The sequence below is a fragment of the Anser cygnoides genome, chromosome 1, assembly GCF_040182565.1.
Source record: "Anser cygnoides isolate HZ-2024a breed goose chromosome 1, Taihu_goose_T2T_genome, whole genome shotgun sequence".
In the NCBI taxonomy this organism is placed as follows: Eukaryota; Metazoa; Chordata; class Aves; order Anseriformes; family Anatidae; genus Anser; species Anser cygnoides.
The window spans coordinates 100,155,224-100,378,928 of record NC_089873.1 but is presented as its reverse complement, the minus strand read 5'-3'; the positions used below and the strand labels follow the sequence as shown (position 1 = coordinate 100,378,928).

General features: G+C 37.5%; 1 protein-coding gene and 2 long non-coding RNA genes across 15 annotated transcripts; 1 reads left to right on the top strand and 2 right to left on the bottom strand.

Moving 5' to 3' along the window:
* Positions 1-3,320: 3,320 nt before the first annotated feature.
* STXBP5L (syntaxin binding protein 5L) lies at positions 3,321-202,207 on the bottom strand. Of its 13 annotated transcripts, none has more exons than XM_048047651.2 (29): positions 201,313-202,207; positions 186,893-186,990; positions 127,722-127,803; positions 125,613-125,713; positions 104,050-104,184; positions 92,258-92,321; positions 85,261-85,344; positions 78,496-78,619; positions 77,708-77,786; positions 77,377-77,531; positions 75,469-75,541; positions 74,078-74,225; positions 72,497-72,564; positions 71,180-71,220; positions 68,083-68,300; positions 64,030-64,202; positions 58,838-58,963; positions 55,284-55,435; positions 53,543-53,614; positions 44,900-44,965; positions 37,339-37,389; positions 24,057-24,227; positions 14,414-14,515; positions 10,429-10,668; positions 9,099-9,459; positions 7,957-8,122; positions 5,455-5,566; positions 4,875-5,095; positions 3,321-3,810 (listed from the first exon to the last, which is right to left on the bottom strand). In XM_048047651.2, exons 1-29 carry the CDS (start codon positions 201,502-201,504, stop codon positions 3,769-3,771), a joined length of 3,717 nt encoding a protein of 1,238 aa, XP_047903608.1. In that variant the 5' UTR covers positions 201,505-202,207; the 3' UTR covers positions 3,321-3,768. The 13 variants fall into 13 exon arrangements, with proteins under 13 accessions (XP_047903608.1, XP_013051821.2, XP_047903611.1 ...); XM_013196367.3 differs by having other exon boundaries at positions 14,414-14,512; XM_048047654.2 differs by lacking the exon at positions 44,900-44,965.
* LOC125179963 (uncharacterized) lies at positions 167,456-180,413 on the bottom strand. Its single transcript, XR_007158109.2, has 3 exons — positions 176,022-180,413; positions 175,173-175,229; positions 167,456-168,246 (listed from the first exon to the last, which is right to left on the bottom strand). It is a non-coding gene; the product is annotated as an uncharacterized lncRNA (long non-coding RNA).
* On the top strand, positions 202,127-202,894 carry LOC125179964 (uncharacterized). The gene is made up of 2 exons (XR_007158110.2): positions 202,127-202,224; positions 202,771-202,894. It is a non-coding gene; the product is annotated as an uncharacterized lncRNA (long non-coding RNA).
* The last annotated feature ends 20,811 nt before the right edge of the window (positions 202,895-223,705 follow it).

The window sequence follows — 223,705 nt, the reverse complement described above, 5'->3', positions numbered from 1 at the left end:
TGTGCATCAGGTTTTGGGACGTGGTTGTGACAGAGAACTTCTGCAAAGAATGTGAGTGAAAAGGGTATCCAAACGAACAACAAAAAAAAGCGTGTTTTAAATTGAACAAATATCTTTCTAGGCAATCTGGTCTATTGTAACTGAGGATTACGATGTTGAAGATTACCTCCAGGTTTAGGATTTGCTTGAGGTGGTGCTGTCTTAGTGGAAAAGGTGAAAGCACATGATTTCAACATACAGTGACAGCTAGTGTCCTTAATTTTCTTACAGCAATTCAGAAGCTGTGCTCATTGCTCTGAATGCTGTGACTTTAGTACTTTCATTAATAGCCTTTAATAGTGTTCAGGTCAGGCCTTTCAAAAATCCCACACTCCCCCTCATTTCACAATAAATCAGTCAGGCAAGAATTTTTCCTCCCTCATTCAAGTTTTTAAGCGAAGTTTTTTTTTTTTTTTTTTTCCACATACATGGTAAATCTTGATAGAAAGCATTTAACAGTGTGCACTAACAAACTTATACAACATATACATTACATATATATATTTTTATATATAGAATGTTCTATATACAAACATATACAACTTTTTAGATCTCTACAGACTACCAGAAAATTGATAATTATAGTCACAAGTGGTAAACTTAACAGAAATAGCAGTTTGTAACTGTCTGGAAATAGTAAGAGTGGAAAGCAAGATACAGCTGTGACCTAATGGGGAGTACTAGAGAAAAGTTGTTTTACAATTTCTTATTCATGTTTTTAAGTTTGAGGGATGCTAAATTCTAATTTTTCTGTTGCATAAAATGGAAATCTACTGGAAGTTTTTTTTCCCCTCTTTTTAAGACAGAGACTGGCAGCTGCCAAGGTAAGTCAGACATCATGTAAATGACTTGTTGAAGACACTTTTTTCCCAGGGCATGCTATGGCGATTAGCAATTAAAAGTCATTCTTAATTTTTTTTTACACTTGATTCTCAAACCAGGAGCAGGCTCCAGCTCCAGCCAGAAGAGATGCTTCCACCGAAGTCAAGGTAACGGGCTTGCGATGTTCGCCACCTACACAAGGTGCAGTGTATGGAAAGCTTAAGCAGAACTACTGCCTACCTTGCCATTTAAGTATGCCTGCTGCTGCCTGACCACAGTGCGCTAGCACTCATCTGGGCTGATTTATTAAAGGCTGACTACATTACACCAATTTATAGCAGACACTGGCCCTGTAGCCTATGGATATACAAATGCCACACTTCAACTGGTAATGGCCTTCTCATTTGCGCTGTCTTAGTGCATAAACGAGTGTAGGGCTGGGTAGAGAACCAGTTCTGGTTGGTATCTTGACAGTAAAGAAGACTACCTAGCTTCTCTGTAAAAGAAGAAAAGGTAGGAAGAATAAGGCCTAAAAAGTTGGTTGGAGGGTTTAAATGATCTGCTGCACAAAATTATTTTGTTGCCTAGAGACTAGTGGTTTGGGGATATAGGCCAGAGCACAGGCAGAGCGAATATACATCGAAACAGAAGATATAGAATGGCTCTAATATTGTTGTCATTTATCTATCATTCTAGATGCCTGGTTACAGTGATACTTCCTCATATGCAAGTGACCAGTTCTGGGATCTGGCCACTGGAAGAAGTTCTCCGACCCAGTTCATACTGGCATCAGAGTGGTGAGTTTGCTGTTTCCTCGTACACAAACGCACAGACATCATCTTGGGTCACGGACGATTTCAGTTCCTTAACTCTCAGTGGAAACCCAGGCATTGCTGGGCTTTGACCTTTTTCCCAGCAACTTTCTACAGTTCTCACAACTGTAGTCCAGTTTTTCCTGTGACAGAGGAAAACTTTTCGTGTCTCATTCCCAGTTGAGCTAGACCAGTCAGGGTTCTCACTTGGATTTTGCCCACAGAGAAACATAAAAATCCTGTAAAGCATAGAATGCCTGTTATGCTAAAATATGAATTTAAAACTTTACACCTCAGATCTGTTCCATCCCTTTAACTTGCACAGCTGTGTTGATAGTGAAGCTAGACTCTAGACTTCCAGACCGTACAATTTCCTGGGCTCCATTTTAAGGAAACAAAAGATAGGGGAAGAGCATCCTTGAAAGAGATCATTTGAACACTGGTGAAGTTAAGATCTAGTTATGAGGGGATGCTGTCTGTCTACATCAATGCCAGTCAGGACTCCTTGAAGGAACATCATCTGTACCTCTTCTCATATAGAAAAAAAAAATTAAATGTTGCTTTTCCTCCTTTTCCTCACTTTCATTTTCTAATTTGAAGCTATGTCCAGATACATGAAAACAAGTCTTCAGTGCCTTGTTTCCAAGCCAATGTTGGAAAAATTTCTAACTTAACAGGTCACCTGTATGGTAGTGAGGTTCTTGTAGGCTGCTGTAACTGCAGCATATTCCTAGGGACTAGGAATCCATTCACATAAATAGGTGATAGGTAGGTTTTACTTACTGTTGTCTTCTACAAGCTGGAGAGTGTTCTGCTGAGTTCTCTGTAGAAACCAATCAAGCCACTTTGAAGCAGAAGCAAATTACTTTTAGTAGTGTAAGCAGAAAATCAATTGCCACACACCTGTGGTGTCATTTGCTCTATGTACCAATTCAGTGCCCTATGTTGACAGTTTTTTCATGCTCCTCCCTGGCCCATCTTTTACTCTTGCTGCTGTGAGCTCTCTCTACTAGCTTGATGGGATCTACAGTTTCCTTAGCATAATTTCAACCAAACACTTAAGAAAAAAAAAAAATACATCACTGTTTTGCAAGCTGCTAAGCAGCTTTTGTCAGTGGAAACTGATGGGACTCTCCAAATTGTAGCACTGTGGTTTCCCATCGTGCCTTCCTAACTTCAAGAGTTCCTAAGCTTGTTTTCTATTCCTGCTACAGAGAAATAAGGCAACCAAGTGATACTGAAACCATGGGGATGAAAATGCCATAGCCCCCTCCAAGGACAAGTGAGATAAATCTAGAGCACGTTTTTAAAAGTACAGATAAGGATGACATGTCATGTACTCTGAATTGCAAGTAAACCATCTACCCTCATGTTTTAATGACATTTCAGATGGTGCCTGACTAGCTACTTGAAAAATCTGTAAAGTTTGGGCATAGGTTTTGAAGTTATTTATTCTTCTGGTAGGAGTTAAACAGCACTTATTTCGAGCAAGGTTTTTCAAGGGAAATAAATAGCATATAAGAAAACACAGCTCAACGCATTTTTTATGTTGAGAACAGTAGCAAACATGCTTGAAATGTACTGACATTTTGTAGTCTCATTTTTAAAAAATAAAGATTTTTTTGTCATCTAAGTATTTTTTTTCTCAATAGAAATTAATCCCATTTTTCTTCAGTCGCAACATGCTTTCTTTTTTTTTTCTTTTCTTTTTTTTAAGATGTCAATTAGTCATGCAAAGTTTTGTAAGTGCATTAACATTCGAGTTTGTACAGAATATTTCTAACCAGACACACTCCCCACAGTTCATACCTACAGCTTCTGAAAAATACATGCCACAGTGATGGTTGAGTTCCTTTTGGAAAAAATTGGCTACTGCATAAGCCAGGTGTTGGAGTAAGACCCACATGACTCTAGCTTCCATCTCATGGCCTAAAAAATTTCTCCTTGAATCTCACTGTGATGAATCCAATATTGTAAGAGGAAAACATCTTCTAGGAGAAAAATTGTTTCTGACCCGTGACTGGTAGATTTGGGAATGAATGTTGCTTCCCTGAACAGTGTTCTTAATAAAGCCACAAGCAGATTCTTTAAAAGTTTAAAACTGGTACCATTTTTTGTCCTTGTATTTCAGCATCACCTACAGAAATGGGAAACAAACAAATAAAGGGATATAAAACACTGTCCTGCATGAGAACCATCACAAACTTCGTAAGTAGTGAAGTAGTGCATTACTGTTCCTTTTTTTAATCATCAGGTCTTAATTCCACTGAGATCTTGTTTTAAATATTTTATATAGTAATTGTTAAATTCTTAAAAATATATACATATATATAATTGCTTACCTGTTATTTTTGTTCATGAAAAGATTTTTCCTGAGGAACTTTAACTCCTTTACCACTTTCCTTTCACAGAAGACTAGGAACTGCCAGTGCTTTTAACACCTTTAGAAAGAAGCTCATCTATGGAGCACAGTATATATGCGCTGAATATATAAACTCTGTTTTGCATTCAGGACAAGTTCCTTCCATGTATTTTTGCCTCACACTTAAAAAAAGTCAATAAAAACACAAAAATCTTACCCAGAGATGTAATGCATGTTAAACCAGCTGTACAGTTAACTGAAGAACATACATTTTGGGGAAGTAGTCTTTCATACTTTTTATCTTAAAAAAAAATCACTTTCGTTGATTCCCAGCTTTAACAGCATGGGCTGGAAGAGCTTTCTATTTCCACCTCTAAGCACAGTATTATCCTAAATAACTGTATCACAGTGCTGTACTAGAGGTTTTCTCCTCTTCTTGCCAGTAAGATCTGTCAGTGTTCTTATGTACACACCTATTTGTTTTCTGCCCTACTGCATAGATCTGCTGCACTAAGCAGCTTAAAAAAAAGACTAGTCATGATGATATAGTGAAAAAAGTGTGAGACGAGAAGTACCACATTCTAAATTCAGAGGTTAACAATGGATGTTCATTTTATGAAAACATGAAAGGAAGAGATGTGCAATGAAGTTTATTTTGGGTATTCCATTGTGCAGGGGAAAGAACAGAAAAAACAGCATTTAAGTTAATGTGAGTACACCTAAAACAATATGACCAGGTGAATGGGGAGCACAGTATTTGAATTTCCTGAAGTGAAGCAAAGGAATAGTTGTAGAGTTTGTGGTTCCTAGTTCTGTGTGTGTGGTGCCAGGGCTCTTACCTCATGTGCATGTTTGGAAAATGCTTCTGCACTGGCCATCATGCTCGCAGTCCTTTCATCCAGCTCCCCCAGTTTCTGTCCTCGCTCATCAAGGGCAATGCGTGCACGAGTCAGGTCCCCAATAACTCCTCCTGCAGCTCCTCTCACACCTTCTATTCCTCCTGATCCAGGTATGTGCTGGGCAAGACTGCGAGAGGCTTTTCCTGCTGTGGCCTCACCAACTGCAAAGGAGAAATAGAAACAGGGAATGAGTCATTGGCTGTAGCGCTGTTGGTGCTTCTGGTCCCTGAGCTGCGGCCTTGCAGCGATGACACCTTGTGTGTAGATGCCATGTGTGGAGGACTTTGCTCTCTGCACCTGCCCATCTACAGTGCTGCTGTGCACCCCCACCCCTCCATTGCTTAAAGGAAACTGTTGAGGTGAAGTAATCACAGATAAAGCAACCAAGAACCCTGCCCTTTTTTTTTTCTTTTTCTTTTTAACCACCGATCATATAAATCTTATGTACCACTCTATTCCTAGATGATAAGAGCAAGAGATCCCATGTACCAGCTTCTGGAAGGAAAAAATAGTCACTTACAAAGTTCCTCTCTGTCAAAAGCTTGTCCACTTCCTCCAAAAAGTCCTTTGAGAAAGCCTCTGTTTTGGGCTTCTGGTGTTTCCACAGGAGTAAACAAATCCCCAAGCATGTCCTAGAAAGTAAGTCAGGCAAAAGTCCATGTGAAAAATTACTGACGTGAAAGCAGGTCTGGGTCTTTGCTTCATTTGCATTAGTTTAAAAAGCCACATACATTGGATATATTAAAGTTTGTGAAAACATCAGTGGTAAGATCACATTTTGCTTAGAAACAGCAGAGGCGACACTGTAATTGAATAATCAATTTGCTGTGAATTATGTGTTTTGCTTTAGTGATTATCCAGGCAAGCAGGGCATTCACTCTCTGTTTTCTCTTTATAGCATACCTGATTTCAGTGCTTGCTAGCAGTTCAGAGGTTTCTTTTTTGTTTGTTTGTTTTTAAATAAAAGCCCATTGCCTTCCACGTGCCCCTCTTTCATTCCTAATCATTGTTATTGTGCATTTTGGCAGTGCCATCAGTAATGCTAAATAAGCATGTCTGGCGGCACTGTCATGGTGACAGAGATTTTGGAGCAGTTGAACTAAATCAGGGCCAAACAAATCTCAGGCTTAGCTTTATTTGCAGCAGTATTAGGAAGGTGGGCTCTCCAGAATAAAACTGGTAAAGAAAGCATATGGTCCGATTAGAGTTTAAAACCAGCAAGGCTGTGTGATGAGAGCAGATGCTGCCCTGTTGCTCAGCTCCATGTTTGCTCATCTATGCCTCAACAGGCAGACACAGCTGTTCTCCACAAAAGGGTCCTGGGAAGCTGAGTGCTTAGGACAGAGCTGTGACTCACTCACTGCTCCTCGGCATAGTCACCTGCTCTAGGGAGAAAAATTAGCGTATCCCTTTGAGCTTAAGTGGCCTCTCTTATGCAGCCTGGCTTGTTTTCTAAGGTAGCAGGTGATGCTGGCCTCTCTTATGCAGCCTGGCTTGTTTTCTAAGGTAGCAGGTGATGCTGGGTCATCTGCCTTTTGTACAAGGCTAATGGCTGTGCAAGTCTTTTACAGTCCCTGTTGCATAAAAGCCAAGATACAAGCAGTCATAGCTCATCAGTACAGAGTAGCAAGGGCTGTTTCCATTTTGTTGTTGCATGACGCTATTAAGGTTAATAAAAATCTAGCTTGTAACAGCATCGTGCTATAGGTTCACCATCTAAGATACATTGAGCAAACCTTTTAATAATTTTAAAATTGTTTCCCTGCAAAACTCTCTCTTTTCCATTGTGCAAAGCTGGTATGCAATGCTCACTCCTCACAGCGCTCCTTCAGACTTGAGACAGACAGTGCTGTGATGTGATCTGAGCAGCTCAGCACATGTTATTCCCTAGGGCATAATGAGCGCTGGCAGGACCATTTCTTTTATATTTCTATCCTAGTTCACTTATTCACCCTCTTTTTTTTTCTTTTATTACTCATGTTTCTCCCTGTAACCTCTCACAATTCCTCCTCTTCAGTAAATGACATTTTAATTTGCATTTTCATTATAAAAAACCCAAATGTAACATTGTGAAGACCTTTGCTCAAAATAAATTATTTTAATTAGACCATTTCTGTAGTTACTGTATTTTAACGTACAATGGGAGTTGCTTTCCTCATATAGAAGAAGGGGAATGCCAATTAGTGGAGTGAAAACAACAGTAAATAATTAATAATATATTAAAACAGAGTGTATTTTTTGATAATATCAACACCAGTTTGTCTCATATTCCCACTCATCTACTGAAAGCTGTAGGTATCAAGATATTTTTGGAGTTAAAATAATAATAAAAAAAAAGATAAAATATGGGAAGGAACGTTTATTTTCACTGACACAGTTGCTATGTGGTTGGACACATGCTGGTACCAACTGCTGTGGCTGCTATGAATTTGTAACTTCCCCTTATTTCCCTTCAGTCATTTCTAACAGTTGGTCTTTCGTATGGTAGGACTTTGAGAGAAGCAGGCTGTGAAGAGTCCCATTTGGGCGCAAATCTGGCTCTGTACAGAGCCAGCAGAGATTGCAATTACATGAGGGCAGGCTGGAGACACGGGCCAGCCACTAGGGCACAGGAGCAAGGTGACTGTCACAAAAGAGTCTGAACAGCAACAGAGCTGCTGACCTCTCTCTGATCCGCTTCTCTGGCATCAGTCAGCCCGGGCAAGCACAAAGGAACGTGTTTGTCTTTGATGTCACTTGACATATTAGAAAAGAACTAAAATACTCTTTTTTTCCTTTTTTTTTTCCCCCCTCACCAACAGGTATGCTTGCGATTTGACAACAAAATATCATCTTTGGAAATGCCAGTATTACTTATTTAACCATTTGAAAAAAGTATCTTTTGATTAGAAATCATAGCCTGGCATGAAATGTTATTTTGAGAACTCTAGCAGTAAAAACGACAATTTACAGATGTTCACTGTTCAGGCCACTGGCCCTCCCACACAGACAAAGGCAGTGAAGTGAGGTTTTTGGGCCATACCTGCAGATTGTCACACATCTCCTGGCTGTACGTTAGGCGCTGGATCTCAGTGGGAGAGCTGAGGTACAAAGCCTGCCCTTCATTAGTGAAACAAAAGGTCCGCGCTATCCTCATATCTGTTACAGGCAAATAGTTGATGTCCAGCAGTGGGCGAAGGCTGGGTAAGCTGAAGAGAAGCAGATACTTAGGTTAGACAAACTGCCACATGTGATACATCTGCTGTATGGCTGCATTTTAAACCAATGTGTAAGTTTATGCTTTTCATAACTGGATTAGTTGAAGTGCATCTCTAAGCCAAAAAATTCTGCCCTCAACACAGTGCCTTCCCTTCATACTTTGCTTCCCTGCAGGGAGAAGATCCAGCTGCCTTACCTCAACAGTCAGCTCCTGCTGCTGTCTCGATTTGGGACACTCATGCAACACAGTACGGCTTGTGCCATGTGCCAGTTGCCATGTGGGCAGAGGTGGGAAATGGCATGGCAAGGCCCTGTTTGCACCCCGTGGGCAAAGGCTCTATCCCCTTACCTGTACTCCGGCTTCTCCTGCTTCACCTCATTAGCTGTACATCCTGATTCAATTTAAATGGCCTGGGCAGGGAAGGGGTGGTGTGGGAACGCAGGGGCACAATTACAGTGATGCTGCACAGTCAGCTCAATGGTGGCAATGACGAGGCAGAGAAACTAGGTGCTCCAAGTGGAAAAATCTGAAATTGCAAGAGTGGGACTCACCCCTTCACACTGGATAAACAGTACCATTTCTATGCCTGAGCTCTTCTATACTGCTCTATAGCTGACTTACCGTAACTGAGCAGAATTATCAATGTTTCATGCTAGTTATAAGTCATCAGCCATTAGTTGTCATCATGGGGGAGTTACTATGAAATAAAAGAATTCATTTTGCTGTGCAGCTGCCTTATCTCCCCATGTGGAGACAGGCCAAGGAACAGGGATTGCAACAGGCAAGGCAGGGTTCCCAGTGGAGTAATTAATTGTATATAAAATGCGCACTAAATGCACCCACCAGGAGTTAATGCAGAGCATCAGACATGTTGTAAGCACACCCTACAGCAAATGCAAGTGGAACGTGACAGCACTGTGCCACCCCTTTGTTTAGTTTTGCCACAAAGTCAGTTAGATAAGTACCTCAGTGTCATGATGTGCCCATTGGCACAAAAGCACGCCAGACAGACGCTGTTACAGAGGGTGACCACATCTGCTCGCAATAAAAAGGACGTTTCGGTGATGTTGTGGACATAAAGACATGTTTGGGAAGGCAATGAGAAGACTTTGGCTTGTTTTTCTGAACAAATGACTGCAAATTGGTGATCACCCATATCCTGGGAGGAGGAAGGGGAATGCATGACAAGTTTCCTTTTTCTTGTTTTTTCACCATCATCAGCACTGTGTGGATCCCTCCATACTTCATATGGTGGATGTGTCAACGTCCCCATGCAGTCCAAGCATGCGAAGGTCAGCACGGCTCCTTTCAGTGTCAGAACTGTGCCTGCAAAATATAATCTTCTCTCACTGGCACTGGCATCACAATTAAACTGGTTGTCAGTATGGTGGACACAAGGCATAGCTGACACCTAGGTTTTTCTTTTGTAAATACAGCAAACACATTAATCTAGCTAAGGTGACAAGTCGTCCTCGCTCAGTTCTTCCTGACCACACAGGAAGGTGAACAAATAGGCTGTCAATACTGAAAAGGTCTCCGGCAGCCTATATCAAATAATCTATATAATACATGCTACTGAACACCGTAAAAATAGGCTGTTTTTTTATCTCTATGTCAAACCAGTAGGATATTTATTACCCTTCCACTAAAGCTGCTCTCCTTAGTCTGGTGTCCATCCAGTTTTATTTTTCTAAACCAACTGTGGTGGGGGCTTACCTCTATTCCTGTGTATCCTCTGTTTTTGATCATTACTTTACTGTGAACATGGTAAGTACATACTGCCTCTCCTCAGACCTGACCTCTCTTACTGCTCTGTCCTCTCTGCTCTGCCATCTGTCACTCACTAAGCCAAGGATCTCTCCTGGTACATCAACCTGCCAACATTTGTGTTTCCTTTCCTGAACTCCCTTCTGCTTCTCTGCAGCCTTCTGACAGGAAAGACAGCCAAACTGTTCACAGCATCCCAGACAGGATTGCGTCAGAGCTGTATACAGGACTGCTATTTCCCAGTATGAAGGAGCCCTGCTAATTTCCCTGTCGTCACAAAAATTACACATGACTTTGCCCAAGATGTAGGGTAGTCTTCAGGAGTAACACAACCAAAGTGCCTCAGCTTGTGAAGCTGTGGGTCTCTCACAAGTGTATCTTTTTACCTGTGCACCCTCAATGTAGCGAGTGACCACTGCTTGATACATTTCTTGAGAATTTTCTGCCAAAAAGACTGTACAAAACCATGCAGTTTTTCTCCTGTTGTACCAAGATGGATAATAAACAGGAAAACAGCAGCACTCTTACCACTTGGCGACACCATGACCGGCTCTGACTGCCGTAGGTCGTCACTGGCAGGCAGGTTAAGGGAGAGGATTAAGACCATACCAAGGCCCGTTCCAACCCAGAGGCATGGGGAGACAGCAGAGTCGTTCTTTCGGGCAAAGGACTCCATGAAGTACAAAGCTGTAATTGCCTCCTTTGAGTCCCTGTCGATGCTCGACACGCTGGAGCTTCGGGAACGGCTGAAGGAGTTTTCCCGGTTTTCTGCATAAATAAATACAATTGAATAGGCATAAGCTGGCAATCCTAGAGCAAGCACAAGCCTGCGGCAAATACAAACTCCCTGCAGAGTACAGAAAACACAGCATTTTCATAACCTGGGCAAACAGTCTGATACTAACGCCACACCAGCTTCCTGCCAATGTATAAATGTGTGGAAAATGCTGTCAGACCTCATCAGTTAGATCTGCATTAGAAATAGCTGCTTATTATGGAGATTAGCATAGACTAATTAGAGTTTACAACAGCCTTAGCTCAAAGGACTTGTTCTAAATAGCATGAAATAATTTTAGACCCATATGTTACCAATGCATTTAAAATTAATCCATGTATCTTGTCGCTGCAGGACACGAAGGGAGGAGCCATTACCAACTTCAGAACACGTGTCCTTTGCTCTGCTGCTGTTTCCTTTGCTAGTAAGTAGTAGCACTAAGTTCACAGCCATCGTGTATTGTCAAGCTATGAATAACTGCTCTCTGGGAGAAATACACCCATTGCTAAAGTGATCCCAGCATCTGAGATGTCTCAGGGCACAATTCAGCTCTGGTTTCCTGGGCGCTGAAATGAGAAACGTGCTCTGTGCCCTAGACAACAACTGCATAGTGAGCTGGCACTGATGGGTTCATCTTCTTGCTTAAGCTTTAGCAGGCAACAGTGAGAGCCAGGTGCAGACAGAGCTGTGTTGACTTCACTGCAAATACACAGGCACGGCGATTCTGAGGGAAGTGACAGTGAACATGGTCTGACTGCTGTAGGGCTCAGGGATTCCTGCTTTGCTTTGCCTTGTGCCAAGAAGGAAGAACAAAATCATGCAAGGGAGCTGCTGGCACTAGCGGGAAATGTCAGTGACAACACACTGGAGGCTATAAAGGACACTGAGGCTAAAAAGTCACTGAAGACTAGAGGAGTCAGAGGGAAAAGGAGAGCAGGGCTGGCTGCTAGCATAGTGTTTGCAAAATGATTAGTGCCAGTGCTGCTGTCTACCAACCTGGAGTCAAGACCAGTCTCGATCACTGGAAACCTCACATTCTCTTCTGCAACATAAACAACTAGAGGAAGTAGGAGGCTCTGGAGACGGAGAAATATTTGAAGGTATTGGACCAGAGATAAAAGGCTTATTTCTGAACCTATCTTTATGAAACAGATTTGTGTTTGGTGAATTATCTGTCTCATACCTCAGAATAGAGAGCTATCTATTCAGAGCCAGTAGAAATGACTGAGAAGAGGAATAGAAAATAACTTTCTCAAGTACTCCAATTTAAAACTAGGCTAAGCTTCATATTGTATGTATGCTTCTTGCTCTCCATCAGAAGCAGCAGTTTGGCAGGTGAATCCTCCTTGGACAACATGTTGCAACGTTATATTCCCCTACCCAGATCACGCCGTGTAAACTGCTGAAATTATCCTCTTCACAGCAGCTACCTGGGAAAGACTGGAGAGAACCACAGCAAAACATTACTGGAACCAGAGCAGGCATTACTATATATGCCACCTTACATGCCTGTGTTGGCACGCAGAGGTGGGGGCAGATTCACATGCTGCTCATTCACACTTGGCACAGCTGCTGTTCTTGGAGGGTATCTGTAGTTTTTCAAACAGGAGCTTTGCAGGATAACATTTCCTGGCACTTCGGTCCCACTCTAATGGAAGAGAAATTTCTGTCTCCTTGAATTTCTAAGCACTGCCTTCTCCTCACCCTGTTTCACCTTCTTCAAGTAGGCACTGTTGTTACTCTAGTTCTAGCTCAGTACTGCTAAATATATCTGCATAAAACTGGGATTTTTTTATTCATGTGCAAATACAGCTTCTAATACCTTGAGAATTATTGTCTCCCATAACCCCAAGCACTTCGTACTTCTGCAGTGGACTGGTTGGCCCAGCTCCTTCTTAAGCAAAGTGACTGGGCACCACAAAAAGCTGGGCAGAGCAGGAGAGGGCAGTAATTTCAAGGCATGGATTGATATACAAATCTTTTTTTTTTTTTTTTAATTCAGTGTACCTTATTTTTAAAATATCTTATTATGTAATTCATTTTCTCTTTAAAAGGTATATTAATATCACAGCCATAAAGTTCAAGTATGGTGGTGCTCAAACTGAGAATGATGTGGAAAGGACAAATGCATCTGCTTAGTTAGCGTAGGCGACATACATGGACCTTAAAATATATGATGTGCCATTTGCATGTGTCATCAAGCTTTCTCCCTCTCTAAATTAACAAGAAGTGTTCCTCACTCCTGTGCAGTACAGTTAACTAAGACATTTTAGCAGAACTGACATTAACAGATATAATCTTTAGGACACTTTTGGGAACATACTGTGCTATTTTATATTAAATACACTACTCAAACTGAAACACAAAAGACCAGCATGACACATTTCAAAATTTGATTTCATTAAACATATCTGAACAGCAAAACAAAACCCATGAAAGGCTGCAATCACTATGTGACTTTATTGGCTAGCTCTAAAACAAGGCTGAAATCTCTCTTCTCCCTAGATTTTGGGATAAAACTTAGTTTAGTGCTATTCCCATGACACTCTTTTTCTCAAAGAGATTATACCCTAAATTCTTTATTTCAAAACTGCTCCATTATATCCTCGAGAAACATAACAGCACTCTCTTTGTGAAACTGTAAAAACTTACCTAGCCTAATTTCTATGTTTTAAAATGGTGTTCCATCTGCTAAAATTTCTCCTGTACAAACACTGACAGTCCATACTAATCCTTAACCCAACTACCATGTTATGGATTTCCTCTTATATTGTCCTTCTATTACACAGCAAAACAGGTGTCTCAACAATGTCAGCTACAACACTTCTCTGTGTGACTCTGAACCAGCACCAGTACCACTTCCATGTACTCCCTTTAACCGAGGTTAAACAAAGCTTATGTGGTCTCCCTGCTTCAGTAAGGTGATAGACCATTCATATGTGAAAAGAAGATACTTTTCTGTTCCCCAGTAATCTTTCCTTCCTTCTCCTCTCCAGAAGATCCTTGGCACTTTCTCATAAATGTGCTCCTGCCTCTAAATTGCCTCTTGCTTTGAAATGTCCAGTATTCCTTTTGCTTGGAGAGGCATATATCCCTACTCCAGTGATCCCCCTGTTCCCACTCAGCTGTCTCTCTCTTAGGCTAGCATGTCATTTTTACTTGTCTTCCCATTGTAGATTTCCATTTATTGGCTCTTTTTTTTTTTTTTTTTCTTTCTTTTTTCTTTTTCAAACAGGTCTTCAGGCTGTTCCTGCAGCTGGAAGCAGAGTGCACTATCAGAGGTGTCCAGTGTCCCCTGAGAGCCAATAAGTGACTATGACTTGGGATATGCTGCTATTCAAGTTGTTAGACCAGAATCTAAGCAGTTCTGAGCAAAAGCGTCATTATCTGCAGTGAGTGAATTTCAAAGAGCTGCATACTGTGGGTTAGGTTCATACTTCAGAAATACCACTACTTGCCTAAAAGTAGTCCTGCTTTCCTCAAAGTGTTTTCATTCAACCCTGCTCTATGCATGTTATGAGTTAGTGAGATGCAGATGGACACTCGGGAACCAATTTCCTTCACATTGGACTGATTGTTAAATTCAAGCTATGAGCAACAGCGTACAAGTAGAAGGCTTCTGATTTAAAAACAATTACAAAACCTCTAATTTGCTACCCACCTCACTGACAGAAACACAGAAGAACACTTCAACTCACATGCTAGGATAAAAACGAAGCCAGTGTTTTTGAGTCTTACCTTTGTTCATCCATGTGTGAGCTGTATAGTGACGCTCGTCGTGTGAGAATGTACTGATCCCATGTAATTGCTGAAGCATTGCCCGTCTGGAAATGTAACCTACTGCCACAAAATCGCATGCATTGCAAAAGGACAAGAACAATTGAGCCAACCGTCATCATGACATTTGTATGAAAGCAGCCCTGAGCAGTTATTGTCCTAGCTCTTTCCTTGCATGACAGAGTGGTCCTGCTGCAGTGCAATGGTGTATAGGAGAAGATTTAATTTAGGGTTTAGGGTGTTTCTGAGAATTTAAAAGACAATTTGAGTAAACGATTCCATATGTTTCAACTGCCACATTCACAGAGCACTTGTAGAGATCTTCTCCCTTTTGTTTAGTGGATATAACGCTGGAATTTCCTTACTTTCCCATGGAATTAAAGAAAAAGGAGAGGGGATACTAATGAAAATATTTATACCACTGATGTGTGCTCTTCAGGGGAACGTTCTGACTTCTGTATTCTCAGCTGCAGCAAATGCTCTGTAAGGGGAACACATCCTTACATATCATCTCTTCCAAGAAATTGTCATTGCAATTATTCTAAAATAACGGAGTAAGGACTAACAGATGCATAAAGCCAATTTCCTTTTGGAGTTAGGAATCATGAAAGCAAAAGTATGACTTGTTATGAGGAATGAAATTAAACTACCAGTGAGAAAGATCAGTATTTTCACCCTAAATGTTTCCTTTAATTACTGGAGAGTTTTGCAATTAACTGTCAGATGCCTAAGATGCCTAAATATTATAGGTTCTTTCCTGGTTTTAACATACTGCATAACTGATCTACTTAAAGAACATATATAAAGATCAACCTTTTTTGATATGGAAATCAATATATTCTGGAAATAAAGTTAAATGGTTTATATTCTCCTCACCTGGAGATTTCTAAAGTTTCAGTTCCAAACATCAGACTTACCAGAAGCTAATGAAAATATTAAAACAATTGACAGTTTAAGGATCATCACCTTAATATCTTTAGAGAAATCTGTCACCTTTAAATTATTGAATCAGGAAAGCATGCAAAGCTCTGAATGCCAATGTAAACATACAGTAAAGGAATTACACTTCAAACATGAATTTGCACACATTACACATCATACAGACAGAGACTGAACCGTATTACTGACGGCAATGCTTCAGCAACACAGAGGAGAAAGGGGCAGGAAGTAACGCTGCAGGGTTTTCACACATTTAAGAACACTGCACGGTTACTTGGCTAAGAACATCTTCAAACACATTTTAATAGCATCACTCTAAAGCTGCATTCCACATCAAAGCAATTCACTAGAAAGCAGCAGAAGTTGTCTTAGGCACAAACAATGCAACAATCTAGACTCTTGCTGCGAATTATTTTCTACTGTATCAGCTCAAATAAGTTGCCCTAAAACTATGTCGAAAAGCACGTGAATATATTGCTTGGAATGCATTCAGACCAGGGTGACTGTATCTGCTTACACACAGCCCACACCTGTGGGATGCTTAGCCCTCCCTTGAAAAAGTTCTGCAATGTACTGTCCTGAAGTTGCTATAGTAATAGCAGTGTAACTTGAATGACTTCACAGAATTATACTAATACAAGACAATGTATGTACATGATGGCAAATAAAGGCCTGAAAGAGAAAACAGATTCAAGTCACCAGACTTGGATCTTTATTTTGATATTTCCAGAATATGGAAAAGTTCAGGCTTAGGTTTTAGTTCAGCATGTTTTAAAAACAGAAGGGAACTGTTAGAGCAAAACTGTTTTTCAAATTGAAAACGATGTAGAAATAAGCATTTTTATAGAAAGATAAAAATGCTAGAGATCTTTACAGTAAATAATGTCTATCAAGCTTCCATATTTGATTGCATGAATTACTTCCCTTTACTTACACAAGCAAACTGTCTTCATATTCAGAACAGTAAGAGCTCAGTTTGGATTTAGATTATAGTTTGGACATACATTTCTTAATCAAGGATATCACAATTCTCCATAATCTAGACCCCTACCTAAAATAGCTATGCTGCCGAGGTGTCTCTTGATACCATTGGTGGTTTGGGAAAGAAGAGTATGTTCTATAGCTTTCATATGCAGAAGTACGCAAGAATCAGGAGGAGACAAAAGGTGCAATAGAAGAAAAGCCTTGGGTCCATTCAATAAATGAATCAAAATAGTTATAACAAAGCAAGTGAAAGCATTCTTTTTTTTTCTCTCTGATAGATTTTCTGCCTGTGCAGCTGAAGTGTAGTCAGAAAAACTTTGCTTAAAAAAAAAAAAAGAAAAGCCTTTGGAATACTATTGTAATGTAACTTGAACAGCCTCAGAGTATTCATATGGTCTTCCCTTGTTCAGCCCCACACCTATACCTTTTTGCCAGAGAAGTACCAGGAACCATCTAATGGTATGCTCCACTTCCCAAACTTTCAAAAATTATTTCAGATACAGAAAAACAGTTTATGTTGATCTGAGGTGATTGCTAGCAAGCAAAAAAAAAAAAAAAAAAGTAAAGTTGAGCATGCAGTGCACCTGCCCTCCAAATTCAACATGCCTAGTGTACAGCGTGAAATCAGATTAACTTGGAATCAAATCATCATTTAAATTAAAACTGACAAGACATTCAGTGAACAGAAGAAGAACAGAGCTTTCTTTTAGTTAGTTTTAAAAATAGGGAAAATTTGCAGATTCCTATGAGGAAGCAAGTGGACCCAGCATCCTACAAGAACCTCAAAGAAAATGTGCTCCCAGGAAAAAACAAATGCAAACTCAATCTAGCCCAATAGAGTTGAAATTTAGGCACCAGCATCACAGATGTATGCAGGCAAGGCTCTTCTCTCTTTCTTACCCGGCCTCTCCTGGCCATTAGATACTCACGAGGTACCCCAGTCTCTAGACTTCCACTCCTCACTATAGGGACATAGGGAAAACTCTGTTGTAATCAGGTTTTAAACTCCACTGAAACCTCTGAGGGAAAGCAGTGTTTGGATCTGATAAAAATTATGAGTCAGTCTAAATGACAACCACTCCACTGGCTTTTTGCAGCCTAGTGATTGTAGCACTCAGCAGAAAGCTGGAGGCACAAACCAGCCTGAGAGGACTGACAGCATCTACACCTTCTGTATCTGTGGTCACTAGGTATAATGAGGACACTGAGACATGAAGACATTCTTCATGTCTTCCCTGGAAGCTACGCCACTTGTAACCCAGGCATGTTAGGGGAGCTTTACTTCAGCCTAATGGCTATGATGCTTAGCTGAGAGTGATCCTAAGCATTCTGGTGGTGACAAACTGAGCAACTAGTGGAGACTGCGGCTTACCACAATATCTCTAAGCTATTTCCTATTATACAATTCCTATTGTTACCAGCTATGTGAAGTAACTTCAAATGCTAAGAGAATTGAAATGATTCACAAGCAGAACCAACACCATGATCCCCTCACAGAGAAATAATGAAAAAAAATCTCAAGTCAAGGGCTTTTCCATCTGCTTTGAAAGCTTGTCTGTGAAAAAACATGTCCCTTAGGGGCCTCATGAAGAGTGGTCCCGTGGCAGCTGTAACATGCCCAGAGGACCAGATAAATGTCAGTTCTTCTGGCTGCCTGGGCAAGGAAGTTTCCCAGAAGCCATCCACTCTGCAATATGGTGAGGCATGACAAAGGATATGTGGTGGGGAGCATGAGCTGTTCTGAAAACCTGCCAGAGATGCAATAGCCTCCTCAGAGAACCCATTTCTGCAGTTAACTATCCCTGTGATGGAAATTAATCGCTGACTGTCCCCATGAAACTGTGGCTCTGCCTTAGTAGTTTATGTCCATTACATATCCTGTCCTCTCAGCAGGCATGAACAGCAGTTTATTCCCTTCCCCTCTGCAGTTCCCTGCCATGTATTTGAATCACTTTGTGCTGCTTCTTCAACACTTTTCTAGATCAAGGAACTATGTTGTTTTTCTCTTTCCTGGAAAGAATTTAGCTCACATCTACATGTGGGCTTCAGAACCAACTGAACCAAGAAAAAAGGGGTTAATGATAAAAACAGAAATTTCCCTCTTCTCACCACTCCCCATCCCAAACTTGGAAAGGAAACCAAATGGTCCCATTTGCTCATCCAGTTCAAAAAATCCAATGTGATATGCATAGAGCACTTCTACAGACAGCATAACAGCATAGCCATAATTGACAAGAGAAAAATTTACAACAATTTTATAGAACTATGCAGATTCAAAAGAAAATCTACAGGTATAAAAGTATACTGGATCCATTAAAATGGAAATTGCATTGTACTTGCCATAGAATTTTTGATAAGGTTATTAGAGATAATAGCTAAATATTCTTGAATGGTTTGTTTTGCCAGCACTCAGCTCTTCCAACTCAAGTATTCTATATCAAATTTTAACTTTATATAACCAAAAGAATTAATCCAAAAGCTGAGGTAAATACTGAAACTGAATTATTTTAAAGAAATCTAAAGCAAATTTACAAAAACTCTGCTCTTAGCATTCCTAAAAAATTACAATGCATACCAAACCCTTGTAAGGATTTCTTGATCAGAGTTAAGTTTGTAGCACAAAGATCTAAATGGTCTTTCCAGTCTAGGATTGTAAAAACTGGACTAGTTAAAAACTACATAATGGAAAAAAAATAATAAAACCCAGAAAGACAGTTTTCTATCACTGATGCTGGGAGAAAATAGATTTCCAAATGCAAAATTTCAAAGTGAAAATACACTGTCTCTACTTCCTTCCTAAGACATATGATACAAGCACACATGGACAGACAAATACAGAATGTTTCAATTTCTGTGTGAATGCAGGAAATGAGAAGGAAAGAAAAGTCAGAGTCTGCCAGCACAGGCTCTTGATGGCAACTAGCAAGTCATGGCAGAGAAAAACTTTTGGAGAATACAAACTGCTTAAAAAAGCAGGTTGTTTGAAAAAAGCAGAAACAGATACATTTCAAATCTGAAACGCTTAGCAGAGTTAGCTGGAATTTATTAAAGCAATGAGGAGTGCATGACAGCATATGTATCTGTGCACACATCCACATATCCACCCAGCTATACCAGTATAACCACAATGAGTTCCTTCCCACAAGAATTTTATTTTTATTCTTTAACGTCAATGTTTTCTTTCATCTAAAAGTTCAATAAAAGCTAGATAGAAACAAAGATTTTATTTTTCTATGCAGAAAAAGAACAGATGTTTTGGGCCTGTTCACCTGGACTGATTTGTATTTGTGTCACAGGACAGAAGGCAAGCCATGGAGGAATACATATTTTCCCCAAAGAAGCTAAGCAAAAGGTTAATACAATCACTGTTTCAATGTTTCTGTGAAGACACTTGCAAGCAAAACAGGATGCTAGTTGGAGTCCAGAGCTGGAACAGACCAAGACATCTAACAGAAATGAAATCAGAAAAATTTAGTGTGTGAAGGCTGATCGAAAATGCACTCAATGAAAATGCTGGAAATATAGTTCCTATTGTACCAAAAGATCAGATTTAAATAAGTTGTTTTTGAAAACCAATGTGAGAAGAATGATATATTATTCTAACAGATATCTTATGATTAGTCACCAAAATGTATTATCTTCTTAATCTAATCAATTAAGAAGGGGTTTTAAGAGTAGGACCTGGAAGAATTATTTAAAAAAAATCTCCAAGCGTCATCAGTGCTTCAGAGACAGGCACTCAGCTTAAGAAAAGGCAAGAATCATCTACCCCCACACAAAGGATTTTCTCTTTATGTATAGAAAGTGCTTAGTACTTCTGAGATAGCAATCTCTAATCAAAATTCTAATCAGGCTGAAGAATAAAATCCTACCAAATGCTAACCTGAAATACTACCCTTCTGGCGAGGGCATAAAATATGTATTTTGGTTCACCAAAGGAAAATTTAAAACGCAACTTCTTGTGAATAAATCCATTATTTATTGCAGCATATACTCCTAAGTAGCCAATAAATTCTTCACACAGAGAGAATTGTTTTATTTTACTTTGGAACAGCCCAACCAGAAGCTTTTGATCAAACACACTTCCACATTTTGCAGAGAATTTTTATTCTCAGCATATTCTTTCTCAAGTCTTTTAACTTATCTTCCTTCTCCCTTGCCCTTTTTCTTAGCCCCAACCTAAAAATTTTCAAGGATCATATCACCTTCTACCATACTATTCAATAAAAAACCCTTCAGAAATAAATTCAACCTCCTGCCAAAACAATATGTCTAGAAATCAAAGATGCATGAAGAATGGCTGAATGTCAATTGTTCAAGATAGATCAGTTAGTAGAGCTAGAAATCAAAAGACGAATACCACAGGTATCTACAAAATGTTCATACAAGTTGGACAGATGGTTTCTCTTTAATGAGAGAATGCAAATCATCAGAAAAATAGTTTATAAACGTGCTGACGGGACATGTATGTTTGTGCATACAAACCCATACACTCAAGGACCATCCCAAGCCACACCCTATAATATTACATCTTAGTATAAATTATTCTAAAGGCTCTGTCTGACTCTTTCTTGCAGCAGAAGGACCTATAACACAGTCATTTCATTGACCTTACTGAGAGTTGTAATATCATTTCAATGACACAGGTGATGCTTTTAAAAAGGACTTTTTTTAAGTCACATTAATTTTCAACATGTCCCTGAAAGGAAGTTAGATGATTCTCTCTAGAAAGAGATATACCTTAATATAAAACTAGATAGGTATTATAATTAGTGATGAGCTGTAGAAATAGAATCTTTTATGATATGGATACACAGAAAGCCTCATCATGCCGTCAAAGTATCACTGTATTACTAAATGCTTTGTACACAAGGGTCAGTGGGACCTTAGGGGTTTGTAGGTTCCCTCTTCTGCCTGCCATTGACCCTACTTACTCTGGGAGGATGGGAGAGAAAAGGAAAAGAAGCATAAAAGAATTGTGTAGTACTGTAGCCAGTTTAGATACAAGTAGTGTCGATATTACAGCAGTATCTGCATACATGTATTGCAGAGGAGTTTGGTACTACATAGAATGCAGAGAAACACAAAGCAATTGAAACTATTGTGGTAGTGATGAATCTTCCACTATGAACTATCATATGCAGTGGTACTTACCATATTTGAATGGTGTATAAAGAGAGGTAGATGAAAGAGTTATGATCATCATCATCACATAGAGGAAAAATGGTGATTACACAGATGAAAAATGCCCTTATGCATGGGAATTTATAAACAGCTCAGAGCTCTGTAAATCTACTTAAGTATCATTTTTACACACAAGACATTAATTAATCCACGTTAAAACTGAAATTTATAGGTTTACCATGCAAACCAGATTACTCCTTATAACTAATTGTTTGAGGATTACACTTCACCATATGTTACATGAAGCCTACAACGTGATTTAACATTTTCACTGTTCAGTTTACAACTTCAACTTTGAAGAACCCATGATACTGTAACATCCTCCTAAAGACCAGATCTATACTAAAGATGTCAGTAAGCAGTACTATGATTGCCATGCATGGGAAGATATAAAATACCTGTGCTAACAAGGTACAACTTGGCCTAGCAGTTTCTTTGGTATTGTTACAAAGTGCAATTTTGCTATGATTACAAGAAGTTCATTGAGATAACATATAGATATGTGAAAACAGTCTAGTTTTACATACAAATTAAGGCAATGGCTGAATGGTCACTGAAGAAACAGCAGTTTCAGTTGAAATGTTACTATTCCCAAGTATTTGTCCCTGTTACTCTGCAGAAGATTAATACTTATCTAATAAAGGCAGAAAAATAGATCATGTGGGCATTTCTCATTTGCCTTAGTACAAAGGCATTTGGATAAAGTAAACCCAATGTAGAAAGCTGTTAAGTGTTTCTGTACTGAAGCAGAAAGGGACAGCACAAATGATCCATCTTTTACCAGCGTCTTGTTCTGGTGTGATAGCCTCTGGCAATGGGAGATGATTTCTGCCAGAAATTAATGACATAGCTGGAAGAGGGTAACACATTTAGTGAATACAACCATTTTTCAGAGAGCGTCTGACCATGCTTTGCTCTATTACCCTGTGGATCAATGTAGGTAAACAGTATCCTTAAATCAAATACAAGGAGATGCTAGAGGACACTGCAGCGGTCTTTGGGATAGCACCTCCATTCTATCAAGAACAGTATCTTAGAACCCCTCCATGATGAATTAGGATATTTTCTTACTGGGTCTCACACATGTAGACCCTATTTTTGTTTTGTGACCCCCACAGCAGTCAGAAGAAAGGTTGAAGAAGAATTTAGTATTTTATATTGTCATAAAGAAAATAAAATGATTCTAGCAATTTGCAACTAGTATTTGCAAAGGTATTTGTTACATTAAAAAAAATAGATACACTGAGTGAAATAATTCCGCTTGCTCTATCTCTATTTATAATCATCAAAACAAGGGAAAGCAGGTTCCAGTCATAAAGAACTTCTGTGGTGCAGACACCTTTGCAGGTGGGCATGTTAGGATACAAATGCTCCTTACAAGAAATATGTAGAAACATGGTATTGTTGATTGCCTTTCACTTATAGCATCATGTTCTGGCCTAGCTACAGCCCAAACAATAGCCATAGGAGATTATTATCTCTTAGGCACTTAAGATATTTTTCTGCATCTTCATTAAAATTAAGAACTGGACTTTAAAAAGAGTTAAGTGTAAAAAATACTTATGTTGTTTAAATATTATTGCGTGTCTATTACTAAAATTTAACACAATCAACACTATAGTCTTACAACATTTACTTTGATACTATTCTTTTCAGTTTTTGGTAGGCTGAAGCTTTTCTGCATAGACAATGCGTTGTTGCAGGAATGAGGTGGCGCTGGAAGCTTGGGAGACAAGGGTAAAGGATGCCAATACCAGAGTGGGAACACTACCAAGATTGAAGGAAAACACACCAGCTGAATGTTCCTGCTTTTAATCTGCAGTTAAATAGCTGGCACTGCTGAAATTAAAATAGGCTGATCATAAGTTTTAAGCACAATGTATTGCCATAAGTGGTCCACTCTATATCTCTAAGTTTAATTAAGTCTCTTCACTCAGGTAGATCAAGATCTGAAGACTGTTTTTCAAGCAGCAAAACTAGAAGCTCATTATAAATACAGAAATTGATTAGATTATGGGCTATAATTTTACAGTCATCAGTGGCCAGGGATTGTGGAATTTTACACCATCTTTACTACCAATAAATAAATACATGCAAAGCCTGAACTTGCATTCTAAAAATATCTTATTCATTTTCAGACTCGGTAAGTAGAGACAATGAGAGTTTGAAACGTTAGTACTACTAGCTGTCACGATTACTGTACATAAGCCACTATGAACAATTGCTTTTCCAGAACAAAGCACCCCATCCGTAAAGGCAAAGGGACAGCTGTAAGAGTTCGGTGAGGTTCAGCATACCGCATCCCTAGGCAGCACAGAGCTCAGGAGCAGGCTGGTTAGTAACAACACTAACACACAGGGGTTGTTCTAATTCTAAACAGTCAGGTGAAGACAGCAGTTCAGGGCAATGACTAGGACAAGGATCATGCTAAACTTAATCACTTCCACACCTGGTGAGAAATTCACAGATACCTAGCAAAATAGTCATTGCCACCCACCTTCTGTGGTGACTGGGAGGGAAATCTCCATGCAGGCTGCAGACTGCGCCTTTCTAAAGGGGGGCCTCCCAGGCCCTCGGCGGTTTGCTTTTGAGACGTCCGCGCTGGAAAGTCGTTTTCCTGCACTGCAGCTCTGGGATGTTGGACTTGTACAGTGACCATTCACGTGATCTGGAAAGTGAATGCAAAATGTGCTAGGTAAAGTGCCAGCTCGCAAAATTCAGAATGGAGGAGAGATGTTAGTGCTGATATTTAAGAATGGGTTAAGTTAGAACTTCTGAGAGTAACCTTTTTTGTTTGTTTTAGCAATGCAGCACATATATGTAAGAATAATTCACCATATCTTTAAGGTATATTTTGAAATGAATCGAGGGATATAGAACTGGTACACATTCTTACAGCTGCGAATCCACAGCATTTTATTGACCTCTGTGCACGGGTAGTCAAGATAAGGTGGGTAACACTGTCATCCTTGTTGTTGTGTCTCCTATTAGATACCAAATAAATTTGAAAACTCTCTTTCCTTTTTGCTCTCATAAAGAACTGCAAGTGTAATTTAATGCAAGATTGAGGTGGACAACTTCCCTATCTGCCTAGAAGCTGCAATGACAAAGGTATTTAACTGTCCCTATTTGTGACAATTATAAAACTAACCATAATATTGCTAAGTTATTCTTTATATCCCACATAGATTTATCTTACTGCTAAAGAAACTGACTGCTGAACAATATGTTTGTCTGCTACAGAACTAAAGATGTGAGGCTGAGTCCTTGGACCCCTGCTAGAGGCCGTGGTCAATCAGCACAGCACATTCTGCCATCCGATGAGGCAGGGAACAAAACACAGTTGCCTGAAACGCTGCCTACATTTGCCTGTTCTTCATCACTGAAAACAGGTCTTTAAACCACAACAATCCACTGAGCAAGGCTTAGATCAGATTTTAGAGTGGGTTGGATTGGATCAATGGATTACAACACATTCATACGATACTATACTTCCCCTCACATCAGGTACACAAATATGAGGTGAAGAATTACTGAATGCAATTTTCCCCTCAGCTTATGAAAAGATACACACCTGTATATAACTGACTTATTTTTGGTCAGCAGAGAATCCATACTTATTAATTTAAGTAATCAGCTGGTCAGCTATTCAAAACAATGAAAGCTCAATACTATAGGTAAGGGTGAGCTTGAAGTTTCTACCCCCATTTTAAATGTCAGGTTATTTATATCTCAGAATTAGTCTTTAGGTTTCTATATATGAGTATATTCAGTATATCAAAATTCTCGTCAATTTTTATTGTATCCAAGGAAAAGATGAATTTTAATATACCAAGAAAAATTAGTTTCTTTGTTATCATGCCATGATAGCACCACTGTACACAATGAAAAGCTATTTCTACATTCAGATGATAAAACAGATTCTATACTGAATACAGCATACAGTGTGCTATTATACGTAGTCTTCTAACGTGCAAATCATGTCCTTTACTTGTGAAAGCAGTTCTGTCTCGATGAACAAAACAGGAAAGAATTGTTCAGAATTATATTTTAGAAAGCAATTAGTGTCTATACTAAGACTGAATATCTATAATGAAACGGCTCTGTAGGAGACACAACGTTCATGATTCCCATCATGTTTCTTAATACATAGCCATTAACTGAGCTAACAGCAGATATCAAACTGATGTGGATGATTCATTCAAGTTATATTTAGGAATTTTTCCAAAATATACTGGAACTATTCATATATTTCAGCAGAATGTCCTTTGAGATCGGGGCTTTGTTCAAGGGCACAGGCTGACTGTTCAACCTCAGCAAAAGATACATCCTCATCCAGCTGCTTCCTTTCTTCAAAATTCAGTTTGTGTGAAGGAGTTTCAGCATGATATCTAATTATCTCCAGGGGGATCCTAGGAAGTGGTGAGGAACATAACAGAGGAAAAAAGAATCATATTCTATAGAAACATCAACAGTATTTGTGAGTCCCTTTTCTTGAACATTGTACAGAATGGACACAATTCGTCTCAACCCCTATTCACTGTGCTATATTTTAAGAGAAATTCTGCTGTTTCTTTTAGTATGCTTGCTTGTCTCAGTTTACCTTCACAGGCCAAAATTAAACAAATAATCAACAGCTTCTGGGCACCTAAATCCCTTTAGTTGTCTTTCTGAATAAGCAAAGCCAGTTCCTGTGTAGAGAACAAATCAGCTGCAGGGACATCCTTCAAGCACTGAAGTTGGTGAAACGTTAGTTAGTGAATGCTAGAACAATGAGTGGAAGGGGGAATTTAGTCATCAGTGACACACTCTTCTATACTTTAACACAATTCCATTATTCTGATTAGATATTATTTTTCAACTATACATCAAGGAGCAATACAGCTCTGCAAACCTTAATAAAAAAAAAGACATTGAAAAAAAATAATATAATTCTGGGAAGTAGGCCTACAACATTTTTGCTGAGAAGTTGATAAGACTCAAGCACATAAATCCAGTGTGCATTTACAAAGGAACTGCGTGCATATTTTTATGGTATAAGCTCAATGATATGAAACATTTCTGAAGAATAGTTATGTACTATTTAAGAAAAGGTTCCTTATTGCATAGTATGAAAAAAAAAGTGTACCAGAAAAGTGAGAGGAAAAAACAATAGTAATTTCCTACAGTGCACTTTGTAAGGGAAACTGTGAGGATGCTTGTGCTACCACCCTTTACCAAAATGACTGCAATGATTTTCTAGCCTTTTGAGACCTGAATCACCTGATCCTCCTTTGCCATAACAGACTTCTTCCAGTCACCCCAAAGAACAGATAGAGAAAGCTTGTAAAGACCAGCTTTGTTCAACGTGTAAGGAAGAACAACACTGAAACTTTTTTGTTTGCTGGCTCACTGCTTTTGTCATTGGGTCACTCGGACTTTTCTCATATCAGAAATATAAGTTAATATTGAGCAGCAGTTGATATTGGAGATACTAACAGTACTTAAGAAGCAGTGCTTTTGTGCTTTTGATGGAACACTGCAACAGCTCCTAAATCTCTCTTATTTTGGAGAAGGGATAGAATAAGTTGCCTAGGAAAAAAATACTGCACAAAAAGCCCTCCTCTCTTTTCTACCCCTTTCCACAACTGCATTTGTCATCTCCTTCTCTCCCTTCCCATAGATGTCATTACCACTTGCACCACATGACCCTAGCTGAGATTTAACTGAATCTGAGTATACCCCATGAGGTCAAGGGAATTTGCGTTATACTCCCTGCTGGTCCTGGATCCCAGAAGCAAGTACCGGATTTACTAATACACTGCATCTGGGCATGCTGTCTCAGCAGAGCTTCTCCTTGAAGCAGTCACCACAATGTGTGACAGTCACTCCACTCTACCTGGGCAGCACCCTTTTCTCCTGTTTGTGGATAGTGAACTAAATAGCCAGGGCTCAGGAACAGCTATTCCGCTCATTAAACATATAAGGCTCATGCAAACCCATTGGAAGTAATTATAGAAAATTACCCCATACTACAAGACATGAGCTACTGTGAACTTGATGGAACTACTGAGAGATGCCTTATGAGAGATGCAATGTGCAACATGACAGAGCAAGCCTGCTGGATAGCCTCAAATTTAATCTGATTATTCTGAGGAGTATTACACAGACCTGAAGCATATTATATATACATGGACATGCTAATTTTAGTTTATACACAATAACACATATATGTGACACAACCTGCCTTGTCACACAACTACTTTAAACTACTTGGCGACCTTTGCAAAAAGCAAAAGGGACCAGAGAAAAGCTGAATCTCTGTTAAAACCAAATGTACTGAAAATATCAGTAAGAAAGGAAAAACATGAATTTGCAGTTACTAAAGAAATGCTAAGAAAGATCATTGTTTTTCAGTTCTAACAAAGGGATAAATTCACACAGAAAAACTAGCTGAAAACCAGTTCTTAGTAATGATCTGAAGGAGGTTCCAACTTCCTCAATTGGAAGAAAGTAATCAACAAAAGAGCAGGCAAGAGGAACAGAGAGAGCTGTTTTAATATGGAGCAGAAAGAACACAAAACATGAGAAAGTCCCAGAGAATTTCTCCAGTAAGTCTACTCTGGTAAAAGGAGGAAAAGTCTGTTTCTATTTGGGGATTTTTGTTTGTTATCAATAAATGAGAGATTAGGTAATGATTATGTGTGACTAACAGCTTTTTTCTTTACACAGCAAAGAGATACACATTTAGATCAACCAAAAAGAGACCTCACATAACTGTACAAATAGCCTGAAGTAGTCTCAAGGTTGCACATAAGCAAAAGTTGTGTAAAAGTAGTGTGAGAATACAGAGCACACCTTAAACTTTTAACAGATTATTCTTAAAAGTAAATCCCTTCCAAAGTCAGGATCACAATTTCCTCTTGGTGCAGTTCTGTTAGCCAGGAAAGAGAGGAGGTGTGAGACCTAGCAGAAGATATTGGTGCAGATGTTTTGCCAACAAATACATGTATTTACCATTGTGCCTTTTCAGTTGGAAGAGTAAGGATGAATTGCACTATTGCCATATTGATAGTACATTTAGGTCCACACTCAAGAGTATAACACACTGCCATTACAATATACTGCCTTGTGTAATAGAATAGTATCTCCCTTATGGTAACAGGCTCCTATAATGCACTTGATCCCAGGCATCACCATTTTTCTGAAAGAAACGTGAACAGGTTTTATTTTCAGAGAATAACACATTTTGAACCACTTCACAGTATTTTAAGTATGTTGTTATTGACAGAGCCCCTTCCACAACCAACTTTTTGCCAACAGTTACAAACAATTAAACCAAAATACAAAATAAACAATATCTAAATGAGGAATGCTAACAATATATTACTGCTTGTTGCAACATCACCTCTACATTAACTTTATCTCAATAACCCAGCAGTTCAAATCTAAAAATAAATTTACCTTTGTTCCCTGAGAACAAAGTGAAAAGTTCCCCAAGTGTGAAAATTTCAGGCTGCTTGGAACTAACTCTATTCTTCAGATTCTTCTGCTGAATTTCTAGTGATCATGTAACATCACGCTACTGGACTGACTGTCTCAGAAAGTAGACAGGACGCAGCATACCTCAACAATAACTTAACAGAAATTGTTGCTACGCTTTATGCAATGAACAGGAAAACACAGACAGAAAACTTGAATTCGTTCTGAAACAATTATGAAACATTACACATACGGCGCTGCATAGAGGACAACACTGAAACATGCAAGTAGGGTGGATGACCGAGTGACTACCTCGGGTAACAACTAGTCCCTCGTGTCCCCTATTAGGAGCATTGCAATTGTGTTCGCAAGTTGAAAAAAAATCTGTTTTTAATTGTCTGTTTTTGAAAATTAAACCTTTTCAAAAAAACATTTTTTCAGCTTGAACATGACAAAAATAAGGCATGGCATATATCAATTGGAGACTTTCTAAACAAAACTTACCTTTCCATCCAATATGAATTAACTAAGTGTAAGATAATTACAGAAAATGTAGTTGTAGTCAATTCTAACCAGATTCTCCTGAAAAGCTATGTCATAATGATTTTCAAGGTTTTGTCTTTTTCTCTAGATATAAAAAAATCTTTCTTTTTAACTAGAGGTAAAAATATCTGAAATAATTGAGCTAGCACTGCTGCACTTACTGGTAATGCCTCTTTTGAGCTAGCTTCCTTATCTAATTACTGAAACGACAGTAAACAAAAGGCAGAACATCAATGAGCTCAATCCTGCTTACCCACATTAGGAAACATTACAGATCTCTTCAGACATAATTTTTACCTTGAAATACTGAAATGCCAACAGGGTTATTTACTTCTCAGATTTTTTTTTGTTGTTGACCTATGTCTTATTTTGCCATCTCACACTAAGTTACACATAATTTCTGCATCAGTAGCTCTGAAAAGAAATGAAGCAGGTAGCATTTAATTTTGCCATGTTATTAGCAAGCTATGTATCTGCTATTTGTAGTTATTTGGGGTGCAAAATTTTGATTTTTGTCCAAAGCGTTCTTGATTGTATGCCAGTATAATTTACACTCCACTCCATAGATGTTAGTATATAAATAATTTGCTTGCAAGTGCTCAATAGAAAGAGACGCAGACCTTGTCATATAAACCATTCCAAATATAAACAAGTTTGCATAAAATTTTTATGCAGCAAACAATTCTAAAAAAAAAAGTTTTTTCAATCTTGTTAACCTTATGCATTGTAGATTTTTGACAGATAGCAGTTTATTGTAATTAATAAACTAGTAACAATTGCTCATTTTATTTTAGTGCTGCAAAAGCAGATCATATGCTAGATAACTTCTGATTTAAAGTTCTAGTTTTTAAATATTCTTCTGCTTGTACACAGTTGCTAAGACTCTGGATGTTGTTCTAAGTCACAACAAGGTGATAAGACCATTTGTCTCATGCCTAAGTCTCTGCCTACAGATGACAGTGTATATGAGAGCCTAATCCCACATCAGATTACTGCAGAGGACCTTTGGGTGCAGGCAGGTTTGGTAAGTCTATGTGTAGCCCCAGATTTTGATTGCTGGCCTGAAAAGGCTGCTGAGAGTATCACATCCTGAAAAGCGTACAGAGACCACAGAATGCAAGAGTAATGTACATATGTTTGCATTTCTTGAAAGCAGAGGAAAATGACTTACCTTTGAGAGTCCTCAGTAAGGAACTCTTCTTCAAGTAAAACCAGAGAACTTCGGAACAGTGAGTATCTATTATGTTGTTAGCCTACCAGTTGAGTATCATGTTGTTATTATCAACTCTTAAAAGTATGATGACCTTAACTGCTTATTTGGTGGCTTCAGCTAACAAACAGATGTTGCTACTTTTCATTCATGACTACATTTAACTATATCAATTATAAACACTTCAGTTACAGTCGCATTTTGATAATTCTAAGTACTTACCTTTCCTCTAAATTACTTACTTGCTTGTTAAATCTCCAATATACATCATACATTTTATTTTATTTATTTTTTTTTAAATCTGGGAGCATTAGAAGTCAGAACACAGCACCTTTCTGCATTTGAAATACAACCACAACACATGCCAATTATGCTGTGATAGTCAACAGAGTTAACCTGCTGATCAGCTCTTGTTCCTTTTTTTTTCCTTCTGGTTACTTGGACTGGCAGAGTACTAATATATCAGTTAATACAGGTCATTTTTAAAAAATGTTTGACCATAAACGTTCTCTCACTTAATTTAGGAAGAAACTAGTGCTGTCATACACTTGACCTTTGGCAGATGAGACTTCTTTTAAAATCCCAAACCAATAATGTGAAATCGCAGGGAAGCTAAATGTTTAAAAACATTTCTGTAGAAGTAGAAGCCATTAGTCCAAGCCACAATGTTTTTCGTCTTAATAAAGATCAAACTTGCAGCAAAAAAGGCAAACCACACCCTTGAATGTATCAATGAGAGCATAGCCAGCAGCTTGAGGGATGTAATTCTTCCCCTCTTTTTGGCATTTGTCAGACTGCATCTCAACTATTGTACACAGTTTTGGTCTCCCCACTACAAGTAAGACATTGACATAAAGCAGTGAGTTCAGCAGAGGTCCACCAACCTGATAAGGAAATTGGTACACACTGTGTAAGAGGAGAAGCTGAGAACTACTTTTTTTCCCCCAGCCTTAAGGAGAGAAGGCTCAGTGGCAACCTTAGTGCTGTCTGTAACTACCTGATCTGAGTATACAGATAAGATGAAGCCAGACTCTTCTCAGAGGTGCACAGTGATCAAATAACAGCAAAGGACACAAGTTGGAACAGGGGAAATACTGGTTAGATATTAGGAGAAACTTTTTTTTTTTCTTTTTTTTTTTTCTCCTGTGTGGGCAGTCAAAAACTGACATGGGTTGCAGAATCTCTGTTCTTGGAGGCATTCAAGTCTCAGCTGGACCAGGTAGGTCAGGACAGTGACAGACCTGCTTTGATCAGGGCTATAGCCTAGACAACCTCTAGAAATACCTTAATTATGCTATAATTCTAACTACAAGCAGATTTCAGATGGCTCCTCAATTCAGCGGTATTTTCAGACCCCAAAATGAACAGAAACTACTTTGCTCTTCTAGGAGGAGACCTACACTGGACAGTCCATAAGTTCCTCTGCATATAAAAATACATATCATTTTCAATGTACACTGTCAAGTAATTCAAACAAAGCAGTGTTAAAGCTAGATGTCTGGATTGCCTTTTCTAAATATGTCAGACCAAGGAGGAAAGCAACTCAAAATTATGATAATTTTGAATTTTCACAAATGTTCTTTGGCCCTGCAAAAAACCCTACAGATCAAGAGCCAGAAAAACTAGCAGAGAATGCTCCACTTAAAATCAACCAGGCAGTAAGCAAAAACAGATTAAAAGCTTCAAAATTTTGCCAGATGAATGCATGATGTTTGTCCTGAGGCTGAGGCAGTTTGAGAAGTAGTGACTAGAAAGCTATGTCTATTATGAATCTAATAATGTCTGCTGTAAACTACTTTGAAAGGGTAAAGCAGGAATTGCTGTAAACCTACTGCTCATCTTTAAAATAAAAATGAGGTCTTCTTTACAGCATCTAGCTGCTGTTTTATAGGCTTAGGAGAATCCAGAAAGCGACACTTTCCTTTTAATGAAATACAAAGGCATCAAATGATGCATATTTTCATACTACAGTTACATTATTATATGCATAAATCTTTGAGGAAAGAAAAATCAAACAGATTCCACAAGCCTGGTGGAACATACACAGCATAAAATGGAATACAGAGTTATAACCAAAGCTTCTTTGTCTGACTCTTACAATTGTGTTTTATGAAGTCAACTTTCAGAATCAAAGCTTTTGGACCTCTGCATCAGAAAACATTTCTCAAATCTTGAAAAATTTGAGCTTATTTGGTACTTTGTCTAGTTTCTCACTTCTGTATAAAATGGGAGACATCTTTGAGCTAAGTTAAGAATTCATTCACTGCTTATAAACATCTGCAGAAAGATGTTTATATCTGAATTCTGAATATTAATCTTTCGAAGATCGCATCTTAGAGGAAAGAAAAATGTCTGTCTATTTGCATTTTCTTTTGTTCTTTGTCTACTAAAGGCTAGGTGATAGCAAAAAATTCATGCAGTGAAACCATCTGTTCAGAGGAATTAAATAAAAATTGACGGTCACTGAGTTTCTCGATTTTTAGTTGGTGCTTGTGTCTAACTCCCTATGATCACCTGGGAACTTTAAAAGGTTTTAAGGAAATGAGCAGAAGAGAAAAATACAAGCTGATGCTTAAAGTGGCTGGTGAAGCAAAGTTTGAAAACTTTCATATGAAAACAATTGTATATATCTAGCCCAGATTCCCCACTTTGGTTAGGATTATCCTCATAATTCATTTCACTGCAACAGTTCATGGAAACATAGATTATCTTTTCAGAAAACTTTTGGGAAACAGGATTAGGTTTCAAAATAAAGACACTGTCATTCTGAGCTGCATCTGAAGGCTAACAGAGAAACTGTACGGTATATGCAACAACGTTACTTCTTCCTTCTAGACAATCCAAATCACCATTTGGGTTACAGATTTGCAGTACCTATAATTATCAAGAAGTTATAATGTCTCTCCATATATGACATGTTCCCACGTTTCTGTATGGAGGTATGGTATCCACAGATATGACAAGTTCCTCAGCCATGATAGATAATAATCACTACATCAAAATAAAAAGATATTGAGGTCAGCTAAGTTACCAGTCATACAAAGGTCAATGCAGAGTTCCAACATACCTTTAAATCATGAAAATCCTGACAAGGTTTAACTAGACACCCTCAGTCATGGAATCGCATGTTATTCCTTTAAATACTAGAAAACGACCCTCTAAGCTAGTGCCAGCAGTGGTAGCACCTCCACATGAAACAGATTTAACCTCTACTATTTTAACTCAAAACAAAATGAAAGCAAGGACATTACATGAACCACATCCTAACAAGGGAGCAGAATTGTAAGCTGCCAAATGATAATGTATTTCCCAATTAGCTACAGTTGGTGCTGAAAGCAGGCAATGTATCAGCACTCCAGAAAAACCTGTGAGCCAGAGCCAACAGGATGGATGTGTAATATCTTACCATTTGAAAGTGGTGACTGCAGTACCTGTAATACAAGTGTGGGCCAGACAGCATTGTTATCCCCTGAATATTAAGACTATAGGTACAATCTCAGACAACAGGCAGCAGTGGATAAATAATCCCCAATAAGCTATACTTGTGTAGCCAGGACATTTTGGAACAGATGTAAATGAAATGCAGACATTATTTATCACCTTTTCCAGGAACTCTCATTTAAATTTAGCTCCTTACATTAAAAAAAAAGCTTTCCAGCCAGTTGCAAAATAAGCTATCTACAATTCAGCACAGTTTTAATGATCAGAATAATTAACAGGAATCTTCTGTCCTTCTAAGAGAGTCATGAAGCAGAACTAAAACAAGTTTTTTGTTTTGTTTGTTTCTTTCTTTCTTTTATTCTCCCCTTTTTTTAAAAGCCGCTTTCTGCAGTTGATTAGCCATGAGTAAGCGGCAGCTTATACATTGAATGCTGCTTCCACATGCTTCATCCTTAGCAATCTCTCAGGCTTCCTGATCATAGGAGTACAGAGTACCCAATAACTGTATTAGTAACAACAAACAAATACTTAAGTGAAAATTTGGTAATACCTCCCATTCTGTAAGAAATTTTTGAAATTAAAGGAGCTCTACCAGTTTCTGCAGGATGTTGAAACAAACTTTCTTCTGCTTATTTTTAGGTTATTTTGAACTTGTTCTACATTATTCAAAAATAATGAGAACAGGTAATTGGAGGAATGGTAGAAACAGGACTGTTGAAATCATGGATACGATTATACATTCCTGTCCTGGTTTCAGCTGGGATAGAGTTAATTTTCTTCCTACCAGCTGGTATGGTGCCATATTTTAGATTTAGGATGCGAATAAAGCTGATAATACACCCATGTTCTAGTTGTTACAGAGCAGTGCTTGCACTGAGTCCAGGACTTTTCAGCTTCTTGTGCTGCCCTGCCAGCGAGGGGGCTGGGAGGGCACAGAACCAGAACAGCTGACCCCAAATGGCCAAATGGACATCCTGTACCAGCTGGCATCATGCTCAACAGTAAAACTGGGGGGGCTGGCGCTGCTTGGGGATGAGAAGGGCATTGGTCAGCTGTTGGTGAGCAACTGTGTTGTGCATCACTTTTTTCTTTTTTTCTTATTCAACTGTCCTTATCTCAACAAATGAGTCCTTGTGCTTTTACCTTTTTTGATTCTCTCCCCATCACACTTCAGAGGTCATGGAAGAGAGCGAATGGCTGTGTGGTGCTTAGCTGCTGTCCAGTTTAAACCATAACAATTCCTTTAATCTTCAGAATTCCCTACATCTGTTATACTTAGGATGGATCTTCATACTTCTTATACTCTTAGGATGAACTTACAGCTTTTCTTTGTACATTGCTGTCCTGCTTCCCAATCCTTGTGCCTTTTTATTTATTTATGTATTTATTTTAACATAAAACTGCCTTCAGTTTTTCAGTATATTCTAGGCAATGCTTACAACATTGTCCAGCTCCCAGCATGACTGCTGGAAAGCTGTGGGTAAGGCATTTTTTTTCCTCTGACATGTAACTTGACAGTTGTGTCTCAAGATGTTGACCAGAATAAAATCTTAATAGTCATTCTCATGTTATACAGTAAAGCCCTCACCACTTCTAGTTATGTAAATTTGTTTCTTGTTTTGCTAAATACCTCTAATTCCAGTCTTTTACACATTAAATTTATCTTTTTCTTGTGTTATGCTTCAGATCTTTCAGATGTGCTGACGTAATACAGATCTATTTCATGTTATGTGTCCTTCAAAATGATCTTTTAAAAATCATACTAAGAAAGCAAAGTCCAACCTATGGAATGTAGTTTAGCCTTAGATCCTACTCTATGGCTATTCTAGTGCTCTACTTATTTACCTTCCCTCTTAATAGCTGCCCATTTATTTAGTGATAAAAATAATTTTACAGGTCTATAGCTGCCTGCATCACTTCCTTTACCTTTCTAGAGAGTTGGTATTATAATTTTCCACTCCATTTTTTTGGGGTGTATTCCTACATTCCTAGTATCTCAAACATTACTGTTAATGATGGAGTAAATTATTTCAACTAATTCACTTTGTACACTGAAATCTGCATAATCTGGACTGGATTTCCCAACGATCTTGCAGCATTTATTTACTTAACCGTTATCAGGAGCTATTAGCAGTTTTCTAAGTTCCTCCGTCATTTATAATGTAGAAGACATGTTTACTACCCTGACTTTTGCCTTGGGGAACAGTGTTACATTGGTTTATACATGCACAAGATTCCTAGTGACAGATATTAAGTTCATCTGCATTATGTAAGAATGTGATCCATCTTTAATTTCTATCTCTAAAAAGACATTCAAAGTAATGTGGCATGGCTACACAGCTTTTTCAGTCATCTTACATGAGAAACTTCCTGTGAGAGCAAAACTAAAAAGGACTCTTTGATACTGAGAATATTTACAAATAATTATAAAAACCTTTGTGTTAACCATACGCTCCGCCCCAAATGCCAGGAGTGATTCTGTTTATGTGAATATTTAAGAGGGCATGATCTGCACCAAACATTTTTGGGTTATGCAAGATATTAATGTCATTTTAGGTTTTCTGAGGTGAAACTTCTGCTTTCACTTACTATGCTTTTCCACTGAAAAATTGAAGAAGGATTGAGAAAAAGGTTATGACAGTATACTTAACAGTTAGCTAAGTCTGAGACAGAAATGAGTGATTTTTGATCTGACATCTGCAGAGCTCAAAAACACCATAAAATATACACGTTCAACTATCTTATTACTGCTGTGGCACGGAATTTGTATATTAAATAAAGAAATAGACTAGCGCATGCATTGGGTGTTATAGGCAGAGAAAAACATAACTGACAACCAGTTATAATGCTTCAAGTATGTCAAAAGTTCTGGAGCCAATTCATAACAAAATATTACACACACAGTGTGTAATGATTAGCAAAATGTCTACATAAAATAAATGAATATTAGACAAGCAAAATGCTGAGAGCTGCCAACAGAACTGTATGGGTTAATAGGTGGTTTTTAGAAAGCCTTTTCAGACAAAGCCTCCAAGGTTATTGTGTTATCTCATGGATCAGTTGGTAAAATGTTTTGCCAATGAATGTAAGGAAGTTTAAAACTGTTGGCTTTCGCCTACCGTACCAAGATCAGTCTTAAGATCTGTTGGCAGACTTAACTTTCTTGATCCTTTAACTGAAACAACAGAAAAAGGAGAAAGGCAGTTGTTAATAATTAATAAAGAAAAAGGAGTGAGGGAAAACAACATGCCATCTTCTGGTTAATATCATGCTGGAAGTTTGTAGCAATTTTTTTTTTTATATATCAGCAGAATTATGGTTTAATTTTTTCATGTAAACCATTCAGAAAAATAAATGTAACTAAACATAAAAGCACTGGAAAAAACGTTACTCCAGCTCTCAAGAAGTGAATAGTGTTCTACATAACTTTGGCTGTATGCTGCAATATCTTACCTCGTGATGACAGGAATGATTAAAAACAAATAAGATTAAGGCAAATATTGCAAATGCTGGTTATGCAGCATATCACAAATATTAAACACCTGGAAACCAATTTATTAAGAGGTTGCAATGAAGTTATCTGATGACATCATACTCAAGATATCATTCAAAAAAGAAGGCATATTGTATAGGTAATGGCGACAGACCACATTACTGTACATATTACAGAAAAGACATTGCACAGAAACGAAATACAGCAGCTTCAGGATACAATGCAGTTTTATCTAGACATCAAAATATTGCACTCAATTTGCTGAAGATTTAATTATCTGTTGTGTTCCAAATACACAACAAAACAACTATGATTTAGCTTCTGTTCAAAAATGTTTTCATTTCCTTACACATGAGCACATTTTTAAACAATGAACACCAAAGAACTAAAATGAAGCATGTCTTGTATCAGTCAAAATGGTATTAAACTTGTTAAAAGAATGTCATAAGAAATCTTTTATTATTAATTCAGAGGACTTAATTTCCCATATGGTTCTTTTATTTTGTCTTCATTCAGTTTTTTTCACACTGTTTTCTAGCTTTTGCCCCTTCTGTATACTGTCTGTTATTAGTAGCAAACAATGAAGTATTTGTCAGCTAACTACTATAATTCTGAAAAAAAAGAAAAAAAGAAAAAAGTCCCACATCGTAAGTATGACAGTGGCAGGAACACTGGGGCATATGAACATAAGGAACAAGTCCTTTGTAACTCCTATTTAATAAGGTTTTAGGTCAGAAGGATGCCTAGAACAGCCACTTACCATTTCAAGTCACAGAGCCCCTGAAAGAATCTCTGTTGCAATGTCATCAACTACAAAACCTGCAATGTGGCACAGGAAAATATCAGCTGGCACCTATGCTACTGTTTTTTTTTTCTCTCTGTCTCTTTTTTTTTTTTTTTTTTTCCTTTGCTGTTCTTTTTGAGCCCTTGGAGAAGAGTATGGGAGCCCTTCAGGCTCTTGAACAGCCTTTTGGTATCAGTAGAAGCAGCACAACCCTCCCAGTAACACATTTCTAGCTGTCACTTTAAACAGGTGCTTTAGAATAAGTTGAGGAGGTCTCTTCAGATCAAACCAACATTAAAATCTTGGAAAATAATTTCGATACCAAGTCTTAGGCCTGTGCATCCATTTTAAGCACTCACACAAAGGCCAACCACAATGCTTTGAAAACATTCTATTTATTTGGAGAGCTGTCATACACTTTCAGACTGAGAACAGAGGTTACTGCTCCACAAAATCAGTGCTTTGCTAATAGAGAAAGAAGTAGCACTTACTATATAATCCCCTTTTGCTTTAAGGAAAGGACAAGCTCTGGCTCAACCAGACCTCTGAAAAAGGATTACTAACACCAATGGAAAGTTGTAGGACACTTTACTAACGGACTAGAATCTACATTGGGATATTTCAGAGGTATAAAGCCTAGCTGCATTTAACACTAAGGGAGCCTTATTAGTGCTATCATCAGAGGCTTTTGAGCTTTATAAAGAGGTAGTTTAAGCTCTTCCATTTCAATATTACAGCTATTCCTGTAAAACAGATTCTGTTTTATATGCCACAGCTATTCCCAAACTGTGGTATGTATGTATGAACTGGAAGACTGCAGACATAGTTTCCAATTATTTGTGCACAGGCTCATGCACGAGGTGCAAAGAAAGCTCCCTCTGATTCCCCCAAAGGACTCTAAACAGGCTCCATCTGAGAGCTTCTGCAGCTGCTTACAGATAAAATAGGCATACCATACTGAATGCTGCAATCTAACAGGCTCAGGATGCTGAAGGGACTGAAGTTGGGAAAGAAAGGGAGTAAAGATCTGATGAGTTGGACTATGGGCACAAGGAAATTGTAGGCATCCCAATATTGGGAAAAATAGGAAAAACAGAGGCACAGGCTTGCTGTTCCTATATGGTAGGGAACATGGTGAGTAGGGGGCAAAAGTAGAAAGGAGACACACAGTATTGGGAAATGAAGTAAGTATAGCTGGGAAATCCAGAAGTTACTCCTACCACCATTTCCACCATCAAATATGAAATTTTTGGTGTAGGACATGATTGTGTGGACCACTGTCAGTAAACCAGACCTCTGAGAGTAAAGACAAAAGATGGAGTTGATTGTTTTTGTGCTTTACTGCAAAAAAAACCAACTGTGCATAATACTACCAATTATTTTTGGGGGGGAATAAAACTAATGTTTTAATGATAAACTGATCAGAATGGGAATATTAATATGCAACCATTTTTTAATTCCTAAAGTATGTATATTTTGCTATCTCTGCATTCATAATAAAGGAGGATCATGAATAGTATGATCATGCATCTTGCTGAGAATGAGCTTTTGAAAACTATTCTAATTTATGAAAGAAGTAGAGTAGCCAGCCTCTTGCTAGTTCAAGAGGCTAGCAGAGCTGTTTGTTACCTTTACTTCTTTGCATTCATGTCAGAGGCAGCCAGCAAAAATTGTAGTACCACAGTGCAAGGTAAGACACATGTCAGGAAAGTCCCTGTTCAAAAGCCTAAGTTTGGCTGTTTAAACATATCTAAAAACAGGATGATAAAGAGGCACAGAGTTAATAGGTAAGATCTGGCAGCTAGCTAAACTGAGGACCCAGGCCCCCTGAACAGAATACATCCCATCTTGTAGCCATATGGTTCCTATCAGTCTCTCAATGAAAACACCAAGCACAACCAACCCAAACAAGCATGCTCTTGCAGCTATGACATTTCGTGGTGTGTCTCCCCCAGCATGAGTGTAGTCAGAGAAAAGGTTATTCAAAATGAAGGTGACTTCTTAGAGCTCTTTTTCTATTAGTCAGCTTTTGGCTCCAAAACACTTTGGAATATCTGTCCCTGTCCTTCACTGCTAAAACATGGATTTGAGAGACGAATATTTAAATACCCACTCAGATAACATACACACAAAGATCATGAATGTTTGGCTTCTGGGGCTAAGAGCCTACTTGGGACAGCCCCCTTCCTTTTGTGGGCTCAGGTGAAGCACCCTCAGACAGTGCTGTGCTTTTCCCAGGGAGCTGCTTTCTGGCTGAGCCTAACTCTTGTTGAGCTACAGCTCCTACCACACCAGCCATACCCCTGCCTGGCCATGATCCTGATGATTTGGACCCAGACTCATGGATTGACATCTTCACCTGGACCTGCCTGGCAATCCCGGGCTGCATTTGGCCCTGCTCACCCTTCCCAGAGCTGCCCTGCTCCCTCATTTATCTCCTGTCTCTGTGGCCTATACGGAGCTGCTGGCCCCTGCCATTCTCCAACAGTGAGCTAAGGCCCCCTCAAACCCCCAGCCTGCAGGGAGGGCTGCCCTGCTGCTCCCCTTGAGCCACACACCACGGCCCAGCCCCAGCTCTCAATTTCTTACCCTCCACCAGCTCATAATGCTCCCTGTTCCTTGCAAATTCCTGACAAACACATCCTTTCTCAAGATCTTAAGCAAGCATTAATTTATCTGATCTGAAACTTCCTCACATATTGGAAAAGTGGTAAAATGCATCTTGTGTTCAAGGATCTCTTTAATGTTTAATTTGCTTTCTGACTAATAAGCATTCTTTTTAATTTAACGTAAATAAGTAGAAATGGTTATGCTGGCAGTGTCATCAATAATCAAGTTTCAAAATAAATTACATTGTTTTCACACACACAAAGTTTTGAAACATACATATCCTTGCAGAAGACAAGCAAGTAATTTTCAAATCGAGTCAAATCTCTTCAGCTACTTTGCAGTTACCCAAGAGGTAGAAAAGAGTGACTGTTAGAAACTTCATAATATTCTTCTTGAAACTAAACTGTATAAAAACATTTCATTTAGGAAAATGGGAAGTTGGCATGGCATGGGCCTAAACCCAGCTCATGTAACCAGTGGAATAAATCAAGACTGTAGCACTTAGAAGTCATAAGAACTAGTATACCTGCCATTAGGCACCTGTTCCAAAGCTCATGGAAATCAATTGTGGAAGTCTTTACACTGCCTTCTCTAAGATCTATAGTCTTAAATGTATTTGGGATATGAGCTGCCAACATGAAGATGATTTCCTAAGAATAAACACAAATGAACTTCCATTTTAAAACGCATTTTAGAAGTCGCTCTCCTGTACATGGACTGATGAAATTCTTTCCTTCTAGTCTTTGAAAGAAGTCTAAATAATCCATTGCATCTTACACAATGAAGTGAAATGGCCTCTCAGAGATACACTTCCTACTGCTCAGTGTGTTTTCAACTACATGCTTCAATATGAAGCTGCATATGAATGGTTAAAGAAGCAAGGGACAGAAAACCTATATTCCTAGAAGCCCATGAATAATATTTCCTTAATTAGATGATAAAAATAAAGCTAAATATGACTGGAATAGGTACTGTTTTGTAATACATTATATAGTAATTAACTCCAGCATTGGGTGACCATTTATACTACGAGGACTTACAAAGCCTCATAGTTTTTTAAAATTTAGTTTTAAAGATACAGAGCCCTCAGGTCATATTGCAGAGTTAAGGTAGTACAAAGCCCTGACTTTTGAACTCCAAATCACAAATGAGATCTAATGCAGTTTGACATTCCCTGTTGAAAGAACATGGCATGCACAAGTAAGAATAAGCTACTCTGATGGTATTGAAAAATGCTGATCTCCACTTTCCTTGATATGATCTGAGATTTTTTTAAGCCAATCAAATACCGTTATATGGCATGCCATACTGTGCTCATGAAGCACTTTAAAAAGAAAAGTGTTTTCATTAATGTTTTTCATTTTGCCATTTTTAACAACTATTATTTCATATATATATTACTATATCTGGAATACATTTTATTTACACACCAGTGTTGCTCCTCATATTGTTCCCCTTCCAGGGAACCAAGGATAAAGTTGCTTACCAGTGTGCCACCATGAGTATGGTATTTGTCATACAGACTACTATCCTCCAGCTCTTTGCACTTTGTGTATACATTGTGCATACTCAGGACCAGCATCTGGCACGAACTTCACTGCCAATGAAGACCTAATACTGATGTGGCCTAGTAACTGTAGAGAAATGAAACTACTGAAAGCATTCCTTTTGTTATTTCAACTCTGTCAGCTGGTGATGTAGACATACCCAGTGAGAACCTCATTGACAACTTGAATCATTTGACTCAGCACACAACTGTTCTTTCTGTTTCTCCTAAATATCAAGGATAAAGCCTTGGCCTATCTTTAGTAAACATACATGGGGGCTGATTTTACAAACACAGACATCATGGGACTCTGCAGAGTGCAGCACAATTGCATTACGGAGCTTGTGTGCCATGATCTTTAAAGAGATCAAAGGCAAGAGTAGAAGTAGAAAGATCCTGTCAAGTGAATCCGTAACTATACAGATTTATTATATGAGGTACAAACGTTAATCAATGCAAAGACTGATGTGGCTGTGAGGCTGTGCTGATAAGCATAAGGTAGTTCCACTCACAAGTTCTTGGAGGTCACACTTTTGAGGTCAGCTACTCCAGGTGTTTATTCTGAGTTTTGACTAGTTTTACAGTAGGTATGCCAGAACAATTTTTTTTTTTTTAGTTTCGTATTCATTTAAAAATAAATAAATTACTATCAGTCACAGTAAAAGTAATTTCTATTTTAAACAGCGGTTAATTTTGTAACATTTACTGCCTACAAAATTGCACCTGATTTCACATTTTAAAGACTAAAGGCTTGGAAAACAACATGAAAGGCTAAAATAGGAAACATTCATAAATTTGTCAGTTTCCCCCACTGAATGTTCTCTGAAACAGAAAAGCAGAAGAAATTGCAGAGCAAATTAACTAAAATGTATCTAAATTAGGTATTTTGGATCAATAGCAGAATGAAAACATCAATTTTAACTGCAGAAAATGTAAGATGCTAGTTCACTCATAATTTTAAAACTAAGCATATGCATATATGTTTACCAAGTCAGTGATCTCTTAGTTCTCAGTAAAAAGAGTTTTTGGCGTGTCTTTGGAGAGAAGATCAAAAAGCTGAATCCCAGTGATCTGGGTGATAAATGGTCTAATTATACTGGTGTATTTTTTTTTTTTTAAATCCCTTATGGCAAGTTTCTGAGGCCAAGCTCAAGAGTTTGAGCTCCTAGTGTTATACCAATATTATTATAGAACTTCAGTATTTCCATGTCTACAACATTTGGGTTTCAAATAATACAAGGAAATACATCTTTGTTTCAGAACAACTATTTTTGTTTTAGTTCTTGATGTATCATGGAAACACTACTTTCAGATTTTTGTCAGCTAGTAATTACTGGGCTACATTCAAAGTGAAAGTGTCCTGTTAAAGTAAAATATGTGAAAAAAAAAAGGATTTGAATGGCATATTTGCGGGAATTTGTTACCATAACTAAGGAAAAATATCTAACCAGTACTTACCAAACTACAAGGTAAAGAAGTGTGATATGCATACCACAAACAAAATGAATGCATCACAGCTACCCCTGCGTACTTTCTATCACACCTAGAAGTCAACTACCTAAAACAGCTCTAAGCAATGAAGTTTAAGACAGTGAACTCACATTAAAGAGATCAATGCAGACTAGACACTTGCAGAAAAAGTCTCTAGGAATGTGCTGAACTCCATATTCTGAAGGACTATGGGTAAGATGGGAAACATTTATAAATTTTTAAATGGCTGAGATTTCACTGCAGGGTTAAAACAGTTGATAAACTAATATTTTTATTTGAGGTTATGTTTCCATTGTAAATTACAGCACTTAGGCACTGGCAGGCTCTAACAGTTAAAATTTATCAGCTCCATATTGCTACTTTTCAAATAACTTATCTATGTGCACATATGGATTATATAGATATATATACATAAATTATAGGGACTCCATTAAAAAAAAAGACAAAGCCTTTTAGGAAAACAAAGAAACAAGTCTCTAACAAATATGCTGAGTCCATTTGAGACATGGGATACGCCTGCACAATGTTGACTATTACAGAGTTTACATACTCTTCACTTCAAGATGCACCATGTAAAAATAACTTTTCTTTAAATGAACAGACTTTGAATTTCATTGTGCTATATAATAAGCACTTTTCCAGTAAATTCTTTTCTTCAGAACTCTGACTATACACTTCACTTCTTAGGGATTAATGAAACACAGTGATGTATGACATGAATGGCTTATACAGACTGCAGGAAGAGAAGCCATCACCTTTACCTGAAGTGGGAGACTTGCAACGCTCTAGCTCCAGGGAAACTGGACTGTCACTGAGTTCAGTCAGGCCTGAAAAAATGGAGTTAAAAAGTTAAGTTACAATCTAACAGGGAATGCTTCAACTTTCTCGGCTGTTGATATTCTACACTCTAAAGTCAGTTTGGAGAACGGAATGGTGTGAAATGTGAGGGAAATACCTATTTCAGAATAACTGCATTTTTCAGGCTGTCACTACAGAAATTTAGGTCTGCTTTAAAAAAAAAAAAAAATCACACCTCATGTTAGCTCTAATTTGTTTTCCCGAATGCCTCAGGCTATAAAGAGTCACTTTACCTAATGGCCCAAAGCAAGTAAATATAGTTTAAAATTTAAATGTCTGCAATGTAAATCAAACTCAGTCTTCCCTGTCCAACTGACATGGAATCATCTCTGCTTTCACATGCTGTGGAATGCACGAAGGAAACCATAAAACAGGGTGGGGAAGGATGAAAAAAAAAAAGGTAGTACTGGTGAAAGAAGAAACTGAATACAAGAATATCATCACTACAATATCAGGATCTTTTGTATGAATTCACACAAGATAGCTCATTTTAAAGAGCACATAGGTGATGGTAACTCTGTCTGAATATAAGAAGCAGTTTTTTGACAAGGTACCTTACACATTGTTTATAAAGATTTGTGAGGAACTCATGTGCAGCAGTCTACCATGGAGAACAGCAGCAAGCAGCAAGTAATGTAAGCCGAGTTTATACTGCTTAAGCATGGGCTTGTGTCTGTGATCAAGCTAAGACCCACCTTTAGCACAGATTACATACATGAGTTTGAACATGCCTTCTGGGCATGTCTCGTGCTACCCTTTACCATGGGCTAACTGTTGAGTGGGTGAGCTGGGTAGGGCCATACCTATTCAAACATGCTGCTCAGATGTAACCCATTGTGCCCTGTGGCTTATATCACTTGTGACAAGGAGGTCTGATACTTCATGCCATAGGCTGCTTTGGACTGGCAGACATCCGAGCACCAGATATCCATCTACAAGCAACTACACTCACAGCACTCAGGTCATAGAGTATAATGAGCATTAGCCCACATTCAGATGCACATCACTGTAGTACTGACAGTGTGTTTATGCACACTGCTTATGCTGATGTATCCTGGAAGTCAAACGTTCTATCTGGACCTTTCAGTATGCTTTAATCTGGCACCAGTCCTGCCACATATGTTTTTAATTTTGTATGGCTTCTGGACATTAAACCTCAGAGACTTCACCTCTAAAATTCATCTAGACACTTGTTTAAAAAAAATAAAACTCTGGTACCATTCAGTCATTGAAGTCTGGTACCATAGAAGGTCTCTTTGTATTAAAAAGAATGGGTTCTCAATGTAGATACTGGTATTTTTATTACAGTGTAACTTTGAACTGCTCTGAGAAATGGGGAACATCCAGAGCCTGATAAGCAGAATAAAAAGCTGCCACCGCTAGCTAAGCTATGCCACTGCTCGAAAAACATTGAGAGCACAGCATCAATTTGGCCTGTCAAGTGGTAATACCATATTTGCTCCTGACTCTTAAATGACAGAAGATCACAATCCAGATGTTAATGTCAAAACCCCCAAAAATGTATTTCAAAAAAATTTAGTTGAATCATTTTTCATTCAATTTAGAATCTGTGGCAGAATTTTATATTGTAATCAGTTGTGAGTCTAGTTACTTTTGGAATTGCAACAGAATTCAGGAAATGCAAGCACTCAGGGAGCCTCTCTATGTATCTTTCTTACAGCAAATCTTACACCTCACTTTGTGGTCTCTGTATGTACCTGCAGATTTGGGACATTTGATTTTTGCAGCAGCAGTTTCTGTAAGGTATAGTGCAAGTTTGGTTCATTAATATATCAGAGGCCTCAAATAAATAAAATTAAATATTAAACTCTGATTCTTTTCTAAATGCAGTGTTGGAGTTTTAAAAACTTAAGATTATGGCTATGATGTTATGATAAACAAAAATCCTTCAAAACTACATTGAGTTACTATTGGTTACAGTTACAATGCCAAATCCTAGGTCATATTTAATTCTAAATAAAATTTCTCTTTTTGTGAGTTCAAAGAGACAGTATTACAGCTCAAGCCACATTATGGTGCCACTGATTTATGTAGGAAATCTGCCAAATACACCACTGTTCTGAAAAACAAATAGCAACTACTGTGAGAATACCACAAGCTCTTTATGCTTGGCAACAGTTCAACAGCTTACTACAGTAAAGATGCATTTCATATTATGGCATTTTAGAATGGTGAATGCAAAATTCTCTACAGATCTAGACTTGTTGTCAGGACCCTATAATCTCTAATAATGTCCACCAGCATATGCTTAAAACAAACAAACAAACAAAAGTGCAATAATACCACTTATGCTTAGTGTGGGGATTTACATGCCCTCCACAAGCATGCTGTCTTAGTCTCTCTTGGACACTTACTTAGTCTCTCTTGGACACTTACTTGGACTTGCTTAAGAACTGACGCTTGTAGATTTTGCCCTGCCATAAATCTTTCTTGCTTAGAGACATTGAGTTCTACTCATTATTCAAAGTTTCTTTTAATCTTACTAAATTAACAATCCCAAAGATATTATCTGACAATGACTTGCACAATCAAATCATTCACTGAAAGGAATCAACACGTTTGTCAATTTTTAATGTTACCTTTGATTCCATTAAATGTTGTCATTTGTCTCCCTTTGAGATAAGAAAGGAAGTACTCAAGCTCGTCTATGTACTAGTGCTTATTTTCTACTGTCATTTCCTTTATAAGGAAACCATGTTAAATCTTTTTAGTATTTACTCATCTGCAAGTATTTCCACACAGCTCAGTTTCCCTTGAATCTTTGAGAGGCTACAACAGCTACTGAAGTTGCGTTAAAAAAAACCCAACAAGTTCACTTCTTGCTTTGAAGTTCTGTAGGCCCAATCTGCGTCCCAAGATATTTTAGCTAATTTTAGCAAAAATAACCAGCAAATTTTGAGTCCAGGTAGATCAAGAAGAACGTAGCGGCAAAACTAAAGGCAAATAATTGAGATTGGGAATTTAAAGAACCACCTGTGAGAAGATGTACCTGTTGACGTTATAATGAAGTTGATTTTTGCTTTGAAGAAATTATAAACATGAAACTTATACAATATCTAAATATACCTTATGAAGCATAAATCAATTTTAATGGCATCGCACAGACACTTTTCAAAGTTTACTGGTTGCCTTCTCCTTTTTAATAAAGAACCAGAAACATTAGTAAAGGATCAAAAATGCACTGTCTAGTATGAAAAAACTTTTATGAACTCAATTTAAAATAATTTTAATTTAGAAATTTTGATCTCTATGATTACACAATTTAGACATAATTTACTTAAAAATCCATAGCCATAATACCTTTAATTAAACATTAATAAATTATAAGCAAATTCTAATATTCACAAGCCAATAAGTAAACTCAATGTTATCTTAATCCATTGTCTTCACACTGAATTACCATAATATAGAATCACAGAAGTTGGAAGGGACCCACAAGGATCATCGAGTCCAACTCCTGGGTCCCCCAAGGACCACCCAAAATAAATAAATAAATAAAAATCAGATCATGTGTATGAGAGCACTGTCCAAATACTTCTTGAACTCCATCAGGCTTGGTGCCATGACCACTGCCATGGGGAGCTTGTTCCAGTGCCCAAACAGCTTCCTGGTGAAAACCCTTTTCCTGATATCCGGCCTGAACCTCTCCTGTCACAGCTTCAGGTCATTCCCTTGGGTCTTATTGCTGGTCACCAGAGAGAAGAGATAGGTGCCTGTCTCTCCACTTCCCCTCATGACAAAGTTGTAGACCTCTATGAGGTCTCCCCTCAGTCTCCTCTTCTCCAGGCTGAACAATCCAAATGACCTCAGCTGCTCCTCATACGTCTTCCCCTCCAGACCCTTTACCACCTTTGTTGTCTTCCTTTGGACGCTCTCTAAGAGTTTTATATCTTTCTTATACTGTGGCACCCAAACCTGAACACAGTAATCAAGCTGAGGCCACACAAATGCAGAGTAGAGGGGGACAATCACTTCCCACGATCAACTAGCAATGTCGTTCATGATGCACCCCAGGACATGGTTGGCCCTCCTGGCCACCAAGGCACCCTGCTGGCTCATGTTCAGCTTGGTGTTCATCAAAACCCCCAGCTCTCTTTCTGCAGGGCTGCTCTCCAGCCCCTCATCCCCAACTCTGTACGTATAGCCAGGGTTGCCCCTTCCCAGGTGCAGAACCTGGCACTTACGCTTGTTGAACTTCATATTGTTGGTGATTGCCCAGCCCTCTAATTTGTCCAGATCTCTCTGCAAGGACCACCCTCAACGGAGTCAACAGCTCCACGCAATTTGGTATTGTCCACAAACTTGGTCAAAAAACCTTCAAGTCCTTCATCCAAATCGTCTATGAAAACATTGAAGAGTACTGGTCCTACAATGGAGCCCTGGGGATCCCCACTAGTAACTGGCCACCAGCCTGATGTAACCCCATTTACAAGAACCCTCTGGGCCTGACCCATCAGCCAACTGTTCACCCATCTTGTTATGCTTTTATCTAACTGTATTCTGGTCGTTTTGTCCAGGATACTGTAAGAGACAGTATTAAAAGCTTTACTGAAATCCAGAGATTACATCGACTGGCCTCCTTTGGTCAACTAGCTGGCTGTACTTGTTGTAAAAGAAAATTAAGTTTGTTAGACATGACTTTCCCTGTGTGAACCCATGTTGGCTCTGACCAATGACTGCATTGTCCTTTAGGTGTTTTTCAGTAACTCCCAGAATAATCTTCTCCATGATTTTACCAGGCACTGAAGTGAGACTGACAGGACTGCAATTATCAGGATCTTCTTGCCTTTCTTGAAAAGTGGGACTATGTTTGCCAGCTTCCAGTCAACTGGGACCTCTCTGGATTCCCAAGACTGTTGAAAAATAATTGAGAGAGGTCCTGCGATAACATTAGCCATCTCTCTGAGTACTCTGGGAAAAATCCCCTCAGGCCCCATGGACTTATATGTAGCCAGGTGAAGCAGCAAATCCCGCACAAGTGTAGGATTAAATGGGAGTTTATTGTTCCCACAGTCATGGTCCTCCAACCGAGGGCAGCTGGGGTCCCAGAGCCCATCACTGGTGTTGAAGACAGAGGTGAAAAATGCATTAAATGTCTCCGCTTTGTCTATTTTTCCTTTATATTTTAAAATGATGCATTCTTTGGAAATGGCAGCTAGTTTAGAATGTAGCTGGTGACTACAACCAACCTAGATTAGCTTCAACTGTATTGTTAGGTGTGATTTAGTGTTAATTACTAAAAATTAATGACTCATTACACAGTATTCTGTGTCCTCCTTTCAGAGCAAGGTTACTTTTACTCACATCCTCTCAAAATGAAGGCCTGAAGGAGGAATAAAGGGTTCTCAGTGAAAAGTTTTGATTCTGAATATTATTCTCCAATGGTTAAACATCCTTTAAGTTGTTGCCTTTTTTGGTTGCTTCAAAACACTATTCATTTTCTTGTTTTACCAACAGATGGTATGAATTTCTAGTAGGAGATCAAGCTGACTTTGCAAGTTGGTATTTTTACGTTCTGCTGCAAATACAATCTCTCTAGATGCAGCACATGTATTTGTTTTAATATTGGAACACGTTATCTACTGCTAGGTAATAACATGTACAACTTGATTTCAACGGGATAAAGAAAAAAAGACAGCGCACCTCTACCCCCATCCCAGTTCAGCACTACTGCAGAGAGATTTTATTTGGTTTGGCACAGTCTTGCTACATATGAAGGTAGCTGCCAGCAAATGCTATAGCAAATAGAATGGAGCCATCAGCCCTCAAAAACTTTCTCCAGCTGTCTACTTATTTCTTCTCTTAGCCTTGTATTTTCCTCAGACTACTCCTGATAGGACAATCATGTCTCCAGTCCCTCTCACTATAATATGCCTAGAATTGATTACATTGCTCCTTTTAATTTCGTCCCTTTTTCCTTCTCCCTTCCCACTTCTGCTTTCCAAGCTGGCGAACGTGCTGCCTTGATGCTCTAAGCCCACTCTAAGCCCTTTTGAGCCTGCTTTACACATGTATATATCAAGCTTTTTTATATCAAGCTTTCTACAGATTTATTGGCTAAATTTCATAACATTTTTTTTTCTGCTTCATATATCATATATCCTTGACATTGCTGAACATGCCTTTCCTTTGGCAAACCTCGTCTCCAAGATACTGCTTCTTTTCCCTATTTGACGCTTTCTTTCACTCTCCCTCTTCAGTTGCAGTTCTTTTGCTCTCCCTGTTCAGTTCCCAGACTGAAACATCTACCCTTTCTTCATCTCTCTGTCCCAGTATGAGCAGTATCTTTTTTACCCTAATGATTCATAAAAACATCTCTTCTATGATTTCTTCCATCCAAGTTAGAGTAGCATACCTGTGTTTCTAAAATTTACTCATAAATGTCCAGACATGAACTTATCACCAGTATAAACTATTTTTTATCCTGTGAAGTCTTTTCTGTCTTCACTACTTCAACATCATAAACAGTATCAGTACTCTAATCCATAGTACTGGTTTCACCCTTGGAACATCACACTAACTCTCAGATTCAGGCTGGATACAAACTAGCCAGTTTCTTGCTGCAAATCACCTCCAAAATGATTGATAGAAATACCTTGCTCATTAATAATCTTTTCTTTGGCTTCAATGAATACAAGTCTGTTTCTTTCAAACTGACTCTCATGAAATTATCTCCTTGGTTCATTACTTTAATTGAATCAAACCCAGCTATGTCTTCCCATTAACTTCCCATTTTTATTCATATAATCCTCAATACTTTAGACCTAATGCTTGTTATCTATCATATGACTGTTCCTTGTTTTGTCTTGATAATATCAGCTTCAAGCACACAATTTCCAAAAATAATTTATTTTTATTTTCCCATCATTGTCCCTTACAAGTATAAGCTTATAATCAAAATCCTAAATGCATCCTCAAAACCCCTCTTAAATCTCCTATCTCACATTAGACCTCTAGCAAAGTACAACTTGAAAATGACTTAGCAACTGGAGATGCTATATAAATACTGCTCGCTAGCTGAGATATTTTACGCTCTGACACATTCTTGCCCTGTTCTTTGTCTTAGTGTCTGGTGCATCTTTCAGATCACACAGTACATATTCTGTATGTATGTACATACTCATTCGGTACTTCAGTATCAAAGGGCAAAAGCAGCAAAACAGTTTTTAAAGAAAGAGATGAAGTTGTCAGTGATAGTGCACAAGAGTCAAACTCAGAGTCTTCAGTTATGATGTATCCAGAAATATTTTGGGGTTGAAGATAGAAACTACTTTACAAATTTTCAGCTCTGAAAACCTGTGGTCTGTGCTAGTCATTTTGGATAAACATGCTGGTCTTTTTTGGTCTTAGTATTTATTCATTTTAGCTTTTGAGGAAACCCCCAAACCTTTGACTTTTGCGTTCTCTCTTACAGACTTGAAATTAAAAAGACCTGACCAATAATGTTTAAAACATTATGCAATAGTCCTCTTTATGGGCTGCTAGTTTTCTAACTGGCCTGGTCTTTTAACTAAACAGGCCACCTTTTATGAAGTACTATGAAATAAAATCATAGAAATGAGTTCTTAAATAATCAGTCTAGGGAGAGAGAATAGAATTTCATGTGTGAACGTACAAATGCATTTCAATAACTATATGACTCGGTACTGATGTGAGATGCTAAAACAACTGTCACCTTTCTTTATTTTGCCTACATTGAGTATTCAATGTAAAATTGCCTATCCAGTTGTTCTGTGAAAGCTACTTTAAAAAAAGAGATGAATAAGAGGCATCCTGGAGACCTAATTACATATAAGCACTGCAGTTAATTAAGATGCATACAGCTCGTTGGCTGAACACTCATTTTTGCAAAATTAATTATAGCTTTGTTCATCACATTGTGCAGCGATAAATGCTAATATTTAAATTGCATATCACTGTAATTCAAAAATTAAAAATATTAAAAACATTAATTTTCATAACTCTTTGATGTGTGTATTTTTATACCTACTTTACATTCCCCATTAAAGATCAGAGCCACTGAATGGTTCCCCAAAGCCAAATATTCAAGTACCAAAGCAAGATTAAAATTTAAAATTTCACAGCACGCAACCCAATTGGTAGACCTTTAAACCACATTGCTCTTCTGAGAATATGGAAGATTTAATTAATAACTGCAACCAGGCAGTGCCATCGCAAAACAAGAAATGCTTCATATAAGTAAGTGTACACTGAAATGAAAACAAAACCAATGGAAAATATTGTCATCAAGAATGTGACATCATTGAAAATTCATTTCTAAGGCAAAATCTGCCCCATTAGTCCATGAGATTTTCTCATTGATTCTTTTGGAAGAAGAAAACAGATCTGAAGTATCTGTATAACAAGAAAATTGTCAAAATTAAGCATGGTTGACATTACAAAGTATAAGTTGCATGCATGCTGAATGTGTTTAAGAAACACATTACAAAGCACAAACACATGGGTTTAAGTCAGGCATAGTCTCATCATCATAAAGCTATTTGCCTAACCTTTATAGAACTTACTCTGATAGGAAGTACGGATCCGTTTCGTTAAATCTGGATAAAAGTTAGACAGGCCACGCATGCAAAAGTTGTCTTTGGAACATGCCAGTACACCAGCATCAGCAGCAGGCAGAGGAAAGAGAGAAAAAACAGTCTAAAGTGAAAGGAAGTGATATCCATAACCAGCATCTAGAACAGCCAAGGTGAAGAAATTTCAGCAGATGCTTACCTTCCAATTGGGAAATATAACAAGAAAAATAATCAAAAAAAGTAAAGGATGTGGGATGGATGGTGAGAAAGCAGCTGAGTATATTTCTTTTAGATGCATAGTTTCTACTAGCAATCTAGAAATGCATATTTTTTCTTAGTGGTCACATATACCTAGCAGACTCCATTATAGCAACACAGCTGGAATATTGCCTTAAAGGAGTGGCAAATATTATCCCTGACACGTAGAAATCCTGTGTGGCGCAGTGCTGACAATACTTATTTCTAGGACAGTTAACCTCTCTACCTTTTGTACACGGCTCTGCAGCATATTGCCTATGGCTGGCTGCTCAAATTACACTGGGAGCTGCTGTGAGTCAGGCTGAACCAGAGAGAGAAGCTGAAGATAGCTTAAAGCTGCTTGTCTCTTTCCTCAGCTGTGCCAAACTTAAATCCTTAACACTTGGCACAGATGAGAGCTAAACTTGCCATGATTAAATGCCTAGAAAGTGAGACTAATAGTCTTTCAGGGATGAAAGTAGGCCTGAAGACTTACATTTTATTCTCCAAATTTCACTTTCTTTTTGGAATACAATCATATTTACAATGAAAAAAAATTATGTTGACTTTATGGAGAAATAGGATTTGATGATTTGCTTTAGGGTCTGCTGATGAAAATGCTGATGTCATAAAACCACTATTATTTCCTGCTTTTATAACTTTGTAGTTAGATTTAAAACACTCAACATTTTCAAACAGATTTTTAAATCTAATTCTAAAACTCCACAGCTATATGAATCACATTTCATAATTGTCTCTGACTCAAGTATGTTACAATGGAATAGAATATATAGAGTAAAAAGACTTGAAACACAGATCTTTTTTTCCCTCATACAAGTCAAGTTCTTAGATAACCAAAAATGTCTGGCAAAATTTAAATGTGACTAATATTTCTAATATGCAATGCATAACAGCTGTGAAATGCGATCCTCTTGGCATCAACTTTTAAGATGTGGTACAGCTGGATTTATTAAGTTTGTATCAGGAGCTTCAAGTCACTAACAAAGTGGCTAATTGGAGCTAGTTATGCTATCTACATAACATGTTTCTCAGATGTTACTCTATTCTCCAAACACAACTGCCTATCCAAATACCAATGGATAACATTTGGCAGAAGGAAGGTGCAGTTAAGTTTAAATTGAAGTCTTACCTATCGGTGTGAACTTACTGAAAACTGAAAAAAAAAAACAACCAATATAGAGACTACATTTCAAGTGACTGCTAGAGAAACAATTTGCTGGTCTACTCATTACAATTTTTTAGAGACTCAGCTAAGGGAATTACTTGCTGACCTCCATCCCAAAAGAACAAACTTCCTCATACATTTTGTTTCTGAGAGAAAGCATCAGTACCTAAAGTATGTCAGGTTTCTTTTGTCAAGTTATAGAAACTCCATTGGCTGGCAAATAGTCATGCATTTCAAAAGCACTATAAAAAGCCACAGGCAAAAAACCAAAGAACATCAGGCTCATAACCACGATGTTTTACTTCCTACCTGCAGCAAACTGCTTGCTTTTGCGAGGCGAACGGGGTTGACGTTGGTATGGATCACTTGATCCATATAGGTCAAGGGTTCCCATGCTCAGCAGTACTGTCTTCTGCATAAAGTCCACAACAGCCAAACCATTGCAGTTTCCAAATGCCACTCTGAAAAAAGAAATATTTCTCAGAGGTATTAGTAATACATAGTTAAGTGGAGTAAACAGTAATTACCATTTAATATTATGAATTCTGCAGAAAAAAATTCTTCAGAAACTACTCAAAGCTTACTTTTAAAAATTCCTACAGATTCGTAATTCTGAATTTATAAAATTGTGTCCTGAATCACAGTAATTTACATTCCAGAAGGCAGACTGCCCATTTTAACTTTTTGTGCCAAATGCATTGCAATAACATCTATATGTTGCTTTACTGCATAGTGTAATTACAAAAATAGTGACGTAAATTGAGACTACAAATCTGGACATAGATCTTAAAAAGTTGTTATATATCTAAAATACAAATGTATATATATACTATATATACATATATAGTATATATATACTATATATATAGTATATAGTGTGTATATATAGTATATATAGTATATAGTATATATACTATATAGTATACATATACAAATATATATCTAAAATACAAATACAAATTAAAATAAAAATACAATGTACAATATGTAAAAATACAATAAGTTGCACTGAGGAATAAACTCTACATTTTAGGTATGTAGAGTAATATCTGTTTCAGAAATTATTAAAGCCTGTTTTGTATAATAGAATAACTTTTCACAGAGTTTCCCTAGGACAAAAAATGAATGGTATCAGTCATATTTGCCAGAAGACCACTTTATACAAAGCTTAATACATCTTCATGTTTCTTGACACAAACTGACTGACAAGGAATAGAAAGAAATTATTTCACTATTTGTTTTTTGCCATTCTTGTATTTTGCTTTAAATCATACATTAATAGAAATTGTCAGAGAAAGGATATTGAAATAAAAAAGCTTATTAGTGTAAATGGTGTCAGCAATTCCTATGTTCATAAAAGACCAGATGGGTGGAGAAGTGGAAAAATAAGGGAATAAAAATTGTACCAGTATCGTTCTCATCTGTTAATACTTTAGGCAACAAAAGTGATAAACACTTGCATCTTGAGAATGATTAACCTGGGATTTATTAATTTTGGAAAACATGAGACAAATGAAGAGTTAATGATCTGACTCTGTGGTCAGCAAATCATCAAATCAAGAAAACAGCTCATCACTTCATAGTCTGCACTTTTCTAAACTTCTCTAAGTTCACAGACAATCATGGACATATTTTTTCTTATAACTTAAAAAATTACCAAAAAAATAAGAATTTGCTTATTAATATTAAAATGCTTCTCAGGAATGATAAGAAAATCTAGGCAGACATTACTATAAACAAGCCTTAAGACAAAGTGCTAACATATTAAGTCGTTATAAAATCAAATACAAAATAAACACAATGAATTTTTCAAAATTGAGTGAATGGAATTTGTTGCTAGGGGAAGTTCTATTCTGTGAAGAAACTTCTGTGTCTTTCATAGAAATGTCATAAAATTTTCAACAGACATTCCTTGACAATTAATCTGTAGATTTGTTCAAAATTTTTAGCACATGAGCTGGTAATAATTTTTCAGAGACTTTCAGTCCAACAGAACATAATTTGAATCAAATTTAGTATTTGTATTTAACCTTGTAGCTCTTCGTATGCAACTGAAGCATTTTGTAACTTTTTCCTTTTTACTATCATAACATCAAAAAGTTTTTGGATGATTCATTTAAACAGAAATAAAACAGGTGTTAATACTTTCAATTTGTAGCTTTGCACTGTTAAAGGTAAGCAGCATAAATTAAATAAAATTTCACAACACCTGAAGACTTTAATCTTTGCTGGACATAAAAGTTTTTTTCTATATCTTTAGTCCCATTTCATGTCTGCGGTAACATGAGGTACACTGAGTTCCTATTGTTTGTAATATACAGTTACAGAAATCAAAGTAATAAAAAACAATTCTGGAAGTATACACCTTGGAACACACTTACTATACTATGCTTTTCTTCTAGTTAACCTAATTATTCTTGGAAAAAAAAATTATAAAGGCAAAATAACCTCACAACTAGCATGATAAAAATGACATATCCTCAAAATTTATGCTGAAGTAACACAGTTTTTCCAGATTGTGAAGCTAGATACCAGGAGAAAACTATATCATTAAACTAAATTCTGATGAAAAGATAGGATTGTACATTGTCAGTATAAGCACAAGGAAAAAGTTGAAGGAAACAATACAGAGGAAGAGAGAAGACACTCTGCAGAGGAAATTTAGAGAAATAGGACATTTTTGGTAGACCTTTAGGAAAAGAAACCTTAGGTTATTGGATTATTTATTGTCTAACATGTTTAGTTCTCTCATACTTAGTATATGCTGTTTTGAAGGAGACTGTCCCATAAATTATTACTGCTTCTAGCAAAGAAAACAATTTCACTCATTGAATCAGGCACGTTTATAAAACCACTGTAAATACTAGGAGAATTGTAACCCAGAAGAGTAGTTTACATATGAGAGAATTATGTGATTATTCCTGAAGTCAGATGACTCTTTGAGGCCTAAGACCTGCAAGGGAGCAAATGAGGCAAAACCAAACAATTTACACAAGTGATAAATGAACCTTGGTATGGTAAAACAAAAGAAACTTATGGAATTCATGAACAGAAAACATTTGAAAGCTCAGGCCAAAGACCTGATGAAGCAACAACCAAAACACAATATTTTTGCATAGATGTAAGAATTTTTGCTCTGCATAAAATTTTAAAGTCTGAAGTGTCAGCTGATTTATATAATATCTGTGGGAATCAGACACCTAACACTCATGCTTTTTATTGGAGTAACATCTTCTACATAGGAAATCTGATTAATGTATTCTGGGCAACCCTCAGTGAGAGAAAACATAAAGAATTGGTAATTAAATTGAACTTGAGGAAAAAGATACACACAGATATGCTCACTTGCATTTCCATACAGAATTTAGCATTTGAAGGTTCCTTATTCAATTTTCAATTTCAGGTTTCTGCTTCTCTTGCAAACAGATTAGCACACACATAAAAATACTGTTCTCAGAAGATAATTTCCAATTAAAGATACAATATCATGACAAATGACATTTAACACATAAACACCATTTTTTTACAAAATGTATTTCACCTTGGTGATCCTTTCAAAATAACTTTACGTTACAGATTTGAAAGGTAATTGGATTTTATTTGAAAGGGTGGGTAGAATGATGTAAAACAGTTCAGTCTTTTAAACAGGAGTAGTAAAAATATTGGCAAGAATGGAAGTTTAACATCTAGTATTACAGTCTTTATGAGAATTCAAATATTTTTTTCCCCCAAATCTGGGTTATAGCACCTTTTGATTTTTACTCTGACTTCCAATGTCTGCAGAGAACTTCAAAGTATAACTGGAAAATATGTGACAGTGTTATAAACAATAAATGAATGCACCTTAATTTTGCATTACTTACAGTCCATAAGCAGAGTTTACAGCAAGACTGGTAATCTGTTGTGGAGGCTCACCGTCCACCCACACCAACTGAATAACAAGATTTGCTTGGTATCCAGGAGGCATTCGCACAGGTCGAGTCTTAACACTAAGAAGAAGAGGTACAAAACAAGAACAAACAAACTGGGCCATGAATAACAACCACTTCCCCTGAGAAAATACTAGTGAAGCAGAATCCTCTAATAAGTTCAGAGCAGTACCCATACTTGCAGCATATTGTGCAAATACCTGTTCATTGAGACTAGGCATTTTCACTAGACATTCTAGAACAGGAATGTTTTGGACGAATTTTATGCTTTGACTTTAATTTCTGTCATAGAAACAAATTTGAAAATTTCAACATTCCCTAAAGGAGAGACTCTAGAGAAAATACAGGTGAGATAAGCACTTGGGGTCAATAAAAATAATTTTTGCTTCATCATTTTGTTTTCGTTTTACTTTTCATGATTATTTTCTTGTACTATATAACATACACTTAAAAATTGGCAAGAACTTACATGGAAAACATAAAATACTTTCTTCTGAAAAATCTCAAATTGGACATTTCTGCGTTGTTGGAAGTTTCTTGCTCTTGCTCTGAGGTAAGGCAAGAGAAGACAGATGAGATGTGCCTTTCCATAGTGCACCTCACCATTGCATAAGCAAAACTTCTGGACTTGACAATTCTATTTGTCCATCTAGTACAAAGAAGTCCTGTTTTCTTCTTATAATCTCATACATGAGCTAGTCTTAATGAATAAATGTTTCCTATAGAAAACCCGGTATAAATATTAGCACCTCTTCATATTTTCTTATGGCAAATTCAGTGACTTGGAAAGCAGATAGTGAAGGTGTACACTGAGAAGGGTTTAAGAACTGAGCATTTTTGTATGCCTGTGTTGTTTATGATCTTGACTTATAGAACTCAGTGATACACTGAAAGAAGATACTGTGCAAGAACAACAACACTGAGATGCGTTATTCATTAGTACACGCACACTGTAGGCAGTAATTTAGAAATGACGCACCTTATCTGCCCAGCTGGAGAGAAAAAAGTAACCACTTTAATTGTATTGTATCAGGAGCTTTGTTAATACCATGGTTGGACAGACATGCAAACAAAGAAGCATGCCAAAAAGTACGCCAAAGAAATCCTGGGAGCCAAAAAATGGTGCTGGCAGTAGTGAGATAAGACTTTCTGAGGTGTGGGTTGACCTAGCCATAATGAGCACTTGCTGTAGTGTCATTGCATTAGATACCATGTTGGAACTAATAACACTGTTCCGTCAAGCATGAAGAGATGAAGCAGCAGAAACAGGAGCTGGGGCAAGCATTGAAGGAGCTGAATAGTTTATTACTAGGTGTGCAATGTCTTTCACAACCATCTACAATTTTCCCAGGTTCTGCAGCCTCCTCAAATTTCATAGTCCTATCAGAGCATATCTAGTATACCTGTGAGTACAGGATCACATATCTGGCTTTCATAGCAGAATATATGCAGCATTTCAGGAGGAGGAAGAAGACCTTCATTGGGATTTCCAAAACATAACCATCTGCTGTCCTTTTCATGACCATGACCTGCTCCTGTATTTTTTCCTCTCTGATCACATGAGTATTTAAATTATGTGGCAAGGTTTTGGTACCAGAGGATGGAGGGGCCACAGTGGTGGCCTCTATGAGAAGAGGCCAGAGCAGAGATTGCCCTGCAGCCTGTGGAGACCATGGTAGAGCAGTTATTTCCCTGCAGCCCATGGAGAGGGCCACACAAGAGCAAATCTCCACGCTACAAGAGCAGGTCTCCATATTGCAGCCCATGGAGGACCCCACAGTGGAGCAGGTGAAATGCCACTGAGGTAAATGAAGCCCTGGATTACCCAGGAGTATTGGTGGTGAGAACAAAGGGTTCTATATCTGGGAACCCAAGCTGCTAAGGGAGAGGGGCACTTTTTAGTCCTGGGGAAAACTGAAACTAAAAACAACAGTTGTATATGATGAAGATTTATTTTTTTAAAGCACTTTACAGTGTTTACTGTAAATACGCAGAAACTGAGTATTTTATACAAATAGTCCTCCAGAATGCCTCCTGTGACATGGCCCTTGCATATCTTATGGCTGTAGATAAACCTTTAGGAGCTAGGCTAGTGGTGGTGTTTCCATCTTGCACCTGATTTTCTGTTTTCTCTCATTAGATCCTGCCCTTAGAATTTTTATAAGAGATGTAAAACAGATGAGATACAAGAAGCAAGACTTAAGTCTATTGCCCTTTCAGCTGAGTAGACATACTTTCCATCCCTATTTCCCAATGGTTAACTGATAAAGTGGGGGAACACAGTAGTGAAGTACTCTGTTACCGTGAGTTTCAACAAATATCTAAGACAATGTAATGTGTTTATTCTTTTCCCCTCCTAAACGCACTACCACGAGACTGACAATGGCTGCAGAATTAATTCTGAACTTCTCAAATATGTTTTTCTTACTGCTTTTCCAATACTTTCTTAATAACATACTGAAAAACTCAGACAACTTGAAATGCCTTCAAAGTTTTCTTTCACAGTTTTTACCTGAGCAAAAAGCAAACACCCTACTCTGCATACTCTCCACTACAAATATGAGAATCTTCTTTGGTAATCTGGGTGTTATTTCACAGGCATTTTCTTCAAGCACTAAATTAGTTTTAGTAGGGTTAAAGACTATAAGACTGGAGTAAAATAGTTTCAGATATAATTCAGTTTTTCATTCCCATGTTCGTATGACACTGTCAATCTTTATGCATGTTTGAGTCATTCTCCTGGCTTCACTAACCATCTTGCTTGACCAACACTGTTGATAGTTAGCTCTAAATTGTTTTGGTTTTGCCTTTTTGGAAGTGTTTATACTATGAGTGTAAGCAAGCTGAAGGAGTATTCATAGAAGGAATGTCAATATTTAGTGATTTCCTTGAAATTTTCTTGTTATGCTACATGGAAGTTCATTGGTGCAAAGTTTTGGGTTTTAGTTTTCTTCATGAGATAATCACAGTCAGATCTTTGTCATTTTCAAGCTACTTGTCAAAATTCCTGACTGTCTTAATTTTGAGATGATACTAAAAGTCTGGGAACATTGACTTACCTTCTGGGAACAACTATTTAATGACAGTATATGCATAAAAAATGTTTTACCTGGATAATTGATCACAAATATATCAGTTTTCTTATGCTATTTGGCATATTTGATTATATAATCTTCTGAAATAAGCAAGAAGAGTATTTCCACATTGTTACTCGCCTCTCTTGGTAACGTTTCAGAAAAATAGTAAGTTTTCATTACTTTAGACCCTTCAGTCAGTTGCCTTCTAGTACTTATTTCCAGACACAAACATTCAGATACCGACTTCTGACTAGTAAAATATTATGTAGTGTGGAGTGCTGTAATGAGTTTAAGAAGGAGATATGAAACACAACAGAGCCAAGGTTAAATGCTAGTCTGTATATAAATTTTTATGTGGATTAGCAATATAATTCAAGTTGTGCAACTACCTGCCACGTGTAGGTGGCTGCAGCTTTACAATATCACTGTATATTAGACTCTGTACTGTTACTCACCTTATTAACTTGCATATAAAATCAATAGCATCATCCAGGACTCTACTGGGTTTTCTGCATTTCCAGTACTACTTTCATCTTATCATCATGTCCTGCTTAGAACATAAGTTATTCAAAAGAAAAAGATGGGTTTGGATTGGGGGAATAGTAGGGATATTTATATGCCTTTTCCTGTTGAAAACGGTGTGAGTGTACACAGCATACTTTCATACAAATGTTAGAGGGGGTATGCCAGCAATTCTCATGGTGAACACTAGAGATCACTTCTCTAACAAAATATGTTTCGATTTACTTTGGGCAAAATGGGGCAAAAATCTGTTGGCTGCTTAATATGAGATTGTATGGAGTTTAGCAAACTTACAAAAATGAACTATCAGAACATTTCCAAATTTATTACAGCCTTGCTTCCTTCCAAATCAACAATGCTTCCCCTCCCCTAACTGAGTCAAATAAGAATCCCTTAAGGGAAAATCTTATTCACTGAAAAAATCAATTGCATTCTTACTGATTTCAATGGCACAAAAAGGTTTCCCACTGAGATTTTTTTAATAACTCCTCTCTGCCTCTTCTATTGATTTTAATAGTTTACATTAATCATTAGACTTATGTCTGAGATTCAGCTGCTAGACTGAATGAGGTGGACAAATGAACAGGATGCCAAAAGCTACTGTCTATTATGCATGAGCAATGTCACAATATTACTTTTAAACGTTAATGTTATTTTTCAGGAGCACAACAGACTGAAATATCTGCAAAGTAAGGAATGTTTATGTAAACTGCTTTTGAAGTAATTGAGGCATTAAAAATATTTAATAATAATTAGACTGAAATAATAATGAATTCACTGAGAGGAATCATTATTAACTGTGCACTGTAATTCCTGTGAAATTATGTTTTATGGAGTTTTGTACAGAATTCTGTTTTGAAACTCTTTTAAGCCTGTAATTTATCTGCCTTATTAGTAAGACATATTATTCTACTCCAAACAATAGCAATGTGTACTGTAGCAGACAACAGTTTGCTTCTTCCTAAAGGTTGAACACCTATATACTTCCACATAGTGCAACTGATTCAAAACATTTAAGATTGTTTGGTGGGTATGAACACGGTTTCCTTCCCCAACATGTCATAAAATATACATACCTCTTTCACAGAGGATTATTTTACTATTATACTAATTAATCAAGGACCAAAAGCTTTGCACATGGTCACTTTATGGAAGTATCTTTGTGAACTACAAAAAAAAAAAAAAAGTTCCTCAAAAATTCATTGATCTATTCTGTAGTGCTTGTATTCCATTCAAAACTGGATGTGAGATGAAGATTTACTCATAGATCATACTGGAAAATTACACTCAAACTTTAACTGTAAGTTTGTCTTCTCCATAACTTAATTCCAGCTATTTAAAGTCCATTGTTAATTATTTTGCCTTAATTCTTTCGTTTGTTTAAAATTCTGGTTTCTTTTCATTGTGTCATATGCATCATATGATGTGTCACATACATATAATTAACTTCCTTTTCTTGAATCACTAATATATCTGATACAAATACTTTTTAGAAAGATAAATATTTGAATGATGGCATAGACTTACCTAAGACATGGGATACTGTCCTTCATCATTCCTTCACATGCTACAGTGTTGGTACTGCCTGAAAGGCTCTTTAAAGAAGGAAGCTGGGAAGAGGCATCTGGAAACTGGGGAATTATTTCTGGTTCAGGAGTAATGATATCTTCTACTTCATACTGAAGTCGTACCTCTAGTGACTTAAATAAATAAAAAGCTAAGTCACAATTTAATAAAGAAAGCTGCTGGAAGTTTTATTACTTTCAAATAAATATCAGTAAATCTTATTTCCTTAAAAACAAACAAACAAACAAGCAAAAAGCAACAAAACATTTATCATCATCATGTGCAAGCAAAGAATACTGTCATTTGTTATTTATACAGCCTAACAGCCTAACATCACATAGGAACTTGGAGAATTAATTAGGTGTATTCTTCCAGTGCTGACTTTGATCCAAGCCTTTTCTTGTAAGTGAAAGGAAAGATTACAGCTTTCCAGAACTTAATCTGAAAAGACATATTAATTACTCACTCCCAAATAAACAATATTTCAGCATAAGAAGGCATCATTAAGGATCAATTTAATGAAATTTTTGTCTATTGTCCATTTTATTTTTTTCCTAAGCCAATTAATTAAATTATCATCAACTCTTTCTCTGTATTGCTAGTACAACAGAGTCTCTACAAGACAGGTTTTAGCCAGTCTGCAGAAGCTGAACAGTGTGAGTAGTACTGGTCCATGAACTCCATCTGTCCATATGTGGGTGTCAGGAAATCAGAGGTAACAGCACAGAGTTCCATATTCCTTAGACTGCACATGAGCTTGGCAGATTCTAGAATGCAAAATCTAAACATCTTAACTTTCAATCTCTGGATAGGGAAAAGGAGACCAACCAAGCTTAACCATCCTTCAATTCTTTCCACTAATTCAGGAAATTTTAACTGAAGGAATTTCAAAACAGGGGAAACTGGGCAGGGAACTCAAATCTATATAAGTAATCATCTAAAAAATAAAATCATGATAAATATCGGGTAATTCTTGGATAATTTGTGAGGTAGAAAGGAGAACTCTAGAAAACAAAACAAAAAAAAAAAGTACAGCACTTTAAGAGTTAAGGTCTTGGGAATACTAGCTAAATAGTAATTTCAGTGCTGGTTTCTTGAAGTGATCAGAAGCAATTACAGATGTAGATCTCCTTCTTAGTAGTTTCTCACCGAGACATCATCTTCACCAAAATCAAGATGGCAGCACAAAGAAGCTAATTTGTATGAAAATCAGGAGATAAGGATCAGTACACTGAAGATTTGCCTATTTCTCAACCATTGTGTTGTAACATTTCAGAAAAAAGTGATTTTGCTCAATCAGAAGAGAAAGTGTCCTTTCTCAAATTTTCACTTTTGCTTCCTCCAAGCAAAATCTATACATATTTTTTTGCCTGAATCAGCTTAGAAGCCTACGGACAACATTTGCTTTGAAAGAGTGAAATATCGAGTTCAGGAAAATCTAATCTTCTGGAAGTAATTGCTGCTGTCTGAAACAATTTATAATGCTGTCTAATGTTTACGAGGGAAGGGAGTATGGGAAGAACATGTTCTTCTGCTGACCATGTTAGAAGTGCCTAATTCTTCTCTGGATATTTTTCTTTGTGTCTTCCTTTTTCTACTAAAAATCATTTTGTTACGTTCTATCACCCACTTACACACAGAAGGAAAAATTGTGGCACCAATTTATTTTGACACACTGTAGAAATCTTTTTTTGATAATTGAATCAATATGTTAATTGATTTTCCTTTCTATGGTCAAACTACTGCAAACTTATTTTGTATCATTCCTCTCAAGAGCTTTGAAGGAGAGCTTTACAGAGGAATCATAGACTGATCACTGAGAAAGTGATCTTGTTTAATATATACCTAGATATCTTTCCTGGACTGGATGGAATGGATTTAGATAATAAAACAGCAACAAATGCTTTTCACATAACTATATGGCAATGACTCGAAGGTTGGATATAAACCAGACTTTGAGTCATGTGCATACTACTTGTCTCCAGAATCTGACATGGAATGACACAAATAACACTTATATTCATGAAGTCCCAGGCACAGCCTGTGCCTTAAGGCATGTTGAGCAGTGGACTTCCCTGCTACATGGAGGAACCTCAGAGTAGCCTTCATGCTTCCCATTCATCATAGCAATGATGTTACAAGACTGATGGCTCTCAAACATGGTGTCTATTAAAATGCTGGAATTTGTAGATGGAACTCAAGCTATGTTCAGGCTGGTTGCTACAGACACTAAGTGCTAGAACTTGGGCTCACCTCACGCAGCAAAGTCCTGAGGCTGGCCAGCCCAGTCTGAATATAGACAATGCTAGGCGAGCTAAAGTCAGGTATGTATTCCAACAAAAACTCCTGTACTTTTTGTTAAAAAACAAGCAAACAAACAAACAAAAACAATACTAAAACCAAAACAACAAGAACACCACTTAGGAATGAAGACTTGAATGCTTGCAACAAAAATGGTGAAACAAGAGATGAGGCTCATCTCAGGGATGCACAAAATCCAGGAGAACTCATTGATTATGCCAAAAAATATTAGATGATACTAAAACAACTCTTCACAGAACAATTCCTTATATAAATGTTTCTTAAGTACAGATGAAATCTGAGAAACTGTTAAATTGCACACATTATTATATTTTAGAACACACCGGGTCTGCTGCAACTCAGCTGAAAATCTAAAAGATGAAAATAAAGAAAATAAATGTTAGGTAATAAAAGATAAGGTGCATTTGCTGTGAAATAGTATATGAACATTGAAATGTAATGATTTTAGCAGCATTATGTGTGAACTGGTCAATAAGGTGAAATTACTGTTCATTAGCTTAAAAACCTTCCTGAAAGGATGCCTCAAGCTAGCTTAAAAATTGCCTCTGGTGGAAAAACGAGAGGAAAAAAGCAGAACAACTACTGGTAATGAATCTCTTTACCAACTGGCACATGATTACAGGCCAAAAGTGGCACAGATGTTTTTGCCACGCTAGAACTATAGACTTTCTAAAGGACATTAAAATAGTGTGAAAAGGAAAACTTTTGTCAGGGAAGGTGTAAATGGAATGGAATGTTTGGGTCAGCCATGGGGATTTTTTGAGAGCCAGCAGACATGAAGAAAGACCTTCTGGAAAGAGTGTGTCTGGAAGTTGCGGACTATTCTCCAGAGTCAGAAACTGGCAAGCCAGAAGGAAAGGCAGTCATGTTTAGATTGGCTTTCTCTTAAGAGTCGTCTGCCGTTAAGTATTTTAGACTAAAGAAAGATTTTTTTACATTTTAAGTGCCATTGAGCCACACTGCTAGAAGTGGTTGTGGCTCCTGTGAAGAAATGCAGTTTTAAACAAAAGTCTGACATGCTGTAGAATGATGATAAGTACAAGAGGACTGAAGTGCAGTTAAAAGAACATGAACTGTATGATTCTACCTCAAAAGAAGTGACTGCATGAGACCTGAAGACAGAAAAAGGAATATTTGAATAACGCTGAGGATCATGATGCTTAATAAAATAACAACTACTTAGCCATAAATCACCTAGCATTTCAAATAGTGTCTATTTTGGAGGAAACAAAGTCAGTCTAAGTCAGAAAAAAAATAAACTCTCTTAATTTTGTTAAAGCCAGTGATAATTTTCAGTTCCCTTTCATGACAAATACTATGAACATAAATCGAAGATACTAAATACTTAATTTAAGAAGAGCAATGTTGTCTGATAAAACATACATCCATCAGTATTTTAGAGAAGGCAAGTATGACAGAGATTTATTGTGATCAAAGTCTTAAAAGCAATCTACATCTGAAATCCATCCTGAATTTTACTATTAAAGTGAAAAAGAAGAGAGTTGGATAGCAAAAACTCATGTTTTTATTACCAGCTTAAGTATGAGCAAGATTTCCCTCAAAATTTTAAAAATTGAATGTTCCTAAACCTATGTTTACTGAGCTTGATATTATTTTTTTCAAGTATATGAGTACAGAAAGCACTTTGATTCAGAAATGTTGTTCTTTTATAAAGGATTATGAATGACTTACTGCAATTTCTGTATTTACTTCATGTTTGCTGAATCTATAAACAACCACATATGCAGAAACTCCTGCCACACAAAAAATTCGGCTTTCGGGACACCAGTACATCATCTGAACAGCAAAAGGGTCTTCTTCCACAATCTCAGCTGTTGCTTTTCCTTCTCCCAACTTTTGTTTTTCAAAGACCTTTGATGTTTTTAATTTGTACAACATCTGTAGAGTAACTGGAATATATTAAAACATATAAAAATACTGATTAACAATAAGCAAATCAGTTATAAAATTCTTCAGTTCCCATTTTCTTTTCAGTTGTGGCATAACAAAGAATCATGTGAAGGCCTAAGAAGAGAAAAAGATGGGCATTATATTCTGATATGCAGTATTGGTAGGACACGTATTTGATATTTACAAAATGTGTATTTGTCTGTGAAATACTTAGTACTTTCTGAGGCAAGATTATACTCAGTGTTAAAAAGAGGTTCTGATGCAACTGCTGTTTTCCTAATGAGATGAGAAACTAACATTTCCTTTGTCTTGCTAGAAAGTAAAGTGTAAGAGGCATATTAAGAGAAAAAAAAAAAAGGAAAATATTCTTGGCAACACAAAGACTTTCTGTAAGAACAGGAGTTCTAAAATTCTTTGAATTTCCTGACTAATAAGTATATCTGTATTTATACCTGCATATAAAAATGTAATATCCAGAAACTTTGGTCAAGAGTACAACTATAGCACCGTGAATTTTGGAGGCAACAGAGGAATTGTAATTAGCCCCATTTTGCTTTATTGACATTCCCCTTTGCTGTGTTTTTTACTACTTTTACATTAATTTACCAGTGTCATTAATCAATCACTGCATAAGGTCAGAAAAAGTCAGTCAGGCCCAGCACCTATTAGGGTGTGTATTTACATAAAGGTAAAGCTGCTACACATGTTACTGTAATTATGCTAGATCAGTCCAGCTACCCTGTGTAACAAGCAATGAAAAGATGAAGAGTGGTGTTTTAGTTATGTAATCAGATGACAACAGAATTATTATTATTATTATTATTTTTTTTCAGTTTAAGTATATTCCAAATTTTCACAAATTGCAGCAATTACTTCTGTAATGAATTCATCATTCTTCTGTGTTTTGTGGAGGTGGGAGAGGGCTCAGGATGCCCTTAGTCTCAGCATCAAATCCAGAGAGTCACTTTGAATCAGGCATCTTGGGCCTACCCATACTAGGACTTGAAGAATTACAGAGTCATAGGACACAAGTACAAGGCAAGACTATGCCTTATGCATCTGCGAATTACTGGGCACCACTTGCACATGGGCAAGTAAGAGATGGCTTTTGAGATAAACCTGGGAAGATAAACTTGGGAAACTGCTTCAGTGGCTTAGCAATTGCCTGTCTCCCACAAATCTGTGTTTTCAGGTGCAAAATTATACAATTAAAATATGTCTAAAAGCAAAGTATTTTGTGCCTTCCAGTACAAGTAGGCTATTATGTTTGACAAGAATCCTCAAATTAAATTTGAACTCTGTTATAAAAATTAAGTCTGTGTGAATAATAGAACTTTGTAATAATTAAAACCTTGTAAATAGTAAGTATCAAGTATAGTACCAGTAATGCTGTAAGCAGGACTAAGACCAGGACATCAGAGATGCACTGAGAGTCCTATTACTGTTAAAGCAATGAATGAATATTCATGATCATCCAGGCTTTTACCTCCAAGGCCAACTCCCGTTGCAGCAACTGATTAGCGGTTTATGTTTACACCCTGTGAGAAGCTTTTTTTCCCCCACTTTTTTTCCCTTTCCTTTTCTCCTGTTGACCTCATTGCAATTTTTTCCTTTTTGATGTTCACTATAGATTGAAAATGCTGAAAGATGCAAACTTTAAATGTGGCATGTATCTTTTCTTCTTCCATTTCCCCAAAATATATATATTATAAAACAAAATATATTAGTCACTTTCTGATGTAACTTCTAGTAATGTTCAGTTGACATGGCTACACAGAATTCCTATATGAAATTAGGCTTTGGAGATAGTCATTTTCTCCTTGACCATCCTGGTGAGTGAAAGATTTGGTATTAGGCAAAAACAGAATTACCTGACAAACTCATCAGTTTTAGCTGATGTTAAAATCTTGTAAGTGTTCTTCATATTTAGCTGGAAATGGTAATACAATTAATCATGACAATTCTGCAATTGGACAATTGGAGTTAGCAGGTAGTTTAAATACCTCACAGTTGGTGTTCTTGGCCACTATGTCAGACTGTTTATTAGGGTCAAACTAAATCTCTCCGTGCCTAGCATTTCAGATAGTTTCTTTCATGCTTGTTTCTTTAAGAAATGAAAAGAGACTAACTCAGGAAAGAGTTGTTCTACCTAGAGATCTCAGTACTACTGAGGGGAGAGAATACAAGGCAACACTGCTCCAACTCTTGTGAAGTACAGACATTATTTAAACCAAAATACATTTGCTTTCATCCAAAATACATGCATCTTTAAAAATAAATATATTTTCCTAATAAGTACCATATGTATTTTCTGTAGGGAAAAATGCTGTTTTCCGATATTTACAATTACAGCTAAAATGTGTGGAATAACTTTTATGAAGCTTTTTCTTGCTAGCATGAACGTAAGTGCTTCCTAATTATTTCCTGGTTCTTGAGACTGGGCAGGACTTAGGTCTTTAATTAAGTAAAAATAAAATATTAAAATACAATTATACATCTTATCTGTAAAAAAGACTACATTATACTCAGAATAGAAGAGACATGAAAACCAAAACTGAACATTAGGTCTAATTCAGCTCACTCTTTTATATACACAAGAGGATTATGCCCTAGGTATTATTTGCTAGTACTTCGTCCTTCAGAGGTTTTGGTATGTCAGATCTGGTGTTTTAATCCCTCTCCTGGACTTTCATTCTTTTCTGTCTAATATATCTCATTAGCAATGTTTTTTCCTAATTTGCTTAATATCACCTGACTATTCCTAATTACACTACCTGAGATATTACTATGCATAATGTAAAATATCATGTATTATATATGTGTGTGCGCATGTGCATGATTTGTCAGCATTATATAAAAGTGAACTTCAGAAACTTACTGGCAGAAGCATCCCAAAACTTTACTGATCCATCTGCATGGCTTAAAAAAATATAAAAAATAAATGTGTTAAAACAAGATGCAATTACAAAACATTTTCTACTTTCAGTGAGTGATAAATATAAGTAGAAAAACTGTATTTCACTTGTGTGGTAACTCCCCATACCTTACTGACAATGTATAATGGCATATATACTAACCATAAGAAAATATTTCGTTATTAGTTTGATTGCATTAATAGAATACTTTTTGATGCATTTCCTATAGAGAACTAAGTCCCCAGTGATTTTTAAGATCACAACAGCACAAAATTAATTCCCATACTAATGCCAAGGTTAAGATTCAGCACTTTGGGCCTTGCGCTGGGCCAGCATCAGGCCTATGCACTCTAAAAATGGCATGTATATCTAACTTCGAAAAGACAGAGGGCAAGCTAATTCTGCGTAATACCTTACAGCTGCATTCTTTTTATCAGTAGAAAATCCTCCTCGAAGTAGAGTCGGAGAAAGGAGACACTTCTGTTTAAAATTAGAATAATCTCTTATCCTCCTTATTGGTACTATTGCACATATTTTTGTATCTTTTAAAGACAGCTTTTGACTATCATTGATTATAACAATTTATCAAATGCATTGCTACCATCAGCATGGCTGAGACCAGAAGAAAACACAGAATGCATCTTACAAGAAGGCTGAGTTGTACTTTTCAAGAAAACACAGAATGCATCTTACAAGAAGGCTGAGTTGTACTTTTCAGGGTGTTTTCTTGAAAATACATCAGGCATTGGCTCAATGGGGCTGCTACTTCAATCTGAATCTTTCATGGGTATGTCCCTCACTTTCAAGGTGAAATTCATCCCGGTGCACCACATCCCCACTAATCCTGTGGTATTAAAATGAATTCCCAAACCATCCCCAGACACAAAGTCACCAGAAGGCCAAAGGACAACAAGCACAGAACAGCTGGCTCCCCTTTTAATGCTTTTCTCTATGGCCCTCAAGACCAAAAAATTCTATTGCAAAGGATCCTCCTTTCCAAAGATTTCATCTTAACAAGAATACAGACTTATTTTCTAAAACTGGGGCCTCAATCAGTAATTCTTAACAGTAGTTCAGCCTTGAATACAAAGCTCTGTTTTCTACAGCAAACGGGAATTTCTGTGGTGACTTTGCACCAAGAAGAAAAACCACGTACTTCAACTGAAGAAGTTAGGACACAAATACCCTGTCAAGGGTCAATGTTTACTTATAGGTAACCCACAATTAAAAGTTCTAGACGCTAACAATTTAAAAGAACAAATCCTCAGTTTCATTCTCACCCTGTAATAATGATTTCGGGATATGTCTGAGCTCCAAGGTTCCATGCTCCACCACTGATAGGCCACTCCTAGATAAACAACAAGAACATAGAGTTTAAAACTAATCCTGATGAATTTTGCTTGGTTAATTTTTAAACTCAAGAGCAGACTTCTTCTTCCAGAAAGCAATACACCTTATAAAAGGAATGAAAATGTGTAGTATTCAAGGCTTTTAACACTTATTAACATTTTTGTATATTCATTAAGACTTTGAATTTCTTTCTTTCTTTTTTAAAAAACATTTTGGCACAGATTATGAAACTGACTTTTATGTTAACAACTAAAGTTCCAAGTTTTTAAAAGATTTCTGCACAGCTAACACTGCAAACATTCAAACAGGAACCAGAGGAAGGTGTAACAAACAGCTCTGCTACTGTTTTCACATTTCTTGACTCTTGGAGCTTCTATAGGATGCTGAATAGAACTGAGAATCTATTCTGAGGATGGAGACTACTGAAGAAGCTGGCCCAGAAAAGTGGGAAACAAGTATCTGAGCATCACGATATGGGATATGAGACAAGAATGCAACTTTCACAGATCATGAGAAATCATCATCTCTTCCCTGCCTTTGTTTACTAGTGGCGAGATTCTCACTCTCTTCCTTGATCTAGGCTGGTAAAGCAAGATGGTGGTCTGTGCCGAAAACTTGACACGTACGGATACAGGATGTGGCAGATGACATGGGCAGAGTGGGTAAGGATTTGTGCAGAGTATGACTGGGTAGAAAAATCTGGGCATACAAACTGGTTCTGAGAATACGTGGACTCGATGCATGTGGGTACAGAAATGGGTGGGTGGCAAATAATTGGCTATCTACATTCTGAGTGTGTAGGATACATAAGGATAGATAAAAAGACAAATTGAAGAAAGAAAAAACATATTTTCTTAAGTACTTGGCTGAATCAAGACCCCAAAGAAGTATATAGGGCCCAGATTCTCAGTTCATGGAAAACAAGACAGCTCCAAGGAGAATACTTCTTTTAATATGAACAGAAAACTGATGGTTTGATTAGTTTGCCCAATATTTTTTCTAATTTGTTTATTATGATTTCTAATCAAAACATAAACCAGATTAATGCTTGAAACTTATAAAGTAATTCCATTTTCTATTTTTATTTCTGCAGCTTGTATTATTTCTAAGACTCTTTCATTAAGACCTTGGTAGTTCAGTAAAATAATAATTAATATCCTTATTTAATATAATGCTGTCAACTCTTAAATTCCACCGAAGCTTTTCTGCTTTCCATTATACTCATTTTATATACTACTTCTTTCTTTGATAGAGATAACATATTCAGACAAATCTGAATTTTAAAGTCATGGCATTCTTTTAACTCAATCTGATCTGACATAACTCCAGCAGCCTTAGTCCTGTATAATGGTGGCTTAAGCAACCACAGAAGGAAAGCTGCCTCTAAGCTGCTGGCTGGACCAATTTGAAATTAGCTATTAAAGAAGTAAAATGAAAATAATTTGGCAAGATATTTCAAAGACATAAACTGTATATCTGCTTTCTTTATTTAATATATTGGTTTTGTTTACCTTAGTGCTGTATCCTTGCTTTTTATGTTTTGCTCCTACAGAATAGAGTACAGGAATCAAATCTGGAGGACAGTCGGCAAAATATTCTGTGCAGGTGACAGGTGACTCATGAATGTCAATAGGATATGGATTTTCAAAGATTGGAAAACTAGTCAAGGAAGACAATTTATTAGAAGCACTGTGATACACTAAACCATATAAGAAGACATTGTTATTTTACAGTGTATAACAATCTAAGTAAAATCATTACTCATAAAGTACATTTTCCCTTTTTTTTAAAGATATGTATTGTTTTGGTGTCAAAAATAACTAGTAAAGATATAAAAATTCTTGTATTGTGACAAGAATTCTCTTTCTGTAATGTAAATTTTCCCAACATATCAAAATCTTATTTATGAAATACAGAGGTTGTACATTTTCTAGAAGCTTCAGGTTCACACATATAATATATACTATGACCTAAGAACTACCTTTACAGCTGTGGATTTTATGTTGAACAGTTTTGCTTATTGGGTTGGTAAATTACTGATTCTACAGTGAACAATTGAAATAACAGATGAAGTTTATTTCTCACTTGCATCAGTTTGGACTGTCTGATAAGAAGGCAGGCCTCACTTCTGGCAGATTACACAATGTTATTCACAATTCAAAAATGCAAGAAATTTTGCTCTGATTCCACTTACATCCATTTTCTGTTGCTGAGATGATTGGAATTATTCTTGAAAGTGAATGATATCAGAATATGATTCACTTAAAATATTTCAAATCATTAAAGAAAAATTCTGTTCTTAGTTATACCAATGTGAATGTGGACATACATAACTGTTAGTGTTGCATGCAGAACAAAGGAAATAAGAATCAGATCCTGCATTTCATGATATGTAGTTCCTCTCTGGTATTAACACTGATTCCAATGTGAAAGAATTATTTGTCATTTAAAACAACAAATGGATTATGAAAGAATCCCATAGATCCACTATAAATCAATGTCATTATTTATTAAGATACTTGAGTAAGCATTTAAGTGGTAGTTCCTGTGGAATCTAGTGAAGTTAGGTGTGCATATAAGTACTGGTTGAATCTAGTTTCTAACACACAAGTTCAGGTCGTGATTCAGCAGGTGACCAAGGATCACTTAACATCAATATAACATGAATGTTTGAGGGCTTTACTGAAGGGATTACAGGCTTAGATTTATTCCCAAACTTGAAATCAAGCTTCTGTTGATTAGCTGATCCTAGTTTTTGAGGTGGAGGTAAACATATACAGTGAATTAACACCAAGAGTTAATGATTTTGGATAGTAAAATGACATTGCGTGATATCACTTGGATTTTTATTGTCTGCTAGACAGTTAAGTATAAATAACTTCATACAAGACTTCACACTTACTTGCTTTGTGTCAGGTCAACAACAATGAGATCTTTTTCCAAAAGCACAACTACAGCATAGGGTTCTTGAAATTCTGTAAGAGAAGAATAAAATATAAAAGACCTGGAGTTTTTCCATTAGTCATTCTAATCAAGTAAGTTACATATATGTTCTCTGAACATTCAGAGTCTATTAAACAAAGATTTGAGATCCAAATTTTATATATACATTTGCAAACTAGACATATCTGCAAAATAGAAAGCATTTGAGTAGGGCCAGATAGGAAATGAGAAAAGAAATGACTTTTGGACAGTTTTGGGGATCAATATACATAGCAGAAACAGTATTGGCATATTGAAAGTAAAGAAATAGAATGTAAGGAGGTTCCACTTCTCACTGCATTGCTAAATCCAATTATTATACAGAAAATGTATTTTTGCTGGCCAGTATTAATACTTTTTCTGTGTACTACTGTTCTTTAAAAATAGACTATGAACAGCTTGATATAAAATGCCCTCATTTCCAAAACAATTCCAAAGCAAGATTCCAAAGGAAATGTTCTCTATACCCTCATTTTAACAATAACAAGGGATAACAGAAGAAAACGTTCACAAGACTGCACTTGCAGTAGTGTACTGTGATCTTTCAGACAGTTTTCTTTTGTAAGAGAGCATTTTCACCTAAGTTTCAACTTATTCAAAGTATTGTGCTCTACAATTCAATGGTGCTGATTTTTTTTTTTTAATAACAGATGAGTTACAGTTGGTCACTGGAAAATTTGTGATCGAGAGTGCAATTAGAGAAATATTTATAATTTATTATATATAATTATTAATGATTTTTCCTCCCTAGGAAATACTTTTCATAACAAAAGCTTACATCCAGCCACACAACTGTCATAACACTCCTGTAAGTCTGCTGCGTTCAATTCAGGTACTGACGAGTTCCTTCCTTCTGTACACTCTTTAGAAGAACATATACTTTGTCTCTGTATTTAACAATTTTTTTTTGGTTATCAAAAATGAATTATTGAAATGACAAGTATATGCTTCCCTTCACTTATAGGGTACATTAATTTACATAGTGCAAAAGGTATTAAAAAATTATAAATATGAAATTAAGACTGTAATTTCAACTGCAGCAACCCATTCCAATATGTACAAGCTCAGAGTACACTCTGGAGATAGCTCATGCCAAAACGCTTAGTAAAAAGACAGCAGCTTAGTCTCCTTTCAGGCCAGCTATGAATGCATGGTGTTTGGCATTCTGTTGTTACTCCAGGCTGTAAGTAACAGGTCAAACCAAAATTTTTAAATAATAGTGTGTGAGCAGGGGGAGGGACTACAAAATGTTAATACTGGAAAGCGTCACTTTATTTGCCACAGGTAAATGAAATGCCATACTAACTTAGGTTACTGAAAATTAAATTTATTCCATGACATTGAAACATAGGCCATTGTTTTTAATATATAGTTGATTTAGCTATGTGTAGAAGATTTATTTTACTTCACTCACTGGGGGCTTAAAAAGCTAAATTTAGTTTCTTTTTTACTTACAGCTTTTCTAATGTTACTTTCTGGAGTTTTCTGTGAATTTACTTCAGCATTTGGCAGTCCCACAATATGCAGTAAAACACTTTAAGATATATACGCACATATGTTTGATTAAGAGCAATATTTCCTCACACTAGTCCATGTGTTTCAAACTTGTATCTGGAGATTTATGCATACTTCATTGTCAACTGATTACTTGTTTTCTATGTTGAGAATGCAAACAAGTTCCAGTTACTTTCAGTGATTTTTTTAATTTTTTTTTTTTTTTGAGATGGAGACGACTGTGAGAACAGAAGTTCCTGGATGGGAATTAAGAAATGAGAGAAGACTGCTTCATTTGTATTTTCTGTAAATATGTTTTGCTTACTGTACTCACCATTTGGATATGGGGTTTCACAGAGAGTTAAAAAATCAACTATGGGGTGATCCATTTCAAGAACTGTAATTGCTTTTCCATGCATAATTGTTAGACTTGGTCTTCGACAAGCCTTATCATATGACAATCCACCAGAAAATATCACAAACGGTTCACTATATCAAATATAAAAACATAGCAACCGTAAGTTTACACACATAAAAGTTTACATTATAGGTTTAGTGTCTTTAAATAAAAAATAGCTTTGCAAAAAGAAAAAGGGGATGATTCTGAAAGCAGTTTATTAACTCAGGAATATAACATTGAAATAACTACAGAATTACAAACATACCTGTTTTTACAGGTCTTGTACTCTACTTTAAGAATTGGTTTACAGGATTCGGGTTTTTTACCATCTCTTTGAATTTTTCCTAAGGAAAGAAAGAGAGTGAAAACTGTATTAAAACATCATGGTAATAAAACTATCAAGCTATCAAACTAAAATATACACCTTGTAGCAACTGTATAATCAGCAAGAGAACGGAACTCTGAAGCTACAGGAGATGATGAGTGTTAATACCTATTTCCCTAATATATGTGCTTCTTTAAATTAATTACATTTATTATGGCTTTAAGTTTTTACTGCCACATACATTTAAAGGACTACAGACTACCCTTCAAAAACATATGAAAGCTACGCAGATTACTGATGAGCATGACACAGCTAATAATTATTGAACTTCACCAACTGTATACCTTTTCTGATCATAGAATGACTATAAACAGGTTCCTTTTGTTGACAAACTGTTACGTGCTTTGTCATGTAACTAGTTGAGGGATAAAATTAAATGAAGTGTACATTTAAATTCATGGGTTCGTGGTTAATTCTGGCTCAGTATTTTCTTCCAGTCAAAGAAAAGTTGTTTGTAAACTAAAAAAACAACAACAAACAAACAAACAAAAAACAAAAACAAAAAAAACACCACTCAAAACAATACCAACCAAACCAAACCAAAACAATTTTGCTTTTATTACTTTGGAAAATCTATGCTTGCTTTCAAGAATAAACAAAGATATTAGCAAACAACATGGAGAATATTGTATTGTTTCTTTGTTTTACTTTTTTACTATCAAAATTACCATGTGGGATTGTGGTCTGGAATGGTCTGTTAGGACTTTTCAGGTTCCACAGGGTCAAGCTTCCATCTGAGTGACTGCACATGAACTGTTTCCCTTCATGGTGCCAAGCAACAGAATGAATAGCCTGGAGAAATGAATGAAGAACTTGAGACTGAAAAGGAATACACTGTCTACACTAACGATATTTTGATATATGACTTTGGATTATATTAATCTAACCGTGTATCAACAGTGGGATTGATTTTGTTTGTCGAGTCCATTACCAACACTTAAGAAACCAATGGCTGTAATCTACTGCAAATCAAGCAAAAATAATCCATTATAAATGCTAAAAGGACAGAAGAATGTAAGAACCTCTACTGAGTCAGACTAAAATTGAGGAAACGGTGTTAAGCAAGAAGTATATGAACAATATACAGTGCAATCATAATATGTCTGATAGCTCTTAGAAGTATTTCATTTGTCAAATGTACAGGGAATGCTATGCAACAGTTTTTACAGGTAACATACAACATACACAAGCTTTCCCAGAGGACTTCTTTGGAAAAGCAGAAATAGTACTCTATTCTTGAATCATTTTTCTTCCACATACTTAAGTTTCAGAGAAAGTACACAGAAACCTGTGATGCTTAATTTAAATACAAAATAACGTAAAAGACCAGGATTGTTTCATTGACATAAGAAAAAACAAAAACAGTGATGTAAGATAATTTGGGAACAAATAGTGATTCAGAGAAGAGTAATGTCATACTCCTATGTACACAATGCAAGTAACGTATAAGGAACGTTAGGTATACCAAAAAGGAACGCTTAAAAAATTAACAAAACATTCTCACTATTTCACTAATAACTAGTGAAACTGATTAGCACAAGATATCAAGAAGTTCAAACACGGATTAGGCATGTAAAATAAATAATGACATTATCCATAATTACATCAAACAAGCTGAAAGGATGACAGTGCAAGTCTTTAATTTTTGCTGGTACATTCTGGAAACTAACAAAAGACATTTTCTGACAAAACAAAGTATTGCTTCTTTGATTACCGCAGTTTCTCACGCACTTCCCTCAGAAACAGAAATTCCCTGAATTTTCACCTGAATTTATTCCCCTTGTTAGCTGCCAAATAGCAAAAAATGCAATATACTTACATGTACATGTAAATAAAAGACAGTTATGCTTACATTTTGCTTACATTATGCTTACAATGCTTACAGTTGCATGTGTGTGTGTTTTCTTTTTTTTAACCTGATTTGTTCAAATCACTTTAAAATTATGTCTGGGTATTTAGTCAGCATTGGAGTTGTTCATATCAATTTTGCTTAAGCTGATAAGAAATTAACATAAGTGATGATGGTCACTCTTCAAGACTCCTTGTTGGTCTTCCTCTTTTAACAAGTGTATTGATTGCTATGGTTGGTAATGGCTCAGGGTCTGAAGGGAATTTCAGGGAAGAAAAAAAAAAAAAAGTTGTGTCTCCTTCCCAGAACTTTTACTCAGCTCCTGAGGCTGGACAACATAGCCACAAATTAGGATTTCCATTAAGATGTCCCAGATGGAGGAGGAATGCCCCAGGATGAACCTGACTTGCTTTGTATATGAATAGTTAGCTAGCACACTGGTAAGCTAGACATGCCAATAAAGACTCAACAAACTGGGCAGAAACATTGTGAACTCTAGATACTTACCTTCAAGTGACATAATGGGTGTCACCCAAACTTCTACCTACCAGAGTAGAGTTGTCAGAAAATTCCTCTCAAACACCCATAAGATATCAAACTACAACTTAAGCAACAAAAGATAACACAGAAAGATGGCTCACATACAATCCATTGACATTGCCCTTGGTTAATAAGAACCCTAGATCTGTGGGAACTACTGCATTTCTCTCCTTGTGCAAATTAATTCTGACATGAGCTTATTCATGCTTGCTATCATGCCAAATTCAAATCTGCTTTTGATGTGTTATCACACATAGAAACATTTCACATGGTTACAGTCACTAACTGTGCCTGAGCAGGAGCTAGTAACTAGCAGATGAAATTTGCTGCCTGTTAAACTGCCTCTCAGCTGCTAGGTGCCACCTGCCAACATAAGCCTCCTGTTGAGTGGAGCTGAGCAGGAATGCTCCTATAGTCACAGACAGTTGGCATAGCAGCAACTCAAATTCACCTGATAGACTGCCCTGAATTGATCAAGAAATACTTAGGATTTGTTTTGGAGGTCTCAACTAGGAGTCATGAATAACACTGAATGATGGCAATGAGTAAGTGTCCCTAATTTTCTCTCTGCTAGAATATGTCTAGTATTCTGATCTATTTCTTCAGCATCCTCACAAAAAACGAGCAGTTATTTACTTAGAACAAGAGTTCATCAGAGTGGGTGACTCATGTGAATGTTCACACAGTGTGTACACATAAAGCTTATCACTCCAGATTGGGTATGTTTCTCCTGCAATACCAACAGTGGTTGCATGCATACTCCATCTTCTCTCATACTCAGCATGTACTAAAATTAAGCATGCCCAACACCATTTCAGTTCACTCCTGAGCACAAAAATCACTCCACTGAGAGGAAATGATGGGTACTCTAAGACCACTTTTAACTGTATTTTGAACAAGCACAATACTAATCTCATCCTATCACTTAAGTCTTAAGAATCCTTTGTATTAGTAGTACTACAGGACCATTACAGCAAGGGCTGCATCAGATGTGATGCTTCCATAATGGCATAGTGCTTGATAAAGGTAGGGAGATGTCGTTTGTCAAATGTCTCTGAGAACTCTGCAGCTTCCTTTGGGAGATGTGTTCTAATGAGAGATGGTGTCTATGCTATAGAAAGCTCTGAATATGATTTGACACAACCTGTCAAACTTATAAAGCCTGCATAAGAAGATGGCTGGTTTTTGGGGGTCTGCCAACTATCGGTAATAACTTGCAGATACTTTGAAGTATCTAGTTTGTTTATGTGCTCTCTTTTTATACCTATCTATGGAAATAAACTTCTAAGGACTTTAGGAAATGGTTTGAAATGGGAGCCTTTTATAGAGGGCATCATGCAGGATCATTGATTGAAAGGGCCTGAATATCTCATACTCAAGAGAGATGATCACCACTGGCAAGATGACAGTCATCATCACACCAAAACACAAGCTTACATCTGACAACTCAAAGAGCAGACACAAGGGTCTAAGCAGCAGGTTCAAGCTCCACTCTGGCACCAAGTGTCTCACAAGTGAGAACATTTTAGTCTCTTGAGAAGCTTTGTCACAGTAGAGAAGAGCACATTGAAACTCCTTGCATAAGGAGTTGATGGGCTGCGGCAGCTTCTAACTTTGTCTTTAGTTGTGCTATAAGAGAGACAGGACTTATTTTAGCACCAGTGAGTAAAACATAAGTACTAGGGAGAAGCTTTAAAGGGAAGATACAGGCTTATAAGAACGCCCAGCAGAGGAGTTCCAGATAATGCAACTTATACAGCCTTTCTGATCCTTGGTGAGAACCTCCCTCGCTTGGAAGAAGCAGATGTTTTATGTATGAAAGGTTTCCAGCCTTCATGACATTAAGTATAGCATGACTAAAAAAGGGTAGGGAATGCAGCTGTAAATGCTTCATTTACAAGTCTGTTAACAGTGGGCAGAGTCCTCAGGTCCTCCACTTACAGGTTATTGGGTTATCTAAGTGAGCTGTTTATTCTAGGAACAATGTGCCCATGACATTGATCTGGATGGCAAGGAAAATGAAAGGACATATTTCTGCAAGTATTGGGCAGATCCTGCTAATATGGTAGGAAACAACTAAATGCACAGTCATAAGATTGCCCATATTCTGAGGAGATGTCTGCAACATATATCATGTATCCAGGTCTGCAAGACTCACGTGATGTGAAGCATCACACTGGTATGACAATACCATGCAGCCTAGAAAGGACAGGCAAGATTTCACAGTGATGATGTCCTAGTGGAATAAGAACCATTGTCTCTCAGTGAACCTTTTGTTAGCCAACTGTTCAAATGAGAATGTTAAAGAAAAAGGACCTGTTCCATCTGAGCTGAGTGTCCACTACTCAATTAAAAAAACAGCATTCAACATAGTGAAAAAAATTGAATGGAAGAGACCTTTTAATAACATTTCTCAATAACAATGACATGGAAGCATTTCCTGTAGCTATACTAAACCAAGCATCTTTAAAGTCATGAGATATGAGACTATTCCTCTCTATGACAACTGAATTACAGCAGATATAGTTCTCATCTTGAACTTAAAAAAAAAAACAAACAACTTAGATTCGTAGGTACACAATCAGTTACCAGTCTCCTTTTTCCTACAGTATAAAAAATATCTGCTGTTAACTTCTTGCTCCTGTGCTGCACAGTGATTGGTTCCACAGATCTGAATAACACCAGAGAGCCTGCTTCTCAACACATCTGGGGAGACAGGAATCCAACCCTGCTGAGGAGGAAACCAGCTGAGGCTTGATCCTGTGAAAGGATGAGTATCAAGATGCAGTCCTGAGGGTGCTTACCCTGTGCTTAATGTTGAGTGACATTACCAAGCTGGATACCTATCTGAAGAAGATTACAGAGAAGAAAGAACTGGCCTTGGTGATGAACACTCATGGTGCATCAAAGACAAGAAAATAACCTGCTTCTCACTCTATGCTCCAAGTGCCTCTTCCTTGGAGAAGCCTGGTGCCAGGGAAATTTTGGATACTGAACAGAAGAACCTGCTCCACTGATAGGCCAAATAAAGATGCTGACATCTGACTATCCTTAGAGATGTCAGAAGGCCAAGTGGTGAGTTAGATGAGATCCCCAGTTCTTTCACCATTGAATACGATGACTACATCAGTTTCAATACTGGTGCTAAAGAAAGTATAATGGTATAAGAAAAAATTGTCTGGCTTAATTTCATTCATACCCTATTCAAAGAGGCATTTTGATATTCAGTGAAGGTACAGAACAATTACAGCACTTTATCTGAAACCTCAGATACAATGAAATTGCAATTGGCTGGCCAGAACAACAATCCAAAAAGATTGGTCAGATATCATGGGGCACAGAGCACTTCCATCAGTCCACACAGAATGGTGAAGGGGAGCAGAAACAATGTTTTCTGGACTCTGATCTTAGGTGACCCTTCCGTAAGAAGAGGCTCAGGTTTGAAAACTTTTGTTTTAGTGCCAAATACCAAGTGACACATGCTGAACTAACCATTTGTGACTCAGAAAAGCTATGTAACTCAGGATTTAAAAAGAAACCTTTTTAAGGGATTTCCTAGAGGAATACTAGTACATCTGGAACATTACCAATCTGGAGCCTGAAAGTCTGGAATAAAGTACAGTAGCTAGTTCACACAACCCTTTTACAGACAGCAGAAAAAACTTGCAAGTATGTCAGTAGACAATAGCAAGCCATCCTAAGCTGAACAAAGTGGAGTAATGACACAGCAAGTAACCACTGAGGAGGAAAGCAAATGACTGTAAAACAAACAAACAAAACAACAACAACAAAAAACAACAAACAAACAAAAACAAAACAAAAAACAAACAAACAAAAAACAAAGACAATTCCTGAGGACAGTACTGAAAAATGTGGAACAATTAAACCACAAGAAATATTCAACACCCAATCACCCTGTCTCAACAAGCAATTAAAAAGAACGGAAACGGTATTATGAAGATCTTTTATGCATTCGCTTCCCGAGCACAAGAGAAGACAGTGAATGAACAAGCACCCCCTTAAGAGACCCGTATATTGTCCAATCTCAAGGAATAGAATAGGTGCATTTTCACAAACGTGTGCACAGGCAGACTGTCACTTAGAGACAGCACAGTGGGACACATCTTGAGGCTTAAATGTTGGCACGTTTAAAGTCTGTATTACCCTGTCCTGTACAACATTTGTTTTGTGAATGCTCAGAATTTTAAACTTGAAGCTTGGTGTAGTGTTAATGTGTCTGTGAAAAAAAAAAAAAAAAAGACTTCAGGATATATTCAGATTAACTTTTAGAGTGAAAATGAATGTGTACACTCCTTACATCTAATAAGATAATAAGAGAAACAAGGAAAAAGAGCTACAAGAAACCTATTACTGCCTGGATAACTTAACACAAAATTTCCTTTGCTACCTTCAGTTTTATTTGCATTCATGCTCATCCATGGTGAACTTACAGAAGGGTTGGTAGAACGAATCAAGTTTTTCTCTAAGGGCAGCACAAAAATCATAATAAATACGAATATATTTATTTTTGAAATAACATGTTTATTGATGCAAGATCTGTATGTGTGTTTGATACAATCTGCTTACAAACAGCAAGAGTTAATATTCTGATAGAAGTGAGTATACAATTCTGAAAACTTTTTACATGGCTCTTGAATACTGGGTAATATGAATAGACCTACAAAGTAATTTGGCTTTCATGCTAATATTCTAGTAATACTCAGTAAAGATAATAATAAAATTCCTAATGTAGCTGTATTTCAGGTCAGCTCATTGCTATACTCTATTCAACTGGGGAACCCCACACAGAAGCTGATGAACTTGTCAGAATCAAGGGGAATAGATTCTGTTGTAGTACACTCAAAAGGGGCTAATGCAGTACAACTAGAGATCTCAGGTTTTGTTGTCAATAAGTTGCTCAAAAGCAGAGCACAAACAGTATTACCAGAACAAGCAGTGCTTTAAGATAAATATCCATCTGCTCGATAAGACATATGACAAACTGCTGAATAACAGTTTTTCTGAATTAATGGAAATTGCTTACCTCATCATAATAAGCTCTCAGATCAGCTCTTTTAGATCGTAAGTCCCAGAGTACTACAGTCCCATTTTCATAGCCTATCAATAGCTGGGGGAGGGAAACAAACACAATTATACTTTCAGATCAAAAAGGCATATACTGAAATTGAAGAACTTCAGAGTTTTAAGAATTTTTTTCAAAATACATAAGCACGATAAAAAGAAAATGCCAAGCGGACGTGCAAGATTGTAGTTCACACATAATACCTGCTTTCAAATTATTGTTTATTATAAATTACTTGTCATGACTGACAATGCAAGTTCTGATATGGAAATAAAACATGCTTTATACACCATTCTTTTTCCTGCAAGAATATGTATGTGGATAGTCTTCACAATTTTATGCCTGTTGAGAAAAATACAAATATACCATGTTCCTCTCAGCTCTTATTTTCCTTGTCCCTAGGTTGAAGGGAAAACAGTTTGACACCCAAGAGATTACTTAAATAATGTAAAACCAAAGAGTCACCAGATTAAACTCTCACTCAGCTAAATATATTTCTTTAACTTCTGCCTTCTATTTCTTTAAAACATTTTGAAGAACTACTGTTGCAGAAAATAAATTACTTACTTTTCCAGAAATTGAAAATAAACTAAGCGGTTATGCTATTTTTTACTTCTTCTAGAATTAGTATGTCATAAAATCATGGACACCTGAGACATACCGACAAGTAAGACTTGTCAAAGGATGAAAGAGGAGAAAAAAAATGCTTGGGAAAAAAATAAGAATGAACACAATGCGTTCTCTTTATTTCTATTGAAAAGAACTAAATTATTCATCTGTCACTATAGTGAGTACCCTTCATTTGAATACAGTTCATTCCAGATCTTATGGAAGACATGACGTCTGGCCTACTTAGGCATTCTGCAAATTGCCTCCCAGAGAGTCTGTTTTCCTAAGAATCTGTCTTTGGATGTGAAGTCTGAGAATGACCATAATGGCAGACTTACATGTTTCGGTTATGGACTATTTTTATACATCTGGCAGTGATAACTGTAATTGTTCTTTGTCCATAAATACACGGAGCACAGGTTGCAGGCAAGAATTTACAGTTATTAAGAATTTGAGTGGAAGAATTACAAGACTATCTTTTAGTCTGTGAAGTCTTACCAAAATCTTTGCTATCACTCACTTCAGCTTGCATGTCATTAAAATAAAACTGCTGGACTTCTAAACAAAACATTTTTTTTCTAAGTCAAATATCATCAATACATCAATACTGCTGTATACAGAGTCTAGGAATACTCTAGTCTCTCAATCATACTAGATATGATTCTCTGTATTGCCAGGAGAGTATTCTTTATGCGGAGATAAATTACATGATCTGGGAATGACTTACAGTTAATATATTTAATACCTGAATAGGAACAGTATTTGATTATTTAAGAATTTTGCTCCTGAACAATATTCAAACTGTCTTGGAGAAATTCCAGAACATTTATCATTTTTTTCTCTGGACAGGTCCATATGGGATTCTGTAGCAGAGTAAGTGTGAAACAACATTCTTGTTCTGAAAGCATACAGCTAACTGGATAGCACCAGTGTCAGGATGCCATATGGTATTCTGACATAGTAGATCGCCATTGGGGAAGTGTACAAAGTGCCTTACTGCAACTTCTTTTGCTGCTTGTGAAGTGATCCTAAAAAGAGACGACTGTATATCCAGGAGTTAGCGATCCACATAACAGCTAGCCTGAGTATGTGCAGGCCTGTGCTGTGATATGGTGTGCTGCACATATTCTTTGACTGCAAGATAAACAGCCTGGTAATTGTAAAGGAAAAACCTGTAAGCAGCTCCCACTTAGTAATGGTAATTACAGTACCCATGTGTCCTTGTCTTTATGATAATGTAAACCAGTACGTTCTCATGTGAACAGCATTTTACTTGACAGTAGAATTGAAAAATAAATAAATAAATAAATATATTTATATACATCTGTAAGTAAATCTTTTAAGAGTTCTAAAGACCAAAATACTGGCGAACTTCTTCACAGATGGGATCAGCAGTGTGTTGTGCCCTTATCGGAGGCCACTCTGATGCTGCACAACTTGCAGCTTCCGGTATCTCAGGAATATAAGATTATCTATCTTCTCTTTTTCCTTTTTTATATTAAATCCAATAAAATGTAGATAATGGATATCTTACAGAGTCTGAGTGCTTTTTTTTTTTTTTTTTTTACTGTTTTCACTAGTGCATTACAGCTGGGTACCAAACCAGGTGGGTTTAGTTTGTATCTACCAGTATTCTTTCCATCTCAGTTTTCATACAAATATAATAAAGAAATGAATAGAAAAGCATTTAGTATGTGACCCTGTTTCATAATAAGCTTTTTTCCCAAGTGCAGCAGGCTTGCCTTTTGATTTGTATCACTCTTTTTGCAAAGATATTGTGCTCCAGGTAATTACTAAAAAGGTTAAATACCTCCTGTCAGGGACAGCCTTCCACCTGATCTGTTGCTGAAATGCTTAATGCACAATGGCACTATAGAACTGCAAGATAAAAAGTACTGTGGTTTCAGGGAAGAAGTTAAAAGATGAACAGATCTGCTGCATAGCCAGGAATTTCTCTCTCTTTCTCGTTTGCTCAGATGGTAGCCATGCTGCTTAATAGTTCTGTGGTATGACGAAGTCAGAATTTCATCAGGGTGAATGCGATTGGTCTCATTGCCAGTATATTCAGGATGCTCTGAACTCTAACCTGCCTGAACCATAGAAAACTCAAATGCTCTCACTCCTCTTGACTATTGTAAGAGATCTGTAAGACAAGCTCTATATCTGTACTAGTCAATATGGTGAAAAATAAAACACCCATAAATGCAGTTGGAGGAGAAAACAGACAAACAAGAAAAATAAGTATGTATGAAAGGAGTCCAGGGAAAAACAAACAAACAAACAAAAAAAAACACACACAAATATTTAATGCCAATTGTGTTTCTGACACCCCATTTATCTTGCTTGATATGATTAAGAATCATAAAGAAGGCTGCATAGAATTTAAAATATGAAGGAATCCTGGCACAACCTTCCTTATCCAGTGGAGTTGCTTCACATTCTTTCTGACTGAATAAATCCTTATTCCTGGAATGCTTTTGATGATGATGCTTAAGGGAAATATCTCCTTTACAATCAACAATTTGCATCTTGGTGCATGCCAGCCAGCCCCCTGGTAGCACAAAACAGCCATGGGGAGAAAATAGAAAGCCTGCCAAATGCACACTATATTTAGGTGTTATTAGATCTCGGAACACAGACTCAGAGATAGGAACCTTTGTCCACCAGCTAATGGTTAATAACATTAAACCTTTTCCTATTAAACTTTCTCTAGTTGCTGGGAAACTGCAGATCATTGGAGTTAATATCTTCTTCTGTGTCAGCAAGAAAAATCCTGTTTGGTACATATCTGCCACTTACCAATGTCTGTGTACTTCAGTCTGTTCCTAATGTACACTTACTCACTGATTTGGCAGACAGTTCATGAAGTTAATCACTAGGTCCCCAAATTGCTCTTAAGTAGCACACTAATGCCCAAATTCTCTGTCGTCTTCCAACCACTGCTTGCTAGATTTGTGACAGAGCCCGTCTCCAAAATCTGCCCTGATAGTTTGCCTGGAGGACACTCTGGAAAAAATTTGAATGGCAGAAGTCTTCTGGAATTACAGTCACTCTTTTGGCACAGAAAAAAACTGGTCATCAACTACTGAACTTTTTTTTTTTTTTTTTAAATGAATATACAGCTGGCACACACATTCCCCTGGCTTTCAAAAAGAAATAAATGATTGTCCTAGCTTTGGAAAAATTTGTCTATGTTTTGGGGCTCTCAACAACTGAGTGCATCAATCCCATAGGGGAATGCTACTTGTTTACTTCAGGGAAATAAGCCCAGAACTGTAATCTGTGGAGTACAAGAATACCTGTATTTCCAGCAATGATTATGACTAAATTGTTACCCACTTTTTAATTTTTGAAGCATGTGTTAAGAATATATCTGCTATCTAAGAATATATGTGCTGCCACCTCACAAAGTGATTTGGGCAGTGTGCTTTCTTCCACCAACAGCTTTCAGTGGTCTTTGGTCTACTTGAAGCTGAGGAGCTAAGCAAGATAAGTAGATCTTGGAACAGCTCTATTACCTGTTTCTTAAGAACAGCTCTACTGAATTAAACAAAAGGTCTGCCTATCACAACAGGTAGGTCTTGTACTTAAATAGCCAAATAGAAATATCAAAGAACAATATGTGAGGAGGGTGAGTATTTATACTCTCCCATATTCTCACAGCCTGATTCAATGATAGCCAGCTTCTCAACTAGACATAACTCCAGTTAAAGTCATCTTTAATAACATTTTAGGAAAATTTGGCGAACCTCTTCCAAAACCCTCACATTGATTTCTCTTGTGTGAACTTTTCTTGTTCCCCCATGTGACCCACATACATTTTTAGCACCTGCAGCACTACTTGGAATAGCTTCTACCCATTGCACATTTGAGAAGGCACTTAAATGGCTTGTCTGGAATCCAGTTTTTGTCAGCTTCATTTGATACTGTGGTGGCAAACTTAGTAATATTTAAGATTTGGGAGTTTGGGCTAAGAAGTTTTTCCTAACAAAAAGAGCGTTTATTTCAACTAAAAGCTGTGATTCCAAATCCCCACTTCTCCGCTAAGACGATACTGAGTTTATCCTCTTATAGTCTATAGGCTTCACCAAAAGCCATTTCCATATCTTCACATATTCACTGTTTTATTGCCTCAGAATTGTGGCAGCTAACAAGCTACTTAAAGGAGTCCATCCCTCTCAGGGATGGATACCTGACTTTGTTAACATCGGAATGATTGGTTTTCCTCACTTTTTTTTTTCTTTCTTTCTATTTTTTTTTTCTGAAACAGTACGTAGGTTGGGTCTCTGCAATCACTTGGCAGAGGATGGGAAAGTAGAGGGGCAGATGCTGTCCAAATGTTCTCTCACTATTATCATAATTCATAAAGCTTCTGTCTGAACTGTCTTAACTTGTACTTGTATTGCCAGATACCCGGAGTCCCTAGATCTCTGATAATATCCTTTTAGGGTTTGCATTGAAAGAGCTCTTTCTACCCTCTTTGCAATAATTGGCATTTTCAAACTCAGGATCACAATCAGTTGTTTCCAAAATTAATTGCCTTGTCTGGCTTAGTTGCACCTCATATAGAAAACTTTGCCCCTTCTCTGTATTTATTCTAGTGTGATTACATTCTTTTTGAGATAGGAAGACATGAGCTATACTCAGTATTCAGCAGGCATGTCAACTACGCATTTATGCAATAATTATTTTTTCTCCCCTATTCATCTCCAAATAGTGCCTAATTGTGATTTGATTTTTTTGATCTCTACTGAGCACTGAACTGATATTTTTATTGAACTATCAATCATCATTCTAAGGTCTTGATACTAAACAGTAATAATCAGCTCAGACCCATTGTTTTATATGTAAAGTTAGAAATATTCTTTTCCTCCTCACATATCACTTCCAGCTATTTACACTGAATACTTAACGAAAGACATTATTTAACCTGCCATTTTGCTGCTGAGTTTCTCAGCCCCTTAAGATCCAGCAAACCTTATCACATTACTGCTTACACTCTTTTCTAGGTTGTTTATAACTATGTTGAACAGCAAAAGTCCCAGAAGTTTGCGTTGTTTTTCTTTTTTCCATTTCCCCTTTCTGAAAAAAGACTGTTTTTTCCCTCTATTTTTTTCAACCAAAGTTTGATGTGAATTAGTATTCTCTAATATTGGGTCTTTTCATCTGGAGCTGTCTTTTGATTCAGTGCTTCAAACTTCTCTTATGTCTCTGTGTACCTTTTACTGACATTTTCCAGTAAATATCAAACTGCTGATTCCACATTCTGCAAATCTGCAAGTAATTTGTTAGCACCAATTTGTGCTTTATGCCACCCTCAGTCTATCAATGATATAAACAGCTGCACTGGGATGGTTTCAATGTGTCTTGCATTCTCTACTCTTTCTCCCCCTAAGCTTCTGATGTTTGTTTTTAATAGGGATCCACCTGATTTTGCTGTTGCGAGAGCCTTGTTAGGATGCTAGCAGTTCATCAGTGCCCAGATATCTCCAAAGTGCCCTCTGAGCAACAAGCAACTGTATTTCCAAGCAGTAACAGAAATTCAGAATGCTTCTAGTTTCCAATAACTTAAAAGTTACTTAAGTGAGACGCACTGTTGAATAGATACACCATTTGTAAAACGCAGTCCCTTATAAATACTCACTGAAATGCAACTGGTGAAAGTGATCAAAAAGATAAAATAGTTAAATAGCTTAGCATTTTAGCAAAATGCTAAAAAAAAAAAAAAAAAAAAAAAAAACAGTAGCAGCAAAGAAATAGAAACAGTTATGATAAAGCTGGCATTCTGGCAATCAAATTTCATTTTGGAAAAGATACCACAGAAATAAAGCCAACTCAGATTTTGCCTCCTGATGGTATCAATCACAACCCTAACGCTCTAACTACTAGTTTTGCTTTCACTTCTTGACAGCTCTTTGCTATTCTCAGCTGCTCACAAACAGCAGCAAGTTCCAAACGGGGGTTGCTATCATTATTATTCTTGCATAAGAAGTGACTTATAAAATCTCATGATAACTTACTATAATGCCCTCATAATAGCATACTTTTGCAAATACCAAGGTCCTCACACAATTTTTAGTCAATTCTTACTTTATCAAAACTCACATTTATTTAATAAGGAACAATTTTTACTGGCTAGAAGTTTCAAAGGATGTTGTCTGTATCACAGATTTTTACTCATTAACATTGTCCAAAGAGGTTTTTTTTTTTTTTAACTGGAAAACAGTGACCTTACAAATATATAATGAAAGCAGGTAATATAATTAGTGAATAAGAAAAGAGAAAGAGCTATTAAGGTCAATGAAGGCTATGAAATGTTGCAATATTTTTTATCATTAGTTGTACTCACTTTTCCCTCATCTCTTGGGCTGTCACTTAAATGTACAACTGGCCCAGGGTGAGTCTTTGTGGATCTGCAAAACAAAAATCAATTCAAATCTGTGAATTTTTTCTTTGCTTGAAAAGCTAGATGCTTATCTTAATTGCTAGGTATGTTAACATGTATCTCCAATAATTTAAAAGCCATTCTAAAAAGTCCAAAGGGGAATATTGTTATCTGAAAATAGCCCATACATTTTCATGTTCAACTCTACTTCCTTTTTGCCCTGTTAAAGCAAAGATTCTCTATCACAGATTAATGCTTTCTTCTTCCTTTTTTTTTTTCTAAATTTAAATCTCACTTTTCAACCTATTACAGATTTTTTTTTCCCTATTTTCTAAAGCTTTTTCTGCCTTTTCTGTTGTCCATTCTCTCTTTCTGCCCTCCCTGCTTTCTTGCCCGATTTCAAGGCCAATCTGTCAAGGATTTACAGTCTCCACTGGATTCTTTTCAGTAACTAATATCCTGCTCCAGGGAGGGCTTTTCATGGGCTGCAGCTCATTCACTAAATACTCCTACTGCTTCAGTGAGAGGGCCTCCACAGGCTGCAGTGTGGAGAATTGCTCTGACATGGTCCTCTCTGTGAAGATTTTTGAACTGCCGTCTTTTCTGAACATAACTTTAGGCCCTGGCAGTCATACAGAGAAAGAAGACAAGCACTAAGCCCACAAAGTTTCAGGCTATTTGAATGGCTGCATAGCACAGGACCTTTCTGTTAGCTAGGATATGGGGTCAGAGCACACATCCTCTGAAGTGCAGGTAAGGATCTAGACTTGCTGTCCCTATTTATATGTCTGGGTCAACAATGGTCACCAGGAAAAGAAATATGGAATGGCAGGGTCCATAAAGTTTTCCTGGAAACCACATCTAAAATGACATAGGCTACAAACTGAAAAAAAGTTTTGCAAGAAAATTAAAGAAAGATTAAAACAAGGTTCTCCAGCCAAACTACTCAAAGGAATTCCATAAATTAACCATGTTGTTCTTCTTTTGGCTCAAATACTGAACTATAGCAAAACTGGCCTCAAAACATTTTATACTACCAAGTTAGACCCCAAATCAAGATTGAGAATGGTTTGCGGAAAACTCCAGTCACCTTGAACATTAAAATATCGCAGAGTAATCCATATCGTCCTTCCCAAAGCAGTCATCTAAAAGCCGAACAACCTTCCAAAACTATACCCCATTCCTTTACAAGTATTTTAACATTACTGCTGGCTGCATACACAAAGCTAGTGGCAATATGGCAAGACATTCACATGGTGAACCTTCTACATGAGATGATCCCCTGCCACCATCTTCAGCTTTGTCAGATCATGTTTCCACAGATACCTGCTGCATGTTACTTTGCTACATGAGGTTGAGGTGAGCAAGGCTTCCACAACAGCAATTTGCAGCATATCCTAGCATGGAAGTGAGATCAGCAAGAAAGCAGGGGAAAAACTGTTTATACAGTAACATTCTATACAGGCTGTCTTTAACAGTGCCAGCAGCAAGTACCCATTTGGTTCGAGTCATGGCAAACAACCATTTTTGCAGAGATGCAAGCAGCAGGAGATTTGGCTATCATTTTTATCCAAGCCAACTTGCCAAAGAAGACCCTGCAAACTGAGTTGCTGCTTCTTAGTAACCTATACTGAAATAAAAAAAAAAATAATTTCCATACCACCAGACCTGGAAACAGGCAGGGTAGATAGGCAGTGACAGTGAATTGAACAGTGAGATGAGGGTATTTGCAAACTGGGCTTAGGCCCACAAGTATCTTGTACTGCTAGTCCTCAGGGAATAAATATGACAACTGGGGACATTTTAGCCTGCTTTAACTTTGTTTATGACATAGATTCACCTATTTGGACTAGTCGGTGTATGGTGAAGGAAAGAACTAGATCTGTTTGGGGTACATGCTGCCCATGCCATACAGTGCAAAGTAGGAAGAAAAAGAATAAGAGGGAAATTTGGGAAGAGTGGGAGGCAGCATAAAGAATTTTACTTTTTTTTTTTTTTTTTTCCAGATAAGAACCACTCCAATACACTGTGAATTCACTTTTCTCTCCCTTTGTGCCTGGCTATAAACACTGCTTCTCAATGTTCAAAACCAGTGCAGTTAGTCAGGCAACACTATGCTGGTCAGTGTGACAGAAGAGGGGGCAGAGCCAAGCAAACATCAGGCATGAATAAGCTGGCAACAGATGAAATGGTGCAAGGAGTACATGCAGACATGCTGGCTGGCTGGCAATACATGCAGGTTTTGGTCAGTTATTCCAGCCCATTGAGCCGACCAGCATGCAGGTTGGGTAAATTGGCCATACAAGTGTTGGCATTTGACCAGGAATGTTGGCAAAATTGGGGTAAATGGAGGGAGCAAAGAAAAGAGCATATCGTCTTTCTAAAATATGGGCTGATCCCATTCAAACTGCTCTTTGTATCTACTTATTATAAAAGTCAAGAACAACTTAGATGTATTTGCACAAACAGTTTTCTTTTTAAGATATAGTCATTGCTTACTAAAGAACACATTTATTTTGTGTAGAAGCAAAGTGTTACATGAGTTGTAGTCACTCTACATCTAACTTTACAGTAATTATACTTTCATTGTCACTAACTAGTGCTTCCTCTATAAATGACGCAAAGCTGTCTTTTACTACCAGTCTTATTTTTATCTTATATTCTTTCAGAGATGATTTCCATACTGAGACCTCAGCTAAAAGGGATGTTCTTCACTAATACAATACTTTTTCCTACCTCATCCATTTCTCTATCTTGAATCTATTGTACTACAGTAGTTGGAGGATCCTGGGAGGTTTGCCACCTGAAACAATGCAATAAAATTTCTTTTTGCTTTTCAAGATATTAGGCACCTTTGTTTCTTTCAGGAGTAATTTCAGTTTTATTATTAGGTTCCTAGCTATTTTGTCTATTTTGCTGAGTAAGAGCTTCACTCATTATCAGAAAAGTTAATACCAACCACAGCACACTAAATTTAGGAGATTTTATTTTTCCTTATTCTGTTCCTTTATATTTATATAAGTATTCCCTTAATATTTATATTATTTTTCTCTTCACTATTGTAATAGTTTACTTGTTCTGTATTATAACTGACTAGGTCAGGTTTCTTCCATTTTCTTCCAATTTTATTATTTTAGTCTAGCTAGTATTTCACTCCATCAAAAGACTCAATGAAACATTGTTCTACTTTCAAACCTACGCTAGAAGTCTTAGGTTCAATTCTTGTTAGCGCTTTTATGTGAAACATTGGATGAAGGAGACAAGGTGTTGGCAGTGGGGAGGCTGCAGGGGTGCCCTCTGTGAGAAGAAGCCAGGGGCTGCTCCATGCTGGATACACCCAACTCCAACAGACCCAGTGCAGGATGCAGCTGAGTCTTGTGGCACTTCGGGTAAAAGGTACTTCAGAAAGGGCAAAATGCTGCACAGGCAATAAGAAGTGAGGAAAGAAAGTGTGAGAAGTCCTGCAGACACCAAGGTCAGTGAAGAAGGAGGGGGAGGAGTTGCTCCAGGTGCCAAAGCAGAAGTTCCCCTGCAGCTCATGGAGAGGACCATGGTGGAGCAGGCTGTCCCCCTGCAGCCCAAGGAGGATTATGTCAGAGCAAATCTCCACACTGCAGCCTGTGGAGGCCCCCTCACTGAAGCAGCTGAGTATTTCCTGAATGAGCTGCAGCCCATGGAAAGCCCAACCTGGAGCAGGTTTATCCTGAAGGACTGTAGTCCATGGGAAGGACCCACTCTGGAGCAGGGAACAGTGTGAGGAAGGAGTGGCAGGGAGGAACGGTTACGGACTGACTGCAACCCCCACTCCCCATCCCACAGTGCTGCTTCCAGTTTTGTCTTAATTTCTCACTGTCCAATTCTATTTTTAAATGGCAATAAACTAAATTCTGAGTTGAACTGAGTCTGTTTTGCCCATTGATAGTAATTAGTAATCAATCTCCCCATCTTTATCTCAACCCACAGGCTTTTACATCTTATTTTCTTCCCCTGTCCTGCTGAGGAAGGGGAGTGAGAGAATGGTTGGGTCAGGATCTTGCAGTCAGCCAGGGTCCGCCCAGTACAAATACCCTGATCACTTAACAGCTGTCAGCTTTGATTATACATAGGCAAGAGGAAACAGTCTACTAAGTTTGGCAGTCATAGTACTAACTCTGTCAGGAAATAAGTAAGGATCTGTTTCAAATAATTGCAGAGCCTAAAACTCAATTCAGACTTGCCATCACGGATAACATCACACATGGAGTTGCTGGGGTGATGACAGCTGATGTTCCTAAAGCATTTTGAAATTGAAAAGCCTGCTACCCAGCAGTACTTCTGCACTACCTTTCCAGGGCTCCAAGAAATACTTTTTTTTTTTTTTTTTTTTAATACAAATCAAGCAAACCATTTTCATTAAAACTGATACCTCTTTGGACTAACCAACAAGGAATATCCACAAGGTGCAGCACAAAGCTTTTGGTTTGGTTTGGCAAAGGACACACATAGTCAGTCCCATGTTGGGGGAGATGTTCTGGGGGTATACACTGGCACAAAATAGCATTTTCAGATGGAGCAGGAAAAAATATGCATGAAAGGATAATAATTTTCCATTGCATATGGCCTTTCCCTTGTTCCTCTGAACCAACCATATGGCTGGATCCAGGAAAGACATGACAAATCTTCTCTGGCAAGACATCTTTCTTGCTTCTCCTGAAGTGATGTTATCTCTCTCCCAGTGAAGGGCTGTGGCTAAGAACCCAAAGCTAGCCCCTCTGTGCCACACATTAAGACTAGGAATAGTCACATATGCCAAAGGCAGCCCAATGCCTTACGTGACATGCATCTTATTTTTTCCTCAAGGAAAGTATGTATAAATAGAAATAGCAGCAATGTTTTTTTGGAGTCCTAGAGAAGTGTTGCATGCAAAAGGACTGCCAGGCACTATGATCAATTTCTCCTAAGGGTAGACATCAAGGCTGCACTACAAGTAGGATTATGTGAAGCAATTATTTAGTTAACTATATTATATCAATGAGATTAGTTTACAAAACTCATGAAACACTATCAGAGCTACAGATACAGTAATTACTACTTTCATACTGTAGATAACACTGCATGTAGAAATGTCTACACATGAAAACATTTTGCCTCATGTAGCTTTAGTATACATAAAATGTTTTGTTTCCCATCACTACTGTTAGAGTAGGTTTGTCAAGAAGATTGGAAAGTTGTATGCTGCCATTGTAGAACAGCAAAGAAAGAAAAATGTTGGTGAATTAAATTAAAAGCAAAGGCAGAGATACAACAGCTCCTGGAAAGGATGAAAAGGTGCTGGGAAACCAACCAAATTTGAAGCTACCTTGAATAAAATACACTGCTGTTGATGCCAGATACTTTTGTATAGGCATTTCTTCAAGCTGTCTTTAAGACACCATGTAAAAAGTAGATCCTAGCCCTAGAGAAAGGGCAAAATACAGAAGAAGAAGTAGAAGAAAATAAGGCATAAGTGAAATAATTGAGCAGAGAATTCCCCAAATACTAGCTCGGCTACAGCTGAGAGTGACTGAGAGAATAAAACTCTGCAAAGATATGAGAAGAATAAAAAAGAAAGACAAGTCCATACATGGCAGAAAGAAAAAAAAAAAAAGGTTAAGTCCCCAAAATATAATCTATGATCTGCAGTAAAAAATTCCTGAAGCAAAAGCTACCTTGAACTGAGCAAGAAAGAACGAACTAATGATATAAAATTCTGCAATACTTCATAGCCTTCACTGACCTCAATAACCTGAAAAAACAGACTACAGAAGAATTTAAAAATGGAGCAAAGGGCTCCCATAACAGCTCTACAGAACTAGAAGTTTGTTAATGAACTAATGATACTTTGAACTGTTGTGCACTTCTTCAGATGTTTTTCTTGACAGCAGCAAGTATTAACTTATCTGGTGCATGTTTCTTTGTGGGAAATGAGAGACCTGATATGCTGTAAGACTTGACTCTTAATCAAAACAGGAATGAAATGAAGAAACTATTCACTATACAAAAGGAGTCTTCAAAAAACTCGTAAGAATGCATTTTTAAAAAATGTATTTTACTGTAAAACTAGAAGGCTCAAAAAGAAGTCATCAGTGATGTTATAATTTGGACCCAGAAAAACATGGAAAATACATAGACGATGCACTCACCATCATTCTGGGAAATATTATGCCCTCTAACAAACAGAGTAACTTAAGTACTGGTGTAAGAACTTCGTGAAATACCAAGACAATCTCTAAAGCAGGCAAAAAGAAATATATGATGAAACAGAATCAAATCAAGAGAAAGCAATATTGCTCTTGAAAAAAAAAAAAGCATGCACAATTACAGAATTATCACACTAATGATTTCTGAGATGAACGAAAACCTACTAGTGGTAGAAAGTGATAAAAGTTGTTAGGGGAGGATAAAGGAACGCATTTCTATTAGTCATTGTTACAGAGTTGGATACAACTGAATGGGACAGTGCTGAGAAATGGATGTGCATAAGCAGATATTTCTGTTGTGCCAGTAGTCAGACATATTCTGTAGTTCTGCTGTTACAAAGGTGAAGTGCACCACAGATTTTAAGACTTTCTTTTCATTGGTAGAATCATGGAGAAATTGAAGAGAATGAATAAGTTAGATACCCTAGTTCCTAGATTTGATCCATAGGATGTGAATAATGTAAGTAATAACCAGTTCAACCTCAAGATGCAACTTGGACAGAATTTCTGAAATATCTAGAAGAGAGACACCTTTCAGCTTGCACTTCCTTTATATTAGAATTATTTCCATTTGGGTCAGAGCAGAGAGGGTGGCAGTTGCTCCTAGACTACTATCGCTCCTCCCATGTGCTACTTTCCTTTACCACAGTGGAACTGCTGGCTCTGAAACTAGGGAATGGGGCTTGGCCAGGGAAAGAGCTAAGAAAGAAAAGACCAAGTAACAGCTATGTCATAAATCAATTCCAACTGAGTTTCAGTTATTCATTCAGTTATTCATTGGGGTGTTCAAGCACTAAAACTTGCATGCTCATGAAGGGGGTTACAATGCACATCTCTCGTTTTTGAAGTTTAGTGGACTCGCAGCAAGATCTTCCTTATCACAGACACCAGGTGACCTTCCAAAATGTATGATCCTGCCGTCTGAGAAAATAAATCTCAGTGTTGTTGAAGTAGATGCAAACACATGCTAAACTTACAGACTATACCTCTCTTCCAGACTTATTTCCAAATATTTTGAAGGAGAGAAACAGTTTGCATGTTAGAGAGTAGAAGACAGAGTAGCATCATGAGTACCAAGCATCTTTGGCAAAGTACTAGCTCTGCTAGTAAAGACAAATTAAAATCTTTGAGTTTTTCTTCAGTCGTAGCTGAAAAGATGCTTCAGATGCTTACAGTAATAGCCGAGATCAGAATTATTAGAGCAAACGTTTCTAAACTCCCCACGTTCTAATTTTCTTTCTTAGCTCTTGACAAGGTCAGGTCCACTGAATTTTACAGTGCATATGATTTATAAAGAACTTTTTTCCTCAACTTCTAGAATCAGTTATGCCTCACTATTGAAAATAATCCCAAACAAAAAGGATTAGTTTCCTTTACATTATTAGTCTATTCATTTCTCAGTACATTCACAGTCTATTAATTTCTCAGTAATAATAAATATTGTAATAAATTACAATATTGTAAATATTGTTTAAAGCAAGCTGGAGGATCTCTCTTATAATATATATATAGAAATAGCACCTATGATAAATAGGTACTTTCACCATCTTTTCGACATATTTCTCTACTAGATACTTGTGAATGGACCCTGATGAGAAAAAACACTCACTCCAAAATTTTGTATTCTACAGATCTTTCAGTATATTTTGATAGAAAATTAGACACACACACACACACACAAAAATCACAAGTGGTAACAAGCTTTCAAGGGACAAAAAAAAAAGATAAAAATCAAACCTAAAGCCAGCTTTCTAAGTGAAAGCAGACAACGCAGGACAAGGTGATTCTCTGCAAAATAATCACTATTAGAAAAAAAATAATTCTATCAGTCATTTGATAGGTGTCGCTGACTATGTTTTTTTTTTGTTGTTTCAAGGATAGATTTCTGTTATCTGGAAAAAAAAAAGTAATCTCATTAAGTGTCACAAAACAGTGTGAGAGGTTTAAACCCCGGTAAATTCATGAACAGACTAAAATGAGTTGCTGGAATATGTTTTCTACACTCCCTATTTTTTGTGCCTATGCTATACCATTGATTATATTATTACTGAGCAAAATCATCATGGCCTCACAGGAACAAGTTCAGTCCATGATGAAAGTTTAGAACATAGCTTGTAGGTGTTTTCTGAAGGGGAGAAATGACAACACAGGTATTCAGGTTATCTTGGCCATAGTGTTAGCAAAATATGTGGAGGTCCTCTTTAACCATGTTCTGAAAATCTAAGATAAGTGGAATTTTAGCTTTTTTTTTTTTTGGTTGGTTGGTTATGTGTTGTTCGTTTTTAACTCATAAAATGAGCTGTAGTATGGCTTTACAGTGACTTAGATGTGGTAATACATAGTTTAACATGCCAAAGTTGAAGCATTTCAGGCTTAAAAAAAAAAATCTGTTCAATTTCCTATTGTTTTTCATTGTATAGCCTTAAAATCCCAATGACAACTGAGTTAAATCCTTATTTTGAAAATTCACAGAGATTTCATTAGAGTCACTTGCAAGGCTGACAAGAGGAGGGATTTTGAAAGGAAGACAAGTTATGTTGGTAGCCTTAGTCTGCAGTTTTAGAAACCGTGGGTAAAAGTTGCACAAAGAGGGAAAAACTCTTCTTTGAGCTTGTTTGTGCAGATGACACACAAATCTGACACACTCGAAGTTCTATTTATAAATCCTCCATCTAAGCTGAGGACTTGAGGACTTGAATATAGCAGCAGAGCAATCACTTTGCTGGGCTTTCCTTGCCAATAATTTTGACACAAATATGCCTGCACAGAAGGTAAACCCTCTGCTTCCAATCTTTATAGAGAATAGTAGCATCTTCAAACTAATCCTACACTCTGATATGATATAATCTATCTCAGAATGAAAAACAATCTTATGAGAACTATTACTTTGTACAGGTTCATTCACGGCAATACTGAAACTGTTCCTGAAGGTATACATACATATACACATACATTTTCCCATTTTCTTTCAACTTTGAAAGTACCTAACATCAATAGGCCCTATGAGCATAGGAAGCCCTGAACAATCGAGTTTCATAGCTGATCTTACTGCAAAGAGGAGGTTTGTCCAGAAAACTCCAGAGAAGCCTTCCAACCTGAATTATTGTATGACTCTGTAATACTAAAATATATAAATTATTCTGAACTTAGAAGATTCAAAAAATATAATCAAATATGAACATATCCATGGCCCAAGACAAAATTGTTCTCTCAAATATACAGCTCAGTACAATTATAAAGGAAAGTCTACTAACATAAGCCCATACTTATCAAACACACTTAGTGTTAATAGCATTCTTGTTAAAAAGTAATCTAAGTTATATTTTTACCTACAAGAAAGCAAGAGGATTTGAAGAGACATTAGGCTGTTGTTATGTCATATTCCAGACAGAGTTCAGGTGAATTTACTAGGAAAAAGTCACATAGTTTCAATGTCAGCAGTGCTAGAACATCTATTAAAGGTGGCTGCTGTCGCAAACATCACCGTTATCCCCACCAGCCTCTTATTCTAATATGGAAAAATTAATCCAGAAGGTATCGCACTATTTACCTGTGTAGTTACAGACAAAAACAACTTCTTCCATCTGATACCAAGAAGTACAAGAAGAGGATACAGCCTTCTTAGACTAGCACATTGCTTATAGGGATCAAGGTATACTTGTAAGACTGATAGAACAAGAAGCAACAATGAATGAATACCTGTGCTCAACTGTCACCAAAGCAGTAAGGTGAGAAACTAGCTTTTTAGAAGAAGAAACAATGACGGCGACCTGTCTCAACAGCTCAGTACCAAAGCTTTTTAGTAAGAAAACCACATACTTTTCACTGAAGATTCACTGAAGAATTCTAATCTGTTCTCATAAGAAATGTCTACTGTGGCCATATAAACAAAAACAAACATATCCAAAAGAATTTTGAACTAAATAGGAAGTGAAACTTGGTGGAAAGTTTCCATTTCATACAAGCTTTCAGACTTGTTCCCATACAGAAGAAACTCATCATCGTATCTGGAGGAAAGAAAATTTGAAAACACAAATGAAATGGAAATATGTTGTTCTCAAATTGTCAAAGGCATTAACTACTCAATAAAATGTATATAATACCTTTAAAAAAAACACAAATAAAACAAGACGACCTCTAATATGTCAACATCATTAAAACAATGTGGGAAAGAGAAAAATAATTAAGATACTTCCCACCCGAAGAACTCATCAAACTTAATGTATTGATTCTGTTTTGATTAAATCTCATTCTCCAGCAGGATTTTTTTTTCAGCCAAAACTACTGAGCAGAGCTGAGCAAACTCTTACAAAGGCAGGACAAACATTCCAAAATTCCTACCAGGATGAAAGATTTAACAGAAGACTGTTTGAATCCTGATTACCTTTCATATCCTTAATTTTACCTCTTTTGAAGATAAAATGAGATTTTTGTGACTCTTCCTATTTAGTTTGGTAGGGACAGAGGGGAAGGAAGAAATAGAGGTATCAGTTTTGTCAACCTGTGGGCCATAACTATTAGTGAAGAATTTAGTAACAACAGAGTGAGGGAAAACGGGGGAATGAGGAGGATTTTGTAGAAAAGTGGCTACTATCAATGTGATCTCTGCTTGGGATGAAATGGATCTACCACTGTAGGCCCATAACCTTATAATTAGATGCAGTCTCCTTGGTCAACCGAGCTTTGTTAATTTCAGATTGCTACTTGAGGTAACAGTTTCCTCACAATATGAATCAAGTGTCTCAGAAACTGCATGAAATACTACGAGTTTTTCCTCAGCAGTTTCTGAAATTTCACAGAGGAAACAGCTGAAAAACACTTTTTCTTTTCTTCTTAGGTTTTTACTTGCAAGAAGCATAGATTTATCCCTCTCAGACATCTATATGTCTCCTTCCATTTCATACACATAGCATAGGCAACCTGAGTTAGCTTGTCAGAGAGCTGTCATTTAACAGACACCAACATCTGCTCATTACCTCTCCTATCAGTTCATCACCAACTTTCGTCAGGTCCCAATGAGCCAGATTTAACTTTGAAATTAGTCCTGTTTGAAGTAGGAGGGTTGGTCTAGAGACCTGCAATCCCTTCTCATCTAAATGATTCTACAGTTCAATGAAGAAAAGTTCTCCACAGAGTCTTAGGACCAATAATATTCTATTATTCTCTTCAGAGGATGTCTGAAGAAGATTGTGAACAAAATAAATATATCAATATATATATTGATATAGAAAAATATAAATACATAAAAATCAGAATTTGTGGGATTAATAATTATGTGTATTTCATGCAAGTCAGTGGTTAAACAGGTTCCCAAATAACATTTTCTTGTACATGAAAATGCAATTAAATGATCTCTATTATAAATGTAGTTTTCTAACATCGTGTAACAGAGCAGCTAATACTACACAGACTGATTGAAATAAAAGGTTTTCTAAAGATTTGTAAATATTTGTAACAAAAAGTTATTCTTAAAAATGAATCTTAAGATAGATACAAAAATGACCACAGTCACAAATGCAAAAAAAACCCTGCACTTACAGTTCTATTGCCTTGTTCCACATGATGACATATCCAGAAAGAATGAAGGACTCAATATTAACAATGTGTGTATTTCCCCTCTCTGTTCCAACGTAAAGCCATTTACTCTGGAAAGGTAGATGGCAGTAAGTAATCCTGTAAAGGAAAAACAAAAAAACTGACTGAACAACATATCGAATATATATGTTTTAACATTTTTACAGATGAAATAACTGTTCTTTCCATTTTAAAACTTCAGAAAAGCCTCACAGCAGGCACAGCGTTCTGAAGAATGTGCAGTTGTTGGAGGTCATCTGCAGAAAAAACATAGAAGAGAACCTGTCTGTCTATATGAAGGGCCGGAAAAAAGAGACATATCACTTAAGCTCTGACCTACATCACATTACCTCCATGAATACATAAATTGCACTATGATAGCATCCAAGACTCTTGAGCTAGGCTTTCCTATTTTCTTTTTTACTATAAGCAATTTTTCCAGTTCAAACAGAAGTTAATGGACATCAGCAGGATTAGTGTTTTGTACAACGTAAGTGTAACACCATCATAAACACAAGAAAACATTCACTTTCTTGGCTGTTATGGAAAGTGGGGCACTAGATTAATAGCATTACCAAGTATAGATAAGGATTATATCATAGACATGTTGAAGCCTACATTTATATCATTATTACAGAGTGATGAACCTGTGTTTGGAAATATTATCTTGGAAAATGTTATGACAGTTTCTCAATATAACATGTATACAAATTCTCACAGGTATGACAAATGAACAGATTCACGTTCCTTCGATATTATAGTTATTATACACATATTGTATACATGAAGCAAAACTATCTACATGAGATATAAAACTACCTGATGCTTAAAGCTAATCAAATATGTGCTACTTACATAGGCTGAAACATCATCTGTTCTTATGGTATAGCCTAAGGAAATTTGAGAAAATGCAGGTATTTTGCCTGCTATGCCATACATTACTGTACTTAGCATTCAATTCCACAAGCAGGATATTTCTAGCTTTTATATACAAGCTTGATGTAAGGACTATGCAATAAATTTTATCCTTAACACCTCTTCCCCCCACAAACATGTAAACAGCATTTATGAACAAAAATATTTCAATTTTAATTCTTATGGTACAGCAACGTCTCAATTCATTACAGAAGAGTGAGAGGGTTGCTGGCTATCATTCAGTAATCTGACCTTCTCCAACATGTAATGTCCCCCAAAGGGAGCATTTAATCATAGAATCAGAGAATGGCTTGGGCTGGAAGGGACCTTAAAGACAATTTAGTTCCAACCCTTCTGCCATGGACAGGAATGCCACCCACTAGACCAGGTGGTCCAGGGCCTTGTCCAAGCTGGTCCTGAACACCTCCAGGGATGGGGAATCCACAATCTCTCTGAACAACCTGTTCCAGTGCCTCACCACCCATTTACCAACCTTTGAATTAAAGAAATTGTTAAATATTAATCTAAATTTCACATAATTTCCTGTAATTGTTCTTGTAAAGTATTCTCAACAAACAAAAATATTCCAACCAGACTCTGCACAGTACATGAAAAGTTCTAATCTAATTCTAGATTCTGTCTAATCGTGTCAGAATATCTTAAATTGAATGTATTTCAAGTGAGCAAAGAATATTTTTGCGTTATGCATCACACTGAATTGAACAAACTAGAGATATGTAGTCTTCACATCCTAATTTATGGAGAAAATTGTCATTAAATCATGAATCCAGCACAAGCCTTACCTTTCAAAGAAATCTTGTTTTCTTGATTCAAGTGAGACTTAAGCACGATATAGATTTTGTTCTATCCACCTGTACAGGACTCATTTTCTCATTAGCTACCTAATTTTGGCAATAATTCCACCACCTTTTGTGGGAAGCAAACCAAGTGTTTCCAAGAGAATTGATTTGAGAATGGAAATCACTGTTTAGTGTGCATAAATGAAAATGCCTTCAAGCAGCAACTTAGTACTTACATTACAGGTGCAGTTAGATTGACAAATGTCTGACAGAAAAAAATTGCAGGAATTTAATCTGTTAGCTTTATTTTTCTGTTTGTAACAGATGTGAAGAACACTTTGCCCTTTTCACTCTGTAGTTTTACAAATGTGAAGCTGGTTTTCATGACTTCCCTGATCCTTCTCCTTAAACAACTTCATTATTTCTGCTTTCTCTTTAGAGGCACCATATGCTGGACTTTTGGTAAGATTCACATTTAGTCTAAATGTTTATTTCTTGTGTTTCTATACTAGCTCTACTTCTCTTTCTTGCACTCCAAAACATAAGCATGCTTTGTTAGGTTCCACCCCATGTGAAAACCTCTCTAGTCCATGGTTGATAAATCCTCTTAACCAATTCATATTAATGATGTTCATTTGCTACAAGCACTTGTAGTAAACTGTTAAATTACAGGAAGATAAAGAATAAAAAAAAAAAAGATTTTTGACTTTGAAAGTGTTGAAAATGCAGCTCTCTAGGGGCTAACAAATGATTAGTGAGTCACACAGTGAACCCTGGTTGACTTGAATACTGCTACTCCAAATTTTTGCAGTTGTGTCATCAGTCCAATCAGATTCAAGTCTATCTAGGAACATACGGAATTTCAGTACTCTGATAAATCTATTCACAAGAAAGTATGGTGTACTGCAGAACACTCGATCTCTGAAGCACAAGATTGAATCCAATAACCTGATTATGAAAAGTCTCAAAATCACCTCAGACAGTGTAAGACTACTTTGGTCTGCTTGTTCTCATTTTTGAAATTTCCTTCTAGGTTATAATCTCCAGCATGTACTGCCACAACAATTATCAGATCAAATGTGTGTCTAATTTCCCAGCTATTACATTTCCTCCATTTGCCCACTTCGGGCTTAAGATTTCAAGGACATAGGGTTTCAAGAGCAAGGTCTTACTGTAAAAGCAGGATCAGACTAAAGCCCTAATCATTGGCCATCAATTACAATATTTACTTTCCTGCTTGCCTATCTGAAATCCCAGACAGCAGTGGCTACTAAGGCTGGATATGTCGTATGAAGAACCAGAAGAGAAACAGTTGTTGCTAAGGAATGAAGACAATGACCACAAATTTTAATGCGGTCCTAAGCCCAGCTATTTCCTCTTAAGTAATTTCATTTTGTTCTGATAGATTTATGGGACAGGCAGATAAAAAAATATTCTGCATATTCTTTCTTCCACAATGAACACTACCCTATGAGTCTTCCCTGTTTACTCAGACTGTTATTACACATTACCAAACAATACCTTTCACAATATGTGAGCTTGTAAGAAAATGCTATTCCCTTAAAGAGAATCTAGTTATATCAAAAAGAAAAATACAGAGCTATGAAAACTAAAAGCCAGTGCTCAGAACAGAAACATACATTGAATGTAACAAACATTTTAAAAATTAAATGCATATTAGAACATGGGGATTATGGGATTGTTAGACATTGTAATATGACACTTTTTCAGGCTTCACCAAACAAAGCCATATGATTTTCATATCACATAACTGTACACTGCTCTGGAGTAGTTTCCTTTTACATTATGTAAATTAAATGCAAAGTGTTTTATGCATTATTGACTTTTTACTTTTACAGAAAACATTTACAGAACATGTTAACTTGACTTCTTTGAAGCAAGACTTAGATTTTTAATGAATATCTTACATTTCAGTAAGTACTGAAATTATATACTTTCTTCAAAAGAACACAGTGATGTATCATACTGTAGTTTTCATTGTGGATGGAAGGTGTCCCTACATTATTTAGGGATATTAGTAAGTCTATATATCCCACAAGCAAATTAAAATGTCCTTTGATGCCCCTAAAAAAAAAACCAACCAACCAAAACTCCTCAGCCAAACCACCAAACCTAGTCAACTCACCAGAAAGACGGAAAGTCTATTTTTCTTAAGAAGGCAGAGTTTGCAGTGATTTATGCAAGTATGAAGTGCTCCTGCCAAAATTTAATCAGATTGTCCATCTGATCAAGATAATATGGAACACAATTAAATGTAGACCTGAGAATCTGTTCAACATTGATCACTTACAGAAAGTGAGCCAGAACTGTGGATATTACACATTCTCAGCAGCAAGTCAGCAGCAAACAACAATCTGAATCTCATTGATCATGATAAGTAGTACAAAAAAACATGTACCGATACCTTGAAAGGTGTTCCCATACTGCTAAAATGGTCTGGAACACTGCATCAGTTTTTCAGTGTATTCAAAACATAAAGTAGGATATAAAATGTAATAATAATAATAATAATAATAATAATAATAATAATAATCAACAGTTGACAAATGAATCGCTCGAGTCAGAATACATTAATCAAAAATATCTTTAAATATTACGTAAGCAATATTTGAGAAACAATCGTGTAGCATTAAGAGGCATTGTCAAAAATTTAAACCCGATTTTAAAAGGAATGTACTCTGCCTAGCAAATCCTGAAAAGATGTATTTTTCAGAAAATCACAGCACTCTACAGTCTAACAACTCTGAGGAAAAAAACTTCATTGCATATCGTTAGAATAATAAAATGCTAAAATAATTTAGACATCTACATTCTCTGAAATACTAGCACAAACACTTAGATGGCTTCAAATCATCTTTATTACAATAATGATATTGTTCTAAGAAAAATAAAAGATAATTTCCAGAACATTTCCTTCTGTTTCTGTTGTGTTATTTTTGTTTTTCTGTTTTTAATATGAAAAACTTTCCTGGAATACATTTCCTGAACAAGGGGTTCGGAAGGAGGGAGAAGAAATTGTATTTTTGTCAAAATGATGAACAGTTTTTCCAATTGAATTATTTAATTGCTCATTCCTCGACATGAAAACTGCAACTAAATTTATACTATGCCTTTTCCACTTATACAGATAATCTTAAATATGGAAAAGAAAAGAGTATGTGCAGCCCTTATGCCTAACACTGACCGGCAGAAGAAGGGTTCACTTTCTGTATGTTCCTACTGAACCCAAAAATCAGCATGAATTCCCTCTCAGAAATCTAACAAAATAAAATCCACTCTCTGAATAGATGGAAATCTCATGAATTTACAGACGGGGCTCAAATAGGGCTTAGGGAGAGGGAGAAGAGGAAAACAAAACCTGAAGGAGCATTAACCTGAGAACATAAGCAGCTGACAGGATGCTAGCCCACTAGCTGCAAGGCAAGCCAGCTGCAGTCCTGGTGAGCCTTCCCTCAGCGACTTCTAAGCCAATCTCTTACACTCAGTTTACAGTTTGCTGTCCTAGCATGGATGAGTTCAGCTGCTGCTGAGAAAGTTGATCTCATTCCTAGAAGGGTCAAGCATACCTCAGAAGACCAGTTTTTTTCTGGAGTGATTAAATCTGTCCTGGCTCAAGGAATCCTTTCCAGCGTCCTCTGATGCTTTCAGTACTCTACACTAATTTAGAGTTACTTACCTCAGGCAGTCAATACCATGCGTTTTTCTCTTGCCATTGCCACCTGATAGACTGGCCATTTCTCTATGGTAATAGCCACTTATTGGCTGTTGTTCTGTCAGGTCCGCTTTCAAAGCAACTCTTTTCAGAGAAAAATCTGTGGCCAGTGCAGCCCTCAAGGCCAAGTGCAAGGTGCTGCATCTGGACTGAGGCAATCCCAAGCACAAATATAGGCTGGGTGGAGAATGAATTGAGAGCAGCCCGGAGGAAAAGGACCTGGGGGTGTTAGTGGATGAGAAGCTCAACATGAACCAGCAATGTGCATGTGCAGCCCAGAAAGCCAACTGTATCCTGGGCTGCATCAAAAGCAGCGTGGCCAGCATGGTGAGGGAGGTGATTCTCCCTCTACTCCACTCTTCTGAGACACCACCTGGAGTGCTGCATTCAGCTCTGCGGCCACCAGCACAAGAAGGACATAGACACATTAGAACAAGTCCAGAGGAGGGCCACAAAGATGATCAGAGGAATGGAGCACATCTCCTGTGAAGACAGGCTGAGTGAGCCGGGGATGTTCAGCCTGGAGAAGAGAAGGCTTTGGGGAGACCTTATAACGGCCTTCCAGCACCTAAAGGGGGCCTACAGAAAAACTGGGGAGGGACTCTTTGTCAGGGATTGTAGTGATTAGGACAAGGGGTAATAGCTTTAAGCTAAAAGAGGGAAGATTTAGATTAGATATTAGGAACAAATTCCTTCCTATGTGGATGGTGAGGAACAGGTGGCCCAGAGAAGCTGTGGATGCGCCATCCCTGGAATTGTTTAAGGCCAGGCTGAATGAGACTTTGGGCAACCTGATCTAGTGGAAGGTGTCCATGTCCAAGGCAGGGGGATTGCAACTGGATGATCTTTAAGGTCCCTTTCAACCCAAACCATTCTGTGATTCTCAATGACCATTCGCAACAGAAAACACTAGAATAGCCCTTCCCTTCCGTTTTGACTTGTACAGAATTTCTTCACCCCAAAAGGGAATCTACAGCTACTGAGAATGCCTTATGACTTTGATGCAATCCCCTTCTCCCTACACCAGGGAGCACAAATTATGTCCATTCACCTCTTTTTTTTCTCCTCCCTCAAACTCTTGGTTCTTTTGAACAAAAGTATACAAAATGTTGTCGTGGTTTTACTCTGCTTCTCAGCTGAACTCCAACACAACAATTCTCTCACTCCCTCTCCTCAAAGGAAAAGGGGGAGAAATTTCAAAGGAAAAGGCTAAATGGTTGAGATTAGGACAGGGAGATCACTCACTAATTATTGCCATGGGCTAAAACAGACTCAGTGTCAGGAGATTTATATAATTTATTACCTATTTCTAGCAGATTAGCACAGTGAGAAACTAATAGCAAACTAAAAATACCTTCACCCCCCATCCACCCTCTTCTACCTCCTCCCCCCAGGTGGTGCAGGGGAACAGGGAATAAAGTCTGTGGTCAGTGCCTAACGCTTTGTCTCTGCTGCTCCTTCACAGTCTTCCTCTTCCCCTGCTCCACGCAGGGTCCTTCCCACGGTATGCCATCCTTCAGGAACTGAGCCTGCGGGGGCTTCCCACAGGCAGCAGCTCTTCAAGAACTGCTCTCACATGGCTCCGTACCACGAGGTCCATCCCCCAGGAGCAAACTGCTCCAGCACGGGTCCCCCACGGGCGGCAGCTCCGTCCAGATCCTCTGCTCCTGCATGCCCTCCTCTCCACAGGCTACAGGTCCAGCCCAGGGCCTGCTTCTGCAGGGACACCCCAATAGACCACAGCCTCCTTCACTGAGCTTGGTGTCTGCAGGGCTGGTTCTCCTTTCTCCCGGATGCTGTTGTGCAGCAGTTCTTTGCTTGGTTTTGTTTTTTCTTTTTCCCTTTCTTAAATCTGCTCTCACAGAGGCCCAACCAACATTGCTCACTGTCTTGGCTCTGGCCAGAGGCAGGTCCCTTTTGGAGCTGGCTGGAACTGGCCCTTATCTAACATGGGGCAGCTTCTGGGCTCTGCTCATAGAGGTCACCCCTGCAGTCCCCCTGCTACCAAGCCGTTGCCACGTAAACCCAAGACAAATGTCCTCACTGACATACAAAGACGACCACGCTCATTTAGTTCCCCTCCTTCTCCAGTAGTTGAAAGCAGACTGGTGTTTTTAGGGAGCTTCTGGCTAGCCAGTATTCTCAGGAAGTATAATGTTGCTTTTCCATCAGTTCACACAGGGATGTATAGCTGAGATTATTGCTTTAAGTCATGACATGCACACAAGAACATTTAGACAGACAAGTACTGAAGCAATCTAATTTGTAACCAAACTGAAATGTCTAAATAGAAGCCCAGGCTAAAGCTATAGACACTGAAGAAAAGTTGCTGTCTCCAGCAGATCATCTGAAGGATCTAATTAAAAGCTATTTTGACCCTGGAGATATCTACTGTTCTCCCTGAACTCTAAAGAAGGGTAGACCTCATCAGCTTGCTCTTTTAAGACTACAGTTTTTCCACAACTATTAAAGATTATGACAGGCCTGGGTGGGTGAAGACTATTTTATGATGAGCGTAATAATTAGAAGTTAGTTCTATTTTACCATCAAATTAATCATGAGCTGAATGTGACTTCTGAATTTGCTTACTACTTATATCTCCTTAATTAATCATCTGCAGCAATAAATTGTAGCTTATCAATGAAAGTCACAAACTTTATAATTAACACTATGAATATCATTTAGCTAGTGTGACTATTTCTTGACTGAACTATTAATCCTTCCAAACAGTAGGGCCACTTGAAGACATTACTTATGCTTACTGCTTTTTAAAGTAATCTGTAGAGAGCAATGTTTTGAAGAATGGGACAGTAAAATGGAAAGTTTCACAAAAAAAGGGGACATGAAATATGGAATCAAAGCAGTGGTAACAGCTTCTTTCTAGTGCTGTACCTCCTTACCTTTCAAGTTCAGGATCTATGATAATTCAGTTTATCTGTTCAGTTTGCAGATCAGTTTAACGTGCATCTATTTTACATTGCTTTAGCTACGAGCATTCATCGTGGTCTTTATTTGCACAACAGCGATAAGTTAATCTGTGGACTGTAATGTAAGAAATAAATTTTTGGGGCTTCTCTCTTCTACTTAACACTGTCCATAGTTTTTTGTTTGTTTGCTTTTTGATTTTTTTTTCCCCAAATAATTATTGTTTGAACTAGAAAAACTTGCTAAAAGATACCTATTTCAATGACGAAAGATTCTGTACTGAATGCTAAGGTACAGCAAATCATAATTTCATCTCTAAAATATTTCAATACAAATATATCCTGAGAAAAAGTATTCTATTTGTGAATGCACTTTATATAATTAGAGCATACACACACACATTGTTTCTATAAATTATACTTGGAAAAAATGTTGCAAAAACATTGTGACAGTCTATTTATAATTTCATTTTAGGAAAGCAGGCTTAAATAGTACAGATAAATGCTATAGATATTTGTTTTGATAGAGAAAAAAAGCATATGCAGCTATTGTTTTGCAAATTACTTAGACATATCAACTGGCTAGTGGTCCATTGCTACTTTCAAAGTGTTTAAGGTACATGGATATTTCCTTATATCTTTACCTGAAAATTTATATTTAAACAATCTAAAAGAATAACTAAAAGGAATACAAGAGTCAGCAGAAAAGAGAGGAAAGAAAGAAAAGAGAGGAAAGAAAGAAAAGAGAGGAAAGAAAGAAAAGAGAGGAAAGAAAGAAAAGAGAGGAAAGAAAGAAAAGAGAGGAAAGAAAGAAAAGAGAGGAAAGAAAGAAAAGAGAGGAAAGAGAAAGAAAAGAGAAGTAAAATTTTAAGAAATGAAGTTGAAAAAGTATTTATTTTTCAAGACATTCTGTTTTTGTCTTTATTTTGGTTTCCTTTTTCTTTGATGCTACGGGTGCATTCTGAAGCATCCTTATTATAGAAACTGTGCCTGATTATTAACCCTTTAAAAAGTTAAAAACTAAAATAAAAAGAGCAAAGCAGAACACTATCAATACCATATTTGGTTCCTCTTTTTCCTTCTTTCCCTTTAAGAAAATACAAAATGAAAGTAGGCTGATACTTCAAAAGCAGTATATACCTATTCAAAACTTCTAGACAGATGAAATAACTATAAGCCTAAGGTTAGTCCCATTCTTGAATTGCGAGGCTACTCTTTCAAATGAGTTTTCAATCACAACTGTAACGATTATTTTACAGCATTCCATAAATATTTGTTTTAGGACACAAATGCTTATTTTAACTACAAAAAGCTTTAGTGTATCAACTATATGAGAATTTATAATGGATTAACATTACTTACAAGCAGTTAACTCAAACTTTGAAGAATCTAGGCAAATCAGAAAATGCATGTTCAAAAATGTTAGATGAATTATATCTTATTAGATTAGATCCACAAACTTGGAGATCTCCCCTGAATAACAAATGCATTTATGTATGCAGATAAAACCTTACAAGGTTATCATGATCCCTTTACAGGAAGGCTCAAAGCATATAGCATGCAACAGGTCCTTTTTTAAACATCAGTTTTAATTCCTATAACCTACCTTCTTACAACCTCATGAAAAAAAAAATAAAAATCATACTGTCCTGTTCAATGTGCCATAACACATACAAAGAAAGCTGCCCTATAACTTCATATAAGATACAGGCATCTAAATTCACATTCTTGGTAACTCAACAGCTTCTGCCATAGCAGCACTGCATCATTTTTACTGGCATTCCTGGAACTTCAGAGTAATTTAAAACTCATTCTTGAAATCCCAGTGTGCAAGAGGATGACAACTTTTGTAGCCTGTGCTACTAATAATTCACTTCATAATCAGGATGACAGAAAATTGTTTTCCTTCCTTAGACAAATGCACAGCAAAGACACCCTTTTCTGTCAAATCCCTTTATGTTTTTGCTTGTAAATTCATTATGATGTCTTGTGTATGGGCATGGGATCATTGACAACGACAGTGACGTACTCATCACAGCTAGATCTGTAGTATCACAGAACAGCAATGTAATGGATTGAATGGGTGTAACCAATGGACTTGGACCACTGAAAAAAACTGATCCAAGTCCAAGGAAAAAGACAAGGAAATTATATGCAGTTTCAGCATCGGAACTTGCTTCCTTAGCAAGGAAAAGATGATGGAAGAAATGTATTTTCATTGTCATACAATTTATTTCTGATGCCAGCTCATGGTCCTGAGACAATAAAAATGAGAAAACTTCCACAAAAACAGAGAAGTGAAAAAATTAATAAAACAGACTTGGAAAACAGACTAGATTGCTGCTTTCTTCTTTAGGGGAAAGACAGCATACACGATTTCTCCCTTGTCTATTGTCTTGTGAAATCACGATTTCTTATTTATAGTACTTCAGTTGTTCACCATTAATTTCTTTGAAGGTTAAATAAAAATTGAGTTGTAATACCAAGTATTGTGACAATGATGGACAATACAGACCACGGTAATAGCCACTGTGTTTCTTCTTAGCAATAAAAGAAAGCCTAAAAACAAAAGATGAAAGAGGGGGGATACTGTTCCCAAAAGAGAAAGTTTCTGATTTATTTCTTTCATTAATTTTGTAGCAGTTGCATTAAAACAAAACAAAAAAACGGGGTTGAGTTTCTCCCATCCTTTTACTCAACACAAACTATAAACTAAAAGTGCAGTTTTTTCTTCCCAATTCCATAGTCTCAAAATTAATTTGAGACTCAGCTCAAAGAGGAAAGGTTGAAATTTGTTTTTTATATGCAGAAATCTGTTTTTATATCAACCATTCTTACTATAATGAGCTTAAAACCTATTTTATAGCAATATCTATCAAGCTACTTTGATTGACTTTCTGGTATCAGGACGATACTAAAATACTGAAATTGACTTCAATGTAAAAAAAAAATTACATTTCCATTTGTGTGTGTGCATGTATGTGCGTATACTTTTACTGCGTATACACCATTTTTTTCCTTAACAGCTTCCATCAATTAAAGTCATGTAGGCCTATTGGAGACCAGCTGTTCTCATTTGTTATGCTTCAGTAGACAGGGACTCTGTGATTAGCGGTCCTTGTTCTTCTGCAATCTGTAGTCTCTCTTCTCTTCCTGCTCATGTACTGTTTAATGAGATAATCTGAACACTGACATTACTAGCTCTATTTCTGATTTACTGGAATAATGCCCAGAGTTTACTGTGACAGAAGGAAAAGTGTCCTAAATCATTGCATTGGATTCTGCTTAAAGCTGCCATGTGCCTGAGCAGGAAAAGGTTGGTGTGGTTTCCAAGAAGCGAATGACTTGCTGCAACAGAGTGGCTGCATGTTCTTCACTGCTTTAATATATGACTGGAAATCTAATCTAACAAAAAGGATAGGTTTGAACAGGACTATGAATTTCAAAACTTATAAACATACAAACACAGAATTCTTGTAACTGTACAATAACAACAACAAGCTGAAAATTCCTACGAAATGAAAACTATTCCACACTGATCTATATTCTGTCTGAATTTGTTTAAATTTTTAAAGCTGCCTTTTTTTGGTCTTGTCTAACATGAATATGTATGATATTAAATAGATGATCCACATATGGAAATTATGTTATAGTGTATTTTTATATTACAATAGTAGACTTTTCATTTGTTATAACTAAGTCCTCAAAACACAGTTGTTAAATGTATCGCCATGCAAATGCATTTTAATTTTTGCTATCCAAATCTGGTTTTGCAAGGCATTAGGAATAACAAGCACACTGCTTAGTGGATGACTTAAAGACTTACAGCATATAGCAACATTACATCTACTGCTAAGAGAGAACATATTTTTTCCTGAAGAAAGAAACCAACATACAAGTTACTCAGGCAGACCATCGGGGGTGGCCAGGTGACATAAAAAAATTAAACATTTAACAAAGATGTTTTAAAGAACAGAATTTAAAATAAATATCTGTTTTCTCTTAGAACTAATAGAAGGAAATACATCCACAGTGACCCAAGAGAAGAAATAAAATAGAAGAGAGGGTCTGTCGGGATGGTGGACCCTCTACTCCCTGTACTGTTGCCATGTCATCAGGTAATTGCGTGAGCTATTCAGTTTTCTCCATCGGTTCTATGGGTCTCGATGATTTCATGTGTGTGGGTATGCACATGTGCAGACATGCACACCCACGCAAATATGTGCATATACACACACCAAACTTATAAAGTTATTTGATTAACTCATATAAGTAAATTTCATTTGTCAAACATTTTAACTACGCTCTATTTATAGCCACAGTATTTAGCCTACTAACAGCCTGAAAGAATAATTTTGGTGTTTCAGAGCTGAGAAACTTCTTGTTTAGAAACCTTCACTTAACATGTTTCCCACAGCACAGTAAAGTTTCAGATCCAGTCCTGAGACTCATTTATCTATCTGACAAAATATTTTAGGTAAAAAGCTTTATTTAAAGTAATAAGTGTCAAATGCATAGCCCAGGGATGGATTGGGGGGAAGTGCAAACAATGTTGTATGGTTTTAGCAATCAGTGGAAAGTAGAAGTGTTCGGTTGTATAACATCTTTCCATTTCTTTGTCCTTTTGCTATTAGAAACAGCTGTTATCTCTAGGAATAATTCATATATGTCAGCTATTATCTGTTAACCTGCTTTTAATGCACCAATGTGATCAATATGTGAATTAATTTGTAAATGATTAATAACCACGAAATAGAAAAATATTTGTCAAATTATTCATCATATTTTGTGATGATTTTCCTTAAGTCCTGAATGAATGCTTTTAAAAATGAAGTGATATACATAAATAATGTAACATCATAGCTGTATTTTCTGTTTTGAGGCTTTTCTGAGTATTTATCACAAAGCACATTACGATACAGTGTGCTAATGTTATTATTACATGTTTTATAGTCATGTGAAAATAGAACCATTATATATTGAGCTGTGTTAAAAGATATCTTAAATATCTTAGACAGCTCTATTTGCCTTCAGAGAAGTTGTTTAGCAAACAGGTATAAAAAAGCAGCCACTGTGGTATAATGAACTAAGGACATTTTTAACTGAAAGGAAACTCAAAATATTAACACCATTAAAGCCATGATTAAAAACAGGACAGAGATTCTTAAATTCAAGGTTGAATGTGGATATAAACACAGATCTTTGTAATATTCTAGAATGAAAAATGTGATGAGAAGTTCTGTAATTAGAAGAATTTGTTTTTTCATGTACAGATTAGAAAGCAAATATTGCTAGTAATTGTAGGGTCTAGCTATTCTGGAAGATGTCAGTTAACAGATTTCTGTAGTAAACAGTCAGTAGATCAATAAAAGGTGATGCCATTTTAGATTAAAGTCTATCCTGGTGCAATTTGAGCATATTTAAGCATAAAGAAACAAAAATACTTTTAAACTAGTCAGTTTAAGTTCTCGCAGTACTTCCTCTGCAGTAACACCAACACAGATGGCACTACAAATCCCATATAGGAAGGCAAGCATAAAAAATTAAAACCAATAGAAATAAAGTTAAGCTATGTTGTCCTCTCTGTTGCTGTGACCATGTTGTTGTTATTGAGATCACTCAAATATACTTAACGGAAAACACTAATTAAGGTTTTGAGTTTCTAAACGACAAATTTTTAAAAGTTATGGTAAAATAGGGTAGGTAGGTTTACGAAAGGTAGGCTATTCCAGAATATTCATTCCTTAGAAGAAAAAAAATTAGACAAGGAAATGGTAAAAGACCTAGTACATATTATTTTAAAGAAAACAATTATTTAAAAATAAATAAAAAGCACTACTATTAAATTCTATTTTTAATGTCTATTTTCCACTTGATTATGTTGAAAAGGAGATATTTTACTGGCTATTTGAGAGATTCTAGGGAATTAGTTTTACAGCTGACCTTGTAATTTCATAACTGATCTTGGTACTAATACTAATGAAGTCTCAGGGACACAATATTACAGAATAAGGACAATCTGCACAAGTTGACCTGAAGAAATGGAATGCAGTTTAAAATGAAAAGGGAAAGGCCTTAAACTTCAAAGAATATGATTTTCTACCTTACAGTTGGAACACAGGATATGGAAGTGTTGAAAAAAAGATCATTTCAATTTCATAAGTCCTGCGTTGCTTCCACTCCTGAAGGATTGCATGCAAAGCAGCACATGCAAACGTTAATTGTTTACTGAAAGCCCTGAGCATCATTCTTTAAAAAGTGATGAATGCTGATGCTGGATCATGCCACAAACATTTAATATGCATCTTAAATGTTTGAGCTCTCTGTTATTTTCACACTTGGCAATACAGATTTCAAAAGACACACACAGACACACAAAAAACAACAACCAAACAACAACAACAAACACCTGCCTAAGGGATTTTTTAAGAACTTCTTCAATATATGGAAGTGAATGCCAATCAGCAGCATGGCTTCTTTTGCTTTCCTCATTTTTTTCCTATCATTCTGAGTAAGTTTAAATCCTTTCCACAAACTGTCTCTCAGTATAAAAAGGTAGACATGGTTGTATGGTGAAATATTGCTTTATATTTGAATTCTGTGGTTCTTTTACACACCTAAATGCTGCATCATATCATGCAATTAGGATTTGTTTTGTGGTATAGCATGTCTGTGTAACTGCACTAAACCTAACTGTTTTCATGCTTGATGACAGACCTCTGACTAATTTGAAAGCATGTAGAAGATACAGAGTTTGCAGTTACGGAACATTAACCGGGGCGCTCTTCTGTGAGCTGGCAAGCTACAAAAGGAATTCAGTTCCTTGAACAGCCAATGAAACACAATCTAAGGTTAGTAACCTGCAAGTCCCTAATGCAAAAGTAAACAGATTCAGGTAGTACAGAGACTGCGCAGCCCATCACCAGTATTAATTCAATAACCTCTTCCTTGTCCTTTTGATGAGGCAAATGACACAGGACACAAAATCCTGCAAAGATACAGCAAGAATCTAGGTGTTCTCAGGTAAGAATATGGACCAACACACATAAGAAAAGTCACCTGATCCAAAATGATCTCTATCTTTTATCTTTGCTTCCAAGCATTACAGTAATACCCTTTATCACCTTGTTCAAATACTGCAAAATATCAGATATTATCAACTTCTAATTAACAAGTAAAAGCTGATGGAGAATTGCTCTCAATCACCCACTTAAGAGGCTTCTCTTCCTCTGCGCCAGCATACCCTTAATACTGAAAAAAGCGTTACAGGTCACAGCCTCAAAGCCAGTTATGTAGCCTTTGTCACCTGCTGATTCCCCTACAGAGGTGTACTTAAGGTATTGTTATGGCATCAGTGCGCAGTGCAGGAAGATGGATTTTAAAAACCCAACAAAACTTCTACACTGTGTTTATGTATAAGTATAATGTGTCAGTGCATAAACTGACACACTGCTGTCAGCTCACTTGTAACATGCCAGTCACTGCTGGCTAAAATAGGAAAAACAGGAAGGCTATCCCCCACGTCAATCACAATACAACTCAACTAGCTCAGCTTCAGAATAACAGGAGATAAACTGTGCTTATAAGGGAAACTAATGTATACAAGCCTATATGACCTGGATTTCACAATTTTTATTTTTTAGACTATGACTACTGCCATCCCAGTTGCACTAATCTATGCGTATAAACTGCTGTATATTCAAAACCATACCTGCCGAAGTCTGCTCTGATCTATATTTTTTAAAAAAAGTGTATTATAGGTTTTGGTAGTTTAGCTTAATCCTAATGTTCTTTGCAGCAGCTAGACAGTTATCTATTTCCAGTAGCAGTTATTTGTTTTGCCTAAAATGTCCACTGAAGACAAATCTGGCATCTCCTATGATATCAAAAGAAAAAGGAGGGACTAATCTAAGGAATATCAACATAATGTTATCCTTCAAGAGTTTTGAAAAGAGTCTTATGGAGCGTTTCCAGAGGTTAAGAAGCTTTATTTGTGCTTCCTATTTGTACACAGTACAGCAAATCATGTATTATCAACCATATGCCATAGTCAAGCATTTCTTTGAGTAACAGCTGTATCATTACACTTCTTGGTATGGGGCTGACTACTGAAACATATTGCTTATATTTATATTTACTTGAAGGTTCTTAATGTTTTGTATTACATTCCAACTATAGCAAGAGGAATTTAATATGACAATGTTGTATGTTGATACAAGACAAAAACATACCAAATGCTATAAAGTCCGGGAGATTACACGGCAGAACAAAAATATCAGTTTATTATCACACCTCATTTTTCAGTGTTCCTTTCACACTTGATCCAAAAAGACACTTAGTAAAGGAGCAGTGAATTATCAGAGACAAGTAAATAGTGTTAATTTTGCATCAACGTATCCCTGAATTATTTGAGAAGTCCTACAATATTCTTGGAGGTTGCTTGTCACAAAGAACATACCACATAATAAATCCCTCACAATTGGCAAAACAGTTTACCAACAGTTCAGAAGAGAGGAAAAAAAAATTGGGGAGAGTTTACAAACTGTGACTTAATAGCTACAAAATGACATTTTATTACTGAAGTATTATTCATACACTATTAAGTGTTTCAATACTGAATGATACATGGTAAACAAAAGACAACCAGTTGGTTGCAAATCTATTTGCAAACAGGATTTGTATTTGTATTTCATAAGTCTTTTCTCTTTACATCTATGTTACCAACACCTGAAAAAAGAACAAACGTTTTTGACTTTCAGAGAAGGGAGAGAGGGAATATATATTATATACTTGGGGAAATTTGACTCAAGTAGTTGCACGTATACATAAACACTACCAAGAGCAGATTTTTGTCCATTGTCCTTCGATCTTAAATGTCAGTAAACAGAAACAAATTACAAATTAAAAAATTCAGCAATATGAAGACTGGTGCAATAAAAGAAGTTACAATGACTAATGGCCAAAGATTTAAGTAGCATTCATCCATCTAGCAGAATCTAAACAGCTGTACAGTTCATGCATCAAATATTTTAAAAACTCAGAATAAAATGATTCTACATGAAACCTAATTAATTTAAGCCAAATTAATCAAGATTCTGAGATAATACTGATAATCTTCCTGATCATAAGCAGATACTAGTATTTTAAGTAAAAGTGCATTATACTGCACCAATTCATGAAGTCTGTCAATTGTTCAGAAAGAAAAATCTGAAACAAACAGCGTATCAGGAGACAAAAACACTATACAAATAAAATGACCTTTTTTATAATTCCTCAGTGGAGAAACATGCAAATTATAAAACTTGAAGCAGCAATATGTTTCATTCTTACAGGTAAACTACATCTGAAAAACTGTGTTTGGTCCTGCAAAAGCTGTCTAAATCTAAAATTACTATTTTTTTTTGCTTGATATTTAGTGTTATTTTATGTTAAAAATTTGAAGAGACATCATACTTCTGATGTTTTTTCTTTAAAGTTAAACGATAGTATATAAATAAGTGCATTACCTTTATGCATCAATAATGCACAGTGCAAGATTTTCTCACTTTATTAGTCATTACCGTTTTCATATAGATGCTAAATTCTATGACTTGAATGACTAATCTCTCTAAAGCTAATAGTTCCTGGACTATTTCAGGGATGCAGTTTAATATCCATTATCCTCAAATTATTACATGCTGTATCATCAGGAATTTGTTACATGCTTGTGCAAGTAAGGGGGTGAAAAAGTCAGTTCCTTGGCCCAAGAAAGTTACATTCCAAAGCAAGACATATATATCAGTTTTCTCCATCACAGTTTTTGCTCATTTCAGATTTAACTATTCTTTATTTTGTTGGTATAGTAAGAAAGATAACTAAGAAAAAAAAAGTATTCTCTTTCTTTGGGTTAAATACCATTGTTTTCCTAGCCCCTGACAAAGTCCACTAGTTATGCATACATACAGAAGCCTGATTTTCTTATATTTCTGGGATTTTAGAAATAATTTGGAGTTATGCTATACACAAATATCAGTACTTTCCTTTGCCATCCCCTCCCCTCATGTCTATGTTCCACTATTTCATGCACAGATAAATAACACTCTTTTACAAGACCTCTCTCTATATGAATATTAAGGGGAATAACTGTGGATTTTTTTTTTTCCTTTTGTCATAGAAGCCAACAACTGGAGAACAAGATCTGACAGAAACTTTTATAAAGTATAGACAGCCTTTATTCAGACTCTGTCATATCTGTAAGCTCTCCAGGGCCACATGAATCTGGTGAGAAATCACAAGGCCAAATGCATTTAAACATCTGGACAAGTATGTTGGAGCCATGGTAAGATAGACAAAGCTGGGAAATTATAAGTGACTAGTTCCAGCAAGAACTACCTTTTGACTGTCTAAAACTTCCCTGTATGGCCTTTTTTGATATCTTACTGTTTTCTGAAAATATGCATCAGTATTTTAAAACCTGTTCTTTGCCAACTAACATTTCTTCCCTCTTAAAAAACAAAAAACATAAAAATCAGCTCATTCATTAGGTTACAAACTTTAAACAAGACAAAATAATTTTTCCTCTCTTTTGTATGAATCTTGCCCCCCTTTAGCCTTCCCTGCAAGAGAAGATGATGAAAAAAAAAATTAATGTTCCAACAGTTAAGAAAACATTAATTTTTGAAGACAGACCTTTGAGTTTCCTGAAGAAAATCAATTTTAATCTTCCTGCTTCGTCAGCCTCCCAAATTTCCCTTACATCCATTTTGCTGCAAATTTCTTATAACTAACACAACCATAATTTGATATTTCTCCGAGCATCACACAATTCATATCTTCTGTGCTCTAACCCAAAAAATATATTCAGGAAGAAAAAGAACAAAAACAACAACAACAAAAAAACACAACATGGAAGCTCTCTTTTAGACTTAACTCCATAAGGCATACACACAGAGAAATGTTCCAATGAGAGGGTTAATAAGCATTTTAGCATAACTTTTTTTGATGCTTGCTCAGAGGCTTATGTTGAATTTTACATACCAAATGTGTAATCAAGCTTAGAAAATTGAAAAATCAAGTTAGATTAAAATCAATTAATTATTATTAATTAAAATTAATTGATATATATGTTAAAAGAAAATATAATAAAACTGAAGAAGTTTCATCCTGGAGTCAAGTGCTTGAACACAGAAAACTAAAAACTTATGGAAGTGTAACAGAACCCTCAGAAGAAAAGAACAGCCTACAAAGTAATTTCTTCATTGAAAGAAATTGAGAACTCTTTTTAGATTTAAAATTGGACTTACTTATTTGACACTGTTACATATCAGTATAACAGGATACTTGCCTCATAGCTTCGATGTACTAATAAAAAATGATTTAAATGGCAGCGATTGTACCAGTTACTTAAAATATGCATAAAAGAACTTATCTTTTTTTTTCCCCCCCACTCACAACTGACTGGACTTTAATAAAAGGAAATATAGCAAGCTATGCATTTGTTACAAATAACTATATCCCCAGATCCTTTTTAACCTCAGTTCAAAAATGCCATTCCACAAAATTTAGTTTTATATGAAGCTTTCCAGTATTCCAAATAACTTGCATCCAAATATTTTGTCCAGCGTTTTAGGTTGTCAGAAACAAAATAAAGTTTAGGTAAATGTAATGACAAAGGTTTTAGTCTTAGCACAGCCCAAATGTGTGTGCTTATTTTATCAAGAAATTCTGATAAAGTTCTAACCAATATACTACGCTAGTCTCTCTGAAGAGTAATGACAGGTAAACAGGTGAACAGACACTGAATTCTTCTAAGTACTGATTCTTTAGTTTGGATGGAAGGTTGCTGGATGAAGAACCAGACAACGATAGACTTGAATATAAAACGTAGATTTATCAAAAACAAATTGTGGATTATTTATGTACCTGGTGAGAATACCGAGACTAAAATATTTCATTATATATAAGACAATGGCTTACTGTCCAGAAGCAGGTAATAAAGGTACATATTATTTCTGTTATCCTCCCTCACCCAGATCCAAACCACTCGATATGCTTCTGTACATTATAAACTCTTGGGAATCTGGATGTATATTTTCTTTTATGTAATACTTCTCATTATAAAATCTGCAATTTAATGGCATTTAAGTGCAAACACTGAATGTATTTGAATATTAAACATAGGAAAAGTCTATTTACATAACAATTTTTAGATTTGGTGCAGCCAAACCTGTTAATTCACAGCCATGATGAAGTACTGATATCTTGCACCACTGCATAAGTAAATACATATCTAAAAAAGCTGCTGCACCTCAGGAAACACTGAACATATAGAATAAGAGAGCTACAATGTCACTGTCAGAACCATACTATGCATTATAGCTACATATTCAAATTAAAAAAAAAAAAATCAATCCCAAAGATGAAGTACAGAATAACCCACAAAAAATAACCGCTGCATTTATGCACTGAACCTTATTCTTCTGACTGCTGACTTAATTTTGTAACAGAAACACAAAATTTTTTTGTAATATTAATTCAAATGTAGCATTTAGCCTCCATGATATTGTAGCAGGCTTTACTTGAATGACTAAATACAGATTAAAGTGCTCAGCTTCTGACTTTGTTTGAAAATAACAACTACTCATTTAATCTATTTTCAGCAGGGTTTTTGTAATTTGGTACTGATAAAGTAAAATTTAGAAAAGCAGACTCTGATTCATCTGACATTTACATAGTTTCATAAATTCACAATTTATTTCTGCTTAATTTCCAGTATTCTACAAGAATAAAATCCTTTTAAGGTAGAGAGAAGAACTATTTCTCTGATACAGCCAGTTGAAGTCCTCTGGCTAGTGCCAAGCAACAGATCAGCCTAAAGGATCACAGTGCCTGTGTCTAGTCTTTAAAACCACAACTACACCACTGTTCATGCAAATAGAAGGTTCAATGAAAAACACTGTGACAAAAAGCAGCTACTATTTTTTTAGTTCTGAGAAGGCTGCAAAAAAAGTAAAATTTTTGTTTTGTGAAAAAAAGATTCAAACAATGGAAAAAAAAATCAAGACAATTATATACTCCTTTAGAAAGACAAACTAACAAACATGTATTATCAGAAATCTCAAAAATAGTGCTTTTTAAAAAAAATTAAAACGTTTATTTTGCGTTATATAGTCTTACCGTTCTCTGTTAAATTTCAGAGAATGTAGGATAGCTGGTCGTTTCTGTCTGAGATTCCACAAATGAAGTGTATCATCTGCACTTGCACTGACCAAAGCACCCTAGAGCAGACACAAAATATGGCACAACATGTCACACTTCCGTGGATTCTTAAGTCATTCTCACTGTCAATGATCTATCTGTAGAAAACTGTACAGTTTATAAGAAATGGTTGCTTTCTTCTAGAAAAATATATTCCACCATAAACAACACTCAATTGGAATAAATTTGGTAATTGTAAATACTTCAATTATTACAAGATCAGCCAAAGTTAAATTAAAACTCCATCAGTTTAAAATGCAAAATAAAGCTTTGTACCAAGGTTATACATGAGAACTCTCATGTATTCCCACACAAGCATAGAGATTAAAGAAAAGGACAGCCAGCACTTACTTGTAAGTATGAAGGATATAACTACGGGAAAAAGAGTTTAGCAGACACACAAACAACTGCCAGTGCCAAGCACAGTTTAGTAGTAATATCAAGACAACATGAAACTCAAAGCTGGAACTGTGAAAAGATGCAGATAAAAAAGTAAAGACAGATAGCAGGGGGAGAGGACCAAGGAAGAACTAAGAGATGTAGACAAAAGGATGGTTTCTTTGTCACAGATTAGAAATATTCTGAAGTCTGTTTCTGTTCCCAAAGAAATGGATGTTATCCAATGTCTGACTTCTATCTGTTGGGACAGCTGGAAATAAACTTAGTCTTCTTCCTTCCTTCTATCTTTCTCCTTATCATGGAACAGTGATGCCATGTGAAAACAGACTGTTGAGGAAGCTCTTTACTGCTGCTGCAGTGGTTTACTAAACTTACACCTCAAATTAGGTCTGGTACAAGGATCAGTCCCTACATGTTCCTATGGCACAGAGGAACTAGATACTGCTGAAACGGAAGACAGTACTTTATCCTGGGGAAGGGTGAGGAGGTCAATTAAAGATAAGTTTGTACCAACTATGACGGTCTGATGGAGATAAAGTTCTTTTCTTGCATTTCAAATTTCCCTCTGATTCCCAGCAACTGTTCTTTTCAATGTTGACATATGCAAATGCAATTTATGAAGGTAAAACGTCTCTGATACAATGTAATCTATGCTTTAATTCTCATCTCCCAAAGAATTTGGACCAACCTCAGAGACAGAATCTCCACCACAGAAATCAAATTAACCCTGTGTATTAGGGCTTGTACTAGTTATGAATGACCAGCTGATTCTGGTTTCTCTATTTCTACCTTCCTCTAAATAATTTATTTGGACTGATTATTTCAGTCCACATCCCTTAGTTTCAGCAGTTCAGGCATTTTTTCCAAACGAGTTCAGAAAAAAATAAATATTTCCCAGGTTTAAAAACAAACAAAACCACCAAAACCTGAAACTCTTTAATTGAGAAGCTCTGGTATCTCCAGGCTTAGAAAAAGGATATGAAACTGTCAAAAGCATTTTCGTACAACAGGGAAGAAAACGTATGAAAACTGAACTAATACTAGCTCATAATTTGGCAGAGTTATGAGCTTCTGAAAAAAATCAGCTGAGCAAATTTATATGCTCCATAAAGTTTTCTTGCCTATTACCTTCTCCAGAGACATTCTGCACATAGCAAGCTATAAACTCTCACTGTTTCTGTATGTCATCTGAACTTGATTTTGATAATCCTTGCAATTGCTCTTCTTTGCTGCAAGTAGTAGTGTATCTGCAACTATTGAGCTTTTAGCCAATCACCACCAATATCTTTCCACAAAGACATGTAACTTATTTATTAACTTCTATTTGAAACAGAACCATGCAGCATATTCAGTAATTGAAAGGATTTTACATCTACCTGCACACATTCAAGTATTGACTAGCTTTTGCTCAGTACTTTATACTGATGTATATTAACATTATGCTTTTCCCAGCATGCAGTCCCATAAATAGTCTTCTAAAAGTCTGTACGATTAATGTTCTCTGAATGTATGCCACTTACTTGTTGGCAATAGTTGTCAATGAGAAAAGTTGTATCACTCAATTATAATACACCAATTGCCTTATTCAACTAAATGTTTGCAGAAGAATCCAAGTAAATGTATACTTACTTCATTGATTAAGAACTGGAGCTGCAAAACTGCAGCACCACTTTCATGTTGGCAGTAGCAATCAACACCAGGCCTGCCCAATCTGTTGCCATTAAAGTCAAGGATTATAACATTTCTGTCATCACCAGAAGAGGGGGAAAAAAATAATGATCAATTAATCTCTAATTAACCTTTAATTAACCTCAATTCTTCTTGCTTTCTGTAAAACGAAAGAATTCATGCTGACTTCCCACTGTTCTAATTAAAGTATCAACACCATCAGCCTGAAACATGTGCAACTGTGAGTGCTTTGTACTTGCCTGCTTTTTTTCCCTGTGAAATAAAATGCATGAATTAACACAAAAAATTCAACAGGGTACATCTTAAGTTTCTCTTTACTTATTATTCATTCATATAACACATGAATGTATCAGATTTTTGTACTTATGAAAACATTACAAAATTAATGATTTAGGACTAAGGTCTGTACAGTTCTATAGCAGGCTTTCTTTTTTAAATATGAGAAAAGGCTTTTTAGAGTGAGTCATTTCATGCTTACATAAAAGCTCACATGAAACTACTGCTCTCTGTCTTATCAACACAGTACGATGCAGTGCCACACAGAGGTACCTAGGTCTAGCTCTGAACTACATTACCAAGGCCAATTCTTAGCCTGAATGAAACCCCGGTGGCAATCCACCTGGTTCACTCAGAATTAACGCTGATGCAATGCTTTGTAGAAACATCTGATTGTCCAGATATATCACAAATGTAGATTTCTACCTGTTCTCTTTGGATCTTTCTCCCTGCACACTAAATTGCAATCTCCCTAACTTAGATAATGGCCTTTCTCATCTGAGTCAGAGAGTTTAATGTGAAACTAATGATCTAGAAAATTACCAAAAACAATAAGTAAAACAAAAGGAGAGAGGAATATGAAATATGATATTATTAACAACATTGCTGTGTGGAACAGGTGAAACACCTCCATATTTGAAGACCTAGTGGACAAGATCCCTTGGAACACTGTTCTTAGGGACAAAGGAGCTGAACAGAGCTGGCAACTCTTTACGGATGTTTTCCTTGGAGCACAAGAACTCTCCATCCCCTTGTGTAAGAAAGCGAGCAGGGAGGTCAGAAAACCAGGATGGCTGAGCAAGGTCAAACTGAGGTGCAAGAAGGAAATGCACAGGCAGTGGAAGCAGGGACAAGTGGCCTGGGAAGAGCACAGGGATGCTGTCTGAATGTGCAGGCATGGGATCAGGAAGGCCAAGGCATGGATGGAACTGAGCTTGGTAATGGGATGCAAAGAATAACAAGAAGGGATTCTACAGGTACGTTGGTCAGAAGAGAAAGGCCAAGGAGAATGTGCCCCCTCTGATAAGCAAGAAGGGAGAACTGGTAACAACAGATGTGGAGAAGGCTGAGGTACTCAACAAGTTCTTTGCCTCAGCCTTCACTGCCAGTCAGGCTGCCCATGTCTCTCGAGCCCCTGACCTTGTAGACCCTGTAGATGAGGGCTGGGGGAGCAAAGTCCCTCCCACTGTAAACAAAGAGTGAGTTCAAGACCACCTGATGAAACTAAACACGTACAAGTCTGCGGGGCCCGATGAGAGGCATCCCAGGGTCCTGAGGGAACTGGCTGATGGAGTTGCCAAGCCTCTCTCCATCATATTTGAAAAGTCCTGGCAGTCAGGTGAGGTCCCTGGTGACTGGAAAAAGGGAAACATCACTCCTGGTTTTAAAATGGGTAGAAAGGAGGACCCGGGGAACTACAGACCAGTGAGCCTCACCTCTGTGCCCGGGAAGATCGAGGAACAGATCCTTCTGCATTGGCAAGGCACATGCTGTACAATGAGGTGATCTGAGACAGCCAGCATAGCTTCACCAAGGGCAAATTGTGCCTGACCAGTCTGGTGGCCTTCTGAGATGGAGTCACTGCATCAGTTGACAAAGGAAGACTGACCGATGTCATCTACCTGGACTTCTGCAAGGCCTTTGACACGGTCCCAGATGACATCCTGGTCTCCAAATTGGAGAGAAACAGACTTGAAGGGTGGACCATTCAGTGGATAAGGAATTGGCTTGAAGGCCACATCCAGCGAGTGGTGGTCAATGGCTCTGTGTCTAGGCTCTGTGTCTCTGTGTCTGTGTCATAAGAAGCAGTGTGGCCAGCAGGGCTAGGGAGGTGATTGTCCCCCTGTACTCGGCTCTGGTGAGGTCGCACCTTGAGTACTGTGTTCAGTTTTGGGCCCCTCGCTACAGGAAGGACATGGACGTGCTCGAGCGAGTCCAGAGAAGGGCGACCAAGCTGGTGAGGGGTCTGGAGAACAAGTCTTACGAGGAGAGGCTGAGGGAGCTGGGCTTGTTCAGCCTGGAGAAGAGGAGGCTCAGGGGCGACCTTATCGCTCTCTACAGTTACCTTAAAGGAGGCTGTAGAGAGGTGGGGGTTGGTCTGTTTTCCTACGTGCCTGGTGACAGGACGAGGGGGAATGGGCGAAAGTTGCGACAGGGGAGTTTTAGGTTGGATGTTAGGAAGTACTTCTTTACCGAAAGGGTTATTAAGCATTGGAACGGGCTGCCCAGGGAGGTGGTGGAGTCACCATCCCTGGAGGTCTTTAAAAGACGTTTAGATGTAGAGCTTAGCGATATGGTTTAGTGGAGTACTTAGTGTTAGGTCGGAGGTTGGACTCGATGATCTTGAGGTCTCTTCCAACCTAGAAATCTGTGATACTGTGATAGGTGGAGGCTGGTGACAAGTGGTTTCCCTCAGGAGTCTGTCTTGGGACCAGTACTGTTGAATATCTTTATCAATGACATACAGTGGGTTTGAGTGCACCCTCAACAAGTTTACTGATGACACCAAGCTGAGTGGTGCAGTTAATAAAGGGATGCCATCCAACGGGACCTGGACAAGCTTGAGAATTGGGCCCATGTGAACCTAATGAGGTTCAACATGTCCAAGTACAAGCTGCTGCACCTGGGTCAGAGCAATCCCTGACATGAGTACAGACTGGGTGAAGAACTCATTGAGAACAGTCCTGCAGAAAAAAACTTGAGGGTTCTGGTGGATGAAAAGCTCAACATGAGCATGCTTGTAGCCCAGAAGGCCAACTGCATCCTGGGCTGCATCAACAGAGGAATGGCCAGCAGGTGGAGGGAGGTGATTGTCCCCCTCTGTTCTGTCCTCATGAGGCCCCACCTGGAGTACTGTATCCAGGTCTGGGGCCCCACAGAACAAGAAGGACATGGGCCTGTTAGAGTGGGTCTAGGGGAGGGTAACAAGGATGATCAGTGGGCTGGAGGACCTCTACTACGAAGACAGGCTGAGAGAGTTGGGATTGTTCAGCCTGGAGAAGGCTCCAGGGAGACCTTATAGTGGCCTTCCAGTACCTAAAGGGGACCTACAGAAAAGCTAGGAATGGAGTTATAGGACAAGGGGTGATGGCTGTAAACTAAGAGAGGGTAGTTTTAGATTATAATGTTACCAAACTGTAGTCCTGAGTACAATCACAACTGATAAAAGAATATGAAACTCTTCACCATTTAAAAAAAATATTTAAAATGGCCAATAAGGTTATATGGTAGTATATGATACATTCTGAAGGTTTACAATAATCCCTTGGTCCATTTTGAATGAATTCTCTGTGGCACTCATTTTTAAAATTGTTTCCTACTATTTGTTGTATGGCAAGAGGAAGCAATGCTAGTGTCAGAACAAACCAACCAACAGACCAATAAACCAACCAACAGAACAAGCAACTCCACTGGGGATTTCAAACCAACTGGAAACTTTCATTCATTGGGGGTTGGAACTAGATGATTTTCAAGGCCCATTCCAACCCAAATCATTCTATGTTTCTATGATTTAACTTAAGCATTATATGCAATATAGATCCATGGCACTAGTTAATGGTTGTCCTTAATGAAAATTATGCTAGTATTGCTGTGATAAAGCAGCTATCACCCTTCAGCATCAGTATCATGCTAAATCAGTTTTCTGGGAAGTGTCTTAACAAAGTAGATGATTTCACTCAGCGTATCCCAAACAAACAAAGCATTCTCCAATAATTCACATTTATTTGCTTAAGTGTTCATCCTGAAATACTTCACAAATTACTAAAATGAGAGAGAAATTATGCCGTCTGCTTCAGTCTGGCCAATTGCCCTGAAGTAAGGACTGATGCTTAAATAGCAGCAGCATTATCACTGACTGATGGTGGTTTTCAAACATTCTGGGAGCTGTGCTGAGGTCCTTCCAGAAGAAGGAGCTTAAGAGATATTATGACTTGGCACTTGTTCTTGGCACTTTATCCCATCTTCTGAAAATTTTGAGCTTTGCTGCCAAGCATGGAGGAGTACAACCTTACCTCATCAAATCTTTTCATACCAGTATACTCTATCAGGACATACAGCAGACTTTGGACTGAATTTATTCTTTTACTTTTGCCTTATTATTAAATAAGGATTTTGCTAACAGGGAGAGTGGAACGTTTCTGAAGATTTTTAAAGGAAGGACTAATTCAGATACATGAGTACTCATTCTGATATAATGTCACTATCTTTTCTCTCTTATCAGTATGTTGGATCTTCCAGGGGCCTTCACAGACATGCCAGATCATAGTATTTTATACTAATTTGTACATAAAAGGGAAAAAAGATGAAAACTTTTGGATGTCTGTTGGGATCCAGAGTGAAACAAGTACTATCAGAATTACATGGATCAAGTGTGACAGTATAACGTTATAACAACATTTAATTCTGGTTTTAAGATCTGTATGTGTGAAATAGGGTATTTTGCTTTGTATTCACATGTATCCAACAGCTTTTCAGAAACTATTTCAACATACTCTACATGTTAGAAGCATTACATGATCTCCCCTGAACTACACTGTTTACATTGCTTCAGGTTTCTCCTCTAGCTATACAAGTAAGAGAATCTGAAGAGTCAGCAAAACCTTTTTTCTCAGTCAGAAGAGCATAAGTCTGAAAAAAGTATGAAAATGTCCCCAAATAATAAAAAATAATAATAATAATAATAAAAAAACCAGCACAGATTCTCATAGCCTCTAATTTTTTTGACTAATACCCCAGATAAGGATAGTTATTCCCAATCTTATCATTGTTTTGCCAATAACAACAACAAAAGTCAGTTGTTTGGATGCCTAATTTTAAATACTTGAATCCAGCTTCATGCAGTCTTGCATGGCAGCATAGCACCTTATTAATGAAGAATTTACACTCTCAACGCTTTCAACATTCCATCACAAATTGAAGAAATTTTCTATTTCTCAGTATTACAACCTGATTCAAACTCTCCCTACAAATCCTTTTGATCACTTGTATAATGACCAGATAATTAATATTTATATGATATTCTTATGTCATATCCATACTCACTGTATCCCAAACACCTGTCAGAGCACATGATTACAAACATATGAAAGGTACAAATGGGCAAAGCTCCTCACAAGCATGACCTACGACTGAACATCCTGTCAGCACCCCACAACTTTCTTATTCTATGACATTTTTAATATTTGATACATATAGATCTGGTGTCTCTCACTCTTCTCAAAGAGTTAGTATTAACAGAATATGAAGATCTGAAACTCCTGCGTGTTCACTGAGAACCAAAAGTGCAGATAATTAGAACTGACTCCTGGAGTTGAGACTAGGGTTACCTGCAGCAGGTATTTAATTTCTTAGGCCCAGAACATCCAGAGCTAAGACATGGTTTTCTTCATTAACATGGGGTGATTCTCTAGTAGTGTCAGATCCAAGTGTTTCCATGTTAAATATTTTTGAAATAATAAGGACTGTAGTCTGATTTATTTCTCCTTGCACGGGAGAGGAGCTGAAGATAAAGGACCTCACACTAAGGCATGATAACTAACAAAAAAAAAATACACAATATTAAGTAAAAACTGATATATTACTTACATCACCTTTTCCATAGCCAAAATTTGTCAGTAGAAAAAATGACATCAATCTATGTCAATACGCAACTCCAACATTTTTTTGACTAATTAACGAACTTCTTCCATGAATAAAAGCAATCTATGTACAGAAACGAACACTAAAGGCTTATAATTACAGAAACAATGGTCTGAATTAGCCTTTATAGACTTTTTTTTTTTTTTTTTTTTTTTTTAAAGACAGATAGAAAAGGGCAATCCCCTTTTACAGACTCTCCTCTAAAGCATCAGGAATTGTAGAGTTCTGCAGAAGTAGCACTGCTGTTTGAAGAATGTCCTGTCATCTGATTTGCGCTGACTAGTACATGTTTGAGTAGGAATATGTAGCACCCTAAGAGCAGATGCTTGTGGGCTGGTGATACTCCATTACATAAACCAACTGTAAGATTGCTTTAGCATGTTATTTGAATATAGGACAGATTTTTCTTGCAGAAGACCTACTCCTGATTTGAGTGATTTATCAGTTTAAAAAGGCCCAATGTATTTAACTAAATAACTAAAGAATAAAATGGTCAAATGATTCCACCAAGCTTCTAACCAACTAAAACAACCAGTTAGGTTAGTCAGTTGTATCTGTCAAAAATAACAAGATAAAAGATTTTGTCAAAAGATAACAACTATGAAAATACCACCTTGCCTTAACATCAAAGTCTATCATTTGCAGTGCTGGACATAGATAAGTTTAGTTCCTGGAATATTTAGCTTTACAGTTAGTTTTTGGAATCCCTGGAAATCTCATATAGACTATTTCTCTGTATACTAATGATAGTGCAAATTCTGGTAAAAATAAATGACACAGTCCTAGGTTTTATACTTCAAATGGGCTTCCAGCTGAGTTTTTCTCTCTTTCCATGAGATATTCTATCTTCATTTAAACATTTCAAACAGCACAGAATCCATGATTTCTGAAGTGTATTGCTGTGTTTTGCTCCAGTGTTTAGTTATCCTCACTATTAAGAATGTAAAGCTATATATAGAATCAATACACTTGGATTCAGTTTAAAGCCTTTGGATCTTCTTACGTTTTTCTGAGCTAAATTAAATAACTTTCTACTAGCAGAAGTTTCCTGCTGTAGATGCTTTGAAACAATGATCAGGCTGTATCTTATCCACCTTCTGCATAAACACAAATACAAACCCCTGAACTCCTTTATTCTCATGTCACACAATAGTTTTGTTAGACCTTGAATATTTCTTATGATTTCTTTTTCTGCATGCTTTATAACTTCTGTCATTGTCTTAAAAGTATTGAAAACAAAGCCACACATCAACTTGGTACCAATTTCTTTCATACAATTTATTTCATGTGTTTTATACAACAGCATACAGTGTTTTATAACTCCTTAAATTCAATATACTTTTTTTTTTTTAAGTACCTCTGTGTGACAACTCTTAATTACCTTAGCAAACTGGGAAATCATACTGTTTATAGCTTTTAAGACTTCTCCTTTGATTTGCAAAGAATAAGAACCCTCCCTTCCAAGCCCCATTCTGTAAACTACACGTAAGTGAACTCACTGAATTCCTTAAAAATGACATGCAATCAAACCATAGCTCTCATGGCCCAAATCATGACCCTTTATTTGCTGTAGTTTCACTGCAAACTGCTTCATCAAAGAATAATTCTCAGTGTTTTTTTTTTTTTTAATGTAGATGTATTCACTATTACAATGAAATTCATTATATGTTGAGTTCATCCAGTTGCTTAAATAAAGAGCTCTTCTTTTTCCCCCCTGTGCAAAGAAAAGCTGAAATACTGCTATGATTAGCTTCTCTCTTGGGATGCTAAATGCGGTGTGTTTTACAAAAACGGAAAAAACATTTTGGCACCAAAACTCAGGAGCTTTTGGTCTAAAATGACCTTTGTCTTGTTTACCTTTCTTGACAGATTTCTCCATTCATGGATACAAATTATAGCACAGTAAATCACAGGAGCAGTTAAATATAAGTTATATATAAAGGCTGAAAGATTTGCTTCTGGCTCCTTTGACTTCTGGTTACACCACTTTAAGATAGATTGCATGTAATGGCAAGTCTCTATATATACTACAGTTGGACAGCTGGATGAATGATACGGAAAATATAAGTGGTCACTTATTCAAGTAAAATACAAATTTGTATCAACTCTATTCACAGGTTTTTTGATTCCTACGAATTTAGAAGCTATTTTGCTTCTGAAAATATCTGCAGATACCAAAAGCATTATCAACATTCATAGCGCCATATATTTTCACCTCCTTGTAAGACTATCTCAAAAGAACTTTCTCGCTTTAGGAATCTTCTGTTCCAGAAATGGAATACAAATACAGTCACCACGTGACTGAATTTAATCAATCCTAAACCTCAAATAGCAAATTCTGAAAAGCAGATATTCAGAGGCAATGACTCTACCAATGTTCTGCAAATAGCATGTAGATAAATAACTTCATACAAGCCACTTGTGTGTGTATGTATTTATATATATATATAAAAGCAGAAATGACCTAGCCCTAAACTCACCTCAGAAAAGGAGCCATTTAGCTGTGAGCCTTTAACAGCTCCGTGTTGCTAGGCAGCCACCCCAAAAGCTCTGTGTTTTGAGGTTTTATTTCTTGTGGTAGTAACAAATAACATTAAGAGTTTGCATTTACAGGGAACCTCCTCTTTTTCAGGTAATTACAAACTTCAGCAAGCTCACTAATGCAAAAAAAAAAAAAAAAAAAAAAAAACAACAAGAAAGGCAACAATGAGTGAAAACTGAAATCTGTAGAAGTGAGTGAATGATGTATTTATTATATTCACAAGTGCTCTTGTTTCAGAGAAATCTGAAAATCTTGCTTACAACCACTTCTGGTTAAAAGCTACAGAGTGAATAAATACACTGGAAAAAATAACACTATGGCCCTAATGTACACTGGAGGTTATGGAAACCTAAACTGAGTTAGAAATGACAAGGCTGTATGTTTTGGAACATCCTAATCACAGCAGATCATTTGAATGAGCCTGCTGAACACCATATAGAGATATAAATAAAATGAAAAATGATAATAAAACTACATTTTATTTGATTTATTGCCTTTTATGAGGGCTATGCAAAATATACCACTCATTGGCCATCTATATACAATGGGTGCAGATGGCAGCCTAACATTCTCTTACATCAGAAACCAGACAGGTAGCTACCTGTCTTAATTCAGCCATTTTTAATTTCTATTTTCTCAGCCTTCAGATATTAATATTCAACACAGTATTTGCTCCATATATCTCTGTATACCAGTACATACATTACACATACCTGTAACAGCACGTACAGTTACTGGTAAAAAATGCAACTGGTTACTGTCATTTTATACTATAAAACATTGAACTTAAAAGGTAAGTGTGAATGTTGTGTTAGTATTTGTTTTCTCTCTGTTTGTACACTTGACCACCAAATTTGTTGACACTAGTCTGAGAGAAGGTTAGGAAATTTTGTTTGTGCTCTTTAAGCAAAAAGTAGAAGACTGGCTATGTAAGTTCTACACAAAATTAAAACTTAAGGCTTCTCATATTTTCTTATAGCACAGATTTATTTAAGTAGTTGAATTTTTATCAATTTGTAAGTGATCACCAGGTCCTGATTATCCTCATAGCTACCAGTTATGAAGAATTACTGGTAAGAACAGAAGATAAAGTGAAAAGCGATCATCTAATAAGTCTTTCTAAAAAAGGTCAAAAGACTTGCCAAACTAAATGTCTCTAAAAATAGAAAGCCATTTTTCCAAATATTAATTCCACCTGTAGTTGCTATGGAAAAGTTATATAACTAAAATAATCTATTAAACTTTCATCCATGGCAGAAAAGAGCTTGAGAATACATACTGTGCTTTCTCTTTTAAATAGAGACAGCAATTAGCCATTACTGGAAATTTCTGAAACGAGATTGAATATTTTCCCCAAACCCACAACCACTGGACTTCAAATATGGCCAATTCTGTAGTCTGTAGGAGATGAGAACAGATGATTAAATAATGTTGCCTTCTTATCTGAAAGTGTTTCAATATCTACTTTAGGTAATGCAGATATGGGGAAGAAAATCTTTGTCCAGGGTTTTTAGAATAATTAAATATTGCTGTTTGCTTCCGACCAATTCTTCATGTCAGGTGCTTCATACCAATGCATGCTACACGATCACAATTCATTAGTTACTAAGGAGTTTTAAGACAAGCTCTGCTGTCCACACTAAGCACGCTGGTGTCTAATGCACAGTTTGGTCAAAGTAGAAGCAATATATTTCAGGAAAAAATATACAACTACTTAAAATGGGCCATGTTTGTGCTCACAAGCATCATTCCTGCAATGAGAATGTCCTGGATTTTACTTCTGTCAGGTGAGAAGATTCCCCCTGAACCTACTGTGCTTAGGCTTTTCAATAAATCAACATAGAGCTGAAAGAAAGAATAGAAAATTTCTACTGATAAGGTGAGATAACTCCTACTTCTCTGAAAAAATATGAGCATTCTAACAACAAGGCATTTGATAGGAAGTCTTCTAAGCACAAAATAAATGCTTTCTATAATTAACCTGTTTTCTTGTAAATTTAAATTCACAATTACATGCAGAGCCTAATAAATCAACATTTAAAAAAAAAAATCAATTTAATGAAATTTAGTGACCGAAAATCTCCAGACCATTAGTTATCAAGACATTTAATCATTTATGAAAATTAAATGATTGTCCAATAACAGATTGTTAAATAGAGATTGTATTCTGATTCACAGATTTACTGTAAGAACTCAACTTTATACATCAAATTAAGTCAATATTCTGTAAGTTTTCCAATTATACTGGAACAAAGCAGTAAGGGGTACTGTAAAAATATACCTCTGAGGCACTGAAATAAAAGTGGACTGTTTGATGATATCCAGTGATGATTCTTCTTCAGTCTTATTCAGTAATATGTCAGAAAAATTCCAAGCACATCCCAGAACACTTCTTTTTTTTTTTTTTTTTTAAACTGAGAGATCTATGAATAATAATGTATATCCTTAGAGATATATATTATACAAGGGCACTTTAGTCAGAAGAAATTGCACTAATACACAGATGCTAATGTATTGAAAAAGACAGCACCTGATCTTGACTCAGGCTTTTTACATGGTAAGTGGTTTAGAGGTTCATTCACTTGATTTTTTGAACATTTCCATTGCTCCAGGGAATGTGCTCTATAACGTCAATATGTGAAAAGAAATAGTTGAAAAGATTTTCATTCAGACATTTCAGTGTTCATCCACCTACAAGATAATATAGATACTGAGGTCACAAACCTCCTTTTTAGGCAGTACATTGCCGCCCAAATTATTAAATAGTTTTATTACTTAACAGGAAAGTGTTCACACCTTTTTAGTCAGGTTATCAGCAATTCCTCAAATTCATAATTTGCATCAGCTCTGTTATTATCTGTTTAGTATTGGATGATTCTAGGAGGTCCCTGGTACAGCACAAAAAATCCTTCACATTCAATGACTTATTGAAAGCAGTTTCAATTTGTTACTTGTGTAGTAATTTCATTCCTGCCCCAGAAAAACAGGTGAGTGACATCTCCAAAAATTTCAGTTAACCAGCACTTTTGCAAATCAATATACTCATTTTTGACACTTATTAACATAAGATGTTAATCTAGAGTTTCATATCTTAAGCAAGAAGAGACATACAAAACATACATACTATCAGAAAAAAAACCTGGCAATGAAGCTACTCAAGTCTGAAAAAAAGAATTTGAAAAAAAAAAAAAAAAGTTGCAATTTAAGAAAAAATTAGTTGGAATTTAAGGAAATTATTTAGAATCTGTCAAAATTTCATTGAACTATTTGGTGGTTTTTTTAAGGTTTAGTTCAATACTGTATATAATACTATAAACATGCATATGTTAAAAGGCATCCCAAATATCAGACAGTCAACCTTAAATAGTTCTACTGTAAAACCATTTTTTTAAAAGAAAGATTTTCAGCATCCAATTATATGGGAAAAGATTTCCTCTTTTTCTAGTGCAAGATATAGATTAAACGTTATCTGCATTTCATCACTCTTATAATCCTCCTGGGCCACATAACTACTCTATCAGATTTTGAAATAAAGTACATCAAGACCACAGTTAATCAGTCCTTCCATGTAAATCACATGAAATAGGTAATTAGCAGCTGGTTAAACAGTAATTTTGGAAGCCCTTTTAGTGAGTTCAGTATGAGCTATGATTTTGCTACTTCAAACAAACACTTGTAGAGTGTTTTATACAAACTAAATTCATGTTTGATGCCAGAGGTATTAAGCATTTATGTTTTATTTGCACTAAAATTTATAATCACATTAGTTAACATGGGTTAAAGATGAGTAAGGATTTGAAACTATAGTTGGTGATACTGAATAACATCCAAATAGCATTAGCATTTTAAGAAAAGACTGTTTACTTCTGGGAATAGAACAGAAATAGCAGACATCTTCCAGGATCCCAGTTTTTCCATGCCAGTTACTGAAAGTCTGCATGTTTCAGTGAAGCAGGACACTGTTCAGAGCCTGCCATACTAATACAGTATTAGTTTCAGAATAACCCAATTCTAGATCTTGTTGGACAAGAATCAAAAGGGATCTTGGCAATCCAAATTAAAAAGACTGAGAGCTCTGCCTTCCTCCAAGGATTTTGCTTTGTAGAATTTGAGAGAGCTGAAACACTGCTATAGCTGAAGCACAGCTTTCATGCTGAGGCTATGCCAGGTAACTGACAGCAAGATGGTGCATCCAATAATCCAAATCCCTCTCTACAGGATGAAGAGAGCCAACAGAGACTCCTGATGCTGTATCACTATCAGTGCAGCCCTGTTGTACCACTACTGTAATCTTTGTCAAGATCTACATTTTTTGTGATCTACTTCAGGAAGTAGATCTATAGCAGTAGCACAGTATGAACCACTCACAACAAAATAATGATTTTTTTTTAATTGAGGTGCAGATTTTAAATCCAGTTCACAACGATATTTATATTCTAATCTTCAGCATTCATATTCATTACATATTAATCATCTGGCAGACTTATTGTTAATGGCACTGTAAGATGTCTATCTACCTAGTATCTCAAATATGCACTATAGACTTCATATATTTATTTTGCAAATCACTAAAAAGTTTAAGTCTCAAAATTCAAAGCTGAGCTTACTGTAAACAATAGAAAAGGTTGTCTACCAGCTTTAGGAGGATTTATTTTTGTACCACCGATCCACGGCATGTTAGAATCGAGGGTTACCAGACAAGCTGTTCTTCTCTTTTACTATATTTATGACACTGAATACTTGTAATTTTCTTTCACTTCTACATATAATTTGCTGACTACAACTACTACAGTCATTTTGCTTCAACTGGAAAGTAGAAGCACTTCTTCTATTCATTGAATATATGCATTGCGCATTATTTCCATGCTATGTTTGTTTGTTAGTTGATAGGATTCAGTAACAAAAATGGGGTAAGAAATTAATTTGTAATGCTAAATCTCGTATTTCCTCCATACAAGATATTCTGCCCCATTTTTCTAGTCTATAGTGTCTGGAAGAGGAAAATAGCTTTTGATACCTAGAGATTCATGGGGAAAGGATTTTGTTGTTGTTGTTATTCCTTTGTTTATTTTTTCTGTGGTGTGTGTGCTGTGTGTGTATGTTTTTAAGTAATACAGGCAATACGTTAAATTTTTGTCAACTTAAAGTTGTTCATGCTTGCAGATAACCAGTGCATTGTCCATCCTACTTTACCTATCACAGAGTCCAAGCCAATGACACCTGCTTTAATGCACTGTATTGTGTATGTTTTTAAAACCTTGTTTTGCAACAAACATTACGTTTGGATACAGAATACTTGGATATTTATCCCACAGTGATATCCCCAGCAATGACGTTCCTCTAGCACCATGCAGATGCCACACTTGGACCCTGGTTTCACTGCTCCACAGTCAGCCTAGGAGAAGAAATTCATCAAATGAAGGAAATGGTGAAGGGCAAAGCTAAGCTAATCATTTACTAGCAAAGGCCTGGTAGATATACAGGTGGCAAAGCATAAATCTGGGCAGTTTCTGCTTTATTTTAAGCCTTGCTTTAGTCAAATATCACAAATTCCAAGCTCTGCACCAAGGCACTCTGTATGCCAAAGTGTCCTGTGTTAATTGAGGTATGTTTTGACATTTGTTTTGCAAGACAGATTATTAAATTTACACCAGATTTGTATTTCATTTGCCATGATTCTCTCAGTTTCTCCAGAAGTGAATTTATTTCAAATCACTGTACAATATATTGTGTTATTACAAAAGGTAAAAGTAGTCAAATATTGGTTGTCTAATGAAAGCTCTTGCAAAAACATACTTTCATCATCAGCCCTTTTCTACTATCTTCTCCTACTTCTTTGTTGGAAGAAGTGAGTAACTGCAGAAAAATCAACTTCTGTCTCTCCAATAACAGAAAGGCAAAATCTCTCTTCTTTTTCTGCTGGCTCATCAAGTACTAAGCTGCAGCTTGTGCAGAAGTGTGAAGCCCTAAAAATGTTTCTGGTCTCATTCAAATAATGATATTTCTCTGAAAAAAAGTAAACCTCTGTAATATTGTTCTCTGCAATGAATCCCATGAAGTCCAATGAAGTCAAGATATCATTGCTTCCTACGTGATCTACCGTTGTTATTTACTGGTAGCATTCTCAAAACAGTAACATGGGCAACTTTTATTCATCTTGAATTTACTCATCACCAGCATGGTATAAGACATGCAGTTATAGTATCTGTGGCTGGTATTGTCTAATATATTAATTGCAGAAGCTTATAATATAACCAGTGGCATGTCAGATTTGTACACAAACCGACTTCTCAGGAGCAGTATCACTCTCTCCACTAAGGTCCATTCATCCCAGATACGTGTTCCAGACATATATGAAATTTCAGGGGAGTATGAAAATACCTACTCTGACCTCCCCTTTAAATGCAATACTGTTTGTTTAACAGAAGTCTGCTTCCAGAAAGGCAATAAAACTTAAGATTTCAAGAAATGAAGACCCTACATTTTTCCTTGGTAATTCATTCCAAAGACTAACTAAAAACATTGCTAAAAATATGAAGCTAGTTTCCAATTCGAATTGGTCAGGCGTTGATTTCAAGACCCTAATACATTTCTCTGATAGCTTAGAAAACCTTTTTCAGTAGCCATTTTCTTCCTGTGAAAAGACACGTACAAAGCAGTAAAACTATCATGCAGTCTTCTTTTTAAAAATTCTAAATCAGACTGCAATCCTCCAATCCCTCAGTATATATTTTTTTCCCAGACAAATATATATAATTTTAACTCTTCCGTAAATCTATCAAGATTTCTACAGTTGTGTTTCACAAAAACAAAAAGACAATGCAAGCAAAAGAGAAAAAACAGTGAAAGTTTTCCTAATAAGTACTTCCTTCTTGTTATATAGCTCTTATGCAGATTCCACAGACTGGTAATTTAGCACCTCTACTGAAGGAAATACCTCAGCCACCAATGCAAAACAACTATGAATGAAGCAGCCAACTGTTAAACATCACTACCAACAATACCCACTCATACTGGTAAGGCAGTAGCCCATTCTCTAAATAATCATTCTTACATTAGGGTAACAAAATAATAAATAGAGAGTTGTATTATTTATTCACTTCTCAAGAAAATAATGCACAAATTCTGCTTCTTCATGGGAACTATATTTATTTTATCTTTATATAAATTACCAACTGCATCATGAGAAGACAGACTTGTCTCTGAAGTAAGCTACTGGCCTTTTGCTTCAGTCATTTACAGACATCTCCTAATACTGTCATCGTTAAGTGCAGGGGCAACAAGTATATCCCATATCAGAAAAAGGAAATACAACCTTTTTCTCTTTGCACTTTCTTTTCAGGTAAAGGTTAGTCTGAGCTAATTGTTATGGCAGGCATGAAGTCTTCCGTATATAAACCACAGCTGCTACTCAGGAAAGTACTAGAGCTTCTGAGTTGGTTTGGCCTGCAACCTATAAATAGACTTGTGTGCTTTCTAACCAGGAAGGCTGCCAAGAAAAGTAATGGGCTGTAGCTAGTCGGTATAATCGAAGTCTCTGCTATTGTGCAGCAGGGAGAGAGAGATTGCCAGATAAATTTTTAGGACACTTTGGGGACATTTCTGTCCAAGTAACAGAATTCTCAATGTTAATTATTTTGCTCTCTCTTCTTCCTTTCCTCTGCCCTGTCTTCTAGAATAATGCAATTTAAAAGGCAGGTAGATCTTTCTAAATTGCAGACTACTCTTGAGCACTCAGATTTACACTGTGGGTGAAAACAACTGTTACCTCAGCTGTTGGATTTCTATCATATTCAAGACTAGACTTCCAACCAGAGATGAACCCCAGTATCATCTCTCCCGGCAGAAGACAATGAAAAACATTTGTTCAGTCTTAAAGCAGGTTGTCAGGTTATGATGATGCTATAGGGTTACTCTATTAGCTGCAGATTTTTACCAAATTCATTCATTCATTCAAGGTACTGTAATCAACATACAATGCCTCTGCAATGTGAAAATTCATTAAAGAAAATACTTATAGCTTTATAATGCAGTTAAAACCACAAGCATCAAGAAGAAGCTGGGGAATGTTTTCCTCAACTCTAATAGCACCTCATTTTGAGGGTTAAATCTTCATGCAGTTCATGAATGTGACTCCGGTTTAAAAGTACTTCGTACTGAGAAAGAAACAGATGGAAACCACTTCAAGGTGATTATGTCTAAAAATATTATTATTATTTTACCATTAGAGAACTACATTAAATTCCTTTTCTTTCAAGAAAACACCTAAACTTTTAAGGGAAAACTTTTTGCTATATGTTAAAATATAAATTCCTCCAAAGCACAGTAGCCTGATTTTTCAAGAAGTGAGAGGTTTGTAACCATTGACAATTGTGATTGTTTTTGAGTTCCCACCTAGTACTGCTAATTCCTTGGCTTTCACTGACAAATTAAGATAATATATAAAATAAGAGGGAATTAATTTCTTGGACTTCAGACAAAATGCTCTTGATTCACTAACTATAACAGCTGCATTATTCAAATAAAAATCTGAGAAAAGTTTCAGGCAGACAACAAATAATGGATTCTGTCAGGTTGGCAAAAACATAAAAGATCTGCCTGATATTTTGAAATCAGAGTATTTTCTTTAGTCCTAATTCTCAACCCCTCTCATATAGCATGAAGGCATCTAAGCTTTCTGCAAATTAAGGTCGTTTGATTGCTGACCAGCACAAATGAAGCATTCAGAAGAGAACGAAAGACATTTTTCATAATATATATTTCAATTGGTTTCTTTTTTTTCTTTTCTTTTTTTTTATAAAGACAAGAATGTACTGATCAAGAAAGATCACTTTCTCAGAGTAAAATATTCTTAACCCAATAACTAGTCCTTGTAATAACTTATGAAACAGTACCTTTGAAATTGCACAGGTAAGGACTGATATTAGTTCTCCAAGCTCTGATGTCTGATACAAAATCTGATCCAGACTCTGTTTCAGATGTGCATAATAAAAAGGTCACAGAAGCAGAAATTGACACAATCTGTGAAGACTGCATGGTGACAAATACTGTTAGACTATGAGACTAATTTCTTTAAAATTCTGAAACTGTAACGAACTCAGGACAAGCCTCAAGACAATTTGGTAATCATGAAAGATAAGGAAAAGCAGGAATTATTTTGATCCTTCAGGCCACATTTGCCTTTAGCGAGAAGATAAGGGAGCAGAATGAGGTAGCTGCTAAGAAGGAAGAGAAGATCCATTAAATCAGACAAAGCTACTATAACACTGCAGAGAAGGAAGCCTTACATTTGTGGAAAGCACAAAGCACTTCAGGTATTTCCCCAGAGTAGAATACAACATAGCTTTGCCTCTGTTCTTGCAAATTTCAAATCCTGAATACAGGAGAAGCATTGCACCTCGGCTCCAGCATGATCACGTATTACAGCAGAACCAGCTACTCCTTTACTGCCAAGCAGGAGATCCCCAATGCTCTCTGAGGGCTCAGAATTACTGACATCTGCTCTTCTCAGGACACAAATGAAAACAAGGGAAAGGAAGAAAACTCAGACCTGTTGGAACTAAGGTGGCTCCAAATACAAGTTAATGAGAAGTGACCTCCACACTTGCAAAGTAGGCACGTTTAATAACCTTCTTCAGCAGCTACAAAAGATCTTCTTCATCATCCACCAGTCACCTGTGCACCAAACTCCTGGGTTGCTGCCTCTCACTCACTACCCTTCCCACAACTGGAAACTTCCCCTTTCTGAGAGGACTCAACAGAATACTAGGGAGAAAAGCTCCCCCCCAGGGATACAGCCAGCAAGGAAGCTGGAGGAACCACCACAATGTAAATGGAAGGACTCTTGTTCTGCTGCCCAGCACCACTCTTTACCAAAACACAACCAAGCAAGCATGCCATCTGTTATAATTACACCTGTTAGCTTAGGGATAAAAAATGCCTCTGAGACATTGCTGGTGTAACCGAATCCCAAGAGCACGTAGCGGAGCATTCCTGCTGGGGAGTGTAAGCTGACTAAACAAGGGGCTGTGGCATTGCTGCTATACTGTGAGAGGCCTCTGTTGAGCTGTGCTCCCACAGTGCTCTAAAATTTGGGAAGCTCAATAGTTTGTGGATAGTACAGCTCAAGGTACTGCAAGTCCCCATGACCATTACCTCCTAGAGAAGCTAGATGACCTTCCTATTCCTCCAACACATCGCTATGTTGCTGTCAGTCAGTATTTTTCCCATGAAGCCATAAGAGAAGCAAAAGATATTTCTGTGACCAAAAAACTGCTTCAAATTCTGACCTACTGGTATAGAGCAAGTCTTCATAAGCACGATATTTTTCTGGAAGACATATTTGGTCTCAGAACATTTTGCCCTTTGAATAGAAGCTGCCATTAATAGAAGTGATACAGCAGACAGAACTCACCTACACTCTTCTGGGCAAATTTGTTAATGTGCACTACTATGAAGAGGAAGACCATAGTATATCCATGCCATGCCTGTTGGCTAGATATTGAATCATAGAATTGCTCCAGTTGGAAAGGACCTTAAAGATCATCTAGTTCCAACCCCCCTGCCATAGACAGGGATGCCACCCATTAGATCAGGTTGGGCAAGGCCCCATCCAGCCTCGCCTGGAAAACTTCCAGGGATGGGGCATCCACAGCTTCTCTGGGAAAACTGTTCCAGTGCCTCACTACCCTTACAGTGAAGATTTTCCTCCTAATATCTAGTCTAAATCTATCCTCTTTTAGTTAAGACCATTCCCCCTTGTCCTATCATTATCTACCTGAGTAAAAAGTCCTTCTCCATCATTTTTTATTAAGACACCTTTAAGTACTGGAAGGTCGCAATGAGGCCTTCCTGGAGCCTTCTCTTCTCCAGGCTGAATATCCCCAGTTCTCCCAGCCTTTCTTCACAGGAGAGGTGCTCCAGCCCTCTAAGCATCTTTGTAGACCTCCTCTGGACGCACTCAACCAAACCCACATCTTGTGCTGGGGGCCCCAGACCTGGATGCAGTACTCCAAGTGGAGCCTCACAAGGGTAGAGCAGAGGGGGACAATCTCCTCTCTCCACCTGCTGGCCACTGCTCTGTTGATGCAGACCAGGATACACGTCTCTCCACATCTCTCATACACAGTACTTCACACCTCTCCAATTTAGAGACAAGGATATCATGGGGGACAGTGTGAAAACCTAATCTACAGATAACTATTTAATGTGAATTGTCCTTGTATACATACAGCTTTCAATCTATCAAGCCATGTATCTTATTGTATATGCAGAACACTATTGGTCTTCACAGCTTTTTTGTACATATATATATATATATGAATAAAACACATACATATAAAATAGACATACATATATATATATGTATGTATAATATATACATATGTTGGAACCTCCATTTTTTCAGTTACAAAAGTGTCCAGATTCCAATGAAAGCCTAAACTCTCAATCCCTTTGGGAATCTAGCAGAAATAATCAAAATCTGTAGAACAAGGTTGGACACATGAAATCTACATAGTATATTACACAAACAAGGTAGTAAGAACAGCAGTAGTTTGAAAATACAAGACCATTTTACTAAAAAATATGTTATCCATAAAGTTAATAAAAGGAAAATAGAGTGGTTGGTTATTGGTACTTATCAGTTGCGGTTTTTTAGAGTTCAGTCTAGTATAATAATTGATAAATTAGTTATAAATTTTACATGCTTGTTACTATCATTATTTGTACTTTAAAATGTGGGTTATCTTGTAATTTACATAATCACAGAAAATAGTCATGTGGTTCTGTAACTGAGTAAATGCTACTTATTAAAATAGCAAAGGCTGTAATTTATATTTCACTATCAACTTGTTACTCCTCTTTATTTCAGAGTTTCAGTAAAATAGTTCACTATGCTTATTTCTTCAGAATGAAAAAGTGATAATTAAACAGAAGTTGTTCTTGCATTGTGTGGAAACTCTCTGGATCCCTAAATGGAAAATGGAAAGTCTGCAATAGAGAGAAGATGAAAACAGAGCATTCAGACATTTGCAGTCCACAGAATATGTAAGTTAACATAACGAGAGAAGCAACAGGAAAGTCTAGTTTCATTTTAAATCTAGCCTCCTTAAAGACATCAACCCTGCTATCTATGAAACTGCCAATCTGGAGCATCCTTCCACAGCTCTAGGCTAAAGTCTGAGAAAATTCAGCTGACTGTGATCCTTTCTTAACCCAGCTCCAAAAATTATCTACTGACCCATATGAGGGAGTTATCTTTGCAGAACAGTTTAAAGTGTTATATATAAACATAAAACGAATTGCAGAAATATTTAAAATCCGTGAACTACATCACTATCTTGAGCTATTAATGAAAAAAAATCTTTTAGTTCATCCTCTTTAAGGGCATTAGTACAATATAAGTATTCTCGAGTTGATGAAATAAATACACAATACTTCCTTTCTTTAAGATGCACACATCAAAAATCTCCATTTAACTGTGAAAAGTACCACACCCACAGCACACTTCATTTCTCCTCACCACTGGCTGTACCATAGTACCTGCATGCTCCATTTTTTTGCCATAAGCCCATATCTTTCTGCCAAATCTAGAGCCCGCACTGCACTCCCTACTTTCTCTTTTGCCTTTGTTAGAGGCCCATCCTTTTTTTGTCAGATGTACTGTCAAGCACCATGACTTCCTTCATGAGTCACGCATAAGCAGAGCAGACAAGCTGAGACTTCACATGCTAGCTTGCTCCTCCAAACCAGGCAGTAACCCGTAGATGCTACGCCTCCCCATTTAATTTTCTTATAGACTACTGCTCAGAAGATGTTTTTTCTACAGTTTTAGAAAACAAAACTAAAAGCTATCCATCCTGGAAAAAAAATAATCCATGTAATCAAGCCAAACTCAACTTTTTCATTGCTGCATTTAGCACATAGTCAATGTCTGCTCAACAAGTAAAGACAGTGCCTCAGTCACTGTGAAACTTGCTATCTTGTAGAGGACATATGAGGACTGGAACATTTAAAGTTTTCAAAGAGCTTAAATGAGGCTGCATGACATGTAACACTCATATAGGAAATCTCCAGAGACACAGATTTTACCTTGAAAAATGTCAATGTCACTCCCAATGACTGCAGAAACTGTAGAAATCCCTAAAATGTTCCTTCATTGTGTTTCATCTGACTCACCCTGCAGTAAGTTTTCAGTGCTGCTTCTCTACTCTTCAGACACAGTAGTCACTGGACTTTTCAGAGATCATTTTCAAAGCTCTAAAGAATCAGTATTCAACTAGTAGAGCTCATATTATGAAACTGATTCCACACTGTCATATGCTATTACCAGCTATGAACTCAGTAATGGTAGGGGAACTAATAATGTAAGTTCTAGTAAAAGCTAGACTGCATGAAATACCAAGAAAATGAAACAAACAAACAAACAAAAAAAACCCTTCCTTAAATATGAAAGGCAAAAATCAGAAAGACTAAGGATAACATGAAAGTAGACTGCAACACTCTGTATAGTCAGAGTGCATTTGTCTGAACCATTTAAATTCACAGTCATCAGAATGCTGACCAATGAGCCTAGAAAAGAAGGAGGTTACAGTACTTCAACCTAAAGACCAGTCAGGAACAAAGAATACTCAGTTCATGAAATTTGATTTCTGAACTACCAAATTTCCATGTCAGACTTAAATATGTTGCTAGCATATTAATTACAGTAGAAGTCCTTACATTTACATACTAGAGACCTTGGAAATGAGACAGAAGCACAAAGAAAAGATACTAGAAAATCCTAGAGAGACAGGAAGTCCAAAGACTTCTAAGAAAACCATGAATACAGAACAGATCATTTATCAGGGTCTAGCAAACATTATCTATTCATCTTTTTTGTTTGTTTGTTTGTCTTTTGCAGTATGTGGAGATAGTAACTAACCTGAGGTGATAACCACTAAACTAAACTGTGTACGTAGCCTTAAGAAAACAGAAAAAATAAATATTGCTCAGGTTCTGGTACTCAGATGCCACAGCATAAACTAACACAAATTTTGAATGAAGGCAATCTCGCTTTATAACAACTTAATCTCTTTTCAGCTGCAGCCAAATCCTTGGAATAAAACAAAAACTTAGGAATTACATATATAAACACATATGCAAATATAAGTACACATATATAGACATATAAATGTATATGTATGTATATATATATATACACACGTATGTATGTACATTTATATATAAAATCCAACTGGCAGAATATGACCACTACACTGAAAATCTGTATTTTTCCTAAACCATGCTATTCGTATTACTTGGTTCAGCACTCAGAACTGGCTTCTTGAACTCTGTGAAATAAAACAGAAGCAACAATTTCTGCAGAGATCCCAGCTCAGCTTACAGAAGAATGGACAATATTTACCTCTAATAACAGCCTCTCTCTAAGTCAGTGGCCTTTTGCTCAACCACTTTCTCTTTTTAGCAGTCAGCATGACCTTTGGTCACAAGAGGATACAGATCAATAGTATCAACATGAACTAATCCTTGCTGAAGCTTTTTTTTTCTGTCCTTTGCTAAGCCAAGAAAGCAAGAATTGCTTCAACTCTTAAATTATGTGCCTAAAATGACACATAGCATGTTATGTTAAATAATTGTAGTGGGTTTACGTGGCAAGGTTTTGGTAGCTGGGGGGGGGGGGGGGGGGGTGGGGGGGGGGGGGTGGCTATAGGGGCGGCTTCTGTGAGAAGAATCCAGAAGCTGCCCCATGTTAGATAAGGGCCCTGCTGTTGGCCAGAGCCAGGCCAATAAGCTATATTGTTTGTGCCTCTGTGAGAGCATATTTAAGACAGGGAAAAAAACTGCTGGGGAACAGCACCTGGGAGACAGGAGTGAGAAACAGCCTTGCAGCCACCAAGGTCAGTGAAGAAGGAGGGGGAGAGGTGCTCCAGGCGCCAGAGCAGAAGTTCCCTGCGGCCTGTGGTGAGGACCATGGTGAAGCAGGCTGTCCCCCTGTAGCCCGTGGAGTACCACGGTGGAGCAGGGTTCCACGCTGCAGCCCGTGGAGGAGACCACGGTGGAGCAGGTAGACCTGCACTGACGGAGGCTGCGCCCTGTGGAGGACCCCTGCATGAGAAGGACCTGGGCTGGACCTGTAGCCTGTGGAGAGGAGCCCACACAGGAGCAGGGGGACTGTGGGGAGCTTCTGCCTGTGGGGGACTCAGGTTGGAGCAGTTTGCTCCTGACGGATGGACCCCCTAGTACGGACCAGTTCTTGAAGAGAACTCTCTGGAGCAGTTCTTGAAGAGCTGCTGCCTGTGGGAAGCCCACGCAAGATCAGTGTGGGAAGGATAGCATCCTGTGGGAGGGATCCGACGTTGGAGCAGGGGAAGAGTGACTGAGAAGGAGCAGTGGAGACAAAGTGCTATAGACTGACCGCAGCCCTCATTCCCCCATTGCCCTGCGCCGCTCGGGGGGAGGAGGTGGAAGAGGGTGGATGGGGGGAAGGTGTTTTTGGTTTCTTTCCTTTGTTTCTCACTTCTCTAGCTTGTTAGTAATAGGCAATAAATCTTACTATCTCCCTACTCTGAGTCTGTTTTGCCCATCACAATAATTGTTGAGTGATCTCCCCGTCCTTATCTCAACCCTTGAGCCCTTTTCATCGTATTTTCTCCCCCTTTCCCTTTGAGGAGGGGGAGTGAGAGAGTGGCCGTGGTGGAACTCAGCTGCCCACCCGAGTAAAACCACCACCACAATTTAAAAATTAATCTCAATTTTTTTAGAGCTAAGAAAACTCAGTTTATTTTTCTACTGACATATGAATTTCTGTACTCGGAAGCTGTGTACTCAGTAATAGTTAACAGGCCAAAATATCTCCAGAAAATACTTTCACAATTTGTAAAATTTAAAAACTGAGTGTATCATAACAGGAATGCAAGTTCTCTGAATTTAATCCAAATCAAGATTTATTATTCATGCATCCTATGTATTAGGAGTACAATGGGCACAGGAAAGTTATGTCAATTTTTTATTCAAGTAAAGTGTCCAAAAGCTAGCAAAATGGAATGATTTCTTCTTTTTTAACTTGGAAAGCAAAGATGTTAAGAACAACATCGACTATACTGAAACTAGACGTAATTTTCTTATACCTAAGTAAATGCAACATGCATGTAGGAGAGAAAAATGCATTAAAGTTTGTATCAATTACTGTATTAAAGTAGTGAAACCACACATATAAACTAGGATTTTCATTATAAATTACTACATAGAATAGAAAAGCAGTACATATTTACATCCAAGGTTCTAGGAGAATACATTTTAAGTCATTTTTCAATTTGCATGCAGCTAAGCTATTCTTTGTAATATAAAAAAGAGGTAGAGCTCAGGGTAAACAGCTCAAGAGACCTTAAAAAGTCATATAGTCCATCCTCTTACCCTGCACTGTTCTGACTAACTGATGTCCAAAAATCAGTCTCTGGAATTATTTGGCTTCCTTACAGTCCCTACTTGCAAAACCTTGAAGCGATAACAAACGTAAGCTCCTGCCACTTATTTTCTGTGGAGATCTATCAGCTTTCCATTTTATGTCCATTTGAAACACTAAAAGAAATAAAGAAAATGCCTAAAAGAGGCAGCTTAATTTTCTACACTTCCAAGGCTCTGAAAACTTCAAAATGATTATCCTTTTCCATGTTACTGTGCCTTTTTCTCTGACAGCAACAGTTACCTGTTTTGTCCAGCACTGCAGCATTCCACTTGCTTGGTGCATAATACTAGGGATTATTCAGAGTATCTGCTGTGTACTCACAATGGTGATGTTGAATATAAGTGGAAACATTGTTTACAGGCCCATCTTTGTTGCAGGTGTACTAAAGTATTCTACATTACAAAGCTATATTAGCCAAACATTTCAAGCCCCAACAATCATACCATTGAGACAAGGTAGTTAAATTTGGTCAACAAAGATTGGGATTGCAGAGCATAAGGAAATTATAAGAACAAATGAAAGGCTAAAGGGACATGAGAAATCAGGCCTTCTTGATTTCCACTTTATTAAGGAAAGCAGCAGAGGGCAGACTGTTCTATAGATTCTGGGATTCCTGAAATGTTGTGTTTTGAGAACACATTCTAATAATATCAATGAGTTAACCTAAACAGATGAAACAAACTAACAAAATCTACACATTTTCCCCTAGAAAGAACAGCAATTAAAGAAAAGGCAAACACTGCATGAGCATTTTAAGAAGCCTGCCAAAATTCTGCTCATTTTCATTCCTCAGCTATTTAATAATTCAGGCAGTACATTGCAGTCAAAATGCCCATTTGCCTTTTCTGTATTTGTATAAAGCATTAGTCAGTGTCTTTTAATCATGTTGCCTATCTTCGGAACTGTCATTGCCCTTTATGATTTTGCTACTTTGAAGAGAAAAAACAATAACAACACTTCCATGTATTGAAAAGACACATGCAATGCTACCTATACATCTCGTAGAACTGTGAGAATGCCCATTTTAAAATTCATATACATACTTTTCCAAAATGATCATTTATCGTCACACACCAGTGAGGTGAAACTACTTCTGAATAGTTCTGCTGGTTCTATTCTGCTACGGTTTCCACTTTAATGTGTTTTATTTTTCCCTACATTCTTTTAGTTTCTAGGATACCACCTTCAATAAATTGACATCTAAATGTTAAGGTCATCATTACAGAATATTGTAGCAGGCTGTCTTATGCACATGCAACTGTACATTTTGAAATAAAATAAATAAATAAAAAAGCAGTTTGTTTTTTGTTAAATTCAAACAAAAGTTTGAATTTAAAGTGCTCTTACATGGAATAGGTTGGAGGATATACAGGCACATGGTGACATATATCATATTCTTACAAACATTAATGTTCTAGGATGCATGAGTAAGGAATGCTCATTCATATACAGGACTTGGCATGTGCCTTTCCTCTTAGCTTCTGGGCAAGGTGGTCCATGCAGGGGCTGTGCTGCGAGGGCTTCCTGGAATATGTCTCAAAGTATAAGAGAACTCAGTGATCATTTTTTCTTCTGTTTTCTCCCAGGAGTTCAACAACAACAACAACAAAATAAAAATAAAAAGAGAGATGCAGTGACTAGATTATACACAGCCAGTAAACTTATTTAAGTGGCAATATTAGGAGTCTGAAGAACTTGTAAGTGTTCTTTCTAAAAACACTGTAATTATATCAGTTCAAGATCCTGGCCAGAAATTTCAGAAACTGTTTGAAAATCAGCAATACTTCCCTCAAACTGGGGGTGGCAGGGTGGAAAACAGGGAATCAAACAGAGAGATTTAAGTAAACAAATGTCTACTGAATTAAAAAGAGAAACAGAATTGGACAAGAACTCAGGAACACCTGAGTCATTAAGATTACCACTCTCGTGATGTTATGCCAATGTCATCCAAGTTTATTGGGATGCAAGTAGACCAAATGCATGCCAAATCCATGCCTTGGAAGCCACGTAGCACCATTAGAATGGCAGCAAGCTTGTGCTAACAGCAATGATACACTAAAAATTACAAAAAAAAATCCCACCGAAGTATTCCTTGCAGCATTTGGACACGGGACCAAAATTATGGCAGAAGCAAGTAACAAAATGATGTTCATAAAACTACTGAATGTATAGCTTATCCCAAACATAATCTATCAGCTAACTTTAAGGATCCTGTGGAAAAAAATATTGTGTGTTCACGTTATTAAAGATCACCTCTAGTGCGTTTAAGTGACAAAATTAAAATTATAATGGCAGATCTAAGTACGAAGTATGGCAATCCTTTTTTTTTTTTTTTTTTTTTATACCTGACTGACTGAGTTAGTTTCTGTTCATATTAGCATAATAAAAGTAATTTTTCCAGTCTCTCTAACTTAAAATAAGTACTTCACTGGTATAGTACTGCCATTAGGTAACAGATATATGAACAATAGCCAATTAATTGTGCATAAACTCATTGAGATAACTTTCAAATATTCCCCTGAGACAGTACAATTCTGAGAGATGCACTGATTTATTGCAGCTTGCCTACAAGACTGTATTCAGCAACCATGTGGTAAACTTCAGTCTTAACATCTATGAACATCAAGGAATAATACTAGTTTTAAACTCTTTCTGGGCTACAGAGAAAGAAAAGTTCTGAACAGAATCTCAAAAAGCCATTCTGTAACCAGGAGTAAAAATAATCCAGATTAATTTTAGACTGTTACAATTTAAAAATGTCAAGTTACAGAGTATATTTTTGGTGCTATTAGATTTGATAATATCTTACTCGGAAACAGGAAAGGAAATAGTTTCACATAATCAAATTATTTGCTAGTAGGATCTTTGGAATATCTTCAAAATGTTTACAAACAAATTATTGGAAAATGGAATAGCTTTCCTGATTTTGTGTGTGACTTATCTTTAGTAATACAGGTTTGTTAATGATTAGATTAGATAGAAAGTGATCTGTAACAAGCTTTTAAGGCAAAAGGGGATTATTATTATTATAATGAGATAATTTTATCTTTCACATGATACAGGTCACAGCTTTTGTTATGCAGTTCCTGCATTATTATGATTCTGTTTCAACAGTCATGTTAGTTACAGACAGAATATTGCTTTTAAGATGTCAACAAAGCACTGTTCAACAGTGCAGATTGCACATTCACCCTTTGTATACTGAGCTGCAGAACTGTCTTAAAAAGCCACATTCTGACAAAAGCCTGGCACAAAGACAGTATCATTCTCTTACTTGACGCAGAGAAACACATGCTTCCTGCTGGCTTTTTCCTCTTTCCACACCAGAGATCCTGTTGTCACACAAATCTTTGACATGGAAGGTGGATAGCTGCATGAACATAAAGTCATTTCCTCAAAAGAAAATATCTACAATCAACTGATGCTACTTTTTAGGGGGTTCTCTGCATTTTTGCTTATGGAAAACTAGTCAACATTATCTCAACTGATAAATAGTTTGGGGGCGGGGTGGGGATTATAATTTAAAATGAATGAGATGACTGCTGGATAAATCTTCCAAACCAAGAGGTGGAACACACTGCAAAATCTACACAGTCCTTTACAGTTGATGCATCACATATCAACAGCATGTATTGAGAAACGTATCTAAACCATAACACAGATGACTACCATAGCAAGTCTTCTAAACAGCGAGGACAACTTCCTAAGCAGAGGTCTATAGAAAGAGCAGAACTGAATGCAGACAGAACTGTCTGAAGTATGTTTGTGAAATTTTTACCCTCTTTATGCTTCTTTGCATCTAAGGCGAGGCTGCCAAAGTCCATTTTCCTGAGATCATTGGGTGGTCCCCAAATGCCTTCATTACTATGCATTGCTAACCTGCCAGAAATGAAGGTATCAGATAACTTTGTGAGGTCCTTTCTGTTGTCAGAAAGATGATGCATCTAGAGAGGCACCATGGGGTTGCACAGCCTGAGGTTATTCATGTATTTCACAAGTAATTTGAAAGTTAAACTAGTGCTGGTAAAATCTGCAAGTAACAAAAAAGGTTGTTTTTTAGGATAAATAAAAAGGAGAAAAGTCAGTCCTGCTGAATTGTAGAGCCTGTGGCCCAAGTAAGCAAAATGGAGGACTGAATCCTGGAAAATAGTGACTAAGTATGATTCAGGAGTCATGACACACAAGCAACTCATTATGAACTACTTCTAAATACAAAAACTACCATGACCTTTGGATATGTGATAATGAGATTAGAGACACTGTTAAAAAGATATTTTGGGGAGGTCTGAGATATTCACAGACAGAAAATGTGCAGAAAAGAATCAAGGACAAAAAGATTATATAAGCTATCAGTACCGTTTATCAAAAAGAAGACTGAGATGATATGCTGATTGTCTATGATCTGCTTCAAGAAGAAAAACATGACTACTAAAGAGGTCCTTAATCTGAGAAAGCCATAATAAGAAGCAATTGCTGAAGAATGAATTTGAAAATGAAACAAATTGGAAACATAGAACAAAGTTATTATTTTTTAAACAGTGAGAATAATACAGGGAAACAGTGAAAAAAGGTGAATTATTATGTCTTACTGATAAAGCAAGAATTAATGAATAATAAAGTATCCGTATCATACATTCATGTATTAATATGATCCTTCACTATATGACAATATTGTAAGATAGGAAGGGTACCAAAGATCATGAAATTTACACGTAAGAGATACCTTGTGTAATATTTACAATGAATATATTAGTGGCCCTAGTAATTCAGTGACTGTAAAGTAAAAAAAATACTGGACAAGATCAGCTGGTTGACAAGCCAGAGGAACACAGTCTTTAAATAAGGTGCCTTGTCCCAGGAAAAGTCCTCAGTGTCATTTCCATAGTTGACATTACTCCTGGTTAACTAGTTAGGTATTTTTAGGTAACCAGACTGCCTGATTCTGATAACTGTCATCAAATACACTTTCACCTGTTTAAATCCAAGGGAATATAAATGTAACAGATGAATATGGAAGTAGTCCATAATGTAAGGAGCACTTGGAAAGCAGGTTTCTGCATCTACTCTGCTAAGTAAAATAATACCCAGGAGCAAAGCTATGCACAAGATTCCCTGGTTGTTACTTGGCTCCCAGGCTCTGTTCTGAAGAGGTGCATTTAGCTCACTCTGAGACACAACCAGGGAGTAGTTCACAGGGTGGAATATTCGAAGGAGCACTCTCCACAGCTAGTGAGAGCCTGTGCCTTTTTTGGCTTCTTCAGCCCTATACAGCCTTTCAGCTCTATCCCCAAAGTTCTTCATCCTCAAATACTACTGCATACATTCCTACCCTGTTCTGGAGTTTGTAAGACACATCCTTTGTCTCGTGTTATAAAAACACTCTGCTGTAGGGCTGAAACACAGACCTCACATTATTTCAGAGGCTTTGAAAAGAAAATAGAAAAAAAAATAGAAAATCTTAGACACACAGTGGACACCAGTCATGTTATGCAGGGTGACATCTCAGGAGACAGAAAGACCTAAGTAGTTTTGAGGCGAGACACTCCATCCACTGCAGTCCAACAAGCATTCCCTGAGATGGACACATTTTTGCATTGTCCATACAGCTTCTGAGTCATTAGTTCTCACACCGTAAAATAAAAAAGTGAAAAAGTTGTAGGTGGTGAAAATTTGAAACAGGTGAATAGCTCATGTCACAACTAGTGGTTGGGAAAAAAAAGACAACAACCAATTATAAACTACAGTCTTGTTCATACAATTCTGAACATAAGTCTAGCTAACTAAAATCTTTATTATTAAAGCCTGTAGGGTGATGAAAAACAAAGTGAGCTATGGTAAAAAAACAACAAGCTAAGAATACTCTGCTTCTAGAGGTTAAAAAACAACAACAACAAAATAATCTTTAAGGATTTGGTTCTATGAAAGCTTAAAGAATTGTTTAAGAACCTGAACATATTTTGATTCACCAGCATACCTTTACATTGAGAGGCCAACCTCCAGCATACGAGTTGGTTGTGAGGTCTTTTCTGCTTGTGCAACACAAAACTGCTGTTTTAGCTACATGCATCCTACATTCTGATGCATCCTATATTCTGATGCAGGATACAAGTGCTTGCACCCAGCAAGCTGTCACAGTCACCTGAAGCATAATACTAGCATAACATAGGTAATGTAATGACTTTAGACTATTTGAGTTCAGCAACCTATTAGGGCCTAAGAAAGAGGACTTGAAAATTCTTTCAACATACAGAATTTTTGAATTTAAGCCAACTTTGAAGTTAAAAGTCTCGTATTTGCTCTGTTCCATGAATATTTTTGATGTGTATTATTTTCATACTGTACATGTATATTGTACAGCTGTTACATGTATATTAATTTCTAATCTTTGTTAATGAGTAAAATTATGCCTGACTGATAGAAAACACCTCTTTTTAGCAATTCAAACAACATTTTGATTGAGAACTCGATTATATGTAAAATATTTCCATCAGCAATAATGAAACTGCAACATGGAAATAAAAGGGACAGAAGCAAAAAGAGTGATATCTGGACATTTTAAAATCACCCCACTGAATGGAGATGTTTTAAAAACAGCCACTCAATGAAGAACAGATTCTTATGTATAAAATCGTGCTCACAAGAGGATAAGTGTTCACTTGGAGACAGAGAGCAGTTAAAAAAAAAGAAAAAGGGACAGAGCAAAGACAAGAGTCATAACACTCTTCACTGTTCCATGACAAGTTATCAGTTAGTAATACAACAAGACCTGACAAAATCAACTAAATAGAATAATATGAGCAATAGGTTGACATATGAAAAAACATTTTGACTACTTGAATGCCACATATCATTAAATGTCATTTTAAAGAGCATCTGTCTGAACCACCGATGACAATTTTTTAAAAAAGAACTTCACTTTTATATTTCTAGCCTTCATGAAGATCATGCAGCAGCCAATATACTGTCAAAATTAAAGAGCAAATCTTTGCATGGCTTAATTCCCAGGACCTTTCTTCTACTTTTATTATCATCACCGACCACACAGAAGCTGTAAACAATTTGTACACATGCAATATTTGCCCTGTGGGATCTTGCTTTTAACCGATTCAAGAATGATGTCAACAGTAATTCACTTATGGTTGTAGACTGCAAAATGTTGATGGTTCAATGTCCAGGACATTTCAACAAAGTACTGGGACACAAAAGGATAAAGAGACAGGAGGATGAAAACTACAGACTAAGGCAAATATTAAACATATGGATTTAAAGTTACATCTAACTCTCTGGATCATCTGTTTTATTTCACGACAGTAAAACTATATAAAGCAAAAAAGTGATTTAAAATATTTACGTAAATATATGTCAATATTAGGAAAATTGCAGTCACATTCTCCGACGACATCTGAATGTGACAGTAAAAACTTACAATTAAGGTATCATTTAAAACCACTTAACTAGGTAACGCATGCAGACATCACTTCTGAAGATGACGATTTTGTATTTTTCTACTTATTGTATAGATATTCTGCTGAAATTAAAACAACCAACCAAACAACAAAATCATTTGAAAAGATATAACCTTATAAGTGAAAATTTTGATGAAAGAACAGCCATCCAATATCCGCATAAAAAGCTTCTCAAAATAGAGATGTTTCTCACTGAATTTTGCAGTTTTCAGTGACCAACAGACTTGTTAATAAAATCTAGACTGTTAGTGATATAATTGCACTCAATCCTTTGAAACAAATCTTATTATATTTGGAACTCTGACACTTAACTCCCACCTGCTTGTTTGTTCTTTCTGCTTTACCTTGTGTTTTTGATGGTGAACTATGTTTGCAAGATGAAAATCAATCTAGTTAATTACTTCAGTTTATCCATAACATCATGTATTAAATAGTAAAAAGGAAAGTCCCGTTGTATGGTTTTATGATTAATCTAAATTTTTTAGTTCATACTACAGGCAAAAGTGATGTTCCTGTCTTTCTCATTGCTGCTCTTGACTGAACAGTCCTATCTTCCTTGTGTTGACACTATGGCTCATTTCCACTGCCACAAAAGCACAACAAGGAACCGCTTGTGCTGGACAGAAGCTCTGCAACAAAAGATAAGACAAGTACCCCCCCAAGACTATTTTTTTCCAGTTCCCAGACCTGGCTCATCGACCAGCAAGATAGAGGAATGGGGATATTGGTTGGTAATGGAAGATACTGAACGGAACCAAATGGAACAAGCTGTTAGAGTAGGAACACAGAGATTAGTTTAAATCAATTGTGCAGCTTCACCTTTTGAGACAATGTTTAATATTATATTCCAACATTTTCAATGAACTCCCATAATCCATAAATAAATTAAAAGGGAAAGAGAGAGAGAGAGAGAGAGAGAGAGAGAGAAATGTGTTCATTATTAAAAAAAAAACATAATATATATATATATATATAAATTGCACAGGATTTGTCAGTGCTTGTTATTTCAGAAAAAAAGCAACCCATTCTTACCTGCCTAAACAGATTAGAAACCTAACACTAGGTATCCAGGTTCTAAAATGCTGTTACAGTCTGTGATACTTTGGGGGGTTTCCCACTATCTCCTGCAGTATATTTAGCTTTTCTATGGCATTTTTAATTTGAATTTAAATTTGTTTCAGTAGGTTTTGGAACCTAAAATACACTAGTATCAAATTACTACATAAAAATCAAAGTGAAACTAGCCTACGTAATAGCACTGTATATAAAAAGCAAAAAATCAGCAAGTAAAAACAACTAGTGATCAATTCTATATTCATCTTAATTCCTATTTCTATTGGTATTTTATAAATGGAAATACTGTAAATTAATACCTTGTCTAAAGAAAGAGAGAACATGTAAACAGAAAAGTGACCTTTTATTTTTTTTCTTATTCCTTGCTCTATTTGCATCAGCACAGAAAAAAAAAAAAAAGGTGAACAGATTCAATGAAGAGTATTTCCAGTCATTCACCCTACCAATAGAATAAGAGTAATAAAATGATTGGAACTTTAAGCAAAACTTGCACTGTACAGCACATCATATGAGTTCATGTATGATGGAGAGAGATCCAAACCTTTAGGCAAATCTATAACCTGACATACAAATTTTAATGGGTGAAGAAAAAAAGGAAAAAAATATCTTTAAGTGATTAAATCAAAAGAGACTTTATTTAATGTGTGAGTTAGCTCTGAACACATTAAAGCAGCAAAACCAAGAGAACATATTTTTTGCTGTTTTTTTTTTTCTTCTGCAACTCTTTCAACTTAAGCTAATCCAAACAATGGAAATTGATTATTTTTTTTTATCAGATGTATCAAGTGGTTATCTAGGAAAAAATACTTTTTAAAATTTGAATATTCCCTGTGGCATAGTACATTCTGAATTACATTTCAGAATTGCTTATCCTGAGTTACTGTGATCCTGAATTCTGAAACAGGGTTTGTTAGGGAAATTCAATTACAGGACAAAAGAACTAGATCAGCATATTCTCAGGAACTTTGGAAACTGAACATCAGCTAACTGATCCTGATTACTAAAGTGAAACAGTTCCATGATTTCAGCCCTTTTTTTCTGACCTACCCTGTGGGGGTGCTAGATAGTAATCCCTGCCTAAGCTTCCCCCACTACACAAGGAAAAAAAAAAAAAAAAAAAGGAAAACGAAGCAAATGGAGAAATGGAGATGATCTAATGAGAGAAAGCAGAGGTGGAACAGGCGTTGTCTGAAATTGCAGCATCACTCCTCTGTAGTACTTCCTGACCCACTGCATGCATACAGCACAGGCCACCACTTCAAGTTACCCAGGTGGCTCCTAGCCTTGGCAGGTGACTTTCTCTAGGAAGGTCTAATAACCAAACTCAGCTGCAGCCCAAGAACTCACTGAGGCACGAATCCTCAAGATTTCCACGAAGAATATCAAGTACATATGATCATATTCTGAGATGAGAATGATTACAGATAAACAAAGTAAATGTATTTCTCAACTTGTTCTGAAAAAAAAACAATTGCCCATGGTCACAAAAATTTATTCCCCTAAATGGCTTTTTAATCTGAATTTTTAAAAATAAATCAGCATCAGAGTTCTTCCAGTGCTACTCCCTGTATTTTATCTTGGGACTGCTCTTCCACTCCACAAGCCACTTCAGTCTGATAGGTCATCCACAATGGATGAATAAGAAATATACGACTACATCTTTGCAGAAAACAAACAAACAAACAAAAAACAACAACGAAAAACACCAACCCTGGAAAAAGAGATTTCTACCCCAACAGATTTTTTTCACATATTAATAGCTGCAAAAGGTTACTTGTCTTTAAGAATTATGAAATAAATACCATTTAAGTGTAAAGTCACTCCATAAATAGGAAGCACTAGTATGGCAGCCAGTGAGCCGCTAACCAAGGTAACTCAGGTGTAAAGTACTTCTTATGATGCATCAGATGTGTCAGCATATTTTCAGGTTAAGAATATAGTGAAATAAGCCTTTTTTTTTCATGAAAACAGATTAGAATTCACATTGCACATCATTCATGCAACTAGAAAACTGCAACATGTTTTCAGTTTTACTGCTTTTCTCCGCCAAACTGACTGAAATCAATTAAGATGACACATTATGAAAACCATTGAGCATAACAAATTCATAACTTCTAGAGCTGAAGCAGCACTAATTGCTCAAAAATTGTCTTAATCATTTATGAGTTACTGTAAAGTAGGAAAAGAGTACAGCCTCTAGTTACAAAAAGACAATCATGCAGCTGGCAAGGATGTGACTACAACTCAAGCAGGTAATTCCCAATGAGCTCAAAAGGCTCAGATATTGATAACAGCATTATCTGCAGCAGCATAACGATCACTATGGGCTGACCTCTCAACGTGTACTCATATTCCCAGGTAGAATGTGAGTTCGTTCACTGAGTGCTTTCCTACCAAAACTGTATTCCATGCACCGAGCTTAGGTATATCCACAGCTGGTGGAGTTTGCACTGGGGCTACACCCCAAGAAGTTTTAAGCATTTTATAAGGAATAGAAAAACATTCTTAGGAATGCAGGAGTGCTCTAACAATCACTGGAGAATCCAGAGAACAGTCTAAGTTGCATGGTTATATATCTTCCTTTCCACTCATCCAATTGTATTAAAAGAAATATAAAAAACAGTACATTTTTTAACAGTGTTCTACTATCAGCAATTGCTAAAGCTGTCATTGGAATATGAGGAGAGGAGAGGGAGAGGAGAGGAGAGGAGAGGAGAGGAGAGGGAGAGGAGAGGAGAGGAGAGGAGAGGAGAGGAGGGAGGAGAGGAGAGGAGAGGAGAGGAGAGGAGAGGAAGAGGAGAGGAGAGGAGAGGAGAGGAGAGGAGAGGAGAGAGAGAGAGAGGAGAGGAGAGGAGAGGAGAGGAGAGGAGAGGAGAGGAGAGGAGAGGAGAGGAGAGGAGAGGAGAGGAGAGGAGAGGAGAGGAGAGGAGAGGAGAGGAGAGGAGAGAGAAGAGAGAAGAGAAGAGAAGAGAAGAGAAGAGAAGAGAAGAGAAGAGAAGAGAAGAGAAGAGAAGAGAAGAAGAGAAGAGAAGAGAAGAGAAGAGAAGAGAAGAGAAGAGAAGAGAAGAGAAGAGAAGAGAAGAGAAGAGAAGAGAAGAGAAGAGAAGAGAAGAGAAGAGAAGAGAAGAGAAGAGAAGAGAACCCTACATCCCTTGTATATGCACAAAAGTGTCACTGGGTATACTGAGAACTTCTGAGACTGTAGAATGAAAGGCAATTGTAAGAGCTGAGAGATGTGCAAAACCATGATAACATGCAGAGGAGTTCTAGGCAGGTTGGAGTGAGTAAAGGACTCTTGGATTTGCTAAGATAGCTTTAATGTGGTTATACTGAGAGGATGCAGTGAAGTACCTGCAGATTTGTGCAATAGCAAAAATACCACATTACAAGGAGAATTACTACTGTGAAGATGCTGGAATTGAATATTAGAACTCCGGTAATAGCAGGACAGTATTCTACAGCAGCAGTCTTTGGAAAGTCTGTGTCCTCACACTGAGATGATGTCTCAGCTTCTTTCTCTCATGGTTATCTTCCCTTGTTAAGGCTCAGACAAGTGGCCAGAGAGACAACATGAGGCTTCCAGTCCAGCAGGTGTAACAAACAGCATGTGTGCAGAGCTACAGAAAGACACCTACTGATTTCCTGAAGTTCTGCAGAACATGAGAGTGCAGCAGAATTGAGGAAACATTCCACGGTTGTAAGATGTGGACTGCCTGGTAGTTTTATTTTATTATTATTATTTTTTAATGTTATTTAGTGGCAGGAGAGGTTGCCCAAGCGACTGAAAATAGTGACAATACACAGCTGGGGACAAGCAAGAGGAGGCGGACTTGCCTGTGAAAGCTTGTCATTTAAGATGTGATTCACACTCAGTAGTTTGAGGACTCTAGAATGGAGATAATGGTAGTAGCAATGTGCTACTGGAGGCTGAGGCCTTCAAATATGGATTTATGACTTTGGTGAATGTTCTGTGGTCATCCTTCGGAGACAAAAAACAGGGGAGAAGTGGCAAAGGAGAACCTAGCAGCTTCCCATTGCCTCCTTGGGGGAAAGGTGGTAAGAAACAAAGATTCTACAGTATGAATAGGATGGTAAGGTTGATAGTCACTTATGAACGCATAAGCAACATCGATTAAAATTTGCCACGATGGAATTTTGCTGAAATGAAAGAACTGGTACTAAGATACATGAGGAATTTAAACAGAGGCTTTTAATATGCGTGCTTATATAACCTAAAAACTAACATACAGATTTCAAGGGCCAGTTCTACCTGGGACTTTGATATTCTGATACAAGGTACAAACAATTTATTCAGTCTTTTATTACCCAGGTAAAAAAAACATTATTTGTAACTCTATTAAAAATGATCACAATAATAACTGTTTTCACTTAGAGTGATGTCACTATTTTTCTGCTCTTTTAACATTCCAAAAAAAACCTAAGATCAAGAGTGTAGACAGGTGGTAATTTTCCTGACAGGTGGCCACATTACACAGCATTTTCCTAGACCCTCCCCCGAAAAGCAAATGCAATCTGGAAGTGTACAACTGCCAGAAATATCTTCCTTTCTTTTCTCTTTGTGTGTATGCTGTTTCCTCCTTTTTCTTCACTTCAGACAGGAACTAAAATAACACACAGTGATGCACATTTGGGCAATGACATTTTTGCAATCTCCTCTGACATTTGGAGAATGTGCGCACTGAATCTATACATCCTGGGATTTCATATAGCATTTCTGTATGTCGCAGAACATTAAACAAACGCCTGTATATCTGATCAGAGTGCTCAAAACCTGACTCTGAGAACAATTTCCAGTTATGCTACATAGTCTATCTAATGATTGTAGTATGTAACCAAAAACCTAAGGATTAAGCCTCAGCAATAGTAAAGTATATGGGGAAAATAAGGTACAAGATGTATTTTACTCTTCCTTCACTTATCACACTGTTAGGCTGCTCTCATAGCAGAGCAAGGTGAAAGACTAAGAGAATCAGTCCTGAATTCCTTACGATCTGCAAGATAACACATAAGAGTACCATCAGAAGCATGCTTACAAACTTTCAGGCTAAATGCCTTTGAAACAGCTGTGGCTGAAGTTCCAGCCTAGAAATTGAAGAACCTATATTCTTTACCCATCTCTCATTAGAGACTAAGTCAAATCACTTCACCACTCAATGCCTCTGTTTCCTCACCAATAAAACTGGAATAGCTCTACTGATTCTCGTTTTAATCACTGTGATACTTAGTGATTAAGGGTTTTGCTAAGACATACTGCTTTTCCCCATTCTATAGTATTGCTTTTTCCAGTTTTCATTCATAACTGCCCAGATTATAAAATAATGATTCAGAACTATTTGAAAGTCAGTGCAAAGCTGCAAATGCAAAATGAAGATCTTAAATACTAATCAATTCTGTCATCCTTTACATGTGATGCTTCTCAAGAGTGTTTAAACATCCTTTAAAAAAAATAAAAATACTGAGATCCAGCAGAACTATAGACTTCCCTACATTTTGCATGGTGTTATACCACCAGCATTGGTTAATAAAATATATCTCTTAGTTTTTCAAGTCCCTGGAAGTGAGAATTCATGTGAAGTAATGACTGTGTTTTCTGTTGAACATGATGAAAACAATATGAATGCCATTTTTTCCCACAGAAGGTGGGAGAAAATATTTTTAATGGAGATTTTACAATTTTAAGAACAGCAGTTGGACTAACAGTTGAAATGTCTTTATGCAAAACCAATTTTTAATACAACTCTTTGCCCATTATCATGAAAAGCAAATATATGTTCTTTTTCAAACATTTTATTTTATTTTAATGAGGAGAACAAAACCTAGAGGAAAATGCAGTCAAACAATGTGGAGGTAAAAAGTACAAGATCCATGTGGAATAACCGCATTCAACTCAATACAGTTGCTCTAGATTTACACTAGAATCCAGAATATTAAAAGGGCTAAAGGAAAGAAAAAAAGTGAAATGTTTCAATCACACTGGAAATGAGAAGCTTGCAAAACAATAAAAACAACAAAACCTGATGAGTGAGTCTCCTGGGTTACCAAGGCCTAAAGGAAACAACAAAAACTACTACCACTACTACTACTATTATTATCATTATCATTATTATTATTATTATTATTTCTTTGATTCAGCTTTTAACAGAGTATGTTGGTGAAGAATTCCTTATTCCCATTCTTCTCTTTTCTTTTTTTTTTTTTTTTTTTTTTAATTAGGCAATACTAACAAAAATTCTGATCAGATTATCAGAAACATAGGTTCAGAAACCAAGAGACAGTGTTCTAAATAAATTATTGTTAAATTTAGATGATACATAAACAATGTTTTGGAAGGATCATAGGAATGAAGCAGAATGGACTCTAGCAAAAAAAAAAAAAAAAGAAAACTGTATGGATGATAATATATACATTTAAAAGGTACTTGAAATTATCTGGAAAGTTACAAACCAGTAAATCTTACAGTGACACCTTGCAAACTTTTTTGAAATAAAAAACAAAGCAAAACACAGCAATATAGAATTTAGTCTAACCATTATTACCTATAAACAAACAGTAAGTCCTCCAGAAAAGGTAATAAGACACTGATCTCTTGGTACTGCTTGGCCTTGTAAAAAGTCATGAAACTGGACAACCATCTCTACAGTTTTCAAAAGGCTGCAAATAGTCCTTACACAGAAAAAATGAGGAAACTATAGACACAGAATAAGAGAAAATTCCTCAACTGCTTGAGTAGGAGAAAATGACTATGTCAACAACCTGAAAAACCTGAATTTTAACAGTCTTCAAAAATTCCTAGTAGGATCTTCAAGAAATTGAAAAGCATTTCCAAAATGTGTAGGAGACAGGGGAGCATGGTCCAATTTTGATAGTGATTTTGACATTCTGAAGACAGTCACTGAAAGCAAGGGCACTTACGCTGAAGTCACAATATTCCAGTGTAGATCTGGTAATGTCTGATTTATTTGTAAATCTGTACAAGGCCTGAAGAATTAAATACGTGATAAGGTCATTTGGTTCTGCAAGTTTATTAAGGAACTGTAAACAGACCTACATAAATGTGGTGAAAGACCAAGATCTATGTGCACTGTTTACAAATGAAAAGTAATCTGTCATTAGAAGAAAAAATACATATAATTGCTTATGCACATTAAGAGAATCTGAAATAACAGCAGAATAGAACTGTAAAGCCCTATATCTAATGTTATTCAAATTGTTGATGAATAAAATTGCTGCAATAAAAAAGCCCCGTGGGAGATCCTATGTGTCTATAAGCTTCAATCTGACATGAAGATTCACGGCTCAATTTCTCTCTAGAAGTTAACTTTATAAGATTCTGTTGTTAAAAATATCCTGCCTAAAGTTCCACAATCATGTCTGAATAATAATTGCAATGAACAGTGACAACAAGGCTCCAGGGCATATGTACTATGATTATATAACCACAGATTGACTAAAACTTAAAAAAAAAAGACAGCTTCATTTCCATGGACAGTATAAAAACACCTAAAAAACACTTGATAGTATTGTAGTTGGTCTTGAAATTGGTCAAGGAAAAATATTTTTTTTAAATAAGTATTTATATAAATTTATGTGTGAGAATGAAAAGACTTTCAATTATTATTATTATTATTATTTAATAGAAGATGCTCTCACAGGTCTGCTCTTAAAGCAGCTTGAAAATCCTTAGTGTCAAATTTTCAAACTAATTTAGGTAAGCTTTCTTTAGTATCATCCAAGCTACTTACTCATTTCAAAATCAGCAGCAAGGGCAGATAAAACTTAATTACCTAAGTCTTTGATTGCCTAGAAAGTCAGACTTTCCTTTCTAATTGTTGCTATAACTATAGAAACTATTAGTTCTTCCTATTCCCTATTAAGTAAGAAGAGAAAGCAAAAATGAGAAATACTGAATGAAAACCTGGACTTTAAAGGTATATCACAGAATCATAGAATGGCTTGAGTTGGAAGGGACATTAAAGATCATCTAGTTCCAACTCCCCTGCCATGGGCAAGGACACCTCCCACTAGACCAGGTTGCTCCAAGCCCTATCCAACCTAACCTTGAACACTTCCAGGGATGGGGCATCCACAGCTTCTCTGGGCAAACTGTACCAGTGCCTCACCACCCTCTGAGTGAAGAATTTCCTCCTAACACCTAATCTGAATCTCCCCTCTTTTAGTTTAAAACCATTCCCCCTCATCCTATCATTATCTGCCTGAACAATCTGTTGCTCTCCACGTTTTTGATAAGCCTCCTTTAAATACTGAAAGGTTGTCACAAGGTCTCCCCAGAGCCTTCTCTTCTTCAGGCTGAATATCCCCAGTTCTCCCAGCCATTCTTCATAGGAGAGGAGCTCTAGCCCTCTGATCATCTCTGTGGCCCTCCTCTAGACCCACTCTAACAAACCCACATCCTTCTTGTGCTGGGGGCCCCAGACCTGGACATAGCACTCCAAGTAGGGCCTCACAAGGGCAGAGCAGAGGGGGAGAATCACCTCCCTCCACCTGCTGGCCACTGCTCTGTTGATGCAGCCCAGGACACAGTTGCCGCCTTCTGGGCTACAATCGCACACTGCTGGCTAATGTTGAGCTTTTCATCCACCAGAACCCCAAGTACTTCTCTGCTGGCTGTTCTCAATGAGTTCTCCACCCAGTCTGTACTCATGTCAGGGATTGCCGTGACCCAGGTGCAGCACCTTGCACTTGGACTTGTTGCACCTCATCAAGTTCACTTGGGCCCAATTCTCAAGCTTGTCCAGGTCCCTTTGGATGGCAATCCCTTCCTTCTGTTGTATCAACTGCACCACTCAGCTTGGTGTCGTTTGCAAATTTACTGAGGGTGCCCTTGATCCCACTGATATATATACATATATATCTTGTAAGCAGGATGGTAATAAACTACAGTTTTAATTAGGAATGCAAAGCTACCAATGAAAGGACAAATAAACTCATGGTTTTAATAGATTTGGCTATTTCTAATTCAGATTTTGAGAGCATCTTTATGTAATCAACTTTTCTGAAATTCAGCTGTGTTTTACATAAAGATTAATTCAATATTTACACTCATATTTTAAGTGCATTTAAATCAAGAAAATAAGTTATGATTCTTACACTAATGCAAAACTAATTCCAGTTCTGAGACAATTGTTTACTATATGATCACACTGAATTGTTAAAGAAGTGCTAAAGACTGTATAATAAATAATGGTGAAGACTTTAAAGCCAAGAATTCAGAAAGATTATTAACTGCAAGAGTTGCATTTGCATGTACAGTCTTGATTTGCTAATCCATAATTATGATTATGATGCCAACATTGTATCAAAGAGGTCAGAAGTGGAATATACTTGCTAAAGACCACATAAATTTAGGAGCTGATGATCACATAAGTGAAATATTAAATATGTGAAATATTTGGAGGACAGATAACACATCCTTACTTAGCCACTGTTCTTTATGTTTGTAACAGTGTTCATCACTGTCATGAATATATTTAAGGACTTCTTTTTTCTATAGCTCTGAAAAATATAATTGTGATATTACAATTTGTAAGACTTCCTGACACTGGTAGATGCTTTTCCATTTTACATATATAAACAGCAGAAATCAAGTTAGAGGCTCTATTTATTAAAGGGCAAAGGACTTGAAAACCCAAGTCTCAGGCCTTGCCAAAAATGAAAATGTTTATCTCCAAAGATTCTGTTTAGCCAGATGTAAGTCTGCAGGTGTCTCTATCCATCAGACACTTTCTTGTCTGATTGACAAAGTGTACTTACAAAGCATGAGGAAACTGCCCCTATTAACAGTTCAGCATTTCTTGCATCTAAAAATAATGAGGAAACAAAAATGAATGGTTATTCTGCTCTAAATAAAAGTCCTATGAGCACAAGGACAGAAGTGACTCTGTCACAACATTTGATCTTGAGTTCTTAAAAGTATAAGTGTCAGAGGAGAAAAATGGTGCTTAAATTTGCTTTGCATAATTGACTGAGGTTAAAGCCATCTCTACATTGGACTGTGGTTACAATTCTAATTTGCACTAAAAATGATAACAAATACATCTCCTAGGATAATGTCCTGACTATATCCTTGGAAATACAGTAACTCTTGACTCCTTCAGTTCAGAAGCATAGGATGTGCAAGTATGGGGGAGAAGGCAAAACTCATTAAGAGACAGGAAAAATGAGATCGAGGCTAGCAGGTTTTCACCTGGGGAAGGGAAGTTTTGTGTTCCAGCTCCTACTGTAATCTGTGCATACTATCCAATGATTTGTTAATACAAAATAACGACATTCACTAAAGACAAGAGACATGGGCCCAGACAGGCAGCTTTGGCACTACCAGATCTATTGGGTGTCATTTGATCTTCCAGTGTAAGGTATTATTTTACAAAAAACATGTATGAAACAAACACATGAAGCTATAATAAATTAGATGTTCATTCTGTCTTGCTAGGATAACATGATCTACAAGAATGAAAATAACTTTAGAAGTTATAATTATTGCATTTAAAAACTGTTTAAAATAAAATTTATAAACAGTCTGTGAACACAGACTAGAATACAAGATTCATCCTTTAAATTATTTGACTAAATCATTAACCTATATAGACATGGTTACACTTGCATTTCACTTTGTGAAAAGCACCTCACAGGACTACCACTCTCTATCATCTTTGACAGATCTTGGAGGACAGGAGAGGTGCCTGAAGACTGGAGGATAGCCAATGTCACTCCGGTCTTCAAGAAGGGCAAGAAGGAGGATCTGGGAAACTACAGGCTAGTCAGTCTCACCTCTGTCCCTGGAAAGGTGATGGAACAGCTTGTTCTGGAGGCCATCTCCAAGCAATTGGAAGAGAAGAAGGTTATGAGGAGTAGTCAGCATGGATTCACCAAGGGGAAATCGTGCTTGACCAATCTTGTTGCCTTCTATGATGACATCACCAGCTGGGTAGATAGAGGGAGAGCAGTGGATGTCATCTACCTTGACTTCAGCAAGGCTTTTGATACTGTCTCCCATGACATTCTGCTAGCAAAGCTGAGAAAGTGTGGGATAGACGAGTGGACAGTAAAGTGGGTTGGGAACTGGCTGACTGGCCAAGCTTTGAGGGTGGTGATCAGTGGCACAGAGTCTGGTTGGAGACCTGTGACTAGCGGTGTTCCCCAGGGGTCAGTGATGGGTCCAGTCTTGTTCAACATCTTCATCAATGACCTTAATGAGGGAATAGTATCCACCCTCAGCAAGTATGCCGATGATACAAAGCTGGGAGGAGTGGCTGACACGCCAGAAGGCTGTGCTGTCATTCAGCGAGACCTGGACAGGCTGGAGAGCTGGGCAGGAAGAAACCAAATGAGGTTTAACAAGAGCAAGTGTAGAGTCCTGCACCTGGGAAGGAACAACCGGACGTATCAGTACAGGCTAGGGCATGACCTGCTGGAGAGGAGCTCTGCAGAGAAGAACCTGGGGGTCCTGGTGGACGACAGGTTGACCATGAGCCAGCAGTGTGCCCTGGTGGCCAAGAAGGCCAGTGGGATCCTGGCGTGCATAAAAAGGAACATAGCCAGCAGGTCAAGGGAGGTGATCCTCCCCCTCTGCTCTGCCCTGGTCACGCCTCACCTGGAGTACTGTATCCAGTTCTGGGCTCCCCGGTACAAAAAAGACAGGGGTCTCCTGGAAAGAGTCCAGCGGAGGGCCACAAAGATGATCCAGGGCCTAGAGCATCTCCCCTATGAAGAAAGGCTGAGAGACCTGGGTCTGTTCAGCCTTAAGAAGACCGAGAGGGGATCTTATCAATGTTTATAAATACCTGAGGTGTGGGAGACAAAGGGATATGGCCAACCTCTCTTCAGTGGTCTGTGGGGACAGGGCAAGTGGTAATGGCCACAAAATGGAGCACAGGAAGTTCCTCACCAATAAGCAAAAGAACTTCTTCACAGCAAGGGTGACAGAGCACTGGAACAGGCTGCCCAGGGAGGTTGTGGAGTCTCCTCTCGAGATATTCAAGACCCATCTGGACGCATACCTGTGCAACCTACTCTAGGGAACCTGCTTTGGCAGGGGGTTGGACCTGATGATCTCTTGAGGTCCCTTCCAACCCCTACAATTCTGTTATTCTGTGAATACATGGTCTGGTAGGAAAAATGTTCTTGTGTATAATGGGATATGTAGGTTAAAAGTCTTTGGTGAGAAAATTGATGTGAGACTCTGTCCTGGTTTCAGCTAGGATAGAGTTAATTTTCCTCCTAGTAGCTGGTAGGGTGCTATGTTCTGGATTAGGATGAGAAGAGCGCTGATAACATGCTGATGTTTTAATTGTTGCAGAGCAGTGTTTACACCAAGCCAAGGACTTTCCAGCTTCTCACTCTGTCCCGCCAGCGGGCAGGCCGGGGGTGCAGCAGGAGCTGGGAGGGGATAGACCCAGGACAGCTGACCCAAACTGGCCAAAGGGGTATTCCATACCATCTGATGTCATGCTAAACAATATATAGGGGTGACTAGCCAGGGTGGGGGGGCTGGCTGCTCGGGGATAGGCTGGGCATCATTCAGCGGGTGGTGAGCAACTGCATTGTGCATCACTTGTTTCGTACACATTATTAGTAGTAGTACTATTACCACTATTATTATTATTATTTTCCTGTCTTAATAAACTGTCTTTATCTCAACCCACAGGCTTCACTTTCCTGTTTCTCTCCCCCATCCCAGAGAGGGAGGGGGGAGGGTGAGCAAACAGCTGTGTGGTGCTTAGCTGCCGGCCGGGTTAAACCACAACAGACTCTCCTATCTCAAGTAAGTATTTAAACTTACTAGTTTAAATACTAGTGGATACAGGATGAGCACAAATGCTAAGATGTAGCATCCATCACTGCATTTGATGTTCAGTCTGACCTTGTACACTTGCTCTGAGAGGGTCTGCCGGCTCTTATCTTTCAACAGATATTGCTGGAGAATTGTCTAGGTGATTAATCACGTTAGTGCTCTATCGAATACTGAGCTACCTGACCCTTATAAAAGTAAGACCCTTGTGGGTGTCTACAAAAAAAAACATTTAGATGGCCTGAAGAGGATGGGCATTTCTCAGGATAGAAAACTGAGCAGAGATGTTCAGAAGTTCGGTTTCAATTTCAGATGCTTGAATTCTACCTAAATCTTGCTTAGGCACTCCAGTGAGGTTTTTGGTATTACAGAATTCAACAGGGTTGTTCTTGTGAGTAAAGCAATGTACTGGGTCAGGTCTTAAGAACACACGTGCTGTTATGTCTATACGGTAGTTTTATAAATTTCCCACCCTTAACTTTTGGAATTCTCCGTGTAATCAGATGTTATCGCTGGGAGCATATACTAATATCTCTCAAGTGCTCGCGTGATTTCTCAACAAGACTATGTCATGCACAAATTGGATGACTCAGTTTCTTTGGGGAGTAAATATACAAAATCTCTCACACCTTAAATGGGAAGAGGATAAACAACCCTCAGTAAACTGAAAGAGAACAGACAAGCAGTCTATACCATTTAGCATAATGCAAAGGAAATACTCTGCAGACTTAATAAATAAGTAAAGGGAGAGAGTTTAAACCTTGCAGAGAGGACAAGGAAGAAAAGTACAAAATGAAAATGTGAAGCCATCATGTCAATTTGTCAAATCATTTTGATTTTAAAATGCTGAGGAAAAAATTTACAACTTACAGTTTATTAGAAGTTTAGTTGTTCAATTCACACCATTCGGATACCTCTCAAAGGACAGAAAACAAACAAAAAAAAACCATAATGCTACTTATGACCTATTTATGTACTGGATTCTTCAGTAAGAGGACATAACACGTATGTAAAGAATCTCTTCTCTGCATCAGCCTGCAGTCACTCTTACCCTCCAGAATCCTCTTATCAATACGCTATAGGGAATAAACATTACCTTGCCTACTTGGTTTCATGAATGGCATCTAAACTCTTCACTCTAGCACTTCCTTTTCTGTTTAAAAAAAGCCAAAATCAAAGGTAAGTTTTCATTTAATTTTTACCTAAGAGACTACATTCTCGCATTCCAAAATGATGTCCCTCTCATGAATTTGCCTAATAAGATAAAATGAACTGGCATTAAAGCTATGCAAATAATCTACTGACTAGAGAATGTATGAGGTCTGTATAAGGAATATAGGGACTTCCTAACCTGATACATAGCCAAATATTTTAAAGTAAGTTCCTCAACAGATAAAGTATTATTAGCCACTCCTTAGCTCTAAGCATTTATCTTAAAGTGAGATTTCTCAAACTCTACAAATTAAGATTAATAAAACTGCTGTGAACAAGGAAGTACTATTGTAATCTAAGTAGAAGTGGGGCAAAAATCTACCTACATCTGAGATCAACAAATTACTTGAAGCTGTGAACTTACATGGTGCAAATAATTAGGAAAAAAAAAAGACTAGGTTGCAAGTTCTAATCATAGACTTCCGAGAGACAATGTAGTTGAGTAAAATTATCCATGTGCATGCCTAACTACTCAAATGTTAGTATACTTCTACCACACATCCCATTGATTCACTGACAAGTTTCTGATCTCATAGTAAAAAGCACAGTGCATTTGAGATCAGTTTGTATCATATAGGCTGCATAATCCAGCCGATCTGTATTTATTTACGGACATGTTTGAAATATGTAAATAAAATGTCATAGAGCTATCAATTTTGCATAGTAGAAAATACAGCTAAATAACAAAACAGAAACTCAAACTCTCCTAGAAGCCTTAATATTTAAAATGTACCTTCTGTAACTTCTTAAAATCTAGCAGTGTATTGTGTGATTAAGGTTCAAGCTTTCTTGGTGCAATCACAGAAACAAAAACTAAAACAAACAAAAACACACAGAGAAATTAACCATAACACAAAACAATTAAATTCTGCTGTCCTGCTTACATTCTGTGAACGTTTTTAGAACAAATTTTGTATAGTGATACACAAACATACCCAGACTTAATATCTACTCAGCAAGATGAAAAAATCCCAGAGACTGTTCACTAGAAATCACAATTATTATCAATAATTAGAGAGAAGACTGTAAAATCTTATTCAGTTTTGCAATGACAGCATGCTAATACCACTAGATTTCCAGTAATCATTACTTGAAAACCCTAAATATTCAAATAAATGGGACTGCAGAATTTTCAAGAAGTACACTGAAATTAGTTGAGATGGAGTTTATTTTCTTCATGGCAGCCTCTCTGGTGTTGTGCTTTGGATTTATGACTAAAACAGTGTTGCTTTCATGCCAGAGTTTTTGCAACCGGGGAGCACTGCTTGGACAGCATCAAGGTTTCCTTTTTCCACTGTGCTCTCTTGGGAGTAGGCTGGAGAGCACCAGAAGCTGGGAACACAGCTGGGGCAGCTGACCCAAACATACCAGAAGGATATTCCATTATGAGGATGAACCAGGGACATTTGTGGTTATGGCACTCATCTCCCCAAGTAACCATTAGTGTGCTGAGGCCCTGCTTACCAGGAAGTGGCTGGACATCTGCCTGCTGATGGGAATTCGTGAATGGATTCCTTATTTTGCTTTGCTTGAGCACATAGCTTTTCTTCACTTATTAAACTGTCATTATCTTGACCCACAAGTTCTCTCACTTTTGCTTTTCTGATTCTGTCCCCTGTCCTGCTAGGGGGAAATGAATGAATGCCTGTGTGCTGCTTGGCTGCAGGCCAGGTCAACCCACCACAAGACACTACCAAAGACAGACGCTGTAATTGCAAAATCCGGGATATGCAATATGCCTATAAATATGCCTATAAATATGCCTATAAAGCAAACATGCCCAGAAGAAGGACAGACTATAAAGGAAGGGACTCTTCTTAATTTTATCAAAACCCAGTGTAACTGAAAGGTGGCTTCCTGAGTCCTCCTTGACTTGCAAGTATTTTGGTATGATGTTAGCACAATAGCAGACATACCAATCTTAAAATAAAGTGTCATCTATTTTTTCTTTTATATTTAGTCTTTAAGGTAGTTATTATGAACGATTTTATTGGACTGGTCTTTGCATATCAACACAAAATCAGAAGAGGTGCTGAGAACATTATTGTAATGACACAGGGCATAATTCAGAAAGCTTGGCACTGACGTGATTTACTTTCCCATACATAGTGGAGCTAGAGCAAAAATCCAAAAGTTCTCATTGTGCAGGTGTGTGATTGCATACACCACCAGCGCTCAGATATGGTCTGTCTTATTTCTAATTTTCTTGTTCCCATTTGTACCATCTGTGTGGCAACACTGTTTCCTAGCCTGCCTCCCTAGTCCAAGTTTGGACAATGTGCCCTGTGAGGTGCCACAAAAATGCAATGCAATTTAATCCTGCATCTGCAAAAACTATGTTGGCAGTACATTTTACTGAACATATTTTCCTGGACCTCCTTTTCTGACAAAAAAGATAGGCAGAATGATATTTGGTCAGTCTTTGCTACAAAGATTGCTTTGTGTATGACTGACTGGAGGTTCTGGTCCTAAAAACATAAGCTCAGATTTGTGGGACAGCATTTTCCTCTGGATGTGGAATGACCAAGAGTTGATATAAAACTTTCAGATGAGGAGCAGAATCACAGAGGCCTCTGCTCTAAGTATAACCATGACTTCATCTTCCACTCATTTAGAAGTCCATGCATGTTTTCAAGAGTGTCAATCACTCCATGGAGAGTTGCGGCTCCAACTCTGAATTTTTAATTAGTAACCAGTTTGCAATGAGTAAGTGCGCCAATAATGACAGAATGCCTCAGACACAATCCTTCAAACTATCTTCTTTCAAATAGTAACAGTAGGACACACCAACAAAATCATCCCAGCCTTAGCCAGTTCATTGAATCCACAGTTCTAAGTACTGCTCAGGACTGCTGTAACTACCTAAAACTCATGAACTACCATCTCATGTTATGCAAGCCTTGGAGGTCCACCAGACCTAGACATATAAGAATATCAACAGTTAATATTAATATTAATTCTGGCCTACGATCTGATGGAGAATAATGCCTTCATTACATCAGGGACAAGATCTTTATTAGTGTTTGGATGCCTATATATATCACAACTGGGAATGCTGGCTAACAGCAGGTTCAACATGAGTCAGCAGTGTGCCCTGGCAGCCAAGAGGGCAAACCAATTTTGGGGTGCATTAAACACAGCATAGACAGCTGGTCAAAAAAGGTCAAAAAATGGTCAAAGCTCCCATAACATTCAGCATTACTGCAGCCTCACCTTGGATATTGTGTGCAGTTCTGGGCTCCACAATATAAAAGGATGTTAATGTACTTGAATGTGTCCAAAGGAGGGGAACAAAGCTAGTAAAAGGGCTGGACACATGTCCTGTGAGGAGAGGCTGAGGACACCTGGGTTGCCCAGTCTGGAGACTGAGAGGCGACCCCACAGCTCTCTGCAACTCCTCGAGGAGGGGAAGCACAGAGGAGGTGCCGGCCTCTGCTCCTGATCACCGATGATGGGATGCATGGGAAGGGCACAATGCTGTGCCAGGGGAGAGTCAGCCTGGACGTTAGGGAAAATTTCTTTCCCATGAGAGTGGTCAAACAGTGGAGCAGGCTTCCTGGAGAGGTCGTTGATGCCCCATGGCTGCCAGTGTTCAAGAGGCATTTGGATAATGCCCTCAACAACATGCTTTAACTTTTGGTTAGCCCTGAAATGATCAGGCAGTTGGACTACACGATCTCTAAAGATCCCTTCCAACTGAACTATCCTATCCTATCCTATCCTATCCTATCCTATCCTATCCTATCCTATCCTATCCTATCCTATCCTATCCTATCCTATCCTATCCTATCCTATCCTATCCTACCCTACCCTACCCTATTCCATTTTATTCACAACAGAAGCTGCATACCTCCATGCTGCTGGGTCTTGAGAATAGGCCCTGACAATGACGGAGCCCATTCCTGGTTTGGCTGCCCCCGAAGACATGTAGGGGTAAGTCAAAAGTGCTTGACTTAGTGCAAGGCCTTATGTCCCTCTAAATCATAGGTGCTCTCTGCAAAGACTCAGGACAGCCTTTCTTTCAGACAGGAATAGTGAGGCCTACTTTTTTTTCAGCATTAACGCCCAAATTCTGCAAATGATTTAGCCATTAAGGACAGTACACGTGTACATGCTACTTTTCAAACTTATTGAGGAGAGCTATGAATTTACTTTGTGTCCAGAAGGGGACTGAGTGGGTTGGAAGAAATGTGCTTAAGTGGTGATGACTTCTACATGCAAATTTCTAAACAGTCTTTGACCTCTTTCACACCAAAACTAAAAAGGAACAGGTTGCCACATTTTCCCTCCCTGCACTTCCTTTGGATGATGATACTGATGCCACGGCCACATTCTTCAGTGCCTCCTAAGATTTGCCTACTTCGACCATTCACTTTCTGATAGCTCTTGATCCACAACCTCTTTTGGACAAGATTGGTTTCTCCAATGATGCTCTTTTTTGATTATTCCTTCTGTACTCATGTTTGGCTTTGAATGCTACATGTGCAGCACTCAGGAAACGTCTTGCTTCTTGACTTGAACAATTTCCTTAGAAAAATATATAATTCAGATGCTGCTTTGCACGGGTCAGAAGAAAGGTGGAGATTGAGATTATGTTGCTTGCTTGCTGTTCCACTAAGTAAAGGAAGGAGTCAGGGCTGAGGAATAGAAATGTAATGACTATGAGAAGTAGAGTGAAGTAGGTCATGGTTAGGGAAAGAGGGACTGAGTTGGCCATGGATGAGGGAAAATGAGCTCATCAAGGAAACCTTTCCCTCCTCCTCTCTTGAATGAGATCATAGGTTCTGTTCTGTCCATCTCCTCATTTTTCAGACCTCTATACCTAAGACAGAAATGGGTCTTTTTTTCACAGCACAAAAAAAGAATCCCACTATATGCATGTACCTATATACTTTGGGTTTGCCATTTTGCTGGATAGTAGTTTTCCTAAACTATTTGGAGAAATACCAATTCTCTCTCCCACCAAAATTATTCCCTAGATTAAAAAAAAAAAAAAAAAAGAGGATAAATACCTAAATGCATAGGTTGACTTCAAATTTCTGTATTTTAAAGATGTTTGCCAAATTTAGGTTGTAAATATCTGTCTAAAAAGATAATTAGCAGGTCAGAAGGGAGAGCAGATTGATGTGCATTACTTCCTATGCGTGACAACATTTCTGTTGATGAAAGTTTTGAACAAAAAAAAAAAGGTAGGAAAAGGTGAAAACCCCTATAGGTCACCCAGAATCTAATTAAGACATGCCAATTCTCTGAGAAAGTTGCCTATCACCACTAGGCAACATTTCAGTATCACAGTAAGGTTTTTTATTATTATTATTATTATTAATAAACTCAATAAAATTGTTGAAACACACACACAGAAAGCATTTTTTTCAGATAGTGATCATAAATGCAGTCATCAGCTCTGATCAAAATCCTGCCAGATCCATCCACCTGTATGCCAATTTTATGTGCATCTCCAAATACATTAAAATCTATTTTTTTAGTAATTTGTTTGCAGATGTCAGGCTCTGCTTTTTTTTTTTTTTTTTTTTTTTCCTCCTGGATAAACATCAATTGAAAGTGTGGTAAGCCCAATACATTTAACTGTAACATATTTAACCTGTTTACTTATAATGCATGAAACAGACCTAGGACACCAATGGCCCCAAAATATAAACATATATGCAGAGGCCTAATATGTACACACATATGAGTGCACACATAGACAGATACTTAATAATCTCTGAACAGCTTTAAATTTCCCTAAACTCTGGGTCTGTCAGATATAATCATACAAGTTAATTTGAATATTTTTATATATTTTATACTTTTTTCTTCTTGTAGAGTGACATTAAATTCATTTCTCTAATAACCCATTTAGGTATCCATGCATATAAATATACACGTATGTATGTATTGATTACCAGTTGGATTTTCAGAAAAACTTATGTTAGGAGTACTGACTCAGTGAGGTTTGTGTTCCTGAGTGACTCAAGCACTCTGGAAAAATCCCAGATATATTCCACAATGAGATAAAGATGAAACGCATCAATGGTTCTTCCAAATCAAACACCAGAACTTTAGTTTTATGATCTTGTCTGCCCTTCCCCCATTCCATCTGTGCAATAAATCACATGGAGTAAACAGCATGGAAGACAGCTTATTTTAAGGATGAAGATCTAGTGAAGCCTTGTTTAGATTAAGAGACAGCAGTTTTAGGGAGAGTAAACCTGCCACACTTTATGCTTATATGTTATGCCGCTATTCTGACAGACCATCACTTTACATTATATTGCTTTCTTTAAATATATCCATCCTGATGTCCAGCCTGACATCAAGCATTCTTTATCATGCTTCCTTTAACTACTGTAAAATTCCATGTCTCCTCAGAACTCCACAGGTGATGATTTAATTAGTGCTCTTTGATTTTCTCTAGAGCTCACAAACATCCACAGTTGTACTTCCCCCTAACATGGTCTCTGTGTGCATCAGCTGCTGAATATCCATGCTGTTCAGTAGAGCGATCTTAGGTTTTGATTTCACCTTCCCCTTTACTTAGGATAGGAACTCTGGAGTCAGATATATGACTATGGGCTATTTCATGGAAAGAACTGAGAGAGCCTTGAAGCCGTGTTTTATTTTTCAAAAGATGTACCTATTAAAATAGGTATTGCTGTACCATATTTTACATTCCAAAAATACCCCTGCTATCAAAGCATGGGAAGAAACACACAAAATAGGCTAGAAAAATTATTCCCAATATGGTCCAAAAGCAGAATCTCTGTTGAGAAGAGCCTACAGAATTTTGTTCTGATTTGCAAATGGATCCCCACAAAGAGTTTTTAAATATGACTGAAAAGTAGGCCATCTTTCATACCACTCAAAATTGAAAGGCTATTTCTACATTTTGTGGCAAAGTTCAGAGACAACTGCTTTCTGTCACAGTTGAATTTCTGGAAAGTAATTTCATAAGGTAAGATGATTCAATTTAAGGACCTGCTCCTTAGTGTCTAATTTTCTGTCTCTCCTCCATCTCTCTTCCTGTCCAGTCCCAACCATGCACTCCTTCCAGCCTCCTTATGCATCACTCTGACAAGCACCAGAAGTAAGCACCACTAATTCAGTTAACAATCTATCAGGTAAGTAACACAGCAAAACTGAAAAAGTATTTCACCAGGTTAGTGAATTGGAGTGCTTTTGGAAAGATCTGCGGAGCACTGGAGTCAGAATAAGGAAAGCATCAGGACTGTGCAGGTAAGCGAAAGGTTGGGGCAGAGCATCAACTCCACTTTCAGGTGTTAGTAAGTTGGAATACTTTTCTTTGCTTAGGAATAAAATGGCTACTATAATGTCTGGTGACATTGTAATATGGCAAGTTGTTATACCTATTAGAAAGGCCTTTCACATGTTGTGGATGGTTTGCTTTTTTGCTTAAGCCACAAAGAATGAAAACCAAGATTTCATTGCCCCATGGCATCATCCATGCCAACATGAAGCCTGTCAATCTAAAGAATGTGTATTATTGATAACAATAGATAACAGTAAAAATATGTCCAAAGATGTATTATTAATTTAAGCCTGTATGATGATGGATAAGCTTTTAATGGTGTGGAGGCCACTCCAGACCCAGTACTTTTCTTTGCACTGGATTTAAACTTTCCCTCATTTCTTAATAAGCAAAGGTGATAACAGCTATGGAATAGTATCTTTCAGAATTTGTTACTGCAGCTGACCACCAATAATCAGTGACTTGGTATAATAATATGTAGATGCTCACATGCCTGAAGTAGGCGGCTATACTGGCTAAGCACATCTTTGATGTGATGGAAGAAGTCAAAGGGAAAAGACCCAGTGATTCTGTAAAGTACCTATAATGAATTTTTGCAAGTGTTTGTGAGCTGGATAAATGACAATATGGAAATAGGTATCCTGAAACCCGAGAGCAACATGCCACTTCTACAAGTCTGCTCTTGGAATAATCATTGCTAACAACACTGATTTTATTCAGATAGAGGATGTGACAAAACCCTAGTCTTCTTTTCCCCTGAAATGAGGAAGAGACTTCAGTCTGACCAAGTTTCTTATTTTCTTTCCCCCTTGTATAGTGATATACATTCTCTGATAGTAATTAGAGACTGCATGCTTTGTTTTATTGTGTGTAATGTCAGAAGGTTCTCCAGGCTAGGACTAGAGAAGAAGTACATGGAGACAATAAGAAAAGGAAGTCAATTTCATTGCCCTTCTTCATCTGAACATGTTTGCCTGAAGCAAGGATAGCCCAGACAAAGTGGCAACAAGACATGATCTGAGCAATGATCCAAGTATGGGTGCTGAGAACAGGCTCCCATTTCCCTCTTTCCCAAGAGGGAAAGAATTGTCCTTAGAGGGGAAATACAATTTTCTGTGTTTAGGATGAATGAGAAGGATGACCAGATGATAAAGCAATTGTTTCTAGATTGGGTGTTTTGCCCTTTGCTTGCAGGTTTTGTTACCACATGTTGGTAACAGGAAGACACTATTTCATCAGAGATTTGCAGTGCACTCATTCTGTGGATGGAGCATAGCTCTCCTGTGAGGATCCAGCACCCAGCAGACAGTGATGCAGGTAAAAGCTACATTGTTTTCTGAAGTTCCTTGAGAATCCCACAGAGACTGCTAGGATCACTAGAGCATAGCAACAGCAATTCCCATTGCTATAGAACTATTTCTGTTACATCTAAAGCAGCCTGAAAAAAAATCTAGGAGAAGGCAAATTGACTCTCATTCCACAATGAATTTTCATTTATCTCTGTACTGTAATGGAAATTTATGAATAATATCCTCTATTTCAGGCCAATTTAGAATAGTCAATTTCAGTAGTGCTGCTGGATCATTTGAAATGATCACCCGAAGCAGTGATGTTAAACCTTTATTCTCAACACTGAAGTACATGCTTCATTTTCTTTGGAAAGAGCTTATCCTTTGAGACTTGTTAACTTGTGACCAGTAGACAGCCCAGTACTTTGTGAGCCTTTTGGAAAGACAGGGAAGCAACCATACTGTTACATGACTTGCACTGGTCACAGGAAAACTTATTCTATATTGTTACATGAATACTAAACATAAACTTGTTATGCCTTTGTGTTGCCCAGCACAACAGAGTTTGATCCAATCTGTGCCTTTTTGTTGCTAATAAATAAATAATTAAATGGTTGCATTTCTCTGATGGTAACCAGTTTGTCCTTTTATGCTGTCCACAATACTGGTTAGAAGCACCAGCTTCGCCATCAGAAAATGATGAATGTGTGGAACAAATTATTTCATTCTGTTGTGTAACACATTCAGTGCAGAATGAAATTGTGTTGCTCTATTAAAAACTACTTTTACAGGATACTGTGGAAACAGAGAACCATAAAAATCTATACTGTTTTTAGCTTACTTTAAGAAAATCCATTAAAAATTTTATTTTCATAAGTAATACTAAACCTTTACATCTTGCCTTGAATCTTACCGCCTGACTTCAACAATTACAAATGGCTGTAACACAATTGGCTTAAATGAGTCTTGTTCACTGTGTGGTCCCAGGCCCTGTTTCACTGATCACTGTTCATTGCTGCGTACAAAGACAAAATTATTAGTCCATGATGAGGCTTTTATATAATATGTTCTGTGAACCTTTGAGAGCCAAGTTGAGAAGCCTCAGTTAAAATGAATAAATAAGTAATTCTTTTTATGGCACACGCTGTCTTCAAAGCATAGCTCCCATCAACTCTGTGCTCAATTAAGCAAACAAGGCTCCGTGTGCCAAAGCTGAGAGGCAGTTATGTTATGAGATGACATATCACTCAAAAAATCATATTATCTGATAATTTTGATGCCTTTGTTTGATTCGGGTCCTAGAAATTTTTCCCGTAAATGAAGTAGGCTTTCAGTAGCAAAGCCGGAGAAGAGATATTAAAGGAGAAGGTACTTTGAAAAACATTCTTCTCCCTTCTTCCTCTGACCCTTCAATAATCCATTTCCATAGATGATCTATATAGAGTTTTATACAAAGTGAGGGATACAGCCTATTTTCTGCTGTGTGTTCCATTCCTGTGGCAAGTGACATGCAGGTTTAACTCACTTCTGCATGAAAATGTATTAATTCAGGCTCTGCACCTGCATTTTTCTTGAGGGTTTTTCATAGGTATAGGATGCTTAGCCAGTAGCAGCTCTGCTCCTACACAAGCCAGGTTGCTGAGATGGAAAGAAGTGGTGGGCTTGGGAGTCAATCTTCTGTAAGGTCTTCTTCCTACAGTACCTACATTACCTATGAAATTCCCAGTCTCCCCACTCATAGAAGACATCACATCTACAAATCTTCCAGAAGAAAAGCTCCAGCTTTCTAACTTTTCGTAACTCCCTAAAGAAGAAAACAAGACTACTGGACTTGCACTTTCCCAGAAGCGCACAAATTCAAGGGGATTTTCTATTTTGTAATTATGTTGAATGGAATATATTCAATCTACTTCATCCAGATATATATTAAGAGTAGAATCACTGGAGCACAGCTTGTTGCATAACTGGTTCTGTTGAGTCTTGTGGAAAGAAAATGAGGCTTATGTAAACACAACCATTCAGAACAAGAGCACCCGAAAATGGAGGAAATTAAAGTTTCAGTCATGTTACATGAGGCGCAGATTGGTTCTCCAGGAGGAATTTTTTTTTAGATTGTCACTTGCCTTTGATTGGTATTTTATATAGCACTATCCCCTACTTTCAACCCTGGAATTTATTTATCTACAAGAGATTGTAAAAAGTATTGGCTTATTACTTCTGTATCTTGTAACTCTTAAACCTTCCTGTAATATCCTTTCTTCTCTTTTTTCTTACTTCATATGTAGTTTTACCAGATTGGAATACATTTGAACCAAGACAAATTAAGAAAATTATTCAGAGAAACATTTTGAAATACATCACATTTAAATATTTTTCGATAACCAAAGTTGTTCAAATTTTCAGTACATTTATATCCAATTTATTCTGTGTAGACATCCAAATTAAACTTCCTGCAGTATAAAAATACCTGTAAGGTTCTGGCACTAATGTACCTTTGTAACTAATGAAGAGAAACAGACACTTTTAAACTGTTTCATCCGACTGCTTGAAACATCTCCTCCAGGACGAAATGAATCGTGCCCTAAAATCACTGATTTCCCACCATTCAATTAGGAGAGTTTAAACAGTATCTCATACATTGATATCTACAGTGTCTCCAGTTGGCTAGCTGCATTGCAGCAGTGAATTTATTTATTGCTAGGACAACATTTACACCTTGCTTATCACCACATTGTAGTTTACACACTGAAAAATCTCTACTTTTACTTGCTGAAAACAAAAAATAATTCTGCTTTATGTTAACCGGTATATGCCAAAACCATACACCAAGAACTCATTCAAAATTTTTCCTTTGGACACTTTCAGAAACTAATGGTAATTACTCAACAGCACGTTGTTTTCCAGTCCATATAGCAAAGCAAAATGAGATGTAACATAGCATCATAACCTGCAACCTTACCTGAATGCTTGCAGATGTAAAGATGATTCACATCACTGCATTACAAATACATAGAAATCATATAAATTATGAATATGAAAGGATACATTCGTATTGCTCCTGTTCTCGTTCCAATTGCCAGAATTTTCTGAACTGGGTCAAAAGCTAAGGCAGTGGGTAGATAAGGAAAACCATGGCGAACCGTCTGAAAGAGAACAAATGAAAAAAGTGAATGAAATGTAATCACAAATAACAAAATAAAAGCATGTATGTTTTATTTTACATGTACAGGAAGATAATCTACATTTTGCTTTATGTTGTATTATTTGCAATACATTTCCAGAACAGTATTAAAATATATCATTATTTTGAATACTGAGGTTAATTTCACTCATGCCGATTTCTAGACATGCTCTTTACTTGGACGTTTTATATGTTTTTACTGTAGCAAAGTAGATTGCAAAGCATATGCCAATGTACAACTGGTATATATTCCTTATATAGTATAGTGAAAGACAACCTCAATATGCAAGGCAGCTGTAACTGCAGATTGAAAAAAAGACATGTAATATGCTTTTAAAACACTGCAACAAACAGCCTCAGCCTCACCAGAACAGCCACAGTGGACAGAAATGGAACATGTCCAGGGGAAGAAATCCAATAAACCAATAAACTGAATGGAGTCTATGAGGCAAAAATCCTTAATATCAATTTTAAAAACAAAGACAACAGAGAAGATGTTCTCAAAATGAACAACGGAACCACTCAACCTTTCTTAATTTACAGTACTATGCTTTTAATTCTCATTTTTCAGAGATACCTTGGGGAATAAATGAACTAAGTGTGATGCTATGCATCCTTGAGTTTGAGACTGCCTGAAATAATATTTTAAGTTATCTTAACCTGGAAGTTATGACCAATATGACTTGCCTGATTGTTAGGAGGAAAAATCTCATGACGGAAAAGTCCAACACAAGACTAAAAATAACTTGACTAAACTATACAAATAGTACCAAACCAAACAAACAAATTTTAATGGATGTGATTCTTTACCTAAAATTGGGCACCAAATATCATATTTTTATTTCCATTTATTTATTTATTTATTTATTAGTATACAGTTAGGATTGGAGAGGAAGTGCTTTGGACTGAATGGAATTTAATATTTTCAGATATTTTATCTTCCTTGAGATTATCTTGTTCATGAACCGTATCAGCTGAAGCATTCAGCAGTCCCTATGGAACAACTTCTACAAAAGGGATTCCTTAATTGCAGACCTGTTGAGTAAAAGGCAGATGATGATTGCTACAGCTGTATCACTCCAACTCTGTTTTCTTTCATTCCAGATGGAAACACTTGAACTGATATTCACAAGTAGTTTGGGAACAACCAAATGTATGTTTTTCAGCAAATAAACACTTCCTTAAGAGAAACCTTACTCATCTCATATCTTAATTATTGCTGATAAGGTATGTCTTTAAAAAAAATCTAATTACTAGTTTCTAGACTGCAAAAATCTAAAAGCATATGCTAGCTCAGTAAGCTGTTGAATCATAACTCATTTTATGTTAATGTAGACACTTATCAAAGATTTCCACAACTCTGTATCTGTTTTACTTTGTGCTTTGTGTGTGTGTGTGTGTGCGCGTACGCGCTTGTGTATGTATGTGTGTTTAACCTTTTCATCTTCTCAAGGGGCAGAATTACTCAGAATACATAATTTCATATTTGATACATAAGCTGTGACTAGACTTACATACTGTAAAAATGCTTTTACCTCTCACGTCACAAAACCATCAGGAATTACGAACTGTATTTTCCGGTGTGTCTAATGTTTGGCCTAACTGCATTATTAATTTTCTATTACATTTTAGATGTCTGTACTCTTGCAAATAAGTGCTTTTGTAGCAGAAAAAACAAACAAACAAGCAAAACAAACACCACCATATTCCACAAAGGATTATTTTTAATTATTATTATTTTTTTAAATCCTCTCTATAACAAAGTTTGAATTTGTAGCAATTCCAGTCAAAATAAGCCTTTCTGATGCTTAGCTCTCAGTGGAGCTTAGAGTTCTGCTTTTCAGATCTAGGAATGTAAAGATCAAAATCTGTAATTCTTGCTTATGCATTTACATCTTTTTTGTATTTTCAGTATTTCCGCAATCTATATACAGTCAGACTTTTCATTCAGAAATTTCATCTAGGCCCTGTTTTGACACAGATCTACTCTCTAGAGGCACAGGAATGTACATATTTTCAGAATCATACCTCAGTAAATATCCCTGAACTTAGGGATTGACTCAAAAGTGTTATTTCTATTTTGAAGCCATTTTTTCAAATTTGAGAATTTATACCTATCCCAACCTGGAAGTTCTTGTGAAAGCAAAATTCTTCCATTTGTAGTACAAAAATATTGTTGAAGTCTATTGATCCTCCAAGTAAATTACAATTTTCAAGTAAAATATTTATATTTATTACAACTCCAAACAAAGGACAAAAACAGCTTGGAAGGAGAGCCAAGCTATAATGTACACAGTTAAGATGGAAAAAGATGCCTTTACACTTGAGATTTTGGCATGAATTAGAGCAGCCTCAGAGGCAATTCTGAAGATCAAGCCTAGAAGAACAGGCATGAGCTGTAGCTCTTCAGGCTCCCAGCCTCTTCTCCTTATACTTAGTCCAACAACCCTTCTATTTCCAAGGACTGTAAGAAAAATTAACATGAGAAAATAGATTTTTCTGTTACATATTGACGGAACTCACGTGAACTGTATGTGTAAGAATGAGCAACAATTCTAGCACTGCTTCTGGACTTCCTTACAGCATTTACTAATACAAATGAAGAGGGGAAGGTTACAAAATTAACTTGATACTAGGGTGACAAAAATGTTCCTACTTCATCTGAGCTGTGTCAAGTAGGAACGATATTGACCAAAACTAGCAATGGTGAACAGAAAATGCAAAACAAAGAAGTTGGTTTGTTTCCCCCCCCCCCTTTTTTTTCCTAAAATTAAACTATCTCAATAGCAGACAAAAACAGAAAAAGTACCGTAAAGCATCAGTCTGTGTTCTCATGAGCATAGCACCTTAGCCATCCTTAACTATCCTAAAAAAGAAGGTACCAAAATAAGGGAGAGAAAAAGCAGACAGCAGATGGAGCCAGGACTGCTTTTCTCCACATTATCCCGCTTTCTTTTATGTCTCCTTTTTCGGTATGCTGTCTCTAGAGGTAGTCTGCACTCCCTAGGACACGAAGTTTATATGCAATATTTGAAACATTTTATTTGAAACAGAACAATTACAAATGCAGCTATGATTTCAGCATAAATCCGCATTTAGTTCTGTTATGCTATTTTAAATGTGATGAAAATCACTTCAAGCAAATACTCCTACAGTGAATTGCACGTACATATCATTAAAGTAACCTTTATATAACCATTTTACCTAGATGAATACAAGAAATTGATTATTTGGATTTGCCAATATTCTACCAATGAACATTTTAATATGCTGTACAGAACATAACAACAGTCCCATTCTGTCTAAGATATCACAATGTTTTTCAGTAGCTGAAAAATGAAAGTCTCACTAGTAGTAATACGTAGCATCCAGTGCAATTTTTCACATGGTGTATAATTTGGATTCCATTTAGCTCTTACCCTGCACTAGGAGCCAGGGCATCTAAGCATGTTCACAGGTGGTTCTAACAACGAGCTATATATTTTTTTTAAGATAAAGATGGATAGTTCTTTTGCTCTGTGTCTCTCTGCACATAAAAGCTAGAAACTGCCACATGGGAAAAACTATCTGCAAAAAGGACTCTAGAGCTACAGACTGTGAAGGCTGATTTCTACCCCTTGCAAGATGGTAAAATAAAGACTAGGATCATGGAACACATGTACAAAAATGGTCTGCAGAAGGTAGCAGAGTTTCTACAGTGGGAAGTCCTGTTTAACTAGTTTTCTGTAATTCTATGAAGCTGTCAGTATGCATGCAAATAAAAGAGATATGAATGGACATATCTGAGTTTTCCAAAAGATTCCCAATAACATTCCACAGTAATGTTATCACAGAAACAAAGTTGCCATGGGACTGGAGAAAAGGCTTTTTTATGGACTGAAAGCTGGTTAAAGAACAGGAAACAAAGAATAGGGTTTAATGCATTTTTCCCATGAAGAACACACAGAAGTAGAGTACTCCACGGACTGGCTCTTGGATCAATATTATTCATTATCTTTAATGATCTAGAAAAGATACTGGACTAAGATCTTCAAGTTCATAGCTGATAGTAACCTCTTTCGGGTAGTCAAATGCAGTACTTACAGAAACCAGTTCCAGAAAGACCTTATCAAACTGAGTAAGTGGGCAAAAAAGTGGTAAGTTAGCTGCAGTATGGATAGATACAGCATGTAGGAAAAAATGTACCTTCACTAAGCTTACACAATGCTGAATTTAGAGCTAACATTTACAACCCAGGAAAGTGACTTTGTGGGTGCAGTTGGCATTCCTCTGAAGTCTTCGGTTTAATATGTAGCAGCAACCCAAAACGCTGAATAATGTTGAAGAATAGTACAGAGAATAGCATGAAGGGCATCATTTTGCTTCTAGATGAAACCGTTGTGAGGCCTTATCTTGAGTATTGTACACACCTCTGGTCTTCACACCTGAAGAATCAGTGGTGTCAGAAGTGAAACATGTAAGGCAGCTAATGCTCAAGGTGACGGAGGCAAGCCCTACCAGGAGCAGCTCCAAATGCTGGGACTTCAGTTTGGAGGGAAGAAGGCTGTGGGAGGATATGACTGAGATTTACTGAACTGAGAGGGTGGGTAAGCTGAAAGTGGACCTGTTATTCAGCAAATCCACAGAGCCACACAAGTGAAAGACTAGTTTAAAACAGAAAAAGAAAATACTTCCTTACACAACAGGTAATGAACTCCTGAAACTTGTCACCACAGGAGGTTGTGAAGGCAGATAATAATATCAGATGGTTCAAAAATGCATTATTTGGTCCCAAAACAGTAAATCCAAATGCATCTTTCAGACAATTATTTAAAACAAACAAAACAAATAACTAAAATGAAAAATAAATCTTACAATCTTCACTGAAGTTGCTCTTTTCATTACAAAATCATCTGCAGAAACCTCAGAAATATGATTTTCCACTGCCATTTTCAGTTCTGCAAACTGGATGTTAAACACTATCAAATCAGAATGGTCCTATTCGTGTAGGATTCATATAGATACAAACAGTCAATTTAAGAGGAAAATAAGGCCTTCTGAATTTCAAAAAGTATTATCCTCATGACTGTTTGCCGAAATATACTGTAGTACGTCAAAAATGAAAAGTGAATATAATTCAGACAGAAAAATCCACAACTAAATGACATGACATAGATCCCCATACTACATTACTCCCAGTTCACAGCATAGGTGAGGTTGGAAGGGAATTCTGGAGATGGTTTAGTGTGCCCTTCTCCTTCCCCCCACCCCCCCCCCCCCCAAAGCAGAGTGGCTGCATTTTAGTCGTTTGCTCTATTTAAATGAATGTTCTGTGGCAAAACTGCACTGTCTAGCCACATCTAGCACTGCACTGACTTACAGCATAGAAAGGGTAACTCTGGAATATAATCATCCCAAGGTAGGTATTATCCTCTTTGGAGAAATCCTAATTTCAAGCGAAGACATTTGGTGCAAAATGATCTCATCTCTTCCCTTCTCATTCTTTCTAAAAGGGCTCTCAATTTTAAAAATTGCAAGAGAAATATGCAAAAAGGAAGGAGAATGGAAAATGTAGTGAAGGAATTGCATCCCCTTTTCAGTAAATATGCTATAAGAGGCTTTCTACTCTTGCTAGTGAAACTATTGAGAAGATATAGGACATCAGCCCTTTACAGAAGAACCTTCTATCAGCTGTAGTGTATCATATGTAATATAAATGCCACAAACTTTAATAAAACTAAATTTGCCTTTTCCTTTAATGTAAAATAACTTAGAAAAATATCCACAGATTTCTAAGCTCAATTTGGCCTGCCTGCTTATGTGAGACTAGCAATTCTTTACAAGCATTTACCACATTGCTTACTATTTATTATTAATTCATAATTAATCTTCTCCTACCTTCTTGCTGTATGCATATTGTATGTTGTATGTTGAATATAGAATTTAATCTGGAGATACTGGCCAGCATCTCATCTCATGTAAGGTAAAGACACATTCCGAATGGAATGTAAATATTTTGTGGCAACTTTTTGCCCTCTCAGTGAAATTCAGCAGTGAAATCCAGCAAATCTTGCAGTTGACTATTCCCTCCTGTATTGGCCACAACGGTACCAAGGGCATAGCTCACAGACACAAATGAATACACAATAGCCAAAGATCACAAGAATCAGATCTCCGTTTACATAATCACAGTTTTCTTGCCTTTGCCTCACTCAGTGAGCAATTAAAAATATATGTAGGGAGAAACAATGAATGAACCAGGGTTCTTTGGACCTGCTACAATTAACTTTTATCCACAGCTACGATGGAATGGATCTGTAATAAAACTGGTGGTGGGCAGGTGTAACTGAAAACACATACACACCCTTAAAGGATACAATAGGTGGAATGGGTTGTACAAGGCAGAGGTTCAGAGTTCACAATTTATGACTTTTTGTGATGTCCAGCGGATAATACAGAAACTTACTCACAGAAACTGTGGCAAAGAACATACACAGAACAGCACCCATCCATCCCATGCTTTGTGTACTGTTTAGACCAAATGTGATGGATGATAGGAACAATATATAAGCAGACATTTCAAGAAAATAAGATGCAATAAAGACTGGACTGCCACACATACAGACATACGTAATATGTCTACAATAGCTGAATAAGGGATGTGACTTCTGACTGTTTGACTTCACAACATTAGCATTCTTACATAGGAGATGTTTTTATGAAATACAGGTAACAATGTTTAACTGCTTAGATTTAAATTCTGCAAGAAGGCATGCTACCATATACACTTATATCTGCACAATATCCCACTAAATTCAGTTGGGCTACTTTTGAGTACAAGCATTCCTTAATTCAAATCCCTAAATATTAAGGGTCATTTTTTATTTTTTTCCCAATACTGTATACAATATATATTATTGCAATGGAACCATAAAAGTGCACCTCTTCAGACTTTGACCCTAGCTACAGGCAACAGATTGTCTCTACTGTTTTTTACTATTCATGGTCTTTGCAGGTGAACTGTTAGAAATGGACACAGCACTGTACAAAGATAACATCTTATTACATTTGAGCATGTTTACCAGCCATCTGTACCTAACAATATCACTTTCTCTTCTTTCCACAGACACACATTACTTACACTTCTAATTGCACAGTCCTCTAACTTCCTCCTATCGTGATTCTAACATACGTTGTGACAAATTAATATATCCATATAAACTGCTTTTATAAACACAGTTTCTTAGTATAGCCAATAAACCAGTGCGTTCACATAGCTTTAGGTACATTTGTTCACCTCCCTACTGCTTCCTTTTCTCTTTATAAAGTGAACATACTAACTTTCCACAATGAGAAGCATAAATGGAAGATTTTCATACAGACCTCAAAAAATGATTTGGGCATATGCCATTCACCAGGGAGAATCAGATGTCTTCAGAATAGGAGTCAGATATGAATGGAGAGTCATCTAAAATAACCAACTAAAAATGGGGTCTATCTGAGATTTAGTCTGCCTGCACTGAGGACATTGCTTATATATCCAATGCTTTACAAGACATCTTTACGATTAGAATACTCCCTGAGATACAAGCAATCCAGACTGAATTTCTTCCACCCTCCTAGAAGAGTCACCATTGCTTTTCCCAATACAGCAGTGAGAAACTTTCTCAGTTGTAGCTGTAGTCTCACTATATACAGTGTGTCTGACTCCCTCTATCAGGGGTAAAAGTTAAGGGGATAAAAATGATGGGGCACAAAGGAGTGGCAACAAGAGAAAACCTGGGTATGGGGATTAACTTTGTGAGAAAAACCCCAAATCCCAGGTATAAACTCAGTACAGTTATCACAGGATGAGAAAGAGCATTACCACACCCAACTGCAGGGGGACAGGTCTGTGGTTTGTGAATGTGAAGGCTTTGTTTGCCTCGGTATGTCTCATGGGTTTTGACCATTTACAAGGTGTCTGAGGATTCCCATCACCAGGTCAAGAAAGGAAAACAAGAAGTTCTGTCATGATGATCAAGAGCCTGTGAAAAATTGACCCCTGAACACAGAGATTTCCAAGCTGCCCTTAATAAATACTTTCACTGAGGAGGAACATTCTCTCTTTCTTTTGAGGAAAAAGTGCATGCTGAATTTCAATTCTTTATCCAAGTGTTCCATGTTTGATATTGAGGAATCCTTGTATAAAAAACAATGCTTGAAATGGCACACTAAATTACAGTAAAAGAATATTTCTAAAAATGCAAAGTCAACCTTAGAATGCAGAAAAAAATAGAACATCCACAAACTAAAATAATCTCTGCAACATGTGCAACATGATTTTTCCCCCGCTTACAGGGATTAATTAAATTATATTTTTCTGTTATAGAACTTTTACCACACTCCATGCATAGTACAATCTGGGCTGTCCTACGGACAAACCAAAGTTATACAATACGAGACATGAATTAAGCTTTCTACGTGTGGCCATTAATGTTTCCATTTTGTCATTGACCAATTTGTGGTTATGGAGGTTGATGACATTCACACATTTTAGGTACAATTCAGAGGTCCAGTCTGAAGCCAGAATTTCATCCACAGTCATCTGAGACATGAAGGAAATTCAGAGCCATTCTAACTATATAATGTGGACATATAAGTTTTCAGTGTGAATAACTAGCCTAAAAGCAAGTCTGTAGATGTGCAAGATACTTGCAACAGAATGTGAAAACAATGAGAGGCATAACTGGAAGACGTAATTGGCATAAAAGTGTACGCTAAAAATGTAGATTTAAAGCAGGTCAAGCTGGACACTCAAAAGAGTGGAGACTAGACAATCCACATTGTGGATCTTCTGTGTCTCGATTCCTCATCTATACTGCAGAAATAATGATACCTTCATCTCAGAGAAATATTGTGAAGATCAATTCATTAATGTTTATAACGCTTTCAAAACTACTGCGATGAGCACTTCTGCTGAGAAAGCCCATGGGTAACTTAATATATGGGTAAGCTCTGAGTTCTAAGAATGCAAAGAAACACTGAAGTGCTTTCTATTCAGCAAACACCATGTTCTGCTAAATAAGACCTACAGAAGAAATGTGGGATCATGTAATTAAAAGCTGTATTTGCAAGCAAACATAAGAAAATTGGAATTTTAAAGTGGTTTGTTTTGCAACCTTAAAATTTGTAAAACAGTTTTGAAGTTGTAATTGCATGTGTTGGCCTTGAAAGGTCTGCATTAATACATTTAGGATTCGTATTTGATTAACAGTCAGTTATAGTAATTCAAGAAAATAGGTATTTTATTTGAATGAAACAAGAGTGTCCAGTTGTACTACTACAGATAGCTTATATCTTCAAATTTCTTAAAAAAGAAGCTTTTAATGTGCTATACTCTTTATCCCTGATGAACCCTATTTCAAATTGATACAAACATTTAAAAAGGAAAATACATGACGCTCATCACACATCATAAATACCACTGTCATCTAATTACAGAAGTGTCATTTATGAATCTGTAGTTTTGGATACGAGTAAGGTTTAATACTTAACTTAAAATGGGTTTTCTCTGAAATGTAAGTCTTCACACAGATTTCTTTTTAGCCCTGAGTGACCTTCCTAATGATGCAACACAGAAAAAAACAAAAACTCTAGCTAACTAAAACATTATGGGCAGTTTATAACAAAGATTTTTTTTATTCTTCATAACCTAACATAGAATTCTGTGTTACTGCACAATTGTTCTTAAACTGCCATTTGGAAACCCATCCAAATGAATTTTATTACTACTGAAATGCATCTTCATGTTGCGCATACTTTAAAGTAGCTGTTTGACTGCTATCGGAAGGGCTAAACTTTCATCTTCATAGGTTATCAAAATAAAGTATTACTGTCTCTGAAACCTGGGAACTAAAATTTAAGACCACCTTATAGGAAATCCAGATAATTAAGGTATGTAAATTGGCACTATAAACTGAAGTACCTACATCAAAATGTTTTTACATAATGTCACTCCATGAAAGAGGAGTTCAGCCAAAAGCAGAACAACTTCTATTATAGCCATGATCCCAAAGGAGAGAAATGCTAGCAGTAAACATAAAAGGGGAAGTAGTCTTTGAAATATGCCTGCTGATTGGATGCATCTTGAGGGCCTGTTTTTGTTAAAGATAAATTGGAATAGAAAGCCACAATTGTATCAGCCAAGGACAGCCATTCAAGTTTCAACGAAATTTTAAAACTATTCTGGCCTCTGTGGGTTTTTGCATAAAGATTGGGTGATGTGCGTACTGAAACTATGACTATGCTATCAATATGAATAACACAGCAAAGTTCAAAGGGATGTCAAGCAAGTCTACCCAGTGATAACACGTTAAGACCACTTTTGGAGAGAAGACAAATTGCATGCTTTAGGTTTAAAGGTAGCCACAAAAACGTCGGAGTCTGTGGAATAATTCAGTGAGAAGTTTACTTCAGGGGTTCTTAAATCTTTTATAGGGTATCTGGCTGCTGCGTACAGTTAGAGAAAACATACTGGCCTAGACTAACTGTAGGTCTAGTAAAGTGCAACTCTTACTATGATCCTAACAGTGGTCTTGATTTCAAACATTCTTTTCATAAAGTTAACCTCTTGCTCTACGAATTCAACCCTACAATTGTTCTTCAAGAAGAGCTCAAGCAGTTCGCTATGGGAGATTTATTTTAACGAAGAATATACACTATATTTTCAAAAAATGTACATCTTCATTTTTATTCAGTTTTCCCCAGACTGCAGTATCCCCCAACAAACACTCTTCCGCAGAAGTAAGAAAATCAGCATTTTCTCCATTTACGTTCTTTCTGCTCAAAGTTCTACTCAAATGATTTACAACATCCTAAATGTTATCTTCACAATTCCTATAATAATATGAGATCTCTACCCACTGCTGTATTTTAATTTCTACACACTATGACCAAACACAGGCTGGCCCAGAAAATCCTTAATAAAAGAGTAAAGTAGGTCTACCCCCATTATGATTATTACAAACTTTACTAACATATTCTACTGGATTGTACCTAGTTTTGGACATGACACTCCTATCTCACACGTTCAATTCAATTAATTTGAACAATAATCAATATCTTTATGATATCCGTGTGGATACCCCAATCTCAAGAGCAGCCCTAGATAAATAATGACATGTACTTCAGCTTCCAGTTGTCATAAAATACAGTTCTGACAAAATTTCACCTTACGTGAATACTTTAAAAAGGATGACACCGGTTCATTAATACAGCTACCAACACATAAATTTATGATGCTTAAAAAAGGCTGCAGTAATTTCATATGTAATAGTTTTGAGAATATTTCATTTATAGTCTTTCAATACAGAAGACTACATTAATGATTCAAATATAAATGGCCAAAGTAACTCATTGTGAACATCTCACTATAAAATGAAATATTCAGTATACTTCTATTAAGTTCTAATTTTATCTTGAAAAGACACCATGGTAATAAGCATACCAAAAATGTCAAAAATTAGACACATCTTTCAAGTGTGTTACTAACAATACCAGGTATGTTACCAATAAAACTTGCTGTTTTCTGCTAGACGAACAGATCTGTATGTTTAGTAAAGAAGACGTCTCACAAACTTAAAAAAAGGCAATTTATTTAAGTAAAGAATGTAGGGTAAGGCCCTCTAATTCTTACGTATGAGTCAGCTTTTACGTTTCATATCTAAATGAAGATTTAATAACCAGCAATGAAGGAAAAAATGGTTTGGGGTGTTACTCACACTATGAGCCTATCTGACATGATCCTGCAGATCATAACAAACCAAAACTGCTGTTAGCTTTACTCAGTTCTGTGTGCAGCAGATCACAGACCATGGATCCTTAAATTGCAGCCTGAACTACTTACGTAACTTCACATGAAAAAAAAAAACAACTCAGAAGTTCTATGAATAAAGCTTGGGGAAGGCAAAGCTTTGTTTGTATGTATTTTTCATTTAATTCAAATTGACTGAGGTACAAATTATGGCTCAGATCCTCCACCCTGCGCCTGCGTAGAGTCCCACTGCCTTTGGTCCACTTGCATAGGGCATAATGCAGGACTGGGGCCTGTGGGCTTTTGTTGGTTCACTCAGAGCTGCTTGTAATGGCACGAAACAGCAATATAGCTCATTAAGTAGAGCCTGTTGAATAAGCACACTGCGGTATGTTATGAACACATAATCATGGAATATTTGGGGAAGTTTGCTTTTAGTACACTTCTGTGCCTTGCAAATAGGAAGCCGGTGTTTTGTATACCATAGAGTGGACTTCTGCAGTACCGTGCATTCATAAGCAAGTGCTGCTGCAACCAAAAGCTCTCCTATCCAAATATTTACTTTGTGAAGAACATTTCAACCAGACGTCTGAGTCTTCTAATTGAAAAAGAAAGGCAAGTATTTCCTACTTATATCTTCTAAAAATAATGTATTCCTATACACCTATGTTTCTAAGTAGGTCTCTTGGAACCTAACACAACTGTTTTCAAGTAATATCAAGCCAAAGACAGGAAATACAGAGATAAGGCAGAGAATTAACTGCTTTTGTTTCTGAATCGTATGTTGTCTATTTTGGCAAATATACCACGCAACATAAAAATATATCATACAAAATCTAGATCTTTGGCACTATGAAACAAAGAACTGTGTTCACTGTACCATTACTCAGAATTCTTAAAATGCCAGACCTTCTAAAGATATTTTAATGTATCTTGATTATTTGCATTATCTTTTTCTGAAGTGAAAAAAATGGGAAATCACTGTTCTGAATATCTGGAATTTCATAAAATGCTGTATTACTGTGTACATAAACAAAGGGAGTCAAATTCAACCCTGGTGCAAACAGATATGATTGCAATGGACTGATCACTGGGACTGTTAAACTACAGATTCATTGGACTCAAAAGGCCTGAACCTGCATTGGGTCAGAGTGGCAAAGAACCAAAAACCTCTAAATATGACAACGATGTGTAACCTCTTCTAAAGGTCTCTGACACTTTAAATCATGGGGGCTTATCCTTCTTCACATAAACCCTCTAAGAGTTTTGACACTAGCTGTATTTGAAAACAGAACTGAGTTAAAATCATGACATCTGCAATTATGAAAGCTGTGTTTCACTGGGACAGATCTGCACACAAACTGTTTTACAGGCTTCTCTCGCTTGTGTATATTTCTTCCTTCTTCCCCAAACACAAAAAGAAATGAGAATGTGCTGGAGTTGACTATAACCCAGATTTCAAATCAGTTGGTGTCTGACTAATGAAAGGATTCACCTGCTTAATAGGAGAAGTTCATTTACTTGTAATGATGTAAATTGCATTAGTTAAAAAATCTGCTTTTGAAGCCAACAGAACTTCTAGCAAACTCAACAGAATTAATGTCAAAGTTAAAGATAACAGCGAGGGACTAGAGAATAAAAATACGACCTCTCTTTTATGATCTTCATTACAAAAGTATGATTTAGTATTCCAGGGTTGGTCAAAAATACCAAGTAGCTTGTACTGTTTTTACTTGTGCACTTAAAAATTATGCTGAAAGCTTTGTTGCAGAAAGCAGTCACAAAACATAAAAACCACAGAGATATCTTCAGCTTGCTATTCAAAGAAATTTTCTACTGAAGAACCTAACCAATATGTAAAAGCCAATGCTAAACAAATTTAGAAACTTTTAATATTTATGCTGTTCCACTGAGTTTACTGTCATATAATCACAGTACTGATTCAGTACTGATGCTAAAAAAAAAACACATCCTAAATCTACATCCAATCTCTCACACATAATTAATATGCTATGTTCAGCAATAACTGCACTGTCTTTTTATTTCTAGCTCGTGCCTTTTTGTTAAAAAAAAAAAAAAAGGAGAGAAGGAAAAGGAGAGAGGATGGTAACAGAGAGGAGGGGGGTAGATACACACTATTTTGAATTTCTGATGACTTGTAAACATTATTTGTACTAGCACCAATTGATTTGCTTTTCTGTCCACAATCTTGCTACTAGTTTGGAGCCCAAGAGTGAACTCCGGATTGGCCCCTGAATGCTGAAATCAAGATTTTATGAATTTACTGGCTACCCCAACTCTACAGCAGTAAGAAAAAAAACAAAACAAAACCACAAACAAACAAAACACGAGAGCTGTCTTCTCATTTCCAAAGTCCTTATACAACCACTGCAGTTCTCGAGTAAAAAGGCTTATTGGCATCACATTGCTGCCCCCCTCAAAAAAAAACACGCACGCAGAGTAGCTTTTGTTGTTGCCGTAGTAAAAATGAATAGATATTATAGCCCTTACCTTACAGATTTGGAAATAATCTGAAGTTAGCGTCTCCTGGACCTCATCTCTGGGAGTCCCCGCAGCCCCTGCAGTCCCCGCCGGGTGCACGGAGCCGCCGCCAGCCCCGCTTCCACCGCCACCGCCGCCGCTTCCACCGGGCGAGGAGGCGGTCAGACCATCCAAAACTTTGCGGAAATTAAATTTCTTCATTTCGGAAAGATCTGTTAGGAAGATTTGCGGGGCGTGGGGGAGAAAGGCTGCGCCGTAACACGTTCGGCTACATGTAGCGCGAGAGGGAAAGTCTGTAGCGGTCCTCTGAGTGAGGCAGCACTTTAGTGACAACCGGGTATTAGGTATAATTGACTGAAAAATACGAAGGCTTCATTCTGTCGGACGTACGAGCTGCTTGGGCAGGTCCCTTCAGAAATAATAATAGTAATAATTAAAAAAAAAAAAATCCTCAAGCAGCAGAGCTAAGGTTGATGCTCAGAGACGGAGGAGCGATGGAGCAACCGCCACCCGCCTCGCTCCCCAAGCCCCCATCTAGCAGCGGGTTAAAAACGGGAAGCGAAGGCGAAATTCGAAATTCAAAAAAAAAAATAAAAAAATCAAAATTCACAAAAAATTCAGCCTGCCTCTGCCGGAGCAGGCTCCATCCCTCTCCCTCTTCCCGCGGCCGAAGGTTTGTTTGCCCTGCGGGGCTGGGCTATTCAGCGCCACAGGAGCCGACTTCCACGGTTCTTCCCCCTCCTTCGCCCCGCCACCGCCCTCCTGCGGCAGCCGCCGGCCCTGAGGCGACCGCTGCTAACGGCCGCTGCTAACGGCCGCTGCTAACGGCCGCGGCGCGAGCGCGGGGCGGGAGTGGGAGCACGAGCCCGGGGCGGCGGCGGGCGGCGGGCACGGCCCCGCTGCTAACGGCCGCTCTCCGAGGTGCTGAAAGCCCCGCCCCCAGCCCGGGCAGGGCGGGGCGAAGCCTGGGTGATTGACGGCGGGGGGACGGTGATTGACAGCTCCCAGCGCCACGCTGGGGAGGGACGGGGTGTGCTCATTGGCTCGGCTGTCGGTGGGCTGGGAGAAAGAACCAATGGGCGCAGCGCCAGGAGAGATGAGCACGCGCTCCCGCCAATGGGAAAAGCCGCGCCGCCGATTTCCCTCCCCCTTCGCCTTCCCCTCACGACGCCCCGCCCCAATGCGGTGCGAGCGGCGGTTGTTGGCGGTTGGCCGTTGGCCGTTGGCGCTGTGGCAGCCGCGGGCGGGCCGCGCAGGGGCCGCTCTGAGGGCACGGAGCCCCGCGGCGGCGGCGGCGAGTTGCTGCCTCGCCTCGGGCAGCGAGCCCAGGGGAGTGCCGTGAGGGACAGCCCACGTCGGGGGGACGTGCCCACCTGATCCCCGTCACCTCACAGAGCTGGAGGTGGTTGCTGAGCTCCCCGCACCACACACACCACCCCACAACACCCTTTCTTTTATTCCCCCCAGCGCTGTGTGGAACATCGAGCAGACGCAAAATGTGACAGAAAAGAACGGTCTTCTGCCGTTGCCACCGTTAACGGCTGCTGCGATGCCGTCACAACCACGGGGAACACCGTGGTGAAACAACCCACCTTCACCATTTGGTCATCCAAGGCCTGCCCCAAGCTCGTGCAGGTGGCGTAGGGTGGCATCTCCAATCTCGAATGTGGCTAGAGAAACATTACACTGTACACAAGACTCTATAAAAAGTTTATTCAGGTCAGAAACGAGCAAGGTAGCTATTAACAGTGACTCATGACGTGGTGCTGTCAACGTGGTTGGAAGCTCAGAACTGACTAAAACAGTGAAAGGAACAAACTTACTCTGTGTGGTACTAAATATGTAGCATCTCTTTTTGTATAATAAAACCACAGAAATGATTCACATTGGTCACATTTTGCAGCTTCATCAGGCGTGCTTTATATCATTTTTGGTACTCACTATAGTGCCTAATCTTATTTTTTGGTAAATCCTACATTTCTGTGAAACAAGGTAATATTTATTTCAGTTTCATACATTGAGCTCCATGTGTTTATTTTTCAGCTCATCTGTTTGTGTTCCAAAAGATTTTAGTACTCCCCATCTGAACAATAAAAAGATTCCAGTGAAGTTCAAGGAATAAAGCTTGACTCACGTCCTGTTGAAAAATGAAGGATACATTGCTGATGAAACTGGAAAGGCTTCTGTAGCCAGAAAAAGGAAGAGGATTTGTTATGGGAAACAAGATATGTAAGGGCTATGGCTAGGAGACAGAATGAAAAAGAGGATGGCACTGAGTAAGCAAATCTGTAAAGATGTAAGTGAAGGGTTTTGGAGAATAAGGAAAAGTCAAAACTCAACTGAGGCTATTTGAAGAATGCCATGTCCTAATGCCACGTCCCGCTGATCTGTGCTCACTACAGGCAAAGCATGTGAGGAAAAAAAGTAAAAAAGAAAAAAAAAATAACAAAAAACCCCGAAAGATAAGAACATGAATTGTAAATGTGAAAGGGAAAGATAAGGTTAAAAATGAGATAACTAGGATGAAGAAAATGTCATGGACAGATTTGCAAAAAAGAGAATAGACCGAGAGTCAGGGATGCTAGAGGGAGAAAAGCAGATAAGATAATTAGTTCTAAGTGAAGAAAAGTGAAGATTGAAATTAGAAGAATGATTAAATGCATTTGGAAATAGAATAGGATATGTACATTTTTGGAATATTAACATCTGCCTTTCAGATTATCAGTACTAAGATCTGGGTATTGATGATTATGTATCACCTCAGAGTATACAAAAGGGTTTGTAACCTCACACTGCTGATTTGCAGTTAAAAAATAAACTTGTAGAAAAAAAAATGATGCTGCCATAGCATAACATTGTGCAGGTCTGTTTTAAAACACTAGGTAAATACTTCACTTCAGTTGTGCATACAAGGCATGTAGGTACCTTTTGAAAACTTTTCTCTAAGCTGTGTGCAAATCCAGAAGCGGGGACGAACTTCTGCAAAAGGCTAGTTGGGGGTGAGGCAAAGGGAGACAGGACAGTGCTGGGCATACAGAAACTGTAACTGTGATGATGTGCACAGAAAGTAGTCCCACTGAATGACCTAGCTGGTGAGGAGTTCTGGTGTTAAAAAACAAAAAAAACAAAACAAAACAAAACAAAACAAAATGAAACAAAATAAAATAAATAAAATAAAATAAAATAAAATAAAATAAAATAAAATAAAATAAAATAAAATAAAATAAAATAAAAACAACAACAGCAAAAAACAACACTAATTTATTTTTGACACAGAAAAAAAAAACACATTTTCTTTAGCTGGGAAAAAAGCAGTCGTCTGGTGAGGCATTCAGTCAGTGTTTTGCACTGAGTTGGTATTGAGGATGTTCAATAGGACACTTCTGAGGCTGGGCAGTTTTGACACCAAGAGTATTAATAATAGGTTTGTAAAATGATGAAAATGTGGAGAGATTTTAGATATTAAATAGACATAACAACTGAGATAAGATATCCCAGTGCACTGTGGGATGTATCTATCTGAATCTATTTTAGATAATACAGGGAGAGAGTCTATTCTTCAGTGTTTTCTTCTGGATAATTTCTTTTATCAGTCATCTTGTTCTGCAAGGTCAAAGAGAAACCAAGTGTTAGAAGTGTAACAGTTTGCTAGCAAGATCGTGCTGAGGAATACAGCATCTTTAACAGTCTATGTTATTAAAATTAGTTTGAACTCTTAATTTTGATTTCTGCTTAGGTAACCCTGTGACTAGATTTTATTAATGCAGTAACATTAATAAAATTGCTAGGAACCAAACCTAGCAAAGGAGACTAATATTATTTCAGCTTTATCTAATATTAGTCTGATTTAAGAGCTGACAAACAAAAAGGAGAATCAGGCGTGATGTGCTGAGATCGGCCGACCAGAATGTGATAGTAGCAGAGATTGTGTACGTTTTGGAAAGGACTGACCTTTAATGTTTTGGTTGAAGTTCTCTTTGGGGTATTTTTGCTTACCTTTTGTTGTCTCTTTTTTTTTGTTTGTTTTATTTTGTTTTGTTTTTGATAGTAAATTCTTTCAGCCAATGGGGTAGAACTTCCTGAGTTTGTTAAGTGCAAACATATTTTAATCTCTGGTTTTTATTTTTGCTAATTTAAATAAAAACACGGTGCAGAGGTGGGCAGTAAGGCTCCTTTGCCTTTTAAAGATCCTCCATAGGTGGTTTCTAGTTTCAATTTGCACTTTTTAATGATTCCTACTGCTCTCTTTCTTAATACATTAATTAGTAGTTAAAATCTATGAGCCATCAGAGATACCTTTGTTTTCCCACCAGCAGCTGACTAGAGCACAGCCTTGCAGCTATATCCTACAAGAGAACCTTCACGCTTGTAAATAAATGAAGAGAAGGGATGAAGTCAAGTACCAGAAACCCATTTATGCCAATGCAGGCAAAACGGTGACTTTCCATAACTGCCCGTTGCTCTTCAGACTTTGGGACACTTGCCAATATCACCCATGTTTCTGTGTAATTCCAGACACTAGAAGAGAACATTGCATGGCAGCAAGCACAGTGTTCCTGCCTGCAGAACCCCACTAAAAATATCCCCAGTCAGCACTGAGTATCTGGTTAGAACAGCTTGCTGAACTCTATCAATTAGCTAGATCTTAATCTATTTAATGTGTTTTATTAAGGCTATATAATGCTAATGTTTTAATCAAAATGTCAAGCAGTACTAAATCAAATTCATTAGGAAAGTCCAAGTATATCACATCTGTGTGGTTACCTTGATCAAACAAACCTGTAATCTCATCAGAAAGTGAAGTCAGGCCTGCTTGTCAAGATTTGTTTCCATAAAGCCATGTGGACTTGCTTTCATTATATTCCTACCCTTTAACTCCTTATTGATTGAATCACACATAGCACGACTGTTTTCGTTCGCATAACGTCACTGCTTTGTCTGGGATTACTGAAGATGCTGTACTCAGGTCTATTATTACCCATGTCATTCCATCGTCTTGGAATAACTTGAGGTTTCCTTTGGCCCTTCAGATTTGTAGCTGCACAGAAAGCTCTTAAAAAAATTAGCATTAGAAGGCTGGAAACCTACAATTTTAGGATCTTTGGATGCTTAGGGGCAATAGACACTGCTACTTGAAAAACAGTAGTGCCATTTCATAGGTGTCAATGGGTAGGAAAATTATTCATCTTCCTCATGTAATATTAATACATTATACCCCCACCTTTTTTTTTTTTTTAAATTATTTTTCCCCACAAGTACAGGATAGAAGTATTTAGCATAAAAATTAGATCTCTTATTCAGACTCAGAGACCAGTGTTCTTACTGAAGAAGCTGTGAGAAGATAAGATGTGTGTCCGCAAAATGGAGGATATCATTTTGTAACAAGAACTCCATTTGGTGCACTGGGCCAAGTGCAGGTGTAAATCAGCCTGTTGATAAGAGTTATGTGTTATGGCTTGAGCTGATCCTTTCTCATCGCTGTTGAAAGGGGGGGTTCTGCATCCACTCGATCCCTTGGTTTTTTTATCCTTTCAGCAATAAATTAATTTGTTAGGAAAGTCAATAATTTTCTTTTGGGTTAATGAGCTGGATTAGCTCTGCGCAGGGTTGGAGAAGCAATAAAGCTGGTGCAAAGAAAGGCAGAGCTATAGGCCTGTGCAGAAAGGTGGGGATAGTCTCCCTTTGGTTAAACCTAGTTCAGCTCAGGTGTAGAATATAACTTCATTGTCATTGTGGCCTGTTGAGTTATATTCCAGATGTATTCCCTACCCAGGAAGGGCTGCATATCTCAATGAAGAATTATCACAAGCTGTCTAAATAGCAGGCCTACAATTCTGAGTAGTTGTTATGTACTGGCCTATTGCAGTACAGCAATGTATTTCTTGCAGAGGGTTCTCCAAAGATTAAATAGTGGGACTTGATGTAGACTTGGTTGCTCTGGATGCAAGGGTCCTTTCCTAACAGACTATGGAGTACAGGCTGTGACAGAAGCCACAGAAAAGCTGAAAGTCTCAGTGATTATTTGCACCACAGTTATCTGCTGTATCTTTGCTATAGCAAAGACATAAAACACTAGTGTGTCTAGCTGATATAGCTTCATTTCTAATCATGACAATGTGGGGCCTTGCCTGGAGCACAAAACCTGCCTAAGAGCATGGGTAAATACAAGGGTAGTTGGTATATGCCACATACCATGTGGACACAGACTACCAATTTAGCATAAGGGTGTACAACTATGCTACCACTGCACTGATGGCAGTGCAGGGATGCTTTGACTCTCCTTTACTGGTTAATCACTGATGGTGGTAGAGGTTACAGAAATTTCTTTGATCCGTGAGTATCTGTGGTAAGACTGAGGAGGCTTGGTCTCATAAAGAGGTTCTGTTTTTCAACCTGAGACCCGAGGTCTGAGGTCTTGTTGTTTAGTTGCTAGACAAGAAACCACTATACAGGACTGTTTATCCCATTCTGTCTTCCTACTTTAGCCTCAGATTTATTAGCCTTTATTATAGTTCTCAGGCTAATTTTTTGGTATTCCCTCTGCAGCCAGCTTGCCTTGTACACCGTGCAGTTTTCTAGTCCTTCTTATACCCTTTTCTTAATGCTTCGTTGTACAGATCAGTAGCTGTCACATAGCTTAGCTATGTCTTTTCCCTCTTGCCCCATCAGTAATGACTAGCCAAAACTGTCTGTCTTTCCCAGGCCCTGCTGTGAGCCAGGCTATTTGGACCTCTAACGGCCCAGGTTTGCAATCCTGCCTGCGTACCTGATGAGGGTTGAAGCTGTTGGACTTCCAATTTATCTAAAGGTGCAATGGTTCATTAAAATATTTTTAGTGACTGGCACAGACTGTCAGAAAGCAAAGTTGTTATCTTCCTACCCTAAGGGTTTAATTTCCGCCAAACATATGTCTGACTTTTGATCAGTATGTACCTTTTCTGAAATTTTTGCAAAATATTTTCATTGATGCTTTTTCCCTTCTGAACATTCTCATCTTCCTTAGTAGCTGCAAAACAGCAGCAACTGATGCCTTTTCAAAGTCAGTTGTTATTAGTTCTCAGAATAGCTTTCAAAAAAAAAAAAAAAAAAAGACAGCTACAAAAAATATGAAAATAGGAAGACAGGCTGGGGTCCTTGACTAAATGCCTAACAAGCCAGGTAATATGTAGCCAGATCACCAAACTCACCAATCACTCTCCCAAATGCATTATCAAGAGATCAGAGATTTCCAAGTCATCAAGGATAAGCTTTCAAATAAGGAATATTAATTGAGCGTGTTAGATAATCTACTGCATTTAAATCCCTTGAGAGAACAAGATCCTTTATTAAAGCAGAATCAGTAAGAGATTTAGCAAATCGGGAAGACTGTAATTCACACTGAGTATTCTTTTTGTTGTCAGCTTAGCTACAAGTTTGACGTTTTATGCCTTTTTCTGTTATTGCTCCGAGTTTTTCTGCAAATTATCAGTGGCATTTGAAGTGACAGGTAATGTATTCCAAATTGTTAGTTCATTTTACTAGGTTCTGCGCTAACAAAGGTCTCAATTAGGACTGGACTACTTGTCTTGGTTGCTTTCAAACCCACACAGTCTTGCAGGTTTGAAACATAATCTTTGGATTCATATTCCATTTGCATGAGGCAGTAAAGTAAGAGCATAAGGAGTTAAAAAGAAAAAAAAAATATATTTAATGAGTCTACACTTGTTCTGTAGAAAATCCTTCAGCACAGTTTGCATTTTTTGGGGACTTCTTCCAATAAGAGCAGAAAATAGACTTCTTTTTAGCTGGGGAAAAAAAATGGGTGCCCTTCAAAATCCTTCAGTTTAAATTATAGGGTAAAAAGGTCCAGTCACTCAAACTAGTTTGATGAATCATAGGAACCAAAAATATAATATGTCAATTCACAAAACATCCTTGGTCTCTGTGCAGAAAGAATCCTCATAGAAAAGTCTAGACCTGATGCAACCTCCATCCAGAAGCGGATAAGTGGCAATGCATATAGACAGCCTTAAATTCACCGTAGATATTTGCATAAAAGAAGAGTTGGAAAGATGAAGGCAGAGAGAGAGAAGGAGAAGAGCAAAGGGAAATGGAGCCACATCCCAGTATTTCAATCCTTCTGTCATTAAGGGCATTCAGTTTTATGTCTGCATCTTTCATTTTCAACAACTGAGATAATCTGTAAGTACATTACTATTGACCTGCAAGACCAATATGCTTGTGTCTTCCAGACTAAGCAATACTTCATAATAAACAGCCTCATCAAAAGACTCCAGGGAAGAAATTCTACCTGTAATCTGACTTTCAGCCCTTCTATGAAGTCTGGGAAGAAAAGCTAGCTAATGCTGCACAGCATCATCCCCCAAAACAGGGCCACGTCCTGACCACAGCCATGCCATGGTCATTTGTCAGAGAGGGACTGCAAACTACCTAATCAGCTGTCTAGGATTATCTCAGGCTGAGGAAGTCTGTGGATGTACTGGATGCATTGGATCACTGCAATGACTCTTATGCCTTCTTTTCCCTCTCCCTCCATCATTTTTTTTCTCTGTTAAATCTTAATTTAAGAACAAATTGGAGGAAGATGAGACTGTTCTGTCTCCTCTGCAAGTGTCCTACAAAATATTCCAGCCTAGTCTTGATGCTTCATTGAAAGGAAGTCTGGCAGAAATGTTAGCAGAGAAAATACAATCAGTCCTAGAAGTTAAAAAAATGTTTCTTCCTGCCAGGAATAACAGCTGTATTATCCCTCAGCCCTTGTTCTGTCTCTCGGACAGGGATTTTCTTTATGCCAACATCATATATCAAATAGGAATTTGGTATGTAGTGCCTGTATTGGAATGGATTGGGTTGTCCTTGCTGTCCCATTCACATCCTTGAGGCAGTGGATATTTTCAGGGTGCTTTTCCAGCTAAGAAATTAGCTCAGTGCTGATCTGCAGCATCATGTTGAACATGAAGCCTGTGCCTCTGCAATTACTATGCTGCCTGTAATCCCCTAAATGGCTATTTCTTCAAGAGTAGAAGGAAACGAGAATCAGGGTTCTGCACACAATCCACCTCAGGCCAGAACAGAGCTTAACTCTTCAGCCCAGGCTTTTCCATTTTTGTAGCCTGAGTCTGTGTGGATCCCAGACAACCATTGCTCTGTTTTCTAAAATTTACAAGACCTAAATGGTGCATTCCTCTAACTCATCTTGTCTCTGGTCTGGCGTCTACTGCCCACAAACAGTGCTAGCAGCAATTAGCTATTGCCCAAGAAAGTAAGAGCTCCTTTTTTTCTTGATTACCAAAAGGTATTCATGTGGGCAATGCATTCTGAGCCACCTGCACTGCAGGCAGAAAACTGAATATCTCTGCTGTTGGCTGTAGTGAACTGACTGCAGGTAGTGACCCATAACCACTGCTGTGAAGAGCTCTAACATCTCATGAAAGCAATTAAGAAATAAACCTCTTTTATTCTCTAACACAAAAGCAGGGGAATTAAAGTTGTACTTGCAGTTGGATTCACAGAACAACTATTTCAGTTTACCCTTCTTTTTTGCTCCGATGAGGCAGGGTCAGAGACCTCTCCCTTCTCCATCCAGTGCCCCTTTACCACATTCCATGAGGAATTGTTGGTGATATTTTTGGTGATCCTTTCTCAAAGGAGAATTAATACATGATATTGCCAAAAATCCAAGCCACGTAACTGGTAGGATCATCCTGGAAAGCATATAGAAGTTGTTGAAAATACATATGCAGAATTTCCTTTTTTACTTACTTACTATTTATGTACTATATCCCAAACTGCTGAATTCTGTTCTACTTCCTGTACTGTCAGTCAGAACCTCCAGAACTTTCCTGGTGTTACAGTCATTATATTTTATGTAGGGTGATAGGAATAATTTGCTTTCCAGTTCAGAAGCTCAAAACAGTATTAAAATGTTTGTAAATATACTGCAATAAATTTATACATGTAAATTAGATTAGTGGATGTTTCCTTTGAAAATAGCAAAATGATTTTTTTTTTCAGAATGTTGCTTGCATTTTGTTCGTATGAGCACCATTTTCTAAAACTGACATGCTTAGTCAGTGTTCCCATTGACAAACTAGCCCAAAATATCTGTTACTGACCTCTGTTCCTGTCCTTTTTGACAGATTTGCTGGTAACTCAGGTCAGTTAAACTCTGTTTTCACTTCTGCCATTTAAAGAAGCAGAGAACTCGATTCTAGTATATTTCGAGGGACATTCTGCAACTCAGTTGTGCCAGGCTCCCTGTTCCTCTGTACTCTGAAGTAAGGCATCTCTGACACGAGATGACCTGGCAATATTCTCTTCTAATATGAAGTGAGGGTCAGGGTGCCCTGGTTCCTTGTCTCATGACACTGGTAGCTGTTTCCATTTCTTCTTACTGAGCAAGGCTTTTCATTTCTGCTGTAGGAGAGGATATCTGTTCTTCTTGCTTCACCTGCTCATTGTGGTTATGTTATTTCTGCTTCCATAAAGTCTGATCGGCCCATTGTACATAATGTGCTTCTCCAGAACACATAAGTGAGGGAATGAAACACAGTCCATTGTTGTGCTGCAGATGAAGAATCAGATGAAGAGTCTGTTTGAACCGACTTTTAGAGATGAGCACAAGGGCCTCTCAATCTGAGTGACAGGAGGGAGAAGCAGAGCTCAGGAACCAGAAGGAGGGGGCTGTGGTGCAGGTCCTGGGAGATGCAGCTGCCTTGCAGAACAGAAGCCCAGGTAAAGCCCCATGCGGTTGGCAGGAAAGGGACAGAGGTGGCCACCAAGCTCTGAGCCTTATCTAAGCCAAGCTCTCAAGCTTGGGCAGGAGCTATGGCCACCTGGTTGGGCCGGGGGATTACAGTTGGTGGGTTAGCAAGTCTCCCAAGAAGCTGCAGGAGGAATTTTCTGAAATACCTGGTAGAGACCGCCCTCCCACATTGCAAATTCAAGTCTCAGCCAGACCTGCTACTTTCTAGGTGGGATACACCAGACATATGTGCTTATTTACCCATCTCTGTCATAAACCTATGCTTTATTGCCTGAACCCAGCAAAGAGTTCAAAAATCTTTCCCTCTATGGTTCTACTAAGTGACTAGCAAATAATTGCCTAGCCCATTGATGTATGTCATATCACATTCATCTCTATCCACAAGAAAAAACACATTTAATCTTTTGGCTCCATTGTCAGGAAAGTGTTCAAAACGTATTGATAAATCATATGGAGCATTTTGACAGTTTCTTTCTAATGTAACTAAGTTTTCTGTATTTTTGAGAATTATTTCCTCAATTATGTAAAGTAAATCAACCTATAGATCCTGGTTTAAAGGATAACACTTGAAAAATCTGGCAGTTGTTAAATAGCATGCACCCAAAACTGAGTATGCAACCTTTCAGTCATTCGTCACATACTTCAGTCATTTTTTTCACCAGTTGGCCTGTTTGAATGTGAATAGGTACAACAGATACAAGCAGGAATTTATCCAGTATTTAGGCTTGCATGTTTGTGCATGGACTGTCGCAGTCCAGGTCATTCATCAGAGGCTCCCTACACTTGTCCCACAGTCAGTATAGGTTCTGGCCTTTTCCTTATGAGTCCAGCATTTCTGGAATAATTGGGGTTGGGGAGCAGCGTTTAAACTCTGCATTTTTTGCTAACATAAATACAGCATCCCATCCCTTCTTTGCATTTGCTGTGTGCTTACAGACAAATTGTAAACCTGAAGTTCTCACTCATTTTAGCATTAAGAACCTTAGACATTTTATGGGTTGTGTGCTTTCTGAAATGTTCAGTTTTGATCAGGTGCATGTACACTTCCTATTCATCATAACCTATGGCGGATGATTGGCATTCATATGAGAAATGCATTATGCTTTCCTACCAGTATGAATTATTGCTTTCATCTCTGCATTTACATACATTGATGCTTGTGCTGATTCTAGACACATTTGGAAGGAAATGCATTTCAAGTGACTGATAGAACAAAGAAGGTTTCTAGTTCTTATCAGTCTTTTCTTTAAAATATATCATATGACTGACTTAGTATTCAAATCACTGCATTTAGTCTAGGCTCACCAAAACCAATTCTGTCTAGATGGGTTTGTTGTTTCTTTGTGGGGACTTCTGCTAAAATTCAATCTATGTTGCATCCTTCAAAAACCTTGCCTTTTAAAGTTTTTCTGTTCCAGTGCTACTGATGCCACTACATTTATTTGGAACACAAAGAGTTGAGTTCCTTACAGTTCTCTTTTTACTGACATAGTTGGTGTTTAACTCTTCCACTTAAGAAAGGGTTTCATTTCAGTGTTGGGTTGCACATTTTTCTGACTCTGTACTTTGTTTGACTCTGTTATACTAAAGGACACCACAGACAGAGACTATTGCTGTGATGTCCACCCATGACAGAACCCAACATGTCAGAATTTACATGTTCATGATTGTGGGACTAATGGAAGCTGAAGAATGTATCTACTTGCCCTGTATGATTCATATAGGTCTCCCCCATACCTTTATTTTACAGTTTCATGTGTGAATACATAAAAGCCTGAACTCTGGATACATGTTTTATTTGAGAGGCTAATTGACCCATTTTAATTAATTGCCTTTGGTTCACACATAAAAGATCACCTCTCCCATAAGTAGCTTTTACAGAATTAATCTTCTTAAGCAGTGATGCTGATCTAGCTTCCTCTAAGGCATTTGCTCACACAGCCTCCACACTAGACTCATCCAGCAAGGAAATCCCCTAAGACTGTTTGCTAGGCTCTGGGAGAATCCTACCTCACAAAATTGTTCGTGGAAGAGGCAGGTCATTATATTTAATTCAGATGTTCTTTTACCTCAGGAAAGGTAGCTAAATTAAACTGACCTTAACTTGCTTTTGAAGTTCTTCCAACTTCTAGGAACAACTGCACAGAAATTATTGGGAGTTAGGAAAGGCCCTTTATCACAATCTTTCTGATACTACATTGAAATCATCTTTGAATACAAAATACCACATCTTCAACCCCTTTCTATCATGCACAGATAAAAATATTACTTGTGTTAATTTTCCATGAGTTTTTACAATGTAAAGAATTCAAACATACCGAGTCTCAGTTCTTGCCTGGCATAACTCACAGATACAGAATTATTGAGGCAAGGTAGTCTTGTGCTTTATTTTTTTTATTTATTTTTTTTTCTGGCTGCATCACAAATGGTTTTCAAAGCATCTTTTTTTGTGCCTCACTTTCTTTTTAGCTATGCAACCTGCTCTGGCTGGTAAGTAGAAAGATGCTAGTGTGGCAATAATGTAATACCTGGAAGTTGTAAAATTGTAAAAGGCTTCCATAATGCTGAGAACACTCCTGGGTTAAAACTATCCTGATGCATTGAGAAGTCATTGCACAGACTGTGAAGAAGTAGTATGCTGTATTGGCTACAGAAAGCTTTGAGAAGACAGTGGCTTCCACCTGCCACTGTGGTTTGACTGCTGGAGAAAAAAGAAAAAAAAAGTTAAAGTGGTTTGGTTCTTGGAGCTTCTCACTATGAGCATTTTGTTATATTCACAATATTTTGTTATACATACATGGACTCACTATGCTGTTGTTAATATGGATAAGACAAATATAACTTCTGCTAACCCAATCTAATTTAATTTCATGCCAGCTTGTCCAGCTTAAGGGATAAGAGGGAAGCAATAGGTGTGACATACATTGATTTCAGTAAGGCTTTAGACACTGTACAGTATGGAAGACAAGTCTCAAAGTAATTATTAATGTTTTGTTGCTAAACTGAAAGGTCATTTCAGGAATCTAGCCTAGCTTTTTGATTCTATTTAATATTTTAATAGTTTAATTTATGATTTAGATAATGGAATAAAAACATATTTCTGCATCTTGCAAAAGCAAAAAAGATTGCAAGCACTCTGGTGGAAAAGATAGCATTCAAAGTTGTTTTGGTAAACTGGAGAAAGAATCCATAATCCACCCGGCAAGACTATAAACCAAAGACCAAAGTGGAAGAGGTTACATTTAAGCAACCATCTCCAGAATGGATCTGAAAACTAAAACAGAAGTTGATCTTGTTACATCAAGAGTTTCTTTTCTTGTTTTATAGATTTTAGAGCAAAGTCAGAGGGAACAATGAGAGGACCATGAGATGGCTTTGTAGCTGTGCATCAGAAGCACTCCCAAAACCTGAGAGGAAAATACAGAACACACAGGTTCTTTTTTGAATGCTGTTGTCATGGCTTATTAGAAGCAAAAGTTGATAAAATGACAGCATGTGGGAGATGTAGCTGGGTCAATGACTCGTACAGCTTGGATTTTATAGTAACACGTGTTGGGACCCAGCAAGACTTAAACAGAAGCTGGGTGGGAGACTTGGGAGAAAATTGATTCAAAACGGACACTGATGTCAGGAGTAGGGCATGGGTTTTCAATGTTAACATGAGAAGAGGGAGTAATACAGAAGGAGGAGAAAAAACAGGATGGGAAAAAAAAATCAGCTTTCTGTTTTGGCTGTACTATATTTAAGTTGACAGCTAGCTAGCCACAGAATGATGTCCGACAAAAAACAAGAGGTAAGTTTGGACAGAAGACTGACACCAGTCAGTTCGGCATTTGTCAGTGTAGTGATGAGCTTTGAATCTGTGTTTGTGGATGAAATTGCCCCCAGGGAGCGTGCAGAGGGAAAACAGGTTTTAGGGCCAAGGCTATGGAGCCACCACAAAACATTTAAGACCTTTGAGCCATCATACCGCCACACTGAAGGGTTTGGAAAGCTTATGTCATTCAGACTGTATGTGGCAGATGCAAAAGCACAGAGACCAGGATGGCAGGCCATCTTCGGAGATGGCAGAGGCCGTACCATGTTTGAAGACAGGGCTCCGTTCAGTGGCTCTGTCAGGGTGAATTGTTCTCTGTCCTTCCACATGGTGACGGCAGAGGAGTCCTTCCTCAGTTTGTCTGTGGGCCAGGGCCTAGCACTTTTGTATTGTTTATGGGAGTGGCACCAGGCCAAACACCTGAGCTTTCAATCAACCTTCCCCTTAACTTATAAAAAGGAAGAAAAAACCCAGCCCTACTGCTCTGAAGGAGTGTCTCTAAGTTGAGTCACGTATAATCACTTATATGGGCTTTGTGTTGGTGATGGTAGGGCAGACCCAGCCTGACTTAGTCTGCCATTACAACAACCATCTGTCCCTCGTCTCGTGCTCCATCCCTTCTATCAATCTTGTGATGTCCCAAGTAAAAGCCAGATCAACATGCCGAGACTATTTGCTTTTTCATTGTGTCAGTTTTCCGACAGATTGGCTTGTTCACCCTGCTCATCCTGCCGTTGCACAACCTCTAGAGTTCAGAGCTGATGCAAGAAACGTACCAGGAGTACACATCTGGGGAGATAGCCCCTTTCGGCAGGGTAAGGAGGGTGAGGTGCAACAAGAAGCAGCACTTTTGGAGCTGATCTCCTGGTCCTTAGCATAGAGTAAAAAATTTCTTGTGAAGATGAAGCAGACTGTGCTTTAAACCCAAGTTACCAGAGTGCAAGGCTCCAGTTCTCTATCACATTTACATGTATTAACAAACTACTAACTGCCTTTTCTTTGATGAATTTTGCATTTTTGCATATTCTTCTTCATCTCGTACTGAGCAAACACTGCTTAGATTTCTTTCTATAGGCAATGTTTACATTGAGGCATGAATGTAAATATTTTTTGGATATGAACAACCACTTTTAACTCAAAGATGAACAGATATACTCAGTGGTACTTCGTTTACATTTTTAGCTCAGTTTTTACAGTAAATAAATAAATAAATAAATAAAATCCAAGCCCTCAGAGCTGGGTACACTCAGCTTTAAGACCAGTCAGTAGGTGGGAGGTGGGAAGGATCTGCCAGTGTGACCTGGGGGATAATAGATGAGAGTATTTTGACACTGCATGTTTCTCTCACGTACTGTGCCTGCCTCCTCTCACCTTGATTATAAAGTTTAAAAAAATCCAATTCTTCACCACCTACACACGTACTATTAAAATCACGATGTGTATTAACAAAAAAACTTTCTCAGCTGGATGGGAAATTGCTGATAGTATTGCTAGCCATGGAAGCCAGCTCTTCATTGTGTAGCCATCCACCATGATGCCATAAAACCAAAGCCTGCCAGGTTTTAGTGCTTTAAAAATTGCTAGTTTCTCATTCACTCCTCCATCCTTCCTTCCTTTTAATTTTAATTTTAATTTATTTATTTATTTGTTGTTCAATTCCTCTCTTCCTGGACAAATACAAGCTGCCAAGATCATGGGCAGTGGTTGCAAAGCACAATGTAGGGGTGACCAAACTCTTGCACATTGCATTGTTCTGGGGAAAGAGGTGGGAAGGAGCAAGATGGACAGGGCCAGCAGACCTGCATTCTGGATACTAGCTGAAGAGTGGCTGCACTTGTTGATGTGCCTCCTGCCCTCCCTCCCCACCAGAGCTGGCCAGCAGCTTTGGGAGATTCTGAGGACTGAGCTGTTTTTAAGAGAGTCACAAGCACTGTTTAATAAGAAGCAGTTCTGAAAAAAAGTCCCTAGGCCCACTGTATCTTTCCAATTTAAGAAAACTCAAACCCAAGTTCAAACTTCACAACTGTCCTGCTTTTATAAGGCACCACCTGCCAGCTATGGTCATGCATTTTGAATGGGGTTACACAGTGGCTTCACAAGTTAGGGCCCCAGTCTGATGTAATTATGCTCTGTCTGTGGAAAAGATACTGTTTTACTTTGCTACCTCCTGCTAACTTAGCCCCTCACTAATTTCTGTTATTTTTCTCTGTGCTTTCTTCAAGATTTGCAATAGAAAATAGTGGATAAGAAAAGCAGAATGACAAAGATGATTTCTAGGAGGAGAGATTTTCTCTGTAATTCAGTCCAGCAACAACTATTGCTATTTCAGTGTACTTTTTTTTTAGGGTAGACTTCAAGTACTGAACATCACATACTTGTGCTGGCATTTAACATCTGTAACCCTGAATGGCTCGGTCAGTGTTGGAAGGATTGCTCTGTTCTTAGTAGTCCTTATGTCTGCTGCTCTCTTTGAGACACTATTGAACAAGAATGACTGATATGTGGAAGGAATTACATAGTAAATTGTAGGCAATTAATTCCTATACCAAAAAGAAATGCATTGAAAGGCATTAAGGTATAAATAGAAAACACATACCTCAGTTGAAACAGAACACACAGCTGCAAACAAAAGTAATTTTATTGCTGCTGTCTTTTGAGCCCAAAGGGAACGAAAGCAAGTAATTAATGAGATATCTCCATGTGTCTGGGTGTTGTAGGTCTTTTTCAGCAGCTGCTGAATATTTCTTCTGCTTTCATTTATCTTCTCCTAGCACTTTAACACCAAATAACAATATGCACTTAGTAATTAAGACCTGTCTTGCAAGCATAACAGACTCTCATCTCCTGCACAGCTGTGGGACCTGTAACATGCTTCCTCGCCTCACAAGGAGCTTATCTGAAATATGCGAGGTGAGTCACTATCTAGGCTATAGACTAGTTGATAGGGGTATTTCTTTCCCCAGCCCTAGCTCTCACTATCAGCTGAGCTAGAACTGAGGAAAGAAATACCCCTACCAACTTTTGTGCTGCCACCATGGCATGTACCTGCATAAAAAACAGGTGGGGCTGCAGCACAGGTCTTCTGTTTTAAGACAAACTGAACTGAGGAAGGCAAAACGCCAGAAAGAGTTGTGTCCCAGGGCCACAGGAGGTCCATGGGAATGGTCCATGGAGAATGCCCAGAGCAAGCACAAGGCAGAAAGCAGGCATCCATTCTCCAAGGGCACTGGCCCCAGGCTGGGGGACTGCTCCACTTCGTGACTTGGCTTGGAAATCGGGGTCCTCTCTTAGGATGGATGGCCGTTAGCAGTGTGAGTGTAGCTTTGGTAGCTGGGTATTCCTCCAGGAGTTACCGTTGGTGGAAGAGTTGTAAAATTCCCAAGTGCTGAGGTTAACCAGGGCCAAGTTATCATTTGTTTCTGGAGTCAACCTTGTTTTGGGTTGCCATGGTATGGGAAGCCAGTGGTTTGTGTTTAGCATTTGTTCAGAAGGCAGTTAGGCAGAGCTCTCTTCTCTTTTAAGAAAGAGAAGAGATGTTGTAATGTTGTATTCCTCTCCCCAGTCTGGAAGGTTACCTCAAGTCTGTGGTTCACCCTCTCTGAAGCCTATCAGGTACAGTCCCTGTTCCTTTTGACGCGGACAGCCTCAGCAACAATACACTATTAATTACAGGTTGTTCTGTTCCCAAAAAGGCAAGGGAACGCTACACATGAAGTCACAAGTAAACAAAACTGTAATTCATGCAAATGGCTGACCCCATTTTCCTTAATGGAAGGAACCAAGGTCCCATTCCTCTACGCTCCATAGTTAGGAGACTCACTCATATCAGCATTAAGAAAGCCTCATGCTGAGTGCTTGTTTTTTTGGTTTTGTTTTTGTTTCTTACAAACAGAATGGGCACAGATTTGCTGATTCTTGCATTCTCTCCTCTTGTTTCCATCTATTTTGCTTAGGTATTTTTTGAATTATGCTGACCAAAACATGCTTTGATACTCTTCAGTTACATTACTTGCTTAAAGTCATGACACCTATTAATCCCAATATCCATTTAGCATAGTATTTTTATGTGTTTGTGCCAACCACATCTAGCAATTCCCCCGTGACTGTGTTCTCGTTAACCCTGGGACTCTTTTCTGTGATCTCTCCATTTCTCTGTACTCATGTTTATTCATCCCTACCTGTATTTTTATTGGGTTGAACTTCAATTTATTGACTTTACCTCATTCCTCTAGCTTTCACTTCGTGTATTCTCACCCTCTGGGGTAATACATGCTCTTTGTAATGTGTGTTTGTATCCTGCAGGTATAGTTAGGCTCTGTACAGTTTCCTGTCCAGCTGAGGGACAGAAGACCTCCCTGCTCAATCCTTCACCGCTAACATCTTGGGTGCTTGGCTATTTTTAACCAGCTTTTGTACAAGGCAGGCGTATCACCAGTTTTGAACCCCGTTGACACTGCTGTCGTGGATGTGTTTTTCTTGTTTCCTTCTCATCCACCCTAAAGATAAGAGAGGACTTGCCCAAAACACTTGCTCCACATCTTCTCAGAAAAAAATAGAACAGAATTAATTCTTGTGTGACCTCTTCTGAGAATACAGCTTTTTGTCCTCTAGTGGCAGGACCACGGTGGGGTTTAGGAAATTTTCTAGCACTCTATGTTAGCAGATCTGATCCTGTCATTCAGTGGCTCATGTTTTTAGCTCCTAGCAGTGATACCAACGAAGCTCATTGTGCTGGCTATGCAACTTTTAACTTCTAGAGCTTATTGTGTTTCTAGAGCCAGAAAAAGGAGCCAGGATACTAAATACCTTTCACTGCAGGAATGCCAATATACTGACCAAGGCCAGTGTTTTGGACAGAGATCTGTAACCTTCTCATAGAAAGCCTGTCATGGCATGGCATTACTTAGATAAACACTGTTCTACACCTTTCCTAGCTGCCCTTGCTAGTTGCCTGAAAATGTGTTATAGAGAAGGCCAAGAAGAGACCTCCTCCCAAGCTGGCTGAAACAAGTAAAAGTGCACAAATCATTCCACCTCCCAGCATGAGGGATCAGGCAGGCAAGTGGCATTGTGGGCTGCAAGGAGAAGAGACGTATGAACCTTTGGACAGTAGACTCTTTGATGACTTTGGATGAGGGTGTCTGTTCACAGCTTAAGTTTTCTACATCCAACAAACTTCTGGCTACTGTCTGATGACAAAATGAACCCAGGTTGTGTGCATCATTTCTACTGGCTGCTCTAATACTGGCTGCATCTGCATAGCTGGGTGTTTGAGCCTCTGGAATATTGAAGTTTAAGATTCAAATCCTTATGAAAGAGGATATGTTGTAATCCACTTTTCATTCAGTGGCTTTTGAATTTCTAGACTGAGAAAATACCTTTAAAACAGTTGTATAGTTTAAAATTACTGTGTGTTGGCTGCAGAACTCTGCATGGCATCACACATTTCCCTGCACTTGGCACATGCTGGAAGAGCTGTAGTTTGAGAAGTACCATTCAAATTTAAGTAATCTGCATATAAGAACATCTCAGGGAACTATACAAAAAGCTACCATGGGGTATTTTTTGTCCACTAGACTTGTTACCCTGTCAAAGAATATAATTAAGTTGGTTTGCCAGATGTATTATAAGCCCCAGTTGCTTGTTATTTATCACCTTATTTTGCTGTAGCTGCTTACACAACAACTGCTTTATTAATTCCCTCAGCTATTTGTTAGCTATTGATATAGAGTTCTTCATGTTCTGGTTCCCCATCCTACATTACTGGTACAGTGAGGAAGTCATCTCTTTTCTTGAAAGGAAAACTTATTTCATATTCTTTCCCAACAGACAACCTTTAGGATCACACTTCCCTTTTGGGAATGCTTACCAGCAGTTCTGATTATTCAGCTGGTTACCCAGCCTAATTTTATCATACTGCATTGAGTAGTAGTCTATATCCAATTTTTCTATGTCTTCATGTTGAAATGATTGTTTCATAGATCTGTTTTGTGATTTGCTTTGTTGTTTTCTAGCTGCTGTTGGGTAAGGCTTCCTATAGATATTATCCTTTTCATTGGAAAGTAGTTAAATGTTTCAATCTTCATATGACTGTAATAAAACAGAATAGTCTGCATGTCGTTCCTGTAGTAACTGAAGGCTCTCCAACTGATTTATAAATGTGAAGCAATATGTTCTTAGCAGCCCCTCTGTAATAAGATTATTGCTTTCTCTTAGAAAAGGCAAAATGAGGCACAGAAAATGTGTAGGATAATTTAAAGGTCCTTGAGAGCTGCAAAACTGTGATGGAAACCCAGAAGACCAGCTTCAGAGTAGCCGTATTGGAATATATAGTAGAGAAGCCCCCCCGATCCAGTTTTCTCAGCTCTGTAAGACACCAACAACTGTGATCCTGCAGAGTGCCAAACGTCCCTCCAGCCCAAGCTGAAAGTCAGTATCATGTTTTTCAGTGGAGCTGTACAGCAGCACAGGCTCTGCAACAGTTGCCTCATGTCACTTAAGGTCGGAAGCTTGGGGTGCTCTGGTCTGGCTCCATCAGTTTCCATTTAGCCGAGAGAGATCTGCAGATCTGGTGCTCAGTGTCGCAGACTCTTCCATTTAAGATCTCTTGTTAGCAGATAACATCTATTAATCTGCTGCTGTGCAGAGGATTCATCACAGTCACCAGCTCCTGCCCAGTTTTCCTTTGTCACTGCTGAAGACCACCTGAGAGGCGGCACTTCTGCTAGCTGTCTGTATCTATTTGTCTGTTTTGCACAACAACATATAAACATGAGGATCTGCCCTCCAGCTTCAGGAACACAAAGGAGGGTTTGAAACACTTTCTTTTCCCACTCTTCTCACTTGTGATTCCACTCCATGGAGCTCCTACTTTCTGGAAATGTTCTCTCCTCTTGCCACAGCCAGATACACACTTCGGGTTAAATGGTCCCCATATTTCTCCTGGATCTGTTTTACTACTCTGAGGACAAAGGTACCTTACAGATACACCCTGTAGCCTGATCTCCTTAAAGATGCATTTCCAGAAATATCTTTTCTGGGACATAAAACAGAGTTGGCTTTAGAAGTCACCCAGGATAATAGACCCCTACGGGTAGCAAAAGCATAGCTTTTCTGTCAGTTTTGCTGAAGCCATGGTCATGGAAAGCCAAGTTACCTGGTATTGCTGAAAGAAGAGCCCAAGCCTTTGGAATTGGTGGAGTCAGCAAGTCCTGGAGATAGAGGCAGCCACCTTCGCTTCTCAGCAGTAACAACCTCAGCTCTCCAGGGATTTCTCCTACTTCCTATCCTTTCTTCTCCCCACTCCCTTTCCCAAAACCCTTGTCACTGGAAGAATAACATTCATTTTTGCCAGAGTCATTGGAGCTTTGAGCTATTCTTCAGCTATAACCTCTGTAGGCAGCTGGTATTCTCCAGGCTCCAGCATCTGAAAACTTCTTTTCTTAAAGAAAATGGAAGTTTCCATTAAACGTGCATCCAGACCCTGGATGCAGAGTGAATAAACACTCAAAATGTATATGCTTAAATCTGATGAATTTTAAGTCCTGTGTTTTGAGGACTTGGAGGAGCTGCAAGGTGGATAAACAGCTCAGAGCTGTGCTTAATTGTGCCATGACACAGGTGGCCAAGTGCAAGGCACTTTATCAGCGCAATGGGAGAGGAAGCTGGCTCTGCCTGCCCGGGTCAGGCAGAGCAGTAGCTGAGATATCAATGCTGAGCTGCTGCCAGAGCTGAATCCTCTCAAAATGAGAATAAGGCAGCTGTAAGTGGCAACAGAGACTCAGAGTCAACTGTGATATCCTGCAGGAGAAGATAATATC

Coding starts and splice junctions, on each gene's coding strand:
- STXBP5L (XM_048047651.2), bottom strand. CDS start 201,504: ATGAAGAAATTTAATTTCCGCAAAGTTTTGGATGGTCTGACCGCCTCC. Junction 74,226..75,468: donor GTTGACCTGACACAAAGCAA/GTAAGTGTGAAG, acceptor TTCCTTGACTAG/TTTTCCAATCTTTGAAAATC. Junction 64,203..68,082: donor AAGTAAATACAGAAATTGCA/GTAAGTCATTCA, acceptor TATTTATTTAAG/TCACTAGAGGTACGACTTCA.